This window comes from Hetaerina americana, unplaced genomic scaffold (genome assembly GCF_022747635.1).
Source record: "Hetaerina americana unplaced genomic scaffold, ioHetAmer1.1.p SCAF_8, whole genome shotgun sequence".
NCBI lineage: Eukaryota > Metazoa > Arthropoda > Insecta > Odonata > Calopterygidae > Hetaerina > Hetaerina americana.
In genome coordinates this window covers 7,306,347-7,594,704 of record NW_027287427.1, presented here as the reverse complement: position 1 = coordinate 7,594,704, position 288,358 = coordinate 7,306,347, and the positions used below count along the sequence as shown (strand labels likewise).

The window sequence follows — 288,358 nt, the reverse complement described above, 5'->3', positions numbered from 1 at the left end:
AGAGTAGATAGAGAATGCGGGTTCTAAAAAAGCGAAAACACCGCCACCTGGTGGTAAAAATCGTAACTAAAAAAACAAATGAATGTCGAAACAAAAGAGACGCGCGATGCGGTAAACAAATGAAGCACGGTTGGCGCCGGACGACAGAAGAAGCACGCAATGCGTGTGTGCTGGTGGTAGAAAGCGTGAATAGTTGATTTAAATGCCACCTGGGTGCGCGATGCGGTAAACAAATGAAGCACGGCTGGCGTTGGATGACAGAAGAATGTTGACAAATGAAGCGCGGGAAAGCGCGGTGGGTGCTGGTGAGCGTAACTAGTTGATTACCCTGCCGCCTGGTGGACTGTATGAAAGTGTGAACGAAAGAGGCGTCGGGCGTCGGAACAAAAGAGACGTGAAAGGCGGTATTGTAAACAAAAGAGGCACGGCTGGCGAGGAAACAAAAGTCGTCCTGACTGACTATTGCACACTTTTGAACAAAATTAGCTCAACGTATATCTGCGGGAGATGAGTGGAAGGTAGGTCTCGCTGAAATATATTTCCCAAAGCTTAACATCCCAATAATCCCTGAAGTTGAGTCTGTGACCGAATCTGACTCAGCTAACTCCTTACCATCCGAAGAAAAGTCTCTACCTGTTCTACCAAACTGTCCAGTCGTCAAATTTCGAGTTTGCGAAGATGTAGTCATAAATTTGGAAGCTAAGACGTATACTTTGAGAGAGTTGTTAAATGAAATTCATCAAGCAATGCCGGGTGAAAAAAATGGATGTATGTCACAGAGCTTCACAATTGGTTTCAAAAGAAACTTTCCAATTCATTCAAGAGTATACCCCTTGTTAAAAAATCCCAGTCCCCGTGTCCCAATACGTTCGTAGATATTGTCGGGATTATACCACTAACACTCCGAATACATATTGGAACAACTGCTTACTACGATCAGAACAGATATTGGTAACGAGTTTGGTAGGGCGGAGTTCGACATGCAATTCATGAGGGTATTTACGAAACTTTCCATTACCAGCGCGGTGATGGAGGAAGTCACACCACCTGATGAGCCGGAGCATCCAACGAGTCAAGTGTTCGTATACCTAGACGTGATATCACCACAATTCCTTGGGGACACGATGGTTAAATGTTTACGGGTCGTGATGGGTGATAACAGGAATCATCAAATTTTCATCCGCCCCTATTATATGTCACTTGAAAAAAACGACTTTGACACGATGGAAGTTAAATTGATGAATAAATGGGTGACCTTTATCCTTTTACGGACAGTATAAACCCATCGTATATCGTTTTGCATTTTATTAGGAAAACTGAATGATATATACATGGATAAAATGTACATGATTCATTCATTAACGGGATGTCGAAGGACGTAGATCGTTACCCCCGATATTTCACTCAGATTGGAGGCGGTGATCAGGTATATCGAGCGAGTCATTTTAAACAGCGGGGTAGAGGGCTTGGGAATTTTTTCAGAGGAATTTGGAAATTCATAAAACCTTTGGCCACACAAGGAATAAAGGCCGTAGGTAGAGAAGTTAGGGATACGGGTATAAAAACTCTTACAGATATAGGAGATGGTAGATCAATGAGGGAAGCTTTACAAACGCGTTCTTTAGAGGCAGTTGATAATTTGAAAAGAAAAGCAGAGGATAAAATGGAAATGATGACCGGGGCAGGTTTACGTGCTCCGAAGCGAGCTAGAATCGGTCGTGTTAAAACAAAAAAACGAAATAAAAAGCGTGTGCAAGTAGGTGGAAAGCGAAAAAAGCCTCGAAGGCGAAAGCGTGTGGTGAAGGATATATACGGATAAATAGTTCGGTAGTAGATGGGTTTGGTTTATTAAAAGCTTCGCCTCCGAACGGTTAGCACAGTTTTAAGAATGGAAGAATACATCCCAGATTCTTTGAACCTATTTAGTGAACCAGCACTGCAAGCGAGCGTTGATGGTTGTACAGTAGTACCCTATAAACCAATCGCCTCTCTTGACAATTCCCGCGAGATTCGTTTATCAGTTAAGGATAGCGGAGATCGATACAGAAATTGAGGTGGAACAACTCTGAATTTGAAAGTTAAATTGTGTAAGTCAGATGGAACCAATTATGGAGAAAGTGATAATAAACAGCCTGGGTGGTTAATAACCTTCTAAATGCAATGTTCAATCAATGTCAAATTTATTTTAATGGGGTTCGAATGACCTCAGAAAATTATCCATATCGTTCATATTTGGAAAATTTGTTAAATTACGGCGTTGATGCTTCACGCACTCACCTCGAGTGTAACGGGTGGGCTTTGGATACTGGTAACGATTTAGACCTTCAGACCGCTCCAAACAAAGGATTCGAGAAAAGAAAGACATGGTTCGCAAATAGCAAAGTTGTAAAGTTGGAACAAAGATTACATGTTGACATATTCAACACTGCAAGAAAACTTCTTAATGGTGTGAACGTTGAGATCGTTCTGACCTTGAAAGATTCAGAGTTTTACATCAAGGAAAGTGAAACCTCATCAACGCTTAAGATTTTAGACGCTACACTATTCGTTCCGCATCATGACATCAACCCTTCAGTGTTATTATGTCACGAATACCTATTGAAAAAACAACCAGCCATATACCCATATAAGCGGACGGAAGTAAAGACTTTCACCTATTCCAGTAATAGCGATTCAATCAAAAATGAGAACTTAATAGTCGGTCAAATTCCTTCATGTCTATTAGTAATAATGGTAGATGGTGACGCATTTTTGGCGAAAAAAGAGAAAAATACATTTAACCTAAATCATTATTTGATGACAGGATTCAACTTATACGTAAACGGTACTGCTGTACTGTTGAGTGGTGTAAAAACGAAATTCCACAGCGAGAAAGATAGTTTTGCTACTCGCGCCTTCCTTCAACTCTATTCAGCCTTAGGTACGAACCATAGTGATTGGGGCAATCAGATAACTATGGACATGTTCAAACACGGATATACAGTACTAGCGTGGGATCTCACTCCAGATAGGAGTGGCGAGAAAAGTCACGTGTCTAAACCGGTTTATGGTTATGTGAGATTTGAAGCTAACTTTGCAGTTAATCTTCCAAATTCCGTCACTCTCATCAGCTATGCCGAATACAATGCACAATTCAGGATTGATGAAAATAGACTTGCTGTACTTAGATAATTTGAGTTGTCATTCGTCATGCAAACAGATGACATCGAAGACGTTTTATCAGGAGATCTTAGAACGAAAAGTAAGTTTAGAGGCGTTTTTCCATCGGATCGACTACCTGACCATCCCAAGCGTGGAATTTATGTAGTAAATTTCGATCCTTCACACGAGCCGGGAATTCACTGGGTTGCAGTAAGCGTATTCAACAGAAAACGTGCAGAGTATTTCGAATCCTATGCTTTTCCTCCCTCGGTCACAGATATTATCACTTTTCTGAAACCCTTCAAAGTCATAGTAAATCCTGTTCGGTTGCAAAATTACCAATCAGATCTTTGTGGGTTGTTTTGCTGTCTGTATGTACTTTTCCAATCCATCACTCGTAAACCTATTTCCAAATTCACATCCTTATTTCCTCACCCCACCCTCAACGACTGCATCTCTGCTAAGCTTTTCCGACGAGAGTTTGGACGACGTGGACGTAAAGGAAGAAAATGTAACCCAGCATTGCAGAAGTGTTGTGCTCTAGTGGAGAACAGCCCCACTATATATAACCAAGGTAGAAGTCAAATGGACATCAGTTAATTATGCAACAGTCTCATGTGGAGAAATCAGTTAACTATGTTGCAGTCTCAAGTGAAAAATAGAAGATCTTTGTTCTTCACCTCTTACCCCTTATTCTGGACAATTGAACATTTGGGCAAGAACAAAAGTGTGCGCGTCTGTTGGCTGACGGAGTCGGCCACACCTTGCGTGGAAATTTCCTCTTTGAGCAAAACCGTGAGACTTGACCGGAGTCAGTGGACCGGGATCAAAAACTACACAGCCTCCGTTACGGACTATTTCAAAACATCAGTGATTCCTTCAGACGTGGATTCGTACGTTCAATTTGCAACGTATTCCGGCAAACCTTATGTAAATTTGTGGTGTGAGAGCAATCGCGTAGCTCTTAATACTGAAAATTGGAGAGCTTTAGTAAATTCTTTCGAGTCAATTGATTCATCGCCGACCCCGGTGGCGGCGGGGTAACCTCCTCGGCTGCTATTCCAAGGGTCGCGGGTTCGATTCCCGCCTGGGTGAGTTTTCCTCCATCTAGGGCTTGGGTGTTTGTAAATGTGATCATTGTTATCGTTGTTAATAGTTCGATGTAAAGGCCAGAATGCGCTGTTTTCGGACTTATACTGAATAAATAAATAAATAAATAAATCTCTTAGTTTAGTCAGTATATTGGATGATTCAGATATCCATCATCTAATCGATTCTTTCTTAGAATGTTTATTACACGATGAGACGTGTTCGAAATATTCTTTGGGTAAGATTACTTTCACGATGAATGGATGTATCCTGTAATATGAAATGTTTGAGGACCAGGCTGCATCCTCTACTATATAAGCAGGGTGAGAGTCTCACAAGCATCAGTCGAGAATGCAACTGCAGCCGATGAAGAGGAGGTCTTCATCTTCTGACCGTACGAGTTCCCCTTCTCTGCTCAGGTCATCCCTGAAACTAACCAAGAGCAAAAGTGTGCAGATCGGTTGGTTGTCGGAGTCAACTACACCGTGCGTGGTAATTTCCTCTTCGGGTAAAACTGCAAGACTCAACCCGGAACAGTGGAACAACCTAAAAAACTACGCAGCTTCCGTCACAGATTATTTTGAAACGTCCGTCATTCCTCCGTTCGTGGATTCATCCGTCCATTTTGTTAAATGTTTTGGTAAACATCATGTAAATTTAGGAAGTAAGAACACTTGCGTTGCTTTTAAAGCTGAAGATTGGAAAGCATTAATAAATTCTTTCGAAGCGATTGACTCGGCTCTTGAAGTAGCCACTCAATCGAGTCATTCGGTAATTAGTCATTTGAGTAATATTTCCCACGCTTTGGAAGTTACGGGCATTGAGAAATTGTGCATCACTTTCGGCGACGAGCAATACAACGTCCTGAGAGTGAAATTTTCAGTGGGATAAAATGTATCACCGTTCTTGAATTTACCCACTAGGACCAGTCGTAATCAATGCATTGATATTGGACTTTCAAGCTCTGGTGTGGAAGAATGGTGCAATGAATGAATTCATAGTCAGAGAACTAGCCATCGAGGATCTCGAACATGACCGGCGTGAGTTGTGGGTGTTTCAGATACCTCTGACTATGTTATGAACTGTGAAAATACATGGTTGCAAGAGCATCACCATGGGATACCTCCCGATGTGGGGGAAACTCCATACAATGAGCTGCAAAAAATTCTTAATGAAAATACGTTGTCCTATTAATATCTCTTTGTAAAAGGTATTGAAATATCTAAATTCCTCTCTAATGCTTTAGATCGTGATGTGTTCGAAATTGGAAACCTATTTAATGTACCCTCTCTAAGGTATCTTAAACCATAGGGAGGTAAGTGCTCATTAGCATGTCATCAGACGGATAAGTACACGTGCGCAGTAAAGAATTGTTCAAGATTGAAAAGATGGATTTGTAGCAATATTTCTAGGAACAGATTTTTGTTAAAATTAGAAGCTGAAGAAAAAGAAGAAAATGTACCATTCTTTTAAATTGTATGTTACTCAATATACTTGTACTTATACTTAATATGCTTAAAATATATTGTGAAATGTGTTATTAAACCCTTGTGATTTATTTACTTTTACCCTCTAAAACAATGAAAAAGAACTATTTCTCAGTAATTTTTTTTATTGAAAAAAAACTTTACATATTGATTTCCAAATCATCTTAAGTACTGCTCGCATTTTCAATGCTGGTAGTATTGTATCTCATTTACTTCCACCCTCTTAAGCAATAAAATACAACAAACATTACATATCGATTGATGAATCATGAACGAATCGAGGAATCGAGGTCGGCATGAGGTCATCCAAGTCGCTCATTCTGAGATCACCGTACGCGTTTCCGTCTCAACGGAAGATCGCGTTCCTCCTCCTCCTCGTCCTCATCTTCACTTAACTCGGAAAATAGTCCAATATCCTCAGTTGTAAATCCATAATGAGGTAATGTGGGCAAAACGCCATACTCCGCCTTTTTCGGAACACATTTCGAACACCTTTTACATTCGTGAGTGGGTCTCCAATCTGCGGGGACTTGGCGGCAACACACGCGGCAAAAGTTAATTTCCGGATAGATCGCACTATTTTTCAGTCTCCTGTGAAAGACGCACCGACATGAAAGGTGCGTTTAACTTTGCAAAACAATTGATGCAGACGTCTTCAACTCTTTTGCACAGTATTCTGTTCTTTATCCTTAGGAATCTGCCGTGCACCCGAAATATAGCGTACCTCACGCTGGAGTATAGCTCCGTTGAACAGATCGCAGAACGAGTGGTGGTGAGGGAGCAACGAGGGTGTTTTATAGGCTCGTTGTGCTCTCACAATATGAAATTCATCATTTCACCGCACGTGGGCGTGCATATGCGTCTCCAACGCAGCTGAATGGTAACATCTGGTTGAAAATAAACATCGTGAGAACCATGCTCGCCACAGTCGAATGGTGACATCTGGTCAGAACAGCGTCATCCGTTCGCGGGAAGCGTTTGGAGTCTACTCCCCACTTTCCTGTCGAACGATCTATTGAAATGTCGCAGCTTCCAGACTCAATTGTTTCCATTCTTTATTCCCGTGAAATTGGAAAAAGATACTCTCGGAATAATAAGATTATCAAACCTATGCTCCTAGAGCGTAAGGAATTGAGCATAAGGAAAGGTGGAGGTATTTTGTGTCCTCGCGAACTTTGTGTGCGGATTATCTATGACCAGTGCATCTTTATTCAATATTCTCGTAATCGCAGTTGGCCCGAAGTTGTGAGCTGCCCGAATTGTAACGAGTTCATCACCTGCAAAGGTTATCGAGTGGATTTCCTTGTTCGACCGGAGCGACATTCGCAAATTTAAAAAGAAATAATATCCATCAACAAAGTCCCTAGATAGCTTTTACGCAATACACCTCTTAATTTTTTTTGAATGATGGGCCTAATGTAGATGGATAAATAAACAAATTTTGAATTCTAAGGTATTTCTTTCATTTATACACCTCTGAGAGTTTGTGTGAAGATATCAAGACGTGGGTTTGAAACAGACACGTCCACGCTTTTCATTCCCTCCTGTTATAAGAGATAGAAACAGCCGTTCCTGAAACACGCCATTTAATATCGTGACGTTAGTTCGAAACAGAAACCTCCGCGCTTTTCATGTCATCCTGTTACAGAGATGGGATAAGCCGTTCCTGAAACAACCCATCTTGGATTTTCTAAAACTCGTCCTCTCATGAACGTCACCCGACCCGGCCCCTCCCCGCGACTACAGCGCCGCAGCCTACCTCACCGCATTGCATACCTTTTTTGTTTCCTCGCGAGCCGTGCCTCTTTTGTTTACAATACCGCCTTGCACGTCTCTTTTGTTTCGACGCCCGACGCCTCTTTCGTTCACACTTTCATACAGTCCACCAGGCGGCAGGGTAATCAACTAGTTACGCTCATCAGCACCCACCGCGCTTTCCCGCGCTTCATTTGTCAACATTCTTCTGTCATCCAACGCCAGCCGTGCTTCATTTGTTTACCGCATTGCGCACCCAGGTGGCAGGTAATTCAACTAGTCACGCTTTCTACCACCAGCACACACGCATTGCGTGCTTCTTCTGTCGTCCGACGCCAACCGTGCTTCATTTGTTTACCGCATCCCGCGCCCAGGTGCTAGGACAATAAACTAGTCACGCTTTCTACCACCACCACACACGCATTGCGTGCTTCTTCTGTCGTCCGGCGCCAACCGTGCTTCATTTGTTTACCGCATCGCGCGTCTCTTTTGTTTCGACATTCACTTGTTTTTAAGTTACGATTTTTACCACCAGGTGGCGGTGTTTTCGCTGTTTTAGAACCCGCATTCTCTATCTACTTACCCGGTTAAAATTTCCCTTTTAACGTCATTTGAAGTGATAGCAAGTTGTGGCATTAACCTTAAAGAGTTTAAGGAAGAAAACCGTATTTCAAAACTGAATGGCATTAATCTATCAAAATCATAGTCATATCACTTTCAAAATTAAATCATAGTCGAAATAAATGCTAGTGGTTGAATTCATAATCGAATAAGATGAAGGTGAAAATCAAAGAAATCAAATAAAATTACAAATTTTACATTCCCATCTTCATTCCACTTACAAATTTAAAAAAAATTTAAAAAACGTATAGGAGCCCATAATTTACCAACCTACATTTCCCGATTAGCTATTTTTCCTTTGTAAGCGATTACGAAGGTCGATTTTCAAGATAGAGGAAAGTTAAATTAATCATTGAAATAAATACTACCTTGATCAAAAATTTCCCGGAATTTATTCAGAAAATTAAAAATACAAGTTTATTCATCTAAATCTATATTGTCCCCTTCAAAGTAATCCCCATCGACTGCAACATACTTATGCCAGCGCTTGATCCAATCGAAACATTTTTTTATATTCGGTTTTCGGTATGTCCATCAGTGCTTCCTGCGATTTTTCCATTACTTCCTCTCGGCTGCTAAAACGCGTTCCCCGTAATGGTTTTTTAACTCGATTGAACAGAAAGAAGTCACAGGGAGCCAAATCAGGTGAATTCGGTGGCTGTTGGATGGTATTTGTTGCATTTTTCGTCAAAAAATTACGAATAATGATAGCACTGTGCGACGGTGCGTTATCATTGGTGCAAAATCCACGAGTTTTCTGCCCACATTTCTGGTCTCTTTCGGCGAATTGCTTCACGCAAACGTCTCATAACGCCCAAATAATACTCTTTGTTTACTGTCTGGCCTTCTGGCAAAAATTCATGATGCACTACACCGTTGTAATCCATGAAAACCGTCAGCATTGCCTTCTTTTTTGACTGAAAACGACGTGGTTTTTTTGGTCTCGGCTCATTTGGTGAACGCCATTCACTTGCCTGATGTCTGGATTGCGTGTCGTACTCATAAACCCACGTCTCGTCTCCAGTAATGATCCTTTTGATGAATGTGGGATCGGATTCAGCCTCGCAAATCATGTCTTTTGCGACGTCAACACGGTCTCTTTTTTGCATGAAATTGAGGTCTTTTGGCACCAACTTTGCTGCTACACGACGGAAACCCAAATCATTAACCACAATGTCTTGGGCGGATCCATAGGCAATGTTCAAGTCCTCCGCTATTTCTCTGATGGTTAATTTGCGGTTATTGACCAACATTTCTTTTACTTTATCAATTTTTTCACCGACTTTCGATGTCGATGATCTGCCACTGCGTTCATCATCTTCGATTGACTCACGACCACTTCTGAACCGCTCGTGCCACTGGTAAACGACCGTTTTTTTTAGAGAATCGTTGCCGAAACACTTTTCCAACATTTCCAACGTCCGTGCGCCACTGAATCCGTTTTTTACGCAAAATTTAATACAAGTTCGTTGTTGCAAATTTAAATCCATTTCTGCAATTGTAAAAAATCGCCAACACACACAGAGATAGATGTACTCTTGGCTACGTAACTTTTGCAAATGTCTAGTTATGACACTAAGATTTAAAGGGAATATCAACAACAGATGTTCCAATTTAACAAAAAAAACCGAACTCAAATCGGAACGATGGGAGCGCCACACGGTGGTTATTCCGGGAACTTTTTGTTCAAGGTTGTATATACAAAAGAAGGGTTACGTTAATTTCAAGAAAGAGAAAAGCTTATACACGAGTAAATATTAAATTGAGTTAGTAAACGAGACCAGGTGGAACAGTTTTCACATTTTGGAAATGCTTTAGGCCAAAATGGTCAAAAATAAAGGGATATTAAGGGGAAGAATTGCGTTAGACAAAGACGCTTTCACTTGGAGGAGGTTTTTTCAAAATTTTTTGGCACGAACTTATTAGGAATGTAAAGAGTTTTAAGACTTTGATATTTGTACGGTGGGGAAATATGGCATTTGAAGCAGAATGATAGGCGTACACTGGAGGCTTTTAAAATGTGGGCGTGGATAAGGATGGTATAGGTGTCAGAAAGAAAAGAAGTGGACAGAAAAGAAAACAAATCAGGGTATGCTAGGCATGGAGAGGGAGACATTTTTGGGAGATAGAGAGGAGAGTGGATTATAGGGAGAAATCCAAGGAGATAGGAAAGATGGATGCAGAGCATATTGATCGGCAGTGGGATGTTAAGACCCTGATAAAGGAGAGAATGTTGGAATTGAAGAGGGCTTATTTAACGTCGGATGTCAGGTGGTATATTGTGAATAGAGACAAGAAACGGGAAAATATGTATGCTAATCAAGTAAGTTGAGCAAAATCATTAATTTGTAGGAATTCTCTACTGGTCATTTCGATTAAAAGATCAGAATGGGCGTGTTCGTAAGTTGCCTAACATCGGTTTGCCCATACAACCCTGTTGACGCTCTGGTTGCTTTCACTTATTTTTTTACGCATGGATTTTGGGATTTTATTTTAAATTAATTCATAAATTGCTTCTTTGCGTCATTTTATAGTCTGTGTTCATCCAAAACCTACCTTACCAAATAACAATAAGAAATTTGGGAAATGGGTCTTATCGAAAAATCCAAGGGTTTTTTAATAAATATTTTTTGAATGGCCATCGTTTTTTTAGTAATCTAATAGCCCACGTAGTTCTCTAACTTGGATGAGACATTATCAGTGTGAATATTTTCTGCAGGAAGAAAATTTAACGTACAGATTTTGGGACGAGGTATACAAATCTGTTTAAATGACTTATCATAAGTCGAACGTTCCATGCGATAACTTACTCTAGACAGCATATTTTTTATGTCATCAAAGTATGGCGATGGAACCACATTATTCATATAAAATGAAACAATATTATATTACATCACCATAATTCCTAGTGCTGATCATTAAAGTTAACATTTAAAAGGTTTTGTAAATAATATCGTTACGTAATAGTTACGCATTATTAAATATAATAAGGTCAACGTATTTTTTGCTACAGAATATAATATATGTTGATAAAATATTGAGAAGAAAAAGAGGCTACATTGAAATTTGCACTCATAGTCTTTATTAGCATTTTCAGAATCGCCCGTTCCTATTTTTTCAATACGAAAATTCCTTTTTATCGCTTTCTACTCTCGAGAATAAGGTTTTGCATATTGGAGAATAGACTAAGATGACTCAAGGAGTCAAATCCCTAAAAATCACAAGTGTTTTGTCTATTCCCTTTCCAATATTGGATTGTTTCCTCAAAGTAGAGTCTGTGACTGTGCGATTTGCCATTGATAGAATTTTAAGGTGATCGAATCACTGAATGGATCAATTAAAATCATGTTTTGCGACTGTAATTATTCTTTCTTCCCATTTGCTTCCTATGTTCTTTTTATTGCCACATCCCTTGCATCCGCCCGCCGCCGCTGCCATTATTAGCATTGAATAAATTATTGTAAATACGGTTATTTAATATTATAATACCTTAAGACAGCCTTATGAGTAGTGAATCGGTAATGAGAATACGCAGGAATTTTACGCCGCAGTCTCACGTTATTTTCGACGGAAAGCTTCGGCCCAAGGAACGGAAAGAAATACATTTTCAGGATTTCTGATTCTTTTTAAAGCATGTTAAGGAAGGACAGAATATGTAACGTTTGCAATTGTACCACTTCCTGAATTTTAAGTCACTGAAAAGAGCAAAATGGCTTGTACTCGTTTCCTTTATTCTCTCATGCGAATAACACGACTGTAGTAAGTAGCAACACTGCCTTGTGACATCACGATCCAGCCCAGATGTCCTTTATAAATCTGTTGTTAAGTAGCCTTTCGCCAATCCAACAACATTAGCTATGTCAAGAACGGCAATCCTTCCCCACCTCACATGTTCTTTTTCCTCGCCCTGCACTCCTGCGAAGGAACAGCCCATCGAAAATGTCCATCTTCCGCATTTGAGCTATCTCCTTCCCTCCCCAAACACCTTCCTCTTCACACTAAGACCTTTGAATACAGCATGTCATCGGAGTAAACTTGCATCCTTTCCCGGAGACTCGCCGCTGCGCCTATCTCCGGACAAGAACGATAAGATATTTTTTCGGGGGGTGCAATGTACATCCCCATCAAAGAAGAGTCACTTCGGCGATCCATTCCTTGGAATAATTCTCCTTTCAGACATAACACCCAACTTCATGCAGAGTCATGGTTGCCATCATTTCAGCCGAGAAATGGTCACCCAACTCAGGCTCAATAGGTTTTACTGTATTTTACTATTTAGAAGTCAAACGCTTGAGAATAGCTTTTCGTTTCATCAACTGAAAAATTGGTTTCTTAATGAGCATACTTGATAATTTTACATTAACTATTTTCCATTTCTTATTGTTAATTGATTTAATTCCTATAGTTAAATTAAAAAACTTCATGATCTGCAAAAGTTATAATAAATTCGATAAATTGATGCATGTAGATCATGGGAATCTTGATTTAATTGCTATTTGATGTGAAATGCTCCTTAATAAGTGTCAACGGCATCCATGGCAATCAAGTCTATTTAAATAAGATTTCCCAAGAGGCAGACATAATTAAATAGTTTGAATTGCTACAGCAAATGACAACACGCACCATTAGCTGCGAAATTGTGAGATTCGAGTAGTTTCGACACGACCCGCTCTCACTTTCCGGGCTATATCTCAGAAACTATCCACCAGACGATAAAAATATTCGAGAGACATCTCTACTAATGTCTAATTAAGTAATATTAATATTGAAACAATCATTCAATGAGAAACCAACACCGGAAAAAATCGATTTTCGGACAGATAGAAAAACGACATAAAATGTCAATGTGCGATACGTCCTCCCGTGATTTGATTCTGATACTATTTTCCACGACTCATACTCAAATCAATTGAAACAATTTTAGAATCTTCCCAAATAATAACACAAAAATATTTTTTGCCTGTAGCTAAGATGACATGCAACATCTAACTGAAAATTGATCAATGTATCCTGATGTATATGCAAAAAAAGTAAATAAGTCGTGTGATTGAGTTGCATGCGCTGCAGGATAAGATATATCCATACGTTCATAATAGAATTGTGCGGTTATTAAGGGCGCTCGCATTACCATGGACAAATATTAAATTTTTGCCGAAATATAATTGAAAGATTAGTAAAAATATACAACCTCTATCATCGCTGATTCGAATGCTTTCAAATCCACTTGTTTATGACAAAATGGATATGCAGAATAAACTTGTGATCTACTTTTAAGAATTTATTGAACATCTTCTACACTCTTAAGTTATATCTTAAAATTACAATACCATGAGAGGATCAAAAAATGTATACAAACATATCTTTACCTTAAAACATCAAGTTGAACAAATCACATGAAGTTTGCCCCAGCTTAAATAGGCCATAAATCAACCTGTTTTATTAAGTCTCCATTACATTTTATTCTCTTTAGAACTCGGATTTCTACACTTTACTGATGGATTTTATTACAAAATAAATTCGCAGTGGAACAAAAAATATGGTCCTAAATTTCCATTAAATTTTAACAAAATCATTGAATAAATAAGTTGAATTTCATTATATCATGCTCCGATTACAGCAGAATTATTTCGTTAGACCATTTGCCATTGTGACTGAAAGTTAATGGCACATAGGAGGTAGCTCAGGAATGAGCTCCAAACACATTATTTATCATTCTGATCTGATCTTCTCTGTTTTATGTCCTTAATTTATCCTATGCACATGTCTCTTGGTCTTCCTCATGGAATCTTCCCTTCTATAATATTCCTAATCAATCCATTGTGCCTCCATGGGTGTCCAATCCATCTATTTCTTCTATGCCGTAGATTTCTCTCCATTTGGTCTTTCCTCTTCAATATACTTCCTCGTTCCTTACTTTGTCTGCCCATTTAATCTTCAGCATTCTCCTCTAGCACCATGTTTCAAAGGCTTCTATTCTTCGCTGGACCACTTTGCCAATGTTTTAATCCTCGGAACCATAGAGCACCATGTAACGCATAAGTATACATAAAAACCCCTCAAAAGAACAGCAAATTCTGTGCGAGCATAGTTAAGTTCATACAAGGGTCCTAACCTCGCAATTACGCCCACACTGGGAGCCTGTCTAATGTTAAGTGACTTGAAGCATTCATTCAACTCTTCAGTTCTTGGCAAATCCAAGTTTCTTACCGCTTATTCTGTTTGAGTCCTCTTCTTCATGGTTCCTATGAAGAATGCAGGTTAGCACACCAGCATCCACAAAATAATTGCAAGTCTAAAGAAACCCCATGAAATTTGCCTCACATTGTTCTCCTCCCCGAGGACTTCCTCACACAGTGCCCCTTCCCGCTGCCTGAGTGGGGGCCACTCCACTTGACCTCTCTCAAGCACCATAGGAGAAACCCAAGAGGGGCATGCGAGTGAACAGGCATTTGAAAAGGGCAATCTTGTTAGGTTGTCCTTTGCATTAACCTTGGGAAGGCCCTGATGAAAAACACTACAGCTCACCAACAGCTTCACGATTTCAGAGGCAGTTTCCTCAATTTTCCTCAGTTGAATATGCAATCTTATATTATAAGTGAGTAAGTCTCCTTACAGTTATTTACAGTAATGGTAGTACTCAATTGCTTCTCATGAATTTGACATTTATTGAACCTTCTCAATTTTGAAGAGATGTAACAAGTGGTATGTAATATAATGCAGTAATGCATTACAAATTTTACTACTTTACCTGGTTTGCTCAACGGTAGATAAGATGCCATTCTTCCCCAATTCAAATGGAATGAGATCACTGGATTGATTTCCAAACCGATTCACATGGAGGATGGTTTTATCATCAATATGCTGGAGAAACTCGAACTCCTAACTCTATGGAATTTATTCCGCCAATCATCTTTATACAAATCCCTCCATACCACAGCAATTCCATCCTCATTTCCTTCAGTTGCCCCTCCACCTCAAAACATCGCATTCCACCACCAGGCAAAGCCTCCTCGCAGTAAAAACCTCCCACCCTGAACCATTCACACCCTTCCCATGACGCTATGATTTATTTGAGGCATTTATTTGGTCCTAAAACAGAATCGTGCCAATTGAATAGGACACATAACAATGAATAAAATGATATCTATAAAAACTCAATGCATTACATAAAAGACAAGGTTTGTTTTACATAAATGAGGGGGACAAAATGAGAAGTAGAGGAGGGCGGGAGTTAAAGAAAATTAGGAAGGAGAAACAGCAGGAATGAACAGCATGAGGAGTTGGGAATGGGTTGATGGCAGGTAGGCCTTTCGTCAGTGCATTACATGCATGCGGAGATCTAAACATTAATGAGTTTTTTGTTTTTGAGAGGCAATAGTGCAATATAGTATTCACTGTGACGTATACAAAGGCACTTGAAGAGGGAAAATGGAAAGATATTCAGATGATCTACAAATGCAATGATCCATAGGTGATTTTGATGAAAAACTTTCTTTCATTCATAAATTACTTTGTAGATATGATTATAAAACTTAAAATCGGGTAATTCCCACAGTCACAACTCAAAAAGACCTAGGTGTCATCTTTGACATTGAACCTCTTTCGTGAGCCTATCAAAAGTATTTCCTCTATAACTAAGTCATTGGTGGACTTAATTTATTGATAAGAGAAGTATCCAACAGCCAGATCTCTGTACTTTTTTCTTTGCCCATGTTTCTCCTGTTCTTAAATAATGCTTAAACATTTGGACCACTGTAATTTATACTTCCCTCTAGATTATATCAAGTCTACTTCTTGTTACAACATTAATCCCATTTTCATACTAACAATTTTCTCATCGAAAGAAGTCATCACACTGAATTCAGTAGTCCCATGTAAGGTTGCAGATGAATGTATGCTTCACAGATATGATCGTCATGTTGAGCATGTAAGCTCAACTTTGCTCAAGGAAGACTCTTTTAGTGATAGGATCTCACATATGTTTTCATTAATGCATTTGATTGAGTTCTGGCATTAATTTGGCTGCTTTCATAGAACAGAAATAATTTTATTGAGACAACACACACTTAAATCACACAAATCAGAAGCACATTTTGTTAAAATCATCTCCCTCTTACGTGTACTACAGCAATATAATATGAAATCTAAATTTATTGAATCACTAAGCGGACATAAAACAAACAATAAACAACAATTTCACATCAATCCGTCTACATATAATATGTCGCTTCATCAAAAGAAATTAAAAGGATTATGAGTGCCTCAAAATTTTTCTTTTAATAGCAAAATAATTTTAACAACAAAATATTTCTTCCATCAATAAAATAACTTTATAAAATTGGTGTAGGATCAAATGTAGGTAGTTTACATAACAGAAAAATATAATTTACTATAATACCTCTCCATTCTTTACAATATATCTAATTTTCTTACCATTTTGTACACAGTGCACCAAGTCTTATGTGTAGAGCAACAGTCAATGATTTCTTTCAAAAGTCAGACAAGTTTTCATTTAGATTTATCATAGTAGCAAAGAAAGACACAAACAAAACAACACAGCTAATTACCAACAATTCTATTACCTGGTTTTTATTGTTATGAATTTAAAGCCTCTTTTCGTTTCCGAAGAATATTCCCTATGAAGTACTCTCCTGCCTTATAAGAGCTACGAACCAATGGTCCACTAGCTGTATACATGAACCCTAAAGACTTTCCCATTTCCTCCCAGTGTTTGAACTTTGCAGGTGTAACATACTCGACAACTTTGAGATGCCTTTTTGTTGGCTGCATGTACTGGCCTAAAGTTAAACAATCCACACCAGCAGATCTCAGATCTGTTAAAGAAAGATAGATATAGGATTTGAACACATTTATGTTAAATTTATATATCATATTTTAAAAGTAGTATTGTTGTTTATTGTATAATTTTCACGATTAATGCAGTAAAGCATAAACACAATTACGATACACGTACATTTCCTATCAAAGGCATTTGATATAGCTAGATATCTTGTATGTATGGCATTATTATTAGCTTAAGATATTTTATGAGAGAGTCGACTCACCAGATGTTTAAGTGAATCACTTTGAAATTAATAAAACCTACACTTCACATACCTCTAGTTATTCCAATCATAACACTAACACAAAATGTTACTCCAGAAATATATGTAATCAGAAACTAAGTATTGAAAACTAGTGATAACATAGAATTGATATAATTTTGACAATTTTTATATTATACTATTATCATCAATAAAACCCAAAATCATGCCCCACATTCAAGTAAATACACATTGAAGCACAACATAAATTTCATCATCAGCCCCAACTCCAAAGACTGACCCTGACCCCCCAGCTATACGTTACCTGTAATTATTTCATTTACATTTACCAATCTCCCTTTTCTGTGATTTTAGGTGGCATATTTTAAAAGTCAAAACAATAAAAGGTGAGCAAGAAACAGTTTTCGACAAGAAACACAGCAAGAAGATATAATATAAAGACCATTCAACATGATTTAACTATTATTTAAAAAACATTACATATCCAAGACTTACCCTTCAAAGCCTGTAAAACTTGTTCATCAGTTTCACCCAATCCCAGCATTATTGAAGATTTTGTTATCAATTCACTCTCAAACTTTTTTGCTTCTTCAAGAACAAACAAGGATTGCCTAGAAAATTTCATCATACAAATTGGTCATACTTTTAACTTCAAAATAAAGTTTTATACTATCTAGTGACAGGCCAGTTCCAGTTCAAGGTTTTGCTTCTTGTATTGGTCAGAGTGGTCAAAGTTTCAATGGTAAAAATAAAATAATCAACTTCAAAGAAGTTACTGGCTTATCAAACGTTAGACGTATGATATAATTTCTGGTATATGATGAAGTTTCACACCATTGCAAAGTTTTACATGAAAACTTTGAGATATTTTTTACTTTTCAAACTCAAACATGATTGCATTAAATTTATAAATGATATTTACTGGATGACAATTTGTTTAAATCCTTTACAAAAATGGTTAGAGAACGGTTACTTGCCCACATTATGATAACACAGTTGTCATTTGAAGACAAGTAAATACATGAAAAGTACCTTTGATATTTTTAATATGCATAGCAAATTGTTTCATATTAGGTGTGCAAAAAAATTTGGTCGAGAGAGACTATTTCACTTTTTTCCGTTTCGATAAAATGAAATTAATTGAGTATTAGAGGTTGTGGATTCCAGCAAATTTCATATCTGAATTTAGGTATATAGTTCCAAGGTTTACGGAGTATGTATCATTACACTCATTATTCTTCCCCCATTAGAATACATAGAAGAGATCCAGGGAAGGCAATTGCGTGGGCAGGGAGTTAAATATGATGGGATTACAGTAGGAAAGGGAATGCCAGGACATGGAAAGGTGGAATTTTGGCAAGCGTAGAAGATTACTGTTATGCATGGGCCAAGGAGGACTGTAAAAAGAGGAAGAAGGTCACTGGAGTGGAGACATCCATTTGCAATGCTCCTCAAGAACTTCATATCAGATCAGGGTGTAGAGCACTGGGAGATGTGAGAATTTCCAAAGGAGGATGACATTAATTAAGTAGTTGAATATCTGCTGGAGGACATGCGATGATGGGTGATGGCAATAAATAAATTAACATAACAGTTGACTAGCTCTAAAGTTGAGTGGCAGGTGGTTGACCTGAGTGGATCACAGTATTCTAAAATGGGTAGGACACAGCCAAAATATAACATTCTAAGAGCAAGAGGATCCTGAATATCATTGTGGCAGTAAAGAAGGCATACTTCGACGATTCTCTTAAGAATAATTTTGTAGATTTGCTTGATGAAGATAACTTTCTCATAAAAATTAAAGTGGGATCTTACACAGCGGATGGGGTTATGTGAGAGGGTGTAAGAATGCGTTAAGGCTTGGCATTTGAATCAAAAGGTCAGAACAGCTGATTTTGAAGGTTCATACTTAACTGTCATTTTGAGCACTATGCATTTGCCGAAGAGAGAATGGATTGAAGGTATTGGGTATCAGAGGAGTTGTCAACATGCTTGAGAATTTTGCAGACATTAGCAAAATGTTACATGAAGGCGGGATGATAAACACAATAATGTTGTCCGCATAGAGTGAAAACAGAAGGGGTCCAAGAATGCTGTCGTGTGGTATTCCAAAAGACACCAGAGGTACCAAAGGTGAACCAGATTTACCAGAGGGGAATGATTGACAGAATTTAATGATTTAGAGAAGTAGATACAACAAGCATAGAGTTGAATTCAAAGGCGTTTGTGATATGATGTTGTAACAACAGAAAGATTAGTAGGAGGGTAGTTAGAAAGGTTCTCAGAATCACCACCAGATGTCAGTGCTAGCACAACGAGTTTCCCCGAAGTAATAAGTAATCCTTTATGGGTAAACACACAATGCGACAGTGCGCTGGGAGGGGATGTGGTGTGGATGCCTCTCTGTTGTTGCTCCTATGCAGTGATTTATGGCGGTGGAAAAAAATAAGATTCAAGCAGTGATCAAATACTTTGTAAAGAAAGGTATGAAAGCAAAGGGAATCCATCCTGACTTTCAGAACACTCAGGGGGACTCTGTTCCTTCATATTCAACTGTTGCCGAGTGGACAAATGAGTTTAAGTTTGGCCAGGACATCTTAGATGATGAGCCATGCAGTAGTTGGTTAAAATGTGCCACTACCCCAAAAATTATTGCAAAATTGCATAAAATGGCCATGGCAGATCACCGACTAAAAGTACGAGAAATCACTGAAGTTGCATGGATGTCATCTGAACTAAGCTAGGGATGTCAAAAGTTAACCAGTGTCAAATTCTGGCCTTCTGAACAGCAGCTCACGAAGTTACCAAGTCTTCAATCAGTATTATATGCACATCAACTTCAGTCTATGCATATTGATGTCATGTGACATTCTGAGAAGAGATTTTGTCAATTTTTACCACAAACAGGATATTACTCAACAACTTAATGGCACTTTGTCAAACTGCTAAATTTACATCAAATACTTGCAATAAAATCAATTGTCATTTATAAGCAAAAGAGCAAAAGATCAACACCCACCTATAGTTGGCACGCCTATCCCTGACGTATGGAGTTAAAGCTTCAACTGTTTCAATGTTATGTGCATAAACATCAAGACCACAGGCAGCAATGCATGACACTGCTTTCAGATCTCCACGAAAATCTGGCACCAAGCATTCCACTAGTAATGAAGGAATCCTGAAACAAGTTTTTCATTCAAACCTCATTATTGCATTGTGACTGTAAAATAGTAACCCATCAAAGTTAGAGAGTTAAAAATTTAAAAAGTAAAATGCTAAACCCGCAATTGTGTTTGCTCAAGAATATATTCAATACTTAATTTTGCATATTCAATATAAAACAAATTTCCCACATCTGAGAGGTGATATTCTGGAGGGACACCAGGCTGAAGGAATCAGCAGACTCAAGGGATGAATTTTCTGATTGTGAGACTGAAAAATGGCACTCAATTAACTGCTGCTCAAAAATCACTTTTGAAGCCGCTCATACAATCACTATCAACATGGAGTAAACAATATGTTCAACGAAACTGTGCAGCTTGAGGAATTATTTCCTGGTATGAACAACCATTGAAAGGAAATGAAGAAAAATTGGTCAAAAATGCAATGGAAGTCCAAGCAGTTGCGTAGGAAGATACAAAAACAATAGCATATGCATAAAACCAGCCTAAGCTTTAGCAATGCATGAAATGCATGCCAAGGATATGGATTACTATATTAGGATAGGATATTACACATTTTCATTCGTCACAAACTGTAACAAAGACTACACTAAAATATAAATAAACCTAGCCAGAAAAAATAATTTATAATGTAACAAAATCAAAAATTTAGGGAAAAACAATTTTCATTTAAACAAAAGTCAATTATAGTTCTAATAATTACTACTATATTTCCATTTTACCATCTATTCTTTCAGGTATATCCACAAATATTTCATCCAATTGATTGTACATGTTATCAACTCCTTCGTACCTATGACTGCTTGCCTGCATATTTGCCTGGATTACGCTTAGATTGGCCTGGTATTCTCTTATTTCCACCATTAATATTCTGTCATTCCTGTTCCACGTTCACTACACTTCTCCCCAATTTCATATTCAGTACTATAGCTGCCCTATATTGACTCTCAGCCCCTCTGCCCTATATCACTCCAACAATCCAATATTCAGATGATTTGCATCCAACTCCCTAAGGAACAGATGTTCTGAAGATTAGTTTTTGTCTGGTTTCTACCCTTTGACATATCTGGGATAGGTGACTCTACCAGGAGTCATTATCATTGCCTCTGTCAGTACAGTTTCCAGGGTCAATGCAGCATGCATACATGAGGGGGGAGGGGGAAACAGAACTATAAATGCATTTGAAAATATTTAATGAAGATTAACAAAAAATGTATTCCGGTTTCAATAGGTTACATAAATAATTCTGATATAAAACACTTATGACATAAAGAGTATGCATTTTAAAACATTTGCAATTGATAAAACATCACTAAATATCTTCTAAATCATCTTCACTACTAAAAATCACTCAATAAATAATTCGCATTATTCTCTTTAATTGATCATGTATGAAATGTTGCAAAAAATTATGAATGCTTACGAAATTGATAATTAAATATGCTGAATAGGTTGCTAGTTTTTTAATATTTTAATGACCTGGAGTTGAAGATAGTGGAGATAATATGTTGATACTCTCAGCTTTTCAAAGAGGCTGATGGCCTTCCAACAGTAACTAAACATTTACAATAACTAAAAGTGTCTTAAGATCATTAAATATTTTAATTAAGGGGTAATTACAGACATAAAAGGTGACTAATATTTCTGTAGAGGAGTCAACCAAAGAGATTTACCTTCTTTTAATTTCCCTCACAGTATTGGCGAAGTGTTCTGAACCACCATCTGGAAGATCTGCAAGTCAATTTTTTTATGTTGAGTCACAATCCAAGTATAATGTGGTTCAATAAACATTTTACTAACAAGAAAAAATATAATTTTATTAATTAATTTAAATTATTCTCTAATAAATTAAACTTAATAAAACTGCACATCATGAACGGCAAATGAGTGTAATCTTTGATTACCGTCACGATCCACAGATGTTAAAACAACATAATCCAGGCCCCATGCAGCAATTGCTTCAGCCGTATTTTTCGGTTCCTCTGGATCAGGTGGCGGGGGCTTTCTAGCTGTTTTCACCGAACAAAATCTGCAACCTCTCGTGCATGTATCACCAAGTAACTGCAAGAATTAGTACCACATTATAAAGTCACCATTTAAATATTCCCTTGGTGAACATCCATCTTTAGTTTGGAAGGATATCAAAACAAGCTAATGTTCATAATATTTTTAATTAACAGAACATTTCGACCCTAGTTAAATATGGTGAAAAATTTACTTGGCTACAATAGCTTTCCCCACTTAATCATTTCATGTTATATTTCATAATATGCCACGTAGTCCAACTTCAAAGGTTTATTTGGTAAATCTGAACTTGCAGGCCAGCAAGACTAGATTTATTATTTGTTTTAAGCTCATTACTTTCACTTGCCACTTAGCAAAACATTAATTTTTAAACTGATAATGGTCATTTTCATTAAATTTATGCATATTTTCTATATTTAAAGAGGGGATGTATGGAGTGACATAACTTTGCAATTATGTACCCCTTCTTGTTCAGTCCAAACATTTACTTTAGCTCTGACCTGTGGTGCATTCGGGCCCCAGAAATTAATGATCAATAGTTTGAAAAGTACAAAAATGAAACACTATTTAGCAAAACCTCTAAAAGCTACTCACTGTTCACAACTATATATCTAACATACGCATGAAAGCATAGATTTCTGCAGCGTAAATTACAAACAAAATACTGATCCTCTGCCACTGCACCAGAAAGACTAAGTCATTTACTATTTCAAATCTACCTACTAATCTAAAGGTCATTGATTCGAGTACCACCTCATACATGAATGACTTCTATCCTTTCACTATTAATATTATTTAACAACAAAACTACCGAGAATGAAAAAAACAATATCCTAGAACCGGATGCTTTCTGCATTCTTTCACATATGATTAACTTCCAAAACTTATAGATTTATAATCGTTAGGACAGTTAAATTTCTTACTCAAATATTTCATTTTCCAATTAATTCATATTCCCCATAAGACATCACTCTTTTGCACCAAAGTTTTTCCAAAAAACAGCCTAGTACTTTTTTAGAACAAAATCCTTGTTTTCACAATTCATTTTCAAAAATATCATGAAAGATGAATCACCTACCGGATAACATTATTTTTTAGAAAGAGTAAACTTGAATGGAGTTCAATGAAAGATCATTACGGTGATTAGTTAATTTAAATACTTTGTCCTAATTCCTAGTGTATCTTATTCATTTTTCCATGACAAAGAAAAACCCTAATTGACACTCTTAAAGATAAAATATTTCAATTACTATACATGGCAGTATCAGCGAAAAGCTTAGTATGTACTCGTTCAAATCTTCCATGGCTCCAAAGAAAAAAATCATTCAATTTTAAAAAGAAAGTGTTAAAATTGTAGGATTCAAATACGAAGATTGGCTGACTCCATTATTATTATTATTGCGTAAATTGAAATATAACAACGGGAATGAATAAAACCACACGATAAAACCTTTACAAACAGAAAGACCGTCATGCCTAGTGAGCCAGAGTCACTCAAAGTTACACAAAAACTTGGATAACGCTTACTAACCGCAAGTGGATAAGTGCGGAAATCTAAGGTGCATAAATAAGGTATTTTGATCGAAATGACACTACGATAGAATACTTATATCTAAAGTATATTTCCTAACTACTAAATGAAACGTTTTAATGATAGATTACCATGATTGTTGCGGTAGCTGTACCATGCTTTCCACCTCCCCAACATTCTCCAATATTTGGACATCGGGCTTCTTCGCACACAGTATGCAATTTTAGCTTCCTCAAATCATCCTTCAAGCGTGAATAATTCGGTCCGGTCGGTATTTTCGTCTTTAACCAAGGTGGCAGACGTAATCTTTCAGATTCGCCCTTCTCGCGTCGCAATTTCCCTTCGTAGTCATCCCATTTCTGCACATCATCATTTATAAAATCTTCTAAACCAGGTCCTTCCGCTAACTTACGGCGAGCATCATCTGTAATAGTGGATGAATGCCTGACGAAGGGTATAATAACCCTGTTGTAATGACACACACGCACAGGCAGCTTCATAATTGCCCTCTCCACTACTCCCTTTAACGTTATATCATTGCATCAAACGCAACAAAACAAACTACTATGAAAGAAGCAAAAAATTACGTAATAAGTTCGTGTCATCACGATTTTTAATGGGCGCCCCCCATAAATTCTAAGCGGGTATATAAACTATGTTTTGTAATATGAAGTCACTAGCAATATCTATCGACCTACTATCGACATGCCAATCGCTATCGATCGTTATTACCCCGCCATCGGTTCGAAGGATAGAATTCAGTCTAAGTTATCTTTACTCCGTAATAATCTTACAAATTGAAATGGTGATGTATGAACGCTTCCCCAGGCATAAATTCAATTCTTTTATATCGCATGACAGTGCTGAATTTTTTATGGGTACACCAACTTAATTTTAAGTTATGTATATTATTACGAACTTTTTATCAATGAATTCACTGTATTATGTCTGCATACTAGTTATTTGATATCGTTTTTATGATCAGTGAGTAGGTATTATATTATTATCATTATGAGGGATGACCATTTGGTATGATAGAAGCCATTGAGGGTCCCAAACCATGAACTTACACTCATTTTTAGCCTGGAAAATGAATGTATTTTCTATACTTACTTATATCTCTATTATAACATCTCTGAAAATTTTAAATCTTTTCTAAAATAAAATTGTGCTTTTCAGGAGTCCAGTTAACAAAAAGGCTAACTATTTTCAATCTAGAAATGAGAGCTGGGGAAATCTTGACCAAAAAGTCGCCATTTTAATAATAACCTGCATAGCTTGCTAGGATAATCCCAAAGTCTGGACCATGGCCATCTTTAATCACACTTTTAAAGCAAACCAAGCACTGAAGACTCCACTATTCTTATACTTTCTTCATGGATATCTTCTTTTGCTTTCTGATATAACTTAATGGGCCTAAGTCACATTGAATCTAGTCTTTCGAATTCTGGGTTTATTAGCTTACTATGTATTTACGTAGACTTCAAAATGGGGGTATTATGGGTTTGCCATTATTACATTTTCTTTGGTTCACATCTATGGAATTTGGTCAACTATTATACACATTTGGGCTAATTGGGTAGAAAACGTCACTTTAAAAAAATAATTTTATATTTATTGCAATTTGATACGCAAAACAAATCAAAATGTCCTCTAAAAAGGCTACAAATGTTAGTCCATCCTCAGAAGACAAAAAAGCACCAATTTATTTAGGGACATACCAGAATAAGTACCTATAGAGATACTTAATTTTTTTACTCAAAAACTGATGAAAAAATACTACTTTACATTTAAAATATTAGCTTAAATTACACCTAGAGTTTAGTATTATGATCCATTTGATATTCTAGGAGATTAGAATAATTAGTGCACATTAACATTTTTTTAAGAGTATCATATGCCAGGGAAAGCACATATCCCTTAATTTAATCCCAATTTTAATTTGTCAATATTTATTAAAAACCAATGTATACCTATTTCATTTTTTTCACCAAAGTAGTTTATCTATCAAACTATCACAATACTTTGAATGTGATTCAAGTAATCATTCATTATTATGCTAACATATCAAAAACCCCATCTTCCCTAACATTGTATGCTCCTTCTGACTAAAAAATACAACTTAAAACTTCAGTAATTTAAAAAGACAACTGCTTCCCCTAATTAAAGAAAAATAATCAAGAGCTTGAAATTCCAGAATGGAGATTAACTTACTCAATGGTCATAAAAACACAAAAATTATTCACTTAAAAATAAATAAAAGAAATGCATTATAACTAGTAACATTTATTCCAAATCAATCCTTCAACAATAAAATTCTTAATTCTTATGGTACTAACGTAGCGACCAAAAGATTAATAAAAATGGGGAAGTTATACATGAATTGACTGTTTGGTCCCATTAGCACACTGTGAACTTTGAACAAAGTATATAAAATTTCATTAAGAGTTATATTTTAGAGCCGATTCAAATCAAAGTTACTGTACAACTGAAAATACATTAATGTTCAATGTTCTGATGATTAAACTTAACAAATAATAGTGTCCTTTTCATATTCACATTAAAAATAAACTTTTGATATACTTTTTATCAGCTAATGATAAGTGAGCAACAATTACCATGCTTTTCACCAGCATTAAAATTATGTAAATAATACAATTTTAAAATATGCCTCAACACTCACATTCAAATACGATTTCTCAATTATTTGAACACACTTTCCCTTCAATTTACAAGCTAATTAATGCTGAAGTAGGATTCACAGATAATACCTTTGCACCACCTTGCTTTTATTATTTAGATATACCATTTATATGCAATTTTGCATTAATACCTACAGCTTGCATAATCTCTCAAATTAAATATCTAGAAACATAAAAACGTTACCAATTTTGAGCATTAGCTTACACAGTTATTCTTGTTCTAGGCATTGAACAGTTTATTCAGGAGAAAATCCTTGAAGTATCATCACTTCCTAACAACTTCTATTTTTAGAAACGGACATACCCCATTCCTTTTAAATGTGAATCACACTAGCATGGCCTCCTTAATGCTTATTGATCAACTAATTTAACTAAAATTTAACATCAGAGGACCTATGAAAACAGCTTCATGTATTTACAGGACACTAGCAAAATATACAAAATACAAGGTATAAATTTTATTAATGATTGATACAATGAACTGGGGTTGTTTAATTGTCATATGATTATATGTACAGAAGTCTCTTTACACTTCATATATGGCAATGATAAAGTATTTCTTTGAAAATTATTCAAGCTTCATGAGTAGCATGCAGAATTTATGTAGATGTACTACAGTATTTACACCGATGTAATACACAAAAACTTTCTTAAAACAATACAGGATAAGTGAACTTATTTACACCAAAACTTCCTTTTTCTTCACCAAACCAGCTGAGTCTTACAAAAGTTAAGGTAGTTTTCTTTAAATCATCCAACAATCTCCACCCCCTGCATTTTTCATTTTAATGTGGAACACTGAATACTAGAATTCCTCATAATCCTATATGATGATAAACTTCCTATGAGTATTCTTCAGAATAAAATGCGAGACGTTTCATAACACTGTAGCAAACTGATACAGAGCCACCAGTTTATGACAAATATGTAACACCATTCATTCCACTTCGACACCAAAATTTACTCCAGTCCATTTTTAAAAATGAAAAACGTCTCTACTCTGCACCATAATGGAAACTGCCAACTCACTCCACCATTTCCACTTCAACTGCTTGTGGTTATCCAGACACAGCCTCCACATAATTGGCTGGGTATAATCCAACACGGCCATCTTTCCTTCCTTTGCACCAACCCTGCTCATCTTCATCCTCTAATTTCTCAAACAGCTCACCTGGAATAAATGGTATGAAATCGCTTTCATTAGTCAATAAAATCTTTCCCATTAATCAATTACATGATTTGCTAGGTCAAGGTTTTACGGCAAATTCCTGATTTAACATTACTTCTGTGACTCATGGTCAGTGATATGTAAAATCAAGGTGTTTTCAACTGTAATAATACAGCCAAACCCTCGGGAAAAATAGTCCATCAAGATTATCATGAGAAAGGGAGAAAATGACAAAATACCTGTACACTGAATGATTGCACACATTTCTCATGTGTTCATTCTACTTGTCACCTTTTATCAATGAACATGCTAATATTACACTTGCGCCCTCGATCCCGAACACAGTCTCAAAAAAATTGAATGCTATTACCACTACAACGTATTACAGAATATGAATTAACCCTCCACAAAGTACCAAAATTACATACATTGGAAGCTTGATACAATGAGCATGGGATATCACTCACGACAATCCTGACATAATGAGAAGTAGTAGTAGTATTTAGGGAAGGCGACCAACAGCTGAGGTCATTTGCACCATTAGGGATGGAGAGGAAATTATGAAGGGTGGCAAGAAACCAGGCATTGGCATTAACCTACTTTTGTCGAAAAGCACCAAGGGGTCCGCAGTTTAACGTCCCATCTGACGGATGGCATACTCACTCAAAATGCTCTCCACAAAGCATCTCAAGTAGGGATCGGGATACCACTGAAAAATATCTACAGCTGCCGGGATTTGAACCCGGGCCCTCTGGGTGGGAAGCAAGTACGTTAGATACCACACCATCTTGATCCCCTTGATATAACAAGTAAGGCCGATGCATGGCCTTTTGATATTAGGAATGATCTATGATTAATCAACATTGTGTAAAAATCAAAATCATAAAATTGCATCTTTGATTTATGGCAAAGCTTGCATATTTTCGACCGTCCCAGGCTACCATTCATAATTTACATTGTATAAATTTTTTACCATAGGACAGTAATCCTTCAGTCTGCAGTGGTATGGACAAAATGAAGAATTGCATTACGAAAACAAGCTTTTACAAAGAGGAAGTTAATGGCAGGGACCATCTATAAAGACTTAAAAGTCTAGTGAAAATTTGTAATATCAAATGGTACAGAAACTTGGTCGTTGTGGCATGAGGATAAGCATAGCTTGGAGGCTTTTGAAGTCTGACTATGGAGAATGATGGAAAAATTGAAATGGATGAAAAGAAAAATGAAGCTCTATGCAAGGTATGAGCAGAGAGTGTGATTAGGATAAATTCAAATAGGACAAGAAAAATAAATGCAAGACATACTGAGGCACATTGGAATGTTTAAAGACTGAGATAGAGTTAAAGAGCTGGCTAGGTATGTGAGTCAGAGGTGGGAAAAGAATGGGGACACTGGACTGAATGAGGAGAGAAAGACAATATGTGAAGTTGAAAAATGACAATATAACCATTAGTATTTAATATCATATCCATCAAAAACGTACCTAGACTGATGCATGACTTAAAAATAACAATATTCAGTGAGAGGAGATTTTGTGATAGATTTGAGAAAGGAACAGCGTGTACATAAAATGTATTGCAAATCTTGGGAAAAGTTCCACAAAAACCCCAGCAGATTAATCGGTTCAATCGGTTCAGTCGAAAGCAGATCGGTTCAATTAATTTTACAAACCAGTAGCTGACTTTATCAGGTCCTAATTTTGAGATTTTTTGTTGGTATTTTAAGTTGATGGCCTCAAACTTTAATAATTAATAATTTTCACAGAAGTCACTGGAGCTAATAAGGGTTACAATTACGGGTCAGTGCAACTAAATTACGAAGACAATGATACCTACCTTGTTTGAAGCTCAATTCATCAGCTTCGGCACCCACATAGTCGTACAAGGCTCGTACTGGAACTCCAGGCTCTCCAGTATCAACAAGGGGGTCACTGGCACCACCTCCCCTTTCTCCCTTCCCAGCGCCATCCTCCTCATCTTCCCACTCCTCTTCATCCTCCTCTTCATCATCCTCACCAAATGGATTGCCCTCTTGTCTTCCGCCACCGCCATTCCTAAAATTTTTGAGGACAGTAGAATGAAAAGAATGACTGGAGGACCTTTAGAAAAGCAGACAATACATATATACAGGGTGCGTTCCGGAAGTAATGCAATTTTTTAAAAAGTAAATTATTGAACAGATTTGCACAAACACTTTAAATTCTTCAAAGTACTGTCCTTGGGCCTCTACACATTTTTTACGGCGACTCTGTCATGAGCAGTACGCACCCTGGAAAGGACCCCTTGCAAGGTCTTCATCACGGCTGATTGGATCTCTACTATGGATGAAAAATGGGTTCCTTTCATGGCTGCCATAATCCGAGGGAACAAAAAGAAGTCTGCTGGGGCAACATCACGACTATAAGGGCAGTGGGGCAGAATTGGCACTTGGTGTTTGGCCAGGAACTTGCGAACTCGTAGGGCATTGTGGCAAGGCGCATTGTCCTAATGGAGTTGCCAGGTAACGGAAATTTCTTTTCTTGTCCTGATGACCCTTTCTTGGAGTCTTTCCAACACATCCACGTAATAGGCAGCATTAACTGTCTATCCTTGAGGAAGAAACTCGTTACGGGACAATCTTTCACTGCCGAAAAAGACAATGAGCATTGTTTTCACTTTTAATTGGCTCATTCTTGCCTTTTTGGACATGGGGGACTGGTCGGTGTGCCACTCAGAGCTTTGGTGTTTTGTTTCTGGGTCATATTCAAAAACCCAGGTTTCATTACAAGTGATGATGTTGTCCAAATAATCAGGTTCATTTTCAATACGTTGCAAAAGTTCACTTGAAATTTCCGCTCATTTGGTCTTTTTGTCTTCTGACAACACCTTGGGCACAAGCTTGGTGCACACTTTCCCAATTGTTATATCTTCAGTAACAATGCAAAACACAACAGTATACGACAAGTTCAGTTCATTGGCAACCATCTTGATACTCAATCGCCGGTCAGAGTCTAACAATTATCGAACATGAGCCACATTATTGTCAGTTTTACTGGTTGATGGCCGCCCAGAGCATTGATTGCCGTGAACATCTTCCTGGCCCTCCTTAAAGGCATTTAACCACCTTGAAACTTGTGAGTAGGACAGAGCAGAGTCCCCGTAAACATTACAAATAATTTTGTCAGTCTCCTCAAGAGATTTTTTCAGTTCAGCACAAAACTTAACTGCATAATGTAGCTCAATCGTCGATTTCATTTTTTTGTGACAAGGTTGCCACGCTGAGGTTTACAATAACCGATGTCCTGCCACTTCCACAGCTTGGAGAGCACTGAGAATGGTTTCGTGGCAAAGCTTAGCGTCCCACCCCACATACTCAAAGTGGTTCGACCCCACTCAGACCAATAGGGATGGGGTATGGGAAATTCAATTGCATTACTTTTGGAACACACCCTGCACTACATAAATCCATGTATCATGAACACCCAGATAGTGCCACCAAAAATGAGGGCAGCGTCTTATGCCAGTTCAAGGCCCTCTCTTATCTCTTTAACTATTAATGCAAGTCTTCCAAGTAGATGAGTCAGTTCCCCTTCTGCCTACAGGGCCCTTAAAAGCACTGCATGAGATCCTAGAGGGAGGCTATCAGTGACTTGCTTGCATTTCAAGGCCATCGTGCACTAGCTACCACTCTCCCACACCCTTTTAACAACAAACCATGTTTGCTTCAAACACAAATTTGTTATGCAATTGCATTGGTAAGTCAGCTTTGTGATTATTTCTGCATAGCTCCAATAATGGATGGCAACAAATGTCACAGCCTTTTACGGAGGATGAAAACTTAAGGTAATAAATGCACAAAGGAATACAAAATCACTCGGTGAGACAAAGGTTTAATAAAATGTGCCAGAATCTAGCAAAAGGAATGAATATCTGTGGCTGCCATTCTCAGTCATCAGAAGGGCAGAAGAGTCGTCCTTGGGGAAAATGTTCCAGTGATCCCGATACCAGCTTAGCGCATTAACAGATAAGATTACAATTTGGATATATGAGGGGGGACCCAAAAATAACTGGAATGTTGCTATTGATTCTTTCGTTCTCAATATATTTACATTGAATTTTGTCCACCTTCAAAGTATTCCCCATTGACCACAATGCACTTCTCCAAACGATGCTTCCATTGTTCGAAACATTTATGAAATTCATTTATCGGGATGTCCTTTAGGCCTTCTAGCGATTTTTGTTTTACCTCCTCCACAATGTCAAAACGCTTTCCTTTCATGTCCCTTTCGAGTCTGCGGAACAAAAAAATGTCACAGCGAGCTAATTCCCATGGGTATGGGGGGTGGACAATCGATGCCATGCCGTTTTTTGTCAAAACCTGTATCACAGAGAGAGCGGTATGAGCCGGCGTATTGTCATGATGGTAAAACCAGTTGCCTGTGTGCCAAAGATCTGCACTAGAATCCTCTGAATTGAACTCCATGATCTCCAGACATCTCACAGAGTTGATCAATGGTTCTGCGACGGTCTTCACGAATGAGGGCATTAATTTTATCGAAGTTTTTATCAGTTCTTGATGTTGAAGGGCGGTCTGAACGGGGTTGGTCTTCAATTGACATTTCACCCTTTTTAAAATGTGTAAACCACTCGTAGACTCTGGTTTTGCTTAGGGCAGCTTCCCCATAAGCAATCTTGAGCATCACAACAGTTTCCGTGGCCAATTTCCCCAACAGGAAACAAAATTTCACTGCAGCGCATTGCTCGTGATAATCCGCTATCAAGTTTTTCGCCGAAATGAAAACAGCTGTTTCACTGAAACAGCTCTCATGGATGGACCAATCCAGTCACAGCGACGGCGCTGCACATACTGATGCAGGAGGCGTGAGCCTGACGTATGACCGGCCAAACAAAGGCTTCTCCCACTCTCGCTCCCCACCGCAGCCCAATTCCTGTTACTTTAGGGTCCCCCCTCGTACGTTAAGTATCAACACAAATGTCTTTGACTTGACATACGTCAGCCTGCAGCAATAATTTCATTACCCATTTGCTCAGACAATGCCATGAAATATTCTAAAATTAATCCAGCAAAAACATGTACTTACGTAATTGTAGCAGTTCTGTTTCCTTTATCTGATTTATCAGTTCTCTCTCCATCTCCACCATTACTTTTTCCAACATCAGCCTGATTTGCACGAGCAGCTGCCTTCTTTGAAGCCTTAGCATTTACTGGAGGATATTCCTGATTAATGAATGGTAAATCATATTTTGTAAACACATCCCTTATTTTGACAAAAGGTAAAAAAATTATGAATTAACTAATCATATGAATTGGTATTAATGTTTTTCATAGAGTCAATAGGACACTCACATGCATTTGCACCTGCTTAAGGCATTCTCTCAAATTAATTTAGTCAACTTTAATATCTCTAGGTATATTATGCAAATAATTGTTATAAATCATTTCAGGAGGTAATTTTCACAATATCACAAATCTCAACCATCCACATGGTGACTTGCTTCTTAAAATAAATCATTATTTTTAATTAAATAAAAAATTTATAATTATCAAACAGTATGGTAATCAGATTGACCAGGGACAAACCCCTCAACTGACTAGTTATGGGTAATGAATTGACGAACAGCCAAAATTATTCAATAGACCTCCATGAAATTTCAACACACTATTATCAAATTTTTCTATGACATTATTAAATGTTCAAATATACATTATCTTTAACCTAACCAAAACATTACTGTATAGTCAAATGAAAAACCATTATTAAGCTGAACAAAGCAAAACATGCCAGTAAAAATGAATGCTACTCTTTATCATTCCTTAATTGTTCATCATGCAAGCAAAAACCATGCCAAAATATCTTCAAATAATAGACAATTGATAAAATTGAAGCGTAACAATGGTAACAGTAAGGAAATGACTCTTAAAACATATATCTAACAATAGTCTTCATTTTGGCAGATTATGTATGCTATTATAAATTACTACGGGTGCATCCATTATCTGATGCCAACTCCTGAGGGGCAGATTATAACTTTTTTACAAAAAGAGGCATTCTCCCTCTACTTTAATGAATTTGACTAATAACATTTGATCTAATACAAAAGATTCACCTGCTACTACTCTCAAGCACTTAACTCGCATAACTTATAATCATATAACTCTGTTGTGATGAGTTGCTGAAAAGCATTGCTCCATATGAATATGAATACTGTGATATTGTATCCACTGCTTTAACTGACATTTATAATAACCACTGTTGCCAACCCAAAGGTTGGTTTGATAGAGGGGACAGCTCACACCTAGTACTCCCCTATATGCCATGGGATATTCACACATCAGGGTAATAAGGGGAGCAAGTTCCTTTCCCTTTGCTGCCTATGTTCTCCCAGGGAGTTCTGGTACCACAAAAATCACAGTTTAAGAGTAGCCAAGGGTGCTCGAGAGGCATGCCTGGGCATTGAACCCGGGATCACTGTTAAAAAATCTGATGCTTTACCCCATTGACTAATGCTTCCCCATTTTGAAAAAAAATCTGTTTACTACAATATTGGGAGACGTTAAATTTGTAATACATCAAAATATTTTTTCACACACGACCTCAATCTGACAAAGGCATTTCTTTTTTGGTCCGGTCAAATTTGTAAATTCAAGTATTCACTGTACATATATACGTACTCTTTTCAGTCCAAATTACCCTTTCAAAATTATGCCATATTTTGCTTGGAGCAATTGAAAGCACCATTTTAATTTGCGATGGGTTCATTTCTTTAAAGGACTTTCTTAAATATCAATGTGAAAAATGCCTGGAATAAATCACAAAATTCACGTTAGGAGTCACTTTCTCCAATGGAATCTGTGCCAAGAAGACTACTGCCGGTAATACTTGAACATTCATACAAAATGAAAGCATAGATGTTACAATAAATACACAGTCATAAAAATAAAAAAATGGGTTGTGATGAAGGACACAATCATCATTTTTCAATTTCTCATCTCGATGCTCTGTATTAATACTAATGCAAGTTCAACTGTTTTGTGCTGAAATAATACCAAACTGACTTTTTCCCGAGTTTACTGTATAACAATGGGGTCACTATCTCATATGATACCCCAATGAGTAAACTACATTATTCTAGACTTAAACACATGGGAGGTTTTGATTACTCATTTTCATGATTGTTCATAAAACTGTGACAGAATGACAGAAATAATTACATTTTTTCTTTAAAAATTATTGTTATTCATGCAATGCCTGAATCATTTGGATAAAACAATATAAACTATTATTATTCAGGATTTGGTATCAACATGTCTACTCAGTAACATGTGAATTTACAGGAATAAATAAAAATGTTTAGTTTTTTATCATTTATAAAAATTATGCAGTTATGTGAAGTAAGTGCTTGAGAGAACATTTGGGAGAAATTATTTTATTAGTACTTTGCATTCAATATAATAACTGTAGCTAAGATACCTCATCTTTAACACTAGAATAATAAAATATGCATAATGCATTTCAATAACTATTGGATTTTTGTAATAATTCAATATCTTAATTATGATTGAGTTGAGTTACTTGAGTATTTTTTAAAAGAAAACTGAAGCCTTGAGTTTAATATTTAACACCCAATAATATTAGGGCTGTCCAGAAAGTAACCATCGTTATGCTATAAAAAATGCACTGAAATGGGAGCAATACTCATAGATACAGAGAATTTATTATTTTCATCTCAAGACTACATATCTCTAGTAATTTTACACATAATTGCGGAACAGATTTAACCATTTGTCATATCTCTGAACTAGTTAACGAATTCCTACAGCAAAGAATTCTGCTAACTGAGATCACAACCAACCGTCGATGACACCTTTGAAGTTCCTCATCAAGACAAGCACAAAAATTGAGGTAGTCTTTTCAGTCGTGCAACATAGTTATAGAAATCTGTACATAACTTACTAAATATTTCAGATATTGTAAAACACTGGTTTTCACAAATTTTTTTGTCAATTTTCCAGCGCAGTTCACCCAAGACAGGCGGTCACTTCTGTCATCATCATGGACATTGGTGTTCTGAAACTCTTAAAACTCTTAAAAGAACGGACTCTTAAAAGAACGACAACACTGATGCTTAACAATGTCACTCATCACATTTGGCCCTTGCAGAGCACAAATTTCCCAATGAATGTCAGCAGCTTTGAAGTTTTTTTATCAGTAAAAACCTAATCACTCAACGGACTTCACATTTGGCAGGAATATCAGTTGTATTCCTCATTTTAACTTGCTATTGCGGCCGGACTTTCTAAACACTGCAGCTCGAGGCGTACTGACATACAGTAAGTGTCAATACAGCGACCATTCGACTCCCTCCACTACTTTTCACGTTACACAAAAATGAAGGTTACTTTTTGGACAGCCCTCGTATAAGTATTGATTTAAAATATCTGTAGAGGCTTAGACATTTCATCTCCCTAAATATAAAGAATAAACTACCGATGATGATGGTATTTTGGCATGTTGAATTACAAAATAGGAAACAAAAATAATTGCACACTGCTGATAATGTTCACTATCCAAAACATGTTGAGATTTTTTCACCATTTTTTACCAGCTGGGGTTAATGTTAAAGGTGCATCCAACATTTAGTAAGTGATTGTATTTTAATAGAATCTAGATTTGGCATAGCTGCAGGGAATCATTAATGGCCAAAAAATATATGTACTGCGTATGAAACATCAAATTATGATGCAAAATCAACATGAATTATTATCTCCAACAGATTAGTTAAAGTGCAAGAGCTTTTAAGGGTTCTTAGCGATTCAACAGAGAATTTGGATGACACAATACAAAAGTTTATATATTATTAAGCCTTAAACATGTGTAAAAGGTTGCCTACTGAAAAAAGAGGCCTTTCACAGAGCACAAAGGTAATATTGCTATCATTTCTACACAAATTAAGGTTTTCATCAACTCACTTTAGGTATCTTCTCCATTACCTCACATTTTGTCGAACCCCTTCAACTTCAGACGTGACATATTATGTACATTCATTTAAAGACATAACCAAAACATATTTGCACTTAATAGGTTCTTTTTTGAGGCCCTTACCCTTTTTGTCCTTGTCTGATGTCGCATTCCCTGAACAGAATGTGTCAATTATGTGAAATCACCCCAAAGAAAAAAAATATTCCCCAATTCAAATGAAACATTGATCACATTAATCCTTCAGATTAATCTTCTGTTCCCATCACTGTGTTTATGCTATCGGCTAGAAAAGGTTTCCATCTGATGCCCTTTCCCTCATTGGCCCTACACTCTACTCCCTCACCTACTCTACCAGAGGACATTGCATTCCATAATCCCTAACTACCATTCTACCATTTACTGAGGGCATTTCTTAGAGTAGCACTCAGAGAATTAGCCCTCGCAAGATCAATGGCCGACTTCCAAAATCTCTCATCCAAGGTGTGTTACATTTCATACAAATATGAACCGAATGATGCGATAGCCGAGATGTTTCAAAATATCCTAATTTGAAATGACAATCCATTTGAGACCCACATAATTTCACTGCTGCTGTTGGAATAATCCTATCATGCAATGCTTTTTACTTGATTAAAAATGAATCATTTCTTCTCATACCAAAAACATTACGCTGAAATCATATTTGTCCTTTCAAATAATGAGTTCACCAAAACACAATAATTATCAGCTGAGACCATTCAACCCAAAGCTAATTAAGTCTAATAAAACTGCATTGAATGGCCTGGAGTGTTTAGCCTGAGAAAAGTGTGATATACATACACTCTGATGGACGATATTTATTGAAAATGATGATGTTCCCATAACAATGGTGGCCACTAACTTCATGGATTGCTGACCTTTTTTAAATTTTCCCAGCAAGCCAGGGATTTTTTTTCCCCAATTTTTCCCCCAATTGGTGCTTCAAATATGAAGCGGTAATCATTTTTTTGGGCCACCAAGTAGTAGTAGTAGTGTTAGGGGAGGCCATCGAGAGGTCAAACCTGACATTGGCATTATCCTACTCTTAACAAAAGGTGCCAAGGGGTCCGCAGTTTAATGTTCCATCCAAAGGACGTTGTGCTCACTCAAAGTGCTCTCCACAAAGCACCCCTAGTAGGAATTGGGTTAACACTGAAAAATATTTGTCATCTCCAGGAATCGAATCCGGGCCCTCTCGGTGGGAAGCTTATGAAGATATTTATTGAATCATTAAACTTTGTTTGTCTCTGATATTTGATTAATTCCTACTGTCACAAGATGTTCTTTAAATTGGTAATCGTCACATATTTTCCTGTTCAGGGTAATGACACAAGTGATTGGATTTCGCTCAATGTTTTCTTGATGTACTGTTGTACTGTGATATGAAAATTATGCATTGCATTTTCCATTGATTGATTTTTTTAAATTTCATGTAAACTGATAAATTACATTCAATTGCGATTTGCACCATTCATTCATATGTCACCTGAGAGCCCACAAGTGGGTATTAGTGTGATTTGATCTCAGAGATCAGACATGAGTGTTTGATATTTTTAAGTTTTTGTAAGACTCACTAAAGATGATGTACATAATTTTGGAACTCAAGGTTGCTCACTCCTCCTGTGTGTTGAAGCACAACCATCATGATCTGTTTTGCCTGGAAGGTAAACAAGTAACCAAGGTGTACACATTAGGCATTCTGGGGATTGGAAGGGACAATTACATGCAGCTCCTCGCCCACACTGCGTTGGTTGATGAGAGTGATGCTGCCAGCTGGGAGTGCCTCCTTTGATTTCCCCTTAGCTATATCTCTGAACTCCTCTGTGTATTCCTGTGGGTGGGTGGTCCAGAGAACATGAATTATGCCGTCTCCAGGCAACTCAAACAAAAAAAATCAGCACAAAAACCGTACAATGCCAACCGAAAGAAAAAAACAATACCATTCCTGGAGGCAAATGTGAACAACAAGTTTACTCTGAAGCCAAAAAGTAAACAGGCGAAGGCTTTTGTATACATCTCAGCCTACAGTTCTATGTAAAGCTAATAAGAAATCAAACAGCATCGATATTTACAAATTGATACTTGATAAAAATATCGACAGTTAAAAAAAATAATTTAGTTTTATAGAGACTCTTTGGCCTGGCCATTTAACAAATTAACTTGTTGTTGAATTAAAATGGACTTTGAATGTAATATCAACGATAAATGTGAATTAAAAAGGTAACTAAAATATTATTTACATGGACCTTAGAGAGTGAGAGAAAAATGACATTTCATGTAGCTGCTGCACCTCAACAGTAATTTATTTCATACATCACATTAAGTACATGAATAAAATCAAGAACTGCGATGAAAATATTATTTGATTTCAAAATATCACAGTGAACTGCTGGGTGGAAAATCTATTCATGAAGAGCAGGATATAAGATCCTCTGAAGAATACGTTTTGGGACCTCGGTTTTTGGTTAATTTATACCTATATACTAAACAATGTAGATACTCAAAGTACCAATTACTTCTTTGAGGTTCATGACAATTATGAAGTAAGCAAAAATGAAAATTTCATGAAAATGAAATCATCTGAACCAAGTTTAACAAGAAATTTTAATAAAAACAACAATAAAACTCTTAAAACTCAAAAGAACGATTACATTTAGAGGAATAGCTACAAAAATTCAGTTGCAAAGTAATGCTACACACGGCAAACAGCTCCAATCATGCCAAACAGACAGAGCATCCATGAAGGCAAGGGATTAAAATGAAGTCACTTACCTCAAATTGTGGCCAATTCATGGCCATGTTTACCCCGTGATTGTTTGACCACCACTTCAGATCCTTTTCATGGTCAGCATTATTTACTGTATGATAGAACTCTTCATAAATTTGAGGAAGCCTATTGGTTAATGGAAGAAAATATATCAGCACACACCCATACTTACATTCATTTATGCTTCACATTAATGCAATGCATTCAATAAGTTATTACAAAATACAACTTTAAAAAACCTTAAAATAATTCACTATGAGGTAATTTGGCTGGTAATAATTTTGGTTACAGCTATGGCCTGCATACGTTACAACTTGTTACTGACCATAAACATGTGCTAGAACTATAAGAAACATGCTCATTGAGATTTCACAATTCACATATCATATTTCAAAACAATTTGGCTTTTTCCACATTCTTTAACCATATTTTTTTTAATACAAAGAATATTTCAAACTTATTTCCCCTTTCCCAATCGAATGGCTGTCTAGTTGAGGCAAGAATCTGAATACACCCCCGGTCAAATCATTGCTGTACCCGACACCATTTGTAACATATATTAATGAGATAAATATGTCCATGTATAATGCTCATGTACCATTTTGAAGTAATCTAGTTCTTACGGCTGAAATGATTTTCATTATTCACAAAAAGTTCTCAACACTTTCCACTTTTTACCCAGAAAGTAGTTTTTTTCACAATAAAATATGCAAATTTTATTTACCATTAACCCATCTCTGATAATATGTAAATTATAAATAAACACAATGATATGTTCATTGAGATTTGCAATTCACATAAGATACTCCACACCTTTCAAATTAATTTAAGGACCAGATCCTTAGCCAAAACAGCTTTTTATTTGACACGTTTATTTAGGTACCCATAATACCTAATGGATTTGAACCTGGGACCTTTTATTAGAAGCATTACAGTTGACCCATAGACTATTAAACAGCCATGCATCACCTGTTGTCTATTTTTTAACTAAAGAGAATTCTTTTATTCCTTGGGCAAATACACTTCTCCTCTTGAAATTACATTGGTTACGTGATGGATTATTGGCCCACACATTAAATAATTGTCTTTGGTCATCAAAAAAAATTAAATCACAGAGCAGATAATTTTTTTTCAATGCCAAGTCAAAACTTTTTCAACAAAAGATTTTATGTGAAAGCAAAACTTTCTTAAAATATTTATTAAAAATGAGCCTACCATGAAACTGTTTCTGCTGATGGAACAATCAAGGTAAATGAAATGAACTATTGTTAGCATCAGTTCTGAGAATGTACAATAACTATACCACTATTTATAATTTGATTTCAGTTTTTTGATCAATTATTATTGTTATTCTACTGGTTATGGTATGTTCTTGATGGACAACAGCCTATAAAATTGTACAACAATACATTTCCTTGCCTCTCCTAACAAAACTCAACTTGAAAATGGTATATTTCTGTTAATCTAACAAATGCCATTTCAAAATATACAAAACAGACAAAAACATACTGATTGTAATGCAAACTAGTGGATGACTCTGTTAAAAGTTACTGTTGCGGCATCTCCCGCAGTTTCTTTGGATACTGATTATAATCTATATTCCTCTCTGCTATTGACCTCATTACTGCAATGGCATCACTAGTGCCTCTCCCCTTCCTAAACCCAAACTGATCATCCCCCATCTCCATCCTCTTGTTTGATGATCCTGAGAACTACTTAAACTGCATGTACATTAAACTTATTGTTCTGTTGTCCTCATATGACTAGCCTTTACCTTTTTTTGAAATAGGAAGTAACACTGATCTAACAAATTCCTTCCTCATAAACTCTACAAATAAGGTCATACAATTCTTCCTCTCACCTTTTCTTAAACCTTCAGGTAGTCCTTGGGGAATGCATGGCCTTATTTGATTTCAATTCACTTAATTTCACTATTGAGTTAGCCTGGACCTAAGCTATTCTCATCTATGGCATATTCCTTTTTTTGTATCCAAGTTTGCTTGCCTAATTGCTTAACTTATGGTTTCCTCTATACATTCCTTTCTTCTTTCTTGAATTTTCCCTCTCTCAACTACTATTTTTTCAGACTTGCCTCAGATTGTAAATACATATTTTACCTTTCACTTCATGACAGACCTGACAGTACCTTACTGTATAGTGCACCGATTTCCCCCTTCCTTTGTAAGCCTTCCATATCCTTGCATTGTAACTGAGCACCACGCTTCTTTCAATCCTTAGATCTAACTCTGTGTTTACATTTTTCCATTTCCTTATAAATTTTGATATGATGACACACTTCATTAAGACTAAATTTTGCTCTGAATATGCTCTGAGAGAACTCTGCAAATTAATAATGCTGATCCTAAATCTGTGGCTAACCATAATATAGTCTCATTGATATCTTAGGCATACTGCAATGTTCAAACAAAATTTTCATTTTGATTTAACCCTCTTCCCTGTGGAACTTTCATTGCTTTCTCCATGCAGTCACTTGTTCCTAAACCATTCCCCTATCTCACTACTGCCTCTCCCTTTGCCCACATTTACGTTCCAATCCACCATCACTATCAAATTTTTCCATCCAGAAACACCTGCAATTATGTCCTCTAATTGATAGTACACTTTGTCAGCATCTTTCTCGCTATGATTGCCAGGTGGCATGTAGACCTCAATAATGTTGTTGGTTCAGCTTTTACTTCTGCTAATAATATTCTGTCAGTTATCTGCTCTATGTTTAATACACTACTTCTTACCCTTTTGTTCAATATTAAAGCCACCCCTACTTGACTCTCTTTCCCTCTGCTGTGTACTAGTCTACAACTATCCTCCCATTTCACCTTGCACAGCCCTAAAACATCTACATTTCCTCTCCCCATCTCACTCTATATTCTCTAATTTTCCTGTCCTCAACATCATCCTAATATTCCAAGTCCCTATTCCAACTATTTCAGTCTCCTTCTCTACCTTCTAAGCTGCTGCTTTTGAGTTGCAAAGATTTCGTGGGATGACGACTGTGGAAGCCTAGCCTCTCTCACTGCTGGGCACAACACATGCCCGATTGGGCATTCTAACATTCTTGGGATAAGTAATTGATGTGGTTTCCCATTACCTTCCTCAATACTGTCTTCAATGAGACACCATTAACTAAATGGCCACCCCACTGGTGTCGGACGCCTTTGCAGCTGCCTCACTGAGGAACGGACAATGCGTGGAATACCTTTCATCTAGCTCTTAACCTTTGACCTATGGGTGACCCCACAAGGAGCAAATATCAATGCTCTCACCAGCACAGGGGTCAATCTCTATGGGTCATCAGAACACACAAACCCTTCCACCACGTCAAGGTTATAGCCCATGGGGAGGGTTGTAATCAGTATCAGTGCCAAATAAATAATCGTGCATGTCATTATAATGCATAGAACTTGCATTGAGAACTTAAGAAAAATAACTATTACTCTCCTATATCACATTTAGATGACAAGTCTTTGCAGTGGTTCTTGATTTATTGCAGATGTTCACAGTTGGTGCCACGCACCACAATATTGCATTTTTAAATCCTACATGCACTAAAATATTTAAATATTTTGTCCTTTCACGCCAGATTCAACCCTTTTCAAACTAAAATGGCCAAGAGGACAATATTAAACAAAAAAATAAAGCAAAAAAAAACTTACACAGGGTCCTGAGAAATGTTAAGACATTTGTGTGTTGCAAACAATGTTTCCTTAAAAAACTGCAGCCTGAGGGCTTCAACTTTTTGACATTTTTCAAACACAACAGCCATATCTTCCATGTACTTTGGATTATATGCATTCAGTTCTTTTAGAGCAGCCTCATACCTCTCCCGGGTTTTGCTAACTTCTTCTTTAGATTTTTGTACTCTGTCTTGCATTTTTTTGACCTAAAAAAATAAAATGAACGCATTTGTAATAACACTGGAAACCTAATGCAATTAGGATACATAGAAAATAGATAAAAATCTGCATTTATCATCAACAGTAATTGATAACTTCTGGTGATTGTGAGCGTTCTTTAAAAAATATAAAAATTAAGCACAAAATTCTAATGGCTCACCACTCACACAAATTTGGAATGCAATGGGAGAAAGCATAATGAAGTGATAACGGAGGAATAATAAACTTCATGAAATAGATATTATTTAAATATATCATCAGAATGAAAAATGACTCGGGTCAGAAGAACATATTCTTCATAAGCAAAGGGTATCATTAGAATTCATATAAGAATATTATCATAGGAAATCACAGCTGTGACTATAATTGGCATTTACTGAGCCCCTTCAGTGTCTTTTCCTTGAAACCTTGAAAAAAATCATTATGTCAGTGTTCAAAATTTTCCAAGCATTCCAAGGTGTTTATAGCTCCCATTGTGAAAAAATAAAGCAGGTAAAGTTTTAGGAATATAAACTTAATCTATCATATGAAGCAGACATTTTGTTAGACAGATATACACATTACAAATGTTAATGATGTTACAAGTACATAATTAAGCAATCTAGCTGATACTCTAGTTAACAACACATATTAGTCAACTTATCATTAAGCCTAGCAATCCTAACATATTATTGCATCAAAGGTACAAAACACATTATGGGCATTTAATATGGACTGCATTTTAAAACATTTGTCCGCCTGAATTCAACTTCCAGCACAAAATTATTTAAAAAATCACAAATTTCACAGACAAAACAATAGAGCAATTAGTCATGATTACAACAATTTAGCAGGCCATCAAAATTCTGAGGAGATGCTACTGAAAGGCAGGTTGTAAAGTGTAAACTCATTAAAGGCCGATACGAAGGATCTGCAACAACAATAAAGCTACGAGAGTAACATAACACAAAGAATAAAAACAAGCACTTCTGTGAGTGAAAATATTACAAGAAGATTAAGGTGCTAAAATGATGTTTAGCCAAAACGAATCGAAAGTCGATGACTCACCAATGCAGCCCTCTGCAAAATAACAAAGAAAGAATAGAATAATCACACAGAATTTTGAACCTGGATTTTACCATTTTAAACAACATAACGCAGAAAAAATATACTTAGTTTAATCATTTGAATATTAACAGACTTAAAGAAAATATAAAAATTAACGTAATTGTAACAGAAATGTTTGACTAATAAGGAGAATAAATATGAATGAATAACGCATAAAATATCCTATGTCACATGATTAATACAGTCATGGTTCACGGTGATGTCCACATAAGGAGTAAAAACAATTCAAGCAATAACCACTGTATAACATTTTTTGCACCGCTTAACAGATTAATCAGAATATAGAAAAAGCACACCGGTCACATTGAAAAGCATGGCCACAGAATGCAGGTAGATAACAGGGCAGTATTGTTTTTATAAATTATTTCAATCACTTCAAAGTTTGAAGTTACAAATAACAACATACGTTTACATGTTTGTTCTTATTTCTAAGAGCCAAATGGATTTACCTCATTACTACAGTAGGCAACATGCTTATTTACACAAATAAGAAATTTTCAAAAGTTTTGATAAAAATATACGTTGCACTTATATCATATTGAGCAGCAAATAGTACTCATTACAAACAATGAGTGAACAAGATATCAACTTTCTTTGACAAAGTCAAATATCCTTAGCATGATAATCAAATCTCCACACCTGAAGCAGTAGTAAAAAACTATATATATATATATATATATATATATATATATATATATATTTATATATATATATTTATATATATATACATGTATATATATACATGCATATATATGTATGTATGTATATATATATATATATATATATATATATATATATATATATATATATATTTCTATGTGTGTATACATATATACATATACATATGTTACCATATTTGTGTAGAGCTTTTCATTCTAAAAAAAAACCTTTGGAGTAGCATTAATACATTTTTACAAAGAAAATTTCAAGGAAAACCTAGCCACCAGTGGCAGAACCAACAAAAAAATGGTAGTAATGTAGAATGTGAGTATTTTATGAAAGCATTTAAATTTTGCACAAATATAAAATTCCTTTGCGGCAGGATTTCCACGTGAAGCTTTGACCACACCTTTCATATTTTGATTAGTTCAGTGGGATGACCAGGGTGATAGGGTTACGGCCGTAAATCACACACGTCATGCAAGCCAGACAACCCATATCCTATATTTAAACAATATAATGATAGATTTATACAGAGTTAAAAATTCCTTATGGACACCCGATAGTCAAACTGATGTCACATTTTTTCAACAAGCGACTCCATAGAATTACAATAGTTTAAGGATGAGAACCATAAATAAAAATTCATTAACAGCCAAAATTATTCATCATATTTTCAGAATGAAAATAATAGTTGAAATAGTGGCATCCTGACAATACAATAATAGTAATAATTGGTGAACTTTGACACATTGATGATTAGCTCACATTTATTAGTTTCCAAGTTTCACATAATCTCACTTTTATTCTTGTAAAATTACAAGATAAAAAGTTAGTACAGCAAAAACATGCATAAAAGTTCATTATGTATTAGACTACAATTCATGCTTCTAAAAGGTCAATTTATGACTTAATAGAACCTCATTGTAAAGGATTTTATTGCATTTTAATTTTGTGGTTGATTTATTACTTGCACACCAACTCCTAGGCATAGACACTAGTGAATATGCATTTGGGAAAGTGATGTTAAGCTCATAGGATGGATTTAATAATTGCTTCCCGCAAGAGGAGAATATCAAATTAAAAAAATGAGAGGAGAGTAGGGTGTGGGTTGGTTGACTTTGTTGACTGATGGGAAGAAATATATGGGAGAAAGATATGCAGGGAGCAGGACTCAAGACAATGTCATTAGACTTTGTGGATTCAGAAAAAATTACATTGTAAGGTTTTTCAGTTCCTAAACGTTCTCACTTGAAGGACTAGTATTCTGTGTATTACAACAAGGTCAAAGATACACAGCAGCTATCCTCCACACACTGACCCAGCTGAAACATCTAGCCTTCCCCAAAATTAATGTTGAAAGTCAGTGGATCTCCATGATATAAGTGAGGTTGAACTTGGGAGATTAGAGGGGCAGTCACCCCTTTTTCCCCAAATGTTCACGCTTCTGCTTTGATTATGTGGATGAATTTTAGCCAAGGTCATGGAATTGTGCTCATTAAGTGTGTCCTCATAAAATTGACATTATATTCAACAAGGAAAGGAAAAAAGATGAATTCAATTTAAAAAATGCAGTCTAATTTTTGTTCCTAAGTTATCCAAATCTCGAAATAAAACTTCACTTTACTTGACACCTTAGGAAATATTCTCACTTGAGATCCAAGAGAAATCTTATTTCAATTGGTATTTTAAGCAGTACAATAAATGTTAAGGCATCAGTAACATTTTCACATCACAATTCAAAAATTAACAGAGGTTTACCACTGCAGAAGTATTATAACAGATAATTGCTTACAATTGTTCATATTTTGGTGTAAAAAATTGTCAACAGCTGAAATAAGATAATACATACTGAAAAAATAGCCTCAATCATCTAACACATGATTGGCTTCAATCTCTGCATGACACACAAATGAACAAAGAGTAACAACTCAACCAACACCACTAAAGCCTGAAACAGTTTAAAGTATTTTAAACAATGAAATGCATATAAAAAGGAGTAAAATGAAAGACTTTCACATATCGTCACAATAATGGGTGTGGTGGTGACACAAATACTTCATATACATAAAAAAGAAGTATTCTAGCTAGGACATACAGTTTTAAGAATATATACACTAATTTTGTTACAAATTTGTTAATTCTCAAAGTAAAAAAAGTCTGTCTTAAGGCACTGCAAATTACTGCATTACTAAATAGAGATGTTTTGACAAAGAAAGAACCATATGAACTCCCAATGCTGATGATTTACAAGTAAACTTTAAGCCCTCCAGATCTATATACTTCTTTCAGAAAATATATCACTGGGTACATATAATCTCCTTAAACATTTGCTTTGTATGCATTTGTCAAATAGAGAAGCTCTTTTGATGATAATGATAAAGTTATTTACCTTATGCTCTACAAATCTTACCTTTCAAGGACCATTAAGACCACAGCGTCTAGGGATGTGTTACTTTCCCTTTATTATGGAGAATTTCACTCTCAAATTATAAAAAGCATTCCGTTCTGACCCGGGGGGGACAGTATTTCTTAAATTAATAAAGGTCCATAAAACTGATTGCTAGTGAGAGTGCAGGTGCAATCCTTTTCGGATCAGATCTTCAAGCAGTGCATATGGTGCCAGTTATGTTAGTTTCTGTTGTCCTTGTTTTTACTGGTTGTCAAAAATGGAAATTGACGAAATCACGGAGCAACGAATCAGCATCAAGTTTTTTTGTGAAATAACGGTAAAAGTTATCAAGAATTTACTGAAATGTTGACCGCTATTTACGGTGATAATATTCTGAAGAAAGCATCTGTTTTCAAGAGGATTAAGTGATTTAAAGATGGCCGGCAAGACGCCTTAGATGACGAAAGGCCGGGACAACCTTCAACCACCTGTGCTGATGACAAAATTTATCGTCAGCAGTCCGTAGTCCTTACTGATCATCCAAAAACTGTCCGAATGATAGCTGATGAACTGTACTCAGGAAAATCAACAGTTCCCACTATTTAAACCGAACAATGGGATTTTAAAAAGATGCCTAACAAGCCTAAGGTAATCCTAATTCCCTTGATAGATTTCTCAATAACCTCCACAACTCTCTCCTCTAGAGTGGGCAGTCTGCATCCCCCTTTTTAAAATAACCTGTAAACCCTCACCCTTTTTTTATCTGCACCACTATTTCCCTGGGATACATTTCCTTTCTACAGGGCATTTTTCCCATTCTCAAAAAATTTAAGAACACAACCAACTCCCGACATGTAACTTCATTATATATAGACTTCCCACCAAGCTTTCCGGCCGACTCAAATCAACCAAGAATATCTCTAAATCCTCCCACCACCACCATAATCCAAATCTCTGTGCAATCGGGCCAGGCGTCACACACAACTGAGCCATCCTCACCATTCCTGCCCTCCACACCCACTTATCAACTCACCCATCTCCCTTGTCCCAATGCACTTCCGCCACTGAAGACCATCTGCTTCACTTTCTATGTATGACAATAGGCCACACTACTTGACATCCTCATCAACAACCGTCTTGCATCCAACTCACCTTCCTCCCCATAACCCGTCTCCCGGTTACAAAAACACACCTACCTCCATAATGTCTCATTTGTTGAGTGATGCAAAGTTTCTATGATTTCCTCACTCCGACCTACCCCTGCACAAGGCTTTTTGAAGCTCACAGGCACTCATCACTCAAATACTCTTTACGAGGCCCATTCCCTCCCCCACTCCCTTTCTTCTCCCATCTTTCCCCTCTCATAACTGCCACAATTCCTCCCTCCCTCAACCCCTCGGTCTTCTCCTTCCTTCCATTGAAGGCCATCGCCTCACCAACAATTTCAATCATGCTTCATATATTTTTAATTATGAGTTTTTATCTCTTTTTGTGTGCTTTTTACGTTCTTCTACTCACTTTAGTGTGTCATGCCATAGTCAACTGAGTGAGAAGAAAAGTGTGTGGGTGTGTGCCTATTTGTATATATAGATTAACTCTCACTTATCCATGCCGCATGATAAAGCAAAGATAATCGAAAAAAGCCAATAACCAAAATACATGGAAAATATTGTGGTGTTATAAACGGATATATGAAGAGACCCTCCTTTTTCATTCCTTGTGATTAATTTGAGTTTTATAGCAGTGAAAAGCACAACTTTTCCTGTTTTTCAGTCATTTTTATCAGGGTGGAATTATAGTTTTACAAGAACATAGAACTACCATGAAGTGAATAGCAGACTGTATTTTCCTTAGAAAATAAATCAATCATGTAGCCAAGAAAAAACAAACGATGAGCAAAGGACGATTATTCACAGAAGAGCGCTGATATAAATTCAAGTTTGTCCTATGATAATGATTAAAATAACACAGTGTAGATAGCTAATGATTTATTTGTTTCATAGGAAATCTATGTATTTGTTTGTCTTGAATAAGAATACTACCTTGAACAAAAAGTTCCCGGAATAACCACCGTGTGGCGCTCCCATCGTTCCGATTTGAGTTCTGTTTTTTTTGCTAAATTGGTACATCTGTTGTTGATATTCCCTTTAAATCTTAGTGTCATAACTTGACATTTGCAAAAGTTACGTAGCCAAGAGTACATCTATCTCTGTGTGTGTTGGCGATTTTTTACAATTTCAGAAATGGATTTAAATTTGCAACAACGAACTTGTATTAAATTTTGCGTAAAAAACGGATTTAGTGGCGCACGGACGTTGGAAATGTTGGAAAAGTGTTTCGGCAACGATTCTCTAAAAAAAAGGTCGTTTACCAGTGGCACGAGCGGTTCAGAAGTGGTCGTGAGTCAATCGAAGATGATGAACGCAGTGGCAGACCATCGACATCGAAAGTCGGTGAAAAAATTGATAAAGTAAAAGAAATGTTGGTCAATAACCGCAAATTAACCATCAGAGAAATAGCGGAGGACTTGAACATTGCCTATGGATCCGCCTAAGACATTGTGGTTAATGATTTGGGTTTCCGTCGTGTAGCAGCAAAAGACCTCAATTTCATGCAAAAAAGAGACCGTGTTGACGTCGCAAAAGACATGATTTGCGAGGCTGAATCCGATCCCACATTCATCAAAAGGATCATTACTGGAGACGAGACGTGGGTTTATGAGTACGACACGCAATCCAGACATCAGGCAAGTGAATGGCGTTCACCAAATGAGCCGAGACCAAAAAAACCACGTCGTTTTCAGTCAAAAAAGAAGGCAATGCTGACGGTTTTCATGGATTACAACGGTGTAGTGCATCATGAATTTTTGCCAGAAGGCCAGACAGTAAACAAAGAGTATTATTTGGGCGTTATGAGACGTTTGCGTGAAGCAATTCGCCGAAAGAGACCAGAAATGTGGGCGGAAAACTCGTGGATTTTGCACCATGATAACGCACCATCGCACAGTGCTATCATTATTCATAATTTTTTGACGAAAAATGCAACAAATACCATCCAACAGCCACCGAATTCACCTGATTTGGCTCCCTGTGACTTCTTTCTGTTCAATCGAGTTAAAAAACCATTACGGGGAACGCGTTTTAGCAGCCGAGAGGAAGTAATGGAAAAATCGCAGGAAGCACTGATGGACATACCGAAAACCGACCGTAACTTTTGCAAATGTCAAGTTATGACACTAAGATTTAAAGGGAATATCAACAACAGATGTACCAATTTAACAAAAAAAACAGAACTCAAATCGGAACGATGGGAGCGCCACACGGTGGTTATTCCGGGAACTTTTTGATCAAGGTAGTATGGAATTCTCAGGGCTCATCAATGTCAGGGAAATAATAATGGAAAATTAGAGATAATACAAAAATGCTTAAATTAACACATTAAATACTATTGGCAACTCCTGATTTTTGTGAAATTGAAACTTTGAAGAAAGCTGAGATATTTCAATTTGGTATTTTTTTAAAAGTATATTAAAGTTTCGAAATATTTAATTATGTAGACAATTTCAATTTAATTAAAATTTTTATGTATTCGGAAGAAAATAGCACATATAATCTGCACATACATAATTGAGAGTTTACTGTACATGCAAGATACAGGTAATGTAATTGCCTGAGTGTTGTAACAAATGCCACACTAATAAGAGCTTCATGACAGAGCTATAAGGTTACAATGATAACCAACTTTGTCGTCATGAGAATTCTTTGCTTAGCAGATACAACAACAAGAGCAGGCAGAGAAAGGGAAAGATATGGATGGGTAATGTTGAGCTAAGGAAATTAAGAACCAGCGGCCATCACCTGTGCCTGCCCAAGGACAAACTGTCCACCACAAGGTAAGTCATGACAGCCAATGATACCCTCCATTCAAACTGAATGGCTATTAAAAAAGTAGACCTTTGAATTTTTTCTAAATAACATGATATAAAGAGACAACACATTTTTCAAGCGGATTCAAGCAGTAACAGACGTGATAAAGAGTACCTTGGGTTTTGATAACAATGCCACAAACCCTCGCATGGAAAATTCTAGCCATGATACATCGGATGACCTGATCAGTCGCTGAAAGAAAAATATTCCCTTTAGTAGCTTTACTTCAAGGTTCTCACAAGAATGACACCTCAACAATTACATACATGTAGTTTTAAGAAGATAGATAACTTTTTAAAAATGCATAATTCAAGCATATTTAATTCCCTTTCACTGAGCTTTTAAGAGATCACCAATATTTTCTGTTCTATGACCAAATTACCTAGGTAACACATTGGGTATTAAATTCACCTGACTGAATGGTCTCTAGCTGTTTGCATTCCTGCATACTTAAAAATATTAGGCTGCCATAAAACAATTTCTGTTTACAGGCAATATATGCTTATTTGTCAATCATCCAGTTTTAGGCTTTTGAGAGCATGATATAAAAAAGCTTCCAATGAATCTCACATTACCATAATTAGGCAATTAATAGAGAAATTAAGAATTATGTTCACAGGAAAATAATTGCTAGATACATTAATAATTTAGAAATGAAGAATCGTTTAACATTCAATTCATTGGGAGAAACCCTGATTCACAGACCCTGATTCACCTTATTGACCCTGGCCAATACTGATACAAGAATTGACAGTGTAAGGATATACATAGACCACAAAAAAAAACAGCAGTTACTTTCTTGCAGACTCCATGGATGGAGTGAGAATGGGGGGAGAAGTGACCGCGGAAAATAAACTTAAAAAGCATCACAAAAACTGAAGATGACCAAAATGCATTTCAAAATTAAAAATACTCAAGTTTTTTATTCAAAATAACACCAGTCATTTTAATTATTGGATTTTAATAATGTTTTTAAGCGATAGCACTTTTGAGATGTGGGTACAGAGAAGAATATACAAGTAAAATGGACAGGAAGTAAATAAAAAGGGATAAGTAGCACTGTGAATGGCAGGGGAAGAGAGAGGGTGGTTGACATCAATTCAAAGAAGGCATGAAAAGTGGATACGGAGCACTTTGGGTGGCAAATGAATGTTGCACTACGATAAATGGGAGAATGTTGGTTCAGCAACATACAGGGAGGAAAACATTAGGTAGGCTGACTGAGATGAAAGGAGGTGGAAAATAAATACAGATTAAGAGTGGTTTATTATAGTGTAGGGTGTTACATTATGTAACATGCCAGGAAAACCATAGAAGTGCAGAAGTGGTTAGTCTCAGTCTCCACTCAAAACCCTCGGAGATTACGAGCAGACTTTTGGATTTCTTCAATTGGAAGAATATACGACTACTGATAGGATCATATCAATGCAATTATTCCAGAATTGATTTTGCATTTAATTCAAACTGTAAATGCAGGAAAATGAAACAAGATTCAAAGTAGGATGAAACAAAAATATTTCAGAATTTGAGATTTAATGAGAAGAGGACGGATTTGGATTCAATCAAATTTTGAATTTGATCCACTCCCGAGTTCTTAAGCCTTAAGTATGTACAAATGTGAGAATGCCATTGCTTCTCTTTCCTCCACTATCCTGAGGTGACTCCTTCATTTTGAAGTGTAATATGATTTACTCGTCTTTAAAACATGGGATTATATGTTTAAATGCAGGTAATTAACCCTAGAACGGTAACGCTATTTTATTCCCCCTATTCTGGTTACGTGGGGTGACAATTTTCCAAATATTTGTATCTCACACCAATTATGAGTATGAGAGTCCTAAGGGGGCTCATGTTTTTCGTTTTTTATGTAGAATCACGTGACACATTGATTGACATGAATTATGGTAAAGGTCCCGAGTCACAAACGTAAGCCATTTTCATTGAGCTCGAGATTTCTACCCACTCTGGTGTTTTTTACCCCCGTTACCGTTCTAGGTTTAATGAAACATTCAGTAGGTTACCATTTGTGAAATCCCATTGGCAGTATCAGGTTTTTCTTTATACAGAAAATTATGTTTTTGTAATGGAGTCGCATGAATATCTACTAGGCTTAAAAATAGATCCTTAACAATTTCCAGCATTTACCTGTTACTGTTCAAAAATCATTTACATGTACACATATTAAGGGTTATCGTTAATTTCCTGAATCACTGCCAAACAACAAACAAACACTTGTCCATAGGTAACATTACAACCTTGGTAACAACAACATTACACAACCACTTATTCACAAAGAAAGGCATTGGATGGTTTGGAATTGGGGGTATGGAAAAACGATTGGACTACTCGTTAACAGACTTTTTGTTGATGAATTAGAATATTTATGGCCACTGTTGAATGATGATATTTATGTAAATGCTTAGAATAACATTTAATATCATGTAAAAGAAATAAAAAAATTAAGTAAAATGTTCACAATATTGAACAACTTTGACACTTATTCCACTACCAGCAACAAGATACGTGCAATGCATTGGTATTTTGTCCCCAGCCATTATCAGAATTTTGCCCTTTAGTTTGCCTCACGGTCTAGGACTGAATCAGTGAGATCTATTCATATTGTCAATTGCAAGGAATGTTTAACTAATAAAATAAATCTTTTCCACCCATTGCCCATATTATTTAATACAATTAGAATTAAATACTTATTTTATTCTAAGATGTCTCAATAAGCAGTCTCCATACACTAGAAGAGTTTAAATACCAAGGTGGGACCATCAATTGTACATCTTCATATCAGGTCTGCATTTTTAGCATGAAATGTAACAGCATGATGCATATCCACGATCTTAAATTTGACATCAGCAATTGAAGAAGATCAAAAAAATGGGTATATATCTATTGCTCTGTTTAGCTTCTAAGTAAGTGAGAAAGGTTATAAAACAAGTTCAAAAGACTTTTCATATCCAAACAGATCTGCTATTTTTTATTTCTAATTTATTACAAGAACATAACTTCCAACCACAATACCTTGGATACCACAATGAGGATTCAAGTGATGGGATAAGATTTCAACTTCATGTTTAACTTAAGTACAAAAGGCAATTAAATTTTGATCACAAGACTCAGTTTCTTTCATTGCAGAAGATGTTTCATGATTTGAGATAGCATGGCAAGAATGGAATATTTAATCCTGTTTAGGCTGTCCGGCATACGCCATCAGCAGCACAATTTAAATTTGCTAATCACTCCCCTACATGGGAGCAGTCGGGAAAAGCATATTTTGTCCGATAAGGCAACACTCGTGGAGAAAGACCCAGATGACCGATTCTAAATTTGAAAATAGATACTTTTCCTCAAAATCCTCCAAAGTTTATGCATCGGTGTAAATCATTTTCAAGCACTATTCTAGCACAAATTCAGTCATTTTTTTCAACCAATTTCTATTACCTTTTCTGACATTCCAGCATAATCAAATGCAAGGGTGGTCTGAAAAGTTTCCGACCTAACAAAGATACAAGACATTTTTTCTGAAATTTTTGAAACTTTTCAGACCACCCTTGTATACCACATTTGGAAGGGAAGATATTTCCCACTGTTATAGAATTCAAAATAATACATAATATAGAGATGGTTTGACTTAGTTCTTTAATTTCCCATCAAAATTCTTTGTTGTTTTATCAATTTCTCCTGCCTCACAAAACAGCCTCAGAAAATATCCATTTTCTTTGGCAAGGATCTTACATTTTGAAAAAAAAACGCAGATATGCCTGGATGCAGACCATGCATGTTCTACAATGGCTGAAAGACTGGAATTTTTACTTTTTATCACTTTCTGGGGCTCTTCCAATCTGAATATGAGTGATCTCAAGGCTTGGCATAAGAAAGCTTTCCCAACGGTGAATGGACTTTGTAAACATCTTCACGTTGATATTCCTGGATAGTTGAGGAGCACTGAAGCCACGTGTCAGCAAAAATCACTTAGGACAAAATGGTGACGGCAACACCAGCAAAACTGTTGTCCAGCAAGATAGAACAATGTAGGAGGAACCTGAGAACCATTGCGTCATCCACATGTCACCACAAAAACCTCTGCAGCTAGTCTGCAGAGAATTGTTTTCCCTCACCAAAAGGTATGCCATAAAAGATTATCCTAAACAATCACTTTTGAAATAAAACATGAATAAAAAGTCTAAGACTTGATTTTATAAGGAACCATTAAAACACACAGAAAAAGCCATTCATCATCATGAAATCAATTTCATCGGTTCTGTAATAGTGAATTTCCATAAGGTTACAAAATATAGAATTTAACTTGCAATTAATTAAATTAGCTTAATAAAAATAATAGTTACATACACTGACCTGATCAGGTGAGAGTGAACTATCTCCGGTAGCATTCCGTTCCTGATTTGAAGCAGACTTCTCGGTCTTGCAAGCATTATGGTAGTCAGCCTTTGCCTTGTTCACTTTTGTCAAAATCTTTGCCCAGGGTTTCTGAGCTTTCTTGAACGAGTCTTCCATTTCCTTTCTCTCCTTTATCATCATCATGGACTAGAAATTAATGAACACTAACTTAATCAGGTGAAAAACTAACTTCTTGAATCTCTAATAAATTTATACAGGACCCATACAACATTGTATTTCATGGAATTTATCCACCAACTCCAAACATGGCTTCACCAAATTAATCACAAAATATATGCGTGGGCTTCCAAAACTATGCATTTAAAGGTAACATAATGAGTTCTCTTGAATTTTCATTGCAAAAGTCACAATTTTGTTGCATGCAAAGAACTCCTGTTGTAACCAAAGTCATTATTAAAAAAAAGTCATAGAAAATGGACATTTGCGAGGCAAAATGCATGATATAAAAGGAATGGGAAGGTGTCGTTTCATATCAAATATTTGAAGAAAAAGCAACACAATTAAAGACGCTAAAATAAGAGCAGGTCAGTCAGTGATGATTGGTTCATCATAGGCTAGATTGAGGACACCCTAAGAGACCATTGCATGACGACCATCAGAGTCCCATTTCTCGAAGTTACAAGTCATCTTGCACATTTCCCTGAAGATGGACCGAATAAAAATTAAAGAGGCCTTTCTATGAAAACTGATCCATTGGAGCAATCGCAATTAATCTAAATTTAATAAGATATAAACAGACTACTGGTAACAATGACATAGCAAATAGACAATTACAGAGTTAATTACACATTCAAATGTACTGTTATTCAACTTATCCTATCTTCACCACAACAATCATTAATATCATTTAATCATAGCAGTCCAATGACAAATAACAATGACTGGCAACTTTTTGAACATAGTGCTTACTAAAAGTTATGAAGTGGCAGTCAAAGATGTTTTTTCAATACCAAGAACTAATATTATAAAATAGAACTAAACTGAAACTGCAAAGAAACAACTTGACTTTTCCACATTGAAAATTTTTTATTTACTAACTAGGTATTGTCATGGTAAGCATCATCAGATAAAGATACAGGTCAAACACAGTATATATATATGTGTGAATGCCATTCTCCATCACCCATTCTCTCACTCCTCTGCCAACTAACCCGATGCCAAGCAAATCTTTTTCAACATTTTATTAATTCCTTCTCCCAGTCTGCTAATTTATCAATATTACCAATCCTCCTCCTCCCCACCCCCTCTTCCTACTTCAACCAATCCTTGCTTTCCTCCCTCCCTCCTCTTCCACTCAGTCCAGAACTATATATACTGTGTTTGACTAGTATTTTTACCTGATGATGTTATACCATAACGAAACCAAGGTAGTAAATCAAATATTTTCTATGTGGAAAAGCCAAGTTGTTTATTTTCAATTTCAATATGAAGATTTTCCACCTAGTGACGCCAGAAATTGTTTTATTTAGGACTATACTATTTATTACTCTTGCAGTTAACATTTTAAAAAGAAATTAATGATATGCCATGTACAATGTTTTCGCGCTTAACTTTCTGGAAATCCATTATCACTGAAGTAAAAATACCAATGTATCTTTCCATTCAATTTATTCGGTACAACTAGTTTTGATTCATCAGCATCGGAACTAGTCGTACTAAATAAAATTGAGTGGAATGATACATACTTCAGTGATAATGATATGCCATTTTAACATCAATCTGAGTAACAAAGATCATCAATTTGAGTTTTTTATTTTTATTTACTATGTTTTACAATTTCCTTGCACAGTATTGGAGCTCTTATGACATTTACTATGGCCCTTGCTCATTATTTTACTCACAATATATATAATTTTTTCACTTTTTCATAGAATTTCATTGACCATGAATGTTTTAATAGAAAATTAAGTATTATGGTGACATCAAGGTTGTGAGTGAAAACTAGAAAATTGGATGGAATGGTGTAATAGCTGTCTCAGGGTCTGCATTCCTCTTTCTTAGCTATATAGACTGTGCTTTTTGAAAATTACTACTTCCAGGAATTCAAAAATTATGGAAATGATTGCATTTTACTTACTAAAATTTACTGCATTATATACTATGAGACTGAACAAGTTGATGAATTTTCCCCATATACTACAAATATGGATGTTCCATACCTACAAAAATGGCGATTAAGAAATCAAAGATGAATATCTACCACCACGAATAGTACTACTGCAATCTTTCTCCATCAAGGATAATGGTGATTCAAAAGATATGAAAGTTGAGAACAATCATTTTTTTCTATTCACACCGAAGAAGGGGAGAAACCATCGATGGAATATTATTCCATTAAAAATGATTAATTGAAAATATAGAGAAGATCCAGTTTCAAAAATTTGACCAATTTTAAGATGGCTCATGCCAGGCATACTATTGAAGAAATGTCAAAATGGTTTATCCCATTGTTGTTAAGCTGGATACGTACAATACAGTGAGAATGGCCAGTCTTACAGATGTAATGTTTATTTTAGAGAGATAATCACAACGGGCTACCATTAGTTTAATGGAGTATAGTTCATTGTTATAAGACTGAATGCAAGTTTCAGTGAGCAGGTGTAATCAACCAAATTTACCACAAAACTCAAATCAATGCTTAGGAAAGCACGCAAAATATTCCATAAAGACTATTTCACCTTACCGAACCAATTTTTTTTAGCAAATGTACCAATATTGACCCTTTTCAAGAATTACACCATGACAGATGTTCATGACATTTTAGAAGACCACTCAAGATCTTGGCCACTTGAGTAATTTGAACCATTCATAGATAGTAGTATAAGGGACTAATGGGCTGGAGAATGTTTTTTAATTGTGCCTCTCAAGAGGGGTGGGCCACCTCTCATTTTTCTCTAGGATGTCATCTCTCAATAGATTCACAAAAATACATAGTGAACAGAATTCCTGTGGTTTGATGAAAAAATGACACATGCTAAACTTACGAGACACCAATAAATTGATTGGCATTTTGGAACACATGTGATATCAGATTTGCATGCTGCATCACCACTTAGTATTTCCACAGCAGTATAAGATGGAGATATTGGACAAATTCAAGATTAGACTTTGCCTTGATGCTGATTTGGCTATGAGCTACATTCTGAAGAGCTTCCCTTACTTCAGAAATAATACACACAAGTTACAGTTCCTTCTGTGAGCAGGTTTTTTGGTATTCGTAGCCATTGGTGTGCTCTCTAAGAGATTGAGCAGTTTAATAAAAGACCAACAAAATACAACTTATTCACTTTTTAGATGTTAACTATGGAAGACACTCTCGAAGACATGACGACCAGAAAAATAGAACAAAAGAAGAGCACCTGCAAAGCACGCAGTTTTTGCATTTTGCATGGCAAAATCATCTACAAGGTTAATGATATTTTACATTGACATCCTAATGGGGAAAGGGTCACAAAAAGTCTTGTCCTGAGAGAACCACAAAATAAAAACGATCAGATTTTAGAGTGCAACAAAGGGTGATAATGAATCATAGATGAAATATGTCAAAAACAAACATTCTAAATGAGTTGAAGGTAGGCCCCTCCATTATTATCACAATTTGTCCAATAAGCCATGCATTAAAGCACTTGTACAAGATCCTACATTAAGTGGTTATTATTTGCCTTGAAATTGCAAAGGAAGTGTCTCCTTCACTGAAGGACCTTCAAAGACCTTCCAACTCATATGGTAAGTATATGTGCCTGTGCCTTACAGCAAACTCAACGTTGAATTGATAGATACAGCAAACAGGAGTAAGGAAACATGATATTTGCAAAAGTGCGAAAGATTTGTTGTGTGGCATGCATAAGGAATGTAAGAAAAATTTGTGCAAATGCACAAATTAACATTTGCATTTCATTTTGGATGTCATAATAAAATCAGAGTCCAGTCACATAAAAGGCATAGCAATGAACAAGTAAAAAAACCACTACTCAACTTTTTTCCAAACAGTTTGCACTAATATCCAAACACTATGCAGACATTTTACCATTTTGTAAAATTTTCAGGGAGGTCATTGGTCTCTAGGCTATATTAAATTACAACATTGGCCTTTACTATTTGGGTCAAGATTGAGACTTAAGAGTCTCTTCTATCACTTAACTCCTATCATTTGCGTCTAAAAAAGAAGATAAAATATTATGGTTAACATGTTATGGGCTCTATGAAAGCACGATAATTATTAACAATTAAAGGCACATACGTGAGATAACTTTTTTTAAAGAAAAAATGGGGCATTTTCAGGATTTAAAACAAATCGTTATTAATGTTGTTCCATCTTACGCCTCTAAAATCTCATTAATTTTACATTACAAATACATAAAATGAATCTTTAGTCAATAAAATATACTACTCAATATTTCTGTCACAAACTTAACCACTTTGAGCTCCAATTACTGTTAGTAGAAGTAAAAATTACACATGCTATTTACATACAATTTACCTAATAATTTTAATGGATTTCATGGCATTGATGCACTTTAGGTTAGATTGAGTACTTCCAGGGGACATCACACATTGAAATCGGCCTTTTCATCAAATTACTATGCCAAAATGATAACATGCTTTAATATTCTTACATTTGAGAACTTTTAAAACCACATTTTCAAAAGTACCTTGTGATAAGTCTCCTTCTGCCATGACTTGATTGAATTAATGACATTATTGCATAAATTATCTTTCACTCTCAAGTGAAGATCAGCCATGCGGTCAGCCTCGACTAAAACACCTTTCCAAGCTGCTTCAGTAGTTCCATACTCAGGTCCTAAAAAGATTAAAAAATGAGACATTAAAACAAATTTATCTTATCATAGATACATGGGGGAAATTCTGATTATTTATTAACTGAGACATGTATACACTCCATATGCATATTTCTTACACTGAAAAAAGTAAAATTCAAATTTCTGGTATTTCTATATTAAGAGCTTTGTGCACAGAACAAGAATGAAAAAATGAATTAATGGAAATGAAGCTAGATTGATGACATTTATCAATGGATTTCATTTGACTGCCCCTAGAATATTAGGGGCATTCAGGAAAACAGAACACCCTCTAGAACTAGACTGTGGAACAGTTTTATCCAAAAGTAATGACTAAAAGCGCTACCACATTTATCCCACTGGGAGACGAGACGATGGATTCCATTATTGTAGAACAAGGTATGACGCTGACGGAGCCACAACCGCACACTATTCAGTTCTCCTACCACAGCAATGGCAGTATTGATATGTAACAAAAGTGTTGCCACCTTCCATGGGAACCGTGTGCTATGGCAGGTGTTCGGTTTTCATTTGACTGACAACCATAATAAAGTAAAATTAAGAATCCCATTATAAGAGACAAAAAAGCAGGTCTCAAGAGTTCTAATTTAAGGAGCCACAAATTTAACTAAATATATATCACACAAATTGGAAATATAGACCAGTAATTCACATTGCTCTTAGTTAAAAGTTCAATCACAGTAAAACCTGCGATAAAACATACTTAAGAAAAATTACTCCCACAGTGGTGGAGGTGAATCTTTGACCTGCACTCAATTCCTAATCCAATACTTAAAGACTACAAACAGAAGTTGAATGTCTCAACCTTCGGAATAAAGTTTTGGGGCCTGGTGCCATCCAAACAACAAAGGTACTGACTGATTGCACAATTTCAACGCCGTTGTAATAATTGTGTTTTTATAAATTCAATTCCATTGCTAGCATAGAGCCCCAACCCTAAGCACACATCTGGCAGAAATGTTGGGTGAAGAAGATGGAAGAGACATGGAGTGTAAGAACAAAAGCACACTCCAAATGTTGCATTGGCTACAAATTTAAAATTACTACTGCAATCCAAATTAATAAATAATATGCAGGCAATGCCATTCAAATAGGATCTAAAACTAGTGCTAACATTCCACGGACAAAACAAAGCACATAGGCTATCACTTGAAATCACTTTAAAAACAGAGGAAATGCAGTTTGAAGCCATTTGGCAGTACTCATAGCAAAATGAGACAGGAACAGGAGTTCAAAAAAATTAGAGGTTGAAGCCCTACATTAAAATTCAAATTTTTCTAGTGATAATAGTTTATATGATGATGGTTTAAGAGAAAGAATTAGGCTTTAGATATTGGACAAACACCTGACCACCTATTAATTATTTTTTTTATTTCTTTATTTACTAGTATAATTAATTTCATTGTTTATTTACTCTAGCTGTGCTTCTGTTGTTTACTTAATTACATACATAACAAATTTTAGGGATGAACATTATTAGCATTACAAAATCATCCGTAATTTTGTAGTGTCAAAAATTTTCCTCCTTAGAATTTGCTTTACACCAAATAAGTTTATTAAAATGTTTCATAAGTCAGATAAGTTGATGTTAACCGGGAAAGGTGCAGCATGTATTACACATGATAGTTATTCTCTTTGGCCATCAAAACGAACCAAGAAGTGGTCAAAGTGGAACAATCATAGGACAAGAATGATGGATTCCATCCATCATAAAAAAATTACGGCAGTGCAGAGCTCCATTTCCTCCTACCCAACCCGGTAAGCATACGTTATTTAATATTTGAATTTAGTGGCTCATTTTATTTTTCCTTATAATGCAAGAAAAAGGTGAGAAGTACTATGGAACAGTACAGAAAACTACAGGAAATAATAACATATTTCAACCAAGTAAGCTTCTATGTTACATGCCTAACATCAATGCTTGCCAAGTTCACAAGGTCAAACCATAAGTTTGCATTTTCAAAATAAATCACATTATATTCCATCTGTACTAAATAACCATTTTTGTTTTACAACATGACCACCAAAACTTGCTTTCTTCTGAAACATCCTCATATATTGAAGATCTCATGACATGTTTAATATCAAAATGCCTGTTAAAATTCAAACAAAAAGAATTCGGCATTTAATTTGCTGAAATTCGAATACATATGCAGAATATACAAAAAATATGATCCCAAGGCTTTACTACCCATTCTTTCCAAGGCCAATTATGATACAAGTAGCCATAAAAATCTAAAGTAAATCTGATGGTTGGGGAGATATTAGAAAAGCAAGGATGGGAGTTGGAGAGTTGGGGAGAATGAAATCTCTGCCTGAAAAGCATGATAGAGGCAGAGGAAAGGCCATCAAAATACTTTCTGCCATTAGGTGACAATGGAAAAGCAACTTCAACACCTCTGTTTATCTGTAGGCTAGCTCAAAAAGGATAAGGTTACATGTGAATAAAATTACTAACAATTGCACAATTATTTATAAGGTAATCTACCAGTTAAGACAGGCTTTTAAAGGGCACAAAAGACTAATAGCTGCTCAAATTCTAAGCTTCAACTAAAAGCATAACACCCTCCAGTACAATAAACTGTTCTTCAACTTCAAATAATTTTTTAAGTGGAAAACTTAACATTACTTTATCTAAGGCATGAAAAATCAATGTGTTAGTTAAATGCCCAAAGAAATGCTAGGAATTAATAAAGGCAAATAAATATAAGTTTTTTTTGTTTATAGTCATACATTTTGATACTTTTGATAATAGTTTGTGGTAAAAAATAGTTGATACAAGCTCTTTGAAAATCTTCCTCATGCAATCAAAATAGAAATTAATCTATAAAACTTCACATATTATGCAATTCAGTTACATCATGCCAACTGTAGAGATTACATTGAGAATATCAAAATTGAATACCCACTAATCAATTGGCATTATCATACTATATTTTTGTCACATGAAAACTAACAAAATCACTGCAATTATTTTTTATCTAACTGGTCACAAAAAATATTTTAAAAGAGATTGAAGGATTGGGAGCAACCAGGAAAGATCTTCAAAAATAGATACTGAGACTTGCAGAGGAAACAATACAATGATTAAAACAAAAAGAAATAGGTACCTGTGGATTAACAGATTTAATTAGACTACCAGAATAGCATAGGAACAGGAAGAGTGTCAGCATTGATTTGGGGGTAAGAATTAAAAGAGAAGCAAACAACAAGCTGGGAAATATATAATAAAAATGGGAAACTTAAGGTAATCACGGCTGTTTTATCGAGAAATTTACAAGACTGGGGAAATTGAATCTACAGCACAAGAAGGGACAACAATATGGTTTTTGGGCATGTGGGTCATGCTCCCACCTACTAACCCAAAGTTCTCAGATTTTAGTTTTATTTGGGGCATGAGCAATACATACACCCTCGTGGTTTAGCTTCAGGGAAACCTGATTGATTACAAGCCAAGATATGCTTACTGGGATACCAGGACCAGCAACCAGTAGAATTCAGAACAAACAAAATTACTAGTAAAATATTTGAGACAAAACAGAAAATCAATACCATTTACAACAGAACAGATGGGAAATTGTTTGATGGCATTGAAAGCAACACAGGAATATTCTTTATGGTATAGACATTTCACCAATAGGCACCAAAATATTGCTCAAGAGAGCTTGTGGAAAGAAGACAAGATGGGTGGCCAGACAGAAATAGTACTACAAGATATGACAGTAAGCAAGGCATTAGGCATGAGGAATGGATAATATTACACATAAATACAAGGTTTTGGAGAAAAATGGAGGGAAAAGTATTATGGGAATGGGATCATAATTTATTCCAAAGGAGTTAGGTCAGAAGACCAATCAAATTGACCTTAAACCCATCATAAAAGAAATTATAATAGAAAAATATTAGCAAAAAAATTCCATAAATTTAATTAACCTACCAAAATAACATGATACTAAAACTCATTAGGTAAAGGCTCTATAACAGCAAAAATGATCGAATAGTTTCAGTGTAGGGTAAGATATGAGAACATGCACAGCCTGGTTGAGGGCCATGCATGGGCTCATATAGGACCCCACTCAGTTCCCTTTTGTTAAGGCTTACATGGAGAAGAGCAAGCTGTAGCTCCCCCAACCACTGACCAAGTTAGCCTGCTGGCAGACTCACTGTGCTAAGTACAGATGTCTTCTCGCTATCAAGCCCTTAGCTCTCCCCATTCATGGTCACCGGCTGGCTGGGGTAGATATATCACATGGCAGTCAAAATGCACTAAAAGAAGTTGATGGAAAGGAGGGAAGTCCATTCCTTCCACATGTTTTCTTCCCCCCCCCCCTGGGATTGCACTAAGTGTAGGGAATTCATTCCTTCCCCTCCCCACCATGGGACCATAATCCCCAGACCTGAGCCCCAACCAAGCCTACCCTTCCCCTGTGCACTGCTTCTGATGATAAGTGATTGAAGTAGCTGCTAATCACCCAAGTGGTCTTCAGAGACTTAGTGGCACCTGTTTTCAAAAACTTGGTATTTTGCAATCCTATGCCAACCTCTCTCTTCTCACCCCTCCTTCCTTCCCAGCCACATCCACCATCGCCTCCTTCCCTAGCATCCTGACACAGGTGTTGTCTCTAGATGTTTTATGAATCACCCAAGTGGACCTCAGAGACTTTGGTGTGCTGTTGTTATTATATTTCAAACTTTTTATTTTGCAATCCTATCAGTGGTTGGACAACATTTTCCTTCTCCCCCCTCTCTCCTTTCCTGCCACATCCACCCCCCCTCCTACCTCCTGGTATGCAAAAATGTATGCAAGATGGCACTTAACTTCATTTTGGTACCTGAAGATGATGTAATACATCAAAATCCAGTTGTAAAATTAATCTTATCTAGTGGAAAATTGCTAAAATCCATTCTTTAATATGAAAGACATTGGATGAAAATTTCAACATATAAAATAAATGACGGAGTAGAAGACTTCTTTAAAAAAGAAAAATGTTTAATAATGTTCTAACATAATTTTTTCTTTCAAATATTAGTAAGGCTAGTGCATATGAATATATGCTCATATTTTCAGACTATATATGCATATTAAGTATTATAATATTGGCCAATAATTAATATAAGCATAATATTTGGAATTGTTCAATTTACCTGAAGCAACAAATGTTCTTCCTCTATAGTGCCTTTTTCCTACCAGCGTACACCATTGGGGCAGAGGTGATGAGGGGACAGTGAGGCTATTAGTGTTTTCTGAGTGTTCAGGAGACCAAATGTCAAGTCAAAGGGATATATTCAGTCACTTGCTTAAATAAATAGGTTCCTATGAACATTGCTTCAAAAGTTCATTTTCTTTGGACATTGTGGAACTGAATTGTTCAAATCTGGATCGAAAATGGACATGGACGGAAACTGGTCATGAGAAGAAGTTTAGGAGGAGGGTAATGAGTTTGAGAAATGCAGAGGGTAAGTATAAAAGGAGAAATTGAAGTATTGGGATGCATATTGATAGATAAGGAATAGAAACAGGTCATTATTGCTCATGAACTTTTCCGTGCATGCAGGGAAAAGAGAAATGAAACCTGGGAAGGACTACAGGCCATAACAAAATTTAGAGATGACTTGGTCTTGGTTTAGACAGGCTAGCCAGTTTGCAGATGATAGAGGTTCGGTCAGTCTGACACAGAATCAATCTGAGTGATGAAGGATTAAGGTAAATCACGAGAAAGATAGCAAGCCCACACCTGATAATTTCAAAAAATAGAAATTCTAAATGTTGCATAAGAAGAGCATAATTGCATGTTTGAACGATATTTTGAACAATTTAAAACAGTAAAAAGCATTATCCAAGAATTTCATCAGAAAAAGATGCGTTTGCCAAAAGAAGGCATTAGTGAGCAGGATTGAGGGAGGATGGAAAGAAAAGATAGTCAAAACTATTAACGCACGGAGTGAAGAATGTATAGTTCAGAAATTAGTAAGGCAAAAAGAGGGCGAAAGTAGATTGGAGCTTGCGACTATAATATATCCGCTTCTATAAGTAAAATCTTGAGCAATCAAATGTCTTCATGATTCATCTATCATTTTTCAGCAATGTAAGTATTTAGTAGCAAAGTATGTATTTAGTTGCCCATCTATTCCTTGTTTTTCATACAACCCCTGTTGGATATTTTATCCAGTACTAAGATTATTAAGACTAATGCTTCCTCAAAAACTTTACAGCCAGAGTAGGGATATAGAAATGTCTCCTTACCTAATGGGTTAAGTAATTTTCAAATGTCTTCATACCAAGCAAGCAGTCCCAGTTTCCTGAGAGCAATTTCATCAATCCTCCCCCCTCCCTGGATCCATACTTACTCTTTCGCCCACATCCCACTCACTTACTGTCGAGGCTGTTTGTGTTCAAACTGTTCATTGACACCTTACAAACCGTAACTTAACCGATCTATTTCTTGAAAACCTCATTTTCGTAAGACTGACCCCTGAATCATTACTACCATGGTAACGTGCTTAGCAACCATTGCAACCCCAAGACTTGCTGGCCAACTTACGCTACAAAATAGTTGTAAGGGACTAAATTTTAAAAAGAAAATATTCATAAAACCTATAAATAAAATCTTAACCTGTGACTAATATGTCACCTAGGTGAGAACATTAAAACTCATATTGGGGAACTAAGAAAAGACCATGGACATCCTCCACTTTGTAACAGACTGAAATTAAATTAGAGGGTGTCTCACTTATTCAGATACATACCAGGAAGAGTACCAAACGTGACTCATTTCGTAAATGAAACTGGTTCAAGAAGAGGAGTGGTGTTTATGCTTGAAAATGTAATGATTGATCAGATGATGACAGTGTCAGGCAACCAGAAATTACAAAAATGGACAAAAGAGCATTTTAATGCCTTCAAAAATAATTGCAAACGCAAAAATAATATTGCTACACACCTTTTTGAGTAATGAACGTAGCAATGATTTTCTCCTCCCCTATCTCCCTCCTTAACTCCCCTCCACTATCCCATCTCACCCCCAACTTTGCAATACAGGAGATTTCGTTCCCATGTTCATTATTCACCTGATGATAATGCTAAAGCAACAAAACTGGGTCATCACATACGTGTGGTTTGCATATGTTCACAATAAAATAATAACATGTTAAGGAACTGGTTTTGAATATGACTATGGCTGATGGCTTTGAGGAATTATTTTCTTCTGTTTCTGAATACTTGCTTAATGTAGTTCTAATGATTATCGAAAAATATATTTAATTATATTCTACACTATTAAACAGCATTTTACTTTAAAAAGTAGTCACCTCAAACTTCTGAATGAGAATCGTGATGACCTGTCTACAATCAACCTGTATGTTGCAGGTCAGTAGGTTAGAATAAAATGGCCTAATTTGAATGCATGAGCACAATGCATTGATTTTCCTGAACCATTTTCTAAATGACTGTGCCTACCTTAACAAACCCCATACACCTGGGGAAGCATTAGGGAAAAGATTATGCATATTCTTTGCACATACATCCCCTCCGACATACTTACGGTTGAATGTATTTATACATTTGCTTTCTCACTATTCACCCTAACATGGGGTGAGGAATGAGCCTCTAAGTTTGACTACACATCAAATATTTGTTATAAGATTTTGGATTTCACTAGATTATGACAGATATTGAATCTTTGATTTATTTACCACGAAAGAGCATTGACAACCATTAAAGCTACCTCTGTAAACAAATAATGTACCAATGTTCGAATTCCATTTTATTCCATTTTTAGATGCTTCTTTAAAAATTATTACATCAGTTACTTCATTAAAAATATTGTTATAAAATTAAAAATATATTGGATGAACGCAGCTGGTTTATATTGAAATGTGATTATAAATCTACTGCAAATCTAATTTGATGTACCTTTTCTCAGAATTTGCAGGTATTTTTATATTAAGCATTACAATAATGCCACTTGGCCTAAATCATGGACATATATTTAATGAATGTGGAAGGGATTATTTTTTGAACTGTTCTATTCAAGAAAATAAAGTACACAAAATTAGCATTAATATCTCAGCCAACAGGGCGGTGAAATTAACTGATTTAAATCACTTCCTTAAATATTTCACAATAGTAACAAAAGATGATCTAACAAATTATCACTCAATTGGTGATGTAACAACAATTCTATTCTTTTTTCCAAATCCATCAACAAGAGGTTGAATTCAAATCAACAACATTACAACAACTAATATGCATTTATTGCCGAACAAACTATAATCTACTGCATATGAAATTTTTCAAAATAATACTCTTCTAAAGTGCCTGCCAAGCTCATTATTCAATGGGAATATACACCTTTAGTCTAATAAGTAGGCCATGAACCTTTCCACAAAATCCCTCGTAGAGAATGTTTAAAAAAGGATATTAAAGTTGAATGTTGAAATCAAAAATGCTAAATAGGCGGAATGACTTTCTAAAATGACTGTGCCTCACTTAACTTTAATATATATATATATATATATATATATATATATATATATATATATATATATATATGTTAACAAAACAAAATCAAATGTTCAAAACTAAACCCATGATGATGTCTAATTAGGAAGAAATTGAATGACTTACCTTTTTCAATTAAGTCATTCCATTTCTTGGACCAAGCACGAAGTCCTTTTGCATATCCTTTTTCTAAGTCTGCTCTTTCTTGCACCAACTTCTCCAAATCACCACACAATTTGAATCCATCTTCCACACGTCTAGTAGTTCTCTTGTAGTTGCCAGGCTCCCAAAAAGAGTCACTACCAGCCACAAGTAAATTGTCCTCTGCACTGTGGTGAGACATATTTGCCTTCCCTCTTGGGTGAACACCCCAAGATCACAAAACTGCAGGCACACAAGTGCCTGAGGACCGTGTCCCTGTCACTTCCTGCCCTGTATGACAGCTACCGGGTTGACACACGCCAGCCTGTGCAGACCTCCCTTGGCCTCAAATTTAAGAGGCCACTGCAAAATGCAAATAATGAAAATATTCAGTCATGGCAGTCACTGAAATAATTTCGATTTAGTTCCTTTCAACAGATGTTCTAAAATCTAGAAGATAAATAAATTACTAAATGCAAGCATTTGAATTTCATTAAAAACTATGACTTCTTCTTTTTTTAAGTTGATCCTATATTGAAGCCAAATGCAAAAAATAAAATTATTAAATAGGCTCAATTAGACAGAATTACGAGTGTGTGGAAGAGCAACCGCCAGGGCAGCAGTGTGTTGATTTTTACAAAAATGTGCAAATTGTTGGATGTTTTTGACTATGGAACGATATTCGCCAGGAAAAATATTTCTGGAGTTAAAGGTGAACATTCAAGATATTTGTAAAATATTAATGTTTGCAAGATTTGTTTGGGTTGGTAACAACCCCATGTAGATGAAATCTTAATACACCTCACAATACCAAACACACCATAAACTAATATTTTAAAACCAACGTGATTATTATGTTAAAATTTTGAAGAGTGGTAAATTTATGGTAAAAATTCTATGCATATTCACTACTGCGCGAATGAATTTACACACGCTTGGGCATAAAGGATTACGAAAACAAGGAAAATATGGCTGCAAAAGTCAAAAGCGGTGACTCAGGGAGGGCACTTGGCCCACAAACGATGTAAGTGCTCCTTCCGGCAGGAGAGACTCATTGTCAGCATTATCTTGTGCGACCGAATACCACTCCGATCTGACGAAACGATAAAAGGAATTTTTCTCAACGAGCGAACAATGGCTGCTGGAGGCGTGCGCGACCTCCGAGACTATGGCCCCGGCCCAACCTTCGCAATGGGGCGAATGATGCGGTGGAGGCGAGGATTGGCAGAGGAACGGATGCCGTCGCGCGGTGTCCGATGAGCTGAGGGGCCCGTCGTCTGCGCACGGGGAAGCGGCGGTGGCGCGCGGCCAGGACGACGGGGAATTGCCTGACACCAGACGAGCCGCTTGGGCCGATTGCCGGGGCTGGGGACGGCGAGGAGGGCATGGAAGCAAATCCGGAAGCCTATATTTCCGCTGGGACGGCAGTATTCTCCCGAAAACGGGAAGGAGGCCGCCCGGCACACAAATAGGGGAATCGGGGTCTCTTTAACTCATTCGTCTAAACAAGGGAAAGATCCGACCTGGACGGGTTGGACTGAGAGCGGGTGGATTAGAGTAAGAGAAAACTTTCTTCAGCGAACGACATTGAGGCAACCGGCAAATAGGGTGTCGGGAGTAGGATGTCACACATTTAAATGCGGCTAAGGAGAGATCGCACGGTCGGAAATCTAAGAAGGCGGACAGGCGATTCTTGGAGGAAGAGACAAAACTGTAACAACGAAGTTCCCTTGGATTAAGGAGTCTTATTTTTTAAGTTACAACTTAGCACTGGGGTAGATAACTTTTAAGAAAAACTAGGAAGATAATGAGTCATATTCTGTGAGCTTATGCCAACCATTGTGTTTAGTGGCAGCAGGGATGTATGCATATTGATATCTCAATTACTTGAAATACTAACAGCAGATTATGAATACAAATATTGAACTTGGAAATGAAAATTCACGCATGGGAGTAACTTCCGAGAGAAGAGCAATGCAGATAGAGCAAAACGGCGTTCCTCCTATCACAATAAGATATATTAATATAGGATGACTCGATGATCTTAGATAGAAGCATTCCACAGATTACGCCGTGAATCATATTCGAGGTTCTCGTACGGAAATATTACTTGTTAGGCAAAAATAGCATGTCAAGGAAACTAACACAACGGTGGACTCCATAAACTCAAATAGAACGATGGACTCCATAAAAGGAAAAAAAGGCATTTCTAGATGTTCAACAGAATGTTCCAACAGTTTCATCCGAAGTGCCTACGCGCATCAGTTGCCACTTGAAGGAGGGCTAAGGGAAAATAATTACGATTAGACTTCCTCAGACACGAATAGTTGCGTCGAATCGATGTGGTGACGGGATAGCCCGCCGAGCTCAGGCATTCTCCCTCGCAGCGCTTTTGTCAGTAAGAAGGGAATGACATAAATTCATTAGCAGCAAGGCCGAGCGGCGAGCCACGCATCCATCCGCCCGTCCAAGTACGCCCCGGCGGCGGCAAAACAATATTTACACAATTCATCATCCTTCGACGGAAATTAGTGTAAAACAGAAAAATACTTCTTGGAAATAACTGACTGAATCGACTCCAAAAGGCGAAATGAATGCAGATACCTAATATGATGGGATAACTCGGAACTTTTTCAAGCGATGGCTACTTGATCCCTAACTTCCATATTGAGTTACCGCTGGATTCTATTAATGAATACAGAGGAAAAAATCCAACAGTGACCTCAGGGCAGTTCACATAAAATATGCTAATGGTGAGATGAAATTTAAAGGGTATTTCAGGCAGCCGCAATACGCTTTATTATCAAAAAGATACCGAAAAGTTTCTCGATTCGTAAGAGGTTGTTTTTGGAACTTGGCGTGCAAGAGGCCGGCTGAACAACAAGATACTGTTAAGGGGTCAATCCCTAAAAGTGCGTAACTGAGGGAAGAAGGACAAATTAGGAATATAATCTTATTACTTACTCCTCGGCACTCCCTTTAAAGCGTAAATAAAGCTAAATTCCCGCTGTTTACCCATGCATAATCTTGGTAATTTGAAGAAAATGTTGAACATAAACCCAATAGGAGTTCAATTAGAGAACTCCGTACGACGTACATTCTCATCAATCGCAGAATTTAACATTAATGAAAGGAGGATGCAGATATTTTGCACGTTACGACACCTAATGGGTTAAGTTCTACCACAAATAAGCACCGATTGCGTAACTAAGCGCCGCTAATTTTGTCATGAGCATACCCTCGGGTGTACAAACAAATCGTGCGTTACTTGACTTAGAACCATAGAGAAACAAAAATGAACTAAAACGCTGCCTATTACGTGAACATTTGAGGATAAACTGAAATTCTAGCACTCTAGAGCGAACAAAACACTAAAAATCATGCCATGGGATGAGAATTTAGAACTTGTAATTTTCCTTATCTTTAGTGAACCTGAAACTTAACGGTGATAAAAATAGGTTAATGGTTTCAAAGAGAACTCCAGAACCTATTGAACGATGACCTATTTCAAGGATAATGCCTGACAACTTATACAGTAACACTAAACCTAACAAAAATAAAAAGAATTCTTCTCATTACTATAATTCTATAATGCACAGGACAAGCCACCATTAGGGATCCTCGCGCGAGCTATAATATTTTGCCTACTTCCAGCGATCCCAAAGACCGTTTTCCCTGGCATCGCAGCCACGATGCGAAGAACAAAACCAAAAGATTTTATCGATCGGATGCACACACTAACCCCCCCCCCCCTGTCCTCCCACTCTGACGTCTTACCCTTCTAATCTCCAGCTGCTAGACCACCTCTCCCAATATTGTCATTCCAAGAACCGCTTTCCCCAAAACAAACTACACTTAGCCCCACTTGCTGCACCTAGCAACTCCGCTGACCACATTGACTGCTATCCTGGTGTGAACTCAAATTGACGGGAGGGATGGCAACAATCACACTATGAGGATGTCGGACCGGCAGCTAATGAAAAACACACGCTGTGCAATGGGCAGGTAAACAAACTCCTGCCATATTAAGAGACCAGTGGCGTAACCATTAGAGCCACACCGTTTTGCGGTCAACCTGATTTGACAATTGCCGATGAAATGAATGGAGGAGGATTACATAATTTCTCTCTGAAAAATGGATAGGGGCTCACAAATAAATCATCTCACATTTACGAAACAATCCACATGCCTTTATGGTGGGCCAATTTGTTCATTTCAAAATGTAATGGATGACGAGTACAAACATATATTCTTCGTAGTCGTTGTGATTGGCAGTAAGTGTACAGTATTCCGAGTTCGGTGCATCAAAGGCCGATGGGAATATGAATAAAAACTGCCTAAGTTCTCATGGCGGCTAAAACATCGTTTAATATTCTTCAAGTTGACCACGATAAATGAGAATCGATTTAGAGTTGCAAGAATTGAAAGAGTGACAACAAAGCTGTCAGAATCACTCCAGCAGTTCGTTTAGGCCCATTCGCTACAAATATTCTTCTGCGCCATTCTACGTGCTTTTCAACTTGCGTCCACTTGTAACTGATAAGGGCTAGCCACTGCGCTCACTTGCCCATGGAAGTTATCATGCCATTGCGCTCCTGGTCGAAATAAATTGACGTACCATCCCTCAACTGATACCGAACAATAATAAACCAACAGATTTAATTTTGACACCACTTCCAGGTCTACGACAAACACTTTTCTAACTAACCAACTTCGCCAATTCCCTGAGGATCTTTGGAAGCGTTTCAGTGACGGTTACGGCAATCCGTAGTTCGCATGCGAGCAAAACCGCTCGCTCGGTGGACGTCTCATGGACGCACTGGCGCGGATGACCTCCCTAAAACTCACCGGATTTGAAGTTCTCATTACCTAAGCGCACCCAACCATCACTTCCCCGTCTAACAACACGGCCCCCCACACCCTCTCGGAGCATAATATGTACATTTTGCAAAGTATTTCGCCCGCCAATTTACGCTAAAGCATTTCCGTCAGAACGAAAATTTTCGGTTGCTTTACAATAACTGCATATTTGTGACTTATATTCATTAACATTGAACTTCCTACTCACTAAAAATGTCTATGCTAATGGAAAGAAATTGCAGCAAAAATATTAACCACAACTGGCAAGAGCGATACTTGGTATGTGATAGCTGTTTGGGACCTATCACGTACTAGTAAAATATAAAGCATCAAGTGGGTGTGGGCCTCATTCCCCTAACACACACTCGCGCAAATCAAACTTGTTTGAAATCACGTGAATGCATAATGCATTGCGTATTTCGAAGATAATTTTAACATTAAATGTTTAATGAAAAGGTATAAATTATTGTTCAAGGCGCTTTATCACGATGATGGCTGTTCGAGGAAATTATAAGTTTATCGCACATAAAAATTACTTAGCCGAAGCGTTATCAGTTACTCCTCTCTTTAGAGAGATGACCTCACTTATGGATAATTGCTGTCTTCCGTCGCAATCAAGCAAATGTTAAAATCCAGATTAATAAGAAAATCTTTTGCAACCTCAGCAAAATTTCTACTACGCTCACGCAATTCATTTGTATCACAAGTTTCACCGTACGATATCTCATTTTTGATCACAGAGAGATATAACGGTTCCATTTCCACAGCGTAGCTTTAATTTTTCTCGAAAGCGCTTTCACCCGAAAACTATTCATTCCGCATCGCATGTCGGAGACGACACGCTCATCTACAGTACAATGATGAACGCCAACAAAATCGTAAGGTGCACCACGGTCTTCAAAATTGCACCAAAAACTATTTTTGGTTTGCTGAACCTTTTCTCGATACAATGCATAAAACGGAGCAAAGAACGCAGGCGAGATTACACTTATCACGGATAATGATACGGCCGGAGTAAAAGCTATCAACTCGTTTATTGCTCGCTGATGTTTATTGCCAGGTAAAAAAAACCAGACGGCTCGACGGAAAGCAAATGCAAAACCCAATACGAGCTAATCCACCATAAAGTTTTTTTCCGAAAAAAAAGACATTCCAGATTGTCGATTCATGGGGGATACTGTGGGAGCTGATGTCACATCCTAGGTACCATATAATACGCAAAATATTGCCTAGCAGGTACCACCCAATGGCTAACAGTTAACGAGTCGCATCACTGCATAATAACACCAACACTTGATAACTAAAACTTCAATCGTCAAATCGTTTAATCATACAGTATTTATAATTAAGGCTGAATATTAATCACGAAAGCAGATGCCCCCGAAACCCAAACCTGCTGGAAATTACTGATATGTTTGGAGATAAAGACGCGTGCCGCCTTTAGAGGAGAAACGTAAACAACAAAGGTGTGTCAAGGCTGAGAATGACGTCTCCCCCACTCAATATGGCAATTATAACAGCTATATAAATACACAATTTCGGTATAATATGAGCTACTGTCAGCTGTAACGCACTTGCTGATTAAAAAAAAAGAAATTAGAGTAAAATTAAGAGAAAAATACCTCATCGAGGTCATTTTTCGATTCGGTCAAATACTGGGAAAATTTTCTCTTGGCTCAATCTCGCAAGCTATTTCTTCATTCTCAAAGTGACACCGGCGGTTTCAAACCACCTGATCCTGAAAGAAGACCTACAAATGACAAAAGATGGAATTTGGGGGTGAAAAAATAAGGCTGCGCCCTTCGTCACTCGTTAGCATTCATATTAAATTTGGCGCAGAAAACAAATCTGGCTGAAGTCTCCCACATACCAACGAAAGCTTATGGTTTTAGCAACAACGACAATGAGCCATTCATTCTCGAAAGAGACTGAAATCCTATTTCATTAATTAAAAATCGCAATAAATCAAGAAAATCTTTTATATGAAGGGTAAGTAGGGAAATTTGGCTTCCGATACCATACTTAGCGAATGATACGGAAGCATGGCCCGGTACATTTCTTACGCAGATCTACATATAAACGTAGCAATTGATTTCACCCTGAAGAAAGTACTGTAGTTTTAAGTACTTGTCCCAAATCCACCTTGTGCATTAAAATTCTTTCGGGAGGGAGTTTCAGTAATGGTGACTTGACGTCCATTTACCTTTTCTAGCCTCGGCTCTCATCCACTCTCTTCCTGACAAGCAGCTAGCTGCATGTGGGCGAGCAGGAGAGGTGATGAAGAACCCGCTTTGTTTAGTGGAAGATTCTTAAAAATCCAGCTAGAGCAATTTACGGCCGGATGGAGCTCATTACGGGAATAAGAAACGGGCACCAGACATCGTGCGTCCAGAAAATCGTCGTTACAGCAGAGCCACTGGCTTCATAATAATATAAATAAGTTTCTCAATCCTGCCTATCCACTCTTCTAAACTACTGGCCTGTGGTCGACAATAACGGTCGCTTAAGAACTAAAAGGAAATATTCCTTTTTTTTTAGCTCCAATCAACATCTACCCAACTTCATCCTGCTGAAAAGCAATGCAAGCTGTGCTCGGCCATCAATGAATGAAATGAAACCACACCCAAGTACGGTCTGGCGGTTAGTAGGTTGGATTGACGCATTTCTTTCACATGGGTCGTCGGGAGGGTCATATGAATGCACAGGAAATACGTAAGGCCGCTCCGCACAAGTTGAAACTCAGACCGAAGCATTATGATGCAACAATTTACCATGGTATTAGTGGGCGGCTTCTAACTTTCTGATGATAATTACGCAGTACCATCGTGACGTAATACCCAAAACTAACGCAGAACGATGTTGACTGCCTTGAGGGTTTGGGCGACCTTGAGATCTAAGCGCCGGTCGGTAACCCTAGCCTCTGAAAATTTTTAAGTCATAAAAATTCTAAGCGTAGGTGTGTAAACGAAGAGGTTATCAGCAAATTAGTTTTTGCTTAAATGAAAACGATATTTAGATTAGTCCAAGTATGACGCGAAGCGATGGGATTAGGAAATACTATTGCTCGCCACGTAACCACTGAGGTCACCTGTGCCGCCGCTCCACGGAGCACCTGCATTCCACGCGTTTCGATGATGTGCGCTGCATAAGGCGTGAAAAAAGGCACCGCATAGTCAAGAGCGGGACATAAAAGAAACAATTACTGCACAACATTATTGAATGAATAGAAATTTGCCATTGCCACATGATTTTCGGTAAAATATGATATGCGCCAATCCTTTGGCTGTAATTTGAATCTTCAGGTGGATCAAATAAAAACGAATTTCGAAATGTAAGTTCTTTTAATTTAATGAACAGCCGCTATTAAATACGCCCACAAGAAAAGTATTGCCAAATATCAATAATTCCCTATCTCTCGCGGTGACACCAAGCAAATCCAATTCCACCTCAGGCGAAAAGTGCAGGAGAGAAGATGTGCACATTATTTGAAACCCTACAAGGGTTATTCCCTTCTTAAGCAGCAATTTCACCTCACCTACTTGTCTCCTGTCTCGCGATTTCTCTGGCACTTCTGTAACTAGGATGAGTCCTCGTTTTCTAATCCTTGAAATAACTGCGACGTTTCCAGAATGATAAACCCAAACAAACACGATACCGTTACAAATATTAGAACATACGGTCCTATTGATAAAACACGACTACGGCAACATTATTAACACAATGAAACAGAAATGAATAATTTTCGTACTCTAGTAAGAATATTTACGCAAGAATTACTATTTAAGAGACATTTAACATATGAAACATCACAAACGTCTAAAAGCCCACAAATAAATCCCAAACATAACAACTAAGAAACATTTGAATCAGGAGAAGTTGTTGCTACCTTTGATAACATTGGTAAATACAAATTGCATTCACTACAAAATTACACAATTAACTGTAGTAGCTAAGTAACAATATAATACTTTTCACAAATAAATATTACGTATACTAAAATTATACTTGAACAGATACTAAACAAGTTAAAATCGCATCCTCTGTTGTGAAATAAAAGAAATTAAATATTACCCGTTAAGATTACTGAGCTGCCATAATGTCATCTTACCTGGATCTTCCAAAAGCGTATACAGGAATTTCCTTCATAGACTTTTTCCTCTTATGCACTCATTAATTTCAAAGCACAATAAATAAATAGAATGTAACAGAATACGAGCAAGTATACAGAAATTCAGTATTATTACAGCTTCAAAACGAACATCAGACGAAAATTTTCGAGCTTCTTTGCAATCCCGTACCGATAGGTGCGGCAATATAACGGAAATTCACGAATTCAACCGAGCGAGCCCGATAAAAATTGAAGGAGTAATAGCGATTTCTGCGTCGAAAGCGCGGGAATAGAACGACAGTGAAGTACATTAATTGCAGTTGTGATGTTCACAACCGTAGATCTACGCGGAAGATCTTATTAGTAAATGAACACTACATCTGCTAACACAATCACGGCAGTAAGCGGATTATTTATATGCGCCTACGATTTGAAAATTCAGCATACATTACATGACTTTTATTAAATTCTTACTCCCATTTAGAAACATTACCTCATTATCAGCCGAAACTCTTGGTTTTTGTTTCATTATATATTTTCAAATCTTATATGACATATAACATTTTCACTATCAAATTTTTCGATAATTTTTCTTATTATTCTTTAAACCTATTTCACATATATTAAAATGGATTACTCTTATGAATAAATGCAAGGTTAAATAGATTATTATATAAGTCCAATAACAGTAAAAATTTGCCGCAACCTTAATGAACTAATGAAATCGTTTTCTCGATAATTTTGTCGTCTTCAATAGCCTATTATTTTATTATCATAAATATTTATGATAATGCTAAAGCAGTGAACCCTGATCAAAAGTAATATGGTTTTACTAAAGCTTGCAAACAAATAATAATTTTGCTTCATAAATGTTTTCTCCAAAGAAAATTGAGAATATTTTCCATAAACATGATACACCTAAAGGTTATACATACTAAAGGTTGAAAGGTTCACGATACAAATGTAAGAAAGGTATAATCGGGATAATGCATGGTCGTGAGAAAACGTACCAACCATATAATATTATAAGAATATTTAAAAAAATTTTCTTAAACATTTTAAATATTGGCTTATTAACATTTATGCACTGATATATACTCATTTGTCTGCAAGTCCTCTAATGTTAAGTACTGTATAGATATTATTATTGATGTTCCGCCAGTCAAGGTAGGTTTTGAATGGGCACAGCCTATACAATGGTACTACAATACATTTTATTGCCTCTCCTAGCTAAACACAATTTGATGTTGACATTAGAATAAGCCCTTCAATTCCACATACTTCCATCCTCCCTTCAGTCCATCCAACATCCCTATCTTATTCCTGCCCCTTCCTTGCTCGCCTAGCGGTTTCCCCTACATCAGTCTTCTATATCCCATTGCCAATCAAAATGCTCTGCATCCATGCTCTTACCAGCCTCCGTTAGATTTCTCCCAACAATCCTCTCTCATCACCCAGCATTTTCTCTTTTGTTTACCTTTCTGTCCATTTTGACTTTTCCATCGTTATATTCACCCCCTCTTCAAAAGCCGCCAATCATCTTGCTTCAAAGATCTTGTTTGTATACCAAACAAAATCACTCTACAGATTAGTTTTAAAAAATCTTTTCTTAACATCCTTTTTCAACATTCCTGTCCTCAATTCCCTTGCCCTAATACTTGGACCATTTTGGTCTAATAATTACTGAATAGGTCAACTGCTCCACTTATGTACACCCATCATAATATTTAACTTAGCCTTTCCCTTTCACAAAACCCACCTAACCTTTGTTTAGATTACATATATTCTAATCCCATACCAATCACATTGAATTTACAATTCACCCAACAATGCTTGCAACCCCTTGACTGACACACTCACTAGAGCTTGATCATGAGCAAACATATCAAATTTTATAATTTCCCTTGACTTTCATTCCTATCTCCAGTTCTTCCTGTACCTCTGTAATCATTTCCTCCAATTATACGTTTAACAGCACAGGTGATAATGTACAATCCTGTCTATTTTTCCTAACACTGCTCATCCAGACTCTCCATACACCACTCGCATCTGAGAAATGTACAGGCTGTGGATGAATCTTATCCCTTTACTCCTATTTTCTGCAATACATTCATTATTTCAACCAATTCACTCCCCAAGTGCCAAATCAAATCCCTAATGGCCACTTGGACTGTTTTCTCATTATTTGTTTTTGGATTCCACACAAAATCAAGTCATTAATTATCTATCTATAATCTTTTGCAAATAAGACTCCAACAATGAAAATTCTATTGCCATAAATGTTCATAAGAGAAATTGTTTATCATACCTTAACACATTTGTTTGACTGAGGTCACAGATGAAAAAGTCGCCCTAATTGAGAAAATTATTCTCATATTTAAGGGTTTCAGACTGGAGCTCAACAGCCATGCTAAAGAAAATGGCTAAGTAATGATGCTAACAATACATATGTCAAATACATATTATCTCAGGGACTGAGGTATCACATTTAGAAATTTGACTGACCTGACAATCAGAGTCTTAAGCTGTCTCCATGATAGGCATCATGCCAAACTCAACCATGTAAGAAATAATAATTGCGTATACATTTCTTCCTTAACAATATTTTCTGTTAAACACTCCTAAGGATTAGGAAATTTTACACACAAAAATGATCAACAAATGAACACTGTTGCATTTACATAAGGGGATATGAAAGGACACTAATCTTAAAGTCTAAATATCCATCAAATGCTCAGTTAACATTACATTTATATTATTTTGGTATGCTCACCTAACATTGTAATTTATTTGAATTACATAAGGCTTTATAACCATAGATATTTCCACAAACACATATGCAATACCAAACACAACTATAAATTAAAAGTTAACACTCCAAATATTCTCAACACTATAGTATGCTTTTTTCTCCAAAATGAGCTCTTTATGTAGTTATTATACTATGGTTCAAAACAGTAAAACTTGAACTATTTTAAGAGATTCAAAAAATTTATACCTTGACATTTGAATTATGTAAAAATTGTCTATTGCATTATAGTATAATCATTAAACAGATATTAATTAGTAAAATATGAAGAGAATAAAATCTGGGGAATCATTCATCCCTGAAAATTTGTATTATACAAATTCAGGTTTGACTAAAACATATACATAAATAATTTGCTGCTAGCAATAATTTATTTTAACATACAATTACTATTTAGGTACAATGATAGTTGTACACCTTACACCCCTTAAAAAGAAGTGATTTAAGAAAGGAATTGTGCAATGGTGTGGGAATAGACAATAACCATACAGAAATACTAATGAGTTTTGGGAAAATGGTTAAAGACAATTTTGGGGATCATATAGTTTTAATGAAGATTGAATTGACTGAGATACTTCATTAGATCAATTTTTATACATATCCTGAAAAAAGGTCATCATGTGAGAACTTGACAGTGATAAGTTAAATTTAAAATACAGCAAAGTTAGTGCTGAGCATTGGTAATGAAATAACAACGCAGACACCTACCTATACAAATAAGCTCGAACTCCTTGGAGTGCCCTTGTTTTACTGACCTGGCGGTTAACGTTCGATAGCCTCATGGCTCACCATACTTAGGTGGCCTCATCATTCAATTAAAAAAGACTACAGTTATCCACCCAAAGGTTGGTTTGATAGGTGAGGCTAGAGACTACAAGGTATTACGCCCAGTGACATGAGAAATTCACAAAGCAGTGGAGGAGGGCCAGTTTCTTTCCTTACGGTTTCCCCGGCACCCAAAAAATCACACAGCTTTGGTGAATTCTAAGGGTGTCCAGAGGCGTCCCTGGGAACCGAACACAGGCCCACTAGTCAAAAGTCCAATTCTCTACCCCCTGGACTACCATTTCCCCGACTATTTTTTTTGAAAGGTTTAACTCTAGATGCATGGCTAAATATGTCAACATAAAACAATTGCACTGAAAACTTAAGCATTTTCGGAATGAAATCAGGAGAAAGAGAGGATCACCAATCATTAAGAAACTTGAGTGTCTATAGGAAGTAGAATCTCTCAAGAGGGATGTCCGTACTTAATCACAGCACATTATTAACATGTCTTTAAGGAACCAATACACATCAGTATTATTTACCAACAGCTGGCTACTAAATCCTGTGAAGAAATACTTCATCAAAATTTCAATCAGATTCTGACAGTTTGGTTGCAAATACTTGGCACTTTGATATGCAGAAGGCAATGAGCAGAGGAGTAAGTGCCATTTTGAGGGAGGGAGCTTCAATGGAGCCCTAACTTTTCCTCCTCAGAGAGTAATGCGGGTGACAATTGATTTAAAGAGCTATTAGGGTGGCCAACAGTCACCTTCACAAACACACACACCCTTTTCTCTTCAGGTCTTCAAAATAGAATCACCCAGGCTGACAATGGGTTTCTGCACACATTGTAGCAACTTTGGACCCAAAGGAAAGGGAACTAAATAATGAGAAAAATTCAATTATAATTTTTTAAAAGCTTACCTTCATTTCATACTGGGCTTTCGTCAAGAGTATGCACATGCATATTTACATTAACACCAGCATAATCACAAAAATATATACATACAGAAGAATGGTAGAAACCACATATGCCGAATCACCTAAAGATACACACATGAAAATTAAAAAAAAATCATGTGGAAAAAAATGTCAAAATAGAAGAGGCAAATTTTTTCAGGCAAGAGGCTGTAAAAAAATTAGAGGATGGGAATAGAAAAGAAAGGACCTAAATATAGGAAATTCAGATGCTCTACAACAGGCCTCCTATGTAAACTTTTTCAAACTGATGAATTGTTGGGGATCGAGATGGTGCGGCGGCTAACGTACTGGCTTCCCACCCTGAGGGCGCGGGTTCAAATCCCGGCAGTGTTGAATATTTTTCAGAGGTATCTCGATCCCTACTTGAGGTGCTTTGTGGAGGGCACTTTGAGTGAGTACGCCGTCCGTCGGATGGGACGTTAAACTGCAGACCCCTTGGCGCTTTTCGTAAAGAGTAGGCTAATGCCGACGCCGGGTTTCTCTCCACCCTTCATCCTTTCCTATCCATCCCCTATGGCGCAAATGACCTCAGCTGTCGGTCGCCTCCCCTCAAAACTACTACTACTATGAATTGTTTCCAAAATAATCTAAGGTTGAAACTTCATCAAATGCTCTTACAGCCTTTTAAATTTGAGGTTGGTATCCTATTCTCACTCTCAATGAAAGTAATAACACATTGCATCTATTTTTTAAATTATATTTAGAGAATTTAAACCTGATACATGGTGAATAAAACTCGACAATAGAATACAGTGACCAAAATCAGTATCTGAACAACAGAATACTTCCAAAACAATTCCGCCAAACATGAATATTACCACGTGCCTAGCTGCCCTCTAGTCTTCCTTCAGAGTCAAAAATATTTTGCTTCCTCCACTGCCTACCACTCTCCCTCCCAAAACACCATGAACTCTCTATGCCTCCTCTGTTTACCCTTACTTCTTCTAATATCCTCACTTCCAAGTTGAATTTCTCATTATCCTCAGAATTTTTTCATAATACTCAACACTAAATAATTTAATCAATTCTTACCCATTACCTTGTTAAAAAGTTTCCTCATCAAACTAATAGCTTCCAATTTAGCCCTGTAATTCTCAAAACCTCTATCCAAGAGCTGCATTTTTCATAAATGAGTAACTCGATATTGAATTTTAATATTAACAAATAAAAGCAATCAGTGGTATGTGTAATATGCAAAATTATGGATTGGAAATATGGCATAAACTTATATCACTCATTTACCTTTATATTAAAGTATCTTATTAAAATACTCACCTGGAGGCCATTCGACTAATCCAGGCCAAGTTCCTTGAATCACTACATAGTCACCAATTCAGGCAGTTGATCTTTAGTTTTCTTCATTGATTTTTTCAATTATTTACTGCCATATTTAGGGAATGACAGCCCTTTCTCTAGCCAAAGATTTCCTATGTTCTTACAACCAACAGTTTTGGCCTCAAGCCATGGACTCCACATTTTCTTCAGTATCCCTCAAGGATTCTTAATTTTCCTATCAATGAAAGTCATTATACTATTTGCTCTGGTAATTCTTTGCTGGAATCCTTCTGTAAACGTTTCTTTTCTTCACTTTGATTTTGTTTGCAAAGTCTGCTTTTAATTTCTTCCATTGCATGTAGCCCTAATTTCCAAAGAACATTTTGATTTTAAAAAGCATTAATCGGACAACGAATCTATATTTAAACGATGAATATAAATTTAGATATAAAACAGCTTGAAATAACATAGACATATACCAACCTAAATTTCTAACTTTATAATCAACATCAAATGCTTTGGCAAAAATGTACATCGAAGTAAATAATAATCTATCACCACCTTCTCCATTGGAACATCATGCTGACTCCCTTGATATTTTTCTTGAACATTCATGTACATACTTAAATAGTTTCTCCATTAAAAATACAACTTCATTATCGCAGTAGTATTTAGGGGAGGCGACTGACAGCCGAGGTCATTTGCACCATAGGGGATGGACAGGAAAGGATTAAGGTTGGAGAGAAACCCAGCGTTGGCATTAGCCTACTCGTAACAAATGGGGATCGAGATGGTGCGGGGGCTAACGTACTGGCTTCCCACCCTGAGGGCGCGGGTTCAAATCCCGGTGGTGTTGAATATTTTTCAGAGGTATCTCGATCCCTACTTGAGGTGCTTTGTGGAGGGCACTTTGAGTGAGTACGCCGTCCGTCGGATGGGACGTTAAGCCGCGAACCCCTTGGCGCCTTTCGTAAAGAGTAGGCTAATGCCGACGCCAGGTTTCTCTCCACCCTTCATCCTTTCCTGTCCATCCCCTATGGCGCAAATGACCTTAGCTGTTGGTCGCCTCCCCTCAAAACTACTACTCGTAACAAATGGCACCAAGGGGTCCACAGCTTAACGTCCCATCCGGCAGACAGCGTACTCACTCAAAGTGCCCTCCACAAAGCACCTCAAGTAGGGATCGAGATACCTCTGAAAAATATTCAACACCTCCGGTATTTGAACCCGGGCCCACTGGGTGGGAAACCATAACGATAGCCACTGCACCATCTTGATCCCCAACTTCATTATCTTTGAATACACTTGCAAACTGAAATAAAGCTGATGATGAATGTAGGTCATATCAGGCTTGGCTGCACTCTCAAATTAGACATGCACTTTAATCAATATAAATATAATATTAAAAATAAAATATACCTATTCATTCTAAGAAATTTAATAATTGATCACCAATTAATTGTTCCTCACCAACAAGCCACCTCTTCATGGCAACTCCACTCTTTTATGAAAGGTTCATTAAATACAGCATGCATGGAAAATCAATACACGAGGGCTAGTTATAACATTTTATATTGTATCATTTTAGGGAGAGATTTGAATCATCAATGACTGACATTAATTAACTAAAAATTCCCTTAAAATTACCAAAATTATTTTGGTCTACTTACTAATCAGGTGCAACCAAAGTATGTTGCAAACATGCAGTATTGTTTCGACTAGGTCCAATCATAAAACCATTATTTACAATACAGTAAATCCAACATGAAAAAAGTTTCCATTTTATTTTTGGATTTTTCCTGAAATAATTATTACAAGCATATAAATAACAAATTGATGCCCTAAAGTAATAAATTAATCAGAGAGTGCACTTACTGCACGTTTATATAAATATTTGTACATTTGCATAGTTAAAATTTAAGTTGCCAATAAAAAAGTCACTTCAACACTAACTGAAGTGATTCCCTTATTACCATGGTCACAAATTTGCACAAAGATTAAAGCAATTTAACAAGAGCAGCCTTTTATAGCTACTTTTGGTCACACAATACCAGAGATTTTTTTCTTTCTCTGACAAACAAGATACATGAAATGAAACATTTTTTTTCCACCATTCGACAGATTTTCACCAAGTTCACACATACTCAACTACCATCACAAATTCACGTAATGCAAACAGCAACATGAAATCAAAGAAATGTTTAATCACAATTTTAGAAAAATACAGAAATTTCAATGGTAACAGGAAAAGCATGAATTTTATAATATGGCAGTGTCAGGTTAGTCTTTTTTCATCCTCCAAGGCATTGCAATCATGACAACACTGGGAAAACATGTCAGCCAATAAGATTGAAACTTTTTATGCTGATTTAAGGGAACAATAACCTTACCATGTAGGCACTCAACAACCATAGCTAGTGTCTAACACCTAAAGCAACGTTCTACTAATATTAAATGAAAGTACGTCATTGCTTAATGCAAACTTTGATATCATGGATAGAAAAAGTTCACTTTATTCACTTTCAAAACCTCTTCAATTGTAGTTGGAATGTATCCACATGGATAAAGTAACAATAATACATGTTTAACACCTGACAATACCATCAAATGTAGGTTTAAATCTGATAAGCTTATGATAAGAAGACCAATTCTATCTCAGGACCTTCAGGACAAAATGGGGTGTAACACACTGAGGTAGACACTAATTTTCAGAACAGTTCCTGTCTGAAAACATGACTGTCTTAAATAAAAATTGCAAAACAAAAAAAATGACCGTCCACTTTCCAAATGGAGCACTCCATCAAAATTGCAAACTTATTCAGTATTTTGATTTTATCAACATAAGGTCTTAAAGAACACCTCTTCGATTAGATAAAAAAGGGTCTTTAATTACACAGGCACTACGAGAAAAAAGAATGTATATACACAGGTGAAACTCAGGTAAGTCATAAGATATGGCATATTACACAATTATGAACAAGGATAGCCATAATACTGAAAATTTTGTGGCAAGAAAGTATCTAATTACAAGATCAATTGCTATTCCTAAGGGGGAAAATTAATAATGAACTATGCATTTTATGGATCACATCACACAAAATTTCCTAGGGCTTTATTTTTAAAGCCCTGAAAAAAACTATCAGGCACTTGAAAGCAGTTATTTCTGTTGAAATAAGGAGAAAAAAATGGCAGCCCACAACATACGTAACAAGCATCAGAACATAACCATAATTTCAAAGAAAAACTTTCAATATAAAATATATCATGACATTAAAATCAATATAAATTATTAATACAAGTGCAATCTGGATGATTTTTTTCTGAAATATTTATTATTTAATCAAACACCATGGGATGAGTGGTTGCATCAATATAATGACAAGGAATTCCAAAATTGAAATGGATTTCTATTAGATACAAACTAATTTGTGCCAATCAATGGCAATCAAACCAAATCTAATCATCATCACAGATGAACATAACAATTAAAATACGTTTGAGCTCCCAATTGCTTAGTCTCCAAATAAAGATGTATGGGCTAGCTATCAAATGCACATAGCTCTCCACAGTGAATATAACAAACACGCTAATCACAAAGCTAATGTTTATCCCACTTCAACTTTCCTCGAGATATATTTTATCACAGATGGAAAGATGTAATCATGCATCTTGGCACTAAATTATTCCTTAGGTCTTCTATTCCATTATAACATCATAAGAGTGTGCAAAGACTACTCCTAAAACCTCATACTCCATTTTGGCAGGAAATACACAATTTTTATTACATTAGCATAGACTTAATCACTCAAGTCCCAAAGCCCAGTTAATTCCTTGAACTAAGAAAAGAATGAGTGGTTGCCAAGCAACAAGCCACCTAATCCAATCAAGCAACTGGCCGTAGAGCATATGAGGTTTTTCCCACCTAGATTATACTGAGTTGAGGATAATACAAGATAATTTTGGCAAAACATCTAACACTATAAACATACAACTGAATATAATACAATGGCGAGGTCACACAATGTTGTTATTAGATCATTAATAGCCAGAATATGCACTATAGCAATCCCAACTCCATTCACAGCAGTCTTAGTGCCATCTTGAAGGTTGATCAATATCATTGTAGCTGGAATAAGAGTCATGGGGAAAACTTGTAAGCACTTTTCAAATCAAATAAATTTTTAATTTCTGAGAGCATTATGATTTAATGTTTCATTAGTGTATTGATCAGTGGACGTGCCATGTAATGACCCTTAATGCAAATAAGGATCATTAAAGTTTACTTATTTTTTCATAGCCATAGCTCTGGATCACTTTCCATCATCACAGTGATCGGTAATGATTGCAAGACAAAACAAATGAAAATACAATGCCTCAATTCTTGGTTTTTCAAATTCATCTGAAATTTCAATAAATATTAAAATTTTACCTTTACCCAAAAGCAATCTCTGAGAATGAACTTGGGAAAATTAGGACACAGTCTTAAAAAGAGCTATGTTTGGTATGAAAATTTCTAGGACTAACGAAAGATTACACTCAAATAACGTCATTCAAGAGGTGGAACAACGGTTTGTGATACACTCTGCTGAGTTTTACAGCGATGGCCTTCAAAAGGTAAAGAAACACAGATAAATGTATAGCTCAGGAAGGTGACTATGTAGAGAAGTCTTAAGGATAACAAAATAAAAAGTATTGTTTCTACCTAGATTATTTCTTATAAATCATGAAAACTTTACAATACCCCCTTGTATATGTCATTTGGAAGTGAAATTCGAGTTTGAGAGCTGAGAAATGGCAACAGCTTAGCAATATAGTATAGTAAAAATGTTATCCAGTGTATTTATGACACAGCATTTGTTAACAACTATTTCCAAACATTCCACTTTTGGGCCTAGCAGGATTTGGCAAATTAAAAATGGTCTTCAAAGTCATACGTTACTCGAGTAGATGCAATAAATGCAAAGATGAAAAAATTAACATGGAAAATTCAATCAAATCAATATACAGTAAACTCTCAATTATCCAAGCTAATGGATGCATGACAAAGAACACATAATTAAAACTCACAGATAACCAAAATACATAGAAAATATGGTTGCGACATAAATGGATATTTAGACATGTATGAAAACTCTCCTTTTTGATTCCGTGTGATTAATTCAAATTATTTTGCAATGGATAGTACATTTCTTTCTGTTTTCAGCCATTTCGTTGGGGTGGAATTATAGATTCCCAAGAACACAGAACAATCATAAGAGTGAGCAGCAGAACATAATTTCCTCAAAGAGTGAAACCAATCACTTAACTGGGAAAAAACAAATGACTGGCAAAAAGGATCCCTAATGCAGATTTATATTTTTCATACGATATAGAGTGCAGTGATTCATTACAGATAGTTAATGATGCATTTGTTGTATAGTAAAATCACGTATTTGCTCACTTTAACGCAGAATATGGAATTCACGGGGCTAGTGAATGCTGGGAAATGGGAAAATATGGATAGTGCAGAAATTATTAAATTAACACATTAAATACTATTGACAAGAAATGATATTGTGAAATTAAATCTTTGAAAAATGCCCAAACATTTCAAACTCAAGCATTTAATTACCTTCAAGATATTAATTTTATGAAAATATCAAGGTGCTGGGAAAATGGAACAGCACAGATAATACACAAAATGGATAAACAAGATTTTACTGTAGTTGCATTTCTTTTGCAGCAAAATAATTGAAAATAAAAGTGCAACATGCAAATTAATAATAATTAGAATATACTGACCATGAAACCAACTATGTAAATATTTAAGAGAGAGAAAAACAAAAACTCTTAATTTTTTTATAACATCACATGTGCTTTTTAATAAATTGCAAAATTTTTACTTTGTGGATTTATTTTTTTCCACATCATGATAGAATTTCACAAAGTTAATGTTTTTAGAGTCAAATTCATTTGATGGAAATATTTCTTTATGCCGTCTTAGTTTCCCATTTAATTCTACGCGTAAATGTGGGAAAAAACAAAAATATTGATAAATGATCTAGGTTTTGCACATTTCATTAAAGCTAGAAGTTAAATCATTCTATCTATTAGGATATATTAATGGATCTAGTAGAGCAAAAGATGAAGTGAATGTTAAGATACAAAAATCATTTCACTTTTAACATTCATGCAAACCTTAATGAAACTTAGAGAAAAACTTAAGAAACTTTTGCAGAGCAGCCGCTTTCTTCTATTTTACTAACCCTCTGCCAAATTTTCATCTTTCACAGAAGTGAAAGCTAAGAGATCTTTCACAGGGAATACATGTAGCAAGTCACTTGACCAGTCAATTAAACAAATTGACCCATTACTGCTCTAAATGCATTATTCCTTTAAAATAGATCTACAAATGCAACAGCAAAACTCCGCAAAGGAAAATGATGCACCACAAGATTTTATCAAGGTATCAACATTCCACAACAATCATTTAAAGATCATAAGCATGTGTTGAATCTGGAAAATAATCATTACATATAGTTATTTTCGGTCGGATCTACTATCAAGCGTCTTTCAAGAATCTAAGTGAGTTCCATTCCATTTACATTGATGACATTGTGAGACAGTATACCAATCTCCCCTCCAAACCAATAGCGAATGCATTAAAATATTAATAGAAAAACCTTTCTCAATTTCAAGAAATTAGAATAGATACATTCAGAAAACAGAACCAAGAGTAGATATTACAGAAATAGAAATATATGTACGAGATATACACTTTCATGCCATGAAAAGGATACGGATTGCAGAACATCTTCTTCAAGTCAACCTTCTCTTTGCAATATGGACATGTCTGCTTCTTCCCAATTATACACCAACCACGGATACAGAATTCATGAAATCTGAAGCTAGTTAAGAAATATATTGTTTCACCTTTGACTACACAAATTGAGTTAAACAGCACAAATATCCTACTTAAGTTCAAGTAAATTCAAAAGAACATTTTATCATAGCAGTAAACAATTACCCAACCAAAAAAAAAGGGAATATAACTTACACAAATCTAAATGTTCATGGATATGTAAAATGGCTTAGCTGATACAATTTTCTTACATCCTTTACAACAAAAGTAAATAATGCACCTTGAAATCTAGTTTAGGGACATTCATGACAAAGCCACTTGTAACATAGTAAAACAGTTAATTCATGTATCAATGTTTTGAAGCTATAAAAGCACCCCTTTTATTTTTTATTTATGAGTCTTTGATGCAGGGGATTTTCCCATCCCAATTAAAGGAATCAGAAGTAGTACCCGTACACAAAAACTGTGGCTATGTTGATGATCTAAACAACTACAGACTGACAGCTATCCAAAACACTTTCGCTAAAATGTTTAGAAGGTCATGGGCATGCAAATAGTGTCTTATCTAGAAAAAAAATTTCTTACTTTCCAATTGTAAGCATGGATTTAGATCTGAAAGATCTACTTAGACTACTATATATCAGGCATAGTCAACTCAATAGATGCTAAACACATGACTCTTGGGCTGTTTTTTTGTTTTTCAAATGCTTTTTATCATGTAAACCACAATATACTTCTAATTTAACTCAATAGAATTGGAATTAGAAACATTCACCTAAACTGGATGAAGTCCTATATCCACAATCATACTTGAGATACAGTGCTGTCAGTGGATGGGTTAGAACATTCATCCGAAGTATGCCAAGTTTCCAAAGGTTTGCCACAATGTGCTTTTCACGCCATAAGAATGTGACAGTCTACTGGCGAAAATTAATGACCAATCTATTGGGCAAGCGGTGAAATATAAATTTTTAGTTATTTCTTTGTGTGCAAATATTTCTTGGGATACATATGTAAAAGCCCTTCAGCATATGCTCAGTCCCACTTGCTATTTATTTAGACACATTCATTAGACTGAAAGCAAAAATAATAATATGGGCATTAATATAAGTAAGAGTAAACAAATACATTTTTCAAATAAAAAGAATGCAGAAAAGGAAATTTAAACCCTCTTTGGAGGAAGAATCCCATGTAGCAGTCAATGCAAATATTTAGGCATATACTTAACTAGGGATCTTGGGTAGGGAGTCCAAGTAGATAATTTGACACGGAAGGCATTTAAAGTATTGCATTGGGTAATGAGAAATTTAAAAGTAAGTAGCGTAGCCACAAAAGAAAAAGCATATAAGGTACAGGTTATCCCTATCCTAGAGTATTCCTCCATAGTTTGGGAACCATATGAGGTAGGACATATTAAAGAGATAGAAAAAGTTTAAAGAAAGGCAGCAGGATATGTCCTCGGAAGGTACAAAAGAACATATAGTGTCACAGAAATTTTAGATACACTGAAATGGGAGAGTTTGAAAAATGGAAGAACAAGAAGTAGGTTAGGTGTGACGGACAGAATGGTTAAAAAGGACGAAGCGTGGGAAGATTTATGGAAAGAGATAGAAAAGCCTAACTTTAAGGGAAAAAATGACCATAGTTTCAAAATAAAAATAAGGATGCAAAAAACAAATGAGAAAAAATACTCTTTTTTAAATAGACCTATTATTGATTGGAACCAGCTGCCTGGAGGTTTGTTTGAGCCCTTTCCATGCAATTTTAGAAGTTTTAAGAATGAATGTAAAGCAGCCACTGGGTAATAAACTTCATTGTAGTTATTAAAATATTGTTTGTATGTGATGTGGAAGTTTGTTTGCATGTGATGTGGAAGTGTCATTGTATGTAAGAATATTTTGTCTCTTATTTGTTTTTCTAGTGCGTGTTTGTATGATTTTTTTGTTGTAAGAGTTATCTTTGACCAAACTTTGACTGTCGCCACCAGGAAAATCGCCTAATTGCAACGTAATTCTAAAAATAAAATAAAATAAACAAAAAAAGTCCTGCTTAATTTATAGTTAGGGGAAATGTATTCAAATATATGAAATAGAGTATAATATTTTCAGGCTTGGCTGTCATTTCTTTAAGCATTCTTAAAATACAAAAGAAAGTCATCAGAATAATCTAAGAACTTGAGCTCCACGGCCTCATAAATTAATTGTATGGACTTACTTACAACTTTTTGTCGTAAGTCCTTCTTCCCTTCAGTAGCCAAAAATTCTTTTTTACATTGCAGCCAAAATACACATATCAGATGCACACTCTCGTCTTTCCTTGTTTTTGTTGACATTAATCAATTTGAGCAATATTCTCCCAGTAGCAAGGACCCTTTATGAATGCGTGGGCGATTGTTTTCCTAAGTACTTGTGAGTGTGTCCACTCTGTGTTATTCTCTGGCACGAAAATTATTCCTGTAAATAGTCACGCATAGTGTATATCTGTTCATAAAACTAGGTATCCTTAACAGATTCCATTTAACCCTGTCAATGATCCCAATGGGGTTCGTAGTTGGTCACTAGTGAGGAAGTAAAATTCCCGCAAACTACTGCAGAAGGGTGTTCTGGTTGAGAGGTTGTGGTTGGTCACTGCTGTGGAATTTATTTTCCCAAAAACCATCACAACAAAAAAATTTTGTTTTCATTGCGGGACGAGTGGTGCAAACTTATTATGGCTTAGAAATTTTAATTTTATTTTATTAATTCATCAGAATAATCAATGGGAAACTCCTTAATGTACCATTGAGACCTATATTCAAGGAATTAAATTTGAAACCACTCCAGTGCATTTATATCATGTTTTTCATTCTGTATATAAAAAAGTCATAAACGCAGTACTCAAGCCGAAGGTCTCGTAAATAAAGAACAGGGGAAATACATTTTGTCCTTCATTTAATGAACCCAAAGGTCAGTTGGGTAGGCAATGGTAGAATTCACCCAGTACTAAGCCCGACGGCATGTGAAATGTACACATCAGGGTAGGGGGGCCAGTTCCTTTCCCTGTTCCAGTTATGGTTTCCCAGGAAGATCTGCTACCTGAAAAATCACATTGCTTGGGTATAGCTGAGGGTGTCTTGGGTATAGCTTGCCCGGGAATTGAACCTGGACCCTGCAGTGAGTAGTCCAATGCTCTACCCCTGGACTAGAGCCTAAGGCTGGAAACAAGGAAGCAATTCGTCCAGACTTTCGTGTGGAGCATGGAGCTCTATGGTTCTGAGACTTGGAACATTGGAATAGTGGACCAGCAAAGAATAGAAGCCTTTGAAACATGGTACTGGAGGAAAATGCTGAAGATTAAATGGACAGACAAAGTAAGGAATGAGGAAGTATACAGAAGAGCAGTAGAAGATAGGACCACATGGAGAACTCTACGGCAAAGAAGTAATAGATGGATTGGACACACACTGAGGCACAATGGATTGATTAGGAATATAATAGAAGGGAAGACGACGAAGACTAAGAGACATGTACATAGGACAAAATTAAGAAGGACGTAAAACAGAGAAGGTATCAGGGATTGAGGGAATTGACACTGAATAGAGTAGAATAGAGGGCTGCAGTAAACCAATCCTAGGATTGATAATAATGATACAAAAAACAATATTAGCAACTATTCCCTCAACTCATGACTATCATCATTGCACCACAGGAAGGCACAATATCCATTAGGGCAATATTAGAACTAAAGCATTAAAATGCCCAAGGAAATGGGCAGATTACATTACAAATTACCCAAAAGTATAGAGGATACCAAGGGAAATGCGGCATTCAAACATAAATTAAAAAGATATCTACAATGTAATACGAGGGTCATCCGGAAAGTAGTACCCGTTCGTGAAATAAAGACACAAAAGTAAATATTAACAAACATAAAAAATTTTATTTGAAAGAGGATACTTTAAACTACTTCTCAACATAATCTCCAAGCAAATTAAGGCATTTGTCATAACGTGTGACAAGTTTCTGTATTCCTGCTGCATAGTCCTTCGTCGCCAGCTCATTGAGATACGCGAGGGACCCATCTTGCACAAATTTTTGCATAATGCAGATGGTGTTTAACAATTTCATGAACAATTGTTCGAGAAACATTGGGAAAATGCTCACAGATGTCATCAATTGTGACGCGCCGATCGTTCCTCACGAATTCGTCAACTGAGCTCACCAGTTGGTCTGTAATGACAGACGGTCTCCCCGAACGCTCATCGTCGTGTGTGTTCCCCCTCCCCATGTTGAAGTTGCGACACCACCGCCGAACAGACGACTCGTCCATTACATTGTCTCCATACACCTCCTTTAATTGGCGATGAATATCACATGGGCGAACGTTTCTTGCATTGAGGAATTTAATCACTGCCCTCACTTCACAACTGGCGGCGTTCTCAATTTTTTTAAACATTGTAAACAATCACAGAAACAACACAGGCAATGCTAGCGTCACGCAACTTGGCTCAGAGAAGGCAGACAAGCCACTGAAGCTATCTGACCTCGTCCAGCGGCTACTCGCGTCGTCAGCACTTCATGCGGCACGAACGGGTACTACTTTCCGGATGACCCTCGTATATTCTACTCAGTGGATGAAAAAATATCATACCTGACCTCAGAGTCCATACTTTTAGTTTATATTAATGCTCCGTAATTTTTAATAGATATTTGTGTGTGTGTTACCTTTAATGTTTCTGGGTTTTGCTATGTGTAATGTACTTGTTAGTACCATATTTTGTATCTCCATTGGGCCTGTATGCATTTTACTCCTTTTCTATGTGCCTTATATCATGTACATGACACCATCCACCTGGTATTTTCGTAATTAGATCTTTGGGCAAAAATTAGTAACTTTAACGGGTGATAAGAAAGGAAGATTCTTTGCATAAATATGTACACATATGAGAAACAGAGACACAATGACAACACTCTCAAGACTTGAACACTATGGCATATTAATTTGCCCATCATGCAGCAAACACTAATCATCGTGCACAGAAAAAAACTAAAAAAGGAGCGTGTATAGGGCAGTGATAAAGGCGATACTTGGGACAAATTGAAAATGAAAACAAAGAAGTGACTTGGATTAAGTGATATAAATGAATGAATAATGCTCCTTAAAAAATCTTGTGTGAAGAACTTTCAATGCTTCCAAAGCCTCATCATTGACAAAAAATATGCACAGAAATAAAAATGGCAAGTTTTTTGGATTATCTGAAGTTGCAGGAAAGTTTTTAAAGCATTCTAACTGCAGAAGTCAAATTATGCCATCAACTCTGGATAAAGGAACCATCAACTGAGTACACAGCACCCAGGCTCAGCTCATTGGTTGGCTAGATATCCATGGTTTCTCTTTACCAGTGAGTTACCATTAAAAAAATCATCAACATTTCCAGATGTGTGCAGTTGACACAAAAGCTACTCTTAACAGCAATATCCTGAGACGTTTACAGCCAGACTCAAGAAGTAACCATGGATATGCCTATCTGTCAATTATTTAATTTCAAGATGGGAATAATTTTTCATTTTGCGGAAGAGTAGTAATAGTTTAAGGGAAGGCGACAGACAGCTGAAGTCATTTGCGCCACTAGGGATGGATTGGAAAGGGTGCATAGAAACCCAGCACCGTCATTATCCCACTATTATCAAAAGGCGCCAAGGGATCCACAGCTTAATATCCTATCTGACAGACAGCATACTCACTCAAAGTACTCTCCACAAAGCACTTCAAGTAGGGATCGAGATATCACCAAAAAATATCTTCCACACCTGGGCCCTCACGGTGGGAAGCAAGTACATTAGCTACCACAAAATCCTGATTTCTCCAGGAGATTTTTTAGAGCTATTATATCACAGCAATACTTGAGCAAACATTGCACGTGAGTAATTTGAAAGGTGGTGTCAAAGTTAGAGAAAGAGTAGTGTTGTATTAAAATAGAGCTAGCAAGCAGGGATGATACTTTAAAATAATCACAATGACAGTAGTTAAGATACTATGGCAAAAAACCTTACGATTGTTTCGATAGGTGATTTCAGGGCTCAAATCATACTATACTCTTATGGTGTGCGGACTTCACAGGTTAAAGGGATGGGATGGAATCCCCTCCCCCCCCCCGATTTCGGTAGAATTTCCCAGGAAAATAGAGTACTCAAAACATTACCCACCATGGATATAGCTGGGGCATTCAGAGGAATAACCCAAAGTTAAAAATGGAGACCATACTGCCAGAAAAGCACTGGATAAAATCAGAAGCTGGCAGAGATCCTAAGATGCAAGATGTAAATGGCAACACATGCAGTCTTAAAAATCAAAATGCATTGGAATGATAATAATTAAGGTAACCACAGGGAATGATAACATTCTACTGAGAACAAGACCAATGTAAATTCACAACTGATGGGTGACTTCCAGAACTCAATTCTATAATACCCCAGGTCTATCCCAATTTGCCCCTACATCTTCCCCTTATGCACCCCTTCTTTTACAAGGAAGGTGGAAGAAAATTTCAAAATCCCAGGTCCCTGTCTTAGCAGAATATGCAAAAGGGTACGTGATATTAATATTATCAAACAACTTTATGCATATAAAAGCTGGTTACATTACAACCCAAATTTTAAAGGATACTCATGATTGCAGGAGAGTTTGTAGGTATTCTCCAATACTCCTTCTTCATCTTCACTAACTAATAATCTATTTCCACAGACAGCACAAACGCCATTCTCAAGATGCCTAGTGGGCATCCCTTGAGCAGTGTAATACTGTTTCAGGAGAATGATATAGAATGTCACGATTCATTGACATGAGAGATACTACAAAATACATAAAACATCCATAAGTAACAAACTTACGCCCACGTGAGTTGCCATCTTATCAGCACATATTTCGGCCAGATCCCTCCCCAAGACTCCATAATAAAGTCCATAAAAAAGTAGCAAGAAACCAACATCCATCCAGGGTTGTGATTTTGAATCAAAGAGAAGATTAATTCCGAAGAACGTAGCCATCATCAAAATGTATCCTAGAAGCCCCAGTGCGTAACTGAGCTTATAAACTAGGTAAAACCACTTGTAAACAAGCCTGCGATAAAACAAAACCATATTAGCACTTATGTAAGATGACACCGGTACATCTCACATCAACTTTCCACTAGAAACAACCTCGGTGTAGTCCCCTGTACAGGTTTTTGGAGGGCTTTCCGAGCCACAAGAGATGTTATACAGGAAAAGGTAAGCCACGTAAATATAAACCGCCACCATTGATTCCGTAAACACAGCACAAGTGGTATAACCCACATACCAATTAGGGTAGCGGTCTGAAATAAAATTAAGTCTTTAATTAATATCTTCATTGTGAATCAAACACACTGTGTACCCATATCCGTCCTCTGCAACACGACCAAATATTTTCTAAGAGCCTTTTTATGTGAATCCAGGGAGCATGAACCAGCACGAATAGAATAACCAAAGCTTCTATACAATACTAACCTGGTAAGACTTGTAGTGCCTCTTCTTCCATTCTACTAAGACAACTTGGGCAACAACAAGAGTGACTAGAAGAATTAGTATCATTTCTGCGTGCATTGACTCATGCCCCTTATGTTGCTCGTGAATTTTCATGTGTTCCAACCTTTAATGAAGAAGTAATGTTAACATACTGCAATAGCCAAATCCCGAAAAATCATTACAATTTTATCTACCTCCATCTCTGCTCTGGGGTGAGGTCATCTGGATTTACAGTCTGTAATAAAATGATTGAGCAGCTGTTGTAAACGAAACCTTGCCATAGATAACATAATATTCAAGTAACAATTGAGTAATTTCATACAAATATTTCGCTTTCCATTGCAATATTTTAAGAGGCACTTAGTCAGCAGTTAAAGGTAATGTTTAGAATAATACAGTTTAACCATTTTTCAACCTTATTCAACAACACGTTCACGGGTTCCATATTTCACCGGTATGACGTAAGGATATGAAAAATTCTGCAATTCACATAAAATGAAATACGAAATGCGAGAATATATAGCGGTTAAATTAAATATCTCATCGAGGTATGATTTTTGGATCTAAATCAATTTTGGTATTTCAATTTTATTGATACTTAATTTCAGTATTTTTTTAAATTTGTAAGATAGTCTTTGTTATTTCAAGCGAAATCATGCTTTGCGATACCCACCAATGCTGTTTTTCAGCGCTGGGTTTGGTTTCAATAAGCCGGTTTAGTTATCAACACTGGTTTCCGTGTCCTTATTCAACGCTTATCTTTCGCAGTTTTTCGAGCTTATAAAATAGAGTACTATGATTCAAAATATTTTCTCTTTGGTCTTGGTCATTAATTTATATTGCCAAAATGTGATATGTCTACGAAATAAGATATCTGAGATAGAAGTAGTTGTCAAACAGAGTGGCTATAATGTACTATGAGTCAATGAACATTGGCTTGCAAAAAATGAAGTTGGTGTGTATAGCATCAGTGGTTTAGCTTGGAACCCTTCTATTGCCGATCTGTTTTAAAAAGTGGCGGCAGTAAAAGTATATCCTTCAAAGTAATTGACTTAGACTAATTCTGTATGAATTGCACTTTGAAATATCTACGATCATGTTTAAGGACCTGAATCTGATCATTGCTTCTGTGTATCGCCCTAATGGTGTATTGAAAATTTCTGTAATCAACTGGAACCAGTGCTATTCCTTTTCTTGACTGAAAGACTCTCCCATTCAACCATCATAAGCTTCATTTTTAAGACTCAAATAACTCTGGAGATATTCTCAAATAGAGGTAAAATCATGATCATTAGGTCCATAACAATAGAAGGTTTATAGAGTTTCAAACTGCTTCTATCTTGTATCAATTGGCATGGTAGTAGCACAGACTTTCCTGGGAAACTTTATTTTCCAAGTTTTTAGGTAATTTCCTTGACATTTTTGAGCATTGCTCTCCTAAAAAAATACTATACTGTTTGCCAGCTAAAACTAATCGCTGGTATACTGGGAGTTATTAGCTCTTAGAAATGATTTACTAAGTTACTATCATTCTTACAAAACCAGTGGAAGCATGCATGATAATGAGGCTAATTTTAATTATAAAAGATATTATTATAACTCATTTAATTGAGCAAAAAATGAAACTTATTAGGATTTTATTTTGCATGCAACAAAAAACAAAAGGCAGCATGGAAAGTAATCAATCAAGAAGTTGGTCATGTTAATGCAAAAGAAAATCTTCCTTTTACCTCATACACTGTAAATAATGTTTTCTTAAAAGCTGTTTAAGACAATTTATTCTCTCAAAAAGTTGATGCTGCCATTATTGGCAATATCCTGCAAAATCTTCCTCCTAATAAATAAAATTTAAATGGAATTTTCTTACTCCATTTGATATTATATTGATTGTAAAAATTTTTTTTTAAATCCAACAGTAAGGATGTTAATGGTCTGTCTAATTATCAAAGCTAGAACATTATTGTGTTCATTGCGGAATCATTATCTATGTTAGGAGATTTTCCAACAGCTCTAAAATATCCCAAAACAGTACCTGTTTATAAGAAAGGTGATAAAGATGATTTAAGTAATTACTCCCGCATTTGTATAGCCCCTGTTTTTGGTAAATTTTTGAAGTTATTATGAATGATCAAATATTAGTCAAATAATCTGTTTTCCAAATTACAGTATGGCTTTTGACCTGGGAAATCTGCAATTATGGCTGTAGAGTCCTTATTTGAGCCATTTATTTTGAAAGTGATCAAACTCCATTTTTCAATTTTTTGCCGGTTACCATGGTTAAATGTACAGCTTCATGTTATATATCAGTGAAGCATTTCAGGTTTCTTATATTCAGAGCAAATACGATAAATTTTTCACACATAAGTTTTCGAAATTCATTAAACAACTGAGCCGTGTGATTTGAAAGTGTCCCAACTCCATATATACTTACATCAAGATATTTACCTTTGAGAATGTCGGAAAGCAGTGATGAAGGTAATTTCAATTAATTAGTATTTACAAGTTAACCTATTTTTTTAGGACAATTGCGATAGTCGAATAACCTGTACGTTTAATTAATAAAAAACTTAAAATTTGATATTAAATTTTTTAAATTATTTCACCCATGAGGAAAAACAGAACAGTACCATTAGTTCAGATAATGAAGAAGAAATAGTAACTATTAATTTTTAAAAAATCGAAAAAGAAACAGAATTATAGAACAATATTCGTCTTCAGAGGATGAGGATCCGAATAACAATGGAGAAAAGATTGATTCATCACACATTCAAAAACGGAATTCAGGAAAAAGATATTGCACTCAAACTGGAAATATTGTTCCTGGAAAAGTTTTCGAAAACAAAGATTGTGGTTGTCGGAATGCTTGCACAAAAAATTACAATGAAGAAGAAAGAAAGAATATTTTTGGGAAGTTTTGGGGTTTGGCAGATTTTAACAAACAAAATGTATTACTTCATGAAGCTGTCGAGCGCAAAATTGTGAAACGAAGACGTCCAACAAACGGAAAAGGTTCACCAAGAAATTTTAGTTTTAGATATTTGTTACGTTCTAAAAATGGAAAAATTCCCGTCTGTAAAAAATTCTTTTTGGATACTTTTAAAGTAAGCGAAGGACGCTTAAAACGAGTACTAAACTCTGCAAATGCGGGCAATAATAAACGTGGGAGGATGGTTGGATCATCAAGACATTATCTGAAAAGCGAAAAAGCACGTTCAAAACCATTTTAAAAGTGTCCCTAATTTTGAATGCGACTTATTAAACATGAAAATTAAAGCATCGAATGATGACGAAGAAAAGATTAAACTTGCCGAAGAACACGATGTCCATTTAAGACGAGCAGATTTAGCTAGAAATTCACTAAAACAAGCTCAGGAGCGTAATCACGTAATTCGGATTATTTTGCTTTCTCGCTCGGCTTACAAAAAGCATTACCCCAAGCTGAATAAGTCAGTAGCTTATTACAAACGCAATATGCATATTCTAAATTATGGTATACACAATTTTCATAACGATAATGTTTACATGTACGTTTGGGATGAAACTATTGCATCCAGAGGTGCTCAAGAAGTTGTTTCATGCATCTTAAAACATTAAAAATTTAAGAAGTGAAAGACACATTATAGCTTACAGTGACATGTGCACCGTGCAAAATAGAAACATTAAAGTAGCTTTAATGTGGTTAAAATTTGTCCAAACTTGAATAATAATGTGGAAATCATAGATCATAATTTTTTAATATCAGGACATTCGTTTTTACCAAATGATAGAGATTTTGGCGTGGTAGAAATGGTATTAAAAATAATTTACTGTCCGTTCCCCAAGATTATTACAAGATTTTTAAAAATTGTCGGAAGGGTAATAATTTTATTGTGATTGAAATGATACAGGAATATTTTGTATCAACAGAATTATTAGAGGACGCAATTTTTAAAAGGGTAAAGAATTCTGATAGAGAATCAGTAAACTGGTTAAGGAAGTAGGGGGGAAATGTATGTCCTTCGATATACACGTGGTGGCCTACCTTTAAAGGGGCAAGCAGTTTGCAACATGACTTCTATCTCTCCGTCTCCGCATTGGAAATAACGAAAATCACGTATATATTGTCTGTATTATTGAAATGTTTCGAAAATTAACGCTTAAATACGATAGACCAGCTAATTTATGTATAAAAGGTCCTACACGGTTTTTTTGATACGATCCATAGTTTCGAAGAAAAATGGTAATTTAAAAATGTAAAAAACTATTTTAGCAGTAAATTTGTTAATTTTTAACATAAATTTACCATAAAAATTCGTATCATCATCAATTTAAATCCACATCAATTTGGCGTCACCGAAATCCAACAACCATAGCTGCAAATTGCCCGTATAAGAACCCACCTCAAAAGTTACAAATTTTTAGTGGGATGAGGTGGAGGACAAGTGAAAGGTCTCGCTAAGCGTTACCTATTGGGATGGGTAGTACACGCCCATTCCTCACCCCAGCTTTTATTATTTTTAACCTCGCATAGACTAGTCCATCCTGGTTCTTGGTCGAGAACTGACCAACTACTGGCGCCGAGGATGACATCAAGTTCTCCGATGCGTTCATACCGACGGTTGGAGCGAGACTGATTTTCAAAGTAAGAGCGAATCATTAGAAATATCTCTGCTTGATTGATGAAGTGCACATGCGCGTAATACTGATGGCCTTTGTCCGTTGATTGAATGAAAATAAAGATAACCGGCCAATCGTAGGAAAACGTAGCAGTCCGGCATGGGAACCGGCTTCTAGAAAATCCAAGATGGCGTGTTTCAGGACCGGATTTTTCTATCTTAGCGATGCAATATCCCATTGGCAGTTACCAGGATCTAAACACGTGTGGTTACTTGACTCCTCCCACTTCCGTATATAATAGACCTCGCCCGAATGGAAGATCATTCTCCGTCAACATGGGCGTGCAAATTGACTTTTTATGTGCTCGCTTGGGTGAAGCATATCTGCGCGTGGAGAGAATCGAAGATGAGGATGCGTACTCAATATAAATCCCGAGGGAAAGAATCGCAATTTACGATTTTATTCCATCGGTTTCTTTCCTAACTACGTCCTATTGTGTGTTCCGACACCAGAACCGTGAGTTTGATGTCGTCGGTCAAAAAGTGTATTTTTCCGGCTTTTTAGATGGAAGTTGGAGAGTCGTGAGATTCAATATCACCCAGGCATCTGACATCTCCAATCCTGAGAAGCAACAAAAGGCCGAGGAGCAGCTTCCCTTAATTTGACTGGAAGTGTACGAAGCACACCGCCCGTAATCAAGAGTAAATGGAGGATATGTTCCAGAACGTCGAGGAAGAACTGAGTTTGACGGTGGATCGCACTTTGTTAGTTGACGGAGTGAAGCCGGTTGGCTACAAGGACCATAAAAAATCGAAAGTGCATTACTTTACCACGGACCATATCAGAGGCACCCGCCTGAGAGTGATCAAATTTGTTCTCAAATTTGAAGATGAAATGTTTGTATATATAAGTAAATAAAAGTGTATTTTTGAACATTGTGTTTATTACTTCTCATTTTATGGAATATAAGGTTAGAAATAAAACACAGATACGGCTTTTACAATTTATTAAAGCATAAATACATTTTTATAATAATAATTTTTTACGTTTTTTTATTTGTAAATTTTATTTTTAATACACCATTCAGCCAACTTGAAACAGTTTTTTCTTGCACATTGTGTGGTATTCTGGTGTGCAGTTAACAAGTATCCCTCGTCCGTAGTTAATTTCTTGAGCGAGGGACAGCCCTACAGTTCGAGATTAACAACACAAATTCCCTCGGGAAGAAGACCTGTTAAGAACGATGCCTTTTGTGTACCCTTAGTAAAAAAATATTTATATTGCCTCGTATAATTGGATAATGCACTCCAATTCAGAATAATCTACGTCTCCAGAATATTCTGTCAAGCCGTGATAATTTTTTCGCAGCCAAGTCGACTCTTTAGTATAAAGAATTCTCGCTGGTGATTTAAATAACCACGTCTTGGAACATTTGTTCTGGACAGCGATAATTGCCAATACCTTGATAATAAATTTTCCATCGCTGGCTATAAATCCTTGAAATTCGATAATGGCACTCATCGTGATGTATATCCAACGTACAAGGTTTTACACCCAATGCCAGGGGTTGAGCTTTCATCAAGACCTTTTAACTTATAGAACTTTCATTCGTGCCAGAGGTTAAAAAGCCTTACATTCACACACAGGCTGACAATTGGTTTAGTCATCAGCAAAATCATATGCTATGAGTACCATCTCTAATTCAAGCCTTTGTTTATCACAATTTGTGATATTATTTGCTAATTTATTTGCGAGAAAATGTTTTCTTTTTCACGACTATCCAAAAGCATCTGGAGAAATAGATTTATCAGTCTTGAGGGTTGTATTAGAGCCCCTCACTCATCACCATTCAAGTGGAAGGTGTTTTTCGTTCAATTGCTTTTCACAACCAAAGGTCTCTTCCCAAAGTAATTTGCAAATGCCAAACAGGGTGACGTAAACACTTTTTTCTCACTTATAAAAGTACACATTTACAGTCTCTACCAAGTTCAAGATGCTTTCCCATTCACTTCGTGAAAATGTTACACTTTTTTACCGTTAAATTGAACCACTAATTCAAAGTTCCTCCGTAACCAATGCACACGCTCTTCGTCTTTGCCTCGTTCAAATAATACACCGTTTGAAGAAGTAAATTGTTCAAAAATCGGGACGGAAAGCTAGTGCCAGCAGGTCTCTTTCTCTTCAACAGTGGTGACCAGAGAACTGCATCCTTCGACGGCTGCATCACGACTGAAGTCTAGCGTGTATTAAAATAACTTAAGAGTTCGGTGATGGAAGAGGGGATGGGGAAAAGTCATCTGGGCAGGGCTCAACCTCAGCCTTGAGGCAGTTTTATTGGAACCACTGTGCCAGCGAATGTGCGTTTATGAGGACACAAACGCTACTGCACATTTTATGACAGGGATTCAGGTAGGAAAATGAGGGGAAGGTGCAAGGGGGCAGACCAGCTCCTTTTAAATGCAAATGAACGTGCGCCCCGTGAGATAAGAGAGAAATTTGCACCCTGCCTCGCTAAATGCGTAAAGCCCCGTGACCCCCTCTATTATGGCTTCCAAAGCTGGAGCCAACTCGATGCGTGAGATGAAGCCGTACTCAAACGAGGTATCCTCGTTGAATGCAGCGGATCTTGAAATCGAAGCTTCTTCCCTGCAGCTGTGAGCTTTCCATGACGACGAAAGCTTCCAAAGAAAAGGCGATTGCTTTCCAAATTGGCGGCTGACATCTCTGTCACTCCCCCCTTTGAAAAGTACACGGTCACGACGATCTGCATCCTTTGGCTTTCTCTTCCGCAATGGATGTTTTTCTCACGAATTCGTCCTATTTATTCTGGAACAGCAGCGTTGAGCTCTGGGGTGACATCTGACACGCCGTAGTTGGTTGAAGAAGAGACCTGACATCTTCAAGGCTCGGCAGTCGTTGAGATGGGGAATTGTTTGGTAGAATTGGTTGATGAATTTGTGTAGTAGCTGTCCTAAAGATTTACTCGCGGTATAGAGACAGCAGTATTAACCGCAAATATCCGAATGAAAGCTTTGAATTTGTATGCGATTGCGAGTGTGAATGGTTTTAAAAATTTTAAAATGTTTCGAACGAACGGAGGCAATCTGTACGATTCAAAATACTCGGCTAAATGATTATGTAAATATATGGCTACCCAATGAGAGCCTGGTAAATTAGACGAGTCTAAATTGATTATGTAAACTCCATTTTGTGGTGGTTTCGGTAACCTATCTGATGGATAAACTCCGCAGAAAATCTTCCGCTCTCTCTATCTATTTGACTGCTGTTCATGACTAAAAATTTGGGATAATGTTTCTGTTTTTATCTATTTCCAAAGTTGCATCATGCTCGGAAAAGAGCAAACACGTTACCGTTTTTCATAGTTCATTCTCAAATCTTGTCTCTATTCTCACCTCGCCTCTATTTCCCAAACTAATATAATCTTCGTTACCAAAATCATCCGGTGTCAGATCGAAGACCAGCATAAAATAGCCGTGGCCAAACATTTTGTAAGTGATCTGATTACCTCTATTGTAATGCTTGATCCCACTACCTGAGAATATTGTATCGTTCGCTTTCGCCCAATACTTTTTACTTGAAAAATTACATTGCAAACCCTCCGAAGGAATTTGCACTCCGTTCACAAAGAGTGAAAACTTCTCCAACGAATTATGTGAGAGAGAATATGGATTCTTATTCAAACTACCCCCGTAAGCGTCATTATCCACCCTTGTAAAAATAATCGTATTCGGTATTGGTCCCGCAATTGCATTATCAATGCTTAAAGCTCGTCCGCCAGAAGGTATGGTGAGTTTTCAGTTCAGTGCGCTTATAGTGATATCTTGCATTGTCGTTTTCCAGTATTTTATTATGTGCAACTAAAATGGACGGGTTAATATCAAAGTGTTGATCGTACAGTGTAGCGTCTAAAATTTTCAATAGATCATCAGATCCACCCATTACATGGAATGCATGATTTGATAGCATTAGTCTTATATCAATATCTACTTGATTCATCACTAACTGCACCTGATTAAAAAATCTACATGTAGTTTACCGTATCTCTCTACCTCGGCACTGTTCTTAAACCACCCCTTGCGCTGTATAACCGGAATTTGAGGAATCTGTCTTATCGATATCATCTCCCGTATCCAACTCCCACCATACGTTTCGTAAGTGTGTTTTTCTCGCATCTCTGCCGTAATTTAACATTCTCCAAGTAGATTCTATAATGGTAATTACCCTCCGATGGAGTTACCAACGTCCCATTGAAATAAACGTGACATTGTTCAAAGAGGGAGTGTAAAATATTGTTGACTACACCAGGCTGATTGGTATCGGATTCGGCATAATTGCTCAAGTTTTTCTTGCAAATCTTAACTTAGTCTGAGGTATATGCTATTCAAGTCCTTGTACGCATCTCCGGAATCTTTGACCAGAAATTACATTACCGATCCATTATCTAGCGAGGATATGGGTTTGTAACACACGAGCTGTTTTCCTAAAATGTTAGTCTGCACCGGTTGGTTTGGTTGGAATAAATCCAGCGAACTCAGCATATTCTCCGTCATTATTATGAAAAAATATCTCCACCAACGACCTTCCCTCTTTGCTTTCTCTGCGACTCGCTTTTTTCTCATACCACCAGGTTTCATTTTATTCAGCCATGAACGTTTCACAAACCTCAAGAGTCCTCCAGACATGCCTTTTAACTTTTTTCTCAGCCTTACGTTTCAAGTTCACCCCCGCCTCGTTTATTCTGCTACGCAGTATCTTTAACCGGTTTAGTTTCAAGGCCTGTGAGAGCCGCTGCTCCCGCACTCGCTGCTTCCTTACCCAAACTTTTCAGTCCACTGAATAGTAACGGCATGGCAAAATGCCACATACCTGCGAGAAACCTTCCAATACCTCGTCCCTTTTGTACCCTGTACGAGGCCCTATACAACGGTCCAAACTCTCCCCCACCTGCTTCGTATAATAACTGTAATATCGGTCCGTTACCGATGCCATCTCGGCGATGAAAGATAAACTAACGTGAATAAGTTCTTTTTTATAAAGCGTAACACTATCTTAGAGCTTTGCTCACCACTACGAAAATATATGGGCTCGCCGAGTTAATCACTCTGTAGAATTTCGATTCTATCGATATTGTTCTTCTCAACGGGGAAATAATATATCGGATTGAATGTTTGATATTCACCAATTTTAGTATTGAAGATGCGTATGCATCGACTAAGCGAATCACCCACAAACTGCGGTTTGATTATATCAGAGTAGACATACAAGTTGGAAGAGGAGTGTGCTATGATTATTTTTACCACACCCCTTTTGTATATTGCATGTGCTTCTCTAGCATAATCAGTAATACTCTTGGGGGTGATTTATCAATGTTTTTACTAGGTAGTTCCTTTATTTCCTCCGCTGCTAGTATGAATATTATACCTGATATGTCTCGATGTATGTAATTTTTACTTGTAACAAATTCTGAGAGAGTAGGTATAAATAAATCACGAAACGAATTATACGTGCCGAGGAGTAAAGTGTATGTAACGTTTTTAGTAATAATTAACACGCCAGGTTCTATACGCTCAATCAATCCTGAGACGTTTTCAGTTAATGGAAGATCACCCTTATCATTAAAGATTTCCGTTTGTACTGCTTTCCGTTTCGCTTTATCTAGTTCAAGGAATGGATTGACAAAGGCTTTACCTAGTGATTCGTATGCGCCAGTAGGTACCACAAAGAACGATCCATCTTTTAATTTGATTTTAACCTCGGTAGGTGCATCCTGTGGTCCTCCTATTTCTCCGCGAACTGATCCCTTTTCATTTCGCGTTCTATTATCTTTAGAGATGCTTCTTCTTCCTCCAAAGTTCCAGCATCTCCAATTTCCTCTCCAACTTCACGAGAAAGAATATGGATAGATGGAAAGGGAATTGCCGCCAGACCTATATACCAATCATCATTCGTGAAATCGATACGATGACTCAATTTTGTTTTATAGTTAGCTATCCTATTTCTCGGAAAAAATCCCTCGAAATGTCGCTTGGTAGTGTTAGAAAAAATTCGTTCATAATGTACACAAGGAGGAGGCAGGAACCCAAGAATTAAATGAGGATGGATATCCTTCCCACTTGACAAAGTATTCCGATTAAGGTCCACTCCCTTTACGTCTCAAAACTTCTTCTATCCTATATTCCGTCTCGGAGGAAATATTCCCATTGACTAATTCTTCCACATAGAAACTACCCTTTATATCCTCACCGTTAAGGTCCTTCAATTTATATTTCGGTATTCACCTCGATCGATCCACGTCCGTGATTTTGAATATTTCACTAGTATAGTTTGGAGTGTATCCTTTAGTAAAGGAAGTCGCTCCTTACTGATTCTCACATAATCATTCGCGCTGAATTTAAACGTTTTGCTAGTAAGTGGTTTCCTCATGTGAATGGCGAGTGAAAATGCATTTTTCACATTCACTTTGGAGGGTGCGATACCTACGATAGAATGAACGCTATTGTTATAACTATGAATGAGTTTTGGGAGCACATCGACATATTTTTAGGTTGCGTTTTTCGTGAAATACTTGTAAATTTTAGACTTAAGCGCGCGATTGAAACGTTCAACGAGGCGAGCCTTAATGTCCGGGTTATTTTTGGTGTAAAACTTTACTCCTCGATTTGAGAGAAAAGTTTTAAATTAACTTTTAACAATTTCTTCTCTTTATCGCTCTGAACTTTCAATGGTTTTCGTTCCCGAAATATAGCCTTAAATACTTCAATTACCTCCTCCGGCCTCTGTCCTTAAAGCTTTCGCCCTCGCATAACGAGAGAATAGGTCTATTATAGTAATAATGTAACAGAACCCTTTGTTGTATTTTTTTGAACTCCTAAAATCATCCAAATCGCACTGCCAACACTCATCAATTTAGGTTACGTCATATTAATTTCTGGAGAACCTTTTCCTCACCAGTTTATGTCGTATATATGCCTCTTGAGATTCTAACCACTAGCGAATCACCTTTCGACCTGTCCCCGTAGCTTTATGTAATTTTTCAACCGATGAAATCCCAGCAGGGTGCTCTGGGCTGTTACATATGTCCTCAATCACGTCATGTCCCTATCTGGACCGTATGTTTTCGGCTTTCTTACGTGCTCGCTTTTTCTCGGTATTTTTCTTGGAGACGGTAACTGTGGTTTTCTTTTTACGATAGCTTTTGTTTTTTCTCGTTGATGTGACGCTTTCCCACGTCCCTAGCCTTTCCTGTATGCGCCCCCATGTCGAGTCTAAATCTTCATTTAATCTTTTCACTTTTGCCTGAGTTTTTCTCAATGCTGGTATTTCCTCTCTCTCCTCTGCAACTCGTGACCTCGTTGGTGTTTCTGCCAAGGACTTGACTATAAGAACCTTCACGGAAAATTTATGTCTGAGTATTTATTGAGTATTCTTTTATACAAATTCCACTTTTCAGTATCCTTTATACTTTTCTTATCCAACACACCTTTCATTGCCTTGTCAAATGTACTCAACCTAGCCTTTACACGACATCGATCAAAAACCTCTGGACTCACGACTAGTATATTACGCAGGCTCATTTCCCTAGAAGGCTACCGAGGACACCGGTTAAAATTGATCCCAGATATAATGGTCAAAAACACCTTTTTGCACGAGCAGCATACGATTCTTCTTCACACTCGTCCCCCGCACAGCCAACTTTCTCAACGTGTTACGATGCTTGGATAGGTTGTGTTAATCTATAATCTTATGATTCCCGTTAAGTGTATTCAGACAGCAATCGCAAATGGCTTTGATATACTCGTCGTCCGTGGTTTTCACAATAACAGTACGAACGTTTGGTTTTGCCGATTTTAAGACGTGGGGCAAATGTTTATTTTTCTTCAACCTTTTCGTCGTGTAACGTTGATTAACGTTAATTAACGACCTTGAAACTGTGTCAGAGGCCCCAATTGGCAACGGCCTTGAAACTGTGCCAAAGTGTCCATTTTTCCTCTACTCAAATATACGATTTTTGTTCAAAAAGTAACCTCACTTTTGTGTTTTTTTAAAATGATTTACTTATTCATGAATATCTATTTTTTACCCTTCAAATTATTCCCCACTAGATATTATTCACTTGTGCCTACGTTTTTTCCAATCCTCGAAGCAATTCAAAGAATCATGTTTTGTTATCTTGTTCAGCTCCTCCTATGCAGTCTTTATCTCGTCAATCGTAGCGTAGCGTCATCCTTTCATGGAACTTATCAGTTTCGGGAACAAGAAGAAGTCACTGGGGTCAGGTCTGGGGAATACGGTGGCTGCGGCATCATTGGTTGGTTTGTTTTTGCGCTAATATTCGCGTACAAGCAACGATGTGTGAGCAGGGGTGTTGTCATGGTGCAAAAGCCGATTTTTGTTCTTCCGCAAATCCGGGCCTTTTTTGGCGGATTGCTTCACGCAAATTGCGCATAACTTGCGGGTAATATACCTCATTTACCGTTCTACCCTGTGACAAGAACTCATAATGAACCATACCCAGCAATCGAAGAAAACTGTAAGCAAAACTTTAAAATTTGACCAAACTCTGAGTGCTTTTTTCGGTCTTGGTTCGTACAGCAGCTTCCATTAGTATGAGTGAGCTTTAGTTTCCATATCATAACCATAAACCAATGATTCGTCACCAGTTATGACCCACCCCCTGGAGCAAATTTGGGTCGTTGTGGACTGAGTCCAACACCTTATTAGCAATGTTAATGCATTGCTGTTTTTGGTCGAAAATGAGCAATTTTGGTGAGAATTTCGTGGCGACCCGTGTCAAGCCAAAATCATTGGTAAAAATGGAATGGCACGAGCCATTAGATACGTTTAGGTCCTCAGCAACTTCTCTAACAGTGATTCGACGATTGGCCAACACTATTTCCTTCACTTCATCAATGTTTTCGTCTGTTGTTGACGTGCTCGGGTGTTCGCACGCTCTTCGTCGTTCACATCTTCTCGGCCCTCTGAGATCATTTTGTATCACCGATAAACATTGCTTCGGTCGAAGGTAGATTCTCCATATGCCACAGTCAACATTCGGAATGCGTCCGGGCACTTAATTTCGTTTTTCACACAACATTGGATACAGATTCTTTGATCCATTTTTTGGAACGAGGAAAAATCGAAGAAAACACGTCCCAGCAAAACAGCTGTCAAAAATTAACGGAATTTAAAATGGCAGATCCTTTCGGCATAAGCGTACCACACATAACACCACAAAAAAATCAAATATACGTAACCCGTGGAAATTCAAAATTCGCGATACTTTTTGGATAGACCACAAAAGACATGAAATAAAGACCATGAACACAGTAATCAACCCAAAGGTTAGTTTGGTCGGTGATGGTAGAGTTCACCCAGTACTAAGCCCGATGGCGTGTGAAACTCACACATCAGTGTAGGGAAGCCAGTTCCTTTCCCTGTGCCGGTTATGGTTTCCCAGGAAGACCTGGTACTTGAAATATCACATAGCTTGGGTGGAGCTGCAGGTGCCCAGAGACTTGCCCGGGAATCGAACCCGGGTCCCTCCGGTCAGTAGTCCAACGCTCTACCCCCTGAACTTCTGCAACCCACAAATTAAAGACACACAATATTATTTAAAGTTATCTATGAATAAATTTACCCACGGAGTAGAAAATATTGCTTTGTAAGTACTCCAAGAGTTTGTGCTTGGAGGAAACCATTTCGCTCAAATTTTATTTTCTAAGGAAATTCCTTTAATACATCATAGACGAATTTGTTGAGTTTCATGAGCAGAACCAGTAGTTCTAAGAGATCAGTTGAACTTCTTGGGTGTGCCATTAGATAGAATGAAATATTTGGTGAAAGGATATATAGGATTGAGATTGGAGACCATACTTTAGTAAAAAGGAATGTTAGTCTTCAGGGAGAAAAGAGTTTTGCAGGGGGAATAGGTTACTTTTAATTGGCACTTATTTTAAACATAAAATTACAAATATGCATACTTAGACAATGCTTTTATATATAGAGACATATCAGCCAGATGAAATAACAGATAGGCATGGATTTGTGATCTGCATCATCAACTCAAACAGTTTTCCAGAGAGTGAATGCAGTTTCAGATCAAACATGTATTCAAAGATGATAGGTCAGTCAAAACATTAAAAAAGGGAAGGTGGATGAGCAAATTGAATGTAGAAGCATTTGCTAGGATGAAAATGAAGGAATACTAGGAAGCAATTGACAGAATTTCAAGTGAGGACAAGGGAATGGGAAGAGTAGAAGATTGGTAATAAAATCTCAAAGATGGGATAGCAAACACTGCAAATTAGGAATGAGTAAGGGTTGCTAATAGAAATTCAAGAGGCAAGAAAAGTGGATAAGGATTGAGTGACAATCAATTGCCAAAGACTGTGAAAGAGGGAAGAGTATTTGGCAATCAAGGCAGATGGAGGAAAATATTAGGAATATTAGACAAAATGGCTGAAGGCAGAAAATATGAGTCAAAGAATGCTAGTAGGAGGTGTTACAATGAGTAAGGCCTCTAGGCTAGGCAAGACTTATAAATGTAGCAATAGTTACTCTGTCCATAAAAAAATATAACCTTTGATAGAATTCCATAGAGTGAGGCAAAATTTACATGGGTAGGGGATCAGTTCCTTTTACTTTGTAGCCGGAGGTTTCCCAGAAACAAAATTCCTCAAACATTCACAGAGCTTAGGCGGGGTAGGAAAGTTTAAAGCCAACATGAATCAAAGAAGGGCCAAAAACCACATAAAATATGTTACTATATGCATTTTTTTAAAGACAAATAAATGATTTCACCACATATTTGCCTAGCATTAATAATTCAAACTCTCCTATCTGTTTGTGTTGAAAACTATGTGATGGAAGATACATGTAAACTAGAGTAAATTCCAATACACTGTGGGAGATGCCACAACAGTAACTTTTAATGGAGTCATCCATGAAGCATCCTCTAATTCCAAGTGTTAGAGGATGCCTTGATAGCATACCTGGCTATAACACTCAGCCCAACATTGATGGATCTGGGTTCGAATCCCGGTCAAGGCGAATGATTTTTACACTCTGAAACTGTTGCATTCTAAAGCTTAGTAGTCCTGAATTATCATTATTAGGTAATCTATTGGTTAAGGTAGGTTTTGGATGGACGCAACCACCAAATAAATATTTTTTCCTCTCCCAACAAAACACAACCCAACATCCTGATCTACAACAAGGGTAATTGTTCGTGGGTAATTTTTCTTTTTTAAAGCCACGCCTCCCACCAACACCGGAAGGATAACCTGTTATTTGAAGCTCTTGCACATAAACATTTAGCGCATGCATAATAAATTACTGGACCTCGAGGTTCTAGTAAACGAGTATCAACCCCATGGGATATGTGCCAACAAACATTGGTTAAATGCGAGTGAACTTGACTCTCTTCATGTACCTGGGTATGCCATTGCTAGTGCCTTTTGCCGAACAGTTCACAAAAATGGTGGAGTTTTAATTCTACTGTCTGAATGTTTTCCCAGTATTCCCATTGGTTTACCATACAAATTTCTCAATGAAGGACAATCATTTGAATGCTGTATTGCCTGCTTCAAAATGGATACTACTGTTTTTTATGCGCTGTCTATTTATCTTTCCCCTAAGAGTGACTTTTGCATTTTCCTGACCAAACTAACAAAACTCTTGGAAATCATTCATAGGTCAGTCCATGAACCTTGCATAATAATTACAGGTGACTTTAATTGTAATTTTATGGCCGATTCTAGAGCTAAAAAGGATTTCATGGATTCACTAACGTCATTTAACACCAATGCTACCAACAGTGAACCTACTAGAGTGAGAGCTAATTTGCAAACAGTTTTAGATAATGTATTAACTAATATCGACCTTGAACTAGTACAAACAAATACTATTAATGCCCACCTATCAGATCACTACCCACTTCTTTCTACAATTGCTGTGTCTACATCCAAAGAAGGTAAAAAATACTACAAAAAGTATTTCTCTGATCAGAATATGATCGCCTTTTGTGACTTATTAAATTCCCATGAGTGGTCCGATTTGTTTTCCTTGAAGTCCTTTGACCTTAGCTTTGAATATTTCTATTCCACCTATCTACATTACTTTGAAATCTGCTTTCCCCGTGTCCTGAAGCATACAAAAAACAAAAGCTGTTCTATTAGCTACAAAATTCAGTGGGTCTCTGATGAAATTTGCTGGCTTTCGAAGAAAATGAAAGATGCCGCAGTGTATTACAAAAGTAAATCAAATCCAGCAGATTGCCAGGAATACTCAGTACTCAAGAAAAGTTATCACCAAACCTTACAGCGTGCTAAAAAATCTTTCAACAACCATAGACTTACTAATGCAGACAATAAATCTAGAGAGATTTGGAAAATTATTAACGAATCCAAGGGTCCACATAATGTACAAGATCTTCAACTGCAGGACTCCGGTGGTAATGCTATACCAGATTACTCTAAAATGGCCTCCATTCTGAATGATTTCTACCTATCCCATCAAAATCCCACAGTTTCAGTCAATTCAGCTAATTATTCTCATATTCCTAACTCATGTAATTCATCATATATATTCCCATATTCCGCCATGGAACTGACCACCATAATCAATAAATTCCCTAACAAATTTAGTCCTGGATAAACAAAGGGAAAGGTTGCAAAATGGCAATGATTTCTTATCGACCGATATCCCTGTTGAGCCAGTTGGGGAAAATATTTGAAATAGTTTTTTATCAATGTCTTGTATCATATCTTGAAACATATAACCTATTATCCACATATCAACATGGATTTAGAAAAACAAGGTATGTACTCAGTCACAGTACACACTACAACAGTCACATATCACTTGGTGAATCAAATTCTTTTAGGATTGGATAATAGGACTGAAACTTTAGGATTATTTTTTGATTTCACTAAAGCTTTTGTCTTCGTCAATCATCAGTTAATCCTGTATAAACTGAAATGCTATGGTTTTAGAGGCACACCCTAAAAATGGATTTAATCTTATCTAAGTGAACAGCATCAGCATGTTGAGCTCTCAAGAAATGGCTCCAAATTTGTTTCTCCTGGTAGAGAAGTAACACTGGGCGTTCCCCAGGGTTCTGTACTAAGCCCTATTTTATTTTTAATTTATATCAATGATCTCCGAGACAAGCTTAAGTTCATTGAGGGGAAAGACCCAATACTGTGTGCTGATGATACAAATATCATTGTGTCTGCCTCCTCAGTAGACAGTTAGACAGAAAGAGCAGCTGAAGTAGCTCAGATTTTCAATGAATGGTGTCTTCATAACTTTCTTAAACCCAATATAAATAAGTCCAGCCTGATATATTTTACCAATAAAAAGAAAGTTTCCACTGCAATATCAGTAGATGTAGAAGGTGTGAGTATTCCCCAAAATTCCAGGACCCAATTCCTGGGAGTTGTACTTCATAGAAACATGTCTTGGGAGGAACACATTTTCAAATTACATGGAAAGTTAAGTTCCCTATGCTTCCTCATTAGAAATATTAGACATTCTGTAAATTTAGAGGTCTTTCTTTCCATTTACTACGGTGAATTTTATTCTCGTATTACTTTCAGTATCCTCTTCTGGGGTTCCTCTACCCATGTGGGCATAATCTTCAAAATCCAAAAGAGGATTATATGTATTATGAGCAATGCTCCTTGCGATTCACCTTGTAAACCTCTCTTCAAAAGACTTGGTTCATTACCAGTACCTTGCATATATATATATATATATATATATATATATATTTAATGTCATCTTGCATGCAAAGGGTAATATTTCTCAGTATAAGTCCAACCACAATTACCATAGTCACTATACAAGGACCTGCAATGACCTGCACCAACCATTTGTCAGGTCGCACAATACTGCTCATGGGCCCAAAGCAATGGGCATAAAGGTTATTAAATAAACTTCCTCATGAAATCAAATATGAAATAAAAGTCCCTGTTTTCAAGAAAAAGCTGTTTAACCTTTTAAAAAATAATATGTTCTATTCTTTAAATGAATACCTGGAATTGTCGCTATGCATCAATTCTGCCTTAACCAATTAATATGTAATTATACTAGTGTATAGGTATGTATATTAACCTGCTGGAAGTGGCTATGAATGAGTGTGAACCAGACATTTTGTGTATTACTGAGCATTGGTTAAAATATGAAGAACTAATGGTTATTTCACTCTCAAATTACTCCCTAGTGTCGTCATTCTGCCGGGCCACGTATAAAAATGGAGGTGTGGCCATATTCGTGCAGAGTAGAATAAAGGGGACTATTAACTCAGCAGACGTGCCTGTGAAGGAAGAAAAAACTTTTGAATGTGCAGTGTGTTTCCATGAAACTCCAGTGGGATTGCTCATGCTCATCTCCATCTACAGATCGCCAACTGGTGATTTTCATTCATTCATTAAAAAACTGGACCAACTCATTTGCTCCTAATATGCAAGCAACCGGATACTCGTGCTGAATGGCGATCTCAACTGTAATCTCTTAGTTGACTCCCCTCACAGATCCGAATTGTTGAATCTGTTCAAAACTTACGGCATGGAATGTTTTAACAATAATCCTACCAGAGTCACTCCCACATCTGCCACCCTAATTGATTATGCTGTGACCAACCTTAACCATGAAAAAGTAGTTACAACTGTTAGTGACCTAGGTATAACAGACCATTGCATGGTGAAAATAAGTATCGATACTAACCAACCAATGGATAGTCCAAATGATAAAACTTACCCAAGGCGGTCTCTCACTCATGGAAATATGCAGCATTTTCTGCTCCTTCTACAGTCCCAAAACTGGAACAATGTCTATGACCTTAAGTCAGTAGACGAAGGTTTCAATTACTTTTATTCAACAATTTCAGAGTGTAAAAATCATTCGCCTTGACTGGGATTCGAACCAAGATCCCTCAATATCCGGTCGAGTGCTTTAGCCACTTAAGCTACCGAGGCGTCCTCTTAAACTCTGAAATTTTTTACATGATGAAACTCTGATTTTTACACTCTGAAATTGTTGCATTGAAATGCACATTAGCGGATGACTCCGTTAAAAGTTACTGTTGCGGCATCTCCCGCAGTTTCTTTGGAATTTACTTTTATTCAATTTTCAAACACAATTTTGAATTGTGTTTCCCAGTAACACATCATAAAATATTTCATAGAACTAAATGTAAGCCATGGCTAACTGATGAGATCCGTTACTACTCAACTATCCTTAAAAAACTTGCTATCTCCAGTAAAAGTTCAAACAATCATGAACAAAGGTTACTCTATAAGGAATTTCAAAAGTATTACTGTAAACTGATTTCTACCACGAAAAGAACCTATAATGATAATGAGTTACTTAATTCCAATAATAAGTCCAAAACTGCATGGGAAATAATTAACGACTGTAGAGGTAAGAAAAATCCACAACTCACTCTCCCAAAACTTTGTAACCCTGAAAATAACACTGCCATTAGCTATTCATCTCTAGCTAATAAATTTAACAAATACTACGTATCAGCTCCTTGCCTAACTACTTCTCCAGCCAATGTGCTTTTAGCAAATGCACCATCGTCAATGTTTGCCAAGCCCTATTCTGAAACCAATCTAAAAACTATTGTCTCCTCACTCAGAAACAAATCCAGTACTGGCCCAGATGAAATTCCTGGTAAAGTTGTTCATCATTGTTTTGAAGCCATAAAAGCACCTCTTTTATTTTTAATTAATGAATCTTTGATACAAGGGATTTTCCCATCCCAATTAAAAGAATCAAAAGTAGTGCCCATTTATAAAAACCATGGCTGTGTAAATGATTTGAATAACTACAGACCAATAGCCGTCCAAAATACATTTGCTAAAATATTCGAAAAAGCCATGTATATGCAAATAGCATCTTATCTTGAAAAAAACTTCCTACTTTCAAATTCTCAGCATGGATTTAGATCTGAAAGGTCTACCACAACTGCCATATGTCAGGCAATCGACAGCATACTTAATTCATTAGATGCTAAACGCAAAACTCTTGGAATGTTTTTTGACTTGTCAAAGGCTTTTGATAATGTAAACCACAATAGACTACTGATTAAACTCAATAGAATAGGAATTAGAGGAAGTCCTTTAAACTGGATGAAGTCCTATATTCAAAATCGCACTCAGAAAGTAGTGTTATCAGTTGATGGGTCAAAATATTCATCCGAAGCATACCAAGTTAACAAAGGTGTTCCACAAGGCTCAACCCTTGGGCCACTCCTCTTTCTGATTTACATCAATGACCTACCTAACTGCTTACCAAATAATGATGGAATAATACCAGTGTTGTACGCTGACGACACTAATGTAATAATATCAACACAAACATATCCCAGCCTTGTGGATAAATCTAAGTCTGTCACACTTGCAATAAACAAGTGGTGTACAGACAACCTTCTGGACTTAAATGTAAATAAAAGTAAAATAGTATACTTTACACGCAATAAGAACGTGTCAGATGATCTGCTGGTAAAAATCAATGACCTATCAATTGAGCGTGTGACAGAATGCAAATTTCTAGGTATTTCTCTATGTGCAAATATTTCTTGGGATACTCATGTAAAAGCCCTTCAACACAAGCTCACTTCAACTTGCTACTTATTAAGACACCTGTATGAAACTACAAGTAAAACTGTACTACTCAATTTGTACTATGGGGAAATTTATTCAAATATAACCTACAGTATAATATTATGGGGATCAGCTGCTATTTCTCAAACCATCTTTAAAATGCAAAAGAAAGCTATTAGAATCATCACCAGGAAACCTCACAATGCTCCATCAAGGCCTATTTTCCGTGAATTAAATTTGCTACCACTCTCATGCATCTACATTATGTTTTTAATTCTATATATAAAAAATAACATCGGCAACTATTCTCTTAACTCTGCCTATCATCATCATTACACCAGAGGCAGGAATGACTTCCATTATGGGAATATAAGAACTAAAGCATTGAAATTAGGACCCAATGAAATGGGCATCAGATTATATAACAAACTACCCAAAAGTATCAAGGATACACAGGGAACTGCTGCATTCAGGCATAAATTAAAAAGATATCTACAGTGCAATATGTTTTACTCGGTTGATGAATATCTCAACAATATTCCCAACCAGTAAGCTCATACTTTTAGTTTCTAGCAATGGTCATGGTCTGATTCATGTTTGTGATCAATGATTTTTCTGAATTTGATATTGTACGTGCATGTTACAGCCAATGTTCATGGGTTTGTACCAAACATTTATGTAACTATGAGCATCATTTCTTTTATGTATCTTAACTGAGCCTGTGCTCCTCCTGTGTCTTTGCTCCTCATTGACGTGCCTTATATCATGTACATATACCACCCACCTGGTATTTTTGTATTGTGATCTCTGGGCAAATAAAAAGTAATACTAATAATAATGGGAATAATAATAATAAACTAATAATATTCATATATTGTATCTCTTCTAAAATTGTGAAATTTATATCTGATGTGTCCTATATTTGTGTATGTATGAATATGCAACAAATCTCCGGACAAATATATCTATTATCATTATTCTATTCCTGCCCTTTCCTTGTTTGCCTAACATTCTCCTCTCTATAACACTCTTCAACACCCCACCGCTGATCTATAAGCCCTTCATTCATTTTTCCTGTCTTCTTATGATTTCTCCCAACAATCCCCTCTCCTTACCCACCATACCTATCACTTCCTCATTTATTTTCTTTTTTGTCCACTTCACCTTCTCCATCCTTCTCCTCACCAACAATTCAAAAGCCTCCAATCTACTTCTATCATCCTGCTTCAGTGACCATGTTTCCACCCCATGCATAACTATGCTCCATATCAGAGTTTTGATGAGCCTTTTGTTAACAACCTTACTCAATGTCCCTGTCAACAATGCCTTACTCCTTGAGAACTGCTCTTTGACTAGTGCAATTCTTTTCCTAACGTCCCTACTACTTTGACCGTTGTAGTCCAAAACACTTTAGAGATACATTAACTGTTCCACTTGCTCTAGTTTTTGCTCCCCTATTTTAATGTTAGCTTTAGCCTTTTTCATTCTGGAAAATCACATATACAATTGTTTAATTTACATTTATTCTCATCCCATATCTATTGCAATAATGTTCCAATTCACTCAGCAATGCTTGTAACCCCTTGGCTGACTGACAAACTAAAGCTTGGTCATCAGCAAACCTAAATGATTTCACAAATTCCCCGCCAATTTTCACTCCTACCTCCAGTTCTTCCCATGCCTCTTTAATCACTTCCTCCACATATACGTTGAACAGCAACAATGGGCAACCCTGCCTTACACCTCTTCCTAACACTGCCCATTGGGACTCTTTGTTCCTCACTTGCACCTGAGTAGTCTGAGACATGCACAGGTTGCGGATTAGCCTCCTGTCTCTCTGATTTATTCCTTTTTTCGGCAATATACTCAAGAGTTTTTCCCAATTCACTCTATTAAATGCCTTTACGAAATCTAAAAATCAGGTAAATACATGATTGTATTCTATATTCCTCTTGATTAGTGATCTCATTACTGCAATGGCATCACGTGTGCCTCTTTCCTTCCTAAACGCAAACTGATTATCCCTTAAGTAATCATTTGCCCTACTCTCTATCCTTTTGTTGATGATCCTAAGAACAACTTTAGCTGCGTGGGATATCAAACGTATTGTTCTGTAGTCCTAACATGATGTAGCCTTTACCTTTTCAAGAATAGGAACTAACACTGATCTCACAAAAACTTCCAGCCAGATTCCTTCCTCATTGATGTTACGAATCAGTCCATATGGACTCTTCCTCCCACATTTTCTGAAAACTTTTAGGAGTTCCACAGGAATGTAGTCTACACCCTATGTCATATTCTCCCTCTATGTCTAAGCTTGTTGGCCTAAGTTCTTAACCATACAGTTCTTCTATATATTCCTTCCATATCTCTGAGATCTTTTTGGTTTCAACTATTATCTTACCTGATTTATATCCAACTGCCAACACACATCTTCCCTTCTTACTCTCCGATAGTGCTTTAACCTTAATGTATATCGCACCAAGTTTACTGTTCCTTTGCAAACTTTCCATATTTTTGCACTACATCTTCCACTATGCCTCTTTTGCTATATTTGTTGCCCGTCTCAATTTATTATTTCACTCTTTTTTCTTCCTTCTGCCGAACTCTGTGTTTACATTCTTCCATTTCCTTCACTCATCTATCTTTGCAATCATCTCATCCGTGATCCAAAGTTTCCTTGTCCTTTTTCTGTTAATAGTTCCTATAGTTTCTTTTGAGGCTTTCGACCCCATTTTTGATATATTTTCATTTTTCCTCGATAGTACTTTGCTGTTTTCCTTCATTCATAATTTTCTCTACAGCCTGATTCCTTGTGATTCCAGTTAATGCTTATAAATTCCATTTCCTAACCCGCTGCCCCTACCTTAACTTTTTGAATTGGATGCTACCCTTCATGAATTTTCATTTTTCTGAATTGATATGTCATGTGCATGTTACAGCCAATGTTCATGGGTTTGTGCCAAATATTATGTAACTCTGAACACCCTTTCTTTTTTATGTATCTTAATTAAGCCTGACTCTTTGCTCCTTTCTGACATGACTCATATCATGTACATACACCACCCACCTTTATTTTTGTATTGTGATCTCTGGGCAAATAAAAAGTAATAATAATAAATAATTACTCTATAACTATCACTCCAGTAATCTCTACTATTCTTCCATCTCACCTTGTATAGACCTAAAATATCTATATTTCCTCTTTCTATCTCTCGCTTTATATTCTCTAATTAAATTCGTATTCTTACTAATTTGATCTTCTTCTTATGTATCTTCAATCAGTTTTGCTTTGCGAGGCTTTCGTGAGATGATGACCGTGGAAGCCTTGCCTCTCCCAACGCCGGGCATGACACAGCTGATTGGGCTGAGTCCTGTAGTTGCCAGGACTGATTTTCTCTATACCGTCCATCATAAAAGTCTTGGGATTAATAATTGATGCAGTATCCTGTTAACTTCTTCAAGTGTTTTAACTTGATGCCTTTGTAGCTGCCTCACTGAGGAACAGATGCTGCCTGGACTCCTTTTCATCTGGCTCCTATCCTATGACCTATCTTGCGTAGGTGACCCTACCAGGACCAATTATCATTGCTCCTGCCAGCACAGCTCTAGGGGTATCAGAGCACACAAGCCTTTCCTCAATGTATCAAGGTTGTAGTTCATGGGAGGATAGTACTGAATATGTATATGTAAAAATATTTAAGAAATTGCAAGTGGTCATGTGATTACTTAGGTGAACAGTTTAGAATACTGCAATAGTTAAAATACATTCTCCCTAGAGCGAAAAGGTCAAATATTTCCTTAGTTAGTCACAGACAGTGGAATTTATCTCAAAAGGCAACAGTTATTCCTCCTGATCCAGCCTACAAATTCGGCACTCTATGATTGGTTTAGATATGCTCTCCAGGCAATTTGGACATTGATGATTTTAAGCAGAGGTATAATGTATGACATAGAAAACTATTATTAAAAGTTACTCATAATCTACTTTTCTTTGTCGATTACAACCCAGGTTTCGTTGACCATGAATTACTTTAGGATATATCTCCTCTGGAAAACCTAATTGCTTTCAATTCCAACCAGAATAATTAAACATAATAGTTTCAGGCTAAACTTTGTGGAATTCCTTCATGATGAGGGTAGAAAAAGAAACTTTGCACTTCCACATTAAGATTTAATTAAAAAAAATTTATTTTTTAAATATAACCTGTCGTATAATATTATGGGGATCAGCCGCTCAAACCATCTTTAAAATGCAAAAGAAATCTATTAGAATCATCACCAGGAAACCTCACAATGCTCCATCACGGCCTATTTTCCAGGAATTAAATTTGCTACCACTCCCGTACATCTACATTATGGTTTCAATTCGATACATACAAAAAATTACATTGGCAACTATTCTCTCAACTCTGCCTGTCACCATCATTACACCAGACAAAGGAATGACATCCATTATGGGAATATAAGAAATAAAGCCTCAAAAAAGCCTAAAAATTAAGTCCTCTCTCCAAGTATACTTTTGCTTTCTCCTCGGGGTCATTCCTTGTTCCTTAACTGAGTCATGTACCATACCTACCTCCGCATTCCAATTCCGTATCACTATTGAATATTCCCTTCCCAGAACACCCACAATTATTTTCCTTAATATGCCCTATTGACTAATTCATCCCAATGATTGTTTGGTGGCATGCAGGCTAAAGAAAGACCATTTTTGCTGGTTCAGCTTTTATTTCTGCTAATAATATTCTACCACCACTTGCTCCATGTTTACCACACTTCCATCAATTTGTTCAATACTATTGTTAGCTCGCCTGCCCTCCTTGAATATTTCCACCCTTCACAATTTCTCTTCGTTTCTGCTGTATAATAGTCCATAACTATCATCCCAGTTATCCTCGCTACTGTTCTATCTCACACATCACTAAAATGCCCATATTATCTTCTCTTCATTTCCCACTTTATATTTTCTAGTTCCCCTGCCCTAAACGTCATCTTTAAGTTCCCTTCTGTGCAGCTGCTGTCTCTATTGCTTTGCGAGGATTTCATAAGATGACGACCCCAGAAGCCATGCCTCTCCTGCTGATCGACACAACACACAGCCCATTGGGGACTGCATGCTGCAGTTGCCAGGATCATTCTCAGATCGCATTTATCACTGTTCCATGGGATAAATAATTGAGGTGGATTCCTGTTTCCTTTCTCAACAGCATTCTTAACATGACCTCATCACTCAAATGGCTGCCCTTCTGGGGTCAAGGACCTTTCCAGCTACCTCTCTATTAGGAAGAGATGCTGCACGGACTACCTTATTTCTGGCGACGACCCTTGAACCTATCTGGCAAGGGTGACCCTACCAGGAGTAATTACCATTGCTCCCACCAGCACAGCTCTAGAGGCCATCAGTCAAGTTTGTAGTCCAAGAAGAGGGCTATATTAAATATATATACGAGGGTCATCCGGAAAGTAGTACCCGTTCGTGCCGCATGAAGTGCTGACGACGCGAGTAGCCGCTGGACGAGGTCAGATAGCTTCAGTGGCTTGTCTGCCTTCTCTGAGCCAAGTTGCGTGACGCTAGCATTGCCTGTGTTGTTTCTGTGATTGTTTACAATGTTTAAAAAAATTGAGAACGCCGCCAGTTGTGAAGTGAGGGCAGTGATTAAATTCCTCAATGCAAGAAACGTTCGCCCATGTGATATTCATCGCCAATTAAAGGAGGTGTATGGAGACAATGTAATGGACGAGTCGTCTGTTCGGCGGTGGTGTCGCAACTTCAACATGGGGAGGGGGAACACACACGACGATGAGCATTCGGGGAGACCGTCTGTCATTACAGACCAACTGGTGAGCTCAGTTGACGAATTCGTGAGGAACGATCGGCGCGTCACAATTGATGACATCTGTGAGCATTTTCCCAATGTTTCTCGAACAATTGTTCATGAAATTGTTAAACACCATCTGCATTATGCAAAAATTTGTGCAAGATGGGTCCCTCGCGTATCTCAATGAGCTGGCGGCGAAGGACTATGCAGCAGGAATACAGAAACTTGTCACACGTTATGACAAATGCCTTAATTTGCTTGGAGATTATGTTGAGAAGTAGTTTAAAGTATCCTCTTTCAAATAAAATTTTTTATGTTTGTTAATATTTACTTTTGTCTTTTTATTTCACGAACGGGTACTACTTTCCGGATGACCCTCGTATTTTAAGGCACTGATTTTAGAGTGAATGCAAAAATTCTGCGAGGTAATTTGAGTGAAAACGTCTGTCTTAAACACTACTCATTATGGTAAAGCAAGAATGATTGATAACAATTAAAACACACTGTAAATTCGACAAATGCACGGCTTAAGATCATCTAATTTAGTGAGTTCCTACCTATCTCCCTGTAGTTACAGTGCTATTCCTTGAAAAAAAAACATTAAAATCAGAAGAATAAGCAATACATGATTGTAAAATCACTAAATGCAGCAGTATTTATATAATTAAAACTTTATTAACACTAAAGAATGTATTCCATTTTATCTTACATTACAAGTGCACAACAACAGTCAATACTCTGTTACAAAAATATATACAAACATTAAAATTCATAGTAAAATAAACTTTGGCATGAGAAATTATAACTACCATTCATTTCATAACAATGTTGTTTTTCTGGATTATTTTTACCAGATTTACTTTCCACAAAGGCATCACAACCATTGCTATAAATATATTTGATCAGACGGTATAGTCCTATAGGACTCATTGGAATTACTAAACACTTCTTCATCCACTGAAGTATGAGTTTGTCGGAGAATCCAGCCTTATCAAGAGGTCTCCATCATCATCTTTCTCATCCACTGCAACACTAACTTCACTGAAATATTCATGCAGAGTCAAGTTAATAACATCAATTGAAAGTCGGGGAAGTTTCTTTGTATTATGTCAGTGGAATTCTTATCTAGTTTTACCTGACCATTGCTCATATTTTTTAAGGACTTTATTGTTCTTTGTAATTTCCCTTACTTAAAAGCCAGCGGGTCTACATTTTACAACCAGGAATCAATAGAAAATAATAAGCAGCAGAAAAATATTTACAAACATGGTTAAAAAACAAACTAGGAATGAGGAATAAGTTTCAAATAAAATTCAACCCACGTAAATACAAAGAAAACAAGAGGTATTCAAATATGTAGGCATCTATATGTGCTTAACATGGCTTTATTCAAAAATAAATTTATACTTCTTGAAGATTTACTTTCTTGAGAAACTTAACTCAGAGCATATTTGGATAAAAAGTACATTTAAATTAATGAATTAGTGGCTTAATACTGAAAAAGGTAGAGCACTTAGCAAATTCTTGATTTGACCTTCCGCAACTTACCTAGACTTTCTCTGAATTAAAAACTGATTTTGCTTTTCTGCAGTATCCCATTCTGTTAAAAATTTTTCAACATTCTCATTTGTAAATTTATTTGCCCTCATAGTTTTCTTCTTAAACCAATCAACTAATATTCTGCCTAATAGAATCACAGTCCCATGAAGCTTAAGAATGTGACTCAGCCGATGTGGAGTCATAATAACATGAAATTTGAAAGAATGCCATAAGGAAACCAAAAATGTAACCTTCCTGGTTAAATTTTGTGAGAGTTGTCAATCAAAGTCGGCTAAAGAGCTTTTTGTAATCAACATAGTAAATTAAAGACGTCGATTAGGCATGCGACCACATCCAAGGCCTTTCTCAATCATACTATTCCTCAACAGTTTCTGGCCGAGAAGGCCAGCAAGAGCATAAGGGTTTCTTCCATAACTCCTTAATGATATAAAGAGACATGGATTTTACAAATAATTGAAAGCGCTGTTTTGTTGAAACTGGGGGGTGTAGTAAAAAGATATTAATGGAAATGGAAGTGTTTTGAAGAAAACTTTGACATATGTGTAGCTGGTTATTTTTTAATTTAACAATTCAATTGTCTTCTAATTGAATGTTAACATCAAAATAATTTGACCCTAGTCTACCTGATCCAAGTATTTAAATAATTCCATTTATGAATACATTAAAATTCTAATCTGGGGCGTCTTAGGGACGAGGAAATAAGGATTTATGTACTGAGTGAGTTAAGTTTTAGTTGCTACATAATACCACTGGATTTATCATACACTCATAAATTTACTGCTACACTGTAAAATATCTATATACTTTATCAAATGCCATACGAGGTCTGTTCAAAAAGTATCGCCACTTTTGTGTTTTTTCAAAAATTATTTATTTATTCATGAATACCTATTTTGTCCCCTTCAAATTAATCCCCATTAGATATTATACACTTGTACCAATGTTTTTTCCAATCCACGAAACACTTCAAAAAATCATTTTTTGTGATCGATGCAGCCTTTATCAATCGTAGCGTCGTCCTTTCATGGGCCTCTTCAGTTTCAGGAACAAAAAAATGTCACTGGGTGCCAGATCTGGGGAATACGGTGGCTGCAGCATTATCAGTGTGTTGTTTTTGGCCAAAAGTTGGCGCACAAGTAACGATGTGTGAACAGGGGTATTGTCATGGTGCAAAAGCTAATTTTTGTTTTTCCACATTTCCAGGCGTTTATGGTGGATTGCTTCGTGCAAATTGTGCATAACTTGCAGGTTACATTTTTTATTTACCATTCTACCCTGTGGCAAGAACTCATGATGTACCACACCCTTGCAATTGAAGAAAACTGTAAGCAAAACTCTCTTATTTGACTGAACTTGGCACGCTTTTTTCGGTCTTGGCTCGTACTGCAGCTTCCATTAGTATGAGTGAGCTTTAGTTTCCATGCCATAACCATAAACCCATGATTCGTCACCATTTATGACCCCCTGGAGCAAATTTGGGTCGTTGTGGACAGAATCCAACACCTCATTAGCAATGTTAATGCCTTGTTGCTGTTTATGGTCAAAATTGAGCAATTTTGGTGCAAATTTTGCTACGACATGTGATATGCCCAAGTAATTGGTAAAAATGGAATGGCACAGGCCATTAGATACATTTAGGTCCTCAGAAACTTCTCTAACAGTGATTCGACGATTGGCCAATACTATTTCCTTCACTTCATCAATGTTTTCGTCTGTTGTTGACGTGCTCGGGCAACATTTCTCTTCGTCATTCACATCTTCTCGGCCCTCTGAGAACATTTTGTATCACCGATAAACATTGCTTCGGTCCAAGGTAGATTCTCCATATGCCACAGTCAACATTCTGAATGCATCTGGGCACTTAATTTTGTTTTTCACACAAAATTTGATACAGATTCTTTGATCCATTTTTTGGAACAAGCAAAAATCGAAGACAAGCCAAAACACATCAAATCAAAACCACTGTCAACAATTAATTGAGAATTCAAAATGGCCAAACTTTTCAGCATTTGTGAGAGACAGAAGTACCAACATAAAGCCACAAAAAATCAAATATACATAACCCGTGAAAATTAAAAATTTGCGATACTTTTTGAACAGACCTTGTATGTACAGCATTTAGGCAAGTTAATATTTTTTAAAGTATAGAATATTGTTTTCAAACCAAATAATATAAATAAGTGATGTGGAAGAAGATATAATTTTAGCAATAATTGAAATGGTTAAGTCATGCACAACAAGTATTTAAACTAATGAACAGCATTTTTTCAATTCCATTTATTAATTTGTATTTAAATACTTGTATATTTCACAGACGCATCATTGTGTACAGATATCTATGCGCATGTTTCTAGAGTTATTAGTGTTTATTCATTATCATGAGTTTTTCAAAAGAACATGCAACAAACTTTGAAGAGTCATATCTTGGAATCCATTTCTTATGCAGCATTGCAAGAAAGAACTTTTCAAATTCCAAGAAACTGCGGGTATGCCACAACAGTGACTTTTAATGGATCATCCAATAAATGCACATTACAATGAAACAATTTCAGAGTATAAAAATCACCCGCCTTGACCAAGATTCGAACCCAGATCCCTTGGTGTTCAGCCGAGTGCTTTAGCCAATTAAGCTATTAAGGCGTCCTCTTACACTCAGAAATTCTCCGAAAATGCCCCCGAAATTTTGAAGTGAAGGGGGACCCCTCAATAGCTTAACTGGCATCTTTAATAATATAAATAAATATTTTTTGCAGATGAAATGCCTTAAGGATAATTTCGCATTATCAATGCAATTGACTTCTCAAAAAGTTACTGGGCATGCCAACGGTGCAATGATAAGCAACTTTAGACTACATTCAAGAATACAAGACTCAAGTTAGGAACAAAAAATAAAAATCAATTCTTAAGAAGAGAAAAAATTGGAAGGATCATGTCATGCACAATGGCCTAACATGAAAATTTACCAAAGTGTGATAGGGTGCACAAGGATTGAAGTATGTGAAAAGCTGTGGTGAAAGAAATGAAAGTCAAGAGGATTAGTAAGAAACTGACCTGCCAGATGGTAGAGTGCCATGCCATCTGAGCTGGGCAGGAGCAGAAAGATTTTCTATGGCATCAGTTTTGTGAGGCCTATGGTCCTCCTTAACTCTAAAAGTATCACTGCCTTTGGAGGTCTTCTGTCCAGCAGTATCGTGAGCTTTGGACGAAGATGTGGGGGGCTTTCCCTTACATTTATCAAGGGAAGAAATCACCTTCGTTGATGATGGCAAGCTCTCATATTTAACATGAACCTTGGGCAAATTGTGAATTACTGTGAGCGATGAACGAGCAGCAGAGTTGGGTGGAGTCCATTCTAAGGGATCAACGCAACCAATTAACGATCCTTGGACAGATTTGTTTCGCAAGATTTCTTTGGAGTAAGTTTGAATGCTTGCTTTGCTGACTTGAGTTGAAGTTGAGGAGCCCTGTTTTGTTTTGACAGTAAAACGAGTATGTGGAGGTAGCGTGGAGGCTCGATACCTTGACCTCTTCCCATACCTCATTGGATCATCAGTTTCCTTTTGCGTCTGTTCCAGATGACTTCCAAATTCTAATGCTTTCTTCTGATACTTGTGGACATCAGCCATTTCTTTCTCTCTGAAAATTTAAATGTGACAATAATAAAATAAATTAAAACAAGTGTCATAGAATTTAACTAGAGTAACACTATTTTCTGTTATATCTTTCAAAAATACACATGTTTTCATAATATCACAGAATTAAAATAAATGTCAATCAATAGCCATTACCTTCAAGTAGAGTTCTCACAAATGAAATTATTAAGTATACCATATTTATGCTAAATTGTGAAGCAGTAGAAGCTTCTTTAATATAATTTAAAATAATAATAATTATTAATTTAAATTATAGCAAAGCATCTACTGAAAATTAAGTTGAGTAAACCATCTATTTATACATATTTAGGTAGCTTAATTTACATCACCTAATCTAAACTCAGCAACCCTTCTCCAAAAATGTCAAAATGAATATGAAATAAATTCAAACAATGATATAAGTTTTATTTGCCTTGCAACCAGATAGCAATCCAATTAATCAGTGGAGTTAATTACAGACAAACTTTGATCGACCTACTTTAATTTTCTCAACTTTAACAGACTAGCTGAATGGCAACCATGACATATTCATTGAAAAAAATTTAAGAAGCATTTTAAACACCTTTCTGTCAGATCATCTATCTGTTTGTCAGTACCTGGTCAAACTTAGCACACCATTTGCCTCAATAGCACCAAATGTATTCAGTAAGTAATTCAGAGCCTAGAGTGCATTGAGTTATTTGAGTGAGATCATTTCCACATTTAATCTGTAAACAAATTTCTACAGGTCATGGCTACACTTGCTTCATTACTTACAAATAAGTCAATTATGCCTGCATTCAATTTATTTGGTAACAAGTCACAGGTGGATGCAAAAATAGCTGATTTATGCTACGAAGGGGACTAATTAAAAAAAAATATTCATGGGAATGGTCACCACGAACATGAGTTTAACTGCACTAAAAAATGAAACTTACAGCTTCTTTTCAAGTGAGAGGATGTTTTCTTGCAGCCTTTCAACTTCCTGCTTCAATTCCTCATTTGTCATCTGCTCTTCCAAACACTCCTTTTCTTTCCTCAGCAACTTGCTTTCTAAAGTAGTTATTCTTTCATTGTTACTTTCAATAGTTGACTGCAACTTTTCAAAATCTTTTCTCAATTTAGTTGCTTCTTTTTCAGCCTGGAAACCATTTAAAGTATGAGAAAAATCATAAAACAAAAAAGAAGACTTGCATGTTAAGGTAAGATAAGAAAGGTAAAGTAATGCTTATATCAAATGCTTCCACTCAGAGGTCTCTGTAAAAATATACTCTACTCTGGAACTAAATATGATTTCTACAAAAATATTCTGTTAAATTAATTTACAGTCCACCGCATTAATGAACCCAACATTTGGGTAAATAGGCGAGGATGGAGTTCAAGCTATATTAAGCCCTTAAGAATGTGAAATTCATGCATCATGGCCGGAGGGCCAAAGTGCCACCTGGGGTTCTAGTACCTAGAATACCACATAGCTTTGGTTAAGGCGGGTAGTCCATAGTTACTCAGTAGAGAACAAGTTGTAGTAGATGAATTTGGTTGATAGTAGGTGAATACTGTACCCACTTGATTAACATTCCCCTGAATTTGCAATAATTTATGATAAGTAAACTGACAACAAAGATTTCTCACACAAAGGTTTTATGCATATATCCCCACAATTTAAAAACTTCAAAAATATTTAATTCTCAATTCATATATGCACATGAACATATATGTGGATTCTACATGTACACACTACAGATTTTACTCAGAACACCAGATGTACTTATAGCATTTGCTTATGTAGGGCACAGAATTACAATTTATTTACCTAAAACTAGAAGTAATCAACTTGGATTACTTCTAGTTTTTACTTTCTAGCTAGACTTAGATTACTTGTGTCTTTTAAAATACACTAATTTTTCATTAAAAATTAAAAGTTTATTCACTTATTCTGTGAAGATGATTGGTCCAAGGATTTTACAGAGGTAGAATAAGGGGAAGGTCAACCACGTATATACCTACAGTTACAAGACTCTTCCATAAAGCCTATAATTTTGTTCAGAATTTTCTAACAGGAAATGTTTTAGCCTATTTTTAAATATTTTCATAGAGCGATCATTTTTTTATGCCTGAAGGCAAGGGTCACAAATTTTAACAGCTGCATGAATAGGAAATTCATTATACATTTCAGTAGAGGAATGAAACATGTAAACATCCACCCTATCCCCTCAAATTATTATTGAATCTCCTAACAATAGCAGTCAATTAAATTAGTCAGATTGGGTCACTTGCATATGTTGTGAACAAAAAACAAGACAACATTGCAATGCAACAATTTCAAAGCGTCAAAATCATTTGCCTAGACCAAAGTTCTAGTTTGGACCCACATCTACATCTACCCCTTGAAATCTTGTTAATTGCTTAACCAATTAAGCTACCAAAGCATCCTAATATGCTCAGAAATTACAGGGGCTTTAAAGGAACAAATGTTAAGACACTACACTGTACATACACTGTCACTAGTATGTTTAGCCCGGCATGTCATGCTGCAGTCCCCGAGGCTAAAGCCAATGCTTAAACACAAGGGTGCTTACCTTTGAAAAATTCAAAGAAACTGAGGGAGATGCCACGCCAGTAACTTTAACTGAGACATCCACTAATTTGCATTGCAATGCAACAATTTCAAATCATAAAAATCATTCGCCTTGATCATGATTCGAACCCAGGTCAAGGCAAATGATTTTCATGCTTTGACATTGTTGCATTAAAATGCACATTAGTGGATGACTCTTCTGAAGTTACTGTTGTGGCATCACCCACAGTTTCTTGAGTGACTTGCATCGCTAAATCAATGCATATCACTGTTGCATGTTCTGCTAACATCACCACGCAGTGGCCACTGAGCTGGCTGCTATGGCAATTTCATACATCACTCTAACTTAACAGATCATAGCTGATGTGCTCCACATTAAAACTTCATTTTTTAAATGCATTTAATAATTTAATCAAAAACTGCTTTGAGGTTCTACTTGGTGAAAATTCATGATCACTGAATAAATAAACTTGGTATTTTTTCACACAAAAAACTTTTTTGGGTAAAAAAATATCAAGTTTATTTATTCAGTGAAAAACTAGTTCCTTTCATTCAACAAATACAATTTACCCAAGGAGGAATTTATGTTAATATTCATAGAGACAGAAGATTTAAGAATATTAAATATTTGATGCTATTCTATTAATACTCTGATTGTGACCTACACTATTTTCAACCAAATAAAATAAGAATGTTTTTTCCCATAAAAAATTGTGGATTGATGCTGAAATCAATGCATGTAGAAATTGTTTAATCAAAATATCGGCAGAATCTCAGATACTTTTAACTTTAAATATTTTCACATCCAGATATGAGCAGCCGTCTGTCCAAACTTTAGTTCTTTATGGCTAAAATATTAGAGGGACATCCACAAGGAAATCAAAGCATTAATATACTTACTGATGTTTTATCTGATGATGAAGTGGAGATACGTTCCATTAGCTGATCCTTTTGACCGTCAAGTTTGCGACACAACTCACGAGATGCTGAAAGATCAGCTTCTAGCCTTGACTTATGATCTTCCATGGTGCGGAACTGCATCTCAAATGTGGCAACTTGTCTGGTCAAAGTGGATATCTGAGAAAAGCAGATGAATTTTTCGGAGATTATTGACGAGCCACAAGATATACATTGCAGGCTTTTATGCAGAATGAAAATTCACAATGTTTATACACTAGTACCTGCTGCTCATATCCTCGAATAAGGGAGTGACTATCATCCAGCTGCCTTTCCAGATCCACAATGCGCTCATTAGTCATTCGCAGCTGCATGCGTGCATCAGTAGTTTCTGATTCAAGGGAATGATTGGTTGACTCCAATACGGAAGCTTCTGCACTCAAACATCTGAATTGATCCAAAAGATCATTGCGTTCTTCCTCCTTGAAGGTTTCATTCAAAAGAAATTAATACAAATATGAGCAAGGAAAACATAAGCAACATTTTCAAATTAAAATGTTCTATGTATTGCCAAAAAAATGGACAAACAACCCAAAAAATGAGACTAATTATTCACAAGATAAAAGCTAAAAGTACAATGAAATATGGCTAAATAAATAATTTCATACCTTGCGAGCCAAAAGTTCTTCAATGCGACGAACTTCATCAACATAGCCTTGCAACTGAAGTTTTAGATCTTCTACTTCACGTCGGCTGTCTTCTAGCTCACGGTGGGTTATTCGACAGTCATTTGTCAAAGAGGCTAGGTCATCTTGAATCCGCCTGTCAAGAAATATAATTGATATGCTGTGTTTACTCTCCTTACTTCAGAAACAGGACCTCACTGTTTGCTTGGACCTTTCACTGGCGGCAGTAAGACATACTTAAAATAAAAGAATTAGTAGGATATACTATAAAACATTTTAACCCAGATATCTGTTCTGTTGTTATTCATGAAAACCGCAAAAAGTAGTCAGCATTGCTCATTTTGATCAAATCAATAAGGATACTCTTAATAAATGAAAAAGAAACACTTTGTTCCAATCCACCACTTTATTACAGGTACGACTAGTTTCGACGCTACGGCGTCATCCTCCTTCGTCGAAACTAGTCGTACCTGTAATAAAGTGGTGGATTGAAACAAAGTGTTTCTTTTTCATTTATTAAAATGAACTTCCACAAAGTTGAGGCTGAAACTATTGAACTAAGGATACTCTTTACACTTTCAAGGTAGGCTTTAGATGGTTTCTAATGAAAAATTGAGGGGACTTCCTATTTCTTCCTTAATTTCTTCATAACTTCTGCCTGCCTTGATGCTGTCTAAAAAGCCTATTCTTTTCCTTCCTATACCCTACTTTCCAATCATTCTCTCTTCTACTGATTAATTAAACGTTTCTGTGAACTCTTCTTGGCTCGGACCCACCCATAGGATTGGCCAATACAAACCATTGGGAGAACCCCAGAAAAGGCCCATATTATTTCAATTTATCTCTTATCAAGATAGAGCGAAGGTTTCGATAGTAAAGACAGCCCTCAAAGGTATGAGATATCTGATTACAGAGTCCCTCAAGTCAACAAGAAAAAAATTTTAAATGACGCATAAGACTTGGCTGGAAACGTGTGGACCCAAGACGGTAAAATTGTCATCAAAAACGTAAATGGGGGCAGACTCTTTGTGTGTACTAAACAGGACATTGAGGTTGCAAGAAGCGAAGTAGTTTTCCATGCAATGGTATGGAAAATGACGGGTGCGGGTGCCCCTAATGTGCTTGACAGGCTCACTATCTAGCGAGCATTAATACTTTTTATTATCTTCCCTGAATATCCTGGTTGACTTCTCACTTCTCCCATATTCGTATTAAGCACATCTTAATAAATTAGGCAATTGCATTTCACGACTTCTAAATTATGGCCTAACTTTGTATGCTCTTGGATTTGATGCTAATGTTTCAAAATCTATGTCAAACCATGACATAATCTGATGTCTCTTCCAGCATTATCCATGAGTACATGCGCATGTGATGGTGTTTGAAACATGCTAGTCATTATCAAACCCCTTCTGCAGTATTCAACTGCTTTTTCTTGTTGATCATTTCTAATTCCTAAACCATACTCTCTTACCTTGCCCCTCCCTATTCATCCCTTTTCCTACCACTGCATTCCAATCCCCCATTACTACCAGGAGCTTCTTTCCAGGCATGTTTCCAATTATTTCTTCTAATTGATCGCTCAAACTGTTCCTCCTCCCAGGGACTACTTATCAGCAAGCACAACTTGATTACCACTAGATTAGTCAGGTCTGCTTTTATCTCAACCGATTGAATCCCATCATCCACTGAGATATATACACTACCCTTCTCCTCACTTTCCTCTTTAATACTACAGCCACTCCACATTGACTCTAAAGCTAGAGTGTGGAACTTGCATAAACTTCATGAAATGTTTATAAAATCTGTAAAATTGCCTATTCCAAATATTGAAAATGAAAGATTCTCGGCCAAGTACGCCTTATTATTAAAGTAAACAGAACAAAAATGAAAAAAACATGATTACATGCAGTTTGCTTCAAGTTAGAAGACCAAAAGGAAGTATACCAGCACAAAATGCAGTCATATTATTGAATCTCTCTAAAGCAACCATGAACTGGGAACAAAGCTGGGAAAATACAATCTGGGTACTCCCAAAACCTCTGGGTTTTGCTAATATGAGTCTCTTGCTCACCCCTCCAACCCCATACAATGGCAAAGAGATGGATAGAAAACCCAGCTGTTTGAACATCCATGAGCCAAGGTAGAGGGCACCAAAATATAGACAGCACTAGCAGCTTAAAATTAAGTTTAGGCACAATATAATTACTCACTCAACAGATTCACTTTTCACATAAATTTCAATCAACTAACCTATTCTCTCGAATAGCATTCTCCTTTTGAGCCTTGCATGCTGAAAGTTCCTGCTGAAGTCTATCAATCTCTTGCTGCAGGTTTCGCCTTTCATGGTCTCTTAATACACTTTCATCAATTGTGACACTGAAAAAAACATAAGTAACGAGACATATGAAATTACAAGAGGGGTACTCAAAGTGGGAAAAGTATGATAATGCTAAGAAGGTCAAGTTTTAAAAATTAAGCAGGAAACATTTTTATTGAAATGTGTGATAACAAGGTAATTAAACCACTTTTAGGTAAATCATTTCTTATACATAAATCACATTTATTCCATTATATCAATCTATGATATTCCACAATCAATATTATAAGAAATGACAGACTCTTACATATGATTATTTCTTTAAAAGCCTTGCTACCACTAAAAATGTTACGCCTGATTTACTCACTCAAATTTTTTCTTCATCTCAGCAATGGTGTGTTCAAGTTGGGCCATCCGAGAATTTTTCACTTTTAATTCACCTTCTAGTCCCACAATCCTCTCAGTTTTCTCATCAATTTTGATCTGTATCAATGTAGTAAATATACAAGAAAGCTTTGTCATCATTAACTTATGATACTCTAAGATTAAACTAAATTAAACATAAAAACTTTTACAAATTCCAGTTGATAAGCATATACAACAGTAGTTTGAAAGGTTCTCAGAATCATCACCAGATTTCAGTGCTAGTGCAACGAGTTTACCGCATAGTAATAGGTAATCCTTTATGGGTACACACGTAATGCACCAGTGCTCTGGGAAGAGACATGTGGTGTGGATGCCTTTTTGTTGTTGTTTCTGTCTAGTGACTTGTGAAGATGGAAAAAATTAAGATTCGAGCAGTGGTCTTCACAAAGAAAGGTATGAACGCAGAGGCAATTCATGCCGCTTTCAGAACATTCTGGGGGACTGCGCTCCTTCATATTCACCCGTTGTCAAGTGGACAAATGAGTTTAAGTTTGGTCATGACAGCTTAGATGATGACCCATGGAGTGGTTGGCCAAAATGTGCCACTACCCTAGAAATTATTGCAAAAGTGCATAAAATGGTCATGGAGGTTCCCCGACTGAAAGTGCAAGGAGTCCCTGAAGCTGCAGGGATGTCATCTGAAAGGGCATTTCACATTTTAACGGAGAAATTTGATGTGAGAAAATTATCTGCTAGATGGGATGACTCTTGACGCAGGATCACAAATGAATCAAAATGGAAATTTCAGAACAATTTTAGACTCGTTTTAAGAGCAACCAACAAGATTTTCTGCACCAAATTGTGAGCACAGATGAAATTAGGGGCCCACTACTATACCCCCGAGACAAAACAGCAGTCAAAGCAGTGGAAACATCTTGATTGACTGCCACCAAAGAAAGCAAAGGTAATGCGGTTGGCCGAAAAGGTGATGGCTTCAATTTTCTGGGATGCAAAAGGGATTCTGCTGATAGAGTATTTTCCCACTGGTCAAATACTTACTGTACAAAAAGGCCAGGTTTGGCAATGAAGCAAGTCATCTTTCATCATCACAATGCATGACCATACAGAAGTGCCATTGCTATGGCAAAAATGCATAAACTAAGATACAAATTGTTGCCACACCCGCCTTATTTGCCTGATTTGGATCAGATTTCCAACCATTACCCGAGCTCCAAATTTTCCTTAGTGGATGGAGATGCTCTTCAGATAAAGAATTAACAGCCGAACTAGACACGTATTTTGCATGCCTGAAGGAATCTAATTTTCGAGATGGGATCAAGACATTGGAACATCGCTGGATCAAGTGCATTAGTGTAGAGGGAGAGTACATTGCAAAATAAAAAGTTTAAGCCACGTATTTCTATTCCAATCTGAGAAATTTTCAAATTATCTCCGTATTATAAATATATCTTTATCATTTCATTGTTGTCATCCGGCTTAATTTCACATATCATGAATGGCAAAGCCAAGATGACCAGGTCCATGGATGACCGATTTCACTGAAATATGGTAATTTGGTTTCCCAACGGCTATCAACTTATGTGATAATCATGTTTGAAAGTTGCAGTAAGTGTCTACCCTCTGCTGCAATGGTAGCATTTCTTGATATCATCCCTGAGGTAAGGGGTTGAATCCCAAGACTCATTTTTTTTTAGCATTATCATGTTTTAATTTTTGCTAATTTTGATGCAAGACTTGATTATTATCTGTTCTAGCATTCTTTTAATTTTTCCACCTGTTGGGTTGCAAGTTTTGGCTTCATAACATTGTTTTTTAAATTTTTTTTTGATTTTTTTAACTTGATTTCACATGCTGTAAAAAATTACTGCATTTTATTTTCACTGGAGCATGACAAGGAAGAGCAATACGTAAATAGCGACAAAAACCCTAGATTTTATATTTTTAAATTGGAGCAATTTGAAAAAATCTGCTCTCAATAGCTACATTTGACTTCAACCACCTGTGTTAATTCCTAATCTGCAAAAATCATAGCAAACCATTGTTTGGAATAGAGATAACAACTTAAGAGTGGATCATGATGTGAATTTTAATCATGGCCACCTGTCTGGAAATATCATGTCTATAGCATAACTGTATGTATGATATTGCATCAGTAGAACTGTTGCATTTGAAGAGATGAAATGATGTATGTATTCTTTTAGGTGGTCAATATCACATATACACCAAATAAGCACTAAAATGGGGGAATACACCAAATAAGCCATAAATTTCAAGGAAATTGGTTATTCATGGACCTAGTCCTCCCACTGTCAGAGATGTAAGTCCCTGACCAGCACTGGAAAAGAGCGGTTTGTAATGACTTGATATAACTTTGTAATCACTCACAGGTAAATGTGGCAAAAGTCAAAGAATGCTGATGAACAGTGGTATTCTGGTTTACTTTTGGCATAGTAAGAATTAACACTAAATCAAATGTCATTCAAGAAGTGATATCCATGCCATTCAAATCAAAGAGAATGCGCCAGATTATTTAGCATTGAAGAGTATTCTATGCATATAATAAACAACCTTACCATAAGACTATCTTTATCTTGATCAAGCTGGACCAGGCTCTCACGAAGTTTATTTAATTCCGCCTTCTGCAACTTTGCTTCTTTGTTCACTTTCAAACTGTTTTCTTCACTTCCCTTCATACGGTCTTGCAAAATATTTTGCTCACTAGCTAATTGCGATAGTTTTGATTGTGCTTCAACCAGGGCACGTTCTGTTTGCTCTTGAAGAGTTCTATACCAAAATATGAAAACATATTGTTAGAATAATGGCAGATGAGACCAAATCAAAGCAAAATGAGTTAATCGTATCAAATATAAAATCAATCAAAATAGGACAAAAAATGAATTTTCACCATATTTCCACATTTGAGTAGAATTTTTTCTCACTAAACTCTGCATTTATAGACTGACAAGCCTGTGGTTATATGTATAATATGTACATGGTTTTTCAATGTAAGATAATTATGTCCTAATTAAAACATATCCATGGGAGATTACATGGGTTAAACAAAAAATAGTTCAGTATTAGATCTACCCAAATGACAACTTTTCTGCCTGGAGAATACACTTGAATTCAACAAATAATTAGTCAAAATACATTTACTTCAGCAATAACCTTACTTCAGTTGGTTGTTGAGGTTCTTCTCCCTTTGGTATTCAGACTGAGAACTCTTCAAGGACTCTTCAAGCCTTGATATCGTGCTCTCATGCCTATGAATTATTGCACGCAATGAACCCTGACCACTACTCAGCTCCCTCTGGTCTGACTGAAGTTTCCTTAAGCGCTCTTCTGCCCCTGTTAGTGATTCCTCCAACTTTGCCTTCTCATTTTCATGGAGCTCAGTTTCTACCTAAAAAATATAAGATAATTACAAGAATAATACCAGGTTCAGTTTAGTGATATATTATTGATGGCATATTCAGGGAGGAGGAATTCTTAGTTTTCAAGATTTATTGGGCCACTATATACAGTTTGTTGAGAGATTCATAGTTAAAAACAACAGAAATATTGAAATAAAAAGAAAGATTAATTTTAACTAAAAATTTAGTCCTCCTTCACATAACAATAAAATGAAATAATGTCTACAAAAAATTAATCAGATATTCTAAAATCTAATTAATACAACATGAAAATTGGACAAAAAACAATAGGAGCTTTTTAAAACACTACATTGAAAAGATTTCTCAAGATGCAATTTCAAATTAATGCTTCCAATTCCTCTCACTTTTTCTTTTTGGCAAATTATTAATCAAAATCAATACGTAAAATGACCTATCTGTTTGCATTACACATTTATCTGACGGTAAAAATGACTCTTTTATTACTTTATGAAGGAAGATGAAATTGAAGAGAACATAAAAGTAATCTCCCCCAACATATGTCCATGCATAAAAATTCCTCTTCCATCAGAGCAATGCACCAGCTCACTTATCTCCAGTTGCGACTGCAAAACTGATGACTTATGATTCCAACTCTATCCCTCTATTCTACAGATGTGACTCCTTCAGACTACTACCTGTTATTCAATATGGAGAATTGGCTGATGGAAAGGAGATTTGATTCCTTCGAAGAGGTGATTGCTTAAATGCCTCTTTTGCTGAGTTGGAACTGTCTCATTATTTAAAAGGAGTCAATAAACTGGAGTAATAAATTGAATTGAAAAGGAGCAATGGTTACAGTGTAACATCATCTGAAGATGTTACACTGTAACAAAACCTAGGTAGCCATAAAAAAATTAGACGTGTAAAAGCAAAGTGTCTTCTTTCATCATGAAGAATATCTACCATTGAAATTGAAACTTGGATTTTCCACATGGAAACATTTTTTATTTACTACCTAGGTTTCGTTATGGTACAACATCATCAGGTCCTTAAATTGTTTGATTTCCACCATGTTACGTCGGAAACTGTGTCATTCCTACTGGAGCAGCATTGGACCGAATGCTACAGGAGATATGTTGAAAAATAAAATTGATTCATCCCAAAAAATTAAGCATTTTTTATTTTTACACTGACTTTTCAAACCATCCTCGAGCATGCATTCATCAAATTACTCTATTCAAAATTAATGAAAAAAGGCAGGTTTCTGGAGGTAAGAAATAAATTCACATTAATTAAATTGAATCAGTGAACTGGCTTAATGGCCAACATAACATCAATGGACATGTCATGATTATCTGAATGTATTTGGAATGACACAAGAGTGGTTCACAGAGAACAAAAATTTATACATGTATTTTCATACACACAGGGCATAACAGGAAAGCATGAAACAATTTTAATTAATCACTCACTCACTTGAGTGAGTGAGTGATTACTTACTGCAGATATAATGAGATGAAACCAGGGATAGATAAATGAACCACACACTCTAGAAGACTCTAGAAATTACAATATTTTTTCAGCATTAACAAGGAAAAAAATTGATGTGGCTCATATTTTGGAGTCAAATCACAGGCAAGCGATTATAAGTATTACAAATCACTAACCAACAATACAGCAGGATTGGATTGATTTCTGAATGTTTAACGCATACTTTTGTTTATACACATTAATAATATGCAATAATGAAGTAAATGACATAATCAAAGTGCAATATTCAAAAATATATTTTTGCAATAAAAATTGAACCATAGTACCATCATTAACAGAGATGGGAGCAGCAATAAAAAACATGCCAGCACAATCAAATATAATTGATACTTTTAAATATACCTGAAGTTGTTTCCTTAAAGCACTAAGTTCTTCCTCTAATCGTTTGACATCATTCTTAGCAGCTAGCAACTCTTCACTTTGGTCTCCGAAATTTGCCTGCACCAAAGATAAAATTTAAAAATTATTTTCCATGGAAACTGAAGCATGAAATAGTTCTTCCTCTTCGCTGGGTTTATATGTACACTGATAACCAAAAGTGTAAGCTTTTACCACAAAGGCATGGCCACTACTAAGTCAATAGATTTACAAAAATGTCAAGTTTGAAGCACTTAGATAACATTAAAGTAAGTAGAAAAAGAATTAAGGCATGCGATAAATATAACAAATAGCCAGTGTATACAGTTTAATAGACACAAATGTGAAAGTGTTGCAGGCCTCATTTCGAAAAGCCTCGGGAAAATAACCATACATTAGAGATGAAGTTCTTGTTCCCAACAGAAGCTTCCAGTGTCACTGAAATTATTCAACTCAATCCAGTAATACTGCATTATCACATAATTATATATTATATTCTTTTACATGATTTAAACTCAAGAAATGTTCATTTAAAACTTTTCAAAGTTAAAATAAGTTAACTATGAATAATTTCATCATAGCTTTTCATTACTGCTTCACTTATGTAATTTCAATTAACCCAGAGTTGGAAAAAGGCATCTGCATGCAATACTTTTGAAAAAACCAATGCATATTAGGAATGAACGATGACACCTCCAAAAACCCTTGGGTACAGAATTATTAGTACTAATAAATCTGACTACCAGCTCCACCAACCATTATCAGATCTTACAACAGTTCATTAAAGTATTGAAAAATACATGAAAATTATATAATTTCTTTTAAAAGTACAGTAAACTCTCGATCATCCATCCTATTCTCTCTTCCCAGCACCTCAAAATTTTAATAAAATCATAATTGCAAACTATGCATACTTTCTTTCCCATTATAATTTCCTTTGAATTCATTAGCCCTGAGAATTCAATATTCTCCCAAGTACATAGTTTCACTGTGCACCCATAGGTCATGAACTGCCTACACTGCATTATTATGATTAGTATTATATGATGAAAATAAATACGTCCTTTTGTCAAATTTGTGCTTTGCCAGTCATTTGTTTTTTCCTGACGACAAGATTGGTTTAGCTATCTGAAGGAAATACGTCCTGCTATTCACTTGGTGATAATTCTGTGCTCTTGTAAATCTACGGGAAAGAATCTTGTAAATCTTTCTTCCACCCATATAAAAATGGCTGAAAAATGGGAAAAGCCTTTCACCACTAAAAAACACAAATTAATCAAATAAAATGAAAAATTAATTTCCATACATATGTATCTGTTTATATCACAACCATATTTTCTGTATATATTGGTTGGCTGCATTTGTTGATCATCTGTGCTTCATTACACATCCATGCAGCAAGTATATGCTATTTTAATGTATCGAAAACTACATCAATAATTAAAAGTAGGCCTCAGTCTTTAATAGCTCAAGAAATTTAAGATGCAGTATTCTATTATGAAACCAAAGAAAACTCTTCAAACCTGATAGCTTTCATTTTTTGACGATGAATCAGAACTTTGAAACTCTTCTAAATCATCTGCATTCAATTTTAATGAGACTTTCACACTATCAAATTCATCAAAATAATGACCGTATGATTCCTGGCTACATGAACTTGAATTTTCATCTAATTCATTCCACTGGTGATACATCTGAATAATGTAAAAATGTTATTTCAAACATACATGGTCAGAATATATTCATAAGCTATTTAAATTATGCTAGTTTAATGGTATTATATAAATATAAAGGGATAGAAAGTATGTCTTCCTTAGCACCAGCTGAAAGTGACAAAGAATTATTGTCCGTTATAAAATATTCTAGATGAGAACAGTACCTTACCACTTATGCATTTTTGCAACAGGATATTTCTTTTATAATAATCCTTAACCATTCATGAGCCACATGATACAAAAAATACAGGGATCAACACAAAGGTTGGTTTAGTAGGTGTTGGTCAAGTTTACCCAATACTAAGCCCTACGGCACGCGAAATTCACACATCAGGGTATGGGGATCAGATCCTTTTCCTCGGCCACCTATAGTTTCCCAGGAAATTCTGGTGACTGAAAAACACACATCTCAGGTGAAGCTGATGGTGCCCTGAGAGGCATGCCCAGGAATTGAACTCAGGCCCTCCGTTCATCAAATTCCAAAAAACTGTGGGAGATGCCTGAACAGTAACTTTTAACAGAGTCATCCTCTAATATGTATTTCAATGCAACAATTTCAGAGTGTAAAATTCATTGGTCTTGACCGGAAGTCAAACCTGGATCCCTCGATGTCCATCCAACTATTCCAGGGAGTAAAAATCATTCGCCTTGACGGGGGGTTCGAACACGTAGACATCGAGGGATCTGGGTTTGAATCCTGGTCAAGGTGAATGATTTTTAAGTTTTGAAATTGTTGCATGGAGATCGAGGGATCCGGGTTCGAAGTTCGGTCAGCAGTCCAATGCTCTACCCTAGGACTACCACATCTCCCATAAGATATAGAACACACAAAAAGCAGGAGAACACACATCTGCGATACACACCTATGAAACACACACAGCACGCATCACAAGTGGATACAATTCATAAAAATATAGCCAAAGTTTATCACTGAAGATTAAGTTATACTTTAAAATCTGCAATTCTTGCAAATCTGGTAATTCGCTAATATGTTGCTGGGGGTTATTATACATTTTTGAAATGGGATGCCGGAGTCCCATATTTGAGGGAATTCACAGGGTGTCTGTCCTCCACCCGCCACATTATATCTTCAAGGGGTTCCCAACCACACTCACCGACCACCTAAACCCTTCACCCATACGACATCCTTCCCCTCTCCTTCAAGTGGCACTACATGAACCTGGTCATGTCTTGTAACCTCACCTGATGATATACAGCTTCTAAAAAGCCTATGTCATGTTACATTGAATTAAAATTCATGAGAAAAAATGCAAGAAAAGCTTTTTCATTCCACATATGTTGCATCATACACCAGTTCAAAATGCACATTTGATAGCTTAAAGATGAACACAAAAAGCAGTATGGAGAATAACACATTTTTTTGTTTCATTAAAAACTGAAAGAATGACACAGACTATCTTAAGGAGAGAAACTTCTCCATGAATAGGAACTTCAATTGAAAAAGAATAAAGCATTGAAGGACAAAAAGACAACTACCTCATCAATGGGATTTAGATTCATATTCCAGATTCACTAATTAATAATGTTTCAATTTATATTCACAATTCATCAATAATTCAATAACAAGCCAAATATAGAATAAATGTTTCATTTGAAATATTTACACAGAGCTAGAGTAGCAACTTACCTCTATCAATGTTCTCTCTTATCATAAAGGCAAGAAACATAATCAACGAATCTATGGGCAATTTTTGGGATTTAGTATTTACTAGTGCATAACTTTAGAAGAACCCTATCAGACATTTATAAATGTAATGCAGCCACTGTCATCAGGAATCAGCGAAATCTTAAATCTCAGGGTAATTTTTTTTATCATGGTAGACTTGCATGATAACCAAACTCTTATGCAGATGGAATCTATTGTTTTTAGGACAAAACTTTCACAAGAAAAACAAACTATACACATTGATTAGAGAGAAATTAATTTTTTCTAAACTGACTATGTATAATCTAAGTCTAAGCAAAAAAACATGGTCTGAGGCTTGCATTCTGTTCTGACTGATAATAAATACAATGGTAAGGCCAAGGATTTTAATGTATGATAAAAATTTAAGCTGTTCCACCAGCTGTTATTCTTAATATAAATCAATGCAGGTTATTTCAACGATGTGCAACTTAATACCTGGGTTTATGGATACACCAACGAGACTAAAGCCCTTGAATTTACTGAATAGCACTGCTCTAGTTCTAATGTATCTGAGAGCATGGATTCCATTTCAAAGTATATCCTCATAAATCTTAAAAAAAACAAGAGTAGCTTACTTCTGGACTAGTGCGTGCATCTGTAAATGTGACATGAACTTTATCAGCTTGACGTACAGTCTCAGAGGACAGTGATGCTGTGGCAGAGGTCCCACTCCTGATAAGAAGAAAACAGCTGAATCAATGTGGGTGTGACTAAATTTCATTCTTTGATTGGAAATAATAGTAATTAAAGGTTGAAAACAATAGCCATACAGTCTAGTAAACATTACAAAGCAGCATTATCAATGTAGGAATGTAAGCATTGTGCATATACATAACAACAATAATATACAAGATATATTGACCGGTTTAATTACATTTTCATCATGCTACATAAATTATATAATTGCAGTGATAAACCAAAATTATATACTGCCCAGGACTTTCCTATGCACATCATTTTGTGAAGGTATAAAATATTTTGTGGCACATCAATATGTTTTTATTAAAATATCTTGATACACAATTGACATAGTATGATGAATAACTGAGTGCCCGTAACAGACAGCATCTGGGTAGAATGAAGGCACATTTTCAGGGATAACACTTAATATTTTGGCCAAGCATGGTGAGATCCATACATGATGTCATTGCAGTAATGGGGTCAATAACAGAGAGGAACCTAGAATACAATCAGGATGTATTTGCCTGTTTAAAACATTTTAAAAAGGCATTAGATAGAGTAAATTGGGAATTGGGAGTAACTACTGAATGTTTTGCAGAATATAAGAGTAGATTGGAGGGACAGGAGGCTAATCCGCAACCTGTACATGCCTCAGACTGCTCAGGTGAAAGTGAGGAACGGGGAGTCCGGATGGGCAGTGTTAGGAAGAGGTGTAAGGCAGGGTTGCCCATTATCACTGTCGCTGTTCAACCTGTATGTAGAGGAAATGATTAAAGAGGCATGGGAAGAACAGGAGGAAGGAATAAGAGTTGGTGGGGAATTCGTAAAATTAGTTTGGTTTGCTGATTTTTTAGTTTTGGTTTGCTGAGTTTAGTTTGTCAGTCAGTAAAGGAGTTGCAAGTGTTCCTGAGGGCATTGGATAGTGAGTGTGATAGATCAGGGATGAGAATAAATATAAATGAAACAATGGTTATACAGTTTTCCACAAAGAGAAAAGCTAAGCTAAATGTTAAAATAGGAGGGCAAAAACTAGAGCAGGTGGAACAGTATATGTATCTTGGTAGTGTTTTGAACCAGAATGGACAAAGTAGTAGGGAGATAAGGAGAATAATTTTGTTGGGACAAGATACATTCACAAGGAGGGAACTGATGACAATGACTCTGAGCATGGCTGCTAAGAAAAAGCTCGTTCAAACTTTGATATGGAGTGTATTTATGTACGATGTGGGAACGTGGTCATTGAAATAGGATGATAGACTTAAATTGGAGGCTTTTGAAATGGGAGAGTGGAGAATGATGGAGAAGGTGAAGTGGACCAAAGTGGAAACAAATGAGGAAGAGCCATGCATGGCGGGAGAAGAGAGGGGATTGATTGTTGGGAGAAATGTAAAGGAGGCAGGAAAGATGGATGTAAAGCATATTGAGTGGCAGGAACGGCACGGGATCCAAGTTCGAATCCCGGTCAAGGTGAATGATTTTTACACTCTAAAGTTATGCATTTTAATGCACATACAGCGGATGACTCCATTAAAAGTTACTATTGCTGCATCTCCCAGAGTTTCTTGGAATTTGTCAAAGGTAAAACACACTTAGTGTTGCTAAAGTTGGCTTTAACCTAGTGGACTGTGGTGCATCGTCCACAACCACAAATGCCTGTGACATTGCATGCACGGTATATCGTCACAAGGTCTCGTTCATTAAAAACCCCCAAAATCTTGTAGTGTAAGAGCAAGCCTCTGTAGCTTAACAAGCTAGAGGGATACGGGGTTCGAAGCCTGGTCAAGGCGAATGATTTTTATACCCTGAGATTTTATTGAATTTTGATATATATTTTAGTAATGTACATTTACCATTCCTGATGCTCTTTATTACTGCGAGAACTAGCTTGATGTTTATCTTTCTTCCATGACCCTGCATTCTCCAAAAGTTTACTCTCCAATTCCAGTATTCTTTGCTTTTGGCTTCGAATTGTGTGAGAAAGGTGCTCCACTTTTTGGGTGAGATCTTGCACTATAATGAGAGAGCAAACAATTAACTCAGGTGAAAAACTGGGAAAAAGAAATTTCAAAATTGTAAAATCTTGCACTCCAATGAATGCCATTGTTCTGGGCCAATCTTTGGATAAAAAATTAATTTAAGGTGATTTCTAAAAACATTACATGAATCGTATGACTCTGGCTAATTCTATTTGCCATTTTTATTGTAAACATAAGATTATGGTAAGAATACCCACACAAACTCTCCATATTTGAAATTTAAACACTCATAGGTTCCAGAATGGAAATATGTAGTGGAATCCTCGCGAAAATAGCCCCATTGATGGCAGACTATTGAATACTTTCCAAAATGATCTAATGCTGAACATAATTGACTGTTTAACTGAGAGTTTTAGAGGTTGGTAAGATAAATTAAAAATTTCAAATGAGTAAAAGTAACTAATAAAACTTTAAAAATTTAGTAAACATTTAATGTACCACTAAATTCATTTGAACATTTTTAATTGTGAGAAAAACATTTTTGGCATGCCATTATTGCATTCATGTACTCCTTTTTGCCAATCTCCAAATGAAATCATTAAGGTGCCATGGCAATTGAAGCACATACATTACTCATACAAAACACCCACTGATTTTAAAAAGCATACAGCTACTTATAAAATTTTACGTTTTCAAGTTGTTTACTCATGGAAATGGAATATAATATAGGAGTACCATTTTCATTCAACCTCCCCACTTCTTTCTTCTTTTCTTCCAACACTACTTCTGCATTATTCTGGCACTCTCTCCTTCCTTTCTTTTTATCATCCGCTTGCTGCTTCAGATCAGCATTCTTGTGTTTCAAATCCAAGATTTCTTGCTCCAGATCATGTATTCTGACTAAGCTAGATTCAAGCCTATCCTACAATTTGAATGAATCAAATAAGCAACCATCAGATCACCAGCAATAAGATTGCTCACATATTATTCTGAAACTAATCATAACAATTACTGTATTCTCCAAATGAATTGTTTTTTTTTGAATTTAGTGAAAAACTACAGCTAAAAATTTTTCAAAAGGGATTAAAAGTAAATAAGATTTTCAACCTATGGGTATGCATATGAAATAATGATATTTAAATTTTACCCATTGGTGCATAAAATCTACTAGTATCATTTTAATGTGCAGTATTTAAGGTAAATAAAATCAATGATTAATTTTGTTTGTCTTGAATGGAGTAACATTGGGGTCAATGCACATCATTATTAATTACTGTCAGTTAACTTTAATTTTAATACTTGTACTATGAATTCTGCGAGTATGCAGTGTCACATATCACCCTTTTCATAAGAAATTACATTATTAAAAAATGCACTTGATTGCTCCGGTTGAAGTATACCTAGAAGAAAATTTCTATGGGCTTAAATGAAAAACCAGCATATCACCAAAAATATAATTCTCACTGTAACTGTACCATCAGCAGAGGGGAGTAGCCCTGCATTTAGATGCTTGATGAATGCCCATTTTTCCCAAACAACATTTAAAAAAATGTAGATCTGGGATATTGTGGCATTTGAAATACAAGCACCTTTCACACTTTTATTTCTCAGAATGCCACCTTGAAAACAAATCTACTTTAATTCCATACTACCATTAATGCATATTAATACCTATAACTTTTCATATTCAGTTATTATTATTGTCTATCAATCATACAGAGAGCTAGAGGTAGAATCAGTAAGCTAATTCTTTTCCCGTTAACTTGTTAACGGGAAATGTAATGTTATGAATTATTTTTTTTATTACAAAGAACATAAAACTTAACAGTTAATTGGCGAGACGAAAGGGGATCTGCATAGGAATAATTTTAAACTGAAATAAATGAGAACCAAAAGGAAAAAGAACACAAAGACTTCAAAAAGGCACTTCTACCTAATTTAGAGAAAGGTACATGTTTGTTAGATTTATAATGATACATTTTTCTTTGAGAATGGAAAAAAATTTTTGATCCGAGTTTTCACATGAGTGGCTTCTTTGACCCTGCATTAAAAAAGACTTGAAGGAAAAAGATGAGATTTATTGGAAAATATCAGCATGGGGGACATTCTTAACATTTATGGGGTAGGATTTTATTTATTCTCTGCCCCCTGAACTGTAAGCTAAATATTAAGGAAGAGTTTTATTATGGATGAAGAAGAGTAAAGATAACTCAATGGTGCTTTTTAGAACAAACAGCAAAGGGTCAGTGAAATAACCAGCATATGCAAATGAGAAAATTGCATTAACCTACCGCTTCAATAATGCAAGATGACTGCCATGCCTGTGCAACCACAAAAAGAACTTTTGAGTGAAAACCCTCATATTTTAAGATGAGATTTGTGCATATGGGATGCAAGTACCATTACCTTGTATGGGCAATGAAAGAAAAACTCCTCAAGCCTTAAACCTTTTTATCACACAAAACCAATTATATTGTACTTTGGATAGTCACACTTCTTATAAATAAACTGAGATTCCCTTAAATCACATATCTTGAAATTTCACCATGGAATGAACTCTAGATTATTTCTATCCGAGTGAACATGAGAACAATTGGGACCCATTGAATTCATTACCAGCAGATTGGAATACATCAGTTGTATTGATGGTGTTCCATCAAAAGCTTCAAAATTTTTAATAACAAAACGATCTACTCAGTAACATTGTTTATTTTCAATAAATTTTACATGTTGATACCTGACCTGTCTAATATTATCTTTCTCACCAGTGCTATGGTCCTCGTGCAAAGAAAATATCAGTACTAGGGGACCATGATGATCTGTAGCTTAAGTACTGGCTTCCCACCAAGAGGGCCCAGGTTCGAAGCCTGGAGACAAAAGATATTTTTCTGTTGCATTCCGATCCCTACTTGAGGTGCTCTGTGGAGAGCACTTCGACTGAACGCGACATCCATCGGATGGGATGTTAAACTGCAGACCCCTTAGTGACTTTGGCCATTAAGAGTGGGCTAATGCTGATGCTGGGTTTCTCTTCACCCTCCCCCTTTCCCATCCATCCCTAATGGTGCAAATGAACTTAGCTGTCAGTTGCTTCCCCTAACACTAATACTTCTATATCATTACTACTATTATTATTAACAATAAATACACATGCCAATGCTTACATGAAATTTGGGACTCAAAAATCACATTAAAAACAAGTTTCATTGCATTAAGTTAAACCATCTCAGTCACTGAGAATTAAAATCTTTTTTTCCAATTGAATAAAAGTAATTACAATATAATAAAAGGAAAACCACTTATGCAAACCTGAATTTTGGATACTTTTTCCGCATTCTCCTTCAGGGAGATTTTACACTCTGACTCAACTGCTAATGCCATGTGATCTATATCATGCAATTCCTTTTCCAAATCCCTGTTTCTGTCAGCCAATTTCACAGCTTGCTCCATGGCTTCGTGCTGTTTATCAAGAGACTCTGATGACAAATGTAAAATGAATAATCACTCATTTACAAATTTTTCAAAATACAGCAAAAATAAATGCCTAAAATAACCTGATAGTTAGCAATACGATACCATACACTTAAACATACAGGAATAGGACTACTATATGTAGTATGCAAACCTTAACTAATTATAGGTTTATAAATTATGGCCATACATAACCAATTTTTCTCAATCCAAATATTAGGCTAACTCTGTGAGGCTTCCTTTGTCATCACTTAGAATAAAAATATAACAAATTAGGCAGGGCTTATAAAACAGCTGCAATTTAAGTATTTCAATCAAATTGTAAAGTAAAACCAAAATCATTCCAATTGACTCTTATGCTTATTCCAGTCACATTTATCATTCTTAATCACCTGTACATTGGTCTATCACAATTTCACTAAATATTTAGAACAGAATCAGTACAATGACTAGCAAAATGTGTAGGTGATAGAAAGATACTAAGAAGTGATCCATGTATCCAGCAACTTGTGCAAAAAATAACATCTTGACTCTCCATAGGCATAAAGCACAATGTGGTGGGCTTAATTTGTTCATAAGATCCCACATCTTTGAAATGAATGATGAGGTAGCTCATGAAGACCAATCCCTTTCTGGAAAGGGTTCCACTGCATTCAACTTGAAAGTACTGCATACTGACATGTGGGTTACTGTGACCTGTTTGTTGCGAGTCATGAGCGGGCATGTGAGCCTCAAATGAAAACAGAATAGTCATGTAGCCCAGAAAGATTGTTCTACAGTGTCAGAAGGATTTCCCTGAATTGTACAACCACTTACTTGTCCTTCTTTCCCCTGAATACCTCTTCACTTATCCCTTGCCCACTTCCCCAAGTGCCATGAGCTAAGGCAGTGTCTAAAAATGGGCCATTTTAAAAGAAAATGCTAATTTTAAAAGATAATAAATGTGGAGTAGCTTCAGGCATGATGTGGTGGAAGTTGAACATAATGAATAACTGATCGTAGCACTTTTCCATTTGATAACAAGTGGAAAAGTGCTACGATAAGTTATTCATCATAATGCATGTTTTTCTTTTCAGCATTAACATTTAAATTTTAAATAGGCCAAGAATGAACAATTGTTACATTTTATTGTGCCATGGAACAAAAAGGGCATACCAGCATGCCAAAGTTTATATGCAAGCAATTTTCTTTTTTTGTCATGTATATCATGTTTTGTGTATTATCTGCTTAGTTACCAAACTTTCTTCCTATTCTGAAGGAAGAACTTCAAACACTTCATCCATTTCTTTTATGCATGCAAAAAATCCCAATGAAAAATAAAAAAAGCTGGTAGGGATGAGAGTGGCTTCTTGCTGCCAACATAACATTTCATGGCTGAGGATACCCACATTATATCTAGTCCATCAGTGATTCCAACATATACTTTTAAAATCTGAACTCTTTAACCATTACTGTACCTTGTACTTAAGTGCAAAGGGAAAAAAATACTGGCTCAAAGCTTGGAGTCGTAAACAAAACATGCAGAGGCAAATACAAAAATCACAATATATGTGATAAAGAGCCAGATCTGAATTCATTTCCTGCAAATATTTAACATAGTACTCACGAAGTGAAAATGGAAATGCTGTCAAACTAAGCATTAGATAAATAAATTGCGGCGTTTCAAATCAGTTAAATGCGTGCAAAGCTAATAAGAAAAACAAGAAAAAATATTGACAATTAACTCATCACCTGTATCATGTAGATAAATCACATTTGACTACCATCAATTTATCAACATCCTGCCACAACTCCATGAATGTTAATGAGATATAGAACGGGCGGCATCATGAGAACTTAATCCCAAGGTAACTCACTTTTCTGTTAAAGATAAAACTATATTACTGTATACTAATCTATAGATATATTTTGTGAATGCAGTACACTAAAAAAGTACCAGTAACATTGCTATCATAATATTAGCTTGGCCTGGAATGACATACCTTTTAGTTGAGCTTTCAGGTCTTTATTCATTCTTTCCAGGGATGTGATTTCACTGGCCATATTTGGATGAATGAAAGCCTTTTTGCATCTCACTTGATCATTGTTGTCAGATTTCTGGCAGCACTTGACATTTCTGTGCTTCATGCAGTAAATTTCTTTTTCATGGTCCAAGATCTAAACATGAATGATTGATAAAAATTGGAACAGAACAATTATCATTTAAGTTGAAAAAACAATTATTAATGACAAACATCAACACAAGACTACATATCTCCAACTAATAAAAAATAATTTGAATACCACTATCAGTCAGTCCTATTGGCTGAATTAAGCATTGCATTGCATACTTTTGTCATCTCTGCCACAATCATGCATCATTCCCTACCATGGTCTTCTTCCTAATACTTCAAATATTCCTATCCTTGGAAGTATCTCCCATTCATCCCTTCTTCGCAAATCATTTAATTATCTCTTGCAGAGATGGTTTGATGATTCCTCTCCCATTCATTCTTTCAAAGAGACCAAACACCAGAAACCCTCCTTCATTGCTTGTGTACTCCAATCCTTATATTTATAATCCACCAATCATAACCCACTCAGTCATCACCTCATCTCTCCTATTTTTATTTCAAACTCTTAATAAGTGCTCCATGCCTGTAAAATTCAAACAACATTCCCGCTTATAATTCAAACTACATTTCCACATTAATCCTCATTCTCTGTGTACAATTTGCTCTCCTACGTGCTATCCTCTCCGGTTCTCCACTTTTTGCTGAAATCATCCCATTTTGCACCTCTTTTTGTCACGTTTGGATTTCCGCAGCCACCTCACTTTCCCCCTTTGCAGACTTAAGCCCCACAGCTGTGGACTTATCAAAGAGATCAAAAATGACAATCGAAAACAATGCCAGCGAATGCCTACGGCCATATGCAGTACAAATGCACTCCCCATACCAGATTCTGGCGCGGGGGAATGCAGAGTGACATCAGTTGACATGGTAAGTAAATCTGGCTCCGAAACTTGTGCCAATGACACACAGAAAACAGCTCGACTCTCCAATCATAGCTGGATCATACAAACCACAGTAGACCATAGAATTAACTTATTTCCTTCCCTACCTACTGACTCCCCCTCCCCCAATATCCACAGAGCGATGCTTTTGACCACAAATTTGACAACAGCCTGTGTTATTCATTCCTGATCCCTATTCGCAGAAGTACAGAGATCTCAGAGTATAATAAGTTTTGAAATTACAGTGGGGATAAGTTTTGCTGCAAAGCACAGATAGATTTCACTTGTACATGGCTATGCGATAATTTTGCAAATGTTTTTGCTACATTCCTTAAGTCTAGAGATTAATTTGCAATCGCCTGTTGGATAGAAAATTAGTGTTGGCTAATATCTTCAATTATTCTATGAAATATCTCTGGCACTGATCCTATTATTGGAACTTGTCGGGCTCAAAGTGGCTGATTTTTGTGAATTTGGAAATGATATCCCAATATGATTCACACTCATGGAATCTTTACCTTTTTCATTACTTCACAAGCATCACTTTCATTCTGCAAAACATACCTTTTCCACACACAATTTCAGCAGTCTCAACAATCATCTCTTGAATTCTTTTCCAGATATAACTCCCACTTTTATTTTCCATATACTTGTCCTATTCTACCAGATTTGAGTTCAACTCATCTCCAAGCATGCATTTATGCAATATTCTTATATTTGTATTCCTGCCTTTCCATTTTTAATTTCAAATGCTTTACAAGTGACTTTTTCAAATGCTTCAAAGACTTTAACCTTCCTTGCCACCCACTTTCTCTCCAGATTTACTTTTGAAACTACCAACTAGTCATCTTTTCTATAAATGGCAACTATCACTGTCTCATTTCCTTCACAAATGCCATCTCCCATTATATACGACCAAATAAATTAGGCATATATTAGCACACACTGATGTTTTCTTGATTAACATGCACATGATGGCCACCAAAAGGCCTTACCATTTTTTCAGAGAAATGTCTTTAAATACCACTTTCATACCACCCTCATTCTCTCACCAAAAGCATGTAAGCTTTCATGATGTGGTCCTGGAGTAAGTAAATATACTCTCATTCATTACACGAAGCTATCCAACTGAAGCTGTTGATGTGTACTCTAAATGCTAATGGTTGGCAATAATGAAACAGAACAACAACAGTCTGATCAGCTGGCACTACAAAACACTTGAATCCTAGTGCACACTCATCCCCTAGAAGATCCCCTTTGGTGAATGATTATGAAAGAATCATTCCCTAGCTCAAGAACCAAACTGGACATTCATTTGTGCCATTGTTTCATTAAGAACTCAGCAGAAAGAGCCTCCTTCTTAAATGATGCACAAAAAAATGAATTAATAACTTTGCAAGTCACACTGATTCGAATTGCAGTGGACAGAAAAATAAATTATGTACACAAAATTTCTCAATTTGAAAATCCAAATGTATGCTATGATAAAACTGATTACCTATTCTCACTTTCCAAATCAAACCTCCGCCTACGTCTCCCTGATCCCTGCCCCACCCTCCCACCCATATCCAGTGTTATAAAACCTCGTGAAAACTCTGTTAAATTACTAGATGATGATACACTGCTTCGAAACTCATTGCAATAAATTTATATTTCAGTGAAACAGAGGTGTTTTTCTTTCCTATGCATAACAATCCAAGCACAGTCTTATGAATTTTTTTTTCAAAGTATGTTTATTTTCAAACAGAATAGTTTGAAGTCCCCTTTTTCTTGGTCTCTTGAATTTGGAAATGACAGATTTCACTGTACGCAATAGTTTTAGCAGAATGGAAGAATACCAAGAGTGAAATAGTGAAAAATGCATAAAAGTATTAGGTTTTGGACTAAGGTTTGAAAACCCACAAAAAGTGCATGCACTTTTCAACAGCAAGAAATTAATATTATTATTCACATTACCTCGTTTCTTAAAGACTTTATTTTTTCTTGAAGGGTGTCATTTTTATTTTTCATATCTTCCAATTCCTTGGTTAAAGCTTCAATTCTTGCATCCGCAATGCTCATCATATTTGCTACATACGGATCTTTTGCCTAAAGGAGAACCAAAAAACAAAATACCATTGTATCATTAAGAGAAACTGCAAGGCAACATCTTGCATTTACCCCATTCACATACATAAATTATAATCAGAAAGGTGTGGGAGGATTAAAGCCAATTATCAAATTTAATGTCCAAGTACACATATGGAAATCTGTCACTATTTTAGAGTGTTTTGAAATAGCTTTTCCACAATTATTGGTAGCAGGAATTCCTGGATCGGTGTCGAAACTTGAGTTTTTAGGCAAACATCAACCAGTTACATGTACACTCATTTTATTTAATATCATTTATTTTCTTTCATTCATTTTATCTAAGTGATTTAATCTACTGACATTGTAAGAATTTTCAATCATAACTGTCCCATAGAATTTTTATGGAGTGTGCTACAAAACACCTTAAACAGGCTAGTTTTGCATTGGTAAATCATACATGCCTTGTAGGATATTTTAATACAGGAGTTACCTATCACAATAATATTTTTTCCCATTATTGATGGCATGGACCACAGCTTAGATGTAGCAGAATGATGTGTATGTTACATTTACTGTTTAGTGGCTTGAGCAATGTTGGCTATTACAGGAAAAGTCACCCAGTAGATACATGTGCCCTGTAGGCAGATGCATAGATTAAAATTTTAGACCCAAATAAGGTGCAACTCAAAGCTAAAGAGAATAATGTATAGGAGATTGCACAATGAACATCAATGAGAAACCAGCAGGACCAAGGAAAATTGGCTGATAATGATGGTAGTATCTTACAATAAACCTTTTGTCTGGCATTGTTTGAAAAATTAAATGATGCGGAAATTTTTCCAAAAAGTCAAAAGTGGAGATGCTATACAATAACTAGAAATTTGTCACAAGATAATGAAAACTAACAACCACAGTGATGTAGATCAAAGGTAGATGGCAGATACTTGCCAAAGCTAAAAACATTGGAATCCCTGGCATAATGATTATATATGACTTGTATTTCCTCTGAGCCTATGATAAATAGATGGAAAGTACTATGCAAAGTAATTTTTGGATGAATTGTTATTGCTAACTGAACATCTAACTCTAAAAATATGGAAGTTTGACCTTAAAAAAATTAAAATAGTCCAGCTTGAGGATTAACATTTGTGTTACAAAATCCATTTGTTTTAAAGGCACTTCATTCCAAGCATTTATACACAAAGAATTATGTGTGCACTCAAAATGACCTAAGTTATTCTGTTTCTTTCAAAAACCTTAAAACTTTAAATAAGAGAGAAAGCTAACATCATAATGGTCTGGTCATCCTTGTATCATAAAAAAATGAAGAAATTTCAATGTTAGCCTGTTCCCACATGCTCACAAAGCAGAGCTACCAAGGGTCTTTACAGCTTTTCAATGGTATGGAGCTTAACCTTGCGAACGTTCATCTTGAAGAGTACAATAAACTTTATAAAATGCACAAAAACACTTTATTAACTCTCCACATCACATAGGTGACATCTTCAGGTATCAGAAAAGAAAATACTTCGTTCTTCCACATATTTTATAATGCACGACCGAGGTTCTGACTTACAAAGCCATCATTGGGTGAAGCACAGAGGACAAACAGTTTTATGCACTGGACAGAGAAGAGGAGGGGGAAGGTGCTGGTGAAGTGGGAGGAGGGGAAACTGGTGCGTGTGTATGTGCCCTTCTCACCCCTGACGCCATACCCAACCACCCACTATCCCTCCTGCCCATACACACACACTAGTTTCCCTTCCCTTTCCCCTCCTCCCACTTTACCAGCATCTCCTCTTCTCTGTCTAGTATATACAGCTGTGAGTCCTCTGTGCTTCACCAGCTGATGACTTTGTAAGTCGAAACCTAGGTCGTGAATAGTAAAATATACGTGGAAGAACAAAATATTTTCTTCTCAAATATGAATTGCTTCCACAAAGTGACTCCTCAAAGGGCAAATGCAGGAATTTTGGAATCAAGGCTTTAAGAAAACCAGACAAAATTCGATCTAGCAGAAATGAAATTGAAAAACTTACAGAAAACTTATTACAGTAAATCTTTACTTCCCATACCAATAATAATAATTTGGACAAAAAACATTTTCTATTAGAAATCAAATTAATTCATCAGGTTTTTCTGTAAATTCGCTCTTTAACGATCACATTGGATAGTTTAAATGAGTGAGCAACTTTTAAGGAATGAGAAACACTTCATTGTTAGGCAAAAATGGTATATCAAAAAAACTGTTAATGCTTTGGAATACTGCAGTAAAAAAGGAAGAGTTTAAACCGTATCCAGCAATATTCAACGCAATGACTGCAAAGTGAAGGCAGAAATGATTTTTTAAGAAAAATTACCGACATTAAGGATTTCTTTCACTTGAATAGCAAGATCATTTAAAAAAGAAAACACTTGAATTGAACATTCCAGAAAATAATTTTTACTGCTGTTTCATTTTCATTTAATATATGCATGGTCACATAAAACCTTGACATGGTGGAAAAGCAGATGCACTCTAATGACCCCTACGGTTGCGCTAGTGGGCAATTGTGGGTGGTGTAATGGGGATAATTGCTAGAGGTTAGTTGCACTTTTAAAAAAACTTGCCAACTATTGTAATACAGAAGTATTAATCTCAGTATACCATGGTATATTTGAGTCCATAGCTCGATATCGAATCGTCTGCTGGGGGAGGCGGCACATGGAAACATCAATCGAATACTCACCCTTCAAAAATGCACATTAAGGGTTATATTTAAACTAAATGCAAGAAAATCCTGCAGGGAGTATTTCAAATGTCATAAAATCATGACCATTCCCTGTATATATATGTATAATGTGATTTTGTAAGCCTGCACCAAAATCCCTTCACTGGTCAGAAATAGGGATGTTCACAAGTTCAACACCAGGGGTTAGGATAACCTTTACAATGGCCATTCGAGTAGCAGTACTACAAAAAAACCCCACAAGTTTCAGGAAGACTGCTGTTTAATCAACTTCCTCAAGAGTTAAAATGAATACTCCCCCAAGAAAATAAAATTTAAAAAATGTTAAAAGATTTCTTTGTAAATATTGTTTTTTATAGTGTCCAAGAGTAAATTGCGCCAATACAGGGAAATCTGTTTTCAAAATCTTTAATACTCAAATGTTTCATGTACATTATTATTCCTATGAATTTGTATATATGTTAATGCACCTATAAATGTAATTGAATCTTAACCAAGCCCATACAATTATGCATTGTTCTATGACAAATAAATCTATCTATCTATCAGGTAAGATCACCCATGCCGGGTAGACGAAAGAGTGGGAGCCAGGCAAAAGGTAGATTGCACAGCAGCTGCTCCTCAGTGAGACTGGTTCAAAGGAAACTGATCACAGTGGGTCAGCATTCACAGGGGTAGCATCACATTAATAGGGAAATCACCTCAATCATTTATCTTATGGCTTAATGATGAGCACAATTATGAAAATGAGTCCTGGCAATTATAGAACTCTGCCAACTAGCTTGTGGGTAAAGTTGGCAGCAGGAGAGGCTAGACTTGTTCGGACATCATCACATGAAACCCTTGTGAAGCACAGAGAATAAAACATATCCTACACAAAGAAGCATAAGAAACAAAGAGCAGATGAGTGACAATTATATTAGTGGAAGTAAAAGCTGAACCTATGAGCTAGGTTGAAATTTGTCACCATTCAGGTCTACATGTTAATAAGTAGTCATAAGGGGCAAAATATAGATCATCTGACAAATTAAGAAAATAATTGCATGAAAGAAAACATTTGACAATGATGGGATATTGGAAAGCAGCGGTGAGAAAAGGAAGATATAGAAGAGAGGTAGAGGACTATAGTTTATGCAGAAGTAATGACCATAGGGAGAAAGCAATAGAGTTCTGCAGAGGATAAAGTTTAATCATAACAATCACTAGGTTTAAATAACGATATACATGCAGGTATATGTGGAAAAAGCTAAAGTTTACAGACAATATACATGTAAATTTACTATGGTTAGGCACAGATTAAGGAACAGCCTGATCAATTCACTCCTGCGGGTGGATGTGGATCCAGATTATTATTTAGAACTAATAAAGTGTAACATCAGATTCAAGGGGATAAAACAGGAAAATGTACATGGAAATGGAATGTGGAAGCATTAACTAGGACAAAATGTAAAGTGTACCGTGAAGTAGTGGGAATATTTGAATGAGGACACAAGGGTGGTTACAGTGGAAGAAAGAAGGCACATCAAAGTCACCTATGAAACTATAGAAACGGTTAAAGATAAAGGTCAAGGAAACCAAATATTACAAATGAGATTATTTGTATGAAAATAAGGGAAGGAATAGGAAGAATGTCAACACCGAATTAGGTTGAAGTAAGTACATAAGAATATATAACATACTATTGAGGCAGGAAACTAATAGGGCAAAAAAAGTGTGATGGAAGATGTATTGAAAAGATATAAAAGGGAGGAAGGGTCAAATAAAAGGTTAAAAGGTTTACATATGAATGGTAAAATGGGTTTTCACTGTACAGAAAGATGGAATTACGATGTGAGAGTAAGATAAGAAAGTCTGCACACAATAGTATATGGTTGAAAAACTAAATGGAACCAGGAAAATTCAAAAGGGAATCAATGATCATTCTACAGAATTTGGATTACTTTTGGAAATGGAGATTAAATTGGTCAATTACCTGAGAAACTGTACTTAAATATCTGTCTTTCCATCTGCTTTTAGTATGGAGAGGGTGGTCAATCTCCAATTTCGGTTGTTTCTTACACTTATCTCCTTTGCTTACTCCTAAAAATCAAGTGAATTAAAAAATGTAAACATTATGATTGACTACAAGAAAACTGGCAGCTGTTCATAAAACGCATTGTTGTGAGATTATGAATATGAATAAAAGCTGAAATAAGGCACTCACCAGCAGTGGCTATGACTGCTTGCAAATTTTCATTCTGTAGTTGAATAATTCGATGATTCCTCTCTGAAATTCCCTTCTCCAAATTACGTACTTTGGACATGTATTCATAGTTAAGGAATTGAAGCTTAGAATTCTCATTCTTCAAAGTGTGTAACTGTTCCTTCAACTCTGAAATATGTGGAAATTTAATTAGTGGAGAGTAAATTATTGAAAATTTTAAATAATTCCTGCAAACATTCAGTACACCACAATACAGTTGCCGAAGTACTACACGATAATTTTTGAAATGAAGTACTTCATATTAAGCTGGAATAATTTTACTGAAAAACTCAAATTAAAATGTAATAATTATTCATCGAACACTTATTTAATAAGGGCTTCGCTAACCCAAAAAGTAAATTTACTAACTTTGGAAACCCTTTTCACTATCTTCAATCTGCAGAAGAAGTTTTGACTTCAGGTAACAGCATTCTTGACTTATTTTTTCATTATCTGCGACACATGGGGCAACGTCGTTCTTGAAATCTCGATACTCCTACAAATTAAATAGAAAAACTTCCAAAATATACGCAGCCAATCACTGAGAGTAATCCACAAAAAAACAATAAAAATTCTTCCCTTTCACATTTGTATGTCTGAGAGAACCTTCCAATAAAACGATAAGAGGAAAATAAACAGAAACAAGTGATGGCTAATGAGATGGTTGCCACCAGCTACCGATTTCCAGATATAATCCAAACAAGACAGCGAACCAATACAGGTAAACAAAAACGCGATACTGAACATGAAAAATTAATATTCCACAGTATTTACTTCAAAAAATTGATACTTTATTACATTGCAATTTACTATATGAATACAAAACGAGATTTCGGTTAATTACAGAAAAAATGTCCGAAAATAAGCATTTATCTGTAAACAAGTTAAGTCTCAAGTATGTTAACCACCTGTTTCGTTTTCTGACACAGTTCCTTGTAGTGGGAAAGGCGATCTGTGGTATGCAGAAGGTCACTAAGCAGCTTTTCTACCAAGAGCAATGCTTCCAATGATAAAGGTTGGTGGTATCCCAATTCATCCAGCTGCCGTCGTAATGTAGCATATTTTCTCTCTTGACAGCCATGAAACTTTTCCATTTTTATCTACTTCAGATTCCCTAGAATGATAACATTTAAACAAGAAAAACAACTATGAACTAACTTCAGTTAAAAAAACCGCGAACTACTACACATAAGATTACTTACGAGACATGATTTCAAGTAGATTGAATGTCATACGAACTTATTCTCAGGTAAGTACACATCTGGCGCAGAAATTCATGCTTTATGGAAATATATTCAAACAGTAAACAAAAACCAGTAATTTTAAATTGACTGAACTTAGCCCGCGAAGAGCTGTCCCACGGCAGCCTACAGATGTTTCAGTGATACCAACACACACATGTTATCCTCATTTCAAATGCTCCTTTTCTACTATGAACGCCTTTACCCCTCTGTTTTTTCCGATAAGTACTTTTGATCGTAACTATAAAATATTTTCTTTGCCTATTTCCTTGATTGAGATTTTTATCCATTTTTTATCAATGATGACGATAAAATCTATGGGTTTTCCGACTCTAAATTAAAGCACTGTTTAAGTTTTTCAACTTCTTATCTTACTCAGGACCACCGTTTTCACTCCTGGCGCCACTAGCCATAAATGCAGTCAGAATGAATCTCCATCTGCCGGATCTCTCAAAGACCAGTGATGTAAACATTTGCAGACTACAGTAAAAGGGAATACGTAGACAAATGTTGAATGTATAATTATTTCCAGTGGCGAAGTAATTCTTTTTAACAGAGACAGTGAACTCAAGGAAATGGATTTTGGAGAATTGTTAAGTTTTGCCAAACAAAATGAAAAACCTGCGAAAGAAGTAAGTTACAGTGTTCCATTTTCTGTTTAACTTTTGCGTACGCTTATAATTTTATTTAAAACAGTATTCTCTTTATTATTTTAATATAATTCTTGAGCTCGAATTTTAATATAGAGTATCGGTACTAATCGTCCAGAAGCTTTTATCTAGAGCTAGTAAAGAATGCAACTACCTACTATTCATAGTCATTTCAATTTTGATATAGGTCAAATGTTATCGTACATCTTTTGCGCCTCCAAAAAAGGAGCAAAAGACCAAGGCTCTGTCGGCCAATATCCAGAAATTTTTGGCCAGAAAAGAAGAGGAGGAAAAACGAAAACTTGTCGAGGCCGACAAAAAGCGAGATGTGAGCATACATTGATGATATAGCTATTTTCTTTGTAATTCAATCAACCCAATATAATTTATACTAATTACACATCTTTATGTGTTCCAAGGAACTTCTTGCTTTAAGAGCTCAAGATAGTAAGGCGAATAAACGTGTACGAGCGATGTTAAAATCCACCAAGGCAGCAAATAAAGCAGCAATAGATGATGCAAGGGATGATGTCAACACTGCTGTGACAATGGCAGGTATGATAATAATGCTCCTGTTGTTGTGGACCCATTTTATTTCACTACTCAATAGCAATGATTATCATACAAGTACTGGAGCTCTACGGGTTCGTAAATTAATAAAATTAAAACTCAATAGCCGTCATAATTTAGCACCACTCTTCCCGCAATGAAAACAAAATTTTTTTGTGGTGGTTTGTGGGAAAATAAATTCCACAGCAGTGACCAACCACAACTTCTCAACCAGAGCACCCTTCTGCGGTAGTTTGCGGGAATGTTACTTCCTCTTTAGTGACCAACTACAGACCTAAACACTCAAACACAATTGGGGTCATTCACAGGGTTTAAGGCACTCTATCAAGGATACCCGGGTTTATAATCAGATATACGCAATCCGTGAATGTTTACGGGAATAATTTCAGCCCCAGGGACAAACACAGAGCTGACTCACTCACTGGCACTCGGCAAAACAATTACTCACTCACGCATTCAAAGAGGGCCTCGCTACTGGGAGAATATTACTGCAATTGAGCAAAGGTAGCAAAAAACAGGGAAAGACGAGTGTGCGTCTAGGCACGACGCATAGTCTCGACTTTCCCTGTTAGGGATTAAAAGATTTTAGCAAGATGCTTAAGAGGATAGATGAAAAAAGAAAATGAAAGAATAGGAGCACAGAAACGAGCACAATAAGGTACAGAGAGGTAAACGAAGAAATTGGGCCATAAACTGTAATGTCTAAGAAAATATAGTGGAAAGATCATCGGAATATATGGAATTTTTTAGATACAAGGAAAAGTAGAAGCACTATACAAGGAATTGTAAAGGAAGGAAAGATGATTGTCAGAATTTTTCTAGGTAAAAACTATTTCTACCATAAGAGATAAGAGAGGGAAGTAATGTATACAGCCAGAAGACATTCGGAGAAGATAGAAAGAATACATAGAAGGGCTTTATGGTAAAGATATTAAGCTGGCTAGTTTATAAATAGAAAGGGAATGAGACAGAATTTGCCTGGATCCAGATATATTAGACAGTGAGAAGAAAAAGCACTAGAGGAGCCGAAGTCAAACAGTTTGGCAGTAGGAATAGATGATATGCTGGCAAAATTGCTATAGTTTTTTGAACAAGGGGAAGGAAGGTCTTTCAACTTATGCAGATTACTTATGAGCAAGGAATATGACCAGAAGATTTTCTTGGTTCAATTTTGATCCCAATCATGACAAACTGTGAGCTCAGTATGATAAGAATGATTTCACCTGCTGCAAAGGCAATTCAATTCAAGATTCATCAATAAATGATCGCAAAGTAAAGCAAACAACTTCCTATGCGAAGATAAGTATGGCTTCAGAAAGGAGGCAGAAATGCATGATGCCATCGCAATGATGAGAAAGTTAGCAGAAAGGAACATCGAATGTAATAAGGATGTCCTTGTGTGCCTTATAAATTTTGAGAAGGCATTCAACTATGGCAAGTGGGCAAAGGTATTGGAGATACTGTGGAACACGGGAGTGAATTGGAGGAATAGGTGATTCAGATGGCACAGGCAAGGGTAACGGAGGATGAATTGGGATGGGCAGTAATTGGCAGGAGAGTGATACAGGGTTTCCCATTATCTCTGGTACTTTTCAACATGCATGCTGAGGAAATGTTAAGGATAGCATGGGAAGGACTGGAGCTGGGAATAATAGTGTGCAGCTATGTGATTAAGTCAGTCAGGTATGCAGATGATCAAGCAATAGTGAGTCAGACAGCCAAGGGTTTGCAGTTATTATTCACTGGAAAAATCCAAGACATATGGGTAAGGATCGACCACAAGAAAAAAAGAGTAATGAGATTCTCAAGTATTAGTAAAGCTAAGTGGAATGTTTCAGTAGGAGAGAATAAAATAGAGCAGTTGGAGTAGTTCATGTATTTGAGTAGTACCTCAGAGGAAAAGGGGCACTGTAATGGGCACATTAGGAGAAGAATTGAATTAGCAAAAGAGGCATTCGCGAGAAGACAATTGATGGTGGGTATCCTGTGTAAAAATGTGATTAAAGACTTAAAATATGGGGAATAGTGCTTTATGGATGTGAGACCTGGTCTTTGAGGCAAGAGGATGAGTGTATTTGGGTAGATTTTGAGATGTGGTGTGTGGTGGAGGATCCAGAATATAAGCTTGACAGAGTGGAAGAAAAGTGCTGAGGTTTGTTAGAGGGTGGGTGAATAGATTAAGTCACCCGTGAAATCTGTATAAGAGAGAAGTAGTAAATGGAGGAAATGTTGAAAGGCAGAAGGGTGATGTTGAATGCCATTGTAGGATAGAGAATGATGGAAAAGTGGGGTGTTAAGTATTTTCTTACTTACTTCAGACTATGCTTAAAGTGCATTGCCTTCTGTAAATACTCAAATTGGAGCAAAGATAATACTTTCTGAACTCATCTGAGAGTAATGAAGGTGATTATGTAATTATTTTATGAGAGTCTTATTTTAAGTGGTTTATTACTATCCTGTCAAATTTTATTTTGTGAAGCTGTCAGACTATTTTATACTGAAGAGTTGCAATCATAAAAATGTAACTTCATGTGAAACAGATGAGTATGGTAAATTAATATTCACAGCAACTGTTTTATGTGAATGTGTGTTTTATTTAATGTGACCACATGATAAATTAATTAAAGTCATCTTGAGGTAACAGTTCTGCTGTTTCCAAATCGTGATTTCCAATGGCAATCAATGTGTCGTATGTAATGTATCATCTTCGAATCCTTTACCACCCTATTCACATCATTCGCATAAATATTAAATAGCGTAGGTACTAAAATGGACCCTAAAGGTATGCCCTTATCAAGATGACATCCCTCACTACATATCAATATGATATTCTCAATACCTAGAGGTTTATGAGTATTCATGTTTCTTATAATCTGACAGACCTGTGTCACGTTTATATATGGAACAGGAAACAGGGATTATATTCTCCCTTAGATGAGTCCATGCAAGGAATATTTTTAGAATACTATGATTAATATCAGTAATGCTTGGGGAAAAGTAATTAGCAAAATCTTTAGCTATAAAATATGTTTTTTCTGCTAGCAGTTAATCATGAATTATGTTATACACAGATTTTTTAATTTAAGTGCCAGATAAATTGTTAATTATGTTCCACATTGTTTTAATTTTACCATCACCGGAAATTTTAAATGCATGTTCATAGTATTTCCTCGTGCATTTATGAATTTTGCTGAGAACCCTATTTCTAAGGCTATTTAATATTTTTCTATTGGCTGCATTTGTTAGAGCACTTTAATATTTTCTTAATTTTTGTCCCCTTTCTTTCGATTTCATCTATAATTCTGTGTTCCTCCATTTATTTCTTAAGTTATATGAGTATGCACACTGTCTAAATGCAATACTGTGACTATTTGCAATTATTTGACGTTGTGAGTTGTACACCTTGACATATGTTGTTCATAATTCTTTGCCCTGATAGTCATAATTTCCTTTTGTTCCTGTCATCTCTACTTGTATCTAAACACTTAAACATGTATCTTGCATTTCGTTGCATTAAATATTATTAATTGGAGAGATATCAACCTTTTTATAGTAGCCAATGGTTTGGGGAACAAGAAATCACAGCCAATCATATAGTGGTCAGATACTTTAATCTGATAATTGTTGACAAGATGAATCCGAGATTACTTTTAATGTATATATGTGAGCTATGCATAAATGAGTTAATTTATCTAGCCTCATTTCTCTGTTTTAACTGTAAGCATAGATCTAAATATGTTTGCATCGCCTGTAAGTATAGTAATTTTACGTTTCAATTTTTAAAAGTCTCTTTCCAGGTTAGCTTAAAATTAGTTTGTAAAATATTATTTTAGCTTCTCAGTTAATGAATGATGATATTTTATGTGATTTTTATGAATTTAAATGGTAGTTGATGATGGATACATTCGAATACTCCACTTGTTGTTTAATGATGAGTTTTCTGCTCTTTCTTCCTGCCATTTGGCATTGGCTTTATGAAATTTTGGTTTTTCATGCAGATTAGTTTTTTTATCTACCACATGTGTTTTTTCCATAAATAAAAGGTCCATCTCAGCCAGATGAAGATGACTATGGCTATGTTTCTCAAGAGGCTTCAGCTTTCTATAACAAATTGATGGACAAATATGTCAGCACTCCATCAGAAGATCCAAAATTTTCCAGAAAATCACAAACTGTCAAGGATCTTGTTTCTACCAAGGTTTGTATTATTTCCTGTACTGAGGTTTTCTTTATTTTTTACAACATTGATTTTTTAACAGTTAGTGTAGTATCAAATAGGCATCATGTAAAAAAAATTTGGTTTTAAATAGTTCAAACAAAATGTCTAATGGCTTTTGTCAGTCATCTTATCTCAATGAATTTCTGTGTGTTAAATGTAATATTCAGAATGTGGAATAGATCTGTTGGATTATAATTTGCTGGGAAGTGATCTGATTCGCTGGGATGATGATTTGCTGGGATTCTGATCGATTCTCTTTCAGTGTAATGCCCTCCAATGCAGAACTGCGTCAGTATTTTGAATTTGGGAATAACTATGTACTCTTTAAATATGAGTGTCTAAAAAATCATTACGCTTTGTACACACACACGCACGTGTGTATGCACTTGTGATCTGCTTGATTTTGCCTTCCCCACCTCTCCTGGGTTCATCTTTTATGCGTTCCCATCCCTTTTCCTTTTATATATGAAAAAATATATGTATATATACACACAGGCACTCAGAGTTAGACAGTCATTTCTTTGTTTACCTTCCACCCTACATTCCGCTTGAGTGGAAGTGTTAGGAAGTCTGTGGCCTGCAGTCTTCTTATGGCATGGATGGATGCACAGACAAAGTGTTTCCCCTTGACATGATAATTCGGTGGAACAGAGCCAAACTTTGTATGAAAACAAGTTGAGTCTCAAGTGAATTAAAGTTACCACACTTCTTAAGCTATGCTGTACAAGTGGCCAAATCGATTTATGTTGAATGATGGTTCAAATTCACTGATATAATTGTTTGTACGCTGCGTGTTTACTCCACAAAAATCAATGGAAGTGGTGCTTCTGGTGCCTTTCCACTGGTATACATATGCTTCTGTGGATGGAGTACAAAATGAGCATGATTGGAATTATATCTTTCACCTAATGTTAATAGTGTCTGCCATTCAAACTTCATATGTATGCTTAGGTCAATGGACATGTTTTGTTGTGATTCATTCATCTGAGTATTTTTATTTTAGGATCGTGTGAGAATGGCTCTGCTTAAGGAAGAGGAAGAAGAATCAATGGGTCACAAGCGCAAAAGGAAAAGATCTAAGAAAGAGGATAAAGAAAAAGATGAAGACATATGCTATGATGCACCAGACAGGTGATCTGTTAATTTTTCTATCTAAAACTTGGTGTCCATCCTTCATGACCCATGTTTACTCTCATTGTTCTTTATTCTGACTATATTAGCACAAATATAATCATGATTTTTTTGGGGGTCATGTTCTCAGTACATTCATGCATCTGTGATTCTAAAATGTTTGCCATGAATTGTTATCTTTTAAAAATTCATCCAACTTAGTCCAAAATTCATTTCTTTTCCAGAAAGTTAGCTATGCGTTGCTTTGTAAAATACTTTTCAATGCTTGTTATGATAGAAAATTAACTCAAAATCCTCTACAAGACAATTAGCAATAAGCCAAGCTTAACAAAAATTATTCTAAAACACCAACAATAGGTTTCTGGGGTTAACAATCCTTAATTTTTATTTATAAGTCATGTTTCAATAGGAGTCATTATGATGATAGGTAGCTCAGCATAGGAGAGGGGATATGTGTATTGCTAAGAAGCCAAGCAAAAGTAGCTGATTGGAAAGTTAATCTTACTTGAACGAAGGCTCAAAGATTTGAGATTTCCTGAACTCTGAATTTTTGCTTACCAAGAATACTAGCCAAAAAATAAATTTATCTCACTTCAGAATTGAAAACACGCAATTATTTCACCATTTTCTTCAAAATTTTACCGGGTAGTTTTACTAATTGGACAATTCCTTTATAAAATAAGGGAAAAGAATCGATTTAATAAGCATTACTAATAAGGCCTTAAGTAAACTTAAATGACTGCTTCTGCAGTAGAAAAAGCAAGTTAACATTAGATATCACAGAATCACATATAAAAAAATGCATTCAAAATTCACTTTGACAAAGTAATAACTATACAGTGTAGTTGAACCTAAACTTAAACAGACTAGTAATACAAATGTAATTTAAATGCCATATTTGCCGGCAGTTAAAACACCCTCCCTTTTTATACACGTTTTTAAGAAGTTTACATTTTTCATGAATATCTCTAATGATATATTGTACTAATTTGTTGTTATTTATATTTATAAAAATGTAATGAGGGAAAATTGTGGTTAGGTTTATTTTCTATACCAATCTCCAAATCCAGAAATTCATTGTAAGAGTGAAGAATCATGAAGAATCACTTGAAGCCTCTTCGTCAGAAATAGTCTTCATGTGAAAAATCATTCTCGGTGCCAAGCATAGTTTTTAGAGAAATGTAAATAGACTCCTTAGCATGCTTTAATATATTCAGTTGTTTAAACTATCAGTCATGTAACATAATTAGCAAATTGTGATATAATTGCTAACAATTTTTAATATTTATTAAGTTCATATTATAATTTAACTTGATACTTAAAAATTGTTATTTTGTATAATGCCACCTTTGTATGAATCTGCAGATAAGTGATTTTCGCCAATGCACTATGAGAAAACATGTTATATTGATAATAAAGTTGTGGAAGTAATTGAAAGCATTTTCAAAATTTGAATCATGGCTAGTTTCTTACATTTCTCTTCAAATTGGCTTCCCATGAGGTTATGTTATGATTTGGTAGTTGCTTATCTTTTTTTTATTCTGTTTCATAATTATATTGAGATTGTTTTTGTTTGTTTCCATATTATCTTATCAATTTTTAGTGAACAATTTATTACATCGAGCATCTTGAAGTTACAAATATGTCTATACATGCAGATACATCATCAACTTGCTTAGTTTTTAGTGTTTTCTTTTATAACCTAGAATGCCTTTTGAGGAGAGGTAGTCAGCATCAATAGTAGTCAACACATGTTTCCACAAATCTGTGGAAAAGTACGAGTCTTTCTTTCTTTTTTAGTAATGGATATTAAATACTTCCACGAAGTGAAGCCTGAAACAATAGAATATAAACACATGTTTTGTTTCACATCCAAAGATTATGAAAATGTTTTTCTTCTCACTTCTCCCTTTGAGAGAAATTATGACAGCACGTTCAGCTTAATTTGTATTTGTATAAATTTATTTGTTTCTTTTTATGCACAGAGATGTACTTGAGAAAGAGGTACGGAATCCTAGTAGAGATATGCCCCGTGAGAAACCAGAACCAGAGATCAAAAAGAAGAAGAGACCTGTTGCTCCTCCCCCTATGAATTTTAGTGATCTTTTAAAGGTATGTTTGCATAATTTAAGTCACCTACAGACTGAAAACGGTGAACAACTCATGGAAAAAGTCTGGAATTGAACAATGAGACCTGGAATGTGGGGAATTCCTACTTTTTTTTTACCAGGAAAGAGATAGGTACTGGACAGTCAAAGGAAAAATTACTTTTGTATTTTCTTCATTTGAGTTTTCTTTCATTTAATAATTTTTTAACTAGCTGCTTTCAATCTTTTATGTGTTTTACCTCAAGGTAAAGAATTTTGTGTCACATTTGTGTACTTTGAAGGAGCATTCATGCAGTTGATCAGGCTAATTGAGTGCCATGCTGGGATACAACTTCTTACCTAACACACTGCTACAACTGAATCATTGTCTTTAGGTACTACTCAGAGTGGAAACTCCATGGTGGATATATACTTCATGATAAGAATGTTTTCTTTCACAAACACTGAAGTGCGTACTGATATTCTCCTGTATTATTAATTAAGTATGTAGTATTTCTCGAGGAATAAATATCATTTAAAACTCTTATATGTCATTCTGTTATTCAGTTAATTTTCAAAAAAATGTGACTCTCTATTCAAAGCCAAAATGAGCTTGCATCAATAATTGTTTGCATGTTTGTATTTTATGAAAGCCAGTGATTTACACAGTAAAAAGGTGTTATGAAATGGTTAACTTTCATCCAGATGCTTCATCATCATCACTGTTTCATTCCCAGGATTGGTTTACTGCAGCCCTCCATTCTACTCCATTTAATGTCAATGCCCTCAATCCTTGATTCTTTCTTTGTTTTATGTCCTTCTTAATTTGTCCTATGTACGTCTCTTGGTCTTCCTTGTGGAATCTCCCCTTACAATTTTCCTTCTATTGTATTCCTAATTAATCCATTTTGCCTCAATGTGTGTCCAATCCATCTATTACTTCTTTGCCGTAGAGTTCTCCATATGGTCCTATTCACTTCTGCTCCTCTATATACTTCCTCGTTCCTCACTTTGTATGTTCATTCAATCTTCAGCTTTCTCCTCCAGCATCATGTTTCAAAGGCTTCTATTCTTCACTGGTCCACTTCTCCAATGTTCCAAGTCTCGGAACCATAGAGCGCTATGCTCCACACAGAAGTCTTGACGAATTGCTTCCTTGTTTCCAGCCTTAGGTTCTTTGAACATAGTAATTTTTTTTTTTGATGAAGTTCTCTCGGGTCTTCCACCGGGTCAGGGGTTCCATGTTGGCCTACGTTTCGATGCCCGACTCGTGCATCGTCTTCAGGGATGATATTCATGAATTTTAGTGATCTTTTAAAGGTATGTTTGCATAATTTAATTGCATCGTCTTCAGGGATGATATTCATCATCCCTGAAGACGATGCACGAGTCAGGCATCGAAACGTTGGCCAACATGGAACCCCTGACCCGGTGGAAGACCCGAGAGAACTTCATCAAGCAGATACACCGGGAAAGCACCAAATCTTACTTCAACATAGTAATTGTCTCTTTTTCATGGATGCGTTCTTAGCTTGGGCTATTCTTCGCTTGATGTTGGCCGAACTTCTTCCATCCCATTTTGTGCTGCTGCCCAGGTAGATGAAGGATTCCACTTGCTCTAGTTTCATCCCTCGAATTGTGATATCTGCATTCAGCTTCTCTCTTCCATACACAAGGATTTTAGTTTTCTTCTTGTGGATGTTCATATTATATTCCCCCAGTACTTGGTCCATAGCACTTAAGAGTTGCTTGCAGGTCCTCTCGCGTTTCCACCACTACTGTGATGTAGATGCTTAGAGTAATAAAAAATCCCAATGTAAGATTCAAAAACTCAAATTGAGGTAATCTCTGAACTATAATCAGGGTTTTTGTTTAGGGGAGCCATCAAATTATTAATACTATTTGGTGTAATTCATTATCAATCCATGAATGTCTATGCTACGAGAGAAGATGCTGTATTATATGTGACTTTGGTGGCTTCCATGAGATTATAGTGGTGAAATGTGATGGTAAAATTGGTGGCATTGAACAACAAATTTTCCACGAAAAAATCCTTGAAAATCTGGAAAAAAACTTGAATTAGAAAACATCTAATTGCTGGCCACCCTGTAGAGTACATTTTTGGTGGTATATCACCTGTTCTTTCAGAGACTTCTTTCCTTGGAATTATGAGGTATACATGCAGTACATTGAATAGATAGATAATTAATGAAGCATAGTTATATGCTTTTCCATTTACCTCTGTAATTTTTAAGTATTTTTGCAACTGAAATATTTTGAACTGCTAAATTTGATGTTATTATTATTTATTTCATAATATTTGTCTGACATCCTGATGCCCCCGACCTTCCAGTCAAGTGCATTAGCTAATAATACCAGCAAACCATCCTCCTTTAATATGATTTCCTAATTGGATGCAAAATAGATTTTCCTGCCTTTTGTGTAATTGTGGCCAAAATAATATATATGTACGCTGGGGGCCGTGACTTAATAAGCAATATGTCTATTCGTGTCGCTTAGAATGTAAGCTCAGCATCTAGTTTGTGTAAACCCTATTTAAAGAACATAGCTTAGGTGCATACTTATTTATGTAAATGGTTTATTTGCCTAAACAGTAACAGTACTTGACTCAATAAGGGTTTCCTTTTTTTGTCTATTGTCATTGATCATGGTCGTGTAGCTTGTGGCACTACCTTATTTCGGGTTGTTTCCATTTGCTTAAGATGAAGCTACTGTTGCATTTATGTGGAATTTTTAGTTATTTTTGATGGAGATGATAAAACTGTTTAAGGAATTCCATTATAAATATCATGAACTTGAGTATATTCTTCGGGTTGCGGTAGTCCAGGGGGTAGAGCGTTGGACTACTAACCGCAGGGCCTGGGCTCAATTCCCAGGCAAGCCTCTCTTGGCACCTGCAGCTCCACCCAAGATATGTGATTCTTCCTGGGAAACCATAACCGGCTCAGGGAAAGGCATTGGCCCCCCTACCCTGATGTGTGTATTTCACATGCCATCGGGCTTAGTACTGGATGAACTCTACCATCACCTACCAAACCAACCTTCGCGTTGATTACTGTGTTTATGGTTTATGGTGTATATTCCATAATGGCTTTCAAACACTGCCTTAGGTTGAGCTGTATTTACTGTTTATGATACAAAGTAATGTCTTTGAGTTTACACGGATAGTTGTAAGTATTTTTCAGCTATGTCCTGATTTTAAATGCTCTGAAATCATTTAAAGGTTGCTGCCCAGAAACAATTTGAACCAATCAAGGTAGAGAAGAAAGAGGTAAAAGAAGAAGATGAGAGGCCAATGACTAAGAAGCAGAAGGAAGAATACTTACGTGAGAAGCAATATCGAATGAAAAAGGAGGAGATGGCCAGGTAATGTTGCTACTTGAGTCTATTGCGACCATTATACATATAAATTCTTATGTGAATTAAACCATGAATTTAAGTCCTACAATCCCTTCAGTGTAGTTTCATTCCAGTAGCGTCTTTTAATTCAGAAAAATGTGAATGTGAAAAACGCTCATCCACTACTAAAGAACTGCAATAAATACTGTGGTAAAAAGTATAAAAAATGTAGCATAGCATTTTAGCAAAGTGTTCATGATGTAAAGTTAACTGTTCTTCATGCTTCAGAAAACTTTATTAGTACACTAAATAAAGTATTGCTCCATTTTGGCTCTTCATTTAAAATGGTTTTGTCATTTATCAGATTATGTAAAGTGTTATTATTATTACAATAAATATTATTATAGATTGTGCTCAGCATCGTATATTGCTGTAGCTTAAATAATTTTTGTATGTCATGAAAGAAAGTTGAAAAGGGAGTTTGATTTGAAATTGGTTGAACCTTTGTTTTGGGTAAGACAGAAATACAGAAATAAGGATCAATTTTTTTAATATAATGATTTTTTATGTTCATTGTAAATTACATTGAAAACTGCACTTTGACAAATTTAAAAAAAGTTAATTTTACATGATCAATTGCAATGTTGCAATTGATCATGTAGAATTGTGTTGACCATTATGAATTATTTTATTTGAATAATCATCTTTCAGTATTCTCTAAGTTATGCCTGATAATTTGATCATGCAAAGACATGGGAATTCACTTATATTTTGGCTAAATTTTTCCTGTGGGAACAACCCAGCAGCTTTTTTCTGAAGGGCCTGGATATTGTGACAGTGATCCAGTGTCTTGATTTCAGAGCTGAAAACCACTCATTAGAGGTTGCTTACCAAAGAATAGCTGATCATTCCCCATGATATTCTAAGAAATTTTCAGCTGACACTCATCTATGTTTTTTTGGGATATTTATTTAGAGATAAATTACAGATTCAGGTGTGATGTGGTGGAACTCTTCCATAGTAACGGAGATGAAGACTATTACAATTTTCCTTTAAACAAACATTTATTTAAGACCAGTTTCAATGCATTACATCATTTTCAAGTGACTTGACAATGAATTTGTGCATCGAAACGTCGTGAATAAATTTTTATTTTGTGGAAAATTGAAATGGTCTTCATCTCTGTTATTATTCATTGTGAGATTCCATTTCTATTTCATGATTCCTTAAACACAATAATTTGTGGAATTTTATGAAATTTACTGCTGATTTTTTTTGTGTTATCATTATGGGATATGTTCCTATGTGACTTCCTTGCAGGCACTAATTGTTGTAATTATTTATGATTACTGAAAGAGTGTTCCTATTTATTATTTATTTCACTGTAATCTGTCATCTTTTGGGAATATAGAACTTGTATTTCTATTAGAAATTTTTGTTTGTCATTATTTCATGCTTGATTGATTGAAGAGTCCATCATCAGTTCATATGGGACAAGTAAGAAATATACTTGACCGTGGTAGTTCAAATATGAATGACAGGAATATTAAGATATAACTTCATTGCAATAAATATTATTGTCTTGTGGTTAGGCTTGGGGACAACTGTTACCAATGAGTTAGTTAACATCTTTATTTATCTAATATCTTAAACATTCTTTTGATTTGAAGGATGGCGGCCAATAAGGGGAAAGAGAAACCTCATCAGAGTAATTCACCACAGCAAGTGCAGGAGGAGGCAAGAAGCAGCCCAGTTGCCAAGTCACCCTCTGTTCCTCGCATCCCAAAGTTGAATGGTGCAAAAGCTGCTCCCGATTCTAATTATAGTAAGCTAAAGGCCAAATACAATTAATGCATGTTGTTTATTGTACTAATACCTATCTTAACACTAATTAAATCCTGAGCCTAACGCTATTAGATGGCCAATGGATCATGAACTTCATGCTGAAAACAAGTGCAGTTTGTATTTAAGAAATGTGAATGTTTATTTGGCATGTTTTATCATTCCAAAACCAGGAGTGATATAAATCATATGAGCTGTACATATTGTAAAGTATTGGTGTGCATCATTTATTTCATTCAACCAGTTTCTCAAATGGTGCAAAATACACAAGGTTTTTATTTTTACTATACTTTTTTTGGGACTTGTGCATGGTTAACCCTATTTTCATTGCAACTTTATCAGATGTACACTTACTAACATATGAGGTGGGGGAGCCATTTACAGATGGCAGTATGGTATCCTTGTAATATTAATAATATGAGGTTTATTACAGTGACAGTTAACTTTTAATGTAATGCATGTAGATATTAGAAACAGAAAGTGCTTTTGTTTCTCTCGGAGTTGTGTGTGGGGTATCTGTGATGAACGACATACAACGAACGATACATACAACGATGAATGACATCAGTTGTTAATTTTTTTAATTAAAGTGATACATAGGCAATTATATACATTATGCAATGTACTTTACTATTTATATATCACCTAGTATTTATATAAATATTAGTGTGGTGGCTTTGTAAGTTTTACATTAGGTTGGCTTACATTTTTTAATGGTAAATGGTAAAACCTATCTGAAATAGCACCAGCATTAGCCACCAAAGGGACTCAATCAAAACTCTACTTAGATGACATATCACTTACTCCGCTCTCTACTGAGGATCTGCCTCTACTTCTTTGTACATTCTCATTCATATTTATATCTAAAGGTATTGATCCATTAGTCACAAAAGTTTAAATTCGGTTACTCAAAGCTCAATCTATCAATCTCAAGAATCTAATATCTTCCCTTTTGCAACCCTCATTTTGGGCTGAAATATCTAATCCTTGATATTTCTGGAGGAGAATTTCTATTATTTTCCCTTATTTTATGTTGCTGGAAAATTCATTGTATTAAGGAGTTCCCAATCCATCCCGTTCACATGTTCCATATATGCAATGCTCCACATGGCTTATTTCTCTCTTGCTACTCTCTTTACTTTTTACTGATCGTTTGATCTTCATTTTCCTTTTCCAGCTGCAGTTTTTGAAGCATTATATTTTCCTCTTTATCTGATTTTCCATTGCTCTATGGCTGTGATCCATTGATAACGAAACAAATTGTGAATTGCAAAACGAAAGTACTGCCTCCACCTTGGCCAAAGCCAACTTCTTTCGCTGTAATATTACCTTGTACAGATTATACCAATCACAGGAATCTGTTAACTTCTGGCTATTCTTCAATATCGTTTTAGTTTCATGTCTCTGCAAATCATATATTCAAATCTTATTTTATACTTTCAGAGTCAAATTTAGTTTTAGATTATATGTATTTAGAGATTGGCCAAGCACAATTTTTTCAATGTTCAATATATTAGATTCAAGAATGATATTGTGCCTTGCCAGTCAAAAATGAGTATTAAATAATACAAAGATACAAATTGTCCTTAAATTACTGACAAGTTGAAATTTTAGGTGGATATCAGCATCACAATATTCAGTTTTTTCATATTTTAATGTTGACATTCAAATTTTCAAAACTGGAGAACAATTGAAATGTCATATAATTAGTATTTCCGTCTTAAATTCCCTAAATAATGGCATTGATAACTACTTCTGGTATCAGGACAAAGGATTTCTAGGGGTGTGCAAAGCAGGATCTTTTCTGGTAAATTGCATCATGAATCGAAAACTTAAGAATTCTCACTTTTGGAATGGCTCACAATTTAAATCAAACTAGTGTTATGTGAAGGCTTATTCTTCAATGGCTATTAATTGGTCAAATTTGGCAGCATTCCACTTTAGGAAGAGTTATACATTGAGTGAGTGGCCAATCTTATAAAATGGCATACTACAACCACTTAAAGCTTTTTTTCCCTAATGTTAAATTTTAATTTGACTTTTATTGAAAAATATGGACATTTTAGCAGAGATAGAGATTATGCCACAGTTCTCATAAGCTATACTACTCCAAGTGTGGCATCCATTGCTAAAATACGATGGGTATATAAATTCCTCCTTCAATTTGTTGCCCAAGATGTTTCTGCTGGTCAGGATTTTATATTTGATTATATAAAAAAATAATAGCAACTGATGATGGGTTGGTTCCACGTTTTTTTGATTAGTGTTATTGTTCAGGACTAAATATGGTTCTTAGTTGTTGTGGTTCCAGTGAATGATAGTTATGGAGGGCATTGGGCTATCCACAGGTACACTAGTAAATGTAAGCTCAATCGTCAAAGAAGTCACCCATTTTCTAATAATGTGATGGTAGTAATTGAGAAGGAGGTATCGTAGAATTATTGAAATTGATTGATTTTGGGGTATATACCACTCTCCAGGCTATTATGACCTTATTGCCTATGGCAATTTGTACAAAAACATCTTAATTGTTATTGATTTATTAAGAATTTTCCTTTCAGTATTTTGATCAAATATTTTATTTCATTTACTCTTCTGAAAACTTTCCCATAGTTAAATTTACTGCTAGTTAATCAAACACCTGCAATTCATATGCATCATAATTATGCAAAAAAACAGCAGTGGAGGTTTATGCATCCAATTTAGTATCAATCAGCCTTAAAATTCATATCAACACCATTTCTGTACCTTTTTCATAAATCTGGTGGTATTTTCTTTAAGCCATGCGTTAGTTCCAATGATGCCGTTCACTAGTCTCTGCTCTCTCTCTCTCTCTCTCCCAAAAGCAAACATTCTTCAGGGACCATAATTATCGCATTACTATCTTCGAATTCTATTGTATCATACCTGAAACCATGCAATTTGTTTGCAGTGTCGTAGGGTCCAGTGCAAGAGCCTGCCAGAGTTCCTAATAGAGTTAGAAAGTTAGTGTTCTTGAAAAAACTGTTGCTTTTTCTCTTAATTAAATAAAGCACAACACATTATTAAACTTGCCACTAATTTATGATACATTGTCAATGTAGTCCCTACAGTTTAGCATTATCTTGGGTCATTCATGACTGGGTACAAGTCATTTGCCTTAACAAATGCATTGACAATCCCTTCACAATCCAAGGCATGCACTAAATACCTACTGTGGATTAAATGAGTGAGAACTAAGCACAAATAACTGCAATTGCAAGTGTTCATCAATTATTAATTAAAGACATATTGTGTGCTATTTAAATGACATAGCTGTGTGTAGGTAAGATTCTTTTGTAATACTTGGAACTTTGCTAGACAAACTGTTAACCATTTTTCCCCAACCATTAGATACATGAGTTACATGTCTCATGTGGTGCTGCTGTGAAACTTGAATGTCGCTTAGGCTAATGGGGATGTCACCCCTCTGCTAGCCCATGCATACATTCTCTCTCTCCTCTCCGATTTTTGTTTGGGACAATGCCATGGTGTGAGAGATTCATGAAGAGAAATGGTATGTGCATTCGCACATAATTTACAATAGCACAAAAACTGCCACTTGAATGTAAAAGAAAGGTTAAGGCAACAACTCATGATGTCACATCAATGGGAAGAATGAAGCGGCCGCCAAATGTTAGTGTTTGTTACTGGAAAATTCTCAGCGAAAAGTTAAATGTGAGACTATCATAATGTCTTTTTAAGAATGTGAAGTTAGCAATGCACTACTTGGGAGGGAAAGTGAATTGTAACAGAGGAAGTGATAACCCCAGTGAAAATATCTATGGAAATGATTTAGCAGCTGTGATAATTAATTTCTGAGATTCTAAGATAAGTAAGCATTGATGTACGGTTAGCTGCTAAATTTTTAATATAAAAATTTCATTCTCTTCCAATTGAGTGTTAACATCAAATTACTTTGATTCTTTTCTGTCTGAACCTAGTATTTTATGTAAATCCTAACGTGAAAAATCAGGGTGCATCTTCTGGGTCGGGAAATATGGTATGTGGGAAAGATAGACCAAGCACTTGAATCTTATGTTAATTGTATACCAGCAGTTCTACTTTTTTAGTTGAAAAAATAGCATATTATATAATTCCATCCTCTTATTATTCTCCTGCTCAAATAATCGTTGCCATGTTGTCATTAGATAGAGTCCAATATTGGATAACTTCAGCGTTTTATATCATGATTTTGATAATTATTAATCACCAATATGAAATACCTTACTGTCATCAGAAACTAGGTCACTTATGTTAAAATATCATAGGAATTCTTCAAAAACATGATTCACCTCAACTGTATTAATCTATATTTAAATAATTTAACGTGTCAAAATGGATAGGAATTTTTATCCATTCTGTGATTTTATGTTGAAATAAACCTTAGAAATTCTTTAAAATCTTATTAGTCAACTTCAATCCATATCCATGTGAATGTATCAATCAATATCTACATGATATAACATAATAGAGTTTAATACTAGAGTTTGTGCTGATCTTGAGATTATACAGGACTACAATAATAATAATGCATTTATTTGTCCAGAGATTTGTTGCATATTCATGCATACACAAATATAGGACATGCCAGGTATGAACTTCACAATTTTAGAAAAAATTCAATATATGCACATATATACATACCAATACACTACTATAGTTACATATTATTTGGTTAAACCAAAATTGACGTGTAGTGGCAATTCCAGGTATTCATTTACAGAATATTATATTTTAATAGGTTGAACAGCTTTTTCTCGAAAATAGGTACTTTTGTTTCATATTTGATTTTATGGGGAAGTTTATTGAATAACCTTAAGCCCATTGCTTTGGGCCCATTGAAGAGAGGTTTACATGGTGCATTGCAAGGAGCATTGCTCATAATTGTATTATCCTCTTTTGGATTTTGAAGATTATGCCCACATGGGTAGAGGAACCCCAGAAGAGGGTACTAAAAGTAATACGAGAATAAAATTCACCGTAGTAAATGGAAAGAAAGACCTCTAAATTTACGGAATGTCTAATATTTCTAATGAGGAAGCATAGGGAACTTAACTTTCCATGTAATTTTAAAATGTGTTCCTCCCAAGACATGTTTCTATGCAGTACAACTCCCAGGAATTGGGTCCTGGAATTTTGGGGAATGCTTACACCTGCTGCATCTACTGAGACTGCAGTGGAAAGTTTTTATTAGTGAAGTAAATCAGGCTGGACTTGTTAAAATTGGGTTTTAGGAAGTGAAGAAGACACTATTAATTGAAAATCTGAGCTACTTCAGCTCTTCTTTCAGTCAAAGTGTCTACTGAGGAGGCTGACACAATAATATTTGTATTGTCAGTGTACAGTAATGAGTCTATTCCCTTTATGGACATAAGCTTATCAGGTAGAGCATTAATATAAATTAAAAATAAAATAGGGCCTAGTACAGAACCCTGGGGAACACCCAGTATCACTTCTCAACCAGGCGATAAAAATTTGGAGCCATTTCTTGAGAGCTCCACATGCTGATGCCATATGATTCAATCCATTTGTAGGATGTGCCTCTTATACCATAACATTTCAGTTTATACAAGAGTAGCTAATGATTGACACAGTCAAAAGCTTTAGTGAAATCAAAATATAATCCTGATGTTTCAATTTTATTATCCAATCCTAAAAGTATTTGATTCACTGTTTGTTCAGTGTTTGATTCACTGATGGCTGTTTTAGCGAACATTGTTTTTCTAAATCCATGTTGAGATGTGGATAATAGGTTATATGTTTCAAGATATGATACTAGAAGATGATAAAAATCAATTCAAATATTTTCCCCAACTGGTTCGACAGGGATATTGGTCAATAAGAATTCATTGCCATTTTGCAACCTTTTCCTTTGTATATTGGCATGATTTTTGCTGATTTAAGAGGGCTTGGGAAAATTCCAGTTTTTATGGATTCATTAATTAAGAATAACAGCTGATCTTTAATTGTATTAAATGGCCTTTTTATAACTATCCCTGGGATGCCATAGAGGACAAGTCAAAAAGGTCCGTATCCAATTCTTCATTAGAACCTTACGCAAAGTCTAGCATCACAGAAGCACTACACTAACAACTTCACATGAGAAATTTATCCCTCGTGTTAACACATAATTTTTTAAGGTTTAAATTATTTTACTTGAATTTTAAAAATTCTCATCAGCATGACTTGATTTGTTCATAGAAACGGTAATAGCTCATTTTCCTTGTGGTAGGTCTCTTTGTTGTAGAGTGGAGTGTGTTTTACTGTTGAATGGGTGTAATGTAAATGTTTAGTTTTATATTCAAGAGGACTGTATTTTACCATTTTGGATGAATATATTTTTATCATTCATACAAAGTTGGAAAATATCAAAACATATCATTCAGTGTGAAGACTTTTTGCCAACCACCTGCATGTTTTTTGCTTCAAATGCTGTCCTTCTGGTAAAAAAATTTCTTTCTAACAAAATTAGTTTACTAGATATTTCAGACAGGATATGATAAATCGTATATATGGCAGGCCGCAGTGGCAAAAGAGAAGTATTCTTGTTAACCAAGTCAGAGGTAATGGGTTTCATTTGTCTAGATGAATTCTTTCCACCCAGGACTTGAGTGTATATGTTCATCTATGTTATTAATTCATGTTACAATCTATTATGTGCATAATTGGGTTATTAAATATTGTGCATGAAATAAAATGATCATTAAATAAGAAATACAGAATTCTTCTAATAAATTATTTTTGCCACCACTTTCATTGTTTTACATCATTTTCCATGGTCAAGATGTAACCTTTAAACTAATAATGAGGATTGATATCATCCATTCGTATGAAAGTGGACCATTTTTGATCAACTCCTAGTGCTATGCCAAAATTGGGAGAAAAATTATTTTTTTTGTTTCAAATTTTTTGTTGCACATAATCACCAAGTAATCAAGGAAAACTTCTAAAAGAGATTTTCTTTTTGCTTCAATCATTATTTTCAAATCTTAAGAGGCCATTGTGTCCAGATATTGAATATGACCCTAACATGTCATATGTGCCTCCACACCATACACCTGTATATTCTGCATAATGATGTTCCTTGCTTTCTATACTAATTGAATTAGCTTTTTTATGGTCATGCTGATATCAACCAGGATTGTTGATAGACTTTCAGTATAGCTAGTGTTTCTGCTGCTATAGCAAAGGCGATAAATTTTAAATCACTTATTTTTTAATTTATGGTAACCTTTCAAAGAAAAACATTGATGCAATGTATATCTTGAAATTTATTTTGTATTATTAAGTTATGTTAGTGTATTTAATTTAAAGTTTTTCAGTTCTCCCAAAAATTAAACTGAGAACTCTTGCTTTGCGGGTAAAAATATGCATAGTGGTTTCATGAAGTGAAAATAGTACAAACAGTGAAATATTTACTGTGTCCTATGGAGATTACTATGATATTTACCAATATATTAATTAACAATATACTCATTTTGTATAGTTCAATTAAAAGATTTTCATTGTAATTTATTGAATGGCTTTCTTATGCCATATAAATATACAGAAATGCTTATTCATTAATGGGGTTAGTTAATTGAATTCACTTCAAACTATTTCAATTACCTTAATCCATTTTTTAGTCCAGGGTGACCATACCAAAATATACACAATCCAGTATACTATGAGCTAGAGAATTATATAATACATTGCAGGAACTTGTGTTTGAAAAATGTGAATTCTAATGATAAAATCCTGGTTCAGTGATGTTTTTGATGTAATATCTTGCACTTGAAGCTCAAATTTGATGGTTATCAAAAACCACTCTTAAATCCATCAACTTTGTTTCTTAGTCTGAAATAGCTGCACCTATTAGTAATGCACATGTTTGTATTAAAATGAAGCTGATTTGCTAAACTCCATTCCATCAGCTTATCAATGTCCTTCTGAAGTAGTGAAAGATCTTTACCATCTTTAATACTTCTGAATAACTTAATGTCTTATTTGAAGGTTGGATGCCAATAGGCAAATAATTAATAACTAAAAAGGAGTGGTCTAAAACCGGATTCTTGGAGTATACTTGAAGTAATAAAATACAGTTCAGATTTAGAGCCTTTAAAAATGGCATAGTATATTCTTCCTTCCTAGTAGAAATTTGTTAATGGGTTGAAGTTTAACACTATTATTACCAATATCATTACTCTGTTTCAATCCAGCTGAGTTTAAAAAAATGCCCAGCTTAGTAGAATGTCATCTCAAAAAGAATTGTTTTTAAAATAAGAAGCATTGTGACCTCGCATTATTAATGCCTTTTCATTCAATACAGTAATAGAAAAAACAATGATTTGAAATTTTTCGTATACACCAAATGAGCTATTCAACTGGAAATAATTCACACAAATGTACACCCTACCATTGTGATTCATGTTTATTTTCACTCTTAGGTTTTCATTATTTCTTTCTAAATGCCATCATTTTCCTTACATAAATGCACCCAGTATAAGATACACCCATATTTTCACATGTGGACTGTTAAAATTTTCTTATCACATTGTATAATATGAAACTTATGACCCTCTGCTGTTCTGCATCAGAGGGATAATGCCATTGGAAAGCCATACCACTTGTGCTTAATCTCTCCCCCTTTCCTACCCAATGCTGCACAATGTATTAAATATATATCTACGTCTACAAAATACGGCGCAAGTCACCGCAAGGGCATGTGGCAGAGGGTTTTAGGTCACCAGCCATGCATGTCCATCAATATCAACATAAATATGCCCCAATCCACCAAAAAGGTGTGTGGCAGCGGGTGCAAGAACCAGGTACAATGGGTAGGCGATAAGGAAGGATATGGGAGAGAAAGGGGAAAGGGAAAAATAATTAGTAAAAATCTATCAATAACATGCAAATCTCAATTTACCAAATGGGTTAATTCACCTAAACACATCCCAATCACGTCACCTGTACAAAAATATTAGTTTGATCGCGCACTTGAAAAAACTTAAATCAAAAGAAAGAAAGTAATTACATCAATATTTAATAACAGGATAAATATTTTCAAATCTTGCGAGAATACTGTTAAAAAGATAGATCGATTAAATGAAAAAAATAACATGCAGGATATCGAAAAAATATATACACTACTAATTTTAAATATATTCTACGCCAATGATGTCATATCAAATGGTATGAAGAAATGACCAAATTTTAAATTTAACTGAATTTGATCAAATATGGATTAAAGAATCTTGGAATTCTATGCCTTTTTAAGTGAGGCTTTGGATAAAGCCATGGATGCATTGGTAGGGCTGCCATGGATGTCACCAAAGATGCCATACTATGGAATGATGAATGCATAGAAAGTACGGAGCAGAAAGGAGGAAGAAGGTGATGATTTTAGAGACTAAGTAAGCAAAATTAATTTGCAAAATATTCATGTCTAATGTTTTTTTAATCAATTAAAGACTGTGACTTTCAAATTGAAAATTTCAGTTTTTGAGAAAGTTTAATTTTAATTATTATTTTCAAACAAATTTAAATTAAATGTAAAATTTTAGGTAGTTGAAGTACCGGATTTCCTGGCCCTTAAGATGCACTGGCAAATGAGATACACCCTAATTTTTCATGTCGGAATCAGTGAAAAATGCTTGGTTCAGAGAAAAAAGTATGAAATTATTTTTATGCTAACACTTATTATGAAGAAAACTCAGTGTTAGCCCAATGCATATTAAGTTTCATGGCAGCGCCACATTTGGGAAGTAGCTAAATGCACTATGGTGTATATATTTACTATTTATTTGGGCATATTTTTAGGAAATACTCTCAACAAAATATTAATACTCTGTTGTTTACTACTGACTCAAAACAGTGATATCATAAAGATACTACCGGACCCCTTGGCGCCTTTCGTAAAGAGTAGGCTAATGCCGACGCCGGGTTTCTCTCCACCCTTCATCCTTTCCTGTCCTTCCCCTATGGCGCAAATGACCTTAGCTGTCGGTCGCCTCCCCTCAAAACTACTACTTGATCAAAAATTTCCCGGAATTTATTCAGAAAATTAAAAATACAAGTTTATTCATCTAAATCTATATTGTCCCCTTCAAAGTAATCCCCATCGACTGCAACACACTTATGCCAGCGCTTGATCCAATCCTCGAAACATTTTTTATATTCGGTTTTCGGTATGTCCATCAGTGCTTCCTGCGATTTTTCCATTACTTCCTCTCGGCTGCTAAAACGCGTTCCCCGTAATGGTTTTTTAACTCGATTGAACAGAAAGAAGTCACAGGGAGCCAAATCAGGTGAATTCGGTGGCTGTTGGATGGTATTTGTTGCATTTTTCGTCAAAAAATTACGAATAATGATAGCACTGTGTGACGGTGCGTTATCATGGTGCAAAATCCACGAGTTTTCTGCCCACATTTCTGGTCTCTTTCGGCGAATTGCTTCACGCAAACGTCTCATAACGCCCAAATAATACTCTTTGTTTACTGTCTGGCCTTCTGGCAAAAATTCATGATGCACTACACCGTTGTAATCCATGAAAACCGTCAGCATTGCCTTCTTTTTTGACTGAAAACGACGTGGTTTTTTTGGTCTCGGCTCATTTGGTGAACGCCATTCACTTGCCTGATATCTGGATTGCGTGTCGTACTCATAAACCCACGTCTCGTCTCCAGTAATGATCCTTTTGATGAATGTGGGATCGGATTCAGCCTCGCAAATCATGTCTTTTGCGACGTCAACACGGTCTCTTTTTTGCATGAAATTGAGGTCTTTTGGCACCAACTTTGCTGCTACACGACGGAAACCCAAATCATTAACCACAATGTCTTGGGCGGATCCATAGGCAATGTTCAAGTCCTCCGCTATTTCTCTGATGGTTAATTTGCGGTTATTGACCAACATTTCTTTTACTTTATCAATTTTTTCACCGACTTTCGATGTCGATGGTCTGCCACTGCGTTCATCATCTTCGATTGACTCACGACCACTTCTGAACCGCTCGTGCCACTGGTAAACGACCGTTTTTTTTAGAGAATCGTTGCCGAAACACTTTTCCAACATTTCCAACGTCCGTGCGCCACTAAATCCGTTTTTTACGCAAAATTTAATACAAGTTCGTTGTTGCAAATTTAAATCCATTTCTGAAATTGTAAAAAATTGCCAACACACACAGAGATTGATGTACTCTTGGCTACGTAACTTTTGCAAATGTCAAGTTATGACACTAAGATTTAAAGGGAATATCAACAACAGATGTACCAATTTAACAAAAAAAAACAGAACTCAAATCGGAACGATGGGAGCGCCACACGGTGGTTATTCCGGGAACTTTTTGATCAAGGTAGTATGTAATAAGGGCAACCATTTTATTTGTCTGATGCGGGAAAATATATTTGACTAGCTGACCCAGCGAACTTCAGGACAATTAACAATCAATGAACAGTTTAGTTACACCATTTATAAATCATGAACGGCTGTACCAATTTGAATCATATTTGACTTGTTATAATATTTTGTATGAGGAAAAAAATTCTATAAAACTACAAAAATAACTATTACAATGGCTGGTAAGAAGGACATTTTCTTTATTCAATTTATGCATATTACATTCGGGTTTATTCTCTTGAGCACCTTCTCATACACAACTTTTTTGTTTTGTTATCAGGAGCAAGAACAAATGAAGCGGATGGTTTACTAACACATGAACATGCCTCATATAATTGACTATGAGAAACAAATGGGTCTTCTTGATTCAGACCACAAACACTCGATTGGCCTTGTGATTTTTTTATTGTCATCGCGAGTGCAACATGAATTGGAAATTTAATTCATTTAAACTCAAAGGACATATTGGTTGGGATCGTGGGTAGCCTTGGAAAGAGAACTTCCTCATATTTGAATTTTCCTTTGAGTATAGTCGCATGAATCACATTGATCATCAGTTTTTTTATCAACAAACACATTCCATTGTATAGTTTTGGTTAGTTTAGGTTTTTGAAGCATCATGACTACCGAGCCAACCTTCAGCTGTAAATTGTGCGGTGGTAAGCCAGGCACATCCACGGAGTTTAAAAACTCAAATGGATAGTTGGTGACTTCGTCTTTGTTTGTTATGCAGTCAATAGATTTGAATGAATGCAGAGTACCAACGATTTGATTCTGAATTATGAAGGTTAAGTCATCCACATCTTTGTTCTTAGCCGCCAAAATTGCTTGCTCACTCAACCATTTGTGATTTTTGTGGTTTCCAATGATGTTCGGGAACGCTTTGTTAATGAGGTCATCTTTTGATTGAACAAAATTGAAAAATTCCGAGGAAATGAAATCAATCCACTCAATTGGTCGACAGGAGCATGGCCTTTATTGATAGTCAAAAATTGCTTGGAGATATCGTCAGCAGATGGATCATTTAACAGTGCAACTCTCATGTTTGTTGTCAGTTGAAGGTTCTTCTCATAGCACCACAGATTTGATGATTTGAGGCAAGCGTTTATCTCATTGGCAGCAGTCGATTTTGGAATGACTGGCAGTGTTTGGTGAAATTTGCCACACAGCAAAATCATTGCACCACCAAAGCATCTCGAGTCATTGTGCAAATCTTTCAATTTCTGGTCAAGTGCTTCGACAGCACGTTTGTGTGTCATCATGCAGTCATCCCATATGATGATCTTAGATGCCACTAAAATTTGGCCATTGCGGACTGTTTCAAAATGTTACATGTCACTTGTTCAGAATTTTGTAGGTGTAATGGAAATTTTAATGCTGAATGACCCTTTGGACATCCTTCCAACAATGTGGCTGTTATGCCAGAAGAAGCAACTGCTCTATATCCAAGCAATGTCCAATCAAGCATGAACAGTGGCCAAAAGCAATGATATGAGGAATGTCTTCCCAGTTCCACCAGGGGCATCCAGGAAAAATAAGCCACCAGTTCCATCATCAATTGCCTTCGTTTATATATCATACACTTCCTTCTGTTGGGGATTCAACAGGGGTACATTCGTTTGAACTGATTGGTCTAATTCATGACGATCTTATTCACGTTCATGTTCCTATCTCGATTAAACACGTCGCTCTTTCCACCATCTGGTGCTGGCATTCCTAACTTCACTAATAAACTGCCGCACACAAGGTAATATATTTCTTCAATCAACAGCAAAGCCTGGTTATGCATCTTCTCATTTACCTCAATCTTGAGATTTCTTGAATTTACACGAATTCGATGTAAAATATCTTATGACATGTTATCCTTGTATTTGTTCTCACGTGGATCATTTGGAGGTCACGTGGATTGGATGGGAGGCATGTGGGAAGAATGATATCAAATTATGTGCGTATCTGACTTAGAGATGCAGAAATAGTTATCATCCATTGTCATGTCCCAATGATTATCGTTTTCAAGCAAATTGAGCTCTTGACATGCAGCACAAAATGTTGGGCACACTACACCATTAACAGTTCATAGTGATTCAAATGATGTTGGCCCTCAAACATTCACCAGTAACAACCGCAAATACTTGTTGAAGCATTCATCATTCTTCGGATGAACTGTGTAAATACGGCCAAGAGCGTAATTAGAATGCACATCCGGATGACCAGGAACCACGACACCTTGGTTCCGACGTTGAAATTTCTTCAATGAAGCGATACGATATTTTATGATACAATATTATGATGTTATACTTATATGATTAAAATTTAATGGTTATTCTGCTATTCTGGGCTGAGACAAATCCAAAAAACTAAATATGAAAATCGGTACAGCCGTTCCTGAGTTATAAATGTTGTAACTAACACGATTTACAACTTTGTTTTATGTATATAGATAGTAAGTATTTTTTGAGAAAATTGGCTTGCACCTATAGGTCAAAGTTATATCCATCGCATAAGGTGCAGGTAGATTTTAAAGTGCATTTTGAAGTAAAATAAGTGCATCTTATGCTGGGAAATAAGGTATATGTAAAAATTTCATTAGGTATCCTTTAAAGAAGTTATCGTTGCTCATTACATTGTTTGTTTATCACCATAATTAATACACATCCTACCTGTTTGACAGAACCATATGGCATAAATGCATGTTATATATGGAAAGTTAAGGTACTTATGCTGATATATATACATGTAATTGTATACTTCTCTGGGCATTTACTATCAAAGCATAAATAATATACACTAGAGTTTGTTGCTTAATATCTACAAAACTCAAGGGGTAATTTAAAAAGTAATATAATTTTCTTATAGAATTTTTCCATGCTGTGTATTTCTAACATTTCTTATTTTTTCCAGACATTTCAAACTTAAACGCATGAGAAGGAGAACATAAAAGAACCATTATTTTTTTGAGTTTCATGTGGTGTTCCCTCATTTTATTTGATGATATTTATCTCATGATCGAAGCATTCTCACAATCAGTCCGTAAACATTAGCTGAGCATTATTTACCATTACCTACAAAATTATTGCTTTAAAAATTTCAAATATGTTGGCTGTTAATGTATGAGCTATATTTAAATTTTTGAGTGAATTTTTGCCCTGGTTCTATATGAAGCATGAGGATGGTTAAATGCTTTACATGTTTGAATTCAGGTGGCACCTCATGAGTTGCAAGGCATGGAACCACTTTGCTGCCTCCATTTTTGGTTTTCATGTATGCATTAGGCATTAACAGTGCCTTGATTATCCAAGAAACCTTAAAGGGGAACTACAAAACAAGAGATAAGATGAATCCTCCATAGGATCAAATTCATCATTGCATAATCATTTCAATAGTTGGCAGACCCTCACAAATACAAAATCTTTGCTCTGATTTCTTTGTATGCATGCAATTTTAACTACAGTAAAATGTAAAAAAAGGAAAGGCATATACCCAAATAAGTTCATTCATGACCCACTACCCATAATTGATATGCAAAGAAAAACCATTAATATAAAGAATAGTCTATAATTCAGGGTAGATTTTTTTATGGATCCATTTCCTAAGCACTGCTATTTCTAAACCCCACCTCTTATGACTAAAAATAAATACTCTAAACCCCACATTGCATTAAACCATTCCTCAACTTCACACAACTCCTGCCTGACTTCAGTCCTTCCAACATGCCTATCCCTTCCTACCTTTACTTTGTTTACCCAACATTCTCTCCACTATCAGTCTTCAATATTCCATTGTCATGAAAAAGAAAATGTGTGTACGGAATATTTTTAGTATAATTTTTGACCTTCTATGCATATATTATAATGTAAACAAAATGAAAGCTATGATGTTTTCAAGAAAGAGGAAGGCTATTAAACATGAAAATTTGGGGGAAAAAAAACTAGAAAAAGTGGAACCTCTCTTGGAAATGTGTTGGACCTAGATAATTGAAGTAATAGGGCCATAAGAAGAAGAATTGCATTTGAGAAATAAGCTTTTACAAGAAGAAGGGAGTTATAAATGAAAAAGAAACACTTTGTTTCAATCCACCACTTTATTACAGGTACGACTAGTTTCGACGCTACGGCGTCATCCTCAGGTACAAAGTTTAAAGTCACAATCATTGTATATATACCCTCTTCTGGAAAGGTGGGGGAGTTGTGGGAAGAGGGGACGGGGAGGGGAGTACGGGGGTAGGTACGAAAGAATGTGGGAAAGGGTAGGAAACACCAGGAAAAGCGTTAGTGAGTGGGGGGGATTGGAAGGTGGCTCCCCTCCCCTCCCCTCTCTTAATCCACCTTCCAATCCCCCCCACTCACTAACGCTTTTCCTGGTGTTTCCTACCCTCTCCCACATTCTTTCGTACCTACCCCCGTACTCCCCTCCCCGCCCCCTCTTCCCACAACTCCCCCACCCTTTCCAGAAGAGGGTATATATACAATGATTGTGACTTTAAACTTTGTACCTGAGGATGACGCCGTAGCGTCGAAACTAGTCGTACCTGTAATAAAGTGGTGGATTGAAACAAAGTGTTTCTTTTTCATTTATTAAAATGAACTTCCACAAAGTTGAGGCTGAAACTATTGAACTAAGAAGGGAGTTGTTGACGGGGACATGTAGCAATAGCAGTTAGCAGAAAATATTCATGGAAATTTTGATATGGACCTTGGTTTTGTGTGGTATCGAACCTTGGTCATTAAGAGGATAGGCATAGATTGATGGCATTTGATGTGTGGTTGTGGAGTAGGATGAAACAGTTAAATTCTAAGGATAGGAAAACAAAAAAGGAAATACTAGGCATGTTTGGGGGAGAAGGGATTGTAAACCCAAAGGAGGTAGGAAAGGTGGATGCAGAGCATTTGATTGGCAATGAAATGTTGCCGAGGATAAAATGTTAGGCAAGCGTGGTAGGGAAAGGAAAGTAATAGGCATGTGGGATGGAATGTAGGAAGCCAGGAGGAATGTGAAATGAATGAAGTTTATTGTAGTGTAGGGTATCAAGGTGTATCATAATAGGCAAGGCTAAGAAATGAGGTGCTCAGTCTTTCCAGCCAAACCTACCTTTAATGTTAACTACCAAATGAAAACAATATGTTTTATAATGAGTGCGTAAGACTAACAGACTTATATGTAATTTCACTCTCTTGTGAAAAACATTTTGATGTGGTAAGAAAATACCCACTTCAGAGGTTATGTTGCATCAGATTTGTTTCAGTTTGGTTCTGAAAGAATTGATCAATAAGCATTTTTTCTAAGGTTTGGGGGGGGAGTTCCAGATTTTAATGAGGATTGATAATAATAAATTTTGATCAGTAGTGTTGTTCTAACTGAAACAGTAAAAAATTATTACATTTTGCTATGTTGTAATTGAAAGTGTAAATGTTGGAAAATTGATATACTCCAGTGCTTCCTACATGCATGCAGAACTGACCCACCAGTAAACTATAAAATCCATTTTACTGTAGTTATACAAATGATGTTAAAATTGTCACCAGGAAAACTACACAAAACAACCTTAGTTAAAATTACTTACAAATTTAAATATACCTCCCAAGAAATATAACTTTCCTAAGTGATTAAGGAGGGTCCTTCAAAAAATGAAAATAACTGTTACCTGTCATTTTAGCGAACAACATTGAAAGAAAAACAACTTTAAAGTAAATAGAACCATTTAAATCTCCAGGACAAAATGAATACTTAACGCTATTAAAGAGTATATTATATATTGCCAAAAACATCTTGCAAAATACTTAAAAAAGGAATTTTAATAAATATTCAAATATTATAAAATGTGAGAGGGGGTGTGCATTATGTGGCATTTACCAAACAAATGAAAAATTATTACCTATTTTTTGGTTATTCACTTTGAGAATACATTTTAAAATCTTCAGAGAGTTTGTAATTTGAAACAATTTTATATTATAATTGACTCTGTGAGGTGCATAGTCTGTTGAATCTGAGAATAATTAGTTTGCTGTTTTTTGAATAACAAATTTTCTATCTGTTATGTTTTATTAGTGTTCTATTTTGATTGTAGCTCATTGAGTGGAGTTATTTTTTGTTTATTTAGTCAGTAGTAATACCATGAATATAGGTATCTGAGCAATAAATATGATTTTTATGAGTGTGGAATAATTATGTAGCGTATCATTTGCACAAATGTGTGGGACTTTCTTTTTTACTGGTTATAAATAATCCCGTATACCTTCATGGCTGAGGTAAAAGTACTTAACAATTCTTTTGCAAGAAGGTTATTAGTTAGTTAGTTTGAAAAATATATTTAATAGTAACTTTTAGAGCTACCAGAATTTAAAGTGAGGTTATATATTGAACTTTGGTTCACTTAGTTAGGCATGGTAGGAGAAGAGACGGTGGGAAGAAAGTTAAAGAAGGCGGGAAAATGAAAATTGAGTGGCTGAGGAAATGGCAAAGACTGTGATAGAGGGGAGAAAGGGAGAGGAAGGAAAAGTTTGGACAAGTTGAATGGAGTGAAGGCAGGAAGTATAAGGTTACTTTATTTTAATGTTGTATGTTATAGTATTTAATGGTGGGTTAGGCTAAGATTGAAGTGTAGCAGTGCTTAGCCCATGTTCAGCAAAAACAACTACTGACTGATTACCGTAACTAATAATTATGGTGTGAACAAAATTAATAATAATTCCAAAGATAATTTTAAGCACTTATGAGGGTGAAATCCCTTACGCGATGTCGACTTGGATGTACAAACTTTTGTTCTTAATGAACTTGATGTAGACGTAATAGAGGAAGGCCAAACTCAGCTGAGATAAATTAAGGTCAGTCATAACTACACCTTTTCATAAAAAGAGCCCTGCTATATTAATTTTTTGCTCAGCCTTCAAATAAACATGAAGTATCTGTAATCCAGTACCCAAGACATGAGCACTCACTCCCATAAATCTTGAGCAAATCCTCCCACATTCTCATTATACTTTGAAAGCTCAGAATTCTGCTCCTGTCATTCCCAAAGATGTTGCAGTGCAATGAAACCTGGACTGCATTTTTATAGAAACTCCATGTGGGAACCTGAGTAAGTTTTACATGATTTAAGCCAAGATTTTTATTTCTAGGCCATGAAATGGTGTAATTAAAGGAAGTGAATTGATGTTTTTATAAACTTTGTTATTTGTTAAGATTAGACGAACCACAGAGGCAATAAGATTCCATTCAGTCTCTTTATAAAATTAAATTCAAAACTTTGGCTCTGGAATTGTGTTGACTCATTCATAAAGTAATGAATTGTTTCACTATAGCCATGAAAAGGGCTGTTACTTATGTGTAAGATCTACAGTGGAAAAGGTGCACAGGAATAGGAATCAAACCAGGTGCATATGGGTGCGGCAACGTAACTTCCTTTTTTAAAGGGGTTTTGCTTTGTAAAAAAGGAAGTTATGTTTCCACACCCTGTATTTATCATGTGGGGTGCAGGGCAAGTGATACATGTGGCCCTTGCCTGAAATAATGAGACATAATTTGCTTTCCTTTTTTCCTGACAGTTTTTAGTAACTATTCTCCCTCCTCTTTCATAGTAATGACCTCTTCCTCTCTCAGTATATTTTTTCTCCACCTGTGACGTAATGCATGTACTCATATATATGAAACCTACATCTCTTTTATATGCTGATGACACTACTTTTGTGCAAAAATGTCAACATCTAGAAGATGCAAAGGTACACTCTAGTGCTACGCAAAGACAGGCTAAGGAATGGTTTGTTGTTAATCATTCACATTTAAATACTAACAAAACTCAGCATATTGTGTGCAGTCTTAAATCCAAAATAACTGATGTTGAAACTGCTAAAATACTAGGAATTTATATTGATACAAAACTTAACTGGGAGACTCACCTCAGTCAGACCTGTAATAAACTGAGTAAAGCTGTTTATAAGTTAAGACAGCTCAGCTTTCTCATTTCCATTGAGTATCATTTAACACTTCACCAAGCCTTCTCTCAATGTCATTTGAATTATGGTGTTGAATTATGGGGTCATTCCCCACATGCTAAACAAATTTTGCTACCAAAAAAGAGAGCTATTTGCTCTCTTGCTAATATACCACCACATGATTCCTGCAAACCTTTTTTTATTAGGTACGGAATCATGACTGTATTTAGTTTATATATCTTTAAGGCTCTTATTCATGTGAAAATTAATCTAGAAACTTACCAATTAAGATCTAACATCCATAACTACTCCACAAGAGGTAAATCAAATCTAAATACTACTTATTGTAGATTATCATCAACTTACAACACATTTCGTAATATGAAAATACAACTGTATATCTATCGGCCAACTCAGCTGAAATCAGATGGTAACTAGAGTTTCAAGAATAGGGTACATATACCTGGTTATTGGCTCCCCCTCTTTACTCATCGGATGAATTCTTTTGTTACAATCTTCATCACATTTGAGAACTTATTTTTACATGTTAAATAATATTTATATTCACGACATTTAATATGGTTGTACCATTTTTCAAAATGAATTATTATTATTATTATACTGTAACTCAAGTTACTTCTCAGTTTTTGTGAACCTATTCTATTAAGGTACACATGGCTAAATTGTTTACAATGTGCTATCGCAGAAAAGTATGAAATAAATTCTTTAAATGTGGATTTAAAATAATACTTGAGTGGACTAATAATGAAAACTAATGAGAATTGTATGATTTTTATTCTTAACTTAGGGATGCAGGGGAATGATAATGAACAGCAGATGAAGAAGAGAGAATCTCAGCAAAGTAGTGTCAGGGAGATGAGTCAAATGAAGCAGCATGTGCCTGAGGCTGCGAGACAGAACAGCACCAGCCGGCCACATTCATCAGCTGGGGAACAAGACTATAGATCTAATGACGTGAGAAGAAACAGCCTTCAACAAAGTCATAAAGTGAGAGAATCATATCAAGACGCAAGACCATCACCTGCTCAAAATGTGCCTTCCTTAAAAGAGAAAAGAGCTGCAATCGAAGAGAAGAAGCTGATGAGGGATCCACCAAGGTCAGAGGTCAAAGATGATAGAAGGTCATCGAACCCAGCTCCAAAGCCTGTGATAAAGGAGGAAAGAAGTCAAATGAGGCCAACGTCAAAACCTGTGATAAAAGAAGAAAGAGACCTTAGCAATTCATCCCCGAAACCTGTGATAAGAGATGATAGGAAGCAATCTAGTAATTCCATGAGACCCCCCGTGAAGGAAGAAAGGAGGACCAATCCCCCCGAAAGTTCCCGGTTACCAGTCAAACCATCAAAAGTCAACAATGGTGCTAGTAGTTCCAAGTATGATCAACCTGTGAACAGAGATGGTGGCATTCCCAAAGCACCCACCGATCCCATGAGGAGAATTGAGGAGAGGCCATCCAAGAATGTGCCCAACCCCTCTGCAAGCAGTCTGCTCAAGGATCGTCTTAGCAGCCCAAATAATCAAAGTCTCCCTTCCAAGACCACCCCCAGCAGTAATCAGCAACCCAAGAAGGCAAACCAGGAGGGAAGGGTGGCATTGCCAGGCCAAAGACAGGGTGCACCCGTGAGGCAGTCAGTGCCTGGGGATAACCGGAATAGGGCTCCCATCAATCGGCCTCAATCATCAGGTACTCAGGGTCCTTCCAGGGATGTGGCAAGGGAACCTTCCAGGGATGCACCAAGGGGTCCTTCAAGGGATGCTCCGAGAGTTCCTTCAAGGGATGAACCAAGGGGTCCTTCAAGGGATGCACCAAGGGGTCCTTCAAGGGATGCTCCGAGAGTTCCTTCAAGGGATGAACCAAGGGGTCCTTCAAGGGATGCCCCTAGGGGTCCTTCCAGGGATGCACCAAGGGGTCCTTCAAGGGATGCTCCAAGAGTTCCTTCAAGGGATGAACCAAGGGGTCCTTCCAGGGATGCACCAAGGGGTCCTTCAAGGGATGGGCCAAGTGGTCCTCCAGGAAGGAGGCAGGATGACAGAGGGGAGGTCCGGAGGCCAATGATGCCCCCAGGCAGAGGGCCACCTGGTGGTAGGTTCCTACCTCCGGGGAGGCCAAGACCTCAAGGAATGAGGAGGCCTGCTAAAAGTGAGTTGCACAGATGTCGTTCCATTTTGGCCATTTTTAATATCTTTCTTTGTAAATTAGATTCTTTGTCAATCAAACTCATTTCAGGGAGAATTTTTGATATGAGTGTAAGTAATTGTCTGGCTTTGCATGCTCATGGATATTTTCTCATGAGTCACTTATATTTCCATTTGCACATTATAAACTCCTCAATGAATAAATACATTAATTTATTTCCAAGAATAAAAACAAGGTGCAGTTTTGAGTTAATCATTTTCTGAGTACCTGATTTCACTGGGTAACTATGTACGCATAGGCAGAGGATTCAGAAAGAGAATTTTCCCGATCGATATCATGTTTAGTTAAAAATTTGAAGATTTTCTTGAAAATATCAATAAATGAAGGCTATCCAAAACATTAAATATTATATTTGTCCCTTCCAGATGCTGAGGGATCCCAAATTATTTTTTTTTAGATGCTTTGTAAATACTGTGGCAAATGTAAATTTGTTTGTCCTGTGTCAGGCCCTGGGCTATCCAACTAAACTCTGCATTTAATTGGTGGATAACTTATGTAATTCATGGTCTGATACCCTTTGATTTGTGGATTAGAGAAAGAGAAGATTAAGCTCACATTTTTTTGGAATTTTGTAATCATGCATGATATCATGGTAGTGAGGTGGGTAGATGAACTGGGCTGCTGAATGTTAGCTCTTTGGTTCAAATTCTGCATCATCCATATGGATGGCTAAAATCAAAGCTGCTAATTTTCTGTTCACCTAATCTTCACTGAAAACTGCAGATAGCACATGGAGTAAAGCTAGTTTCTCCATCCAGAATGTGTACATTTCATGCACCTTAAGACTTAGTTTGACTTCACTTCTCAAGACCAACCACCAGGTTGATTCCTGTAATTATACATTATGTGAGACTTAAAAAACATCTCAAATCACCAAATGTTTTGTATGTTAGCCTTCTTTCATCGATAAAGCTTTTGTGTCATTCGCAAGTCAAGTATCTTGTGAAGCAGGTTGTAGGAAATGCAGTGAAAACTTTCTCCTTGGCCGCTTGATATAGCATTTGCTACGATTAGATTCAGTTGTTATTGTTACCCCATCTATTACAGCGAATGAAAACATTTGACGTGGGCTCATGACCCCACCACCTTCCCTCCTCACCCTGATGGATTGTTTCAGGTTATCCCACATCCTAAGGGAGTTCTTAATGGTAGTCATATCCTGGATTGGTACGTTAGCTGTCAATCTGTCACATCATCTAGAAAACAGATTTTGTTTCATGTTGAGTACATACCTGTGTATGAGATGATTTTTACATAGCTCATGTCCATTAACAGAAATGGCTGTCTTTTGCCGCTGCAAAATAAAAATGTCTGAAAATCAAATATTTTACTTCCAGGACGAATTGAAAGTGATGATGAGTATGATTCTGAACTTGATGATTTCATTGATGATGGCCCTGAAGAAGGGGAAGATTATTCTAAATATATAAAAGAAATTTTTGGTTATGACAAATCTCGGTAAGTTGCTTTGAAATCTCAATAGTGTAGTGTGCATTCTATTAACCATCTCAATCTGGTGTTAATTTTTTATGCTCTCATATCCTACATAGTTATTCACGTGTTGAGTATGAAGATGATGATGAATGCATGGAGTCAAACTTTGCTCAACAAATGAAAGAGGAGTTTGTGAGTACAAAATTAGGTAAGTTGATATCCATCTCAAGAACATTATGTGATGTGCTTCGTACATGTCTCAAACATGTATTTTAAGAACCAATAAACATCAATTAACTCATTGTCTTGAAAAGTTTATATTAAGTTTACTATATCAGTGACAATGTTGAAATATTAACTTCATTCATCATTCACTATGTATCTATCTCCCCCTCTGCTCTTCTCTTACAAAATTGACATTTGAAATACATAAAGTTAATTAATTGACATTATGCATATAAATAGGCAATTCAATTTTGAAAACAAAACCCATGAATGATATAAAAGTTATTGAATGAAGCAAGACAAACCTGGCTGTGGTGTATTTACTCTCCGATATAAACCCATAGGGAAGGAGAAAATTGCTCATAATATATGGTGAAGATCAATTTTTTTGAACTTTTGGAATTTATTTCTCACAAATATCCATCCTTTATTCAATCCATAGGTCTTCAGCCAAATACCCTGCCAGCTATACCTTAACGTAATACGTTAAATATTAGTAAATTTAGTATGTTGTTTTAAATTATTGTTTGCTACATCGTATGTCTCAGTAATCAAGCACCTCCTATTATCACAACTCCTACATCTAATTGTCAGCCATGTGCTTCTTCTACATATGTTGCCCATTCATGCAAAATAATTCTTTTTCTTTCAGGCATTTTGGAAGATTTAGAAGACATTAAGAAAGAGCAGATGGAAAAGCAAAAGAAAAAGGCTGTAATGATGAAAAAAAAGAGATTGTAGTGAGGTATTGGCTGTTTTTGGACTTGCATCCTGAATTCGTACAAAGTTTTTGACTGCCTTCTTTGGACATGACGCCACCCAGGAGTGCTGAAATAAACTATGCCAAACAACAATGCCTAAACATTTTAATTGCTGTCTGTTTTGAAGTGTTGCATGCCTTACCTGAACACTGAGACTACATATGTCATGGAGCTATTTTTTATAATGCCTATCCCGTGCCTTCAACATATGCATTTTTTGGTGTTTGTTGTTTTAATTTTCTGCGTGCATAAATAAAAAATGAATCATTGTTGGAACAAACACTTTTGTTGCATTTATGTGTTTTAAACTTATTTTTTTTGTTTTTACATGATCTTAAGGTACAGATCTTGGATTTTCTATGTTTAGTAAATGTATGTTAAGTAAATGTAACGCCCCTACATGAATTCACCAATTTATTTTTTGGTGTATGTAAATTGCTGTATAAACTTTATGTGAGTAGTATAAAATATTATAAGTATTTAAAAATTGTTTATGTATTTGTTATTTTTATACCAGATGTGCAAATTCGACACTTTGTTAATAACATATTTTGATGTTTGAGTTGTTATCACTGAGTAATGTTTTCTCATGATTTGCAAAAAATAAAATTTCAACAATAGCAATTTAATGTTGGTAAACTAAAATTTCTCCCTGGCCTCAATCAGAAGTAGGAATCTATCTATTTAAGTTAATTTATAATTTAATTGATCTTATATGATATAAGATAAAAACCTTTAGATGTCAGAAAGTGATGTTACTTGTTATTGTGATGCCTTTTATGAACTGCATAGTTAATTTTAGTGACACTTATTTTATCAATACTAAAAGACTGTACTTTTCCACAGACTCATAGAAAAGTTCAGTCTTTTACTATGGATAATAAATACTTATCCAGAAACAGTAGAATAAAATTATTCTAAACTGTAATAATAGATACAAGTCTAATTCACAAATACATTTTTGATATAAGAAAAGAATTTGTGCTGCACAATCGGCAACATTTTTTATAAGAGGGCTGTCAAGAAAGTAACTTACTTTTCAGCCTAGCGTGGCGGTGGGTATGGCTAGAGCACCATCTTGGTGTCTAAACGTCCCTATATTCAGCACGCATCCTACTGTGGTAGTGTGCAGACTGTGGTTCTTCTACTTTGCTCACTCTGCAAACTGTTACAATTTGTGCTGCTATAGAGAATCCCTCAAGTTGTGAGGTGCAATTGGTGATTAGGTTTTCACTAGCAAAAAAATCACTAGTCAGATGATATTCATAGGCAACTTTGTGAAGTGTAATTGATGCAGAATAATGAGCAAAGGTGGAGTGATGCAGTGGTGCATTCATGTTTAAAAATGGCCACAGCACCAATGTTCATGACGAGGACCGAGGAGTGGTGGGCCTAGCATTGTGATAGATGAACAGATGGATGGCCACTTCTTGGACATTCATCTATTCACTCTTAAACTAACAACACCAGTGATGCAAAACCCTGTCACTTAATCAGTGTGCAGCATAAAATTTCCCAATGAATGGCAGCAGCTTCGAAGCTTATTGCCAATAAAAACCGTATCATTAGATGGATTGTACATTTGGTGGAATTTGTAATTGTATATATAACAGTTTCAGGCTTAACTTTGTGGAATGATGAGGATAGAAAAAGAAACTTTGAACTTCCACATAAAGATTTAATACTTCACACGACCATGGTTTTGATGCTGAGCACCATCATCACCAGATGATGCTCAGCATCGAAACCATGGTCGTGTGAAGTATTAAATCTTTATGTGGAAGTGCAAAGTTCCTCTTTCTACCCTCATTTTTCAATTGCATTGTTCTTTGTGACTTATTGCTGTAAACAAAAAGGGGGCATGGCCTTTCAAATACTGCAGCTGAAGGAGCGTGTCAAAACAGCAAGCATTCAGCTCCCCCAACTACTTTGCTCACTACATGCAAATGTAAGGTGCTTTCTGGACTGCCCTCATAGCTTAGATTATTAAGAAGAAATCTCTTCCTTTCTGAAATAAATTCTTGTAATTTTAACTCTATAATTATCAGAATTATTTGCAAGATGCATTGTTTAAATTTTAACTAAGTAACCTCAGTTGCCTATTAAAATATTTTTATGCCAAAGGACAGTCAAATGAAAACCAAACACCCACCATAACTTAGTATGGGCAAAAGGTGGCAATACTATTGTTACGTATGAATACTGCCATCACTGCAGTAGAACTGCATAGTGACAACTGACAGGTGCATGCATTTGTTGGGTTATGTCCTTGTTGGTGTGCAGACTGGTCTAGTGTATTCGTCCAGCTGTGGAAATGGAGGCAAGCAAAGAAGAGCAGACAGGTGTGGTTTGTTTTCTGGTGGCTGAGGGTGCTGAAGTGCACGAAATTCATCATTGAATGTCTGCTCTGTCTGGTGAACTCCTAAAAGTCAAAACGTCCCGGAAAGCTGTCAAATGGAATCAACCTTTTTCATGCTAATACTCACCCCCATGCTGTCAATTTGGTCAGGAAACACTTCAACATCCTCCATAGAGCCCGATAGTTTCATCTTGTGATTTACCTGTCTTTGATAATCTAAAAGAAAGACATTTGTGGACATCGGTTTCATTCAGATGAGGAAGTGTAACAATAGTGGGTGAGGTTGTAGATAGGCCAGTGACCAACGTTGCTACAAAACTGGAATTGAGCATCTCTTCTTACACTGTGATAAATGTATTTATGCCTTTGGTTGTTACTTTTGCATAAAACCATTCCACGGTCATGCTGTAGCAGATGATCGGTTTTGATTTGACTGCCCCTCATATAATACAATACTCTATACTGTCCATCATGGCATTTTTCCTCTAGAAAGCGGAAAGCTATTCTAAATGTTAAAATAGGAGGGCAAAAATTAGCAGGTACTGCTTCAGAACTCTCTACATATGTTAGAAGTGTTGTGGACCAAAATGGTCAAAGTAGTCGAGACAAACGGAGAATTGTATTAGGCAAAGAAGCTTTCACAAGGAGCAGGGAATTGACGACAGGAACGTTGAGTAAGGATGTTAAGAAAAGACTCGTAAAAACTTTGATACGGGACGTGGTTTTGTATGCTGTGGAAACATGGTCATTGAAGTAGGATGATAGGAGTAGATTGGAGGAATTAGAACGGTGGATGTGGATAAGGTGAAGTAGATTGAAAGGAAAACAAACAAGGAAGTGTTTGGCATGGTGGGGGAGAAGGGATTGTTGGGAGAAATCATGAGGCAAGACATTTGGATGCAAAGTATGGTGATTGGCAGTGAGATATTGAAGAATATGATGGAAGGGAGAACATTAGGGAAGTGAGGAAGGGGCAGGATTAGGATAGGGATGTCAGGTGGAATGACGGGAGGAAGGAATATTCAGAATTGAAGAGGGGGTTATTGTAGAGTAGGATGTTGGGCTGTATTTTATCAAGAAAGACAAGAGAATTGCCATTGTAACATTTAGTGGCTGTGTCCATCAAAAACCTAACTTAACTGGTAGATTAGTGATAATAATAATATAATTCTAGATGTACTGCTCAACTGCTCAGTAGTAATACATTAACTATTCACTGACTGAACACAGCCTCTTATGGTTGATAGGATAAGTATTGTATCCCTTTACCCTAATCCTTCTTCTAAATGTTGCATCTAATATTCACCATTTGTTGTAAATGGGCTCTTTATAGATTTAACTTAATAGTTTTTAATTCATGATTTATTTGAATAGAAAATATCTTGTTCTCTAAATACAGTGTAACCGTGATGCATTCTTACATCACCATTTTATTTTATGCATAACAAATCAGCGAAAGAATTGAGTAGATTGGTTTGTAAATCCTGAAATGAATTCGTTATGAATTAAATTACAGTTGACTCCTCTTACTGAAGTGTACTGAGATGATTGTATACTCTTAATTTTTCCTACATGTGAATATTAATATTTCCAAGAATTTGGAATGAAAGCTCAGAAACAAAATTGTATAAACAAAAATAATTGCTTTTCAGTTAACATCACCTTCTACTGAGTTAAGTGCATAGCGAAATGAATCTTAAGGTATCCTGCAAAAGGGTGGACGAGGTTAGTAAGCAAACCAACTGGGCATTGTGAAATTCTTAAAAAAAAACTTATAAAACAGCTTCTTTTTTTGTAATTACTTTTGATGAGGCAGGCTTTTTTTAAATATGATACCTTTTAAGTATTTTATACAATTCTTTAAGTGTGAAAAAATAACTCAAGTGGCTATTTTATTACATAAGTATTTTTTTAATTGCTGGCACCAAAAATGTTACCTCAACCCATAAACTTAATTTGTCTCCAGCACCAATACATACCAATATTATACAGTTAAGAAAATGCAGAATAAGTTGAACCTTGGAACTAAAAATGCTGACTAACCTAAAAATAAATTTTCTTAATAACTAGCTTCAGTGGGTTTATAATAGTAAAAAAGAATTTACTTGGGGATTCTTCATCAATGTTTGCGAGTGGTTACCACTAGCAGAAATCATGCAGCTGATGAAAATGAGTTTTCTTTCAACACATCTTTGGTATCATTTGCTGCAATGGATGTACCAAACTCAACAAGTAGATTCCTAGGGCAAGAATCTAGTCTTTTCTGGCCCTATTTTGAACTCTGAAGACCAAGTAGGATAGCAATAAAAAAAATCAACAGCTTTGATGGTAATATCCCAAAAATGTCCCCCTTCTTTTATATAGACTAGTGTAAAAATGAGTTAAAGAAGGAAGATACTGGTGAAGTAACATTTTGGAGAAAAAATGAAAAGCAACAACATCAGGAATGTAAACAGGAATATACTGATAGAAGGTGAGGATATTGGAAATAGATGGAAGCAATACATGGAAGAACTCTGCCAAAGTCCGAGGCCGCTGGAAGAAAACCTAATGAAGGACGAGAGTGAAACGGATGACGAAAACCAGGGCCCATACATATAGAGGAGCAAATTCGATAGAGCAGTAAAAGTTCTAAAGAAAAACAAAGCTCCTGGAGAAGACAATATCGTCGGAGACATCATCAAGGCACTCTGAAACAAAGAAAATCTGTATGGAATAATCAAAAATAGCCACAAAGACGGAAGACTTCCTGTAGACTTTCAAAGGAGTATGATGATCGCGATACCAAATAAGACGAGGACAGAGAAATACGAGGGACACCGAACCTTGAGTCTTATGTCACATGCATCAAAAATACTTATGCGAATAATAAGTTGAAGGATGGAAAGGAAAATTGAAGATTTAGAGGAACCCATACTCAGTCATGAATCATGAGAATCATGATAGAGAAAATAATACATGTGAACAAGCAACTGTATGTGGCATTCGTGGACTTGGAGAAAGCCTTTGACATTGTGGAATGGAACAAGATGTTTGCACTGCGGGAAAAACTTGGAATAGATTACAACGACAGAAGAATAATCCATCAGCTATAAAAGAAGCAAGTAGCCACAATGCGAATGATGAGATGGAACCCATATAGAGGCTAAAATTAACAAAGGAGTTAGACAAGGATGCAAAACTCTCACCTCCATTGTTCAACATGTACCTGGAGGAGGCAATAAGAGAAGCACAAGGCATCAGATTAAACAGAATTAGGATCAATGGAGAAGAGATAAACATGCTACGCTTTGCCGATGATATTGCAATGATAGCAGAAAACCAGGATCTTCTAAGGTCACTCGTATTGGATCAAGTTGTACAAAGATACAACATGAACATAAACAAGACGAAGACTAAAATCCTAGAGTGGGGAAGAGGGAAGCGGAATACAGTAGTCACACTGAAAGGAAAAAAAATAGAGCCAGTGGATTCCTTCACCTATCTCGGAAGTACCATCACATGGAACGGAAGAAGTACTACAGACATCACGCGAAGAATAGGTCAAGCTAAGAGAGCATTCACAATAAAAAGACAACTGCTGTATTCAAAGAAGATTGAACTACAGACGAGGAAACAATAAGTGAAAACATTTGTACGGAACGTGGCACTCCATGGATCAGAAGCATGGACTATTGGAAGAGTAGACCAGAAAAGACTAGAAGCCTTCGAAACCTGGTACTGGAGGAGGATGCTTAAGATCAAATGGATGGATAAAATAAGAAATGAAGAAGTATACAGAAGGATGGACAAAGAACGGACCTAATGGAACAGCATAGAGAAAAGAACCAGATGGCTTGGCCACACCCTGAGGCACGATGGATTCGTGAAGAATATAATAGAAGGAAAAATAGAGGGATAAGTCCCAAGAGGAAGAGATAAATACATTGGACAAATAAAGAAGAAGCATATTGCAAACAATACCAGGAAGTCAGCCAATTAGCATCAGATAGGGTAGGATGGAGGGCTGCAGTCCACCAATCTCGGGATTTCACAACCAACAATGATGATGATAAATATAAATTTTTACTTGCCAAACTTAATTCAACATAACCATAACTCTAGGATCTAAATTTGAGATTCGGTAAGCTTATCCTTGATAATGCAAATAAAAATAAGTGCATGACTTCAACACTGCCAAAATGCAAATTCCTCATTTGAATCTGGCTAGCTATAGTTGATAGTGAGATACTGAGCCAGTTATGAACCAAATTTTACCTATACTACCTTGATCAAAAAGTTCCCGGAATAACCACCGTGTGGCGCTCCCATCGTTCCGATTTGAGTTCTGTTTTTTTTGTTAAATTGGTACATCTGTTGTTGATATTCCCTTTAAATCTTAGTGTCATAACTTGACATTTGCAAAAGTTACGTAGCCAAGAGTACATCTATCTCTGTGTGTGTTGGCGATTTTTTACAATTGCAGAAATGGATTTAAATTTGCAACAACGAACTTGTATTAAATTTTGCGTAAAAAACGGATTTAGTGGCGCACGGACGTTGGAAATGTTGGAAAAGTGTTTCGGCAACGATTCTCTAAAAAAAACGGTCGTTTACCAGTGGCACGAGCGGTTCAGAAGTGGTCGTGAGTCAATCGAAGATGATGAACGCAGTGGCAGACCATCGACATCGAAAGTCGGTGAAAAAATTGATAAAGTAAAAGAAATGTTGGTCAATAACCGCAAATTAACCATCAGAGAAATAGCGGAGGACTTGAACATTGCCTATGGATCCGCCCAAGACATTGTGGTTAATGATTTGGGTTTCCGTCGTGTAGCAGCAAAGTTGGTGCCAAAAGACCTCAATTTCATGCAAAAAAGAGACCGTGTTGACGTCGCAAAAGACATGATTTGCGAGGCTGAATCCGATCCCACATTCATCAAAAGGATCATTACTGGAGACGAGACGTGGGTTTATGAGTACGACACGCAATCCAGACATCAGGCAAGTGAATGGCGTTCACCAAATGAGCCGAGACCAAAAAAACCACGTCGTTTTCAGTCAAAAAAGAAGGCAATGCTGACGGTTTTCATGGATTACAACGGTGTAGTGCATCATGAATTTTTGCCAGAAGGCCAGACAGTAAACAAAGAGTATTATTTGGGCGTTATGAGACGTTTGCGTGAAGCAATTCGCCGAAAGAGACCAGAAATGTGGGCAGAAAACTCGTGGATTTTGCACCATGATAACGCACCGTCGCACAGTGCTATCATTATTCGTAATTTTTTGACGAAAAATGCAACAAATACCATCCAACAGCCACCGAATTCACCTGATTTGGCTCCCTGTGACTTCTTTCTGTTCAATCGAGTTAAAAAACCATTACGGGGAACGCGTTTTAGCAGCCGAGAGGAATTAATGGAAAAATCGCAGGAAGCACTGATGGACATACCGAAAACCGAATATAAAAAATGTTTCGAGGATTGGATCAAGCGCTGGCATAAGTGTGTTGCAGTCGATGGGGATTACTTTGAAGGGGACAATATAGATTTAGATGAATAAACTTGTATTTTTAATTTTCTGAATAAATTCCGGGAAATTTTTGATCAAGGTAGTATTCCCCGATTTTTATAAAATATTTTTATGCTCGGGTTTGGCCTCAATGTTAATTATTGCAGTAAAAACATCAAATTTACATTAATCTCTTCAATATCATAAAATTGAGGCTTCATTGTAAATTAATGTTTTAAATGACTCACCAATTCCATGGTAGGGAGGATCTTAGCCAAATTCCTCATGGAACCTCATATTGTATTGATAACACATGAACTGAATGAATATTACCATTCACTTCACCACTCTTGACAGATGTATAATAATCTGCTTTGTTTTATGAATACAGAAAAATAGATTCTGAAATAAATTTAGCCTTATGGCCCCAAGCAAGATCTTTTTAACAGCTTGATACCCTGTATATCTCCATTTCCAACAAGCCAATGCTTTTTTAAATTGAAGTAGGTTGATTTCCCTACGTGGACTCTCCTACATAAATGCAGTTAGTTTTTTCGAAGCAAATGCTCCTTAATTGAAGTAATATATGAAACCTATCTGCAATTAATTGAAGAAGAATGTGTATTCCACACATTATATGTAACAAATCGGATAAAAGCAGTGCCTATGATGTAAAATAAATATCCAGAAGATGATGGAGAGTAGTGTGATGATAACTTTAGGGGGCATTAAGCAATATCAAACATACGTAGATGATCAAAAGAACCATTTCATATATGGACTACACTATCTTTGCAAACTCAAAACAGCACCTTAAGTTCATTTTTATTATCTTTGGACCAAGAAGATGTACACTACTATCATGGAGCTCAAAAACTTTCTAAATCTTCCATTATATTTTGCTGTCTGAGTAAGTATGATATGGTTAGTATGTATGTCATATCATAAGTTGTACATGGGGAATAGGAGGCAACAAATATTACTATTACACACAATATTAATTGGACAGATAAAAGTGGAATTCTTCAGTAAAACAACCTTTAAGAACAGTCAATTTAATAAAATTTTTTCATTACAAGTAAGTTATTAATCTTGAGCCTTGACCCTTTTGGCTTTCTTAGCAGGCGAGTCACTTTTCCTCTTTTTACCCTTATTCACACTCTTCTCCTCTACCAATGAATTGTCCTTAGCACCATCGTATTCATCTTCCACACTTGCAGGCATTGCACTCATGCCAGCAAAAGAACTCCCCTCAAGTCCTTTGGAAAATTCCTGCATTCGGAACTCCTTGGCCTCCTTCTTCTGTTTACGAGACTCAATCTTACTCGATTTCTTGCGCTTCTTCTTCTTCTCTCTCTTCTCCTTCTCCTTTTCCTCTTTTGATACCTTCATTTGGAGCTCTTCACTTTTCTCATCGCCGCTTTCTTCGCCCTCTTCGCTGTCAGAGCCCCCTTCTCCATTTTCTTTTACCTCCTTGCTGGCTTTAGCCTCCTGAGCCTTCTTGGATTTCTCCGCTTGATGCCTGAAATAATTGAGCAAAGTAAATTCAAGGCAAAAAGAAAAAATATAAATATTTGAGCACTATTTATGAGAGAATAAGAGCATTTTCAAACAGCAACCATTAATCACAATATCTACTATGAATTCAGCATTTTCATTTAAGGGCCAATTTGAGTAATTGCAGTTTTGAATATATTCCATAGAATACTTAAAAGATTTGCGAAGTGGATTTTTATTTGTGAATGCACCATCTCACACGCCAGAGTGCAAAATGCCATGCGGAAAAGTGCCCAGAATGATATTCGGCCATTTTTGTGTGATGAGCATGAGAAGGAATCAATTTAACTAAGGCAATCATAAATTTACATACTTAAAATTATTTCACTATATCTCATTAAAAAATACATTATACAATTCCATTGGAAAATGTTGAGAGATAAGGTTTAAATTTTGAAGTAAATAAGCAAAAAAACATAATTTCAAAAAATACCACAACTAAATAGATATTTTCATTCAAAGTTAACTAGTTATGTGCATACAATCAAAGATAAGTCTTCCACACTTATGCTACTAACCTTGCAATAACCTCTCCAAGACCAAGCGAGTTGAGTAACTTCCTAAAAGTTTTCTTCCCTTCAAGGCTGATAAATTTCATTTGAGCAGAATACAAGGCAGACAACAGGACACCTAGTCCATCCCAGTCCATGCCTTCAAGAACAATGCCCTAAACAAAACAAAATAACAATATAAAAAGTGAATAAATGTCACAAACATTTTTATAAAAAATTGGTCCACATACAAGTATGGCAGTAATGTCAATTTATAGTGGCAGAGACAAGAGAACATACATGTAATAAAATATATCAATACGATGAACAATCACAGAATTTTGAAGGCAGCCAAAAAAATTAAAGAAATATAGAAAATAATGAATGAAACAAAATATTCCAAGAATTTTAAATCTCATCTCAAAGTAATAGATATGAATGGAAATACCATTGCTGACTGTTTCCAAATGGCTTCTGCATTGAATGACTTTTATCTCCTCCAACAAGCATCTATACATTCCAGTACTAATAAATAACCTCCAACTTCACAAACAAGGAATTCATTATTTCTGTATTCCTGCACTGAATTTAAGAACATCATCCAAAAATTAATTAACAAGTTCACCTCTGGTCTGGATGCCACACCAACCTAATTCATTAAAAACTTTTAGAACAAAGTTAGGCTCCCTTTACATTTCTTAAATAACGAATCCCACAGGCCTGGTGAGTTTACTTCTCCTCTCAAAGTAGCCAAAGTCCTATCTCTTTATAAGGATAAAGGTGACAAACAATGAGCTCTTACTAACCAATTTCTTCACTAAATAAATTCAGCAAAGTTTTTGAAATTGTTTTTCGTAATCACCTTGTGTCATACTTTGAAAACATGTAATATACTTTCCACATTTCAGCATTGTTTTAAGAAATCTAGATTTCTCTCATGTAATATACAAAAAGTAAGTGAAAAATTGTGATATTCATAAATATCCTACAAGGCAGAATGAGCAGCTGCACGTTTTACATGCACGTATAAAAAATGCAGGTGCTGGCACAAATTTTTTAGGCCTTGAACTTTATAATAAAACTTCCAGCTCAGATTACGACCCAAGAAAGTGTGGCTGCATTTAAAGTCAATCTACTTAGATTCTTAAAAATAAAAATGTTTTTTTCAATTGCTGAATTTCTTTAAAATGCCTGATATGTGTCATGTATCCAAAGCATGTATTTTGTTACTTTCCCCAGGTGCATCTTACATCAAGTGTAACAGTTGTAACAACTTCATTGCAGGACAAATAAAATGTATTATTAATATACACTATTTTTTGGGGGTTCTTTACTAAAGGCATGTATATTTAAAATAGAAAAAGAATGAGATTTATTCGACACATGAGCTATGCATCCTGTAACCAACCACCTTTTCAAAAACTTAGCAAATGAATCCAGCCTCTTCAGTGTGCATATGTACAAGTATGTGCTGCAATCATCCGAGCAATGCTCAATATTTGCAGCTATTACAGCAAAGACAGTTATTATTGTTAAAATGCCAGGAGTGCTACAAACTCCCACCCAACTTAGATTAAAACCAGAAATGCTGCACTTGGACTTTAACATATGGTTTTTATGCTCATAACAGACTACTGGGTGAAATTAAAAAAATATAAATCAATGTCTGTTTAAATATCAGCTTAATTTTAAAAAAGATATATTTTCTTCTCCGTTGATGAATTTATACAACAAAAATTGTGTATGTATGGATATGTATTTTCTTGGCGTGTCTCATATTTGTACCTAAAAACAAATCAGTGGGCAAATCAAACACGATTAGTATGCATTTTCCAGGCAGTATACACTGTTTCGAGTATTTTATTGCCCGATTTATTAATTCTTCAAGCATACTCCAGCCAGTAGCAGCAACATTTTGCGTGGGCACATCCCTCTCTTCCTGGATTTCCTAAACTACGGCTATGATTGGTTTCACTGAGATGTATCCAATACTTACAGAATCCATGGGGGCTTCCTCTCCAGCCTCTTCACTACTTTTAACTTTACTGTGCTGCTGTTCACAGGACTTGATAGCTTGCAGTAAGGACATCAAACCAGCAAGGCAATTCTTGCCCAATTTGGAAGCATCTTTATTTTCCACAATACTCTCCATGAACTAAAATAATTTCAAAGAAAGAACATGAAATAGTGTAAGATAAATATAATAAGTACATTTCAGTTGATTTAAATATTTTAAGTACATCTAAGTTACACAAGAAATGGTGCGGTTTCATATATTCAAAAATATGTAGTTGCACTTATATTGTACGACTTCTGTGATCAACACAACATGGTCATCATAAATACATTGTTTGACGAACCGTTGAGAAGAAGGTACACTTGGGAAGAACCAGGAAAAATTAAAAGGTATCAGATTGATTACGCCATCGTTAAACAATAGTTCAGGAATCAAATAAAATCCAGCCACAGTTACCCAGGCCCGGATGTTGATAGTGATCATAAATAAGTTACGGCAAAGAGCAACCAAAAGCTCAGAAACATTAGAAGAGTAGATAAGAATAAATAGCCACTGGAAAAACTGAAGGAAGAAGAAACAAGAAGGAAGTTTAGGGAGAAGTCAAATAAAATAGCAGAGAAATGAAAAGAAAGAGTAAAGGGGAATGAAATGAAATGGAATATTGGAAGTGGCGAATAAAGTCCTGGGTAGGAAGAAACTTGAAGCTTGGAAACCTTGGATGACAGAGGAAATTTTAAACCGAATTGAGAAGAGAAATAAGCTTAGAGCAAAGAAGGATATGGAAGAATAAAGGAGAGTAAAGAATAAGATAACAGACGAGAAGAAAAGGAGAGGTGGACAAATCTATGGGTGAAGGAAATGAAAGAAAATATCCAAGCAAGAAACACGATCTAGCCTATTGGAAAATCAAAGCTCTGCATTATCAACCAAGAATAAGGTCAACAGTTATTAATAACAAAGAGGGGGAGGTTGTTAGACGATAATGAAGATGAGTGTGAACGATGGAAAGAACACGTGGGAGGAGCTATACCATGATGATATGTATGAGCTTTAAGAGAAAATAATAGTGAAAGTAGAGAAAAAGTAGGAACAGAATGTGGGCCCCCAAGCACAAAGAGGGAATTTGAGCATGCCCTCCAAAAGTTAAATGCTGGAAAAATGAGGGGGGTAAATAATGAACCGACTCAGATGCTATGAAAATGGGGAGATACCTGATGGGCAAATGGGCATGGGCTGGGCAAAACCTAGGGGATGATCAGTTTGGGTTTGGGAAGGGGAGAGGCACACACGATGCCATTGAGATCTGTAAGCCATAATGAGATCACTAATCGAGAGGAATATAGAATACAATCAGGATGTATCTGCCTGTTTCATAGATTTCGAAAAGGCATTTGATAGAGTCAATTGGGGAAGAAGAAAATAGGAATAGATTGGAGGGACAGAAGGCTAATCTGCAACCTGTAAATGTCGTAGACTGCTCAGGTGCAAGTGGGGAACAGGGAGTCCGGATGAGTAGTGTTAGGAAGAGGTGTTAGGCAGGGATGCCCATTATCACCATTGCCGTTCAACGTATATGCGGAAGAAATGATTGAAGAGCCATGGGAAGAACTGGAGGTAGGAATGAAAGTGGGCAGGGAATTCGTAAAATCAGTTAGGTTTGCTGATGACCAAGCTTTAGTTTGCCAGTCAGCCAAGGGGTTGCAAGCATTGCTGAGTGAATTGGAAATTGAGTGCAATGGATGGTGTAAAGGTATGAGAAGGTATGAAAAGGCGACAGGTATGAGAACCGATATAAATAAAACATAGTTTATACCATTTTCCAGAAAAAGAAAGGCCAACGTTAACATTGAAATAGGAGGGCACAAACTAGAGCAGGGGAAGTTTACCCATGTCAAAGTGTTTTGGACCAAAATTGTCGAATTATTAGCAACATAGAGAAGAATTGCACTAGGCAAGGAGGCTTTCACAAGGAGGGAGTAGATGACAGGGATGTTGAGCAAGGATGCTACAAAAAGGCTTGTCAAAACTATAATATGGAGGGTATTTATGATGGGTGTGGAAACTTTGTCACTGAAGCAGAAGGATAGAAGTAGCTTGGAGGCTTCTGAAATGTGGGTGTGGAAAAGGCTAAATGGACCGAAAGGAAAACAAAAGAGGAAGTGATAGATATGGTGGGGGAGGAGAGGGGATTGTTAGGAGAAATTATAAGGAGGCCGGCAAAATGGATGAAAAGCATATTGATCGGCAATGGAATGTTGAAGACTAACAGAGCGGAGAATGTTAGGCAAACGAGGAAAGGGAAGGAATAGGATAGGGATGCTGGACGGGATGAAGGGAGGAAGAAGGTACATGGAGATGAATAGGAACATACTGTAGAGTATGATGTTGGGTTGTGTTTTGTTTGGAGAAACAAAGTATTTATTTGGTGGTTGTGTCCATCCAAATCCTACCCCAATCGGTAGATTACTTAGTAAATAAAAAATATACATGTATATACAATAATAAAAAAGCTATTTTAGATTTAAACATAAGAAAATTGTGAAGTAGAGTAATATACAGGGTGTGTATTAGGTTTATAATTTAGATAGAACTAGATTATTTAATGTCAAGTTCCAAACGACAGCAAGTTACACAAGGTTACCATACAGAATACAATTATTAACCTAATATACTTATGTTAAAGTGTATGGAATTCATCACAGAGTAAGATTTATTATTTTCACAAATTTATGGTTAACATTCAACTTACTTGTTTTGATTGTGAACTTATTTCCTCTTTTATTGTAAGCAACTCCTCTTTGTTAATTTCATTTGAGTTGGACTGTGAACTAAGATTTGAAAAGAAGGTTCCCAGCAACTGGAGGGCTTGATTACGTCGGAATGGCCTTACATCTTTGTCAAAACCATATTGGACTAGTAAGGGTAGCATACACCGACGGCCAGGCCATGGCACTTGAAGAGCATGACGGAACATACCGATTGGCAGCAAACAATCTCTAAAGACAGAAATTATTCATAAAAAGAAATATATTTATACAGGATTCTCATGAAATTGGTATTCCAAAAACTATTTAATAACAGGTGGGAAAATACATACATTTTTCAACAATAAAATTGAACTAGAATACATTACTTGAAAATACCAATACTTATGGCATTATACTACCTCGATCAAAAAGTTCCCGGAATAACCACCGTGTGGCGCTCCCATCGTTCCGATTTGAGTTCTGTTTTTTTTGTTAAATTGGTACATCTGTTGTTGATATTCCCTTTAAATCTTAGTGTCATAACTTGACATTTGCAAAAGTTACGGTCGGTTTTCGGTATGTCCATCAGTGCTTCCTGCGATTTTTCCATTACTTCCTCTCGGCTGCTAAAACGCGTTCCCCGTAATGGTTTTTTAACTCGATTGAACAGAAAGAAGTCACAGGGAGCCAAATCAGGTGAATTCGGTGGCTGTTGGATGGTATTTGTTGCATTTTTCGTCAAAAAATTACGAATAATGATAGCACTGTGCGACGGTGCGTTATCATGGTGCAAAATCCACGAGTTTTCTGCCCACATTTCTGGTCTCTTTCGGCGAATTGCTTCACGCAAACGTCTCATAACGCCCAAATAATACTCTTTGTTTACTGTCTGGCCTTCTGGCAAAAATTCATGATGCACTACACCGTTGTAATCCATGAAAACCGTCAGCATTGCCTTCTTTTTTGACTGAAAACGACGTGGTTTTTTTGGTCTCGGCTCATTTGGTGAACGCCATTCACTTGCCTGATATCTGGATTGCGTGTCGTACTCATAAACCCACGTCTCGTCTCCAGTAATGATCCTTTTGATGAATGTGGGATCGGATTCAGCCTCGCAAATCATGTCTTTTGCGACGTCAACACGGTCTCTTTTTTGCATGAAATTGAGGTCTTTTGGCACCAACTTTGCTGCTACACGACGGAAACCCAAATCATTAACCACAATGTCTTGGGCGGATCCATAGGCAATGTTCAAGTCCTCCGCTATTTCTCTGATGGTTAATTTGCGGTTATTGACCAACATTTCTTTTACTTTATCAATTTTTTCACCGACTTTCGATGTCGATGGTCTGCCACTGCGTTCATCATCTTCGATTGACTCACGACCACTTCTGAACCGCTCGTGCCACTGGTAAACGACCGTTTTTTTTAGAGAATCGTTGCCGAAACACTTTTCCAACGTCCGTGCGCCACTAAATCCGTTTTTTACGCAAAATTTAATACAAGTTCGTTGTTGCAAATTTAAATCCATTTCTGAAATTGTAAAAAATTGCCAACACACACAGAGATTGATGTACTCTTGGCTACGTAACTTTTGCAAATGTCAAGTTATGACACTAAGATTTAAAGGGTGGTTATTCCGGGAACTTTTTGATCAAGGTAGTATTATGTTAATCTCTCTAACACGTTTGGGGAATACGTGAGACATACATGGAAAAATTACCTTTTAGTGAAGAATGTCTCCAATGACTTCCGATAGATTTCAGCAATAGCTGAACCATCGACTTCAGATTTCCTACTCTTCTTTGATTTCTTGGAAACATTTTTTTCACTCTCTTTTCTTAAATATTGAGAAGATTTAACAACAAATTTACAAGAGTTCATTATTTCATTTCCCATTTCCAAGTATATTGATGAAGCTGAAAAGAAATTACAATATTACAAATAGCCGGATTCAAATTTCCAAATAAACCTCAATAAAGAGAGAAAAATGGTAATATTATGACTCTCCGTTAGGACCTTAGATACAGATAGATAACGGCTGGGTTCCACTTAATGAGCCAAAGTACAGGATAATAAAATTCAATCCATTGACACACAAAATTGACATGTCACCATTATTTTCACCATTTCAATTGCCAATTAGGAATGTAAGTACTTGATGATAGTAGTTAAATGCTTGTCAATTAGCTTCAAGAATTTGCAATTCAAATGACCACCAATTGTTTCACATAAACTTAAGCTCAATACTATTTATTAAGTCCTGCTGCTTTCACTGCATCACTCTGCATTGCACATGCAGAAGATTTAAAAAAATACATGAATCTCTTTGTAGTTTTTCACATGCCTCCCATGACATCCAGGCAAGTTTTATTGTATCACCAACTAAGTTAAAACAAACTCATTCATGCTGCGATATAATGAGTTCTCATGTACCAAGAGAGTTTATTTTAGGAAGAATTATATACAATAATTTCCTGAATTCAATAAATACCATCATAATTTAACATTGCACTTGTATGAGAGACGGCTAACAAATGTTTAATGCTTGTATTTACAATGATCGATATGCGCTAAGTTAGTTACTTTCAGTCCATGTTTTTACATCACAGTGTGATAACATAGGTATTACTGAACAAGTTGACCCAACATTTGGGCTGTAGAAAGTCTCCACTTTCAATGCATAGCAACTATTTATGCATAATTGGATATTAAGTAAACTCGGGATCAATAAAATAATAATTTATAATAATATTTACAAGTTATTTTAAAGTTACGTGCTAGGGAAGCTGTATGATGTCCCTATAAAAATGAAGTATTCCAGAAAAATGTAACTTACTAACAATTGGATTAATTTGAAGACCGTGAATCTATCATTCTTATCCTCTTCTTAAAATATAAGTGTTAGAAGTAGGCACTTCAGTTTGCACACATTTTTAAAATTCATACCAATTGTATAAGGAAAGTTTTTGTAAATCCAAGGATGTGTCAAAAAAGGTCAAGTTAACATTAGAGAATATTCATAATTACTAAATATTCCATTGCAAACTATACATTGATTGAAACATTGCTGCTAAGATTTTCACACCGTGTATCAGTGACCAATTATTCATTCAAAGTAAAGTTCCTGAAGAAGCATGAAGAATAATAAATATACTAAACTATTTTGCCTAAGGCTGAATAGGTCAATTCAACATTTATACCAAAAAATACAGTTAAATGGAGAGCAAAATTATAAGTCAATCAAAAATGGATAATGCACACACTATAATTTACCCACTTATTAAATTTTTTGAATTTGGAATATTTTTCATGTTTTGGAGCAAGAGGAAATTTTGAAAATAATGCTGAAGAATTAAAAATGCTGCAAGAATTGCCAACACATTAAAACTCCTCGAGGTTCACTTAGAAGAAATAGGTGAAAGAATATTTTGAATACAAGCAATACTTAGTTGTGTCAGTAGAGTTATAATTGATTATCTTAGACCATAGCTTTTTTTCTTAATGGTACCCATGATACAGAAGTTCCAATAGCTGAAATCCCTATCATAAATTGTAAAACACCCTGAAAGTGGGCTGCCTCAATTAAGATTAATAAACATTCTATTCTCAATTTTGTAAAAAAGTAATGAACCACTGAGAATGTCATAACAGTATTTTTCTAAAAACTAACACCATTTGCTTTTAAGTTCTTGAAGTTATGTACACGTAAGATATTAAAATTGACAGAAAATAATGCATTGCACCATGTTCCTGCCATTTGATTTCACTATTCTGTCAAATGATAATATGTGAAAATGATGGAATTCACGACTAAAATGAACTATTCCCTATTCCTCTGGGTAACTGACAAAATCATAAATTGATTAAGATTTGTAACACAGAATGCATATGCACCAAGAATATTTTGAATGTTCTTTGAGCATATTCTTTGTTAAAATTCTAAATACAGAGCCTATTTAACGCAACTCATCCTTTCATACTAAAATTAACACGTTATCAGACCTAAGCGAGCGCACAAACTCCACTCTTTCCAAGAGTTGATCCTATATTCACACCGAAATTATTCTGGTGTGAACAGTATTACATTCCATTATACCTTGGCAATTGGGCATCAATCAATGCTTCATTATTTGCAAGAGGAAATTTTGGACTCATTTGTTAATTCAATTGCATGGAGGGACTAAATGTTACACTTACTTTTAGAACCTTTGTCAAGGAGGGCTTTCAATACATCACAAAGAATCGTCTCATTCATTCCTTCACTGGATGAAAAAAATTTTACTTGGCCAAGCTTCTGGAAGCAGGATCTGGTGGAACGGAACAAAAGAAAGACACACAATCATTTAAAGAAAGATTCATAGCAATGAAAAATCAGATTCTCTCCCATGGATAAAGCATACCTTAATTTATTTTCCAGAGGTTTTTGATGAGCATCTTTGATGCAGAATTCCAAACTCTCGAGGAGGGGAAATATTAGATCACAGCATAATGCCATGGATGGTGTCGATTCTAGGTAAATTATTAGGAGATCAACAACCCTGGAAAAAGAAAGCACAAGTCACTACTTTAAGCAATCAAAAATATAATGGAGAATAGAATATTTATCCCAAATATAGCGTGGATAAGAATGGCCAATCATCCAATCTTTATTCTTAACCGGTTAATGTTGAATCTGTTCCTCCCTCAGTCAGGAGGGCATACGAATAATGGAGAAACCAAAAGTGATATGGGCGCAGAACTAAGCTTGATGATTTTCTGGGAACTTCATTAGATATTACAAGAGAAACAGAAAAATCATTAATTAAATATTAACACTGAATCAGGGTATGTATAATAATGGCAAAAACTGCACCCTTTGTCTGTAGTTTATATGAAGAAAATAAACACTGCCTGATCTTGGAAAACTCATACATACATTGGTGTTTTGACCACACGTCTTCCTAATCAAAGCCAAGCTCCAGCAGGTTTTATTATTGCAAAAATCTGCATACTGGGTTTTTGTCTACTATAACCCCCAAGTATCTTTTAATTGAAAAAAGAAATGGCAAGTAGACTATCACTTAAGGATACTATATAAATGAAGACCATAACCCTTTCTTAATATACATATGTAATTAAACATAACCAACCTTACTCTAAAATGAGTCAACATTTTTTCATCTTTTGATGGCTGCTTTTTGCTTTTTCCAATATTCTTGTACTCCTTCAAGAGCCTAAAAGCATTCGAAAGAGCTTCATCCAACTGCTGACCTTCCTCCTCTCCTATTTTATCCACATCTACAGATTCCTGTATAAGATTTAACAGTAGTTAATGTCTTGCCAACACTAAAAAGTACATTTACACCAGATACAGTTTACATTTTAGTTAGAATAAAGACCCTTCTGTAAATCTGAGTAACCATATCATCATACCATGATGGTGGTTGCGTTTGCAGCAGTTCTCCAAACCAAGACTTAGTGCCATTACTTTCCATGAAGTTATTATTTACATACACTTTTCATTAAACAAACTAAAGTACTTATAACAAGAACTTTGTAGCCAACAGAAAGAGATTTAAAAAAATTAAATTGCACTGACTTTGTAAAACTTCACCACTTAATACTTAAGAATTAATTACATTGACTGGTGGTTTTTCTCTGTATTTTGCTAAATAATGGAATAAAAATTTTCTGAGGTGGTAACCAAGCACTTAGCACCAAAGTTGCCAACTAAGGAGAACAATGTTCCCTTAACTTTTTCACAGATGTCTTTTCTAACAAGGAGCTTGACAGATACCAGTTTCAGAGTGTAAAAATCATTCGCCTTGACTGGGATTCGAACCCAGATCCCTCAATTTCCGGTCGAGTGCTTTAGCTTTAGGAATTTGTCAAAGGATAAACACCATAAGTGTTTAAATTTGGTTTTAACCTCGTGGACTGTGGCGCCTCGCGCACGAATACGAATGCCAGTGACATTGTATGTACGGCATTTCGTCACAACATCTAGTTCCTTTAAAAGCCCCAAATTTTTCAGAGTTTAAGAGGACGCCTCGGTAGCTTAAGTGGCTAAAGCACTCGACCGGATATTGAGGGATCTGGGTTCGAATCCCAGTCAAGGCGAATGATTTTTACACTCTGAAATTGTTGCATTGAAATGCACATTAGCGGATGACTCCGTTAAAAAGTTACTGTTGCGATATTTCCCGCAGTTTCTTTGGAATTAGTCAAAGGATAAACACCATAAGTGTTTAAAGTTAGCTTTAACCTCGTGGACTGTGGCGCCTCGCGCACGAATACGAATGCCTGTGACAATGTATGTACGGCATTTCGTCACAACATCCAGTTCCTTTAAAAGCCCCAAATTTTCAGAGTTTAAGAGGACGCCTCGGTAGCTTAAGTGGCTAAAGCACTCGACCGGAAATTGAGGGATCTGGGTTCGAATCCCAGTCAAGGCGAATGATTTTTACACTCTGAAATTGTTGCATTGAAATGCACATTAGCGGATGACTCCGTTAAAAAGTTACTGTTGCAGTATCTTTGAAACTACCATTTGTCACCTCCAATTCTACTAGAAATACCAAAAGGTCCATCAGATGAATGGAAATGGTCAGCTTTCTTTAGCAGAGAACATATACCCTTGTAAAGTGCAAACAATTAGAAGGCAACAAACGTACCGTGTCTGAGGATGGAGCAGCTGTTCCAAGTGCTTTATGCACAGCCAGCCTCAGCGTTTCATTCACCGTCGGTTCATCTTCCCCTTCCGCACTTCCTTCCGACTCTTCTCCAGACATTTCTTCATCCCCATCAGCTTCATCGCAGTCATTGACTCCAGTGTTCACCTCACCATTTTCCTCATCATCACTCTTATCTTCGTCCTCGCTATTTTCTCCACCCTCACTTTCATCATCATCATCTTTTTCAAGGAGGGGATTCTTGCCAGATCTTGTGTCTAGTACCTAAATGCAAAGGATTAAACCATCCAATAATTAATTCACTGTAGTTTAGAGCACATGGTTTCAGTGTTAACATTTCTATTGGGTAGAGACCATAGGGTCTATACCTAATAGGGTTTTTGCACCACCACCATTTGATTACTACCAGGGTGACTTCAATCATTTATTATAAAATTTAAGCTAAAAGTTGTGTTTGTGGGAAACCATTTCCCAAGATTGACACTTGAACTACAGATCAACCAAGTTCTCCGATTCTTTGGTGAAGGGATGGTGCTCGGGAACCCAGCAACATAGATATGGATGAGCACAGAAGAGGAGAGGATAGTAGGGAAAGCAATCATGCAACGTCATTATGAGTAGGGAGAGAGCATTTAAAGGGACACAGACAGGAGGAAAATGAGCCACATTGGCTAAATGGACATGCAAACATGAAAACCCACCAAATGGCGAACAAGAAAAAGGGATAGGATCACACACAAAAGGTGAACACAGGATTGGTGAGGAATGTGGAAGGGTGCAGATAAAAAGTGGAAGCAGAAGTTTAAGTGGAAGAGGAAGAAGAGTAATAGGAGAGGAAGAAGAAATGGGCGAGAGAAAAAGAAATTAATTCTCCTTCTTTTAAAGTTTAAGAATCCTAGAAACACACACAAACACAGCATATTAAAAAAGGTTAAATCTAAGATATGATACTGATCGATAGAGTTTACTTCTATGCCTTAGAAAAACACTATATAACTGTGGTTAAAAGTCCAGTATGAACTTAAATGTTTTGTTAGTGACTAAACTGGACATTAATCCTGGTAAAACAATACAGATCAATAAAGTAAACAAAACAAACAAGAAAAACCCATTAAAAGTGGAACCTTGCTTAACAAGGAACCTTGTCCAGTGAGCACATCACATAACAAGCAAAAATGCTGAAGATGAATCCCTTAACGAGTGGCTTTTTGCATAATGAGTGACTGAATGAGGGAATAATATAACATGATGAGTGAGGGAATTCCCAAATTCATTGCGTGCCAGCAACTGCAAATGGTCTCTGGCACTCATTACACTAGCATATTATCGTCACTAGTGATCACACATTTTTCCAAACCTGTGTTCAAACATATTATCAGTGAGTTTTTATGAAAAGTTTATTGATATTTATGTATAGTTTTAAAAATGACCCCAAAAATATCTGCAAAAAGAGAGCCATAAGAGAACAAAAAAAAAGGAAATGAAAAGTTAAATCATTGAAAATCAGGAACAAGGCGTGGCTGATCTGGTACACACATAAACAATTGGTCGACATCTTCATGAACACGGACAAGACTAAGGTGATAGATTCTTCAAATAGAGTGACTAGAGTATCTACGCAATGGTTAAGCATTCTCAATGATGTTGAAAGGTGGCTTCTCATATGCATAAATGAAAAGCTATTGCGACACCACTGACGAGAATATTTTTGTGAGTAGGGGAAAGTGATCTTTGCCGACCTCGTTAATAAGATGTCAGGAGCATCAATTACTGAATAAATATTTAAGGGGAGCTCTGCATGATTTGAGAAGTTACAAGAAGAACCATCAACCACAGCATTGTCAGGCATGGTGAAACAACAAGCTCTGAGTCAAAGCAGCAGAGAACTTCATCAGTGACTTCAAAAAGCTCATAGATTCTGAGGGTCACCTGCCGCAACATGATTTTTATGGTAACGGTTCTCTTTAGGAAGAAGATGCCGAAAAGAACCTACAGGAGGGTAAGGTGAAAAGTTCAATGCCGTTCCAATCAGTGAAAATTTATGATTCCTATCTGGGTGCATGTGTCATTAGTTTGTAATACATGTTTCAACTTAATTAGTTTCTTAATTAGTTTGTTTACACATATTGTTGCAATAGACGTCTTTAGTGTTGTTTGTTAAAATGAAAAAACTTTAATTTTGTGCAGTCATTAAATTCTTTGTTTTGGATGGGGATTAGCCCCTATGGAAATTCATACGAAGTTGACTAAAGTGTATAAGGACTCTGCTCCTTAAATACCAATTGTTAAAAAGTGTGCAGCTGAATTTAAACGTGGTCGCATATCCCTCGAAGATGACCCATGTGAAGGGTGGCAAAAAACTGCAACCACCCCAGAAACTATTGAAAAGGTGCACGATATTGTGTTGGACGATAGGCAAGTGACATAGCTAAAGGCCGCCGGGATATTGAAAGAAAGGGTACGAAACATCTTTCACAAAGAATTAGGGATGCAATAGCTCTGCGCAAGGTGGGTGCCGCATTTGCTGAATGCCCACAAAAAAGCAAATGCGCAAATGATTTTGGCCGCAATGTTTGTATCAATACAAGAGGGAACGGACCGATATTGCACGGCAATTAGTCACCATGGATGAGACATGGGTCCACCACTACACGCCAGAAACGAAACAACAGTCGAAGCATTGGATGGAAGCCAGTGGTTCAGCACCAAAGAAAGGGAAGTTAATCGCCTCTACCAGAAAGGGCTCCTATTAATTGACTGCCTTGAAAAGGCAGAACATTTACAGGCAAATATTACTCCGACCTTCTTGACCAGCTTGATGCCAAATTTTGCAAGGAGAGGCATAACTTGAAGAAGAAAAATCTCATCTTTCACCAGGACAACACACCTGCTCACAAAGGTCCGTCGATGATGGGAAAACTATGAGATTTGGGGTATGATTTGCTTAACCACCCCCTCCCCCTATTCTCCTGATTCAGCAGCCTCTGACTTCCACCTATTCCAAAGCTTGAAGAAATTCATTTCCGGGAAGCGCTTCGCATCCAATGATGAAGTTGAGAGGGCCGTAGGTGGATATTTTCACAGCCTTCCAGACTTCCACTTCCGAGAAGGAGTACTGACGTTGGAGAAACACTGGACCAAGTGCGTTGAAGTCAAGGGAAATTATGTAGAAAAATAATATCATGCTTTGACTGAAAATCGCAGTATTTCATTGCAAGGCGAAGGCATTTTCACCTTACCCTTGCATTTGTTCAAATAACTGTAAAAGAGATGGCATTGCCCGAACAAAAGGCAATGAAATGCCATCTCATGCTGCTATTTTGCACAAATATGAGCGGTGATTTGAAAATCAAGCCCTGTTTGTTTACCATTCAGAAACTCCACAAGTCTTCAAGAAGTGCTTAGTCCAAAACACCTCAATGATGTACACATAATTTTATTTGAATAAACCTAGTGCATAATTTATTTTTTCAACATGGAGCACATGATATTTTAAATTAATATATATATAGAAATGCAAAAGTTGTTTCACTTTAAGAGAGAAATTGTGGAATGGAATAGTCTCGTATAATGAGGTTCCACTGCATCTACATTAAATGAGCCCTAATTATTGACATTTCAATGAGCAACCAGATGGAATGAGCGGCTATCACCGATGATTTTTTAAATAATATCTTCCCTCCAGTTAAAACTACATCAAAGGAATAATTGCAAATTCCACTTTTAATGGCATTTTATAAAAAAATTATAATTTATAAGAACTGAATGGCACTGTAGTACAATTGCCTGGGTGGGAATGTCATTGCATCGCTTCCCTGTTAATGGGGGCAAAGATTACTTAAACTTTCCTGATGTAATGTACCTATTTGTCATGAAAAAAATCAAAATTTTTATTTTGAGTAAATTTTAGAGTGAAACATAGCATATTTCTGTGGATATCGTGTTATTAGGAATACTTTAAAAACCCCCATTTTTAAGCTATTGAGAACTGTATTGTCTAAAGTATGGAATAGACCAATCTTTACCTATGCATAGTTATACAAAGAAAAATCATGCAAATCATTACTTCAGGAATTTGGATTTATGCTGATAATTTAAACTTAAAAGGTAATTATAGATATCTTCTTAATTGAACAACTTACCTGTAAAATACTGTGAAGGGCTGTGGCTGTGATGTGCGGACACAGGTGACTAAACACTGAGCTCACTATACTCCTAAGCAGGTGACGGTTTTGTGACAGCAAGTGAAGAAATAAGTCAACCACCACCTCAACCCACGCTAGATTTTCTGATTCACCATTCTCTAGCACATCCCTCACTTCTCCTTCGGCCTCTTCACTTGACGTCTTAGATTTTGATGCTGATGAAATTCCACTTGCCTTACTTTGTTTCTTCTCTTGTTTCATTTTGGAATAGCATGTGTACAATTCCTACATGAAAAATGAAATATAAGACAGTGTGAAAATCAATTATGAATTATTATAATATGTATTTATGTATTATTATTATAATTATTTATGTATTATAAATTATAACACACAATGGAAGATATAGCTTAGCTTAAATGGCTGGGACATTTGATTCACTTAGGACAATTTTTTTTAGAAATTGGACCTTTAATCTTAAGGTCAATTCACAAGAGTATTTTGGTACAGAAAATGTAATTTAAGTCATATTTGGCATAATTATAAATACTGCAAATAGACTGCTAACATAAAGATCTGTCCAACTCAGAACAAAAGGAAAATGCCATCCAGGTAAAATAAACATAGTAAGCTTCTGACAAGTGCACAGTTAGCAATATAGTGGTAGAAAAATAAAATTGTACAAAATCACAAATCAGTTAATAATCAATGTTAACGAAATTATCCTGGAAATGCATTATTACAAGTGGTGGGTGATTATACGCATTTTGATTAATGAATTATAATATTGGGCGATATCTCGCATACAAAACAAAACATGCTCACATGAAATATTTTCCACCACCTTGTTTTATAACATTTTTCACTGGTCTATTCATTAATATAAATTTTATGTTTGACTGCTGACAAAATAATTCCAGGGCAAAAACAGACTGCCCTATTTCTAAATTGAACACAAAATGTAGGGAAAATTAAATGTTTTCAAAATCCATGTCGTATTTACAGTTTCACATACGAGTAAACACCTTGAATGGGCTATTCCACAGTTACACTCCAAAGCTAGACTATCCTACAATTACAAGTGTCAATGTTTATAGCTTTACAAATATGTATATTAGGTGCACACCTGTAAATACTACACAAACAAAGTTATTTAACTACACTAATATTGTAGGCAATGATTACATATGTGTGTGTATATATATATATATATATATATATATATATATATATATATATATATATATATATATATATGTATATATATATATATATATATATATATATATATGTATATATATATATATATATATGTATATACATATATACACATATATATATATATATATATATATATATATATATATATATATATATATACATAAATATATATATACATGCATATATATATATATGTATATATATATATGTATATATATATATATATATATATATATATATGTGTATATACATGTATATATATATGTATATATATACATATATGTATGTATATATATATATATTTTTTTTTAAGGTAATCTACCGGTTAAGGTAGATTTTTCGATGGACACAACTACCAAACAAATATTTTATTACTCCTAACAAAACACAAAATCCATCATCCTACTCTATATCAGGTCCCTCTTCATCTCTGAGTACTTTCTTCCCCCCTTCATCCCGTCCAACATCCCTATCCTGTTCCTTCCCTTTCCTCTTTTGCCCAACATTCTACCCTCTATCACAGTCTTCAACATCCCACTGCCGGTCAACACCCCCTTCATCCACTTTTCCTGCCTCCATAGGATTGCTCCCAACAAACCCCTCTCTTCGCCCACCATACCAAGTACTTCCTCATTTGTTTTCTTCTCTGTCCATTTCACCTTCTCCATTCTTCTCCACACCCACATTTCAAAAGCCTCCAGTCTACGTCTATCCTCCTGCTTCAATGACCACGTTTCCGCGCCGTACATAGCTACGCTCCAAATTAAAGTTTTTACGAGTCTTTTCTTAACATCCTTACTCAACGTCCCCGTCAACTCCCTCCTCCTTGTGAAAGCCTCTTTGCCTAGCGTAATCCTTCTCCTTACGTCCTTACTACTTTGACCGTGTTGGTCCAAAACACTACCGAGATACGCAAACTGTTCTACCTGCTCTAGTTTTTGCCCTCCTATTTTAATGTTAAGCTTGGCCTTTTTCTTTCTAGAAAATCGCATAACCTTTGTTTTATTAATACTGATTCTCATCCCATACCTGTCACACTGAATTTCCAATTCACTCAGCAATGCTTGCAGCCCCTTGGCTGACTGACAAACTAAGGCTTGGTCATCAGCAAACCTAACTGATTTTACGAATTCCCCGCCCACTTTCATTCCTACCTCCAGTTCTTCCCATGCCACTTTAATCATTTCCTCTGCATACAGGTTGAACAGCAACGGTGATAATGGGCAACCCCGCCTTACACCCCTTCCTAACACTGCCCATCCTGATTCCCCGTTTCCTACCCCCACCTGAGCAGTCTGAGACATGTACAGGTTGCGGATTAGCCTCCTTTCCCTCCAATCTATTCCTTTTTTCTGCAATATACTCATTAGTTTTTCCCAATTCACTCTATCAAACGCTTTTTCGAAATCTACGAAACAGGCAAATACCTCCTGGTTGTGTTCTACGAGGGTCATCCGGAAAGTAGTACCCGTTCGTGAAATAAAGACACAAAAGTAAATATTAACAAACATAAAAAATTTTATTTGAAAGAGGATACTTTAAACTACTTCTCAACATAATCTCCAAGCAAATTAAGGCATTTGTCATAACGTGTGACAAGTTTCTGTATTCCTGCTGCATAGTCCTTCGCCGCCAGCTCATTGAGATACGCGAGGGACCCATCTTGCACAAATTTTTGCATAATGCAGATGGTGTTTAACAATTTCATGAACACTTGTTCGAGAAACATTGGGAAAATGCTCACAGATGTCATCAATTGTGACGCGCCGATCGTTCCTCACGAATTCGTCAACTGAGCTCACCAGTTGGTCTGTAATGACAGACGGTCTCCCCGAACGCTCATCGTCGTGTGTGTTCCCCCTCCCCATGTTGAAGTTGCGACACCACCGCCGAACAGACGACTCGTCCATTACATTGTCTCCATACACCTCCTTTAATTGGCGATGAATATCACATGGGCGAACGTTTCTTGCATTGAGGAATTTAATCACTGCCCTCACTTCACAACTGGCGGCGTTCTCAATTTTTTTAAACATTGTAAACAATCACAGAAACAACACAGGCAATGCTAGCGTCACGCAACTTGGCTCAGAGAAGGCAGACAAGCCACTGAAGCTATCTGACCTCGTCCAGCGGCTACTCGCGTCGTCAGCACTTCATGCGGCACGAACGGGTACTACTTTCCGGATGACCCTCGTATATTCCTCTCGATTAATAATCTCATTACTGCAATGGCATCACGCGTACCTCTCCGCTTCCTAAACCCAAACTGATCATCCCCTAAGTAATCATTTGCCCTACTCTCTATCCTTTTGTTTATGATCCTGAGAACAACTTTAGCTGCGTGGGATATCAAACTAATTGTCCTATAGTCCTCACAGGACGTGACCTTTTACCTTTTTCGGAATAGGAACTAAAACTGATCTAACAAAGACTTCCGGCCAGATTCCCTCCTCATAAATACTACGGATCAGCCCATATAGCCTCTTCCTCCCACATTTTCCTAAGCATTTTAAAAGTTCCACGGGAATGTTATCTACCCCCACGGCCTTATTTAGTTTCATCTCCCTTAATGTCCTTTCTATCTCATGGTCTAGTATGCCTGGACCTAAGCTGTCCTCCTCTACGTCATTTTCTTTTTCAATGTCTAACTTTGTTGGTCTGAGTTCTTTACCATACAGTTCTTCTATATACTCCTTCCATCTCTCTTGGATCTTTCCTGCGTCAACTATTACCTTACCCGCCTTATCTCTAACTGTTAGCATAGCTCTTCCTTTCTTACTTCCCGATAACGATTTAACTTTGCTGTACAGCGCACCGATTTCACCCTTCCTCTGCAGACTTTCCATGTCCTCGCACTGCGTCTTCCACCATGCGTCTTTTGCTTTATTTGTTGCCCGCCTTAATTTATTGTTCAATTCTTTGTACTTCATTTTGCCTAATTCTGTATTTATATTCTTCCATTTTCGCCGCTCATCCATCTTTGTAATCATCTCATCCGTGATCCATGGTTTCCTAGTCCTTTTAGCGTTAACGGTTCCAATAGTGTCTTTTGCGTCTTTAGACAACCCTTTCTTGATCATTTCCCATTTTTCTTCGATAGTACTAAGCCCTTTACCATCCTCCATGATTTTCTCTACCGCCTGTTTGTATTCCTTCCTTTTCAACCCATTTAATGCTTCTACATTCCATTTTCTAACTCGCCGCCCCTGCCTTATCTTTTTGAAACGTACGCTACATTTCATAACAACTAAATTGTGGTCTGAGTCCGCATCCGCTCCCGGGAAGCTGTGGGAATTTATCACACTGTTCCTAAACCTGTGTCTAACCAAGATATAATCTAGCTGATATCTTCCTGAGTCACCTGGCATTTTCCATGTATACCTGCGTCTTTTGTGGTGTCTAAACCAAGTGTTGGTGATGACTAACCCCTGTCTCCTGCAGAACTCAACTGCTTTCTCCCCGCAGTCATTCCTCGTGCCTAAACCGTAGTCCCCCACCTCATCACCATCTCTTCCTTCGCCTACCGTCGCATTCCAATCCCCAATCACTATCAAATGTTTCCCTGCATGAACACACGCGATCATGTCCTCTAACTGATCGTATATCCTATCGACCTCTTCTTCCTTATGGTTGCTCGGTGGCATGTATACCTGAATAATAACTAAGTTCGTCAGTTCTGCTTTTATCTCCACTAGTAGTATTCTATCCGTTACCTGCTCTATGTTGACTTTGCTTCTTCCTACCTCTTCATTTAATACTATGGCAACCCCTCGTTGGCTCTCGTCCCCACCGCTGTATATTATTCTGTACTCATCACTCCAGTAATCCCCGCTATCTTTCCATCTCACCTCGCATAGACCTAAAATATCTATATTTCCCCTTTCCATCTCTCGCTTAACATTCTCCAATTTCCCTGTCCTCATCATTGTCCTAACATTCCACGTTCCTATTCTAACTAATTTGGTCTTCTTCTCCTGCGTCTTCTGTCCTGCTGCTGCTGGTTTTCCCTTGCAAGGGTTTCGTGGGATGACGACTGCGGAAGCCTTGCCTCCCCCGCTGCCGGGCACGACACACGGCCGATTGGGCCGAGCCCCGTGGTTGCCAGGACTTAAAATATCTCTATTGTCCATCACATTGTTCTTGGGAATGATAATTGAGGTGGTTTCCCGTTGCCTTCCTCAATAGTGTTTTTAACGTGACACCATCACTTACTGGCCGCCCCACTGGGGTCAGACGCCATTGCAGCCGCCTCACTGAGGAACATACGCTGCGTGGACTACCTTTCGTCTGGCTCCTAACCTTCGACCTATCTGGCATGGGTGACCCTACCAGGAGCAATTTTTATTACTCCCGCCAGTACAGCTCTAGGGGTCATCGGAACGCACAAGCCCTTCCACCACGTCAAGGTTGTAGTCCGGGGAGGGATATATATATATATATATATATATATATATATTCAAACAAAATAATTCACGTTGCTTATTTGGATCAAATATATAATATATATATGTGTGTGTGTATATGTGTGTATATATATATATATATATATATATATATATATATATATATATATATATATATATATATATATATATATATATACATATACACACACACATATATATATTATATATTTGATCCAAATAAGCAACGTGAATTATTTTGTTTGAATATTAAATTTCAACTTTCAGGTGATCTAATTAACTCAGCATCATATAAACAATGCGGAACAAGGATATATGTAGAAGAGCAGAAGAGGATAGGACCATTTGGAGAAATCTACGGCAAAGAAGAAATAGATGGATTGGACACACATTGAGGAACAATGGATTAGTTGGAAACATAATAGAAGGAAAAAATGAAGGAAAGATCCTGTGAGGAAGGCCAAGAGAAAAGTACAAGGGGCAAATTAAGACGAACATAAAACAGGGAACCTATCAGAGGGTGAGGGAATTAACACTAAATAGGGAAGAATGGAGGGCTGCAGTAAACCAATCCTAGGATTGAAATACTGATGATGATGACAGAGAAACAAATACATGGAATTCCTATAGCATTAGTGCTCAGTTAGTGGATCAAGTCAAAAAACTCACAATGATGACATGTGGAACTCAAACCTCACCAGTTTATTCATCAACCAGCATAAGCTGAGTCTATTTTGCTGTTTTGTTTCATGGTGCCCATGGCCCCCCACCCTACCTACCCTGTACTTGTAACCCTGATCATATGAGCACATTTAACTATATTTTTAAGCATATCCCCTCAAGGAATTCTCAACCATTGTAAATACATTTAAATACTTCATAAGATCTGATATTCTGGATACACAATAAATAGAAGCTCTAACAATGGAAATCTCCTGTAGGGCACCTAAATATTTATATTTATCCTAACACATTAGCCTCTGGTATATAAAAAGATTATAAGGGGATCAGGAGGAGGGAGTGGTGGCTAGTTCATTCAGAGGGTCCACGTTTGAATGCTGGACATGGCAGATCTTTTTCAGTGGTGTCTGAATTCCTAGTTGAGGTGCTTTGTGGAGAGTACTCTAAGTGAGTACATCGTCAATTAGATGGGATGTTAAACTGCAGACCCTTTGGTGCCTTTCATTAAGAGTAGGTTAATGAGGATGCCAGGTTTCCCTCCACCTTTCCCATCTATCCTTAGGGGCACAAATGACCTCAGCTGCCGGTCACCTCTCCTGAATTTATTTATACTAAAAGATCATAATATGAAGACTCAGCATAAACTGAGGCAACCAATGCATATAGTAAGAAGCTGAAAAAAGGGTCTTCAATGTAAAAATCGTCTTAGACAGCGAATATAATAGACATCAATTTTACGTAATATTGGAGCTACATGGCCATCAACTTCAAATAATATGCACCAAATTAGAATCATTACAATTACTAAAACAATAAAGAGTTAAGAAATTCAGTTACTCACTTCCAAAGATTCCGATGCCAGTTTAGCATCCCAGTCGAAGAGCTGGAGAGCAAGGTGCAAGAAAAGCAGGAGAAATACTCGGACCTCACCTACTTCCCCTTTTGCTTTAGAGTCACCTTCTTCTGTTGGTCTCATCTGCTTCTCAAGCTTCTTTATAACTGCCACTGCCTTTTCCCAATCCTCTAAAACCTGAAGACAACATATAAATAGTCATTGCAGATATAATATCAGTGGTCTCTCATTCATTACAAATTTAAGCTCACAATTCACTATTTTTTATGACATTTTCATCGACTAATGCACCCAAAATCTATTTACAATAAAGTGAGATTAAAACCAAGAGTGCTGAACTATTATTCCTAAGAGTAAGTTTTTGATGCGGTCAAGTGACCCATATGAGTTTTATACTTTTAGAAACATTCAGGAACCACATAGAACTTTTTCAGTGTTTCTGCTATTGTTTAATGACTGCATGGAAATACTATATTAGCCCTGAAACTGCACGTTTGGGAAGCAGTAAGTCCATCCTGATTCAGATGCCTTATAGGAACTTCATTGCCTTCTACATATTATACCATATTCCAGTGAATAGTCAATGGCACACTGTACCTGTGGGATCAGGTAAAAATCATCCAGTTCATAATTAACAAATGAAGATAATATTCCAAATTAAGTACTACAATAGAGAGTTCATCGTTTTGGTGAGTGGTTGTAACTCTTTGATAGTAATAATTTTACAGCACAGCTACATGGAAGTGTGACCACATAAAGAAGCATAAATAGTATGGATTTACTGTTTAAGTGTAAAAAACAATTCATATGATAATTTTTATTTCTAACTATTCCCAAACAACTTGTTAAAGAATGTTTATCCAAGAAGAAGTCCCAAAATGCAAATGTATCAAATACAAGTAATAGGCTGAAGAGATCCACTTAATGGAAATTTGAAAATGGTTAAATGACCACAAATGTCTACTACAGTTCTTATGAGGCAATATTTTCACACACAAAATACTAATTAAAAGATATTCAACAAACCTTTCCTTTGAGAGCCTTTTCTTCAACGGAGTCATCTGTTAAAAGCTCATGCACATGATAAACTAGTTTTAAAAGTAAGTTAATGGCACCACTCAAGCCACCAGCTTTGTGATCCAGGCACCTAAAAAAGCTCTCACGCAGAGCATGAGAGAGCTCAAGGCCAACAACTCCAATTTCGTCGGAATGAGAGTTCTGCTTGCTAAAAACTCCCCAGTGCAGGAGGAATTTTGCCTGCTTGAACTTCCACTCAAGCTCGGAAGCCATCACAGGAACTCCAACTAATCTGAATAGTTCAAAAGAACAGAATATTCAACAGATTACTCTCATATAATTCTAATAATTTGAAATGAAGCCAAAATTTGCAAGCATTATGTGAATTCAGGATTGTAAGTCAATATAAAGCAAAAGTTCTAGATTGATTTATTCAGCCTTTCCAGAAAACTAAATTTTCAAACTGAAAAATTTATGAAAGGCAACTGCTTAAGGAAATTACTCAATGTATGCTTCAAATATCTAAATTTCATTACCACCAAAGCAAAATTTACATTTCAGGCATTTACGAATTACATGTACAGTTAATTGCATAACATACTGCTATTAAATTTTGCCAAACTAACAATTTGGAGTCACGGCAGCAATTATGACTTTAAGACTTAACCATTCAAAAGCATGCATTTTATGACTAAGATAATGAACTTCCTGGTTATTATAATGTGCAAAATAGGAGAAACTTAGAATCTGAATCAACAGCGTACAGTGTATACAATGTTTATAAGACAATAACATTATTCTGATGGAATGGGATAACCAAACCTTGCCAAAAGCTGAGCAGCATATACTCTCTCCTTGTTTTTCCATGGCAGGACTTTGAAATCAGGTTTTCTTACAACATTTCCACTTTGCTCCTTCAAGGAAGTCTTTCCAGAGACCACATCTTGATACACCTTGGCCAATTTCTTCATTCCTTTCACTGCTAATGATGTTGTGATGGGCTGCACAATTTTAAGACCTATATCATCATAGAGAACCATAATTAAGTCCTCAGAGCATTATGTTGTAAAAAACATACTTTTCCCAATTAAACAATCATCAAACATTGACTCTGAAATTAGATGGAAAGAATGTAAATATCCCACTATTTACGTAACCTACAAGACGATATGAGGATACAATGGAATATCCCAAATTCCAAGACATCATTAAACGGCAATGACCACCAGCATTTGACATAATTATTACCATACAATTTTCATGGGTGATACAGGGTGTCCACTTATTAAGGAGAAAGGTTTGCCCAGATTTTTTTTTAATTTTCCCACACTTGAGGCACGCCAAGCAATGCAAGAAAAGAGATTCAAACTTACCAAATATACAGAGTACAGATTAAACAATACAAGTGAGTGATTCATTCACCATGTGGTCAGATTTTGATTCAGAGATATCTAAATGAAAGAGAGACACATTCAGGGGAATACCTTTCTCATTTCCTTGAATGCCCCATTAATTTACGCATCTCTCACATCAGGAACTCGAAATGAAAGCAAACATATGAGGGGGGACCCAAAAATAACAGGAATGTTGTTATAGATTCTTTAGTTCTCAATATATTTTCATTAAATTTTGTTCACCTTCAAAGTATTCCCCATTTACCACAATGCACTTCTCCAAACGATGCTTCCACTGTTCGAAACATTTCTGAAATTCATTCATTGGGATGTCCTTTAGGCCTTCTAGCGATTTTTGTTTTACCACCTCCACAGTGTCAAAACGCTTTCCTTTCATGTCCCTTTTGAGTCTGGGGAACATAAAGAAGTCACAGAGAGCTAGATCCGGTGAATAGGGGGAGGGGAGGGACAATTGATGTCATGCCGTTTTTTTGTCAAAAACCGCATCACGAAGAGGGCGGTATGAGCCGGCTCGTTGTCATGATGGAAGAACCAGTCGCCTGTGTGCCAAAGATCTGCTCTAGAATCCTCTGAATTGAAATTCATAACACTCCAGACATCACACAGAGTTGATCAATGGTTCTGCAATGTTCTTCACAAATGAGGGATTTTGTCAATGTTTTCGTCAGTTCTTGATGTTGAAGGGCGTCCTGGACGGGGTTGGTCTTCAATTGACATTTGATCATTTTTTTAAACATGTAAATCACTCTTAGACTCTGGTTTTGCTTAGGGCAGCTTCCCCATAAGCAGTCTTGAGCATTACAATAGTTTCCGTGGCCAATTTCCCCAACAGGAAACATAATTTCACCACAGCGAGTTGCTTTTGATAATCCACCATCATGTTTTTTGCCGAAATGAAAAAAGTCGTTTAACTGAAACAGCTCTCATGGACGGACCAATTCGGTCACAGTGACGACGCTGCACATACTGATGCAGGAGGCGTGCGCCTGACGTACGACCGGCCAAACAAAGGCTTCTCCCACTCTCGCTCCCCACCGCAGCCCAATTCCCGTTACTTTTGGGTCCCCCTCGTAGCTTTTCATAAATTATTCTATTCACTTTCAAATGACAAGCCAAAACAACAATGCAATCACAGTGCCAGCTGATTATTTTAAATTTTAGTTCTTCCTTTCACACACCTGAATAATTAAAAACCTTTTGGCAAAATCCAAAGCATCACTTCTCCATCACAAAGTCTGCTTCATTCACTAGCAAGGACTCAAAAAAAGGGGGAATGAATTCAAATGCCTCAATATCAAAACAACATATGAGATGCCTGCCAATGGAGAAGTTCAATCTCAATTCAAGCCACTTCAACCTGGAGCTTCATCCTGGAATGGGAGTGAAACTACTGCCTGCCAAATGCAGACTATAAACTATTCTTGTTATGGCAATAAGACAGATATGACCACTCACTGTAAACGATAAAACTCTGCAGATAAAGAGGGAGGATATTGAATTAAATTCATTGCGAAGACAGCTGGAAATATTAAAAAATTAATCCTTTATTCCCTTTGAAAATGCGTAACTTCTGTTGAATAAAAGTTCATACAATGCAAAATGAAAGCAAAAACATTTGCATTATAAATTCAGTTACTACCTGCACAATTTTATGAAAATCGACAAATATTAAGTCCAACAATGTAACATTTTCACAATTATTACATTCAGAGCCTTGCATATTTCTTAGGTTTTCATGATGTTTGCTGGCTTGAATAGAATAGGCTGCCCTCTCATTAGTGCTTCACTGAAGAATGTTTTTACGAGGGTCATCCGGAAAGTAGTACCCGTTCGTGCCGCATGAAGTGCTGACGACGCGAGTAGCCGTTGGACGAGGTCAGATAGCTTCAGTGGCTTGTCTGCCTTCTCTGAGCCAAGTTGCATGACGCTAGCATTGCCTGTGTTGTTTCTGTGATTGTTTACAATGTTTAAAAAAATTGAGAACGCCGCCAGTTGTGAAGTGAGGGCAGTGATTAAATTCCTCAATGCAAGAAACGTTCGCCCATGTGATATTCATCGCCAATTAAAGGAGGTGTATGGAGACAATGTAATGGACGAGTCGTCTGTTCGGCGGTGGTGTCGCAACTTCAACATGGGGAGGGGGAACACACACGACGATGAGCGTTCGGAGAGACCGTCTGTCATTACAGACCAACTGGTGAGCTCAGTTGACGAATTCGTGAGGAACGATCGGCACGTCACAATTGATGACATCTGTGAGCATTTTCCCAATGTTTCTCGAACAATTGTTCATGAAATTGTTAAACACCATCTGCATTATGCAAAAATTTGTGCAAGATGGGTCCCTCGCGTATCTCAATGAGCTGGCGGCGAAGGACTATGCAGCAGGAATACAGAAACTTGTCACACGTTATGACAAATGCCTTAATTTGCTTGGAGATTATGTTGAGAAGTAGTTTAAAGTATCCTCTTTCAAATAAAATTTTTTATGTTTGTTAATATTTACTTTTGTCTCTTTATTTCACGAACGGGTACTACTTTCCGGATGACCCTCGTATCAGAGTGTAGGGATTACACATGGAGTGGCCCTTCATAAAGGCAGCAAAAATTGCATCAATCTACCTTCAACCTGAAGATGTCCACTGTAATGCTGGCAAAATTTGTCCATTCAAGCCAACATGCATTCTTCATTGATGTAGATTCATGGTTATTTCATATTCGACATCATCGCAAAGTAATATAGTTTGTCTCATGAAATAAAGGAACAATTAAATCTTTGATGCAATAAGGTTTGATCATCATAGTGATATGTGACGTTCTTGCTCTGTATACCAAGTAAGCTTGATGACACTAAAGAGATAATATTCCATGTGACCAAAGTACCAGTGAACAGCATTTCCAAGGAAAAAAACTTGGATGATGAATGAAACCACTATCACTTTATTCAGTGATTACATTCATCACCAAAGTACAAGGTAAATGTGGTCCAGTCAGAGCTGCAATGCAGCTGAACCATATTTCCGAATCACCCTAGGTACACCATGAAATGAATCCCCTTTAAAGGTTTAAAACTGGGCAGAACATAAGGGAACATTCCCATGTCTTGGTTAGCATGTGGGCTTGGTTGCCACATTTTTCTTGGAATTCACAGATAGGCGGACACCCTGATAACATTATTTGAAAGAGGGGAAGAATTTAATCAATTCTGTCAAAATGAACCATTAAATACTAACCTGTATTTTTTTCAATCATAAAATTTCCAGGGTAAAACAGGAGTTTTTTAAGCATTTCAACTTTGACCTTATCATTTACATCTTCACTCAGTAACTTATTCATCAAAACTGCAAAAACTTCTTTTACTTTGGGAAAGATGCCACTCATGTCTTGATCCTGAGACTGTCTTTTGCTTTCCTTTGACTTGAGTGTTATATTTATGAAGGGTGGAGATATGAATGCTGGGAACTGAAAAATAAACTTATGTAAGCAGAAGAAACAACAAATCACTACTATCCTGACCGTAATGATTTCACGGACCCATAATTAAGGAATGAATAATTCATATACCTGTGTCTTATCCTGCAAATGACTGAAAATGTGTTTCAGTATTTCTAGTGTCATAAGCTGACGGTTTCTGTTTGGTTTCACTAAATGCTTTTCAATGGATGACCAAAACAGCAACACATGCTCAGTAGAAGCTATTTGCTGACAGTATTCCTCATAGACTGGATGCTTCATATAGCTTATGTTAGGAATGTTCTAAAAAGGAAAAACATAAGTAATTGCGTTAAACATTTATAACAACTCCTTGGTGAAAGTTTCCAAGCATGACCATTGTATTTCTTTATTGACAGGCAAAATTATTTTTGAAACCCCAGCTAAGGATTGCTAGACGACAGCCGTAGAAATGAGAGCACACACTTCTTTCAACCTCCCATGAATTAATTAATACTTCTCTTGATTTTCTTTAGTTTTTATATTTAGCTGAGATAAATGTGATTTTACAGGTCATTGAAATACATGTACATATCGAGAGTGACTAGTGAATAACACACCATTGCTATGATTCTCTATTATATATACACACCTAACACAAAAATACTTTGTTTTATATATCTCGTACCCTGTATAAACATACTCACCATGAGTGCACTGGCACAAGTTGGAATGTTGTCAGGATGAAATATTGAGTTTTCTTCAGATATAATTTTAGGGAAATGATTCTTAAGACCCAGAAGTAAGTAGAGTTCATCCAATGATCGGTCTTTGACATCTTTATGTACACCAGCACTCTCTTGAATGGCTGGCCAAATAACCTTCTTGAATGATTTCTTATTGACCTAAAGGAATGGGCAATGAAAAAATGAAATATTAAACCCAATTCTCCATTCATCCATTGAGTACTTACAAAAGCATGGCATGCACTTTTGGCATTGACAACTGACATCATTTCACTCTCACGGACCTCGAAAAACAAAGGCATGAGTATGCACAAAAAGTACCTCTTTAATCAACTGGATTATAAAAACGTTGGCAACCAAAGTCAAATATGTCCTTTTCCCTCCAGCTGTAATTAGATTGGCCAAGATTTCACTTTGGTCTTCTTCTGAAGCGTCGGGAAACCTTCCTGATCTTATGATAGCTCCATATACCAGTACTTGTCCCATATGAATATCAGCAGCCTCCTGTAAAAATCAAAATTGTCTTTCATACGCAAGTATTTACTACTTTTGTAAACACACTAGAATATAACACACTGCAAACAATGTGGTAACTAGAGAAGAGCAGCTGTTAAAGCGATGGAATTTCGAGAGTTATTGTGAACTTTCAGATTGCTGGAACATTTACTTTGCACACCAGGGAGAGAGCATACGAAAATAATATAACTTAGAATCTTTTGTATTCAAGAAATTATCAGGTTCCAAATGTATAAGTTATTTGACTATTCCTAGTATTTATGATCATCAAGAGGCGGCTAATGATTTTTTAGGTGATGATCAACCTGGGTTCAGGAAAGGGCGACACCATAATAGTAAACAATATGGAGTACAATCAAGATGTATATGTTTCATGGATTTGGAAAAAGATTCAGCATTATGTGAGAGTGAATCAGGTAGAATTTATCACAGAAAATAGGAATAGATTGGAAGAATTGGACAATTTATTGGCAACTGGTACTTCTCACACTACTCATATGCAAGCGGGAGACAGAGAGTTGGGATGGGCCGGGTTAGGAAGAGGATTAAGACAGGTATGTTCATTTTCACTTCTTCTTTTCAATGTACATATATGCAGGTCATGGGAAGCACATTAAGTCATTTAATTTTTGAGGATGATTAAGCCTTAATTAGCCAGTCAGCCAAGGGATTTCAATTACCAGTGTAATAATTATTGGACAAAGATCAACATAAACAAAATACATGGTATGAGGCTTTAGAGTAGGAGGAAGGCTGAGTTAAATGTTAAAATCAGAAGAAGTATTTAATTAGCCTAAGAAGCTTTCCCAAGGGAGAGGTAGGCAATGACAGAGACATTAAGTAAGGCATTTAAGAAAAGATTGGAAACTTTGATGTAGTGGTTCTGTTCAACAAAGAAACAAAGTCAATAAAGCAAGATGATAGGTGTAAATTGGAGGCTTCCGAGATGTGGGACTATGGAGGATGGACAATGCAAAATGGATGGAAAGGAAAACAAATGAGGAGGTACTAGGCTTTTCTGATAGGCAATGAAATGTTGAACACTGTGACAGAGGGGATAAAGTCAGGGAAACAAGGAAGAGGGAGGAAATGAATAGGCATGTTGGATGGGATGAAGGGAGGTAGAATGACTACACCATTGAAGGTTATTTGTTTAAAAAAGGCCATAGAACTCAATACAATTATTCCAGAAAATAAATAAACATAATATCCAGTTTTCCTGAACGATGATGGGTATTTTAATTACTCCGGTGCCACTATTATTGTTTGTTATGAAAGAAAATGGACATTTTCAAAGAAGAGTAAAGGAAATTTTATCCAAAGCAAAACACTGGCCAATGAAAATTAGTGAAACTCTCCTCTGCTGTTTAGTGATCAATGATTATTATTCCTTACTGATAAATCATCATGATACCTTCCCCTCTTCTATCTTAGTCGAAAGTAAAAGACATTGGAGACATTCACTTCGTTTTAGAGAAAAGGAAAGGTTCAATGCTGAAGTGGACAGGCAGCTGCGTGAGTGGCAAGGTTCAAGTAAAATATTACCAGAAAATAAATAAAGGGGGGCGAATGGGTAATAAAGAATGCAATCTTAATTTTATTTCTCTTAGTTTCGGCTACCTAATAAATTCAAGCGCCAGTCTATCCAACATTGGCACGAGGTGGTCAGTGCAAAGAATAAATGACACACGTCTGGCAAAGAAGATACAAACAACCCGGGGTACCAAAAAGACGAGAAATAATTGGGCAAAATACCATGTAAGACATGAGTGTCAGTTTTACCGGGTTTATTTGCACACGAGTTTAAGAATAATAAAAAAGCAGGGTTAGGCCAACTCTAATACCAGTACGGGTACACGTAAGTGTATCAGTATACTTACACCTTTTGAAACATGTTTGCCTTTGTTAAGTTCTTTCTTGACTAATTCAATTACGTCTTTCACAGGAATACCAGGAAATAAACGTAACATGCTCACTAACGCCGCAAAATAACCTGTTCGGGAATTGTTGCGAGAGGCCCCCACACCTCGTATGAGTCTTTCCAATACATAGTTAACTTCACTTTTCTCTTCATCGTCAGCATTCTACAAATAAACAACATTCTATTATTTAATGAGACATTCTTTTCAGAACAACTTTCATTCCATTAAGGGCAAGAAGTTATAATCACATAAATGTAAACAGTAATACCTTATGCTCGTATGGCTTTCCTGAGAGTTTTCTGAAAAGACTGAGGGCAGCTTGAATTCTTTGCGATTCCGACGGCTTACCTAAACCTCTTAAAGCTTCTAAAGTGTTTGACTGAATAATTTCCAGCCTTTTCCCGGTAAAATTCTTATTCCCACGTGTACCTACCTCGTCCATGATTCAAATCGCATATTACAATTCATGTGCTTTTTCTAACCCAAACAATTGAAAAACGCATTCAATGGAAGCCCCTACCGTAACGCCATCTGTCCTAGATGGATATTCGCGTGGGAGCATAAACATAAGATGACTTTTTGGATATTATAAACATTTAATGAGAAAACTGTGCTTATTTTCACACTATGACAGAGAAGGAATATGTAGGCCTCTCAGTAAGTCAATTGTATACGTAGGATGCTTACTTGGTGTAGGTTATATTATTCATAATTAAACCAACTTACTTAGTACCTGGTGTTGTACTGTATTTTGCTATTAAATTCTTAGAAAGAGGAGATTGCTCGGCAGTTTATGCTACCAGAGAGGCAGTCAAAGATAGCAACTCTGTTGAAACAAGAAGGTCAGGCGTATTGCATATGTCGCTCCTCGGATTCTTCTAGGTTTATGATGTAAGTATGATTGTCAATTACAGATTGATGTGCGTAACACAATGTATTCTGTCAAATCACTGCATCATCCTTTTTCCTGTGCTTTCATTAATTCATTATTTACTTAGTGGCTGTGACAACTGTGAGGAATGGTACCACGGTGATTGCATCCGCATTACTGAGAAGGAAGCAAAATACATAAAACAATTTTTCTGCGAGGTAAGATTTCGCTTTCTTAACCAAAATGCCTGAATAATGGCGATGTTTGGTGCAGATATTGCTGGAAATGCAACGGCACGCCAAATGCTGGTGCTCCTGTCAATACAATTGATGTAATTCTTCAAAATTCCTTCCCATAATCACTGAAACCCACTTTCATCCATACATGAAATTCATAGCGCTCTAAATAATGAAATATACATTTGTTTCTCGTTTTAGTTGCTTTTTGGTGAGTATGGATAATTTTCTCCTGATAGTAAACTTGAAGCCAGACACTGCACCACTGTAGATAACGCCAATGGATATGTACCCTTTTTAACTCTCAATTGGCCTTTGCATCCTCTGCATAACGCGGTTTCATTGAATTTAGAGATCCTGCAAAGAAGTCTTTTATGTCAGGTTTTCTTGCTAAAATGCCAATAATATTACCATTTCCATGTTAAAGACAAGAATCATATAAATCACAAATTTTTGCGTAAAACTAGTTTTAACTATTGAATGATAAAAAGTAGTTGATTAAAAACAACGTCCTTTTAACTTAACTGCGCTTTGTTAATTCCTCAATGGCCTTCGCGTAGCGTATTAAAAGGCGGAGTTCGTGGTATTTAGGGTGGACCACCTCTACGGTTTTGGTAAAATTGAGTTGAGCCAAATGGCAGCTCAAGAACAGTTCTTCTCTCCTTAAAACTAGGAACGGATGCCTTTGGTGCCTTTCGTCCACCCCCCATGGTAGCAGTCGGTGACGACGTGACGTACACAGCATGCGAAATGGGGTCTACTATGCCTCGAGAGCAGTACCACCTGCAATGGGTTAAACTTATGGCACCTACCGACGCTTTGTTGAGGATGCAGACATGATTGATGCATTATTATGTCATCACCGCGAAAACGAGCTAGAGTGTCGGAAGTTTCCGTTACGTTTCCTACATTGTTTCAATTCGTCATTAGTTGTTTTGAAAATGGGAAGGAAATAGTATCCTCCGGGATAAGAGAGTAGCTGCGTCACACGCAGCACGAGACGTTGTGTTAGTAATTTATTTCCCGAATTAACAGTATTAACAAGTTAGTCAAACAGCCAGTATTTTCTTATCGTGTGCGCAGATACCCGGGGAGCACTTTAATAACTTTTGTGTGGTTGGACGCGTGACATATTAGAAATCATAATATTCCTCCATTGATTTTTACGGCGCGTAGTTAAGATGAACCTCACGACCATGATCGAAGTAATGATTAGTGTTTGTATTTTTAGAATATAGACCTGTCAGTAATCCCTAGTCTCTGTCAGTTTATCTTACTAATTGGATGTTAATGTATTTAGCGATGCAGGGAAGAAGACCCGACATTGCAAACGAAGTATAAACCAAAGAAGAAGGATGGAGCAGAAAAATCAACTCCGATCAAGGAATCCGGAGAATTTTATAGTGATGAGAAAAGAGAGAAGAAAAAGAAAGATAAAAGTATGAATCTGTATTGTGGGCATTGTATTAGTAAAAATGCTTTTTCCCGCGATTTTATTATGGTTTTAAATCTGCTATGTCCAGATTGAGCATGATTTAGTTGCCAGAAGGTATTTAAATTCCTCATTATTTTTATCTATAGGCAAATCGTCGAGGAGATGTGGAGAATGCATTGCATGCTACAGAACTGAAGATTGTGGGCGTTGTGATTTTTGCAAAGATATGAGGAAATTTGGAGGACCTAACAGAATTCGACAAAAATGCCGTCAAAGACAATGCCTTAATTTTGTGAGTTTAACAGCTCCATTAACTATAAAAATATTAATTTTGGTCAAATAATGAGTTAATTAAGGTATCCATATTCATTAAATAGGATATATACCTCAGTACTTGTATGCTAAGATAATATTATTTGCTATGTTTCTTATCACTATTATGTTTTATTGTTAAAAATGTAACAGTTCAGTAAGAACTTAACGCTATATAGGATATTGTCTTTGTAGATATTTATTTTTAACTGTCCAGTTCTATCATGCATTGTTATTAAATTTTCCACTTTGGATGTTGGATCAAAACTGCTTATAATTTTAGCTTCTGAATCAAGCTGGAAGATCACTCATTTAAGTTTATTGTAGAGTTGGTTGAGAAGGTGTTTTCTCTGTAATTTACTGTGGGTTTTGTGTTTTACAAACATATATCTATTGAGGAAGTGGTCTTCATAACAGCCTTATGGAGGTATAGTCAACACATGATGAGGTTTAATACTCTTTCAACTGTATATTATGATCTTTTTCTTAAACCTTGTGCCTTTTTTGCATGCAGTCTTGAACTTTTTAATGTTCCTTAAAATGCAGTATGCACTATTCCAACATGTTTGTAATTGTGTTGTTCAGTGGCTGATTTCATCGTGTGGCAGATTTCATTCAAAGGGCCGCTTTTCAGGGCCTGCTGTGGTCCTCCTCGCACCCACAAGGGCCGGTGCCCAGTCCTACAAAGTTCACGGGGGCAAAAACCAAGCGAACCTCATACTCCTCCCCACATGCCTCTCCCACACACCGCAGATCCCAATCCTCGTGGGAGCACTTTTCCGAGCAGAGCTCAAGAAAGGTACCTTCGGGCTCTGTATAGTTTGCACTGATGCACCAATTAGGGTTGGCATTTGTTTTTTATTTTGCGAACTTACCCGTTGAAAATTTTTGCCTGAATATTGCAGAAGAAATGTACCCACAAAGTTGAATTTTTATTGTAGAAACTTTGCTTAGATGAAAATTAATTTCAAAACCAGATGAAGGAGTAGAAAAAGGGAAGAAATGAGTTTGTTTTTTGCTAATCAGAACTCATTTTTATTGCCTAATGGATTATAATTTTTTATTGATAATTGTTACTACTAGTCAAGTGTTTCACAAGCTTTTCCTAGGAATGCATTTGTTCAATTGATCCACCAAATGAAGGTATTTAAAGTTAATTGTCATTTGTGCGTTATTTACTCAACATTAGACACAGACTTGCACACATCAATAATTTTGTTGGACTCAATGATTTGAAGTCTCCAGCTCATGTAAGCCACTGTTTAATTCTCCCCCTGCAATGGTAGAAATTATCATAACTCCCCAAGTTCCATTTCTATTGACGATATAATGTAATTGTTGTAGTAATGTTGAAAACATTAACATCATATAAATAAAACAAACTCGAAACAGGATTAATTTTCAGTGGTAATGGAAGCAAAAACAGAAATCACAGTTGCATTATAATTCAATGCAATAGTTCTCTGATCTTCTGTGCATGTTTGATATGCACATCGAAGGTTTAAATGTTACGAAATTTGACCTATGAGTTTTTTATTGCATATTTATTTTTCATCTGTATTTAAGTTGTATGTTAGGTCAACCAAAAGGGTGGTGAAGGTAAGGGCAGAGACTTAAATGTTGTTTTTCACAGTTCAGAATTGGTTTGCAAAAATTCTACTTCGGTTTCCGTGGTAAAAGAGTGATGCTTTACAGTAATTGCTTCACCTTAAAATTTTGAAAGCTTCCGTTAAGTTAAATTGTTAATGTTTTTTTTTCCAAGATTGACCAGAAGGTTCATTTTATCCATTTAACTTGAAGATGTAAAAAAATATTTTATTTGAACTTTTATAATGTTATTCCAGTATTAAGTGTCTTTTATCACGATGTAAACTAGTGTGCTATCGTTTGGGAGGATCAATGTCATGCCATCGAAGCTGAGCATAAGTGCATGGAGAATCATTTGAACGAATATTTTAGGAAAGAATAAATATCCATTGAAATTCAAAAGTAGCTATGAAGTATATGAAATTTACCCCTAAATCATTTGTTCCCATCAATTTGTTTAGATAGTCAACAAAATCATCACAAGGGGTGACTATAAATCTCTCTTTATCTGGATGAACGTCTGAAATCCTAAAAATAAAAATTTAACAGTTCAAATTATAATTTTCAAGGAAGCCTATCTTGACAAAGCTGCTAACATTAATTGCCAGAGGAGAAAGAAATACTAATATCAGTTCTACTTTGAGGAAAAATGGTTCAATAAAACTCTTGCTGTTGAATTATCACCATATACTGACCACTATTTGTGTGAAAAACATTGCACGGAATGATCTATTCAAATCAAGAGCTAAGATAGCATTTTAAAAAAGACTTTTTCCTCACAAAGAATTTGTCATCAATGTGGGCATCTAGTTTTTTCTTGACTGTGAATCTGAACATTTTGTCTTCAGGGTAAATCAATAACTTAGTAAATCAGTCCATTATATATTTTATTCATTACCAGTAGGCAACCCTGAAAATATCAGAAATTGCCCTTGCAACCATTTTAGTTATCAAATCTCTCAATTCCAAAACTTTTTGTCATGATATGATTGCCCTTCACCCCCTCATTAGATGTATGTCTCTTTACAAACTCTTACCATGAAGTAACTACTCAATACTATGCTAGTTTGAAATGAATAAGTTTGTATTATGTTTGATTCATTGAAAAAAGGTATATGTTAACCTGAATGAATCAGTTACTTACGTAAAATGTTTAACTTACAAAACAAAGAGTTTTGCTGTTTTAGGCATCGCATAAACTAATGATTAAGCTGTGTAATCTCAGTGGATGTGCAAAAACCGATGCCATTGTTTAATTTTATTAACCCCTGCCATTTGGATTGGCCGAGTGATATGTTAAGTGCACGTTTGTGGCATCAGAAAATTATATGAAATTTTGTAATGAGAATAGAAATTCCATAATGTTGCCTTGTTTGAGGAATGTTTTAATCATTCATTTGATTTTTTTTAAATTATCATTATATAATAATGGCAAAATTACCAATAAAGTAATATAAAATGTTAGGTTGTTTAAATGAGGTACAAATGGAGATAGAAAGGTGTGTTTACGTTTTTGAGTTACCGACTTGTATGGATATCCATACTTCTTCTTTATTTGCCAGTCTGTTCATTAAAACTCACTGCTTGTTTTTATAGCATTGAAATCAAATAATGCAAAGAGGAACGTACCCACCTCATAGAAGTTCGCTAAGAGAGAGAGAGCAGTTTTCAAATCCTTCCCTTAGAGCTTGAAGGTGGCTTCTAACTGTATAGTTCAGTTGTCAGTGTCCTTGCTCAACTCATGCTGCCAGAATTATAGTAATATATAATGCACTACAACATGAAGTAATTTTGTGAGGCATAAATGCTCGTAGTTGAATGTAGTATTTGTAATAACTCGATTTTAGGTATATTTCTTCTGTGATCATAATAATTATTCCTTGATTAATGTCTCACATGCCATAATAACTCACCAAATGCCAATCCCATGTGCACTACTAACATAGTTTGCTTTTAAATTTGTACTGCTTTGTGTGTTATTTGTGGTGTTGTAAATATTTGTAGTCTGTGTATGTTATTTGTAAATACATTGCACCTTTATTCAGAAATTTTCCATTCAACCTGCTTAAGTATCTGTGTTGTGAAGTTTGTCCTAGTACAACATGCATTATTGTGGCTGCCCAAAGTATGTATGTTATGTAGTAAATGTTCTTATATATATTGGAAAACCATACTTAAAATTTAAATGAGGCACTTGTCTCCAGAGAAAATGGTATCCAAATGATAATTATGATCAAGAACTTTTTTCTCTGTTGTATGAAATAGGTTTTCTTAGTTATCTCGGATAGCTTGCTAGATGTAACAACTCACTATTGGGTTTGGTGAAGTCCTCATAAACTCTTATTAATCATTGTGCTATTTTTGTAATATTTCGATGGGTACATATGTAGTGATACAAATTTATTCTTGAGAGCAAAAATTATTTTTTTGAAATAGAATGAATACAAATTAAATTTTACTTAAATTCATATGAATTTTTGGGTAAGGACAGTTTTTGTGTTTTTTTTCTATTTTTAAAATTTTGAAAATGTAATAGACCTGTAGATCTGTAGGATGACATCAACCTTTCCAAGCCTTCTTGTATATGCTTTGATGTGATGTCATTTTCAGAATACAATTTTGCATCTCTGGCATTGCAGTGTGTGTTGTAAGTACACATGTTGCACCAGAAAGACATTTTATATCCTTACCAAAATTGTGACTTTTCATAGTCTGTTCATGTTGTGAATTCAATTCTCTGGGCAGCCAGCCTGGAAACCCACATTGTCGCATCTTGAAAACTTGTGCCAGTTGGCTCATGAGAAACAGTTTGTTGAGCCTTGCTCATTTTTCACAGGGTGCATTTGTATATTTTTGCTCATGTCATTGCCAGGAAATGATCTTTGGTGAAGTTTGATTAAGTATTAGAGTGTTAGTCTTGATGTGTAAATTATTGCTGATGCATTAATTCTGCTTGAAAAGAGCAATTTGGCCAAGTAGGTGAATTTTGCTTGTGCTGTAAAAACTTTATTTCAAGATCACAGACAGTTTCATCCATGCCATAGCTTAGTTTCATAGTAATAGCTTTGAAAATCACTGGTCGTTTTAATGGACATGATCTGATTGGCTGCCCCTTCTTGACGTAATACATTTCTCTCTTGCATGTTTGGATGGTTTTGATGGCGTAATTCTATCTTGAGTTATTTTCTGTTGCGTAATTTGTTTATCACCATCATCATTTTTATGGTCCATTGTACCCATATCGTTGGAATGAATCTGATTTGATGTATGTCTGCCTGCGTATGCAATTTTTAACTTTTAAGAACCATCTCTTTGTAACTTACATGACTTATGTAGAGTCTCTTGAGGGGCTTTACTAGTTTTTTTCTCATGTAATGTCTGCATTAGGTGAAAGAGTATTCAAGCAAGAGTCACCGGCAGTCATCTGGTACCTCCTCAAGGAAGAAACGGCATGATTCAGACTCGGATGGCTACGGAGTCCATTCTACTCCTGGATGGGGTCGTGGGAGCGCAGGGAAGGGTGGCGGTGGTGGGCCAGGTACACCGCAGAGTGACAATGTGCCCAAGCAGTGCTACGGGCCTCAATGCACTCAAGCAGCACGGGCTGGCAGCAAGTACTGTAGTGATGAGTGCGGTATCAAACTGGCTACGAACAGGATTTATCAGGTGAGCTAAATAGTTAAATATCAGATTATTCAGTTTTACATGTTGATGCAACTGAGAAAAGAGGTAAAGCCTGGATTCTATTCTATTACAAATTTGTAAATCATGCGCATACAAGGCCTGTCTAATAAATAAGCAAACTGAGGCCGTAAAAAATTTATTTTGCAAAATTTAGTTTGTATCGATTTTCTCCCCTTCAAACTACTCTCCATTCGTAGCTATGCACTTATTCCATCTTCTTTTCCACTGTTTAATTGAAAGTCCTCGGCAGTTAGGCTTTTTAGTTTTCTCGTTGTTTCTTGCTTTATTGTGTCCACATCTTCCCAGTGATATCCCATCATTACATTTTTGCATTTTGGGAATAGGAAATAGTCAAAGGGGTTGAGATCTGACGAATAAGGAGGATGATCAAGGATGGTGATTGAATTTCTTGCCATAAACTGGTGAACAATCAGTGCTGAATGTGCAGGTGCATTGTCATGGTGAAGGATCCATCCATCGTGTTCGGTTAAAATAGGGTGCACTGCTGATTTTCCTAAATTCAGTTCCTCAGCTGTCATTTGGACAGTTTTTCCATGATCCATAAGGACAAGGTACCACACACGATCAATGTTGTTGTCAACACAGGTGGTTGAAGGCCTTGCATCGTCCATGGCGTCTTGTTGGCCATCTTTAAAATGCTTAGTCCACTTGAAAACAGATGTTTCCTTCTGTGCATTATCACCGTAAACTGCTGTCAACATTTCAATAATTTCTTGATAACTTTTACTGCATTTCACGAAAAACTTGAAGTTGATTCGTTGCTCCATTATTTTGGAAATAATATTTTTCTGATAACTGTAATGATGAATGGGAGTGCAGGCGTCATTGCAAGGTTCCAAAAAAGTTTGGAAAATCATGAAGTCAGGAATATGATATGTTGAAGGCCTTGCATCGTCCATGGCGTCTTGTTGGCCATCTTTAAAATGCTTAGTCCACTTGAAAACAGATGTTTCCTTCTGTGCATTATCACCGTAAACTGCTGTCAACATTTCAATAATTTCTTGATAACTTTTACTGCATTTCACGAAAAACTTGAAGTTGATTCGTTGCTCCATTATTTTGGAAATAATATTTTTCTGATAACTGTAATGATGAATGGGAGTGCAGGCGTCATTGCAAGGTTCCAAAAAAGTTTGGAAAATCATGAAGTCAGGAATATGATATGATCTTCGGAATTGCCTGATGAAAATGATGTCATTTTTGACAGAGCGATTTTTGCTTGGCATAAGTCTTTCTGCATTTGAGTATGTATCAGCTAAAATCAGGGCAATATTATTAAGATTGGGTTATAGTCTCACCTGTAGCAGATTAATTTAGAGAGTAGGTTAGCAGTATGGGTTCCTAGTGAAGTGAGAACTGAGAAAAGGAATTATTCACAAAAACTATGTCTAATACCCTCATCAATGATGTAAATAATTATGTTTTGCTTCAAATGACTTTGTTCGGCATTCATGCTTTTTAAAAATTTCTCATTAATTTTAATTTGCCAAGGTCACCGTGCAGCTCCTCCCGTGCTTATGCATTACGAGGCATTAACAACCATTTGCTGTTGTTTGATATCCCTGTTTATTTGATTAATTGGGATTGGGATATGCCAACGTCTTTTTGAAGGTTGTCGTAGTGTGCCTCTGAAGTGGGCATGAAGCACCTCATTAAAATGCTTCTGGCTACAGGCTGATACAAGTGATGAATGGAATCAGTTTAGTCAGTTCGCAAATTTTTAATAAGATAATGTTAGTTTGACAGCAACATCTATTAAAAAATGTTGACGATTGTGCAATAGGATCATTCATGTATGTATCATCTAAGCAGCCATATTTTGTTGCACTATGTACGCAAATGTCAGTGGTTTGCAGACTGAATTATAGTTCAGTTGATTACTGGTAATGAGATTGTGTAAGTACCTATTTCAAAATTCATGTTTCTTTAAAATTTTCTTCAATCATTCTCCATAATGTCTTTTAGGTTCTCCCTCAAAGAATACAAGAGTGGGCGCTTTCTCCGTGTGTTGCTGAGGAGCAAAATAAGAAGGCATTGGAAAGTGTGAGAAGGAAGCAGCAAGAAGCTCGTAAAATGCTCCAAGATTTGGACAGAAGGCATAAAGTAAGTACTGAAATAGAGACTTTAAAAGGGTATTTAACTATCACGTGAACCCTTGTACCACATGCACATTGTTGCCCAGATATTGGTGCCATTAAAGTTGATGCATATCATACACGCTTTCTCTCTCTCAGCCCTTCCCTTAAGTCCCCAGTGCAGCTGATTCAACCTCCCCCTCCCCTACCACCCAGGGGCCACTGAGCACACATGGCATGGCATTTAGATAGGGGGGGTGTTGCATACCACTGTTCTATTACAATTTGTCATCCTTGCTTGATACATTCATGTATTAAGCAACCACATTCACAATTTTCAAATTTACCCTGCCATCATTTGTGCATATTGTGCTATTGTTCCTAAAATGAATAGATCTAAAATGTGGTAGCCCTTAATAGAAATGGAAAAACCAGAATCTTCCATAAAGCATTGGAGGAAGAACATGATTCCACTTATCAGTGCCACGGTCTGAGTTAGACTGTGATGGTTTAAATAATATCTGAAGTCTTAGGAGAAAATCTGCCCATTACTCCATCTTTTAACTTCAGCTTACATGAATGAATAGCTGGAAATTTGGTTTTCAGTTGGTATTGATGGAAATGGGTCTTGACGCAATTCATTGATTGCCAGACTACAGCTATCATTTTACCATTCATTGACCATTTTAAATGTTGATGAAGTGATTTATAATTTTTCTCAATAAATTCTATGTTTGTTGTCACTGATATTAAAATAAATCCCTATAATGTTGTAAAGAGTTATAATTTCTGCCAATTTTTTGGTACATAAAATTTTTCCTTCATTTCAATGCTTACAAATGTAGACAGCAGTAATTTTTTTGGACTGGCCCACCTCTAATTAGTTCTCAGCATTTTATTATTTCGAAGAAAAATAGTAGAATTTGTGTGGTACCACTTTGGCAGGGCTTAATGCGCCACTCCTTGGTCATCATTTTGTATACTTCCTCAAAATGAAATCGTAATTTTATTGTGAGAAACATCCCACAGTTACATTAGGGGTTATCAACATTAATATTGTGACTGGTTAATCATTAATGGAAAGGTTACTATCGTACTATCCATGCAGACAATTTTTAAAAGATTTTGTTTTTATAAAGTCGTGAGACGGACAGTTTTCTACTGAAAGATTTTTAGGAATGGTAACCAAATGTGAACTTGAAATATTTTGCACTTATGATATTTCTCTTTCTGCCTAAATTAATTGTCATGGAATACAAATAGCCTTGGAGTTATCATGCATAACATGACAAAACAACGTGTATACTATATCCAACCAAATGTAAGGCAATGTTTTTTCTCATAATTTGTTGTCAAAAGTTACATTTTGATTTAATTTAAAACCATGGAAAAAATTTCTATTCATTCAGTGGGTATTTATCACATGGCAATATAATGATGCTTAAGAAAAATCATAGGTAAGTAGTTTTGATACATGCACCACATATTTTCCTTTATTACAAAATAAATCAGCACAATTCACCGGAAAACATCCATTTTATCAAAAAGGTAGATTCTGGAATTTTTCATAGCATTTAAGTTTCTGTTTCACAGAATTGCTATCAATCAGAGACCATAGATTTTAATGTTGTTATATTGGGACTGCATCAAAACCTTAATCAATTTTTGTGCATAAACTTCACTTTTATAATAAAGATGAATCAATGTGTCAATTGTATTTCAGGAGCTGGATGCAATTGTTGAATTGGCAAAGTCTGTGAGTGTTGACCCTCGCAGTGAGGATGAGGTGGAGGAGGAGGGAGAGATGAGCATGTATTGCATTACCTGTGGCCATGAAATCCACTCGCGGACAGCTGTAAGACACATGGAAAAGTGTTTCAACAAGGTAAGCCTGTGCCTCACAATGACCATTATGTACGAGTGCTATATATTTCTTTGAGTATGGGGTGAGAATCATAATGAATGTAAAAAAGACTATAGGTTTTCAAGAAATAGAAAGACAAAAGTTGGACATTAAAATTAGAGAGCCTAAAATAGAGGGGATGAAACAGTTTACTAATCTAGGACATGTTTTGAATGAAGATGGTCAACATAGTGGGGACGTTGAAAGGAGCATTGTGTTTAACAAAGGACTTAACAGAAGGTATCTGAGTAGGGCTATACGGAAAAGGCTACTGAAAACATTAGTATGTAGCATAATTTTGTATGTTGGGGAGAGTTAGTCAATGCGACAAGATTATTGCATAAATTAGAGGCTTTTGAAATGTGGATGTATGGAAGTTGTAAAATTGACAGAAAGAAAAACAAAGAAATACTAGGCATGGTGGGGAGGATAAGGGTTTGTTGGGGTAAATCCAAAGCAGGCAGAAAAAATGGATGCAGATGATTGCGATAGGCAATGGAATGTTGACAACCATGATAGAAGGGAGGATGTTAGGCAAACGAGGAAGGGGCAGGAGTTGGATAGGGATGTTGGGCAGAAGGAAGGGAGGGAGGATGTGTGCGGAGATGAAGGGGGGGGGGGTTATTGTAGTGTAACATTGTACAGGGATGTTAAGTGATTCTTAGAAAGTTAGTGCTGGTTTAGTCCCCTAGTTAGTGGCACCCAGTCAACACCTGCCTAAATAATTTTATACAATGAAATGAAAGCTGCTTGAGAATTAAATTTGAAATCTTCTTTCAGCCCGCCATTGCTCCATATTCTATTTGTTCAAGGTGTTGACCTCACGTAGGTAGGCTGTTTGCAGTATTGCAGATGACCTGAAGCTGCAACTGCTATCAGGACTTAGACCCATTACATATTTTTCCTTTCAAGGAGGTATTAGCATCCTCTTTGGTATTACAAAATGGCCCCATCTAATAATCTCTTTGTAGTGCTCGATGGGAATGGTTCAATATAGAGACATAGACTGCTGTGTGGTACTTTCTTTAACACTGCATAGCCAAGGCTGAAGTTGCTGATGGCCGACCGGTTAGTATTGATTCAGTCGCCACTACAACGCATGTAATGGTGCATGAGTACCAAATGTGCTAATTAGCTTCGTACGGAGGTTAATGTGGCTTTGAACTGCTTGTCTTTATATTTCTGGGTTCTCCATCAGCATTGGTTGTCTTCGGGTGACAATAGTTTCTCTGGCCATCATGCTTGCATCTTCAGGTCGAAGGTCTTCCTGCCCGTGTCTTTGGGTCAGGTCTTGGACCTGAAGATTCAGGCAGGATGGCCAGCGAAACTCGTCACCCATAAGACAACCAACATGGATGAAGAACCCGGAAATGCGGAGACAAGTGCTAATTAGCTTACTTCGATTTTATTTGCAAACTTAAGTTGGGAGATAATAATTAGAATGATAATACAATAACTGCCAAAAAACTGCTGGAGATGGTACAACAGTCACTTTTAGTGGAGTTTACACTTCGAAATTGTTCAATTGTGATGATGCAATAGTTTCTGTTATGCACGACAAATACTTTGTTTGTATACTATATGTTGGTAAGTTATGTGAGGACATAAATACCCAAAACAATGTATTGTGTGTTTAGTGTTTGAACATTTAGGGGAGTAAGACAAGCTAACTCTGCTACTCATAAGTGCACAATGTTTTGCTTACAGCTGTGATTTGAGAATACAGCTGTTCAGGAGACAAGATTATATAAAGTAATACCATTTATTTTTTTGGAAAAATGCAGGACCTCATTCTAAAAATCTGAGTGTTCACCCAAGCATTGGAGGGAGGGAAACAGGAATAGCGGGAAGTTTAACTGGACCACAATACATCCTGATTATTTTATTTAATGGACTTAGGCTGTTGTGTGATTGAATAAAGGTTAACTAATATTTTTGCATGCCTGGCTGGTGCCCTAGCATCCCCTGCCCTTGCAGCAGCTTGTGGGGCATTGTATGCGCGTGGAAGAGTGTTTGAATGAGGTTGATTATGCCTAGAAAAGTACCATCATTAATTAAAATTGTTTTAAATTGTAGAAATAAACCTTGCTCTTTCATTAATATAGTTTAATAATATTTCTATTTTTCAGTATGAAAGTCAAGCATCATTTGGCTCTGTCTACAAAACTCACATTGAGGGAAACAACATGTTTTGTGATTACTATAATCCTATAAATCATACCTATTGCAAAAGGCTTCGAGTACTCTGCCCCGAGCACTGCAAAGATCCTAAAGTGTCTGACTTTGAGGTGAGTACAATTACACCATTAGAACATCTAATGTATTATCAAATCTGTGCTGGTACAAATTTTTTATTGAATAAAATGAAAGAATTCCTTTTTATGTAATTTTAAGCACGCTGCGTGCACATGCTCGGTACAATTGTTTCTTTGAAGAGAAAATGGCAATTTGAAAATATTCACATAAGATGAGTGTGTGGCACTGAGCACGAGTCGAGATTATCATGGCCTATCAGGCACAAAAGTGTAACTTCAACCGCTCTATCAATTGAATAGAAGTATGAAGCAATTGTGCAGATGATGCAATGAAGTTGTTTGTTATTCCAAGTATATTGTTTTTTAATTTTGAAAGAAAGTTGGCTACACTTACACATTTAACAGGCCCAAGTGTCATTCACTATTGTCTTATCATAAAAATAGCATATTTTGAGGTCATAATTTATAATGAAATAGTTGTGAGAATTTTTTTAGCAAAGGAAGGAGTTTTAGGATTAACTTAGTTGAGAGTACCTGAAAGCAAGTTTGCTTTATTTCTTTTATTTTTTTAGGTATGCGGATGCCCATTGGTGACAAATGTATTTGATTCTGTTGGAGATTTTTGTCGTGCTCCCAAGAAGTCGTGTATGAAACATTATTGCTGGGAAAAATTACGTAGAGCACAAGTAGATATGGAACGAGTTCGACAGGTTTGTGATTGTTTATGCCTTTTTCACGGAATTGGTTTCTCTTTTTATTATTTTATTTAATGGATTGCGTTTTCATTTGTTTTTCTTGTAGTTTAATTCATGGTATGTTTTTATGATATTTTAAGTATATGGAGTAGAATTCTATGTTGCACAAGTGAAGTTTCTTAGCTTTTATACTTAGTTATTAAATTGAATTGCTTTTTCTTTTAAAAAATAAGGGTTAAATAAGCAGTAATTAATGTTGCTGTATTGTTCAGAGTAATTCCCCCTGATCATTACTAGTATTTCAGAATTCCACTGTAATATCCTATTCCATTTATTTCCCCTTTTCATTTGTGCATATACTGCAAGTCAGCATTTATGGAGGTTACTTAGGCCAAGGCCTTTTATTGTCGATTGAAATCCTGTGTCAAATTTAAAAATTTATTCTTGCAGTGGCTGCGAATAGATGAGTTGATGGAGCAGGAACGTCAAATTCGACACAACATGGCCAGCCGTGCTGGAGTACTTGCCTTAATGCTACATTCAACTTATAATCATGAAATCATGGAGAAAATGACCTCAGCTCAGGAAGAGCAGCAACAATTAATAAATGCTCATGCTTAATTTTTTATGAAATATTCCTTTGTTTTTTTTTGTTGACTGTATGAGTCAGATCCATAAATGATGTCACAAACAAAAGAAGTGAAGAATTTCATGTGGCACCTATGTTTTTTTAATTTGTTTAATAAATGATATATTTAAATTAATTGCTTTGTTTTAAATTACCATATATTCTTTTGAGCTTTACCTTTGACTTAGGAGTTGTTTTTTTATATCTTTAAAGCACCGTTTATGACTATGAGTCACCTGGTGCAATTGGTGTGGTTATGAATTTTGATGGTGCCTCCTGAACTTTAACCTTTTTTTTTACATGACTAATTTTTTTTATAGTCCTAAGTAGAATGTCTAAGGATTTATATTTTACCCCATGACCTTTTCCTCAGTTTAATTATGTATTTAGATTACAGTTTCAAAGTGCCACATGGGATATGTGAGTTGAAGTTCGGAAACAGAATTTTTATTCATCAAACTTGTACAAAAATTAAGATGGTTGTGGGATAATACTTGTGAGCTTGAAGTGAAATTAAACTTCTATAAAATATCTGCAAAGCCTTTAGAATGGCATCATTACCATTGGTTAATCTGTCCTCACGGTAGTAGGTTTCATCTGACCCTATTTCCCCTTATTAACTACCGTATTTTCCCATCGATAACACACACGTTATTCATACAGAAATGTTCAAATAATCGAAAATATGACGATGCGTGTTATGTAAAATGAAAATTGAAAAAATCCAAACATTTACATACCTATTTACACAATAATTAAAAGAAGAGTCCTGCAAAAAGAAATTGGTCCGGAAGCATGCCTTTCTAATTTCATTCTATTTTATATAGATCTGCTGCTGTCACTGTTATTTCATCTCATAAATCCAAGAGAAAAAGAAGAAATATATAATTTCTATTCTTCATTTATTCTAATACGTAGTACATGTTTATTCTATTACATAGTTCTTCACATATACGTAGAGTACATTGTATTATATACACGTAAGTATACATGATATATGTGTAAATATTGAATACGAATCATAGTGAAAATGCAATAAGGTGGGAGATTGTGTAGGCTTGCAAATATTGTTTATTTATTCATCCTTCTGTTGTTTGGAATTAATTTCAATCACCTGGCTCTAATCTTCTGAATACTTATGGTTGATACAGCCACAGGCAATTACAATTCCATGTATTCATTGGTTGTTGCCAACTATTAGTATATGAATATAGACGTATACAGACGTGCATCATTATACGCGTACACCATAACTATGAAGCACTGAGTCCGTGGTGTCTATACAAGTTAATGATGAGTGCAAAGTTCTGGGTGAACGTTATCGATGGGAAAATATGGTATTTTCCATAACGCTTCCTTAAGTTTTTGCGATTATTCTACATTGTCATATCTGACATCAAACTGTCATCTTCCTTACCCTCAGCCTGCTGTCCTGTGATTATTTCCTAAACCACTGACCTTTCTTTTAATGTGCCCAATCCACTCTTCCTTTCCTGACAAACATGTACATTGTGCTGTGAATTTATCATTAAAATGTAAAAATAAATTTCTTCGTAAATTGTAATAATCTCTCCCTCTTAAATGTAAATGAGTAAATGATATAATAGGTTTTGGTTGGTAGGTATCTTCAGTGATATGTGTGATAGTGTTGGTTTTAGAGCTGGGAGATTTATGTTTTGTTATCATTCGGACGTATGTTGGAACAATGTGGTGGTTTTGCTGTCTGTGATAATGCTGTCCATGCCTTCAGACCTTTGTATGACAACCACATACTCTTCAAGGACCTTAATCTGTAACGAATGATTACATGGTGCTAAGTTGAGTGGTGTGTAAAATTCAAGGAAAAACCAATTAAAATTTTAAAATAGAATTAATTAAGAAAATTTTTTTACATTAGTTAATGGTTCGGTTGATGTAAAATATAATTTGTAAATTTGGAATACATTTTTTGTAATTTATCAACCTGAAAGTTAGTTTTAATGCTAACACAAACAATTTTTTCTTTTTAATTTTGAATAAGTAATACTTTTGCTCCCAAAATTAATTTTGAATACCTACTGTACATAGTAATTACTTACCAAGGGTGCAATCCAATCACTAAAATTAGCGCGATAAATTTAAAATCTTGAGTGGTTTTCTGAATTTCTTCGAAAAAATGTATGTCCCATCAAATGTTTCCTAGATCCACTGCTCCCTCAGTCTTCCTCTCTTGTCTGCGTGTGAAATTCACACATTCCGGGCGAAAGGAGGGATGGTAGTGTGTGTCTACTTGTTGATCCATCCCCAATTTTAATTAAGTATTTTCTCAGTTTCTTCAGGGTGTTGGGCCTGCATTTTGAAACTTACTACCTAATCCTTTGAAAAAGACAACTTAAATAATTTAAACAAAATTGTTAAAACTATGGGAAAATGAAGAAGTTTAAATATAAAATTCCTATTAACGCAAAAAAATATATCCGGTCGCTGGCTGCTTACAAAGCAGTGAAAGGTGGGAAGTTGTGCGACACTGCCCTGTTTATTAGAAAATTCAAATGTGAAATAACGCCATTTTAGGAATTTTGAGACATTCATAATTCTTAGGTGACAGTGATCAGCGGGTGTTAATGGTCCCCGCAAGATGTCACAGTGTTACCGAAATTCGTCAGTCTTTCGAGAGCTAGTTCGTACCGCCAACGGCAGTGAGAACACATAAATTTTATAGTTTTCCAAACAATGGTTCCTCTGAATCCGCCGGTAATTATAAAAACTATGAGCATCACTTTCGATCAAGCTCAATGCATTCTGTAATGCCGATGAGAATTCCTGAAGGCACAGTTGATTGGCATATTTTGGTGATTTTTATTCTTGTATCATTTGAAGCATTTTACAAATGACGTGAGGCTGTGCTACCGCCAAATAGGGGAGAGAACTACCACTTGCAAACAAAGAAACACATGCAGTTGATTGAATTAAAACCCCCTTGAGCAGAGGATGTCGGCAATTATTCATTCATTGATCCTCCAGGATGTCCAATGACCACCAGTTGATCGAAGTTCGCCTGTCATTCCGGAATATTGATTATCCTTCATTGCCTTGGGAAGTTTTACCTTCTCTCCATCGCGTATTTTATTCATCACGGCTTCTTAAGAATCACCTTTTGCGGAATCTGGTACATTTCATTTTTACCCGAGTGTTCTTGTAAGCTAAGATCAATGAATTTAACCTTAGAAGATGCTCTCAGCGCAAAGTTAAAGACTCAAATTGACTCAAAGTTAAAGACTCATTGATCACCCAATCAATGATTTCAAAAATTGATCATGGAACAGTTGGCCTCTGGCATATTATTGCATGGAACAGGAATTGGAAAAAAGGTAGTTTCAGTACTAAATGCTACGATCTGAAATTACTTTCTCTATTTTGAAGAAACAATTTCATTGAACAATCAAAAATTATATTGAAACCAAATGAGCCGTTTTTTTGCCGTTATTTGAGGCATGGTATTATACTTGTTAATTCGAAGTTCGTTCTAATATAATACCAAAGAAAGAGATGAAGGAAGATACGAAGAGAAAAGCGGGGAACAGAATTATCTACATGGAGGAGGTACATGCGGTCTGCAGGAGAAAGCCACCAAAAAAACAAAGGTATACACAGAAAAAAATTAAATTACCTCGTACTTGATGCTCTCCTTACTGAGTGATAGCAAGCACAGTCTACTAACAATGAGATGGCTTACTTGGTGATATATGTTTAATGTACGGCAATGGAAAGGAAACTATCTAAGTACCAAACCCCAGTCGGACTCGCAGGAGAAATGTTGCTCATCTCATTAATTATCACAACTATTTTACAACCTATTTGAAAAGTAGGTCAATATCTGTAATGGGTGGCCCTTAATTTATATTTTTTATTTCTGCATGGTGCCCTTTAAGCCACCGCTAAAATTATTGGATAAATGCTACGAGAAAATAGAAGAGTAAAGCCAAGTTTCGCTAGTTTTACATCATGTAGAATATGCTACAATGGGATCCTTATGAAGTTGGATTGATTACCAGTAGATCACGTGGAGCGTGTAGGAGCTAGATTTGTGCAACGTAACGATGGAGTGGCGTATAAGAATTATTGGAGGAACTAGGCTGGCAATCATTCTTGGAGCGAAGGTGAAATTACCGATTAAATTACTAGCTCTTGCATGGAGCGGGAGCAGGTTTCCTCAGAGACGGCGTTGAAAATTAATCATCAGGACCATCTATCTACAGTTGTAGAGATCTTGTTAGTCAAATTCTAGAGATTCAGCGTAAATAAGATTTAATATGTCATTTTTCCCGCGAATGAATCAGAATGACTGCATTCGATCGTACCAAGGGGGAAAAGTATTTTTATTTTGCCATCTAAGTGGCCAAGTATGTTGTTAATATCTCTTCAAACCTTAGCTATCGTCCCTCTTGTTACTAATAGCTCCGTTCGTATGCGTAGAGACGCATATATCACTTTTACGTAGTGTGTGTACCAGCAGTAATCATGGTCTAAAAATAATCATAAACACAGTAATCCGAAGGTCGGTTTGGTAAATGATGGTGGGGATCACCCAGTACCAAGGCGTGCGAAATACGACGTGTCTAATTCACACCGGCTAAGGTTTCCCTGGGCGATCTGGTACCCGATAAATCTAACAGCTTGGTTGGATATGATAATGCCCAGAAAGGCATACTCGGGCATCGCAACCGGGCCTTCCGGTCATTGGTCCAACAGTCTGGACTACCGCGTCCCCAATCATGATGCAAATTATTCGGATTACTTTACATTTGCTATTTTTAAACTAAAACTTAAGAAAAACTTTATTTGTGATAATGCATTCCTGGCGTGTAATTACCCTCTTTCTCACGCCCGCAGGTGGCTTGACGGATAACTTGTAGATATTTAGACCGCCGGCAATAGTTAAGTACACGTATGATCAAAGTCCGCTCCCGGGAAACTGTTTGAATGAATCAAACTTTTCCTAAATCCATGTATAGCCATAATATAGTCTTAACTGATACTTTCTGAAACACCGGGAATTTTTCAAATATACTGATCTAGCCTATTTTGGAGTTATACCAAGTGTTCGCCATGATTAAAACCTTTCTCCTGCAGGACTCGAATTGCTTTTCCTCGCGGTCATACCACGTTCCTAAATCGTATTCCGCTAAACCATTACCATCTCTCACTTCGCCCACCTTCATGCTCCAATCCCCCATCACTATCGTTTCCTTCCAGGAACACACCCAATTATTTCCTCTGATTGATCGTCTACCTTGTCGACCCCTTTCTCCATTTTGTTTGCTTTTTGGGATGCAGGCCTGGGCAATTACCAAGTTCGTTGGCTCTGTTTTTATTTGCACTGATAATATTCTATCATTCGCCTGCTCTATGCTTATTGTGCTCCTTTCTACGTTTTTAATCTATACAATATCCTACCCTCGCTCACCCTATTCCCTACCGCTTTATATTACTCTATGACTCTCGCTCCAGGAATATCCGCTATTTCCATTTGATCATTCACAATGCCCAAAAATATCTGCATATATTTCCTCTCCATGTTTTAATTTCCCTGTCCTCATTATTATCTTAGCATCCCAAGGTCATATTCTAACTAGTTCAAACCTGTTCTGTGTTGCTGCTCTCAATTTCGCTTTGCGATGATTTCGTTCGAATACGACCGAGGATGCCTTGCCTCTCCCGCTGCCGGGCACGGCACGGGACGCCGGCATGGGCGTCCCTACTAGGAGCAATCATCATCGCTCACGCCACCGAAGCACAAATCATCACAAATCACAAGATCATCACAAGTCGGAAGCCCTTCCACCACGTCTAGGTGTTTTTCTATTTCTTCATGATACCCTTCAAGCCCCGAAAGCTAGGGTGTGTGACAGTGCAAAAGGGGAGGGTCGAAGGTGTTAAATTCTGTAAAATATTGAATCACATGCACAAATACGAAATAAGTATCAAATTGATGTTAGGCAAACCATGAAGCGTGTTATTCCATTCATCAGCAGCCGTATGCTGGAACTGAACTCTTTTAGAAATTGAATCCTTAGTGTAATTAATTCATTGCAATATTTGCATTGGAATTTTTGAAGAGTGGGCCCAGTAAGAACACCACTTGAGCGAATTTTTCTTGTTCGAAAGCTACACGATTGGTATTTATTGAACAACTATCCAAACCCTCACGCTGGTATTTAAAGAGATTTATTTTTAAGTATCTTATTTCTCCTACCTACCAAACTCATGAACCTTGCTACCAACAATGATTTATCATAAATTAGAGTTTCTATGTGGGTCGCGGTAGTTCAGGGGTAGAGCGTTGGACTACCGACCTGAGGGCTACCCAAGCTATGTGATTTTTCGGGCACCGGATCTTCCTGGGAAACCATAACCGGCACAGGGAAAGGAACTGGCCCCCCTACCCTAGTGTGTGAATTTCGCACGCCGTATAGGGCTTAGTACTGGGTGAACTCTACCATCACCTACCAAACCGACCTTCGGGTTGATTACTGTGTTTTATAGTTCCTAATTACAGGTTAAAATTTTAGATGCCCGGTATAACATTGTCTTTTTTACAAATGTACATCTAAATCTAACGATAAGTCCTTTGGCTTGTAAAATTAAGTTAATAATGAGTAAAGTAAATGGGTAATTTTGCTGGTAAAATTCAACCATCAGGGTAGTAAGGGAGGCCAGTTAGTTGCGTTCCCTGGGCCGCATATGGTTCCCCAGGAAGATCTGGTACCCGAAATATCACATAGCTTGGATGAAGTGATGATGATGCCCAGAGGCGTCCCCCGTGATCGAACTCGGGCCAATAATCCAGTTCTCTGCCATTGTACTACCACTGGCAATCGTTGAGGTTGATCTCTGTTCATTCAGGCCAGGCCACACAAAAACAAATACTGTCTGATCACTGATTACGAGTCTAATTTCCAAGTAATAATTGAGCCATGACATAACGTTTAAAGACATTTTCCGTATCCATGACCATTTCAATAACAAATCTCACGTTTAATTGGGTGCTTTAAATCGCAATAATTTTGAGAGCTCAATTTTACTTTCAGCTTGTGTGTTAATTTAATCGCTATAGTAGTTCCATACATTACACACATTTAAAGAGTTTCTCAGTGCATCCAATTATCACAAAAATACGTGGCATCTTTCTTTTGAGCTATAATATGAATTCTCTGGCGCATGTATGCTGCCAGATCATTAGTTGAATTATAAATTATGGTTACGGTGTGATCAATCAGAGTTTCATTTACCAGAGGACCGGAACTCGTGAACGCACATACGTCATTTGATGATTAGGTGATTTATCAATTATAATTACTCCCTAATTAATCACTATTTAATTTTCCAGCAGTCCAGTGGTGTTTTTTCGATATTAAAGCGGGGATAATGGCAAAGGGTAGGGGAATTGTAACAAGAACCGAGAGGATTATGTAATAGTGGATGCACAATAAGCCGAAGTGGAAAAATAGAATTAGGTGATATGTACGCACATACTTCCCATAATTCATCGGAAAATGTTCAAGCAAAGCATATCTGCCATGTTACGTCTCTGGTATGTTCGTTTCGTATCATGGTGAGACTATCATTATCCTTAAAGAACACGTCCTCTTTTGAAATGGAAATTAAAGGTCGATTATTACTTCATTTCTCCACCAACTCTGTTATAATGCCATCAATTCCAAAATTTTCCAACAATACTTTTTTACGTGAAACGATGGCTTTATTGACGTATTTACGAGGTAAGTTTGCCCCATTTTTTTGTGGTCACTCAATTTTTTCTCCGGTCTTGGAGCACAAGGGAAGATGTAACTCAGTTAAAAAACATGTAGGAACTCGTAGTAGCAGTTGTTATTAGGGAAGACGACCAGCAGCGGAGGTCATTTGCGCCGGTAGGGATAGGTGGACAATATGGTAGGGGTAGGATATTGAAGGAAAGGGGGGAGGGTGGAGAGAAACCTGACGTCGGCATCAGCCTATTATCTTAACGCTAGGCGCCAAAGGGGCCACGATTCAACGACCCATCCGACGGACAGCGTACTCATTTGAAGTGCTCTCCACATTACGCATAAAGTAGGGATCGGGATGCATCTGCCCCCTCTAGGATTCGAAGTCTGGATGGGAAGCCAGTACTTGCGCCACCGCACCATCTCGATCCCCACGCGGAAACTATTTATAAATGTTACAAAAAAAAATGGCTGCGCCGTACAGTTCACGGGGTTCTGTAGAGCTTTCTCTAATGTTAGAAGCATTTTTCAATAAGTGGCGAAGTATCATATTAATTAGTCCCATGCCGATTACTATAGTGGGCCAAAATGATCCCCAAATGAAGCGTTCTCCGTGACCATGGAATGACGTCGGCGCTCTGAAAAATGTTTACGTTTACGAGGAGACAATAGCAACTTTCTGGTGCAAGTAATTTGTCAAAAAAAAAGGAGACCTTTGGATTTGAACGCAACTCATGCGTAATCTATACAATAAATACGCGAGCTGGTGCAATCTGGCGGCCATGCGGCGGACTAAAGCCCCGCCCACTATCGGCTTCAGTCTCCTGAGACCCAATGAGCCGTCTGTGCTTGGCGGATCGTCGAGCTGTGCGTATGGTGCCAGTTATGTTAGTTTCTGTTGTCCTTGTTTTTACTGTTTGGCGAAAATGAAAATTGACAAAATCACGGAGCAACGAGTCAACATCAATTTTTTTGGTGAAGTGTGGTAAAAGTTATCAAGAATTTATTGAAATGTTGACAGCAATTTACGGTGAAAATGCTCTGAAGAAAACATCCATCCGTTTTCAAGTGGATTTAGCGTTTTTGAGATGGCCGACAAGACGCCACTGATGACGCAAGGCCGGGACGACCTTCAGCCACCTGTGTTGACGACAACATTGATCGTGTGCGGTCCCTTGTCCTTACCGATCGTCGAAAAACTGTCCGAATGATAGCTGATGAAATTAATTTAGGAAAATCGACAGTGTACACTATTTCAACCGAACATGATGGATGGATCCTTCACCATGACAATGCACCTGCACATTCAGCATTGATTGTTCGCCAGTCCATGGCAAAAAATTCAATCACCTTGATCCTGGATCATCCGCCGTATTCGGACCCTCCTGGTACGTTCTCTAGTGCACATTCAGGCTTTTAAGAGTAGGGGAGTAGCAGTTGAATTGGTTCCACTCGCGATAATTAATGGATATCTTTTGGAAATGGCTCTCCTTGTTCATTTCAGATATACATCTAATGGTATTTCAGGATGGGAGTGGACTTTTTGAAGAGGGTGAGGGTATGACGCAATTGAATGCTGGTTTTTGCGCCACCGATGCCCATTGACTTCATTTTAGCTGAACAAGTTAATTTTACTCCTGTTCAAAGTTATTCTGGTTCGGCTCATTGAATGTGATTAACCACTTGACGATTAAAAGAACTAATTGGTCTCATTCAAATTGCCCACTCTGGGACAAATGGTGATAGGCAACTTCTCCATCATCCAGAGCCTACAAGGTTTGTATAAAAAGTATCGGAAAAAAGATTTATTTCATATCTTGCTACAGTGCCTCAAATTCTTCAAAGTACATCTCTTGAGCGTCGAAACACTTTTGCCAGCGGCTTTTCCACAACTCGAGGACTTCCTGGTGGGCGGATTCCGGAAGGTCCTTAAGGGTACGCGTGCAAACTTCTTTGACAACACTTAGGTATCCATGGTGGCGCCATTTGAGGGAGGATTTCACTTTTTGATAGAGGAAATAGTTTGCTGGTGCCAATTCGGCACTGTAAGGGGGTTGGGGAATCGTCGCGATGTGGCTTTCCGTCAGGTAATCGAACCTTTGAGCCTCAAGCGCTCAAGACCTCTGGGACAAGTTAAGCGCAGATCTTTCGCATTGTCAAAATATCATAATCCTCAGCCTATCAGGGAGCCTTCAAGTTATGGACAAGCCGCGCGCAAAAGTGTGTGGACGCTCTAGGGATGTACTTTGGAGAATTCTGAGGCATTGTAACAATGTCTGGAATAAATCTATTTCTCCGATATTTTTATACAAACCATGTATATATATATATATATATATATAACCATAAACACAGTAATCAACCCGAAGGTCAGTTTAGTAGGTGGTGGTAGAGATCACCCAGTACTAAGCCCTATACGGCGTATGAAAATTCACACATCAGAGTAGAGGGGCCAGTTCCTTTCCCTGGGCCGGTTATGATTTCGCAGGAAGACCTGGTACCTGAAAAATCACTTAATCTTGGGTGCAGGTGCCCAGAGTGCCTTGCCCGGGGCTTGAACCCGGGACCCACCGGTCACAGTCCAACGCTCTACCCACTGGACTACCGCGACCCACGCACACACATGTTAATCCATATACAGGGTTTGTCCGGAAAATAAGTGTACTGCATATATTCTTTACTTATTTTAATTCATCTTGAACGAACTCTTAGCAAATATTGCATAACAGAAACCAAAATGACACAAACCATAGGCAAGCAATAAATAAGTTGTACTTATTTATTTAGTTTGTTTCCCCAATAGAGCGATGCAATGATTCCGTCAGAATATATCACGATAACCTAATTTCGCTTGGCAGGAAATATATTCCACGAATGCTATGATACATGAGTATTGCTTATAATGCTTCTCACACTACATTACTAATTACTTATTGGCCATCAATTTCAAGAGCGGTTTTAACCAAGTTTGCCGCTCAATACTCTTATCGCCTGACCTATCAATGCATGCATCTACATACTATCTCTTCGGCGCTTTTTTGCCTTTGCCTTTTAATAAACGTGATTTTTTTTAAAAGCCACATAATGCATTTATTTTTTAATATTTCCATGTGAAAGACAAATATAAAATAATGGACAGAAACAGATGGGGATAAGACAAAGTTTCTGTATTCCGATTGCGAAGACGAAGGGAAATCAGTTGATATGTAGTGCTGATGTACTCCTGATCCCCTTGGCTTTATTTTTTACCGTAATATTTCGTATTCCACCACTTCGCTTATAAATGCACCCGCCATCGACACTCGTGTTTTCTTTCGTGTGATCTCTATTTAGAGTCGGGAGTGGTTGCCGAGTAAATAAGCTGCTCTACAATCTGGTATGAAGATATGTCATCATGCAGAACTGGGAAACCATAAAAATACATCTAATATATCCCGTAACCAAGCAATCATTGCTTAAATCATCTGTTTAAGGATACCTAGACGACACCTACGCATATTTTACAGAATGTTTTACGGCTGGTTTTGCGGCGTCTTGCGTAGATCAATATGCTGGTTGTAATGCATGCGTGGAAATAAAATATTGACGAAAGGTGAAGATTCACGAATAACGTAATCTGAATGCTTTAAACCATACGCATAAATTCCAAAATGATGACTTCTTTCCGTCATCTATAGCATATTTATTGTACTAGAAAGATTAAAAACATGCATATAAAAAAGAAGGAGGAATCATTCCGATAAAAAACGAAATAAATTTTGTTAAACTTTGAAATGGAATTACAGAAGGACTTTCCTACAAAAATCGCTCCAGGCGCGCCCAGCACCGCTCTGACGGTCTGCGATTGGAGGGGGGTATGTTGGCAAGCGACGCTGAAAAAGGCAGTCGGCTCTGAGCTGTGGTGTAGTGAGGAGCTCTGTTAACGCGAACCTCCACGCTCGACCCACGTCACGGAACGCGATGCCGAAGCAGCGTTATTCCATAAAATTTGCGGTAAAGCTTGGGAAATCGTCTACCGAAACTGTCGGTATGATTAACCAGGCTTACGGGGAGTCAGCCATGTCCAGAAACATGATCTTTCGGTGGCACAAGATCTTCGTGGAGGGCAGAGAAGAGGTCGACGACGAACCACGGCCTGGACGCCCATCAACGACACTCACCGACGAAAATGTGCGAAAAGTTCGCGATGTACTGAACTCTGATCGTCGTCTTAGTGTTCGGATGATAGCAGAGCAGTGTAATGTGCCAAAAACAACAGTGCACGAGATTATTAGGGAGCAATTACAGATGCGAAAAATTTGTGCAAAGTTGGTGCCGAAAGTGCTCAGTGATGATCAAAGACTCAATCGTTTGGAAATCGCGACACAACTTGCGGATCACTGCAAAAATGATCCGCATTTTTTAGAGAACGTTGTTTCGGGTGACGAGACGTGGATCTTTGAGTACGACCCGGAGTCGAAGAGACAAAGTGCGGAGTGGCACACCCCATCATCACCCCGTCAAAAGAAAGCTCGCATGAGCAAATCTCGGATCAAGGCGATGCTCATTGTCTTTTTTGACAAAAGAGGAGTCGTCCACTACGAATTTGTACCTGAACGACAAACTGTAAATGCTGCATTTTACGTCCAAGTGCTCGACAGGCTTCGAAAACGAGTCGCCCGCGTCCGGCCAGCGATTAAAAACATCTGGCGGCTGCATCACGACAATGCGCCGTCTCACACCGCGCTTGTCGTGTCGGACTTCTTGGCCAAGCACGGCGTGGCAACGCTGCCGCACCCGCCCTACAGCCCGGACTTGGCACCACCGGACTTCTTTCTGTTCCCGAAGATAAAGAGGAGTTTGAAAGGAACGCGATACGGGACTTCGGACGCCGTCAAAGAGGCCGTGACGACGTGTCTTCGAGAGGTTCCCGATGATGCCTTCGCGGGAGCGTTCCAGGAATGGGAACGCCGCTGGAACAAGTGTATCGACTCACAAGGGTCCTATTTTGAGGAATATTAGCTTGAGATATGTAAAAGTGTAATACATTTTTTTTCCTGAGCTCAGTACACTTATTTTCCGGACGAACCACCCTGTATATATATATATATATATATATATATATATATATATATATATATATATATATATATATATATATATATATATATAATTACATTCAAACACGAAATCCCGCCAAACGGCGAATAAATACTCTCTCTCTCTCTCTCTCTCTCTATATATATATATATATATATATATATATTTATATATATATATATATATATATACTCGTATATATAGTATATATACATATATATTTTTTTTCGGTGTTATTGAGGAGGCTTGCTAAAGATGTACACACCAGTTTCCTCTTGCGAAGCATCTTTATCAACAACGATGGATTTAAGCTTACTCGTACCACAGGTGGTGCTCCAATGCACTAGTTAATAATTTCTCTGTAGGTCAGCTGCAGCACACTCCCATTTTTTTGAAATGGCTTTTAGCACAGCAGCTACAAACAATTCTGATGCCTGGAGCTATTATCTTAACTAATTCTCCCCTGCTCATTTCCCATTCCCGGCTAGCGGTAAACGGGTGTTCCGTCTATGCTCATTGAGTGTTCGACTTCTTCCACCATGCGGCAGATGAGGGCGCCTTTTCGCTTTCTAGCCGCTAAGGGGAGAGAGTGAAGTCGTTAGATTGGGTTTACGACTCCAACTCGGAATTACGAATGGATTCCTCGCGCGGAAACATCCCCGGCGAGATCAAAACCGTTTCCTCATCCACCCACTGCCCCAGAGAACACTTGGATCAAAATGGCGGAAATGCAGCTTCTATAACCTATTAATAATGACTGAAAATATTGCGCTGCGTTAAAGTGAACGCTCAATGGAATTTTTTTTAACTTAATTTTAACAAAAAAAACTTAATTCATGCATGCAAATTGAAATCTAGATCTCTGGTGAACTTTTCCTTGACCAAATTTGAGGCCTGGAGGATCTCTTTGGTAGCCAATGGGGATTGTGACATTTTACTGCTAAAGGACAGCTGCGGTTTTGAGACTGATGAATATTTTTGTATATCCTGCCACTTTACCATTCTGATTCTCATGGGAGCGAATTGCCACTTTACAATAATGGTATTAAAGATTCAATCAAGTCTTCACCGAAAAAATCAAATATTACTGAAATTTAAGGCCTGCATTTTTTTATGAAATACCTGAAATACCTGAATGGATACTTTTTATGAGGATGACGTCCGGTGAGGGGAAACAATCGGAAACAATTGATCGGTTGTGATTGGCTTTCTAAAATCAACGTAAGCATTGATTAGAATCCGATTGGAAAATATTCATTATCATTTTGCCCAGGAAAAATGGATGAGGGGCATATTGATCGGCAGTGGGGTGTTGAAGACTGTAATTAAGGGGAGAATGTTAGGCAAACGAGGAAAGGGCAGGAACAGGATAGGGATGTTGGACGGGATGAAGGGAGGAAGAAAGTACTCAGAGATGAAGAGGGACCTGATGTAGAGTAGGTTGCTGGATTGTGTTTTTGTTAGGAGTCACAAAACAATTATTTGGTGGTTGTGTCCATCCAAAAACCTACCTTAACCGGTAGATTACTTAACAATAATTGTTGAGCTTGATTGATATTACGCCTACGTTCGTACTATGGGTTGATACTTGCTGAGGTGCCTATGCCTATAGTCGTGAGTAGCGCAATGCATGTCTCTCGTCTCGAAGACGGAAAGAGAGCAATTCTGGCCCTGCTGCTCCGTTCGATTTTCGGTGACTCCCTAAAAACCCATCAGTAAAACCCCGCACTTGCCACCACTCGGTTGTCCCCTGGGACGTAAGCTGGCGTTATCAGTAGGCCATCACTCGTGCAGGATCTGGCAAAAGCATGCGGTGAACTAGAGCTGGAAACAGGCTGCACTCTCTAAAAACTCAAATGTTCAAATATATTGCTACTGAATTCGACTTAAGATAAACGAAATTGCCATTACCAAGGGGAAGGTAAATTTGAACGACAAAATAGTCAAGTCGTTACAAATAATGGAAACAGGTCGGTGCAATCCAGGAGGTAGTTCCTCAATTTTGTATCCGTTAGTGCGGACCAACACGGAAATCCCGAATTTCCCGATTTTTTCATACGACGGTATCATTAACAAATCAGTGTGGGACCTTTCCGGCGGATCCACTTGATACATGTGTACTTGATAAACTACGTCAAATGGGGTGCAAGCCACACTCCAACATTATCAAACATGGTCGTGGACGAGTGAGCTCAGTGCATCTATACGGAAGCGCTTAAAACTTCAATTTTGCACTTTGCACCCAAACGTTTTACTTACGTATCTGAAACGGGGAGGTGCTTGATTCCTTCTGAATCCACAAGGACGCCTGAATAACGATGGAAACCTGAGTTATTGACGACAGTTATGACGCATTTTGTAAATTAAAAAGGGGCCACATCTATGTGTTTCTCAACAAGGTGATAAAGGAATGGAGTAGCCTTGAAGTTAGGCACTTGAGAGCTGGCCGTCAATACCCTCCGGAATTTGTGCTGTCTTCCTCACATCGCGAGCCGCTTTGAGGAATGCTTGGAGTCAGCAACGGTAGGTAAGGTTCTTGTGATAATTTCTGTGTAACGTACCTTGCCATAGTAATCAACCCGAAGATTATTTTGATAGATGAGGGTAGGGCTCACCAAACCCCAACAGTAAGTCTTATTCAGCATGCGTGACGTATACACACATCAGGATGCTTCTTCTCTTGTGCCAAGTGCGGTTTCCGAGGAAGACCTGGGTAGCCGACAAATTGCACAGCTCAGCGTGAAACTAAGGATGCCGAGAGGCGTCAATTAGAATCAAACCCGGGCCATCCGATCAGTAGCTCAGCCCTCAACCCACTAAGCTACCACGAGCCATTCTCTGAATATATTGTAAGCGAATTAAATATACTCTTCTCTAGAGATTATTTTTGGCACTAAAAGGGAGTAAATGTAGTTTTTTAAGCATCGGCGCAGCGGATATAGATGAAGATGGCCGGGAGGATTTAAATCTTAAACTTAAATCTATGGTTTTAAACAATGTTTTTCAAAGCTTTGGTGGTTTTATGCCAGTATCTGTAATGAATCGGGAAATAAAATTAGGTTAGGCTTCTGGGAAGTCGAGGTAAGCTTAAAATTCACGCCACTGAAAATGAAAAATCTCCAATTAATAATCAGGCTAGGAAAAGTGAGAGAATTATTATTATGTAAAATGGGAAAAATGATTCTTTGAATGAAAAAAAATCTAGGAATAGATATAAAAAATATATGCACAAATAATTTAACTTTGGTTTATGAGCTAATTGCAATTAGCCTTGGCCTCTTCCTTTCCACTGTATTATATTTGCCGCTAATGTGAAGCAACCTGCACAAATTCTGAGAGATCATCACAGCCAAAGTGCACGAACACTAAACAATGTCACGTACTTTCGGATGGTCATCGCTATTCGTCACCCTCAAATGTTAAATCTCGCCCGGAAAACTCAGCGATTAGGTAAAGTAGTATGAATTTGGCAGGGTCAGTTAAATGACCACATTGAAACCAGCAAGTCCCTTCTTCCATTTAACCTTAAAGAAGGGACTTCAATGATGCCATACTTTTTTACTGGATTCCCGATAGAATATATACGTGTTGACCTTGTCGATAGAGCGTTCGGTTGCTGACCCGAGAACTCAAGACCCGGTTAATCTGGACACTTGTAGCGTTACCCATATCTGTGTGATTTGTGGGACATCATCTCTTTCTGGGAAACCGCTGGCTGATCGAGGAATGGAATCTGGTCCCTTCCATTATCCTGTATGAGTGGATTTCACTCGCGTAAGGGTTTACTACTTGCGAGGTGAACTCTACGCCCACCCGTCAAACCAAACTCCGGGTTTATTTATCTGGTTTTGGTTTATTAGATGTTCCCAGTAAATTACGCGTCGGTCGAACTGCGTCGGTTTCAATCAAAAGGTGGTCACGATCACGCTTCCATTGGGAACTCTATCGTGCGCTAGAAGCAAATGTCACGCAATAAGGATTCGCTCCTCTGAAATGATCGCTAAATCGCATCGTTGCCCGTTGTCGATGAATGTTTTGGATGCGAGCAAAAGGCATCCCTCGATAAATTTAATAAGGGGTCAGGGCGTGCGCTGCGTCCCGACGTCTTACAAAGAAATACTCGAGCGAGGAATGCCATCGTTCCTCGGGATTGCTTTGGATGCTGTGCTCGATCTCGCGGACGAATCACGGACGTTGACTTGGTGAAGTTAAACTCTCGTGGCCATGTGTGTCACAATTTCGCCGAGTGTGTTTACGCCCGTCGATGGAATGAAGGGGGAAACGTTTTGTAATAGTTCATTCGAAAAGTGAAGCATCTGCATTTTTCAGTTAAAAAAAACTGGGAGAGGAAGCGAGCCGAGAGAAAGTGTGGTCTTCGCAATATTCTCCCACCCAGTCTATGACAGCTTGCACTTTTGGCCGAATTCTAATATCGAGTCAAATATTCTCCCTTTGGAACCAAACCCTTGAGCTGTTACCTCCAGTGGCAGTAATCTCTGGGGGCCTCCACTCTCGTGTTCGTCTCTAAAAGGAATAAACAGCAGGGCGGTGCATCGACGGCTGAGCCCGAGGTAGCCGAACAAGACTGCTTTGCAGATTCAACTAGCAAGTAACGGATTCGGGGCGTGTTTCTTTCCACAAAAGTAAGTTTCTTTTCTAACGAGCGCTGTTTCCATTATGCCTTTTTTGCAACCGTACTCGTTCGGGTCAATAATTTCCAAATGCAACCACTATTGTGCACAAATTCAGAATTTACCCATGTTTAAAATAAGGCTGGCTTACCTCCGACTCACTCATTGAGAAGCTAAGATATTTATGGGTAAGGAGTATAAATATACATAGGATTTATTTCGTTCTTGCATGATGGTTATTTGGTACTGAAAAATTGGTATCCAGGCAAATGCAATGGATGAGGCCGAACCCTCCTCTCACACATGAATCAAAAAAAGCAAAAATATCACTCACGCGTTATTTCTTCGAAATGATTGAATTGAAGTGATTTTTTTATGTGCTCTTATATTGTTTGTTGCGGTCAAAGCTTGTTTTATCTATATATATATATAAATATATATAAATAAATAAATAAATATATATATATATATATATATATATATATATATATATATATATATATATAGTACAATAAACAGTAACACACAATATAGAAACACAAAAAAAAGGAACACACACGTATTTTCTTGATATTTCGACGGAAACAATCCGTCTTCCTCTGAAGATATAGAAGTAATCATTACTTCTATAGTATATCTTCAGAGGAAGACGGATTGTTTCCGTCGAAATATCAAGAAAATACGTGTGTGTTCCTTTTTTTTGTGTTTCTATATTGTGTGTTACTGTTTATTGTACTATTCGGCACTTCCGTGTTACGTCTACGAAAGCATATATATAAATATATATATATATATATATATATATATATATATATATATATATATATATATATATATATATATATATATATATGTATATATATATATATGTGGATCGCGGTAGTCCAAGGGGTAGTGCGTTGGGCTACTGATCTTGGGGGCCTGGGTTCGATTCCCGGGCGAGGCAATCTGGGCACCTGCAGCACCACCAAAGCTATGTGATTTTTCGGGTACCAGGTCTTCCTCGGAAACCATAACCGGCACAGGGAAAGGAACTGGCTCCCATACCCTGATGTATGAATTTCACATGCCGTATACGGCTTAGTACTGGGTGATCTCTACCATCACCTACCACACCGAGCTTCGGGTTGATTACCGTGTTTACGGTTTATGTGTATATGTATATATATATATATATATATATATAGGTCGCGGTAGTCCAGTGGGTAGAGCGTTGGACTGCTGACCGGAGGGTCCCGGGTTCGATTCCCGGGCAAGGCACTCTGGGCACCTACAGCTCCACCCAAGCTGAAGTGATTTTTTCGGGTACCAGGTCTTCCTGGGGAACCATAACCGGCACAGGGAAAGGAACTGGCCCCCCTACCCTGATGTGTGAATTTTCACACGCCGTATAGGGCTTAGTACTGGGTGATCTCTACCATCACCTACCAAACCGACCTTCGGGTTGATTACCGTGTTTATGGTTTATATATATATATATATATATATATATATATATATATATATATATTTGATAAAACTGCGATAGTCATAATTTTGTCGGCCAGATTTAAAAGGATTTAATCCCCGTGTCGCTTGGTTCGTAGCGTTTTCCGAACGCGATGTGATAAACACAATCCAGCGCGTCATTTAATTGCGTCAGAGGTTGAATGACCATATGGAACGTGAAAAGGAAACCAGTTCTTGTAGAATTACAGAGGTATATATGTACATCTACGTAAAAGTGCGACGTTTTCGTTTCTAGCACTCTCTGGTTCGACCAGAAAGGAAGGAATCAAAAATGGAATCCTTCAATGCTTGTGGAATAAAAAAATCATATACACCAGAAGAATTAATTGCATGAATGATCATGTGCTGGAAACAAAATGGAGGGCAGAAAGTATAAAATCGAACGCAAAATAGTGCTAGTATTTTCGGAGTTTTTTTTTGTTTTTATGAGATTTTTCTGCCTTTACCAGGACACGAATGTGACTTGGCTATATTAAAAGGATTTGACGTGACTAAGTTTGAAATAATTGAGTTTCTGCGGAATAAAATAATTAATCGCATTCAGCGTTAGAATTCGAACTGAGGCTACGACTGAAGAATCCCAATTCAGAAATTTGCCTGGCAAAAAATGACTGTGCATGTGATGTGGGAAAGTGCTCCTTCAGGTACCTTTGATTCGTCATAATGGTGACGTCTGTGATAAGAAACCCTCAATGGAGTCGTTTCATTTTCCGATTTGCGTCAAGCTAGAAAAAGAAGGAACTCTTGACGATTTACCGTAATTTGAGGTGCTCTGTCTACGGAAGCTATAGATTTGCTCTTTGAAATCCGCGCATACAATTTAATTTCAAGGCGACAGAATTAATCGAGTAGAAACCGAACCAGCAGCCTTCGATTAGCTGGGGAACTATATTAACCGTGTGCGGGGGGGAGGGGAGCAAATGTAAAAACCACTGGTGTGCCTCATTCATGTTACTATGGGTTCCTGGACCACCATATAAAACGCAGCGGCCGAATCGATAGGTATTTTAGTTGTGTCATCTGAATATTTGGTCATCTTTACTAATCTACATCTACATTATACCCCGCAAGCCGCCGCAAAGGCGAGTGGCGGGGGATTTTAGGTCACTGCCCGTAAAAAGGAACACAACCACATGGAAAACTATACCCACACAGGCATTTAAATTCATGCAAAAATCCTTTGTTCGTACACGCATGCAAATTCATATACTATCACCCAGCAAATAATTGCACCTTAGGATGCAGTAAGAAATTAATCCAATAACGTGCATTTTGAAAAGTAGGAAGGCGAAATTCCACTACCATATGGACATGCAACATAAAATGGTCTACTAATGATATAAAGCATGACGTCTGAGTAACATGTCTTTATATTATCCAGTGCAAACCTATTTATATATATATATATATGTATATATATATATATATATATATATATATATATATATATATATATATATGAAAGACGGGGAGTTGATTAGATCAAGTGCACTTGACTATTATTGTAATTGATGAATTTTCTAAGGCGAAGATGACTTAACCAAAATCACGGCAGTTGGTTGGTTTTAATGGGCGAGGGTAGATTTCAACTAGGACTCAATCTGACGGCTCTACTCACTGGGCAACCGCCTCCAATGACGATGATCACTCAAACGACAGTAAAAAACTTCGGGAATAATGAAGAGTTTGACAGTCAAAGGGGACCATCATCCCTCCTCGCGTTTGTCGCACTGAATTTGATACTTGATATCGGAAGTGGGTTTATAGTCATATGAATCTTTCATAGTGTAAGGAGACAAGTGCAAAGGGCAAATTAAGAAGGACGTAAAATTGGGAACCTATCAAAGGATGAGGGAATAAACACTAAATAGGGAAGAATGGAGACCTGCAGTAAACCAATCTTAGGATTGAAATACTGATGAAGATGGCATATTCCATATTGTAAAGAGCACTTTAATTTGAGATTTATTAATTTTTTTAGTAATATATTATATTTCCTAAGCATGCAAAAGCGTGGACCTAGTGTAGAAGGGCAAGTCAATAAATAAGTAGCATATAGTCACAAGACAAACGCAGGAGCCGTAACGAAGGTTTCATTGGGAACTCCTGGTACATCCACCGCTAACTGTTCCTGCTTAGCCCCCTTGGAGTGATTTTCATCTCTTCGTTCTCCTTAAAAATCATTTGGTTGCCCGACGTTTCGATATTGATGATGCCATAGTCCAGCAAATTAGTCTTTGGCTGCGAGAGCAAACGAATTACTTCTTTGCTGCTGGCTGTAAAGGACTTTTAAAGAGATGGGATGAGCGTATCTGAATGTACAGGGTGAATGTTTGGGAACATTATATACATTTTAGGAAGTTACTTTGATTAAAATTGCCTTTACACAGTTTTGGGAGTTATTTATTCACCAACCGTCTTACATTACGTGAGGTTTGAATTGGCACGGAGAATATTTCGCTGGCTTACAACTCCAAGGATCCGGAGTCCCGGGGGATGTGGTTGAGGAGAAATTTTTAATAGTTGTTTCGGTCCATGCTTTGGGTGTGTCCCGGGAAGCGTTTTAAGTGCTGAATTATGCCCATCGGGCGGGATGTTTAAATACGGACCCTTCGTTCCATCCTCCCTACCATTTCGGTATGTGCCACACACCCTCGACTGAGCAAATTATCCCCTGCGAATTCTGGAGTGCAAATGGCCTCGGTTATCGGCCTCCCCAAATTGCTATCACCACTCCTTTCTAAATGGCATAAAAAAACTCGAATGATGCACGACATCTTTAACCACACGGGTGTGTAATTCCCCTCTGGAAAAATTAATAAGTACTTAAAATTTAAGTTAAGCAAAATAAAATAGGCTGAATAGGTGTTGAAACTCGAAGGTGTGAACTCGAGGTCGCGAGCCAGCGCCTCGAGTCTCGGGTGGTTGTGCAAGGAGCCAAGGATATTGCAGCATTTCGCGGTGACAATTAAAAGGAATGTGCGACTTTCAGCCTTTTTATATAGCTCATTGAATTTTACGTATGAGGTGTGGATGATAATATTTTTGAGCCTTGTGAAATCGGTAACCTAATGCTTAATATGGTTTTTTTTATGCGTCGTTTTCCGTTGGTTTCTGAAGCGTTCGGAATTCACTTCCTGTATTTGATGGATGAAAAAAAGTGTTTTCCGTCACAATGACTTAATTTTGCAATGGTGCTTAAATACTCAAGAATCGAGTTTTGGTAAATATGCATCGATTGGCTTGACTTTTTCTCATTGTTTCGTTTTTATGAAAATTGAAATAGAACCGACAAAAATCGGTTGTGAATTTTTGAAACTTGCAAATCATTGAAAGAATCTTGGCATTGTAAATGAACGGATTCACTTTTTGAGAGCAGGAATCATGACGTAGTGAACTATTCCTGTTGCCACCTTCACTTTCTTGGTTAAACATTCGTGACTGAAAGTTGCTGACAGTAAAATCGCCGAGGAATGTGCTATTGAATGCAGGCAGATACTGCAAATGACTAAAATTTCAAAATATTTTTTATTTATCAGCACCTCACGTGTATGAGCGTGTAAACGCCGTCGCTAGAGTCGTGGCGGGATATTTTCACACTTGAGAGGGAATTCCACCAAATCGAGGCTTCTATGGTGAACTTTATTTTAAAAAGGTTGAGTCAAATCAAAAGGGGGGAAGTCCCTGAGTCCTAATGTTTATTCCACTGTGCTGAGGGCGCGAGAAAAGAGGACGTTGGCCAGTGAAAACGCTAGCTTTACTTCGAGAACATGACGCAATATGTAGTCTGCCCAATAAATACGCGATCTTGTGCAATCTGATAGTCATGATGCGGACTCTAGTCCCGCCCACTAACGGTGCTAGTTACCTGAGACCCAATGAGCCGTCTGTACTTGGCGGATCGTCGAGCTGTGCGTACGGTGCCAGTTATGTTAGTTTCCATTGTCCTTGTTTTTACTGTTTGTCGAAAATGGAAATTGACGAAATCACGGAGAAACGAATCAACATCAAGTTTTTGGTGAAGTGCGGTAAAATTTATCAAGAGATAACTGAAATGTTGACAGCTGTTTACGGTCATAATGCTCTGAAGAAAACATCCGTTTTCAAGTGGATTAAGCGTTTTAAAAATGTCCGACAAGACGCCACAGATGATGCAAGGCCTTCAATTACCTGTGTTTGACGACAACATTGATCGTGTGCGGTCCCTTGTCCATACCGATCGTCGAAAAACTGTCCGAATGATAGCTGATAACTTAATATAGGAAAATCAACAGTGCACACTATTTCAACCGAACATGACGGATGGATCCTTCACCATGACAATGCACCGGCACATTCAGCATTGGTTGTTCGTCAGTTTCTGGCAAAAAATTCGATCACCATCCTTGATCATCCTCCTAATTCGCTAGATCTCGCCCCCTGCGACTTTTTCCTATTACCAAAATGCAAAAATGTGATAAGGGGACATTACTGGGAAGATGTGGAAGACACAATAAATCGAGAAACGACGAGAAAAGTAAAAGTTTTAACTGCCGAGGACTTCCAAGAGTGCTTTAAACAGTGGAAAAGAAGATGGAATAAGTGCATAGCAACGAATGGAGAGTACTTTGTTGAAGGGTACAAAATCGATGTGAACTAAATTTTCCAAAATAAAGTTTGTATGGCCTCAGTTCGCGTATATATTGGACTGATATCGTATATGGGCTGGTGTAGCGAGTGATCATAGTCGTCATTTATACTCTCCACCTCTCGTCTAGGCATTGAAGAGCGTCATGAGTGCCTTTTTTGTTCTTAGGTCACGAGTTGGAATTAGTTGTTTGATGAAAATAATGATAAAGACATCTCTTAAACGAAAAGGGCTACGGTAATAAGTTAAACTTCTCCTTTCAGTTTTCAAGGACCCTTTAATCTTACCGTACATTGGATTAGTGATTCTGCCGAAATATCGGTAATGCCAATTAAATTCACTTATTTGAGATACAGATGAAAAATACCATTGGCGGATATTACCTCCGTTCCCCGATTAATGACATCGCCCATCTCGGCTCTATCCCAACACATAAGCAACTACCATTTATCACCAATTACCAATCCATTTTGTCATACCCAATCATGTGTAGGGTAGAAAGTGGGAAAACTCACTCCCTATAATAATTAGTTATAATAAGAAAGAAAAAAAATTATGTTAGTACAATGATGATTACATATAAAATAATACTCCTTTACTTATACAATAGTGCATCACAAAAAAAAGAAGCACATTCCCCGCACTTAATTACCACACTCTCACAAAACCTTTGCTTCAAGAGGAACATAGTTCTTGATGGAAGATAATGGGTTCACTAAAACTGACTCGAACTAAAAATGTGCACATTGTAGCTCATCTGTATTCATCTTCTAACGTAAATAGAAATAAACCTATCGCTAGTATAGACGTGCGCCTTTTCTTAATTTAAAGAAAAAAATAATAATTTGGCACTCATTTTATTTAAAATTACTGCACGGAAGTTTTGCTTATTATTTTGCGATAGTCACTAGGCGTAAGGCTATGACATAGACAATTTGTGCCATCCCCACGGAACATTTATCAGGGTAACGGTTGAAACTTTAGGGAAAGAAAGTAAAGGGGAAAAAATTCATTCATTCATGAGAATTGATGAGAAAGTTGGCGCGCTTAGATAAAGAGGCAGAAATGATGACGGTAATTTTCAGAGCCGTCTTTTTTTTCTTCAAATTTTACCCTTCTCACTCCTGCTCGGTGTTCTCAGCAAGTTCACGGACAGACGCAGTTTGCTGTCTGTGGAGCGCCGAACAGCTGTAAACACTTTCTAGGTAACACACGTCCCTTTCAACGTACGAGGAGAAGCAGAGGAAGGGAAAGGGCTGGAGAAAGGAATGGAAGTAGGTGGGAAAGTGATCAAGTCGGTTATTTTTGCGAATCATCAAGCAGTAGTTACTCTGCGAAGGGATTGCAAACGCTGCGAAGCTCATCAGAACCGGTGTGATAGGCAAAGCATGAGAATCTATCGAAGGAAAAAGAATTTAAGGATGTCAAGTCACATATTAATATTTAGTACTACCAATGTAACAATTTCAGAGTGTAAAAATCATTCGCCTTGACCGGGATCCCGGTCTAGGCGAATGATTTTTACACTCTGAAATTATTTCTTTAAAATTCATATTAGTGGATGACTCCGTTAAAAGTTACTGTTGCGGCATCTCCCGCAGTTTATTTGGAATTTTGGACTACCAACTAGAGCAGGTCGAGTTGTTCTCTCACCTAAGAATGCTTTAGACAGAGACGGGCAAAATAGTAAGGATAAAAGGAAGAATTGCGTTATTTAATATAGATTCTACGAGGAGGAGTTGATGACTGGGGGCCTAAGTGAAGATGGAAATTATTAGTGGGAACTTCGGTATGGCCGGTAGTTTTGTGCAGTTCGGAAACTTAGTGGTCGAGACAAGAGGAAGAGGATAGATTGGAGACTTTTGAGACGTGAGCTTGGAGATAAATGTAAAGTCGAGTGGAAGGAAAGAAAAACAAATGATGAATCGCTCGGCATGGAAGGAGAGAAGGTTGTTGGGAGAGATTCGAAAAAAGGATGAAATGTGTTTGTCGGGCATGTTGAGCGGCGATGGAACGTTGACTGGAATGAAAAAGGTGAGAATGTTCGGGAAACGATATACCGTAGGAGGGAAAGAATACGTATGTGTGATTTAACGGAAGGCAGAAAGGGCGCGGATTTTAAGAACGGTTGACTGGAGTGTAGTGCTGCTGTGTTTATTGACGTGCTAGACGAGGCTTAGGTGCGTAGCAGATCTTCATCTACATCTACTTAATACCCCGCAAGCCGCCGCAAGGGCATGTGGCAAGGGGTGTTAGGGCACCACCCATAATTAATAAAAAAACCGTACGCAAAAGCCACAAATTTATACAGTCCCCAAACAAAACATGGTATGCATTCCTGAAAAAACCCTTACACCCCACACACATGCAAAAACTGAAACTACCAACTAACATACAAATGCACCCACAATCTTCGCAATGTTTCATTCTGTTCCGACTTTTACGTTACATGTTTTTAATATTTCTTAAGTGACTTCGGTTTCTTACTATTATGATTGCTGATTGTTCGGGGGAAAGAATGAGTATTTTTATCTATCTCTTCTGGATTCTATCTCCTTTATTTCAGCTTTCTGGTCTGATCTACCTAAGTAGTGTGGGGCCATAATAATTCCTTTAGTGTGGTCGCTAGACTCGTTTGTTCTGAACCTTACTAAAAGTCCAAGTCTCGCATGTTTTCTTCGTAATTCAAGTGGCTCCTAGCCTAAATCCCCTAAGAGACCTGTCACACTTGTGTTCTTATTATAACAATTTTAACGAATCTGGCGGATTTTCTCTTATGTCTAACTAGTTGTCAGCCATTAATACTAAGGCTGGCAGCTATTAGCAACAATTTGTAACGAGTACTATATTTAAACTCTTTTATTTCAGTTTTTCGCATTAACAAATCGACAGGCATGTAATTAATTGTTCGGAAAACTGGAGCAGAGTCGCCTCAAAAGCGATTTAACGAGGGGAGAGAGCAGATTAAAATCTTCGATAATTTGTAGGTGAACCGCTCCATCAAAGTAAGGAGCAGACTTTGAAGAATGTCCGCTATAGTCTGTGACGCTATTCTGTCTTTAAGTCGGAGGTTAAAGAGACATTGAGAAAAAAATCATTTTCTTAGCCGCAAAATGCAAAACGTTTCGTGACCCTCACCCCTATAACTTTTACTGCCTTTGGATAGCAATTGAGATGCTTTATGAGGCATTCGGTTCTTTTAATTGCATGGTGTAATTGCAGCCAATAATGCAGTGTTTTTTCTTCTTTAAATACCTCTATACTACGGTTCTGAGGTTCTATTTGGCAGTACGAAGTCACACTTTAACTCGCACAAGCGGGGTCGAGCCGACTTCAGAGGAGATATCGGACTGCCATTCCAGTGAGTATGCTCACATGCAATCTTTTCCAAAGAATTTCAAATATTTCGAACGTTGGAATTTGTTCACTCTGTAGGGAAATTCATTTAAATACAGCGAGGTGAATTCTTGAACTTTTTTAACCATTTAAATTATAATATATTTTTCTCATACCTGATTATGTTAGACTTTTAGGTAATAATGTCGTGTCCAGTTTACGGGAAATTCTTTTCTCTAAACTTATTGTAAAGTGACGCTATTTTTAGAAATATGTGTGTAGAGGAAGACTTAATCCCATTATCGAACCGAAGACATCAATCGGAACAGAAATACATTCTCATGAGTGGTCTGCATATGCATACCAGATAAATCGACCTAATAGGTTATACCCAAAGGGCCTTAAACCACTCGCAGTCATGCCCCGAGACAGGGCTAAACTCACCGATCGAAAAATTATATTGTCGCCGTTAAAATTCGTAAGAAGAGTCGTAAGAACACGCACGAAACCTCTGATGGTTTGCTTTTGATATATTTTACAGGGATGATAGATGTTAAAAAACAAAATTGTAGATGTTTTCTTAGCACTTCTGCGAGAAGCTAATTGTTAATTAAAGAAACATTTGAAAAAATAAATTGACCCTATAAAGAGCTTTAATTTGACGATAGTATTTCTGTGTAATTTTTTGTGTTTGCAAAAAGTATTTATTCAGTCATTTTTATTCTTATTATTTGATAACTTTATAAATCATAGCATCATTGGCTTCCTGGACAATATAGTAAGAATGAAATTGAAGTGAATTACTGTTTCTCGCGAACTTCAAACCGTCATCATAGCGACAGACAAAGCGTTAGCCACCATTGACGAAGGTGACGTGGTCACTATGATATGTGTAATACGCTTTAAAAGTCACAATCTCCATTTCAGTTCTTTACTAAAGAGAACATCTGGGGAGAGAGACGGCTGTTGGGAGATATTCGAAGGCTGGAGAAATGAATGTAGAAGATAATGAGAGGCAATGAGATGCTGGAGTATCTAATAGAGGGGAGTGAGATTGGGGAAGCCATGAAGATGGAGGAAAAGAATAGGATTGAATAAAATGGGGGTCGAAAGCCGGAGAAGGCGATATTGTAATATTTAGTATTGGGTTTAAGAATATTTTGTCTTACGTCAGACGGGGATTTGGAGTGCTGTAGATTGCTCTGCCAAGGTCCATCAAAAACCTACTCTAATAAGACAGAAAGCTGCTGGTAAATAAAAGCAACGGCTAATATTTATTATTTATTTAAGAGGGATGTTGGGAATGGAAAGAATGAGAAGAAACAAATAAGTGGGAGCCAAGATATTGTTAGAGTCGCGAGTGATATGGAAGAAGTGCCAACATTTTCCTCGTATACCCTAATTTATTTTCTCACAGTATATTGGTTCAATAGCCATAACGTATTTCTCGAAATAAACGAATATAACGTTTTAGAGTGAGGACCTCTTATATTCTCGATTTTTTATCATACGAATCAGAACATCAATTACTTCTTAACTTTTACTCGTAACGTATATGCTTTGGAGGCAAAGTGAGAAGTTCATCGATTTTTGCTTCCCTTTCTCATCCCTTATTGTCGGTATAATTTATCCTTTGCTATATTCTGACATTTCTCTTGCGTGCTTTCTTTTACGTGCACTATAGTGATTCAACATTTCCTGCATCTGAAATATTTCCATATCTTCGAAATACTCTCCCCATTATATCTCCTTGGCCCTATTATAGTTTCTCGCCTAAGTCTATTATACGTATATATTTGGCTCTCGAGCCATTCCTATTTCAGTGGTACTGTTCTTCTATTTTCTTCTTTCATCCATCCTCTTGATGATCCTCCCATTTAAGCTATGGTTTCCTAATCCTATCCTTCTTTACTTTTCTCATTGTTTCTTCTTTTGTTCTTCTGTCCCGTTCTTGAGAATCTCTCTCGAACCTTTTCCTTTCCCATTATGAATCTTTATTTAGATAGTTGTACTTAGTTATCCTTTGTGCTCCTTCCTTTCTACTACCTTTAAACCTTTAACATTCCATGTTGCCATTTTCCCTCGCATCCTAATCCTTTTACATTTTCCAGCAACTAAATTATTAACCCAATCTGAATCCGCCCCAGAGAAGCTGTGGAAGTCCATGACGCTTTTCCTATATCTTAGTCTGGCCAATGAAATCTAACTGGAAACTACCCATTTCTCCCTGAATTTTCCATGTGTACCTATGCCTGTGACGATGTTTGAACAGGGTGCTAGTTATTTGCAATCCCTATATCCTTCAGAACTCGATTGCTTTCTCTCCGTGATCATTTCCCACTCCTAAACCGTACTTCACTCCCTTTCCCCCATTCCTTCCCTTTGCCTACCACT

At 36.6% G+C, this 288,358-nt stretch overlaps 7 protein-coding genes across 18 annotated transcripts; 2 read left to right on the top strand and 5 right to left on the bottom strand.

Moving 5' to 3' along the window:
• Nucleotides 1-13,388: 13,388 nt before the first annotated feature.
• Las (lipoyl synthase, mitochondrial) lies at nucleotides 13,389-24,565 on the bottom strand. Its single transcript, XM_071596538.1, has 6 exons — nucleotides 24,028-24,565; nucleotides 22,245-22,401; nucleotides 22,014-22,071; nucleotides 20,178-20,336; nucleotides 17,654-17,769; nucleotides 13,389-16,927 (listed from the first exon to the last, which is right to left on the bottom strand). Exons 1-6 carry the CDS (start codon nucleotides 24,394-24,396, stop codon nucleotides 16,689-16,691), a joined length of 1,098 nt encoding a protein of 365 aa, XP_071452639.1. The 5' UTR covers nucleotides 24,397-24,565; the 3' UTR covers nucleotides 13,389-16,688.
• A 1,601-nt stretch (nucleotides 24,566-26,166) lies between these two features.
• Synd (protein kinase C and casein kinase substrate in neurons protein Synd) lies at nucleotides 26,167-78,577 on the bottom strand. Of its 8 annotated transcripts, none has more exons than XM_071597101.1 (11): nucleotides 78,388-78,577; nucleotides 69,405-69,782; nucleotides 60,611-60,759; nucleotides 55,890-56,084; nucleotides 44,493-44,504; nucleotides 43,206-43,432; nucleotides 39,537-39,657; nucleotides 38,488-38,595; nucleotides 32,847-32,983; nucleotides 29,602-29,819; nucleotides 26,167-27,769 (listed from the first exon to the last, which is right to left on the bottom strand). In XM_071597101.1, the coding sequence occupies exons 2-11, from the start codon at nucleotides 69,619-69,621 to the stop codon at nucleotides 27,657-27,659; spliced, it is 1,497 nt and encodes a 498-aa protein (XP_071453202.1). In that variant the 5' UTR covers nucleotides 69,622-69,782; nucleotides 78,388-78,577; the 3' UTR covers nucleotides 26,167-27,656. The 8 variants fall into 8 exon arrangements, with proteins under 8 accessions (XP_071453202.1, XP_071453206.1, XP_071453204.1 ...); XM_071597105.1 differs by having other exon boundaries at nucleotides 55,896-56,084; XM_071597103.1 differs by having other exon boundaries at nucleotides 78,351-78,388.
• An 8,126-nt stretch (nucleotides 78,578-86,703) lies between these two features.
• On the bottom strand, nucleotides 86,704-99,028 carry LOC139697897 (E3 ubiquitin ligase Rnf121). Of its 2 annotated transcripts, none has more exons than XM_071596761.1 (8): nucleotides 99,000-99,028; nucleotides 98,779-98,819; nucleotides 98,567-98,708; nucleotides 98,240-98,394; nucleotides 97,931-98,159; nucleotides 97,707-97,840; nucleotides 91,000-91,101; nucleotides 86,704-88,142 (listed from the first exon to the last, which is right to left on the bottom strand). In XM_071596761.1, exons 3-8 carry the CDS (start codon nucleotides 98,696-98,698, stop codon nucleotides 88,022-88,024), a joined length of 873 nt encoding a protein of 290 aa, XP_071452862.1. In that variant the 5' UTR covers nucleotides 98,699-98,708; nucleotides 98,779-98,819; nucleotides 99,000-99,028; the 3' UTR covers nucleotides 86,704-88,021. The 2 variants fall into 2 exon arrangements, with proteins under 2 accessions (XP_071452862.1, XP_071452861.1); XM_071596760.1 differs by having other exon boundaries at nucleotides 98,907-99,025.
• Nucleotides 99,029-126,331: 27,303 nt separating this feature from the next.
• LOC139698056 (centrosomal protein of 135 kDa-like) lies at nucleotides 126,332-163,893 on the bottom strand. 2 transcript variants are annotated; one of them, XM_071596921.1, is made up of 22 exons: nucleotides 163,765-163,893; nucleotides 163,471-163,676; nucleotides 162,932-163,058; nucleotides 162,524-162,691; nucleotides 162,293-162,399; nucleotides 157,478-157,609; nucleotides 154,509-154,683; nucleotides 152,365-152,531; nucleotides 149,791-149,977; nucleotides 148,930-149,089; nucleotides 146,974-147,070; nucleotides 142,961-143,056; nucleotides 140,867-141,096; nucleotides 140,267-140,477; nucleotides 137,674-137,789; nucleotides 137,240-137,365; nucleotides 134,969-135,122; nucleotides 134,585-134,782; nucleotides 134,304-134,480; nucleotides 131,764-131,966; nucleotides 130,245-130,829; nucleotides 126,332-126,674 (listed from the first exon to the last, which is right to left on the bottom strand). In XM_071596921.1, exons 2-22 carry the CDS (start codon nucleotides 163,654-163,656, stop codon nucleotides 126,584-126,586), a joined length of 3,693 nt encoding a protein of 1,230 aa, XP_071453022.1. In that variant the 5' UTR covers nucleotides 163,657-163,676; nucleotides 163,765-163,893; the 3' UTR covers nucleotides 126,332-126,583. The 2 variants fall into 2 exon arrangements, with proteins under 2 accessions (XP_071453022.1, XP_071453023.1); XM_071596922.1 differs by having other exon boundaries at nucleotides 130,731-130,829.
• A 365-nt stretch (nucleotides 163,894-164,258) lies between these two features.
• Nucleotides 164,259-202,188, top strand: LOC139697800 (protein SPT2 homolog). The gene is made up of 12 exons (XM_071596645.1): nucleotides 164,259-164,435; nucleotides 164,641-164,781; nucleotides 164,873-165,008; nucleotides 169,067-169,221; nucleotides 170,246-170,373; nucleotides 172,359-172,485; nucleotides 175,705-175,847; nucleotides 177,491-177,645; nucleotides 197,796-199,148; nucleotides 200,543-200,663; nucleotides 200,756-200,847; nucleotides 201,517-202,188. Exons 1-12 carry the CDS (start codon nucleotides 164,379-164,381, stop codon nucleotides 201,603-201,605), a joined length of 2,697 nt encoding a protein of 898 aa, XP_071452746.1. The 5' UTR covers nucleotides 164,259-164,378; the 3' UTR covers nucleotides 201,606-202,188.
• An 8,331-nt stretch (nucleotides 202,189-210,519) lies between these two features.
• On the bottom strand, nucleotides 210,520-243,877 carry Mybbp1A (MYB binding protein 1a). The gene is made up of 19 exons (XM_071596991.1): nucleotides 243,604-243,877; nucleotides 243,294-243,497; nucleotides 241,219-241,401; nucleotides 240,859-241,056; nucleotides 240,284-240,475; nucleotides 239,953-240,181; nucleotides 236,127-236,322; nucleotides 235,314-235,596; nucleotides 234,276-234,464; nucleotides 227,103-227,390; nucleotides 222,943-223,224; nucleotides 221,419-221,576; nucleotides 220,690-220,827; nucleotides 220,487-220,596; nucleotides 218,010-218,205; nucleotides 216,289-216,535; nucleotides 213,519-213,677; nucleotides 211,550-211,698; nucleotides 210,520-210,996 (listed from the first exon to the last, which is right to left on the bottom strand). Exons 1-19 carry the CDS (start codon nucleotides 243,775-243,777, stop codon nucleotides 210,561-210,563), a joined length of 4,011 nt encoding a protein of 1,336 aa, XP_071453092.1. The 5' UTR covers nucleotides 243,778-243,877; the 3' UTR covers nucleotides 210,520-210,560.
• Nucleotides 243,878-243,883: 6 nt separating this feature from the next.
• Nucleotides 243,884-259,792, top strand: LOC139698090 (CXXC-type zinc finger protein 1-like). Of its 3 annotated transcripts, XM_071596993.1 has the most exons (12): nucleotides 243,884-243,992; nucleotides 244,105-244,226; nucleotides 244,334-244,424; nucleotides 245,743-245,881; nucleotides 246,024-246,169; nucleotides 246,824-246,988; nucleotides 251,164-251,442; nucleotides 253,447-253,584; nucleotides 255,280-255,441; nucleotides 257,589-257,747; nucleotides 258,287-258,424; nucleotides 258,860-259,792. In XM_071596993.1, exons 1-12 carry the CDS (start codon nucleotides 243,963-243,965, stop codon nucleotides 259,028-259,030), a joined length of 1,740 nt encoding a protein of 579 aa, XP_071453094.1. In that variant the 5' UTR covers nucleotides 243,884-243,962; the 3' UTR covers nucleotides 259,031-259,792. The 3 variants fall into 3 exon arrangements, with proteins under 3 accessions (XP_071453094.1, XP_071453095.1, XP_071453096.1); XM_071596994.1 differs by lacking the exon at nucleotides 246,824-246,988; XM_071596995.1 differs by lacking the exons at nucleotides 243,884-243,992; nucleotides 244,105-244,226; nucleotides 244,334-244,424 and adding an exon at nucleotides 245,272-245,647 and having other exon boundaries at nucleotides 258,860-259,791.
• The last annotated feature ends 28,566 nt before the right edge of the window (nucleotides 259,793-288,358 follow it).

Excerpts from the sequence above, each read along its gene's own strand:
- Synd (XM_071597101.1), bottom strand. The coding sequence starts at position 69,621 with ATGTCTCACCACAGTGCAGAGGACAATTTACTTGTGGCTGGTAGTGAC. Across the intron at positions 39,658-43,205 it reads AACATTTCTCAGGACCCTGT|GCTTCCTCAAATTTATGAAG; the intron begins GTAAGTTTTTTT and ends ATTAACCAATAG. Across the intron at positions 32,984-38,487 it reads GTGTGGGCGAGGAGCTGCAT|GAATATCCTCCAGTAAATGC; the intron begins GTAATTGTCCCT and ends TTCATTAATCAG.
- LOC139697800 (XM_071596645.1), top strand. The coding sequence starts at position 164,379 with ATGGATTTTGGAGAATTGTTAAGTTTTGCCAAACAAAATGAAAAACCT. Across the intron at positions 164,782-164,872 it reads AGGCCGACAAAAAGCGAGAT|GAACTTCTTGCTTTAAGAGC; the intron begins GTGAGCATACAT and ends ATGTGTTCCAAG. Across the intron at positions 169,222-170,245 it reads AGGATCTTGTTTCTACCAAG|GATCGTGTGAGAATGGCTCT; the intron begins GTTTGTATTATT and ends TTTTTATTTTAG.
- LOC139698090 (XM_071596993.1), top strand. The coding sequence starts at position 243,963 with ATGACAGAGAAGGAATATGTAGGCCTCTCA. Across the intron at positions 243,993-244,104 it reads AGGAATATGTAGGCCTCTCA|AAAGAGGAGATTGCTCGGCA; the intron begins GTAAGTCAATTG and ends TTAAATTCTTAG. Across the intron at positions 245,882-246,023 it reads GAAGAAAAAGAAAGATAAAA|GCAAATCGTCGAGGAGATGT; the intron begins GTATGAATCTGT and ends TTTTATCTATAG.
- Mybbp1A (XM_071596991.1), bottom strand. The coding sequence starts at position 243,777 with ATGGACGAGGTAGGTACACGTGGGAATAAGAATTTTACCGGGAAAAGG. Across the intron at positions 240,182-240,283 it reads ATTTGCAGGATAAGACACAG|TTCCCAGCATTCATATCTCC; the intron begins GTATATGAATTA and ends TTTATTTTTCAG. Across the intron at positions 216,536-218,009 it reads GAGACATTCTTCACTAAAAG|AGATTGTTTGCTGCCAATCG; the intron begins GTAATTTTTCCA and ends TTCTGTCTTTAG.
- LOC139698056 (XM_071596921.1), bottom strand. The coding sequence starts at position 163,656 with ATGGAAAAGTTTCATGGCTGTCAAGAGAGAAAATATGCTACATTACGA. Across the intron at positions 162,692-162,931 it reads TAGTGAAAAGGGTTTCCAAA|AGTTGAAGGAACAGTTACAC; the intron begins GTTAGTAAATTT and ends CACATATTTCAG. Across the intron at positions 141,097-142,960 it reads CTTTAAGGAAACAACTTCAG|GTAGAAACTGAGCTCCATGA; the intron begins GTATATTTAAAA and ends TATATTTTTTAG.
- LOC139697897 (XM_071596760.1), bottom strand. Across the intron at positions 98,709-98,778 it reads ACCCCAGAGCAGAGATGGAG|GTTGGAACACATGAAAATTC; the intron begins GTAGATAAAATT and ends TCTTCATTAAAG. Across the intron at positions 98,395-98,566 it reads GGCACTACAAGTCTTACCAG|ACCGCTACCCTAATTGGTAT; the intron begins GTTAGTATTGTA and ends ATTTTATTTCAG.
- Las (XM_071596538.1), bottom strand. The coding sequence starts at position 24,396 with ATGAAGCTGCCTGTGCGTGTGTGTCATTACAACAGGGTTATTATACCC. Across the intron at positions 20,337-22,013 it reads GTGAGGGAAATTAAAAGAAG|GATTCCTTCATTACTAGTGG; the intron begins GTAAATCTCTTT and ends AACTTGTTTCAG. Across the intron at positions 17,770-20,177 it reads GATAGGCGTGCCAACTATAG|GCAATCCTTGTTTGTTCTTG; the intron begins GTGGGTGTTGAT and ends GAAATTTTCTAG.